This window comes from Coturnix japonica, chromosome 1 (assembly GCF_001577835.2).
Source record: "Coturnix japonica isolate 7356 chromosome 1, Coturnix japonica 2.1, whole genome shotgun sequence".
NCBI lineage: Eukaryota > Metazoa > Chordata > Aves > Galliformes > Phasianidae > Coturnix > Coturnix japonica.
The window spans coordinates 31,934,534-32,222,239 of record NC_029516.1 but is presented as its reverse complement, the minus strand read 5'-3'; the positions used below and the strand labels follow the sequence as shown (position 1 = coordinate 32,222,239).

The 287,706-nt window shown below is 42.0% G+C and overlaps 12 protein-coding genes across 21 annotated transcripts in view; 2 read left to right on the top strand and 10 right to left on the bottom strand.

The window, feature by feature from the left end:
* Positions 1-3,868, bottom strand: part of LOC107310248 (cathepsin E-like) — a 7,462-nt gene extending 3,594 nt beyond the window's left edge. Inside the window, exons 1-7 of the mRNA XM_032443512.1 lie at positions 3,770-3,868; positions 3,431-3,608; positions 2,339-2,456; positions 1,758-1,876; positions 1,450-1,649; positions 662-784; positions 1-18 (exon numbers count right to left, since the gene is read on the bottom strand). The exon at positions 1-18 is cut by the window's left edge and continues 127 nt beyond it. Coding sequence (XP_032299403.1) covers positions 1-18; positions 662-784; positions 1,450-1,649; positions 1,758-1,876; positions 2,339-2,456; positions 3,431-3,608; positions 3,770-3,825 — 812 coding nt within the window. The 5' untranslated portion in view covers positions 3,826-3,868. The remainder of the gene's footprint in view (positions 19-661; positions 785-1,449; positions 1,650-1,757; positions 1,877-2,338; positions 2,457-3,430; positions 3,609-3,769) is intronic.
* Positions 3,869-6,647: 2,779 nt separating this feature from the next.
* Positions 6,648-8,339, top strand: LRRC10 (leucine rich repeat containing 10). The gene has a single exon (XM_015856132.2). It carries the CDS (start codon positions 6,752-6,754, stop codon positions 7,580-7,582), a length of 831 nt encoding a protein of 276 aa, XP_015711618.1. The 5' UTR covers positions 6,648-6,751; the 3' UTR covers positions 7,583-8,339.
* A 1,118-nt stretch (positions 8,340-9,457) lies between these two features.
* On the bottom strand, positions 9,458-20,189 carry CCT2 (chaperonin containing TCP1 subunit 2). Its single transcript, XM_015856119.2, has 16 exons — positions 20,054-20,189; positions 19,653-19,727; positions 19,033-19,098; positions 18,054-18,165; positions 17,525-17,601; positions 16,426-16,538; positions 15,347-15,549; positions 15,056-15,156; positions 14,845-14,972; positions 14,059-14,162; positions 12,755-12,874; positions 12,010-12,138; positions 11,812-11,915; positions 10,907-11,006; positions 10,411-10,552; positions 9,458-9,772 (listed from the first exon to the last, which is right to left on the bottom strand). The coding sequence occupies exons 1-16, from the start codon at positions 20,054-20,056 to the stop codon at positions 9,742-9,744; spliced, it is 1,608 nt and encodes a 535-aa protein (XP_015711605.1). The 5' UTR covers positions 20,057-20,189; the 3' UTR covers positions 9,458-9,741.
* A 416-nt stretch (positions 20,190-20,605) lies between these two features.
* FRS2 (fibroblast growth factor receptor substrate 2) lies at positions 20,606-62,267 on the bottom strand. Its single transcript, XM_015856144.2, has 7 exons — positions 62,122-62,267; positions 35,532-35,638; positions 34,739-34,830; positions 32,776-32,962; positions 30,059-30,217; positions 29,657-29,820; positions 20,606-28,301 (listed from the first exon to the last, which is right to left on the bottom strand). Exons 3-7 carry the CDS (start codon positions 34,802-34,804, stop codon positions 27,351-27,353), a joined length of 1,527 nt encoding a protein of 508 aa, XP_015711630.1. The 5' UTR covers positions 34,805-34,830; positions 35,532-35,638; positions 62,122-62,267; the 3' UTR covers positions 20,606-27,350.
* Positions 62,268-75,812: 13,545 nt separating this feature from the next.
* On the bottom strand, positions 75,813-78,824 carry YEATS4 (YEATS domain containing 4). Its single transcript, XM_015856155.2, has 7 exons — positions 78,667-78,824; positions 78,402-78,521; positions 78,261-78,327; positions 78,086-78,180; positions 77,379-77,471; positions 77,210-77,297; positions 75,813-76,383 (listed from the first exon to the last, which is right to left on the bottom strand). Exons 1-7 carry the CDS (start codon positions 78,715-78,717, stop codon positions 76,214-76,216), a joined length of 684 nt encoding a protein of 227 aa, XP_015711641.1. The 5' UTR covers positions 78,718-78,824; the 3' UTR covers positions 75,813-76,213.
* Positions 78,825-78,952: 128 nt separating this feature from the next.
* LYZ (lysozyme) lies at positions 78,953-82,230 on the bottom strand. The gene is made up of 4 exons (XM_015856165.2): positions 81,496-82,230; positions 80,608-80,769; positions 79,205-79,283; positions 78,953-79,120 (listed from the first exon to the last, which is right to left on the bottom strand). The coding sequence occupies exons 1-4, from the start codon at positions 81,629-81,631 to the stop codon at positions 79,054-79,056; spliced, it is 444 nt and encodes a 147-aa protein (XP_015711651.1). The 5' UTR covers positions 81,632-82,230; the 3' UTR covers positions 78,953-79,053.
* Positions 82,231-91,184: 8,954 nt separating this feature from the next.
* Positions 91,185-118,016, bottom strand: CPSF6 (cleavage and polyadenylation specific factor 6). 6 transcript variants are annotated; one of them, XM_015856175.2, is made up of 11 exons: positions 117,867-118,015; positions 110,588-110,797; positions 108,848-108,951; positions 107,776-107,921; positions 107,086-107,259; positions 106,215-106,719; positions 104,889-104,981; positions 103,815-103,930; positions 103,344-103,497; positions 102,136-102,330; positions 91,185-94,727 (listed from the first exon to the last, which is right to left on the bottom strand). In XM_015856175.2, the coding sequence occupies exons 1-10, from the start codon at positions 117,924-117,926 to the stop codon at positions 102,141-102,143; spliced, it is 1,752 nt and encodes a 583-aa protein (XP_015711661.1). In that variant the 5' UTR covers positions 117,927-118,015; the 3' UTR covers positions 91,185-94,727; positions 102,136-102,140. The 6 variants fall into 6 exon arrangements, with proteins under 6 accessions (XP_015711661.1, XP_015711670.1, XP_015711679.1 ...); XM_015856184.2 differs by having other exon boundaries at positions 102,136-102,327; positions 117,867-118,014; XM_015856178.2 differs by having other exon boundaries at positions 92,101-102,004; positions 117,867-118,016.
* A 33,510-nt stretch (positions 118,017-151,526) lies between these two features.
* On the top strand, positions 151,527-182,062 carry CPM (carboxypeptidase M). Its single transcript, XM_015856241.2, has 9 exons — positions 151,527-151,631; positions 151,714-151,864; positions 167,692-167,789; positions 175,229-175,401; positions 176,057-176,241; positions 176,510-176,680; positions 177,482-177,634; positions 178,647-178,795; positions 179,719-182,062. Exons 1-9 carry the CDS (start codon positions 151,614-151,616, stop codon positions 179,950-179,952), a joined length of 1,332 nt encoding a protein of 443 aa, XP_015711727.1. The 5' UTR covers positions 151,527-151,613; the 3' UTR covers positions 179,953-182,062.
* Positions 180,726-195,734, bottom strand: MDM2 (MDM2 proto-oncogene). Of its 3 annotated transcripts, XM_015856226.2 has the most exons (11): positions 195,635-195,734; positions 195,130-195,202; positions 193,789-193,863; positions 193,307-193,440; positions 192,430-192,479; positions 191,377-191,444; positions 191,140-191,233; positions 188,476-188,633; positions 187,582-187,737; positions 186,935-187,012; positions 180,726-185,632 (listed from the first exon to the last, which is right to left on the bottom strand). In XM_015856226.2, exons 2-11 carry the CDS (start codon positions 195,181-195,183, stop codon positions 185,063-185,065), a joined length of 1,437 nt encoding a protein of 478 aa, XP_015711712.1. In that variant the 5' UTR covers positions 195,184-195,202; positions 195,635-195,734; the 3' UTR covers positions 180,726-185,062. The 3 variants fall into 3 exon arrangements, with proteins under 3 accessions (XP_015711712.1, XP_015711703.1, XP_032299360.1); XM_015856217.2 differs by lacking the exon at positions 195,635-195,734 and having other exon boundaries at positions 188,476-188,636; positions 195,130-195,305; XM_032443469.1 differs by lacking the exons at positions 193,307-193,440; positions 195,130-195,202; positions 195,635-195,734 and having other exon boundaries at positions 188,476-188,636.
* Positions 195,735-206,095: 10,361 nt separating this feature from the next.
* SLC35E3 (solute carrier family 35 member E3) lies at positions 206,096-210,125 on the bottom strand. The gene is made up of 5 exons (XM_015856284.2): positions 209,589-210,125; positions 209,397-209,507; positions 209,008-209,166; positions 208,757-208,839; positions 206,096-208,330 (listed from the first exon to the last, which is right to left on the bottom strand). The coding sequence occupies exons 1-5, from the start codon at positions 209,976-209,978 to the stop codon at positions 208,144-208,146; spliced, it is 930 nt and encodes a 309-aa protein (XP_015711770.1). The 5' UTR covers positions 209,979-210,125; the 3' UTR covers positions 206,096-208,143.
* A 642-nt stretch (positions 210,126-210,767) lies between these two features.
* On the bottom strand, positions 210,768-232,984 carry NUP107 (nucleoporin 107). Of its 3 annotated transcripts, none has more exons than XM_015856265.2 (28): positions 232,853-232,984; positions 231,727-231,812; positions 231,194-231,283; positions 230,022-230,149; positions 227,729-227,855; positions 227,153-227,256; positions 226,510-226,637; positions 226,143-226,191; positions 224,902-224,973; positions 224,326-224,414; positions 223,398-223,476; positions 222,636-222,749; positions 221,090-221,180; positions 220,084-220,160; positions 219,618-219,677; positions 218,775-218,920; positions 218,611-218,659; positions 217,549-217,618; positions 217,000-217,118; positions 216,242-216,280; positions 215,762-215,912; positions 215,245-215,351; positions 213,396-213,498; positions 212,996-213,156; positions 212,647-212,772; positions 211,916-212,029; positions 211,476-211,643; positions 210,768-211,089 (listed from the first exon to the last, which is right to left on the bottom strand). In XM_015856265.2, exons 1-28 carry the CDS (start codon positions 232,858-232,860, stop codon positions 210,982-210,984), a joined length of 2,763 nt encoding a protein of 920 aa, XP_015711751.1. In that variant the 5' UTR covers positions 232,861-232,984; the 3' UTR covers positions 210,768-210,981. The 3 variants fall into 3 exon arrangements, with proteins under 3 accessions (XP_015711751.1, XP_015711758.1, XP_032299352.1); XM_015856272.1 differs by having other exon boundaries at positions 210,770-211,089; positions 230,022-230,134; XM_032443461.1 differs by lacking the exon at positions 232,853-232,984 and adding an exon at positions 232,046-232,064 and having other exon boundaries at positions 210,770-211,089.
* Positions 232,985-235,168: 2,184 nt separating this feature from the next.
* RAP1B (RAP1B, member of RAS oncogene family) lies at positions 235,169-267,051 on the bottom strand. Its single transcript, XM_015856296.2, has 8 exons — positions 266,927-267,051; positions 249,950-250,034; positions 248,981-249,049; positions 245,064-245,120; positions 242,995-243,135; positions 241,379-241,522; positions 239,911-240,026; positions 235,169-238,806 (listed from the first exon to the last, which is right to left on the bottom strand). The coding sequence occupies exons 2-7, from the start codon at positions 250,004-250,006 to the stop codon at positions 239,940-239,942; spliced, it is 555 nt and encodes a 184-aa protein (XP_015711782.1). The 5' UTR covers positions 250,007-250,034; positions 266,927-267,051; the 3' UTR covers positions 235,169-238,806; positions 239,911-239,939.
* Positions 267,052-287,706: the final 20,655 nt, after the last annotated feature.

The window sequence follows — 287,706 nt, the reverse complement described above, 5'->3', positions numbered from 1 at the left end:
CGGCCCTGGACCTTTATACTGCAAGTGGAAAACAAGGCATCTTTAAACAAATGTTATATGCACTGCATCTGAAGCAATACACCACTGCTATCTGACTTCAAAGTCAGGGCATGATATGAAGAGCTGGCTGCCAGGCTTTCCCAGTCTGAAAATAAAAGAGTGTATTTTTAAAATGAGAAACCAAAAGAAGCAGCTCTAGGAAGACCCACGTGTGGATCCACTTTACTCCCAGGACTCCTGCAGCCCCAATCATTTGCCGATGAACGTCCTCATGGGTCTTCATGGCTTTTATGCAGTACGAACAAAGGGATGTTAAAAACTTTGGCCAAGGTTCAAAAGAAAGATTAGAGCAAGAGCTGGGACTTGTCTCAGTTCCTTGGTGCCTTAGTCACTTCCATGAATAGCCCACCAAGAGGTAGTCTGACCGTTATTGAATCATATTAAAGCATTCTAAAATGCCCTCACGGAAACCAGCCATCCATGCCACCATCCATGCCACAGCAGAGTCAGAGAGCTGATAGTCCTCGGACTCATCCTGGGAAACCTCTTTGAGACCCACGAAGGAGAAACACTACAGCCTCCTTCATCTGCATTGCTGAGCATTTCTGCCTCTGTGGACTTTACCTGGAGGGGTGAATTCCACCACGTAGTGCATACATACTTGTTCAGATGTATCTGCCAGTAGCTTTTCTCAGTGACTGGGACCCAGTGAATTGAGCCTTTGTAGAGGGAGTGGTCTATGCCCCCCAGGATCAGCACACCACCATTCTCAGTGTAATCTCCCCTGGAAGAAGAGCACACATCAGCAGAGGCACAGGAATATGTTGGAGTACAAAAACTAGACCTGTCTTAAAAGACAAACCACAGTGCTTTCTAAATTCAAGCATGGATGGCTGAACCTGATTATGTCTGAATTGTAACTGAATATATCTCAATTCAGAACCTCTGAGCACTCTGAGAAAATGCACTGTGAGTTGCCAAGGGCTGACAGCAGGCACTAGGAACACACTGAGCCAGTTGCTCTCTCCACTCAGAATTAAATCTAGACAAATTAGTGGAGTTACAGACGAGTTCATATTAGAGAGCAACATTTTTCTTCTTAAATGCAGCCACTTGGGTGTAGCATTGCATTTCTGTTCGTCTCCATTGGTGAGAGGGAAACCTCCAGCAGCTCAGCACACTTCCAGTCTGAGTTAGGAGCTCTTTTGTCCATGACCAGCTACCACAACAAATGTCCGTCCAAAAACTGTTGGTCCTCTCACACACACACTAAAACATATTTTCCTTTTCACTCTATTATTCCCCATCGGAAAATCAAAGGAAAACAAAATTAATGAAATGAGAGCAATTACTTTCTGGAACTGAAGATTTACACAGCTGCTCCATTGCCTCTATAAAGAACTAAAGTGCATTTGTGTGTTGCTTGGCCCTGCCACTGCTAGGACTGACCGCTTCAGGTAGAAGGAGAAGACTGGCTCCTCTACCAGCTTCTGGTTCATGATGCTGTCAAACACAGGCAGAGCGTTGCCCACTGCTAGAGAGGGGTAGCCCAGGCCCAGGACACCGTCGAAGTGGGCAAGGGCAAAAGTCAATCCTGGCTCAAACACTGACTCGCCGAAGTCCTGTCCCTTGATGGAGATGTTACTGATCTGTTCAGTAGGAGAAAAAGAAGAGGTGAAAGGAAAGACACCATCAGTGCCAATGAATTAGGCACACTTCACACTCATAACCAAGGCCCAACCCAGCCGGAGGCTCACCTGTAGCGTGTCCTTGGCTGCAATGCCCAGAAGCTGCCCAGTGCCATACTGCAGGGAGAAGGGTTCCCCACCGTGCTCATATGAATCTGACAGAAAGGACTTGAACCTCTGGTGCACCCCTGCACAAAACAGACCACATCTGCACCCCAAGGGAAGGGCCAGGCCGTTCACCTGCTCCCCCTTACAGAACTGTCTGCGTTGCTGGCAAGGCAGCTTTGACTTTCAGTGTGAAGAAGTCATCAACAGAGACACCGTTCCCCTGCAGACACCACATTTTTCTGCTCTCCGAATACCTCGAGGGTTCATTTTGGTTTGTAACTCCAGAGGTCCACTTTCATGTCTTTTCATGCCCACCCTGTCTGCCACCAGCACAGGGAGGAGCAGGCCAGCAAGGCTTTGTGGCTACTCCAGGCCCTCCCTCCCACAGACCCCTGATAATTTCAGACAGCAACCCCTTGGCCCTTTCCAAAGTTTGCCCACACATGGCGTTATTAGAAAGTCAAATGCCAGTTACATCTTTGCTTGTCTGCAGCCAATTTACCCAGGATGTCGGCAGGACAAGGAACAGGAAGGTTTCTTACTGCATGCTTCGCTGATGCAATAAAAAGAAGGGACCCAAAAATTGGAGGAGCCAGTGTCAAACACCACGGTGAAGCTCTGAGGCGGTGTGCCAACGCTGATGACTCCGTAGTATTGTGCCTGGGAAGGACAACCCAGTCAGCCCCACTGCTGAGGTGGTGAACCTGTGATTTCCTTAGGGCCTATTGCAATGAGCAGCTATGAGCAAGTCAGAAACAAATTCTGTTCTACAGACTGTATCTGATGTACAGAGTAAAGTTCATCCCGTGGTTAAAGGAACCACTGACTGTCCTTGGGCATCAGCTGAAGATAGAGATATCTGTGGACACGTGATTGCTGAAGTGAAGAGCTTATCAACACAAAGCATGCAATTGTCTGAGTGTCTGTATCTGGCCATGAAAGAGCACTTTAGCATTAAGAGACCTATTTATAGGATGAAGCATTTCTGGAATTCAAAGGCACAAGTCTTTTGTAACAGTAAAAAGTATTTGAGTATGTAACTTCTTGTGTATGCTTGTTAATTAACACACACACAGTTTGTGACCCTGGAGTTTACAATCTTAACAAGATAACCATAACACAAGCACGCGTACTATGTAATAGAATATCCATCTTACAGCAGGGAGTTGTTTCTTTCTGTATCAAATAACCTTATACTGATTAACCTATAAACTGAGGCAGCTCTCTGCTGCGTTGGTAAAATACACATACATATAATCCAGAAACTTGCAAACCCCCCTCACAAAATTGTTACAGATGCTGGGGAAGCGGCTTTTGTTTAGTTATTTTGTTAAGTGTCAGAGCAGGATGAAAACTCTCTGCCTTTGTTCTTCTTCACTCACATCTCCAGCTTATCTGGAGACTTCTTCATGAGCCTCAAATGTCAGGAAGCTCTTTCTGAATGATTCACCTTCCCCCCATTGCCCAAAGCAGCCTCTACAACATCTCTGCAACTTCACTTTCCTTTAGGCAAACAGAACAGATCAACCAAAGAGAGCAGCAGACAGACCAACAAAACCAGTCCATTTCAAGTGGAAAAAAATCTGCCTTCAATGTCAGAGCCCACACAGTTGCATTACCATAACCGTACTTACGTTCATGTAGTCATACAGCCTTTCTGAAACAGTTCCTGCTGCCAAAGTGAGATCTGGAGGGAAGCAATACAGGTGTCTCCGAGCAAAAATAGCAGGGTGATGATTCCTCCAGAATTCCTCCAATTCTCCCTTTTCTTTAAGTTGCGTGTTGACAGATTTGAATCGGACAAGCGGGACTCTATACAAATAAAGAACTACATGAAAGCTAACTGGATCTCCTTCCTAGAGACCCCGTATGCTTTTCTTTGTGTCTTTTTGGAGACCCCGGTAGCAATAATCACTGTCATGCCAGGAGCCAGCTGGAACAGGAGGAGCCGGGGAGACCCGTCACACTCTTACCGATGCAAGGCCACGGTGAAGGGGATGTAAACCACAGTCAGCAATATGGCCCTCATGGCTTCAGCTGGCCCCAAGTCCAACAACGTTCATTTCCTCTGAAGTCCCTTTTTTATACCCTGCTGGGAGCTGGGAGCTACTCGCCAGGTCAATCAATCAGAGGAGGTCAGTGCTCTGGCAGCAAGTGGAGGGGTTTGTTCGCAGAGCAACCACTGGATTGAGCAAATATTGGTGCCCAGAGAAGCTGAGCACAGATAGCCCGGGCACAGTCTAGACCAAAAATATATTTACTGACAATCATTAGTATCTTTCATGTAATTATAATAAAGGGGGAGTCTTGGCTCCTGTTAGCCCAGGAGAGAGAAGGCAGCCCAAGGAACTGCCTGCTTCCCTCTGCATAAGCTATTTTGCAAGCCTGCTTTAATGACAAGAAGGCCAGGAGTGTCAAAGGCAGAGAGAGAAGACAGAACACACAACTGACTCACTTCTACATGGAGCAGGACTGAGCACATGGGTGCTTGGTTGGCTGGTGAAAAGCCATCCTCTAACAGCTGAAGATGAATCCCCTATTTACACAAGAGCTCCGGCACAGATATCATTATGATTGCCATCCAAAAAAAAAAAAAATACAAATGGGTCTTAAAAGTAAAAAAGATGACAAAGCAATAAACAGCCAGTAGTTTTCTTGGCTAAGGCTACTTTGATTCAGAGCTCTGTTGTCGGAGCAGCTCACTTGGACTGACTTCCCCGCTGTTCCCGGCTGCTCCCACCCCACCTGGCAGCAGAGCTTACCTCAGACTGGCAGGAAAGCAATGGTATTAAAAAGAGAGTGATGTGATGGACAGCAAAGAGCAGCCCACCATCCCCCTGGGAGGGGGCTTAGCACCCAGCCTGCTTCATTATGGGACTTTTTGAGCCTTTGGAATGTGAAAGCAAATGAGAAAGAATGAATGACAAAACCAGGCCAAGATAAGGAGCCATGACCTGCTCTAGGGGTGATCTTGCAATGAACTAAAAAGAACAAAGGTACAACATGGGTGAGTGAAGAAGGGATCTGAATGCCAGCCATAGGTTTAAAATAAATCTGTATCAGATGATTTGCAGCAATTAGTGCGGACACTTCTCAAACTGTCCCTTCAGGCCTCTTGCTTTAATACACCGGGCTGACCAAAGGGAGGACTTTACAATGTAGAGCCCTCAGACAGCAGCAGCACTGCTCACAAAGCCCCCCCGCACCCTCCATGCACAGTAGAGCCCTCTGCTGCAGCACTGTCACTTTGACAGGAGCAAGGCCACGTCTGTGCTGAGCACCTTTATCGCTTGAACTTTTCCTCAAATGCCATGAATGCTTCTGGGCAGCCACTAATGCTCATGTTGTAGGGCATGAGGAGCAGCTCCAGAGATGCAAAGTGACCTGCAGAGCACTGCAGTGGGTCTGCAGAGGGGACCGTCTCTGCCTCATGCCCTCCATTGAGTCCATGATTCTCAGAAGGTCCAGGATGGTTCATTTTATCACAAATGCAGGCATTTCTTATCCCACAACATGAAGGTTATTTTCCCAAGCACTGATCTCACACCGTGTTCCAAACAGACCTTTGCTGAAGCCAGCAGAGGTACAAAATGCAGCAATAAAAGGTCACTGTGACTTTTTTTGATAAGCCGGAATAATGATTAAGCTACAATGCAGAAAATCCCAAAGAAATAGTTTTCTGAAGCTTAAAAGATTCATTAAGTAGGAATAACTCAAGTAGAAAAACACATCTACATAGATGTGTCTATAGGCATAGCATATATTGTGTATTTGTCCCCATACGGCTGATTAAGAAAACTATATCTAAATCACATTATTGACAGCTTCTCATCTATAAGCTGCTATACTGTGCAACCAGCAGGTCTCAGAGGGGATTTGCCTATGGGACACATCTATGTTATGGGTGTCAATTTGACCCCTCAGCCCGCAGTATTTGTACCAAGCAGCTTTGCAGGTGGTCACACAGGGAGTCCCTGTTCCCCAGCTCCACGTTCCACCTGGCTCCTCAGCACCAGTGCTATGGCATCAGGCTGTAGCACTCACTGTTCTCCAGCCCCAGCTGCCCTCTGTGCTGCGCTCCTACAAACCTCCATACACTGTGACATTGCTTCTGCTGAGTTCCCTCAGGAAACACCCTATACCCAACCATATATACCTCCATATCACCAGATCTAACTGCAGATGTGAGGCCACCTAACCTGTTTGACATTGCTTTGTTCTCAACCTCCCATTTGCCCATTCGTGGAGCTGGGATACCGGCAAGATGCAAAGCAGAACCCAATGAGAAAGCCCTGCATGGCTTAGGGTGCCAGGGGCTGTAGTAAACGTGGCTGCATTAGAACATAAGCACTGGAGCAGCTAAAGATAGCAGTTTGCCAAGGATTTGTGTGAAAGGTTCCAGATAAGTTACTGGGTGGCAAGTTACACTGTTCAACTCTGTATTTGGCACCTTGTAAGGCAAGTCCATAAATGTGCCCCTCGTCTGCAAAGTCGGTCACGTCCTGACAGGTATTTCAAACAGCAGCTCCTTCACAGCCAACATTTCTGCTGAGAATTTAATTAACGGTGTAGCTGAAAAATTCATTCTTCTGTAGTGTTTCCTTTGTGCAGCCAACCCCCAGCACCGTGCCAGCTGCACAGACCGCACCGCCACAGCACTGAGGGGACATTGAAGCAGCGGTGCAGGCCGGGGGGAGGGAGGATGGCTCCTGGAGGGATGGCAGGCACTGTGGGGCTGGAGGAGGCCTGTGCTGCAGGTCACCACGTCTACAGCCATCACCAAACACTCGTTCCATTATCAGGAACATTTCAGAGCTCTTGAGATTAGTGGCTGGTGCCATGTAAACAGAGCCTTATATTGGGCAGACAGAGTTACCACCAGGCCAGCTCGCAACGGGAGGAAGCCAAGGCCGGCCGGCCCTGGGCCTCGGTCTCCAAACGAAGAAGGACTCGAGATGGGCAACAGCCTGAAAGCCATCGTCGCTTTTGTGCCCTCTGATGAGTGCCAGAAGTACCTGCTGGAGGACCTGGAGGAGATGCCCGTGGACAGAATGGTGGACCTGAGCGGCAGGCAGCTGCGGAGGCTGCCCCTGCACATCTGCTCCTTCAGGGAGCTGGTCAAGCTGTACCTGAGCAACAACAACCTGACACAGCTCCCCCCTGAGCTGGAGCAGCTGCAGAACCTGCAGATTCTGGCACTGGACTTCAACAACTTCCGAGCTCTGCCGCTGGCCGTGTGCACGCTGAAGCAGCTCTGCATCCTCTACCTGGGCAACAACAAGCTGTGCAGCCTGCCCCTGGAGCTGCGGCTCCTGCAGAACCTCAGGACGCTCTGGATCGAGTCCAACTGCCTGCAGCAGCTGCCCGACGTGGTGTGTGAGCTCAGCCTGCTCAAGACGCTGCACGCCGGCTCCAACGCGCTGCGCACGCTGCCCACCCGCCTGCGGGGCCTGCGTGAGCTGCGTTCCATCTGGCTCTCGGGCAACTTGCTGGCCGAGTTCCCCCCCGTGCTCCTGCACATGCCTTCTCTCGAGGTGATCGACGTGGACCGCAACTCCATCCGTTTCTTCCCCAGCCTGGCCCACATGCACAGCCTCAAGCTGGTGATTTACGACCACAACCCCTGCCGCAATGCCCCCAAGGTGGCCAAGGGGGTGCGCAGGGTGGGGAGGTGGTCGGAGGAGAGCCCTGAGCCCCGCAAGCGCTCTGGGGCTGTGATTGAAATCTCGCTCAGTGAGATACCATCACCACCTCTCGCCAGCAAAGCTGAGCCAGATGACTGCTGATCTCTGCCGGCCCAAAGCACGACAGAGAAAACAACATGCAGCACAGAGCTGTTCTTACAGCTGCCATCTTCTTCCCGGAAGATCTGTGACCACTCTGGTTTTGTTGTCATCAATTAGCAGTTAGAATGATGGTGAGTGCAGCTGGATTGTGGTTCTGCTGGTTCTTGTGCCTGTAAGGTCTGCCTTAGGGGCAGCTGTGTGCCAAGGTTTGATGCAGTAGCAAAGAAAACCAAAGCCCTGGCTAAAATGGAGAACCACAGCTGCAGCAGAGGGAACCCTGCTCGTGGAACCAGAGGGCTGGGAGCCCACCCCTCCAGGCTCACGCAGGAGCTGTATCTGATGCAAGGCAAACAACTGTCCAGCCGGTTATGGCTCCAGCTGGCCAAACTCAGACCTCATCAGATTCCCTTGGAAATGCACAGAACTTCTACAGTGTTTTGCTTTGACTCTACAGCACAGAACAGTGATGCAGTTCAACATGACTTGACGTAGAGCTTTCGATTCCACAGCAGTTTACTGGAAGGCAGCCCTCTCCCACAGCAGACAGCAGTGCCACTGGCTGCCCTGAATCCTTGGAGCCAGCACTGCTTTGTGACTGCGTAACGGCATTCTCAAATCATTCTCTGAAAATATTATATAGACTCCGCTCACACTTGCTGGCTTGTTAAACCAAGTCTGCATTTGGATCTGGCTGGCACCTACATGAGTGTACTTGTTATATTCATTACATTAAATAAAGTGTTCTGGTCTCATTGAACTTTGTAACTTACTGAGCCCTCCCTTTCCCCAGCCCTTACCTAAACTTCTTCCAGCAAGCTCTTTCTTTTTATAAACAGGACAAGAATTCGGAGCTTTTCAACATCGAACATTTTGTTTCCTACAGAATTACCCTGGCGCTGTTTATTGGGGTGGTGGGGGAATACGTGCTTTCACCTGCTTCTTGAAGGCTTGCGTTAAGGCAGCACTATCACCGCAGTCATTTGAAGCCTGTTTGGATTTGGAGCAGCATTCTGTGAGTACATTCCCTTCATTTCAGGAAGAAAAACCATTTGCGCAGAGAAGACACCTTCCTGATTTCAAATTAATCTTCCTGCTTTGGCAGACAGCCCCTGTCATTTGCCAAGGTGCGGCGTTACTCTGGGAAGGGCCAGATGGGTCATGGAGCCCAGCCAGCTCCTCTCTGCAGGCTGCTGCGCAGACGGGGCGCCGCCACTCGTCTCTACTGAGAATTGCCACCAAAACCTCCGTGAAGGCTGCTATAGGAATCAAAGGCTTCACTGCTGTTCCAGCTCCTGGTGGAGGCACTGGTCTAACAAGGAAAAGCATTACCTTTGCACCAACTAATGGGATAGGAAGGAATGCACAGTTCGTAACAGAAACGGGGCTAAAGGGGGAGAAAAAGGAAAGCAACGCAGCATGGCACAATTCCCCTCCAACTGCCCTAAGTTTAATAGGCAGCCTCCATATATAACCTAACACACACAGACTCCTCAATCCAGCATGTTGATGCTTCTTCCCAGCTATTTCCCTCTAAGCATCCTATGTTAAATTTGCAGTGCAATTTAAGTTACTGTTATGGGCACTGACTAAAATCCCTCTTCAGCTTTTTGTCTTCTTAGCATCAGAACACAAATAGCACTCCACTATCACTAGAAAAGGATAACCACTTTAGAACCTACTTCTTAGATTCCGAGTCTATCCAGCCAGGACTGGAATAAACTGCTTATAAAAAATGAACAGAGTCATCCTAAAGAAGAAGGTGCCGCTGGCGCATACAGCAGTGTGAGAGCACAAGCCCAGCGTTAGCTCATCTGTTCACTTCCAAGTGTCCTAAGTCTGTTTCCTGTCCTCACTCAAGGACCAACACAACAGTGATGAATTTTGTTTGACTTTTTATTTCTGTGTATCTTAAGTGGAACGTGGAAAGGAACAGAAGCTGTACGGTGTATAAGGCCCGTGTTTTATGTGGAAGTGAATCTTACCCACAACACACATAAACCAAAATAAGTTAAAGAGAAGCTGAAGACAGTTTCTTCTTGCCATTGCTGATGGAGCTGCTCATCTTAAGCTTCTGTTCCATAAGCTCACAAAAACTAAATCATTAAAAAAAGTTGACTAAGTGAGATCTGGTCCACGCAGTCTCCGGTACCAGGAGAATTTTAACAAGGGCGATGGTCTGGTACGCGTTTTCTGGGGAGAAAAAGAAAGATCAGAAAGCTTTCCCCTATGCCGAGGCTGACCAGCCTCCCCCCCTCCTGCCTTTATTTTTCTATTGATGTTTTGTATTCAGTGCCAGATTCATCTCACAGCATTGAGATGGCAGTGCCTTTTGTGCTAAGACACAAGCTTTGGTCATAGCAAGAAAGGAGTCATAAAACAGTGCAAACTACATCGCAAGGGCAGGATAACCTGCCTAGAAGTAAGATTTCTTCCTACACTTTGTAACAAACACGATTTTGTTTCAGGTGCAGATTCTGTTTCAGAAGCAGCTGCACATTTAACTGTGCATTCTTCTAAAAGAAAAGCCCCTTACATTTCACTCAGCCACTTCTGCAGATGTTTTAGTACTCTAAGAGCCATGTGACTAGATGGTGTCTTCAGATTAAGCAGGCATTTCTCAGGAACGCTATGCTGAGTGCACTGATGGCTCTAAGGGCCTGTTCATATTGCTCATACAGAAAAATTCATATTAAACAAGCGCTGGCACGTCAGATGTCAGCCTTCATCTCAAATAGTTTCAGACTGAGACTTTTTCTGCAGCTACTCTTCCTTGGAAGGAGGTTACTTCATACTACTGTAGCTGACCAATGCAGACATCCTAGTCGTACCTCGGAGCTGCTTTAATGATGTCGTCTACACGAAGAATCATTTCTGCTGCTTCAGCTGCACTCAGCAGAACTTGTCTCTTGACTTGGAAACTTTCTGTCACTCCCAGCGCTGCCATGTCTCCAATGGTGCCCTCTTTCATATCTGAAAGAAAACACAGGTTAAGAAGTGGTTTGTTTTGTGTGGGCTTTTCCCTTCCCTTGCTTATTTGGAAGGAAATTACCAGAAGCTGATGACCCAACAGTTTACCGGTTCAAATGAACTATACTGACAGTAGGGGAGGTATTAAGTAAAGCAATTCACATCAGGGTCCCTCCCTTAAGTTCATAATTCCTCTCCAGTTATTATTATTTTTAAATCACTGCACCTACTGTGGCATTAACATACTCAGTTCTTCCAGCTGAGTTTATCAGTGACAAACACCTTCAGTAAGTGTAACCCTCCCCCCCCCACACTCAAACAGCAATCCAAGAAGAGAAATAACATCAAGCTCTTTACCAAGTCCGTAAGTCGTCTTCCCTTCACTGTGAGCAGCTCTGAGCTGAGCAACCAAATCCGCACTGTCATAACCAGCGTTATCAGCTATTATTGTTGGGATCTAAGAAGATAAACACAACAAGTTGGTTTTAATTAACACATGGACTGATTCCTACAGTCAAAAACATCACACACTTTGACACTGCCATCTGACTATTCAGTTTCAAGAAGAGCAGCTAATCAAAAACAGTAGATTATCTGTCACATTGATCAGAAAATAGAAAAAACAATCCAACCAGCCTTTTGTTTAAAGCTGTAAGACAACAGCTGAGAGGACAGAAGTGCATTAGCAGATTTGTCACCTTGTTTTACATGGACAGAAAGAAACATGTTTCTGTTCATCACTTCATACTACAACTGGAGGGTGTAAGAACGCAGCTTACCAATCAGCACCAACCACCAGATCAGTGTTTACAAACCCTGCATGAACTGACAGAAGAGGTAACACCGAGTCTCACTTGGCTCCTTACTTCTTTTCTTTCAGAGAGATGCTTCACAGACTAATTCCCTAAGGAGGGGTTTTCCTAATTTAAAACAGAGAAACAGGAAGGCAACCCGTCCCCGCACTGAGTGCCTGTTAACACCATGATATTCTATAAACTTATTTTCTTGTGGTACTTCAATTCCTACTAAGACACAGCCGGCAGCAGAAGTCCAGAAACTTCTGGATAGCACTAGAGCACAAATACAATCAAACGGAATACAAGGGCTTTTGTAGAAACAGTAATTTTTCATCCAAGATACATTATTATATCTTAGAAAGCCAGAAGGTGGACAAAGAAGCAATGGTCTGATATCAGAAGTCAATAAACCAATGAGCTCTCGCAGCTTTACATTAATCCAGCATTCTGATTAACCAAACTTACCATTCGTAAAGCCTTAGCAAAGGACTCCATTGCAACAGATTCCTTGCCAGGAGTTCTGATAGCAAGTTCTGCAACAGCATTAGCCATCAGCATCTCTGAACAACCTGCACAATGAAGACACACAAGTGTTTTATACGTATGTGAGTTGAATAGTAATACAAAATGTGTACCATGCCCATAGTACAGAGAATTCAATACCTCCACCATAAACAGTTCTAGTGTCCTTCACAGTCTGGGCAAGAACACAGAGAGCATCGTGCAAAGACCTCTCAGCTTCATCTAGAATTTGTTGTGTTGCTCCACGCAGAACTATGGTACAGGCTTCACCTACGAAGTTCAAATACAGGAAGATTGAAAACAAACAAACAATAACAGCAAGATGAGAGCATTAACATGGCACGAGACAATTAAATCACAAAGCACTTGAAATGGTTTTGCCATCACTGCAATTAAATTCTACATAAAGCAATCCATTTGTACAGAGGAAGAGAGGAAGTATGATGACATTTCACAGGCAGACTGAAATGATGTGCACTATACTTCTGCTTTCATCAGTGAGCTGCTCCCAGTATTTCCTAGTTTAACAGGAAGCGAATCTTTTATCTCAAAACAAGCACCTGGAAATTGATGGTACTGGTATTTTATTAGAACCAGCTGGCCAGTTCTCGAAGCATGACAGATTGCTACTTCTCTCATCAATTTAATCACCCCAAGTAGAAATCCTGGATACATACTCCCAATTGCTTATGTAAATGTTTAATGTAATGTAAATGAACAGTTTTCATCCATGAAGATGTATTTTTGCAGGAATCGTGTTTTATTGAAGAGTAAGGCATTTGGAAAAAGATAGATAAGTCACTACATGGCATTGCCATCTGGGTAACTGAACAGCGCCAGCAGAGTTAAACACTGCAGTGCGCCATCCCTGTTAAAAAACACTCACCCATTGCCACACCAGAGAAATGAATGAGTTTATCTTCTCCAATCATGACTTCTTCAATCAGCTTGCAGCTTCCTAGCTTTACTAGCTCGGGGTGATCAAAGGTTGATGCAATTTCACCACCTACAAATGAAAGGTTATATGAAGTCAAAAGGCATCCTCAAGACCAAAAAAGGAAAGAAAACAAATCCACATAACCGCACATAGGAACAAATTCAACATAACAATATTGATAAGCCAGATTTTTCTGATGTCAGTGTATGTACCAGAAGCCTTCTGCTGACATTGGTAAGCCCTTAAAATGTCAGTGTTTTGTGCCAGAAGAACTACAATAGCTCTAAAGAAATCACTCACATGCATTCATTCACACATTCACAAATGCTCTATTAGACCTCATTAGTTCACAGCACTGCTTTAGTTGCAGCTACGAAGCAAGATGAAATGTATAGTACAGTATGCATTTATGCTCTATTATTTGATCCAGCATGGTCTATCACTGTCCACTCGCTCTGTCTATAAAATCTGAATTTCTTCCGTAATAAAGCTTCTCACTGCATCAAGGTGCCTACAGACAGCAGCACACAACTGCAGTTTTAGTTTTAATTACTAAAGCAGACCATAAATTTTCTCTCTGCAAAACAAACTCTCCATTTCCCTGATCACTGACCACTATTGAAAATATCCAGATTGTTCACATTATTTCAAGTCCACATCAAGCTGATGACTCAGGCCCGCATTTTTAACATAGGATGTGCCCTTACTCTTCTGTTATTACAGTAAAACATACATTTATAACAAGGTTGAAGTATCTTTTCCCCAGAAAACAAACTTTTCTAACACTTATCAAGCACGGACTTGATCTGAAGTATTTTTAAAATACAAAAGACAATTTAACCAGTTCATATTTCTATTTTTCACTTAGATTCATGGCTCTTCTCTCATGGTTGGTAGAGAAAACATCTTTACATCATTATGAAGGAAGGATTCAGAATCAACCATTTTACAAGTGAAACGTTATATACTAAGAACAGAAACTGAGTGTTCTTTCAATAGCAGATAACTGAGCGCTGGTATATCCACAACTTAGTTTTAAAGTTACTTATGCTTAATTTCATAGCCCTCCATACCTGTCTGTAGGCAAGTTGTGTAAAATAAAGCTTATGCTTTTCGAATTCACAGATCTCCCTAATAGCTCAAAGAAAGTAAAAGCCAGGTGATCAGTCACTGACATTTACTGAAGATCAAACAAATGCCACCCTCCATGCATTGCACAGTAAAGCCGTCTAACAGTAAAGCAGCCTACATACCTGTAACGAGAGCCAGACGTTCCACGCCAGCAAAGTCTGCATGTTCAATAGCCATGACACCAGCAGCCCCAAAAAGCTGTTCAGGGTAGTTGTAGATGAGCTGTCTGCAATGAAAGCAAAGGCACAACTTCTAATTACAGAAACAACAAACATTTTGTAAGATTCTAAACCCTTTGTTACTCGGGTACCAAAGGACAGTCAATTCTTAGCAGCATGGATGTAGATTTCTGAAAGCTACAGGAACAGCTGTATGTGAGGCACCAGCCACCCAAAGTCACACTCACACAGAAGCAAACAAACAGCAGTGACGGGGAAAGAAAGAAAAGCTACAAAAATTCAAACTACAATAGTTCTGAACACATTGCCTCTGAGGACACAATATCACCAATGCTTTGAATTCCAAGTCCATTGATTCTAGGTGCTTGACAGAAGCTTAGCTGCCAATTCTATAGCAAGGTGCACAAGAACAACGTGGAAAAGATTTTCTTTAATTCCTTACCAACGCAAAATCCCAAAAACCAAAGTATTTTCCCCTTTCAAATCAGAGGAGAGCTGTAGAAATTCAGAAGCTGGGAGACATCACCTCATGAAAATAGATACTTATAGTCTATCTTCAAAAGATACAAATGGCACTTCTGGTTACATACAAAGAAGAGTCTTCCTACTCTAGATCAATATTGCCTTGATCCATCACACATCTCCTTGGTGGTATTTAAGTGGCAAACATATCACCTCACTACTTTGTGTTTGCATTATACACCCCAGCCCTTCTCCATGAAAACATACCTGTTAATAAAGCAGTTTATTCCATGCTTAAGGATGCGCTCTACTTTCTCCTTCATTTTTTCCTTTTCTGCCTGTTCTATTTCTGCAACCTTTGCTGTAGAGTCCACTCTAACACGAGAGCCAAAAATCTAAATTAAAGAGAACAAGTTCAGCCTGAACAGATAACTCTGCTTATGAAAACACTGTTTCAAAACAGCAGTCCCGTACGTACCTTAATCTTATCTGTATCCATACCAGTGTTTGCAATGAGAATCTTTGCATTCTCAATTCTTTTTGGCTGGTTTACACCAATCTTCTTGTCAAGCAAAAAGCCTGTAGAAATAGAAGATTTTTTTGAAGACTTCAAATTAAGAAAGGACAACAGTCCATTTATATTATTGTAAAAATAAAAGTCTTGTAAAGTAATACCATAAAGTATTGTAAAATTCAGTTTACCATAGCAATGCATAACTTTTAAGTTTCATTTCTTAAGCACAATTACAGCCAACATACAAACACTTACCCTCATCTAAGTAAGAATCAGCCAAACTTCCACCAAGCTTCTTAATGATGTGGATGGCTTCCAAGTTCCCAGAACCCTTCAATCTAAGAACAGCTTCTACAGCCAGCTTGACAAAGTGATCTTTATGATGAGTGAGTAATTTTGATGAGAGAGTTGTTCCTGCAATGTTCATCAAGTCTTCACGGAACTTCACTTCATCATCACTACAATAAAGGCAACACAGCTACATTAGTAGGTCTCAATCTGGCAGCCTTGAGTATCACTAGACTATCACTATCATGGTATTTCTGCTTGGTGTTTTGAGATAATACCCATACTCATTTAGAAACTGGAGAAGCCACAGGTGAAATATTTTTTTGAAGCTGGCTTTAAATTAATTTAGCCTCATTTTTGTTGAAGCGGTACTTTGTTAACTGCTAGTTGTCATTTCTTTTACAACATCAATGCTGCCTTACAGTAATTACCTGCATTTTGCTACTTTGATCAGGGACCACGTTAGCATGTACTATCAGCAACCTGTATGTCAAGATGACACCCATGATTTTTGGCTATGTAACATGGTACAACATTTAAACCTACACTAGTAAGTAGAAATTGGTGCTTCTTCTTTCTATATCAAGGCTATATCTAATATATATATATATATATATTTAATTGCCCTTGCACTATTTGTACTAAAACACTGGACTGGTATTCTATGATATGTAATTTCACTACAAGAATAGTTTAAACTGATTAACAACAAAAACTCTGCACCTGCTTAGAAAAGCCTGTGCAGTCAGGTAAAGAATTCAAAGAAACTTAAAATCAGAGCAAGAGATCTGAAATAACGACTCAGACTTTTGTCCTATGGAGAGAATTACTGTTCATTTTCTGTTTCTGAATACCACAAGCAATTTTCAGTAGTCTTACAAAGCTTTTACAGTTCACCAAACTCAAAAGTAGTCTCTTCCCCTCAAGTATTCATTTATTCTGCTTCTTTCAAACAGCAAAAAAATCCCCAGCATTCTATAATTCTCATTGGTAAGTTTCATTCTCAAATAGTTTATAACGAGCTTCCACAACTCTACATTACTAACCCATGATCCACAGCTGCTTTCAAGAGTGCCTCTCTCGAAGCTTTTGTGGCTGCCCTCCAACCTGCAATGATGGTCTGAGGATGAATCTTCTTTGAAATCAGTAACTCTGCCTCCTATTTGAATAAAATTAATCATTAGCTTTCTTAAACAGAACATTTACATTAACTAGGAAAGATATTTCGGAGTAGTCTGAAGATTCTGAATGCCAGCAAAAGCATCAGGACTATAAAAATGAAGTGAAGACCTGAGAGAGGGAGAACATCCTAGGCACCTTTCCACTCCCCCCCCCTCCAATCCAGGCAAATATGATCTGCCCTTGGAATTAAGTAACAAAACTAATTCTAATATGAATAGCAACCAGACACATGCATCAAAACAGCCAACTCTCACTTGATGTTACACATTGGTTCCTTGTTCATTTAAACCTGTAACTGAAGGTGCAGTGGGGGCTCAGAGGAAAGCAAGGAACACCCTCAAAGTCCCTTTTGCAAGGAAGTCAGCAAGCTGACACACCATTTCTCAGATGCTCCTAATCTCAGATCCACTAACTATGACCATTAGATTCCCCAGTACAGCTTGAGTTCTTCAGTTCTAGGACCTATTTCATAGTGACTTCAAACACAGTGTTTGGTAATCTTCAATCTGCAGTGTTTAAAAGGAATATTACAAATTCAGGTCATGTGCACACAACAACAGAAATTGACAAGGCTGGTTTTTCCCCTCCTGGACACTGTGGAAAAGGATTTTAAAGGAGCCTCACATTGCATGCACTGCTCAATGCAAAATCCAGAAACTGGCCTATGACACAGGAATACTTTGTTTCACTTGTAAAATAAAATAAGGAGAAAGTATTTTTTAAAGAAATGTATCAAATCAAAATACTTGTGAGTCTATGCATTATACCGACTACATCAAAATATATCTAAAATAATACATGAAGACAGTATGCAAGGGTTTTTTCCTACCAGTTTAATGGCAACGGGGCAAAGTATTCCTATCCTTTGGGAGCCCACTTCATAAGCATCAACAACACATCTCCTACTGGCATCCCAGGACTACACAGCCTATATGAAACCGTCTAAAAATGTTAATACATCACCCTCAGCAACTCAGCTGCCAACACTGTGACAGACGTAGTTCCATCACCAACTTCATCATCTTGAACCTTTGACATATCTAAAAGAAAGGCACTGCATTAATGCTTGCATTCAAAACAGACTGAACGCCCCTAGCAGCTATTATCTTCAGCATTTGTACCTCACATGACTTTAAGGAAGAAAAAAGAATTCCACTGCCAAAGAGGCTGTCAAACTGTAACTCAGACTGAAACTGAGATGCAAATCAAACACAACATCATCCTTCAAATTCCCCATCGTCGTTTGCAACACAGACCTGTTTTAGCCTATCAGTATTCAAGAGCCACCCCCCTCTCAACGTGTGCCTAAAGATCATGATCAAAATAAAGTAAGGCCAGACAGATGCTCTCAAGTATAGATAAGCAATATCACAGAATATGTCAATTTTTCACACTGTGTAGAATATTTCTCTATGAAGAAGTTAAAACTACGTAAGAAAGTTACAAGTGAAGAAATTCCATGTATGACAATGACAAACTGTTAGAAACTCACCAACCAAGACCTTGGCAGCTGGGTTGTCAACTCCAATAGCTTTCAGGATGGTTGCACCATCATTGGTCACTGTCACCGTGCTATCCCTCCCAGTACTGAGGAGAATCTTGTCCTACGTGATGCAAGAAATAGAACAGTTTGAAAAAGAACAGTAACTATTAAAACTAAATTATCATACAATGGTGCGAGTTAGAAGGGACCTTAAAAACCATCCAGTTTCAACCTCCTGCTGTGGGCTGGTCGCTGTCCACCAGCTCAGGCTGCCGAGGGCCCCATCCAACCTGGCCTTGAACAGCTCCAGGGATGGGGGTATCCACAGCTTCCCTGGACAGCTGTGCCAGGGCCTCTTTACCCTCAGAGTGAAGTATTTCCCCCTTATAACTAATCTAAACCTGCCCTCTTTCAGAGTAAAAATATTACACCTTGTCCCATCACTACACACTCTTCCCAGCTTTCCTGTAGGCTTCTACACCGGAAGGCTGCACTGAGGTCTCCCTGGAGCCTTTGTTTCTCCAGGTTCAACAAGCCAAGCTCCTTCAGCCTGTCTCTGTAAGAGAGGTGCTCCAGCCCTCTCATCATCCCTGTGTCCTCTACTGGACCCACTCCAATAGCTCCACGCTTTTCTTGTGTCAGGCACCCCAACCCAGAGTATTGCAGGCATGTCCTCTTAAGAGAGAACAGGGGGGACAATGCCCTCCCTCTCTCTGCTGATTACAACTGTTTCAATACAGCCCAGAGCATGGTTGGCTTCCTGGACTACAAGCATGCATTGCTGGCTCATATTCAGCTTTTCATTCAACAATCTATCCAAGTCCTCCTCCACAGGGCTCCAGTCATTGCCCAGCCTGTGTTCATGTCTGCGATTGCCTTGACCCAGGTGCAGAATCTTGCACTTGGCCTCACGAACCTCCATGAGGTTTGCGTGGGCTAAAGCCTGAAATGAACAGGTCTGACCACTGAGGACTTGAAGCTATCTTACCATGCCTTTAGGTCCCAGAGTGCTCTTGACCAGGTCACCAATAGCGATTGCACCAACAAAGGATGACTGTAACAAAAACAAATACACCTTAGAAAATTCTTTATTTCTACTTTAAAACAGTAAGTAAGAGCTAGGCTCTAACTTCCAAGGGGACATCTTAACTAAATTCTTCTACAGGCAAACTCCTTCCAGAAGAATCTGGTTCCAAGTTTCTTAAGTGCTACATTTCAGTAACGTACTTAATTTTTGCAGTAAGCATAAAACCACATAACAGAGCCAAAAGACTTCCAAGGAATAAGAACCTCCTAAGCTGAGATACACAGAATCACAGAATGACCCGGGTTGGAAGGGACCTCAAGGATCATGTAGTTCCAACCCCCCTGCCTGGCAGGGCCACCAAACATACACCTTTACTAGATCAGGTTGCCCAGGGCCCCATCCAGCATGGCCTTGAAAGAAGAACACTGCTGATATGAACAAAACACTTCTACCTTCTGTAACAACAAAAGACAAAACGAGACTACTGAAGCTCTACAGCAGTACACATTGAAAGTAAATTTAAATGTAAAAGAACGACTGTAATTACCCAGAGCATCATTTATCTGAGAGAATAAACTTACCAACCGAGCTGTTTCTGCTTTCTCTTCATCTGCACCTGCCTTGAAAATGTTGACGGGAGCGAGAGAAATGGACGCCTACAGCAGAGAGAGCAGAGAATAGTCCCGGAGCTTTGACAAAACACTGTATTCTAAACACAAATCCCCAGCACTAGCAAGCTAAGATGGCTTTAATACTGAAATCATTCCCGTGTCACGCTTGGTTTTGATAACAAGTACATTAATACTGAATAGACCCGCCCGCGGCCTAACGGGCTCGCCTCGTGCGCGCTCTGGAACCTTCCAGGCCCAACCTCCTCCTCCACACTCCACTCCACTCCCCGCCGCTCCGCGCCTCCTTCGTTCCCTCTCCCCCCCTCGGGTGGAAGCTCCGCGGGCGCGGTGCGGGGCCGTCCGTTGCTCACCATGATGCCGAGGGACACACAGCCGGCTCCGGTACGGGACGAGCTCACACACCGCCACACAGCGCCACAGCACGGCGGAATTGCCGTCACAGGAAGCGGCGGGGATGGAGCCGCGCGGCGCTGTGGGAGATGCAGTCCGCACCGAGGCGGGGGGAGGGAGCGGGATGGGGCAGCCCGCCATTACCTCAATGGGGGCATACAGGAAAGGGACTTGTCACAGAGCACAGAGCATGTACAGCTACTAAGCTGTACACTGAAACAGGGCTCGTTGAGATTAGACATTTATATATGAGGGTGACGGAGCACTGGAACAGGCTGCCCAGGGAGGTGGTGCAGTCTCCTTCTCTGGAGATATTCAAGACCCTCCTGGACACCTACCTGTGCGACGTGGTGTAGGGAGCCTGCTTTGGCAGGGGTGTTGGACTCAATGATCTCTAGAGGTCCCTTCCAACCCCTACAATCCTGTGTGATATTACAGAAGAGCAAAACAGGCTACTAATGCAGTATGCACCCACACTAACAGCAGCACATATTAAAGTAACCCACACGTTATTTTCAATGTAAAATCAATAGTTTATTGCCATGCTACAATTATTATTATTTTTTTTTCCAAATGAAGTTGGCACTGGTAAAGGGGAAAACATCATAATACATAATACAGCTTTAAAGGTGAACATTTGGTAAGCTTTCTCAATTAGGATCGCTTCAAACAAGGGGGGGGGGGGGGGGGNCTGTTTGTTTTTTGTTTGTTGGGGTTTTTTGTGTGTTTTTTTTTTTTTAAGATTAACATGGAATGGCATAAAAATACACTCTTTCTGCATAGTATAATTTTCATCAAAGAAATATGGAATGTCTGTAAAAACAAATTCATCCAACAGGGCAAATGAAGTTTTATAAACAGTTTGGCAATGATACTCTCACTGTTTAGACCTTTTTATATAAAAGAAATAAAAATCTAGAAAGCTACCTTTATACAAAGTTGCTATATTTATGCCTTTAAGTAGGAAAAAAAAAACATTTTATAATGCAAATTAGGACATACAATAATCTTACAATATCATACAATGTAATGACAAGAAAGGAACATACAACGTAAGATTTTGGCCTTTTGTAGAAACACGTATTTCTGCATTTAATAAATGCATTTGTGGCACACTGGTGACTACTGTATTCTTACTCCTACCAGCCAGCACACGTGATAGAACTGTTGTCAGCTGTACTGTAAGGGCAGCTCTGCGGTTTAGATAGAAAACACAGACGATATTTCATGAGACATAAGGTGATGCTGCAGTGGATTGAGATGTAACACGCAAAAAAGGCAACGCCTGCTGGTTGAGACATTGTGGGGTACTGTACAACATTACTGTCTTTCATACCAGAGCATTTCATATACATTCAGTTCTTATGTACCAAAGTCTTACAAGTGAGAACATTTGTCTTCAAGATTTGGCAAATTTCAGGGAAAATACAAAGTTAGTACCAAATATATAATATATTATATATAAAATGCAGGTGTATGATATACACACATATTCTAATGCAAAAAAACTGCATTAATATGGAGTTAAGTTCACTGATATCCACTCCTAAATAACACAACCATTACAAATACAGGTGTAATCCTGATCTTTCACACACTTAGAATCACTTCCTCTTTCATACACAATAGTTAAAGCAATATATATGCAGGTATGACTAAGAAATCAAAACACACATACTAGTCTGAACTCTGACCACAGCAAATAGGATTCCTGTTTTCAGTACATGTAATTAAATATATTTATATTTTTACAGTATTTTTAGACCATTCCTGAAGAACTTGACCAACCAGGTCCTCAGGTGTAACAGAGCTGCTGTCAGCAGAACTCAATCTTGTAGGAACACACCCGGAGGCCCAGACGCAGATATGAATTAGTTGTTTGGCTTCAAGGGATGCTGCACGAGGCCCGAGCACTAGGAAGGCAGATTCCCTGATGACATCAAAGCTCCTACTTTAGACTTCTTGTTCTACTGCCAAAGGGAAGGACCAGAGCAAAGGACGCACCGACCCCAGGCTCTCTGGGCTGCTGGCAAGTGGTTGAGTGTAACCACACATGGCATGGCCCTGGCACTGGGGAGAGGCAAGGTGAGCTTCATGGCACCTTTGTGCTAAGGCTTCTCCAGAGAGCAGAAGAGCTGCTCCTCCACATTCATCTCTTGACAGTTCATTCACCACAGGTCTCGGACGGGAGCTGTGACTGGGACCTCGAAGCATGAAGGGCTTTTGCAGACATGCAGGAAGACAGTCCCTGTTCCAGAGGGCTCGAGCCTATTTCATGATCATATTTTTACAGAATCTCCTTTGTATATACACATTTGCTACATAAAATAGAATTACACCGAAGTAATGGGTATATCAGAAAACAGTGTCACAATGTATGTATATTACCACACTAAATAATTATTAAAACTGCAAGAAAAAATTCAAAATGCCCTTTGTAATATATAAAAATATAGAAATGTCCAAAACTTGTTTCATCAACTTTAAAGGTAACTTTATATCTCATGTTCTATCTGTACACCTACATATTTCCAAACAAAACACTGCGTTAATCTGGAGCAAACACCACATTGGGATAACATCCTCATAAGACATCTGACGACTTACAGCACAACATCACAAGAAATAGCGTACTGATGGTCAGAGTTACAGCTGCTAAGACTTTATTCACTTATCTTGTCCAAAAGAGGAATTTCTAAAGATTGAGAAAGGACCTTATTTACAGAAAGGGTTGTTAAGCACTGGAATAGGCTCCCCAGGGAGGTGGTTGAATCGCCATCCCTGGATGTGTTTAAGAGCCGTTTGGATGTAGTGCTCAGGGATATGATTTAGCAGAGGGTTGTTAGAGTCATGGTACTATGGTTAGGCTGCGGTTGGACTTGATGATTTTTGAGGTCTTTCCCAACCTGAGTAATTCTGATTCTATGACATTTGCTCATGACTTTGTGTCTTTTCAATGCATGTTATATAAAAGGACATTGACAGACTTGACTCCATCTTAACGCAGTCTTTTGTGGTGGAATTTCTTCTCTTTTTTTTTTTTTTTATTTTTCTCTTTTGGAGTGTAGATGAATTTAAAATAAAGATGTAAATGAACTTAAGTTGATTTTAAGAGAATACTGTCAAATATAAACGCCTAATTTGCTGCATCAAAGAAAAGATGGGAAAAGATCTTATCATTAAATTCTAAAACCACCTAATTCTGTCCATCAAACCAGAAGGATCACATTTCTTTTGGCTTCTTGGGGGCTACAGAAAAACTTCAGATCTCAGTCAGCTACCAGTTCCTAATATATCAGTTTTATCTTATTTGCAACCACTGAGTTAGTTTGTACAGTGAAAAAAAAAAAATCACCATCGAATCTACATTACACAAAGAGGAAAATACTGCTCAGAAATAGAGGTCTGGATCAAATACAGCTTTATATGCTGAAAGTAGTGCATGAAGCTGACCAGAACTTGCAGTTCTACTTCCCCAACAGTGATGACAATCTACTGTCTCATGATTCTGTCTCAGTGTGAAGTAGTTACGTAAATAACTGATTCTGAGCAAACACACTGTCCAATATCCAGCAGATGAGAAGCCCTTTCTGACGTTGTTTTGGACTTGATACAGCCAAGACCTTTCCATGGTCACTTCTACACTGAAGCCCCGGTCAGAGGTTCAAACACATGCCAATGTTTAGGTATCTGGGGGCGGTGATGGGGGGGAAATTAAGCAATTTATGATTTCTACAGAAGTTTTGTAGACTTTAATAGGAACAGGGTTTCAATGCACACCCTTAAATTTAACACATATGCAAAACTTACTTATTGAGGGGAAAAAAAACCAACATTCCGAATTAATAGCTAAAAGTCACTGTAAAATTTTCTTCTGGAATCGCATAGAAACAGTACAAAATTAAAACTAGACTCCCTCTTTGTATCCATCTGAGGAGAAATATTTTTGCCATACAAGCAATGGATTAGATTCTCACTGAGTGTACTTCTGGTACCATCCTCATTACATACTTTTGGTCACCGCTTCAACATTTTCTTTCTCTTAAAGATACTCCGATGTCTTTCACAAGTCATTGCACCGAAGGAATATCTTCAGTTAAAGGCTTTCCCTCGCTAAACGTGCTTGAAGGGCAGCAGCCAATTGCATGCTACTGAAGAAAAGTAGAGCCGGTAGCGGTGTTGCCATTCTTGCAGGACCTACCGTGTGGAAACTTAATGTCTTAGTTACTAAAGAAAACTGTTATCTACTTGAAGCTTCTCACTCTATGCATCTGTGGGGCCAAAATAAATATGAGCTAAATACTGTGGTGAGACTTCAGCTGAAAATTCAATCCTAAATTACAGACACTAAACCTAACAACACAACCTTTAAAGAGACCGAAAATACATTTACCAAGTCTCAAAGGGTAAAGTGCATCACAACTACATCTACTTCAAGGGTCATAAAATAGAGAAATAAAAAGAATGCTAAAGATGAGCAGTGCAGGTAACGGGACTACCCAGTATGTTTGCAGCTTACACAAAACAAGAAAGCGTTATTCCACCTGTAGAAGAGGATATAAAACATAGTCCTAGAAAATATGGTGCCAGATTTGTTAATATAACTAAGGCTACAGGAAGTTTTCACTTGACTCTGCTTGATGAGTATTTCATTTAGTACATGTTAAACACAAGAAGAAAAATAATGCCATGGCTATGCATTCAGAAATCACAGAACAAAATCTCAATAGGTTCTCAATTCTGGGGACCAGAGCTAAGAAAACACCTCACATGAAGTACTGTGAAACTTGCATTAAAAAATAATAATAAAAAAAAAATTATTATTCAGACCATCTCTTGTATTTGAGACTAAGATAAATGCATAGGACAGTGCACCAGAACTCAGGGGGGATGTTTCTTGTCATTTTGGCAGCTCACTTTGGATCTGCACTAGGTCTGTTTCCCTACCTGACAATGACAAAGTGTCCTCAGTCTCACAGGTGTGTTTTACGAGTTCAGTTAATCAGAGTTGGAGACACCTGTACTATACAGATGAGGACCAAATATTTCTAGGCAGCTATCTAGATCAAACACATTTGCCTCAGAACACATACTGAAGCAGCAGGTTGGCTCACAGATTTAAGTGTGCTTAAATGTATGTTCTTAAGTTAAGAACAAGAATCACACCAGTATCATTAACCCAGTATTGTGCAATACCTCATAACTTCTCTTCGGTACAAGACTGGTCCACAACACAAGTTAAAGCAACAGAAAGGAGCGTTAACACTGCAGACCTGTAAAAATCTCTAGTTCTAGGTAGCCTTCACCTTCTTGAGTACCAAGTTCTCCCCACAAGCCAACAGATCTATCACAACAGTTTGCATAGCTTGACAGTGAAATCATTATCATCTCATTCCAGTTCCTCGTAATGGTCTCAGCCCACACCGATCTCTTACTTCTGCAAATTGTATTCTCTGTAAATCTGGCATTTCGATACCACACAGTGTAAAGAATTATTACAAGTCTTTCAGAGTTAAAAGGTTGCCTGATATCCCTTAATGATGTGGCAAGAAACATGTATTTCAGATGCTACCGTTGCTACCACTACTAAACTGAGAGAAGACCAAAGAAAGAGTTAACAAACTTACAGGGATACACTCCAATTTAAAAACCTGAAAAAATATATATATTTTTAAATAAAACAGTTTTAAATATTGCATGAAGACCCTTATTTATTTTCCAGGTCTTCACATGGCTTTTCTTGCATTTTTTTTCCTCACAGAGTTCAAGGGTTATTTTACATCACACCAGTTCACAAGTGTCAGTTCCTTTACAATCCCCTCCGCTGCTGCTGCTAGTACCAAGGTGCACCTGCAATACTGCCAGAATCCTACAACTATTCAGAGCATTGAAAAAAGGAAACAAGTTCCGCTAAGGGTGCGTCTGGCATATTCAAATGACATTTTGCTTGGATGTACCTGTAACACTGTGCAGCTTTCACTGAAACCAAATTCACCAACTGCAAAAGGAAAAGAAGTATACTCATAGACAATACTACCTGCAGATAATTTACTACGTATCTTTCTAAATTATACTATCGACTATGGATGCACATTGCTAGAATGTACAATTTCCTACAAAGAGCTACCAAGTCCAGTACCCTGACTCCCACGTAACCTGTGTCTGAATCTTCAGAGGAAGACAATAACTGCATAATAAACCTTTCCAGTTGTGCAATAATGCATGCTGCTGGAGAGCTGGGATATCTCAGTCAGGCTTAAAAAAGTACAATGCTGGACAAAGACAAACATTTGACCTTCAAGAGTCTTTCTTTGTCAAATGCAGAGAGTGAGACAAACACATACACAACCCTGAACAATAATTAAAGCTATGTACAAGATTTTGACTCTTAACACAACAGATAAAAAGAAACACAAATGCAAAGAAAGGAAGGCACAGTGAACTAAGAAATGATAAAAGAGCCTTAATTCATATAGCCAACCTGTGAATTCCTTCACACACACAAAAAAACTCTAACAACATTAAAATCCATCTGATTTCACAGGGAACGTGATATGCCACTTGGAATTCTCTTCTATCTGAAGTAGCTTAAGGCTGGGTTTAGATGTGTTTATAGCAACGATCAACGGACTTTGATGTGACTTCTCAAATATCACACAACTTATGAAAACTACAGGGAATTAAATGCCTTCTTGCCCATTCGGTGTTTGAGGAATTTAAAAAAAATAAAGAAAAAGAAAGAAAAGTGTGGTGTTTATATCCCTTGAGATGAACCGATACATCTTGTGTACATCAAACCGAGTGAGTTAATGAATTACATACATTTCATTCTGAAGGAGCCACGTCGATGAGAAATGAACGTAGATATTTGTCTTGAAAGATTAGGTTTACCTGCTAATAACACATATATCAAGAGGCTTTAAAAAGTGTTATAAATGCCATTAATTGACTATAGGCACCAGACCAGAATATTTATAAATTCAAAACTGGCATGTCACTCAGACTCTAATCAATTTAAAGAGGCACTGTGAAAGGTGGCGATGCTGCTATGCAGTAATTACTACCATAGAATGAAATAGTGTTACCTAAATGAATACTTGCTCTACATTAATTCCCTTTAGTTAGACAAGTACATGAAGTATGCAGAAAAAGTTCTATTAGTCTATAAAAGGCGTTAGTGTTAAGAAATGCAAAGTACTTGCATCTTCAATTTTATAAACTTCACAAAAGGTGCAAATGATTTAATGCTTCCCAGGCTCACATAGGCAGGTCAGTACTGTTATGTCTAGTTTTCCTAGAAGTACCGTCATCTCGGGGCAGTGCTTTTTGCAGGCTTGACATAGCAGCAGTTCTTTCAATGTCTATCACAGCATACAGCTCTGTGCGCCTGGTTGGAGTTTGCGGAAGTGGAGTGGTGGGGGTTTTGGGAGTCTGAGGGTTGTCGGAGTCACTACCACCTTCCAAGTCAACCTGTATGTAGTTGAGCTGCCTGTGTTCTAAACTCGGACGTCTAATGTCAAAGTTAAAGACGGTTGGGGTACAGTCCCGACGTCGTGGAAATTCTATTTTATGAGCACTTGATGGTACTGTTACATTCTCTGTATTGACATAATTATGCATTGGATCTAGGTTATTGTGGTAGCCATTCAGAGATGGGGTCTTTGGTCCTAAACTGTCATCTTCATCTCTACTCAGCTTGCGGGATTCCCAAACAGGAGGCAAGGATGGCAAGTTCTCATAGTTCAACAGCGCAGTTCTCCTCTGAGCAGAGTTGTTAATGTTCTGGGTATCTGAGGTACTTGTGGATGTCAAACGACCTCTCCTGACCCCTGAGGCACTAGGGATTGATAACCTATTTATATTTTCGTACACCAATTTATTACCAGATGGTGTTTCTCTACGTTCATCACTGTCGTACCCAGTGTCCCATTCAGTATTGTTTGTGCTGCTGCCACTAACTTGGTCTCTCCCAAGTTGCTCCAGTTTCTCTCTTTCCATTAACTGCCTTTGAACAGGGGTTGGTCCTAAAACAAACTTGACTCCTTCAGGCTCCAGGAGAACGTGAGCATCTCTGTCATCAGTACACATCTGATCTTCTTTTACTTTAGTTGTTTCAGTGTTTGAAAGCTTTGATTCCAGTGGCGCATGCACACTTGATCGATTTTTTCTTTCCTCTTGTACGCCAGTAGTGTTGACATAAGTGTGCACCTGAAAGGAAGAAAAAAGATAAAATAAAGGAGATGATGCCATTTTGCCACATTTTGCTGAGCTGTGCTCTACTTTTGTTGTTGTTGATTTATTGCTGGTTTCGTTACTCTTACTCTAATGAAAGAGTAGAATTTAGCTGTGCTCTAGTTAAAGGTAGTTAAAGCTTTCCAGGTTCTACTCCAGCTCTGCTCTGGTCAGGAAGAAACTACTAACTTATCTTTCCAAGTTCCCACATCAACATAAGGCTGAAAGGGAAAGACTAGAGTAAAGAACGCCACCTCTAAACTTACACTTTGAGCACTCAAATATCAAGGGCAGTATTTGACAGCAGAACTCACCCCCACCTTTACAACTTCTCTGTCAAGCTCTACAAATTGAAGTGTTATTTACAGCTCACCTGACTCTACGCTGATTCTTTAAATTCATTTAGTCTGCAGTAACAACTCCTGAGATTTTCTGTAGAGGCTCCAACCCAATTCCCTCCCAAAAGACAGCTCACTGCGCTGCTCACCTTCTTTTATTTTCAACCCTTTCTTATCACCAGATTATGTTTTACTGAATTTAACTAACATTATTGTCAGCATCTCAAATGATGATAAAAGCCTCAAACTTCATGATAGTGTACTTTCTCAGACTGGCAAGGTTTTCACTGAGGACCTCAGCATCCTAGAAGAATGACCTCACATAAACCTCGTTAAGTTAAGCAAGGCAAATGTAAAGTCCGGTGCCTGGCATGGAACAATACCGACAATACAGGCCGGTACTAACTGACTAGAAAAAAGTCTTGTAGAAAAGCACCAGTGGTCTAAGTTGAATGTGAGTCAGCAGTGCGCCCTTGCAGCAATGAATACAAACTTTCTGCTGGTTGGTGTTACATAAAGCACAGCCAGTAGGTTTAGGAAAGTAATCATCTTCAATTCACTACTGTCGATACTGAATTTGGACTGATGGGCTCCCAGAAGAGGAAGGACACCAATGTACTGGAGAGAGTCCAGTTGGGGGCCCATGACTAGAGGGACTGGAACACATGATACACATGGAAATGCCGAGGGAGATGTCCTTGTTGCCTTAAGTAAAGGGTAGGAAGCAATTTAATAGCTCTTTTCAACTATTTTTAGACAGTTAATGAGAAGACAGAGTCAGAAACTTTTTAGAGACATTCAACAAAAGCATAAAGGGCAATCAACACCAGCTGTAACAGGAAAAATTCCAGTAAGCGAAAAATGCTTTGACAATAAGGGTGACAATAAGCTCAGAGACAGTGTGGGATCAAAAACATAAGCCTACAGGACAAACATGAGAAAAATCTGAACAAATGTTGAACACGAACTACACAAGGAGAAAAAAATACCCACTTGTTCCTCTGCTACAAGCAGAGGATGCGTTGATTCTTCACCAACAGAGGGGAGGCGTGCACTTCCAACAGAAGGATGCCTGCTGGAAGGATGCGATGAAGCATCTCCAAAAGACGGATATCTGGGATAGCCATTAGGTAAACTTTGCGCATTGAACCCAGGAGCTGATTCAATTAGAAAATAAACAAAACCACGTTAGAATAGAACATTTAACTGTATCCAAGTATAACGCATTTTATACGTTAATCTTCAACTTTCAGAAGAAATAAAAATATGTAAAATAGTTAAATAGTCACAAGGTGGATTTGCTGGGGAACTGCAGAACGGAACATCCCAGTACTTATATAAGCTAAATACCACATTATATTCAGGTATGTTGTTTGCCATTATAGCAATACTTACTGGTAGGTGTTCGAGGGGTTCTTGGAGCTTCCAACTCAGTTTGATGGTTATTCCTTTCTACTACTGGTTCTTCTACCACATTTATACTATTATTCTGCATTATCTCTTGCAACATATTAAATAGCTCTTCTGCACGGGCACATTTAAAAGCAAAGATTCCTACAAATACACAAGAAAAAGAAATCTAAATAATTCACAAAAAGCATAACGTACAATATATATAACTTTCAAGCAAAATAACTGGAATCCACATTACAAACAGCTGTTAAGAAAGGGAAAAAGGTTAGGAACTTTTATTGCAGCAAAAACACACACAAATACAGTGAAATCCTTTCAAGTGTGTTTCAACGTGGAACAAAAATTGGTTCCATTAAAAGCAAAACTAAGTTTTGAGGGTTAAATGAGGGGTAAAAAGGAAAAGAAACACAAACATCAACATTTCTTTTATGTTGATAACAAGGATGCCTACAAAAAAAAACCTAAATGAAATCACCATGATGCTACAAGATCACATTTGTTAAACCAGATTTCTATGAAATTGCTACATGATACCTGTACAAGGGGAAAGAAGAATTTAAACACTGCAAAAATAGTTAAGTTTCTTTAAGAAGATTAAATGTAAAGCCAGTAGGACAAACTGCATGAAACAGACAGTAACAAACCAACTGGCTTTGGCTAAAGGGATAGACACAGAGCACAAAGTCAGCAGCAATACTGTGTGTTTGACATGTGTATTGTGCCGCTTTGCCTTTGAACAGCAGGGAGCACCCCAACTTACCCTCACCAGCAAACTCGCAGCTTTGGGTTATTCTTCCATTGAAAGCATGAAGTTAAAGTTGACATGCTTGTTACACATGGGTGCAGATCCTCTTATTTATTTATTTTTTAATGAGTATCTCAATCTTTGCTAAAAACCACCTGGCTATACTGCAGCTTCTGTCAGTGCAATAATGCAACATGCTGGCAATTACTATCACCATGTATTTATTGATGGACACAGAACTGCAAAAGTAGTACCAGAAATGCTCCATGTGGCAGAAGCTGACAAACCTCACTGGGAATACACCAAATGGGCTGAGAGGAATGTCTGTCAACAATCAATATTCAGCTGGTGCAGTCAATAAGTTCCATGCTTGCAATAAAACAGCTGTAGAGCTGCTTCTACTACATTGTTCCCTAACAAATGAGCCAGTTCAAATTCAATAGCCTACATTTCATTTTTGCTGTACTTCCAAAAAAATTTGCACCAGATACTTAAACCTCAACAGACCAAAACCAATAATAATAACAAATCTAAGAAATAAACAACAAGAACAGTGACTAGTACAATTGGTAAAAATGGCAGAGCAGTATTCTTCAGTACTTAATATTATGTAAGGAAGGCAAGAAACAAAAGAGGGAAGAAAGGGTTGCTGCTCACAAAGTCTACTTAATCTTCTCTTGAAAAGCAAACGAAATTGAAAGGGTAGAGAGAGTTGTACAGTCAGTGAAAAAGCTTGCAGACTTGGTAAGTGGCTGTGGAAAAGAACCTCCAAAATATCACTTTCAATTGAGTTTTATTAGTATCTACTTCATATATTTAAATGAAGCAGTGAATTAAACCTGCAAAAATCCATTTAAGTGCATTTTTTCAAACCAAAGTTCACACTTTTTTCCTCAGAAGTCTGAAAGTTTAGTTTAATGCACAGTATTCTGTAACATTTAAAAGCATCTCAATTTCTCACTAGGAGCTGAATCAAGAATGCCTTCTAAACTCTTACTGTAAATTAATTGTCTGCCCTCACCGCTGCTTTGACAATGAAGTTTGACCAAGTTTGGTTAGGATCAAGTTTGTTACTGTTCCTAACTTAATAGTGAATTTAAAAAGTATTTTGCCGTTGCTAAATAACGTGATTTACAAGAGATACAACCACATGCTGAAAATCTCTAAGAAAATAAGAACTCAAATAACACACTAGATCAATACACGAGAATTCCAAGTACATAGAGCTGCATCACAGCATGAAGATGCAAAACAAGGCTCAGACCTCAGCCCAATACAGCTATTCCTCCATCAGGGCCTGCTGTTACAAACAGCAACAGAAAAGCCTGTCTTGGCCAAGATGGGGGTGATCTGAGGGCTGGAAAGGAAACTGACTTTTTCCTGATCAAAGGCACACAGATGATAAGTCGGCATAGCTGGAGTTTCCAGTCTTCATATAAAATTTGAAAAGAATTGAGAACTATGTCACTGATACAAATGAAAGTGATATTAGTTTCAAGAAGAGGTTGAAACAAAGGTGTGATGCTGAAGACAATGAAAATAAGGTAAGCATAACCAGCTCACTCCAGCGTTTCAGACTCTTAAAAATATAAAAAATAGCAAACTTTGTGCTCTGAAAAGATTCCTCAACAGCCCCAGCTTTCCTTGCCCTTCCTTGAAAGCCAACTCAAACTCCAATGGCAGGGAAACTTCCCTGTGAAAACCTTCTAAGCTGACCAGAGCTATCAACCCCAAAACACCAAGTGCTCCAGAACAAAAACTGTGAACAACTCAAATTCTCATTTTACCATAAGCCCATTCCACTTACTTTTTTTTCCAGGAACTGCATCCACGTATAAAACTATGTCCATTATAACCATTGTCAAAGGGCAGGGAAGTACATAATAATGATTAAACAAGTTGTCAGCTATCAAATACACTTCTGAAAATCTCCTTATACAAAAATTCAACATACCTTGTCCAGTTTGACACCTTCTACCACTTTCAAAAGAGAAAAGATTTGAGTCGTAGCCATAGCGACGGAGACAGAGGTAGTGCCATTTTACGGAGTCCCTTTTACGGGTGTACAAAATTAGTTCTGTATCTGTAAGTTCCATTATGCCAGAACCCAGCTCATTACCATCATCATCCACATTAATAACCTACAGAAAGGAAGTTAAATAACATTAGGTAAGTAACTGAGCACCAGTACTACTATTATCATCTTAATGTTTCACTAATGCATCTATCTGCTCCATCATAAGAGCTGTGATCCTTTAGGTAAAGTTTAAGAGAAAAAAACTCACCAAACCAGTTCCTTTGCTCTTCCAACCCAGAATTAAAATTACACATATTTTAAAAGCAACATGAGTGAGAATATAAAACATTATCGCAAAATCTGTGGTGATACTTAAAATAGAAGAGATTTAAGGTTAATGAGGTTTCAAACTGACACTACGTACACATTCTAGTATTTACACGGGGATATCTCAGGTAATTAAATCTTTCAAAGTCTCATTTCTAAAAAAATTATTTACTCTGTCATGTAACCCCACTTACAGCTGAGAAAAGCACTGAGAAGAGGCTATAAGATGAAGCTTCCTTCACATACCTGTAGGGCCTTGCACTGTGCTCAGACTGTTTTAGATTGTTTTGTCTGTCAGTGTAATGTCAACAAATAATTCACATATCCTATGGTTATCTTATGTGAAAACACGTTACATTTAGAGCTTATATGCTTATTCCTTCTGCTCTTCCACCAGTTGGAGGTGGTCTGCTTCTTTTATGGAATTCTGACACTGTACTTTCCCCCAAAGGTATTTTATCTCGCAATGCTGCCTGTAGCGGAATTCTTTCTTATTCAGTAAAAAGGTTACAAAGAGCTCCCTATTGTACCAATTAATTTTACCCCTTAAAGAGGCATTTTTTACTTGAAATCTAGTCAGTTAAAAAGAACTAGAAATAGTTTCATCTGCCACTGAAGCTTATGACAAATTGCTTCATTTTGCAAATTACATTCTTTCATCTCTCCCCCCTGCTGCTAAATCAGGGAACCACACAAACAATAGAGAAAATCTACCAGGAGAAAAAGAGGAACTTGTTGCACAAAGTGATGTCAAATACATTAAAAAAAAAAAACAAAACACCCCAAGGCGACAGAAAAATATTTTATCCTTCAGCTTTTTGTACTGATAATATTAAACGTTTCCAGAAATTCCCATTGTTTTAAAGCTCATTTCAGTGTTGCCCGAAGGCAACGTATGAATCATTTTTCACTATGGAAGCTCTACATTCCTTTGCCAACTTGGAGAGAAAGTTCAGAGCACAGAAGCAGATCTGAGTTGTGTGACAATGCAAAGGTATGTTTACTTAAAGGCACTCATTTTAGTAGCTTCTTGTTGTTAAGCACATGAACAAGAGTTCACAAGCTTCTAAATTCCAGCAAGACAAGGGATAGAAGCACACATACATGAAGCTTATTTAAGTTAAGGAAAACAAATGTTCTCCAAATGATATAATTCACAGTGATCTTCAAGTACAATCTGCAGTCCTATAATATTTCATTGCTGACCCCACTTCCAGGTTTATTATCATACTTACCCAGTTATGTTTCTTACTCAACTCACATGGTCCGCAACCTCCTAGAAGTAACGGTGTTTAACTGGGCTCTACAAAATGCATGGAGTTGTACCAAAAACATGAGGCTGCTTCTCCACCCTTAAGACTGAAAGTCGGTCTGTCTACAGAATTTCTGTCACTGCTGCTAAGAAAAGATTTTCAAAGGGGCAAGATAAACCTGTAGCCACAGATACCTGCAGGTCTGCAATGCTTTGACCCATCAGGCAGTTCTCCTATTTTCATTTAGGTATTTCCCATCACCTACCTACTCCACAAGGAAGCAAGAAAACAATTGACAGCATGCTACATCAGGTGCTTACCTTAAACTTGTTTCGATGGTTATCTGGGACAGTTTCTTTATCTGGACAGCTACAGCAGCTACCCATGACTTCTTTAGAAGACCATGTGATCTCTGAAGTAAAAATTAACAAATCACAACCAAACCCAACATGTTCATTTACATGAGCACCATCAACAGAACAACCCAATATAATTCAATTATATTCAATTACAATTTTTCACAATTCATTTTGCTGTCATAATTAATAAAAGTCTACAACTTCTTTATAAGAATTAAATTAGATTTAGCCTCATGGAGTGACTACACTATGCCATGGAAGTCCTATCAGTAACTGAAGTTGAGGCTACTACCAAGCAGACCCAATGGACTGTCACCTTAATTAATCACCTTAATATGGATGGTATAATATGACTACATGTGACATTCTTTGCAATGACCATAAGGGTAACTCAATAGTAAACTCAACAGACAATTCAAAGAAATTAACTGCAGTATAACTGAGTAAACATAGTAAAAAAATACAAGAAACTGAAGTAAATGTAATTTGTGAAATATCTATAGGGTTGCAAATAATGACACAGCATAAGAAGATACCTGAAGTACACCTACCATATCTCAAGAAAGAAAGGGGATGTAATCAAGCAATAATCACACAAGCTTGTTACTTTGTCCCCAATATATTCCAATATATCCAATACTAAAACTTCAGAGTACCCAAAACCATAATGCTGTTTCAAAGCAGAAATGGGAGAACTAAAGCAGCGAGGAAGAAATGGAACAGCTATGGAACCATCACAGTTAAAATCACTCACCTAGATTTGGCCATTAATATTCCCGGCTTCAGTTGCGGCATCAGGGCTTCTGTCATACTTCAAAGTGTCATGCTGTCTTGTCACAGAACTAATCATTTGACCTAGAACTAGAAAAGTACATTAAAAATGTTATTTTTCCCATTTTTAGATAAGTAAACTAACAAAATACACAATATTTTATTTAAGCAACATTACATGAAGCCACGTCTTCATGGCTACACTGATTCTAAAGTGGAGACTTAGATATATTCTCATCTCTTATAACTTCCTAAGCATTTTAGTACCGTCTGGTCTTGGAAGAAAATAATCCCGTATTGCTCTCTGTAGGATAGCCTGTCACACTGGGGACTCCAACCACTCTTTGCCCAATTTATAGGGCAGGAATAATACAAAACTCCTATTATACTTCAGTCTTACAAAACCAAACCACAGCAGACAAACAGAGAAACACACACAGCTCATTCTGCTTAAGTCTCTTGCCTATCTCCTGAACATATACAAATTCCAACATGTATAGCTAACACATCACCCTTTCCTCTGCACCCCTCATGATTATTGCTCCATTATATTAATCATAAATTGCTTTCATTCATTGGTTGTTGCTACAGATTTTTGGAAAGACATAAGGGACAATCACGGAACATTCCTTATTATTATTCCCCTCCCTACATATGAGGGGAAAATAACACCTGCTGAAAAACAGTGTTTTGTAATAACATTTGATGGATATGTCTGTTTGTGTACGTAACACAAAGGTTCTCCCCTGTGCCCAAGTAATAATCAGTTTCAGTAACTCACAGCAAGTCACATACCCTTAATATATTTGCCCTTTAGCCATATGCCTTCTTGATCTTCAGTTGTATTCAAGACCAAACCCTCTGCAAAACACATGGGCACTGTTTCACTTATGGCCCTACCCAATCAGCTGTACATAAGTTTTTCTTGCCAGGTTCGATTTCTCTTGGCTTGGCACACCAAACCAGCAGAGGGTCCGGCACATCTCTGAGCTACTTGTGGTCACAGTGACCACCTCACCCACCTCTGTCCAGTTTTTATGGAACTCAGCCCTTTCACCAATTACCAGGCTTTTGTTTAGCAAATTCCTTGCTAAAACTTGCAGAAAGGGAAAGAAATCGCACGTGAGAGAAAAAAAAACAACCCATCCTCTCTGATGGACTCTGTTGCATCTCACAGGTAGACACAACAGGTATTCCCAACACATTTATTAGTGCACTGTAAGGAAGAAGTGCCAGGAAAGACAAAGGAAGACTGCACTTATCTACACCTTGTTAAAAGGAGTGAAAATTAGGAACCATTACAGCTCCAGTAAGATTTATTCGTGGGATTACTAACCTAAAACACGTCGATGATTCAATACTTGAAGGGAACTTACACCCAGGAGGGGAGTAAACTCTTCGAAAGGGCTGTCAATAGCAGGACACGGGGAAATGGTTTTAAGTTAAAAGAGGGAAGATTTAGGTTGGATGTTAGGGGGAAGTTCTTTACTAGGAGAGAGGTTAGGTCCTGGAACAGGCTGCCCAGGGAGGTTGTGGATGCCCCGTCCTTGGAGGTGTTCAAGACCAGGTTGGACGGGGCCCTGGGCAACCTGATCTAGTAAAGGTGTATGTTTGGTGGCCCTGCTAGGCAGGGGGTTGGAACTACATGATCCTTGAGGTCCCTTCCAACCCGGGTCATTCTGTGATTCTGTGATGATAAAACAGAGGTGTCCTGGCTGGAAACTCATCTTCTGCAAGGACTCTCTTCAATTGAAAGAGTATCCTTTTAAACCCATGAGCTACTCCCCCAACCCCCACTGCCAGATCCTCTGCATATTGCTCTCAGTCAGACCCACAGGCAGGGAGTAAAGAACACAACTAAAGCAGATGAACATGATTTTTAGGGTTTTTTTTTCATACCACAAAATTTCAGTTAAAAAAAGACTATGATCAAGGTTTTTCCTTCTCCTCCAGAAGTCTTTGGTAATGTTTGGATTACAGCTAAGCTATATATAACCTCCTTATGGTATCATTTTTGCCTGTAACATTCTAAATTGCATAATCTGGAAGACAATTTCTATTTCTTATATCTCAAAGCATCAGCATTCATTGTTTTCAAGGGCCTTGTCTATTAAAAACAAATTGAAAGAACAGTCCCAACAAGTAGAACACACAACACCCCTGTGCTTTTATTTCCTACTCTTATTCAAAATACACGCTTTAAAAATGGAATTAAAAAAATAAAGGTATTATCAAATCCCTACATCAAACATCAGTTTCTATGGAAACGTTGTGTGCTATGACAAAAAAACAACACCCTGCAAGTTTTGGAGGCATACTAAAATCATAAAGTCATTCAGAGATAAGTGGATCAATGTTAGCGGTATTTCACCTTTTCCATTCATTTAAAGGATTCCACTTAGCACACTAAGTGGAATAATCACTGATTTGAAAAATACCGTTTTAAAAACATGAAATATCGTACAAACTGATGCTGGCACCTCTGTCATTTCATATTTCTCTTGCCTTCAGTAACAATGCACAGATGAAACTCTCAGCTCAAATTCTGCCAGTTCTTAAAGCATTCCCCAAAATGTGTTCTGTAATCATCCTATAGTGTTAGTCAAAATTTACCTGAACCTGAAACAAGTTGGCCAGGAGAGCTTTATCAAAGAATCATAGAAATGGCTTGGGTTGGAAGGGACTTAAAGGATCACCAAGTTCTAATCCCAGCATCGCAGGCAGGGTTGTCAGCTGCTAGATCAAGTACTAGATCAGATTGCCCAGGGCCCCATCCAACCTGCCCTTGAACACCTCCGAAATGGGGCATCTACAACCTCTCTGGGCAGCCTCACCACTCTTATCAGTAAAGAACTTCCCTCGACATCTAATCTAAACCTCCCTTCTTTTAGTTTAAAGCCATTCTCCCTTGTCCTATCACTACCTACCCATGTAAAAAATCAATTGCCCTCATGTTTATAAGTTCCCTTTAAATCTTGGAATGTCACGATGAAGTCTCCCCGCAGCCTTCTCATTCAACCTGAAAAAAAGACCAGTTCCTTCAACCAGTCTTTATACAAGAAGTGCTCCAGGCCTTGGATCATCCTTGTGTCCTTCTCTACACCCTCCCTAAAAGCTCCACATCTTTCCTGTGTTGGAGGCCCCAGACCTGGATGCAGTACTCCAGCTGGAGCCTCATGAGGGCAGAGTAGAGGGGACACTCACCTCCCTCACCCTGCTGGCCACCCCTTTTCTGATGGAATCTGAGATACCACTGGGGCAATTCAGGAAGTTCCAAAACTTCTCATGTCTCCCTGTCCCTCGTTTTTCCTTTAAGGCCCTATTTCTCCTTCTAAAACTTTTTACAGAGCAATACTAAATAAGAGTTGATGTTAAATATTGCCTGACATTTAATTACACCAGGCAAATTTGATCTATGAACAGTGAATTTTTGCAGGGTCTATAAGCAGCAAGGAGAATGCAATTCAAACCAGGCTATTTCTATAGGTCCCTTACAAAAAACACTGAGGACTGAATTACATCGAAGAGGGAAAACATGGTTTAAGAGACACTGCAATTTAAAATCTGACTTAAAACATTCATCCCAAACAGTGGCAAAAGTTGCACTTTGTTTGCCCAAACGTTTTCTGACAGAACCTGAAGCCTACAAACTCAGTTCCTTTGAAAGCCAGCAACATCACTGAACTCAAAGCTGCTTTATCTTCTCTACACAACTTTTTAAATCAAAATGGAAGGCACTGAAGACAGCAGGCAGACTAACAGAAAGACCAACTTACCCTGTAGGAGGACTGCTAGTGAGTAAAATAAGAATTGTTCTATCATCATTTCATTCCTTCCAGCAGATAGGTGAAGGAGGCTGAAATGGTACTGCAATGAGTCCTATGGAGTTTTGCTGACAGTCGAATCTGCCCATCTCAGAATTGGGTAGCAGAACAGCTTCAGTGCATTACTGACTTATCTGATGTGGCAAATTCTATGTCTTCAGAGTTGTGATGTAATCCACGGTGGCAAATTCTATATGATTTAAGAATCCTGGTATCCTACTTAAAACTTAAAATAGCCCATACTGTGACCTTCTATTTATTTTGGCTACCATATATTCACTACCACGAAGCCAAGTTCTTTCAATTGGAAAACAAAACTTCAGTCTCTGGAACACGGGACTCCCACGTCCCAGACCTCACATGCACACAAGAAATGTAGCATCAAAATAAAGCATTTGCCCTGAACTAGTGATTACATACTGTGGTCAGCTCCCAGAGACTTGTTCCCCTAACAGTCACAGAATGGATGTCTTCACTTTGTAATTACTTGGAAAAAAAAAAATAAAAGATTTCTGTAAATCAGCAAAGACTGACTAATTCACTTTCATGTTTGGAGACAGAACAGACATAAGAGGTGTCAGAGCTGGAACACAGTCCCGTGGAAACACAACAGTTTTAAGGGATATGAGTGCTTAACAGAACTATAAGAAACCTTGCCTCCCCATGCACTGCCATCCTTCCCATCAGCTCTGCTCTCTCAGATGCCCTGGTTGACTCTGGCCCCTCAGTCTGACTACAGTAACGTGACTCATCCCCATGTTGTGAACATATTGCAAAGAGATGGTGTTTTAGCAGTAAAGCAAACTGCACTAAGGTCAAACTTAATCTCTGCTCTTCATCCATCTGGAGGTGATAATTAAGAAAATTAATACTGCAGCTACGTGAGTAGCAGGATGAAAAGGCAGCAGCACTCACTAGTAAAAATACTGGCAGGATGAAACAACAACAGCACTAACAAACCATAACAGTGTTAAAGACTACAACGAAGCAGATCCAAGAAGAGAAACATGCTGAGAAAGAGCTTGGTGCCACTGGTGGCAATTATGGAAAACAAACTATGGATGGTAGAGGTGAAGCTGCAGAATCTGGTTTATAGCTCTGTTTATGCTGACAGGTGGAGTTCTGCCTCAAGATTTTTATTAAACGTTGCTCCTGCAAGCCGCCCTTGGAGCCCTCCTTGAAGGCGAGGTTAGGAGGGCTGGTAGGGATCACACCGACTGCCCACACTCACCCACCAGGGCCCTGCCCTTGGCAGCACTCCTTTGTAAAAATGAAGTTTAAAGACCAGCTCAAAGAGCTGGGTGAGAAGAGCACAGAGAATTGCAGCAGGTAACCATGCCACGCTAATGACACAACATCTAAGGCTTGCCTTTGCAACAGGAATCCTACACCTGTCCACCTAGTTCTAGTGTAACGCTTTGAGAATACATTCCCTTTTCCTGACATAGGGCACTCTGTATTTTGGCCCACCCGAATGTGACATAAGATAATCACATCTATGGACTCTGTTGATCAAACAGATCCTGTGGGTGGGGATCCTGGGCAGCCTGAGCTGGTGGGTGGCAACCAGCCCACAGCGGGAGTTTAAAACTGGATCATCTTTTGGCCCTTCCCAATCTAAGCCAATCTACGATTCTATGAACAATTAAGTTAAGAAACGGGCCTTATGCAAAAGGGAGAATCAAGCTTCATTCTTGAAAAGGATGCATGGCTTGAAAGTGTTGAAATAGTGAGTCAGCTCACCAGCATTTAACCACAAATGCCTTCTAAAACCTGAAGCCCACAGTTCTTGCCAATTCTTCAAAGCCAACAAAGTGCCAACTCCAGTAATTAAGCGGCACTGAGTTTATATTTTGCAATATTATAATCTCTGAAATACTGTTCATTCAAGCACTTCAGGAAAGGTTAAGTTTTGCTTTTATGGTTTTGGACACGTTTTGCACACAAGTCTTCTAATTCAACATAACACTAAAAAACCTGCAAGGTCTGTCTTTCCAAAATTAAAAGCAGACATAGTAAGTATAGCAAGAATATGGACAATGGACTTTAAAATACCACACAAAAACTCCAAATGCTATGTAAGGAAAATGAACTGATTTGGTTTACAGCCAGCAACAGGCAAGCTTCTCCTTGCCTATTTATTTCACTAGCATCTGATGGCTACATTGAATGACTATTTTCTCTTGAAAATGTTTAATTCAGACACTGCTGAAGATGTCAGTGCACTGTCACCACTGTTAGACATGACTGTGACAAAGCAGCATCGCTTGAAAACTGCATCAATTCCACAATGGGATCTTTTCTTTACCTGGGGCTAACACCTCCCAAATTTACCTTCCATCACTACATACATCTTCATTCTGATTAATCTCTTATAGGGCTGCCCATAAACATATGGGCACCCCTCAGGAGGCCAAGCTCCTGCTGTCAGGAGGCTACAGGAGAACACAAGACAGAGGAACTGCCACGTGCCCTCGTGTTTGCTGCCAGCCACAGGTGAATGCTTACTCTCATCCATCCCCGTGGTGAGCTGCTTTGTGGAGCAAAAGGCCAGTTGAAAATATATTTTTGGAAAGTTATGTTTCAGCAAGTTTAGCTTCCTGAGCTGCTTCCCTGCTGGCCTGGTGACAGAGCTGGCAAAACAGAGGGGAGGCAGGAATGTGCAGGGAGAGCAAGGCTACGGCGAGCTGCTCTCTGAGCTCAGACCCAAATCTCAGCTCTGTCAGCACTATGAGACCAGAGATAAAACGTCCTTCTGCCCTCTTCCAGCTAACAATGTACATCATCTCTGCCTAAATGCAAGTGAAATACCATTTGCTGCTACTGAGAATTAAAATACAAACAAAAAACTACCAAGGAAACCACTTACCCACCTACGTTTCAGCTGTCTCAGGCTGCACTTGGTAGAAACACTTCTGTAGTTACCCATCACTCCCACACACCAATATTTCACTCGTAGCTGATCTGGGTTAAAAATAATCATTATTTTCCTTGCTGGGTTGTTCCTCATGCGGACCAGCTTCCTAATCAGGTTCACCACACGAGCACACAAACACAAGGAAGGGGGTGGCACTGTTTATACCAACAGCACCACAAACAGAAACACTCCTGATACCACACCCACAGATACACCTTTGTAGTTACTCTGCGCTGCAATTAAGTTATCAATCATACCTCGCTATCAGTGTAAAGGCACGGGAACATGGATGAACTTGATTTAAGCAGGCTTTTTAACATGATTTTAACAGGGAACATTAATAGCTGCAACAAGCAAAACGGATACCAGCCCAACCCAACAGCCTTCTGTAGGGCGACAGGTAACTTCATTTACATCATTTAAAACAGCCAGCTCGCTGCTTCAGGGTATTACAAATCCATCCAAAGCATGACAGGAAAACATCTACAGCACCGTGATTTTGTGGATGAAAACTTGGGCCTCTAACAAAGCAGTGGTTCGTTAGAAAACACAGGATGTAAAATGTTTTGGCACAAAGCATTAATAAAATACACATAAAGTAAAGCTTCCTGGCACTTACTTTGTGGAAAAAAAATAAGTTGCTTGATTCTAAGAACTAGGTTTGTATTTTAACTTAAATTTATATGATTCAGCTACACAAAGCAGACTTCAACTATAAAGGAATGAAAGGAGAACAAATAATTCACACAGAAAACTTACAAACTCCTTTCTAGAGTTACCCCTGAGGTGAAAGCTCAGAGCAGTAAAACATCTACCCAAAGCACTGACTTCCCTCATTATGTTTCTCTACTCCGGCTTACTAGCGCGTGTGCAGTCAGCTACCCATCTTAACAAGGAGCTGTTTGAAGTACAGTAAGCTGCTTTTAGTAGCGCTGATACTCAACCTCCTGTAAAGTAGTTAAAGAATCTTCTCAGCCCCTACAACATAACTCAGCTGCTCAGGAAAGTCTGGGAACAATACGCAAGCCATCGAGCAAAACCCCAAACCAGCTTTTTTTGGTGTGTTTCATTGGCTTTCTGGACACAAGACACAGGGGAATGGTTTCCAATCAAGAGTCTAAAATAAAACACATTACCATGATATTTTTGAGGAACTACGGCATATGCATTTTGCAAGCTGAATGCTCCATTACCTGAGACCTGTGCTGTTTTGTGAAGGAACATGGCAATGATTTTTGAGGTGCTTTCTTGCAATCAAGGGAGGAATGGGATACTGCCAGGTATCCAAGTAAGTTCATTACAGATGGATTAAGATGAGATTTTATATATATATATATATATAATATTTGGTTTACACTTTATATATATATGGTTTACACTTCAAGAGAAGATAACTGTTTAGAACCTTTGAGAATGAGAAATCTGTTTCAAAAGACATTAAGTATTTAAAAAAAGAAAACACCAAACACAATAAATACATGGTAATTAATGTATGCAATAAACTGACAAGAAAACTGGTGGAGCTTTGATCTCTTGAGCAGCTTGAAAATCGAGCTTGGATACTTTTCTGGAGTATGTTATTTAGGTAGAAAGTTAACTGGTTTCAATTCAGGAGTAAATGGGTGAGATGTAATAGCTTATCTGAACAAAATGAAGTCAGAGCAGGTTCTCTGCTTTAGCCTTAGGCAATGTATGACTAAGAATAAATGCTGGCACTGAGAAGTAAAAACAAAACAGAAGAGTAAGCCTTTCTCCACTACTCAAAGATCTCTGAAAGCAAGCACAGAGTAAAATCTAAATCTGAACCCTATGTTCCTCCCAAGAGGAACATTTCAGCATATTATCCCATTACTAGTAATACTGATATAAGGTACAGAAATGACTGAGCATCCTATAACACGGAACCATGAAAATAATAGGAATGAACGTGTGTGGTTGCAAAGCATCTTTGGACAGAAAAAAAATCAAAATATTTGTTACATAACAAAGCTACAAAGTCTGAAGTGTAAAGTGTAAGATTTCATTAACATAACTGGTATTTTTGATCTACTGTCTTTGATAAGGACTTTCACATCTCTTCAGTATGCTGTTAAGAAGAAATTTTCCAGAAGCACACAGATCAGGTAACAATATCACAAGACACTTGGTTGAAATCTGATTCCTAAAGCATGGTTACCAAAAGGAGTCTCCTCCTTTTCAGTCTGCCTTGGGACTTTCCTACTCTTTCATCTTTCCTATGGCATCCCATCTCCAGCCACAGGGACCACCACTGGAAGACACTCTGAAAGCAACAAGCATCCCATTGGTACCAGATGTGAGGTTTTACTAATCAGCAGGCTGATGAGCATCACCACACTCCACTTACAGCCTCTTCTTAGCACAGAAGGCCAACTGGATGGAGCCACACAACACCCCCAGATGAAAGGACCAGGCACAGACACACCAACGCTTGACTACCTGCTTCCCACTCATTCCCTTGTCTTTGTTCACTAATCCCTAGCCCACAAACATACCCAGGAAATCACTAACATCACAGCTGTTGAAATACAGTCATTCATAGGGTACATGTATTTTCCCTATTTTGTGTGTCAATCTTATCCTTATACACAACTGTACGATTTATGCTCCCTACAGTTTACCCTTAATTTCAGTACAGACAGTTACGAGTTTATGCATGCAATCCTATACTTAAACAGAGGTTTTATTTGATATCCTACTCCACATAGCTCCTTAAACCCCACAGTTGTAAAGAGATATCAAACATGTGGCTAATGGGAACAGACTTGGAAATGGAGATATTCACAACCTCTTAGTAAACCTAACCTAGGTAAAGCTTCCTAGTGAAATGCAGCTGTACCTTCTTTACAGTCCACTTCGTTTCCCAACCTTTTAGTGCAAATGGTCCACAATAGTAAAAGAGTCAAGATTATAAAATGTAATGGACAAAAACCCTGAAATAAAGGCATTCTAAAGACATACTGTGCCAAGGAGTAGTTATATATATATATATATATAAATAAAAAATAAAATAATCACAGAATCATAGAAACACTGAAGTTGGAAAAGACCTACAGAATCATCCAGTCCAACCTTCCACCAATAGTCCTCACTAAACCATGTTCCTAAGCACAACATCTAAACATTCCTTGAACACCTCCAGGGTCCGTGACTCTACCACCTCCCTGGGCAGCCCATTCCTAAGCATCTCATCAAAAAGCCTTTGACAGTTCCCCTCTATGAGGGGAATCTATGAGAACCACCACAAAGATTTCACGTTGACCTAAGAAGGGGGAAAAAAGCAATGCCCCAAATGGTCAGGCAATATAACAATATCATGGGTATCGATACTCTGTGCATCTTTTCCCAATGAGTTTACCCACACATGTGATATATGTTGAATAATATCAAAACAATTATAAAATACCAGATGTTTCCATAAATGCATAATTTTTCCAATCTTACGCTACATCTTCAGCTATCAATAACTGATGTGTTCAAATTCAATGTATTTATCTTTAATTGTTCCTGCTTCTTTTCTTCATTCAGAAAAAAAAGCAATACAAATAGCAAAACCAGATGTTATAATGTGATTAACATCACAAGCTCGCCTGGCAATTCAGTGCAAAACATGGGTTTTCTGTTGTCATTAAGGACAGTTCTAGGGAGAATTGAGAAACAAAATTCCTGTGGACATCTGTGTCTAAGACCACCCTTTAGCAAAACTAGAAGTCAGCATTAAGAATTTCAGTTTTGTGTAACAAGCAGCCTATCATTCTGAACTTACCAGTGAAAGAACGCCCAGATAAATTAGTATCTTAATCTACTCTGCACATCAAAGCAACAGTGCTAATCTAGGCAGACACAACAGGAGCAGGCTGAATGTAACCAAAAGCACACCTATTTTATCAGTAGCAACAAGTAGTTGTATGAAAAGGAGCTACTGAGCTTAAGAGTAAAGAAATGCTCTTACAAGCAAATACTCATAAGGGTCACATTTAATGTCAAATATTTTAACATTGCAGGCAGGTATCTTTAAGAACCACTGGAATTGCGAACCACACACTCAATGCAAAGCTTCTGAAAGCTTAAATATTAATTATTATTAAATTAAATATTACATTTTACAATTTCAGGAGCCACATTATCTTAAACCTGTCCCAGCAGCCACACCTATGTATGTGTGGTATGAGAGTGACTGGAAGCTGGGGAGGATGTACAAAGCTCCAGTTTACTAAAGAAATTCAGCTGAGTTGTATTACAGAATCACAGAATGACCCGGGTTGGAAGGGACCTCAAGGATCATGTAGTTCCAACCCCCCTGCCTGGCAGGGCCACCAAACATACACCTTTACTAGATCAGGTTGCCCAGGGCCTCATCCAACCTGGTCTTGAACACCTCCAAGGACGGGGCATCCACAACCTCCCTGGGCAGCCTGTTCCAGGGCCTAACCACTCTCCTAGTGAAGAACTTATTCATACCTCCCTTCTACTATTAGTAGTACCTTGGCACTTTAAGCAGAGATTTTGGTATTAGTTACGCAAAGGGAACAACTAAGACCGCTGTGTACCTTTAAAAAAAGCCAAAAGAGTGAATACTGCTAATCAAAACAATTGTGTAATGCTCACTGAGCACCGCAGATTAAATGCTGGGCTACTGCATCAACTTTCACACTGCCAATCCCCGATTGCTCCTCTGAAAACAAACCAACAAAACAACAACAAAAAAATGCCAATTTCTTACTGCTCTTGTGAAATCTTGGACAGTTCAAATCATGACTCACGACCAGTATTTAAGTATTGCGTCCCATTTAACTGCTCATGTTTGACATGAAAGCCCAGAAAAATGCCAAAAGGAATCGTCTTTAAAAATCTGTAATTCTCTCCTAGAACCACAGTAACTTTAATCCTGAGCACCCCAATGACCTCATGGATAAGAAGGCTCCACTACCACCAAGCAAGAGGTGATAGGTTGCAAGTGGAAGGGTAGACCATGCAGCCTAAGGAGAAGTCATGCATTTTTGCCTGGCTACTGGTCATATTTCCATTGTTTTAACGTGGCCATGAAAACAGATTCATTATCATGTACTGAAATACTACAGGGATCTGCTAAAATACATCATCTCGTGTACCACTTTTATAGACGACCATAGAACACCTACGGAAGAAGAAATAGAGCTGCAGCCTCTGAAGCTGCTCCCTTTCAACTTATTTCATGCAAAGGTAAGCTGATATAAAAATACAGTTACGTATGCAAAGTATAATCTCAAAGAAACACTCAAACCTGTTTAAATGTTGGGTAAAATAAGGCTTTTTTAAAAAGCATAATAGTTCAGTTTCAAGATAAACAACAGTATTGGTATGACTCACAAATCTAAACTTATACAAGCAGTGTGCTGCCATTCTGCAACTCCTAGCAGTGCAATTTCTAACACCCACTGACAGCGGTTCAAGTATCAAAAATTCTGCAGAAATTTCAGCAGTCCCTAAATATTTAGGAACAGGAATGGCAGCCATCTACCCAGCGAGGATTTTGTTTTTAAAAGAAAATAAAACCCCACTTACTCCTACAACTTTAAAATAAGGACATCAAACTTCACTTGCGCATACAAGTTAAGATTAAAGTGCTGACACTGAAGTCATTTCATCTGACTAACCGAAGTCAATCCTATCACCTTTGGAAAAGTCAACACAGACGTGAAGCATCCATACCAGCTCCAGCACCGCCACACTCAGCAGTTAATTCCATTTCATAAACACACAGCATGATACCTCTGGAGATCTGTGATTTGAAGACATTAGTGTCTCCCTTCCCCACATGATCTTTGTACATGCTCAATCAGCATTAAGGTTAATTTCAAGTAAGACCATAAGCTTCAAGCCTTCACATTAAGTAACGCACTTTGTCCTGGCAGCAAGTCTGATTTCTAATGGCTTCTCTCACCTTAAAATTAATATCCAGTAAACTAGAGGGGCAGCAGCATGTTTTATAAGCTTATTACGCTACTTAGTATTTCAAGTTAAAAGGGTATCTTTGAAATGATAACTAAGTATTGTTCGAAAATATTTTGGCAGTGGCACAGAATCTCCAAAGAATGGCCCAAGCTTTAACTCAATTATCCTTTTACAAGAATTGTGGTTTGAGAAAACACAACAGCTTCATAAACATAATAATCACTAAGCTTAATAGCCTTTGGCAACTATGTTCCAAAGCGAGTTTGGGTATTCCAAGATAAACCATGAAAATGCGAGTCTCAGGCTGCACAAGCAAACAAAACACTTCTGTCAAAGCAACACATTATATCTAGCAATGACTGAATTAGTCAATAGGAACATTGCAGAAACTGCAACCCAAAATCTGCAAAAGCTACTTTATGTTCTAGAACAGAAATAGAAAAGGAGAAAAGCTGGAACTGCAGAAGCAGTGTGAAATAATCATGATGTTACTTTACAGGCCATGTTCATCTCAGATATTCTATCCATTTATTGCAATTCCTTCTGCACTGGAAGGCACTCCCTCCCAAACAAAGCACAGAAGTTACTTAACACTGCATAAGAATATTGCAGAAATAGGGAATTTAGAACTCAGAAAGCTGATACCTAGATACACACTAAGAGACAAACTTTACTATGCAGACTTTATATGCAATAGATAGTAAGCAGGTTCAACTAACTCAAGCACTCCAAATGCAGAACATGCTGATTCCTAGTCCCCTTTTATTATTGGGTCCCACTCAATCCTTTATATCCTTCCACTGCACTACCTTCCCAAGCTCCTACAATGTCTGGTTCTACTCCTGCATCAGATGAGTTTCCTGTAAGGTCTGTAACACAGCTCTTACTTACTCATTCTGATGCATGCTTTGATTCTGTTGTACAACTTCGCATCAATTATTTAACTCTTCATATAGATCCGAGATTACAAACCTGACATCCCTAGGCCCTTTCAAACAAACAACCCATTTATGCTGACTAGCTGAAAGTGCAGATTCATTTCTGCACATTACTCCATAAACTGCTGTATGAGAAAACTGTATTTTCTAATTCAAAAATAAATACTACTTGAGCGCCTGGAAGAATGAACATTACACAAAGTATATGTTTCACTGGAAGGAAAAAGGACTTTTAATTTTGTCTATTTCAGTTACCCTATATGTTTATATACACCCTATGTACATACATATATATATATATATACACACACACACAACATTGCAAAAGACAGGGCAGCAAAACGTAGTGCAGAAGGGAAAACAAACAGTTGGAAAACTTTTAAATAATATAGCATGGAACCACAGCCAGAACATATTCATCCCCTGCTTGTGCTGTGCCAGCAGCTGGAAGGCTGTGGTGTGCTGCAAGCGGGGCTCCTGTCAGACTGAAACCTGCCTGGTGCTGCACACATAGAAATCTGCTGCCACAGCAGAAATGCAGAGCAGCTCCCCGAACAGCAGGGTCACTAAGAAGTTAGTTTATTTACAGGAAAGGATGAGAGAAACAGTATGAGAATTCCAGTTTATAGGAAGAAACGTGGAGAGAGAGATTGATCCTAGTGTGCAGCTGTTCTAAAGCAACTACGTCCTTTCTGTACTATGGAACAAAGTGATACTTTTTGTTTTAAAGCCCTCATAAACAATTTGCTTCCCTGTAAGTAGTAAAAAGCTTAAGTTTATAAATAGCTTGTAAATGTTAGATCCAACCCAGAACTTACAAATGGAGGAAGCTCTGACCTCCAGAATGTAATTCATCAAGGCACACCAGATGACGTTTTCCTATGTGCCTCTTGCTTTGGTTTAAAGTTTCAATGATTTCAAATCACAGAGGCAAATAAAAGAGTGGAAGCTGGTCAAACCCCTTTGTTATCAGCCAAAATATATTAATTTCTGTAGTTCATAACCACTTTCTAGACGTACCTTCCAGGACAGATGGATCATTTGAGGTCTGTAACTGCACAGAAGGAAAACTCATTATGTTATCTGCAATCAAGGAAATGTAGGAGAAATACAAAATTTTCACTTCAGAAATTTCATCTTCCAACTCTTCTTCACACCAATCACTGCCAAATAGTGTTTAACAGTAGGTATATACAGTTTAGATAAAAAAAGGCTTCTATCTGCTTTTATCATCTCCAGGGTTGTATTCAGTAGAACAACGATCCACTGTCCCTCCATAAATCACTTGAGCTCCTCACAAAGTCTCTAATGAAGGAAAGTACTACACGAATGAGTATTAATAACTAAAGGCTCAAAAAGTTTGACTAGTGTATACATCATAATAGTGTGAACGTGCTGATCAGCCTATCTTACTGCCCACTCCCTCTGCACTGTAGACAAGTCCCAGACGTGCTTCAGATACAGCCCTGATTCTCCAAACAGAAGCAGCCAAGCTGGGTCTGTTTCCACCACAGCTGCTACTGAACAGCCGTTAACACCTCCTGAATAATTACTTAATCTGTTGTGATCTTGATCGAACACAATGAACTTTCCCTGAAGCCCATGAGCTGATGAATTGGTTCCACGCAGCCTCCATCACCTCCTGCAGTCCTGCCACACTTGTCTACTTCCAATGGGGACCATAAGCATATCAACTTCCTTAACTTTCCCCATTCTAACAGCCCTACATCAGTTGTACCATATGTCCCTTATTCCATCTAGAAAAACAATTCTTAGCTGCTGAGGTGATGCTTATTTTCTTATTACTGCAGCCACTGGGTGAATAAACCCATGTGGGTACACCAATTTTTGTAACTGATGTACTGAAATGACAGCTGATTTCTTCGACCCTTAGCACATCAGGGCTTCCCTGCTGGTCATCAGACAGCCCAGGGAACAATGAACACAAAAACCCCAAACTCAGCACAGTGCCCACGTGGCACTGGATACAACCGATGTGAGAGTGTCCTGAGAACCACGTACAGCAGCTGCTGCCCACTAATTCAGCTACACATGCAAACACCTCTGTCATGTCACTATCAAAGACTTTAATAGTGACACACATATGAGATGTGTATGAAAAAATCCCAGAGCACCACAAAACCCATGGGTACAATTCATTATGTTAGATGCAGGTTGACAATCACTACACACTTCTAGGGAAGCATTCAGACCTTTCCTGGAACCAAAAGGAAGTTCTGGGAAGCAGCAACCACCGTTAGCCAGGAGCTGATGCACGTGGCTCACTGTGCTGCCAAGGTGCCAGCCCTGCCTCACGCAGGAGGCAAACACACATCAGCCACTACATTGCTGCTGAGCACAGCACGGCCTTTTTAAACAAGCAAACATCAATCTGCGAGGCACGCTGTAAAATGATTTACAAACAGTTTGATCATCCACATCCAAGGCAGTTGTGTAAAGCAAACACAAGGAAAAGTGCACTAGCTGCCCTGAGCTGCAGTGCTTCCGCTTCTAGGTTACAATGAAAATGAACTACTGACATTCAGTTGAGATTGGTTTTAGTCTCACTGGTAACATAAGAGCAAAATATTCACAAATATGGATTTGAAACCAAATAAATTTTAAATTAGGGTTAGCCTATGGAGAACTTTGTAGGAGTTCAGCTTGAAACATACCCAACTTTACATCAGACATTTTGGTGATACATCTCCTTTCTAAGTAAAGGCTGATGTGCTTAAGATGACTCCTCCTTACTCCTTTAGGTTTTCCATTATCATTAAACATGTCTATGTCTAATGTCCACAAAGTTATAAAAATTAAAACAAAAACACCCGCCTCAATACAGTCCATTTGTAATGACAGGTAATCAATGATGTAAATCAACAAATGTCGCTCATCTTGGAACTGATTCACATCATGCTCTTACAGTGAATGTAAACCATGTTTCCTCTCAAATCACAAACAGCTTAACCCGCAATATCTACTATTTGAGGTAAAAGACAACAATATTTGTACTGCCCACTGAAAACCACTCAACTTTATTACTCCATCTTTTCAAGCACTCCTCTGTTTTCTTTCCTTCTTTGTTCTGAAGTCAAGAAATACCAAAGGGTTTCTAACGCTACATCCCCTCAATACAGCACACTTGAGAAACTACTTTTCATACGGAACTAATTTAAAATCTTAACTACTTTTAAACCTCATTACTACAGCCTTTCACATATTCCTCCTTAGCTGACAGGGAATTTTCATGTATTTCATTCCACAAAAAAGTTTACACTCTTTTCAGCTCCTGGGTTACATCCAATTTTTGACAGTTCGAATGCCAGCATTTCTACACACTCCTGATGGAGCAGAATATAAAGCTGAAGGCACCCAGATGACACAAGAGAGCTGAAGGCTTTCTTTCTATAGAGAAATGAATGTTATCTGCCCCTTCTTCACCTACTCCTCCCCCCAGTAATTTTAGCTAATAATCACCAATAAAACTCCATTAGAAGAGCACACCCAGCACATCTAGGTCACTCATTTTTATGCAGGGCACTGGAAAACAACATGAAAAAAATGCTGTCTGCCTCCTCTAAATTTTTTAACATTAGAAAATAAGTTTTCCTTCAAATATGTTTATTTTCTTGAAAATAATTTCATGTACTCACACACTACAGTAGTACATAAAAACTATGTCAGTCAATTTCAAAGTAACTATTCAACATGCAGCACATGGAAGCAAAGATTCTTTTTGTGCACAAGTCTAACACTGCATATTTCATGTACAACATCCCATTAGCTCCAGTACTAAAACTTGTGCTGAAGGCAGAATGTTTCTCCATCTCCAGGGATGGGGCATCCACAGCCTCTCTGAGCAGCCTGTGCCAGCACCTCACCACTCTCATAGTAAAGCACAAAGCCCAGACATCCAACCTAGAACTTCCCTCCTTCAACCATCCATCTCCCCTTGTCCTGCTGTTATCTACCCTTTCAAAGAGTTGACTCCCCTCCTGTTTATAGGCTCCCTTTAGGTACTGGAAGGCTGCAATGAGGTCACCCCACAGCCTTCTCTTCTCCAGGCTGAACAAGCCCAGCTCCCTAAGCCTGTTTTCATAGGAAAGTGCTCCAGTCCTTCAGTTCCTAAGCAGAACCTTAAAAAATATTAAGAGTTACTCAAAATCGTGCTCCAATTTACATATCAATAGGTAAAAGCAGTGGAAGCTATCAGAGGTGTGATGTGAATATAAAACTTGATTTAACTGCCTGACAATTGATTTTTCACGTTTGTTTTTGTGAGCCCTAAAACTTTGATATCTGAGCTGAGACAAAACCAATCCAAAGCTGTTCTAGGCTGAGCTCTGAGGAAGTCAAAGATACTTACGTCCTTTGCAGGGGAGACAAAATGAAGACAGGCTGCACCGCAAATAAGTGTTACTTATTTTAGTGTTAGCAATGAAGAACTCACAAAGAAAAAATGCTAAATATGTACAGTATCAGTAACAAACAGGACTATGCATTACAGGTGACTTAATACATACAAACTCTTCAAGAGAAGTAAACTTCTACTTTGCAGACACGTGAAGTTGTGCTTTACAGGATCAATTCAGAAAGACTTCACAGGACAAGGAACTCTGATGCGGGAAGAAGTAAATATTTATTAAGCAAACAAACTGACACTTATGGATGAAAGTCACAGTAAAAGAAAACACATATGTGAAGGTCAGATGATCCACATTCACTGTAGGCACAGAAAATCCAAGATAAATAACTTAAACTTCAAATTTACTAATAGGAATATTTCAAGATCCTAAGTGGCCGTAAGTATCTGAAAATAACAGCCATAATATATACTTACACTCAAAGAGTCCTACAGAAACTAGAAGCTTATCTAAGTTTCTGGCGTATGTTGTGCCTCTAAGACAAAACAAACACTGCTCCAGAACTGAAGACCTAAAGGAAAATCAGAAAATGCTTTCCCCACTTTTGTTTTCAAAACAGGTTCTGGAACTTGGAGGAGGGGGAATGTAAGCACTGGGTAAGAAAGGTTTGCCCATCTATCTGCCTACCTGAAAAAGGAGGAGAGGGGGCAGGGTGAAAGGAAAATTGTTTCAAGTCTATGTAGCACATTCCCCTCTTCCCTTCCCATATACATTCTTTTCTAGTCCAGTAGCTTTTAAGAATGAAGCATTATCAAGAGTTGCAGGACTGCCTGATTGGCATGTATTACTCAAGATATCTCTAAGCATAGGCCTAACAATATTATAACACTAAATAAATAACACAGAATCATAGAATGGTTTGGGTTGGAAAGGGCCTTTAAGACCATCTAGTTTCAACCCCCTTGCTGTAGGCAGGGATGCCTCCTTCCAGACCAGGCTGCACAAAGGTCCATCCAGCCTGGCCACAAAATTCAGTGCTTAGAGAAGAATTTATTAGGTAACACTAAATATAATGTTAGCTTGTTCATTACTTTTTGAGATGTAAAATGTCCCAGCCAAATGCCTTTTGCTAACAAAGATAAGTGGAATGGCATCCTTCCCAGCCAAACTGCAAACAAAAAGGATGCTTTCTCACTAAAACCAATGTCATGGCCTAAAACATATACTGTAAATGAAGAAAAGAGGCATTCAAATTCACAGGGAGCATCCACACATTTGCTAATTAAATGCTTTTAGGACCCTTAAAGGCCAATAGTTTTTGAGTAAGACCAAAGCCAGCTACACAAACACCACATGGACTGATACAAAACTTTCAGCTTACTTTGGCATTGCTGTTGGTGTACCTAATAAAATTAACACTAGAGCTGCCATTGCTGTTTCATAGTTGTTGCTGTACACATTGATAAGCAATACACAGCCCATGCTCTCAAGGCCTGGAAGGCTACTCAGTGGTCTTAAGGATAAGGAAACACAAGGCAGCTGCTATGACTAAGAAGTGATTCATGACTATTTAATTCTACCATCCTGGAACTTTGCAAAGACAGGTACAGCAAGCTAAAGTAGTTACACTACTGTAATCGCTGTAATTCAAAGCAAAGTCTAAATGATCAATAGGGAAATCGCAAGTCATTTGTGATCCAGCTCTCCATAAGACATGAAGAAATATGTAAGAGACAGGTGGTTTTTCCTATATATTAATAAAGGAAAAGAAAAAAAAAAAAATTGCTTCTGCTGAAACCAACCTTTGCTTTGCAATAAGCATGGCATCCAGTGCTATGTTTATTGCAGATTTAATTCCATTTGTGTGTCATCTAAAGAGAAGCTCCAGACTTAACAGACTTGTCTTGCCCAATAAAACTTCTAAAGTGCAGCAAAGAATATTTACTAACTGAAACCACGTATGAAGGCCACAGAATGTGACAGTGTACTCCCACAGCAAAGTCTAAAACACATCACTAGTGCTTCTTTCCTACTGCAGAGTAAGGAAGTACAGCCATCAGACAAGAGAATGAAATCTGGAAGACATACAGCAGTGTAATTGTTGTAGGTCTGTGTATTTTTATTCATTTACTTTTAATGGAAGTGCATGCATACCCCAGTAGATAAAAGTGTAGTTTATCTGTATAACAGAGACACAGTGGGAGGGTACCCTAATAACCCAAAGTCAGAGATGTAATCATTTTCTCTTGTAGCAGCATTAGCATATATGATAATATATATGCTATCAATTATGTATGATAATACTCAGAAGTTTCCTAAATCAAAGTGGAGGACATGCCGTGGTACATGTAAGTGAAGAGATAAGACTGTGAGTAGCAAGGCAAGGGGAGAGCATGATGTGGAAAGACAAGATGCAGACTGTTCAGACTCAAAGACAACTAACACAGACTTGATGAAGGAAACCAGCAGACAGGCAGACTATTGAAACATCTTCCCAGCTGCACCTTACACCGATGGCAGAGATGTGAGTTTCAAGAGAGGAGGGAGGAGATACAGATACAGGTTTGTTAAGGCCAAAAAAGAAGATGTAATCTTGGGAGATGCTGTTTGGATAAGGAAGAAGGATAGGAATTAAATCTGACTGCGGATTGAAGGAGAAGGGGAAAAAAAGAGGGCAACTCCCTAACTACTGCCCTGGGCGACAGAGGATTACAGTGCTGTCAGCAGCACTGCAGAGAGCAAATGAGTTAAGTTAGAGAGGGATGATAATGAACTCCGAGGCATTCAAAATGTTTATGATAATAAGAAGCACTGCAAGGAAACGCAGGGCTGAATGAAGGCATACAGAGCCACGAAGCTCCACAAAGAAATGTGGTAAGCTAAATCAAGGAGATAAGATGCAACCTTCCCATAAATTCTGCACATGCCAGGATCACAGGAGGACAGAAGATGCCCACAGCAAGCAGCACTGCAGGCCCCTTGTTCCCAAGGAGGGACAAGGCCTCGGCACCCCAGCAACCTTCCACATGTCCTGTCTTCTCCTACTCCCACCAAACTACAGCGGCTCTTAGCTCTTATGCTAAAAGCATAACTGCACTTGGGAAATGTAAATACGAGCTTGGTCTGTTACCATCCCACCTGAGAGATGTGTGATAACTATTCCTGGTACAATTACTGCAGTCACTTAAAAGGAAAGGTTTATTTTATTTTAAATGAAATTATTCATCTAATTACACGCTTTAAACAGTGCTTGAATTTAGGAAAAAAATACAGTCAGATACAAGGCAAAACCTAAGAGGAGCATTATACCCCCTGCTTCTAATGGCTAGTTGAAAAGGCTAAACCTCCTGGGTGACAGCAAGGATTAACGTGAGTTTCAGTATCTTAATAATTAAACAAAACAACAATAACAAATATACAAAAACAAAGAGACAGGGTGTGTGTGCAAAAACCAAATCCAACTTGCAGTCTCCAAGACGTCAGAATACTCGTAACAAACGTCCCTGGAGAAGCAGCCCTCCCCGTGTTTGCTTGGTATCTTAACTTGCCTTTGGTTTCAAAGCCCTGTGCTTGCCAAGAGCTATTCCTTTCAAAACCTCAGGAATTCCATTACTAGTTTTAAGCTAAATTAAAGGAAAATAGAAGCATTCAATGCATGGCAAAAGTATGCACACAGCGTTTGTTGATGCTCATAAATAGACTGAAAAATGTCAACGTCTGAAGGATAACTGCTGCACAGTCAGCTCTGTTTGTGCTGCACAACTATGTAAAAAGCTGCTGTTGTCACCTCAGAAAAGCTCAGCAGAAGAGACGCTGCTATCACAATGGAATACAGTTTGCTCTAGATCATTCACTTTTCACTCAAAGCTTCTATGTAAACCAGAGTTTGTTTTTTCTGCAGAAGACAGTGGGAGTTCCCCATGTAAAGCTGCTGCTTCAACATCTCCGCTTGGGGAAAAGATGGCATCATATGCTAAGGAACAGCAAAACAAGTCAACTCTCTGCCTGCCAAATATCTGACGAATTATGAAACCAACACGTTCTGTCTCAGAAATACGACAAAAGCCTATAAGAATTTTATATTTTCCATCTCATATTGGTGATCTTTCCAATGTTTAGATAACAAACACAGCGTTACCACGATCGTTTTTACTGACTGCCTTACAGTAACGCTGCGATGTCCCCATCTGTACGTCATGCAAATGTCACGTTAATGCACAAGGTAATATCTCAGTCCAAAGAAAATCTGCCTGCAAGACAACTGTCTGATGTGCGGAGGAAAATCCTGGCAGGTAAGAGCCACTTTGTGGTTGCAGGAATTCAGTGGACCTGTTTGATGACGTTTTGCACCTTCCACCAGAAATACGGGAATTCAGGTACCAGCACGCTGCACAGAGGGTCTATTTTCTCCTTGTGAAGGCAGGAAATTAAAGCAACTTTTCACCACTGAGTCAGCACACAGTAACGGGTCAGTGGTTTACAGCAACCGTCACCACCATAGTGATGACAACAGCAGCATCTCAACGCTGCCAGGACCAAAATCATTAGGAAGAGAAGCCAAGGGAAAGAAGTCTGATCCTCTGACTCGAAGTGCTAACGGAGACCCAGTCTCTTCCATATTCAGAGCACAGAGCAGAACTCCTCTCACTTTTCCAGATATGCCAATTGCCCAGTAATCCTCACAAGCATCTCATGTATAAGATTTCTGAATCAGAACTGCCTGAATGGAAAAGGTGTACAACAAAAAAGCAGTAAAGCAAGAAATACCCAAGAGTGGCTTTGATGTAAGAACATACTTCTGAGACCTTTGGTGAAATCTCAGTTCAATAACCTACCAATGCAGAGGTATTCCTACCAACAGCCAGCACTGGATGAGAAGCTTTACAGCAAAAGGAAGGAAATGAGGTTCTGCAAGAGGAGGTGGCAGCTCTGCTAACTGTGGTAGATTCTACAAGTTAAAGCAAAGGCAGCCATGGTGGCAACAGCATGTGCAACCACGTTCTGCTTGCAGTAACCAAGAGGAACACATTATGTAACACAGAACTTCTTTATGGTGAGGGTGACGGAGCACTGGAACAGGCTGCCCAGGGAGGTGGTGGAGTCTCCTTCTCTGGAGATATTCAAGACCCGCCTGGACGCCTACCTGTGTGACGTGGTGTAGGGAACCTGCTTTGGCAGGGGGGTTGGACTCGATGATCTCTAGAGGTCCCTTCCAACCCCTACAATTCTGTGATTCTGTGACTTGTCAACTGAGATCCAGGTGAAAAGTTTGGGGATTATCCTGGGCCACCTGAGTGTGAGCAGCACAGTAAGAACAGCTCACATGGCAAGAACTTCAGTGCACTCCAGATGGATGCGAAAGCGTTTCAGAAGAACAAATAGGACATGAAACTAAAGGATTCAGAAACAAGGGAAGGAAATAGTAATCACAACAACACTTCCGCTAATTAGGAAAGAATACATACAGTCATTCTCAAACATGCAATAATCATGACATTGTGTTGTATAAACATCAGAAGAAAAGCTATTAGTTCTCTTATTAAAGCGATTTCAAGCCTGAGGGAAAGACTGAAATTCTAGAGAATCACATGGCTCCAGGAAAATGGGCTTTAACAAAGAGCCAACTCAATCAGCTGCTGTGATTGCTGCCACCCAGACTGAGACAGTGAAGAGGAATCTGAAGAGAGTGCTTTAATGGAGAATGCTTGACATGCGCACCCACACAAACGGATGCTTACACACTTACATGAGGAACAACTACACACCAGTTTATAATCTGTTCAGGTCTGAAATGAAAGTTTACATATAGCTCTGATTACACAGAAAGGGCAACAACAACAACAGAAAGAAAAAAGAAAGCGATGCTTAAGAGTGGACGAGGCAAAGTCTGTTATGTTATACCTGCTCCTGTACCACTTCTGCTCAACTGATAAAACACCTGCCTATGCTGCATGGAATTACACCTCTGGACAGCAGTTTTCAACTGTCTGAAGCCAACAGCATTAAGTCTCAGGTCAGCCTCAGCATTTTCATCCTTTGTTGTTACCGTCATTCAATTTACTTATTATTGCAGAACATCACGCAGGTTTCTTTGCACATACTGGTAACTATCTTCTTTTCTCAGTCTTTATGTTTAAAAGCTCAATGCACACACACAACAAATTCATTGTCTCAAAAATCCGACAGATGAACAGCAGTTATAAGACTCCTCACTTAAAATCCCTTCAAAATGCACACTGAAATCATAGTCGCACTGCCACAGATTAAAGGATCTCAGATTTTAAGCATGCTGACAAACCACAACCAAACGATGCATCCAGACCCTCCGTGCTCAACCCAAGCTCAGCTTCACCAAAGTCAGCCAGGATCAAGCACACTCCAGGCTGGCACAACTCATCCCCATTGCCAGAAGCAACCTGTTCCCCTCACACCCCATTGGGTGCACCTCGACCCAGTGCTGCACAGGCACCGGCCTGTGCCTAGGAGCTTGAGAGCAAAGAGGACCAACTGTATCCTCCTGTGGTGGAGATGGTCCATGACAGCAACACATTCACACGAAGTAGTTGAGTCCCAGCTGAAGTCCCACAGTGCTGGCTACAGGTCAAGGCCCAGGCAGCCCTGCTCTTCCCCTCAAGCACGTGAGTCCCACCACCACTTTCACAAAACACCCCGTCCCTACCTCACAAGGATCCAGCCCAGAGCATCATCAACCAAAAGACACAGAACGAATCATAGAATGGTTTGGGCTGGAAGGGACCGATCCATATCCAACCTCCTGACGTGGGTAGGGTTGCCATCCACTAGATCCAGCTGCCCAGGGCCCCATCCAACTTGGCTTCAAACACCTCAAGGATGGAGAATCCCCAGCTCCTCTGGGCACCCTACAGAACAAGCCACTTGCCGTCACCAGCCCAGCTCCACAAGCTGGCACTCCCAGCACAAGGGGTAACCAGGGGCAGGCTGAAAGCAGAACATCCAGTCTTAATCCACAGCTGATGCTGCAAAGTGCACCTGTGTACCGCCCTATTTTACATTTCAATTTGCCACAGCAGCTCAGCGTGATGATTCTAATACATTTCTTTTGGAGTTCAAACGTCAGCAGCCTTGTAAACCGCTCTGCTGAGGAATGAATTTCAGACGCCACTCAAAGAACTGTACTGCTCAAACTGTGAGACTCAGGGCTCATAGAAGTGAATAGTGCTGACTGCAGGATCAGATCCCCTACTAAGCATGGACATCGCTGCTTTCAAGGTGATCTTCGAGAAGTAAATTATTATAAGTAGTAGTGCACACTGACTGCGAGAAATAACCTTGCAAACCTACAAGCAATTACATTTATTACTGCATTGGTAGATTGAAAAGGGAATCGTGAACAATTAATTTTGACTACAGCCAACCACCAGCATTCGAGACAAGACACTGAACTGGAAAGTGAGCAAAAAGCTGCTTAACCAAATATAAATACAACCACTGGGACATTGTTTCAACAAGCATTTTCAAAGCATTCTTGATACGTAGGCAAATAAACCCAGGGCTTCTCAGTCAAGAAATAACGTTCTTAATCACTTTCCATTTGTGATGCAGGGAATATTTTTGGACCTGAACTGGTGACTCACACTGATATCAATGCACATTTGTCTTGAAGCAGGCTCCAACACCGCCCGCAGGATGGCTGTGCTGCTCAGACACACTTGTAAACTGAGGGAAACAGCCAGGGAGCCTCGCTGGCAGTTCTGCTGATCCAGACAAACAAACAGATCTGAATCTGGATTTACTGGATCTGAATGTTTCTTCATATCGACCCGCTTCTAAAGCAGAGATGAATCTTAGGGAAATTAGGTTTTTGTTCTTTTAAATACAAAAGTACTGCAGAGCCAGCAGTATGGACTGAATGAGAGTCATCATACAGAATGATTTATCACTAACACTGTTAAAGCAAGATACAATACGGCTGTGCTTTCTCATTATGCTAAATGTCACTTTGTCACTAGCACTATAAGTAAAATAAAAAGCTAAGAGACAGCACGGTGTCATCTCTTACCAACTGCCCAACATCATCCTAACCTCTTCTCACCATCACCACCCCTCGTGCTTTGATGCTGAGCAGGACACGGAGACCATGAAGCCAAGAAAGCGTCTCTGTCTCACCACGGCTCGGGCAGAGAACCGATGCAGAGCGGTGCCCAAACCCCTTCCGACCTCCGTGATCCCCCACATCCACATCGCAGAGAGCCGGGAGCAGCGGCCCAGCTTGACAGCTGGCCATGTCCGACCCGTGGCACCGTGCAGGCCGGGCGGGCACGGCCGCTCCCGCATTCCGCTCCTGCCCCCGGCAGCCCCCACCGCCAGCCCGGCCCGGCCGCCTCCGCTTTTGTTCCGACCCCGCTCCCTCCGTCCGTCCCCTCCCGCCCGCGGTTCCCGGCCGCAGTCCCGCCCGCCCGCGTCGCCCCGCCGGCCCCGCACACTCCGGCGGGGAAGGAGCGCGGCCCCGGCCGCGGGGCAGGGGCGAGGGGAGCCGGCCGGGCGCCCCGCGAGGCGAGGCCGGGACGGGGACGGGAGCGGCGCCCGCACCCACCTCCGCCATGAGCCCGCGCCGGCCGCCGAGCCCGGGGCCGGGCCGCCTACCACGGGCGAGAGGCGGCCCCGCGTCCGCGGCGGGGAACGGCGGCGCCTCCCGACAGCGGCGGCGACAGGGCCTCGCTCTGGGCCGGACTCAGCCGCACAGCTTCCGGAGCACGGCGGGAACGCCTTCCGGGGCGGCACGGCCCCGCCGAGCCCCGCTCGGGCTCCTCACCGCTCCGTGTGGGTCCCTCAGACGGTGCCGGCTCACAGGCCGACGGGCGCGGCGGACACGGGGCGAGGCGGCTTCGTAGTCAGCGGTTGAACGTGAATGTCCGTTGTCTCTTTGACAGTTCAGTTCTCCATCTTCTATTGGTTGCTGGTCCTATCTACAGTCATTTTTCATCATCCCAGACTGAGATGACTGCTCGTCCATTGAGATGCGCTATAGATGCCATTCTTTTGAAGACTGCTTGCAACTGTCTACAAATTATGAACCAACGTTGCTTTAAGTCACAGAATCACAGAATGACCCGGGTTGGAAGGAACCTCAAGGATCATGTAGTTCCAACCCCCTGCCTGGCAGGGCCACCAAACATACACCTTTACTAGATCAGGTTGCCCAGGGCCCCGTCCAACCTGGTCTTGAACACCTCCAAGTTCTTTGATGGCATTTTCAGTTCTGTTCTACATCACTCGGAACTTCCTTTTAATCAGCTTTGAAAGCAGAGACAACTTCTGTACACTGTAAGATTTATCATGGAATTTGGCCTTAGATTATTGCCCTTGCCTGTAAGCTACTTTAAAAATTAAAGACTATTCAGTTCTGTAATCAAGAGAGCAGCCCAACCGTATGTGAACTGTTATCAGTAGATTTATCTCATTAATAAAGTTTTGCCTTACTCATATTCTTAACTCCTGGGTCTGACAAAGAAGGAACTCTGAGGGGATGGAATGCCAGATTGCATTTCTGGAGTGTCCTTTGGATTCCATCCCATTTCACGTCTCCTCTAGTGGGCAGCCCTTTCTGATCAGCAAGAGTTGTGTACACTTCAGCATCAATACTGATCAAAGCCTTGGAGATGGATACCAGTTTCCATCCTAAATGTTTCAGCTACACACTGAAACATAACAGGCACCACCTAACTCAGCTGTAGGTGAGGGCTGTTATATAATGGTTCCTTTCAGGGTTTGTGACTCAGCAGCAAAAGCATGTTCCTGGCTGAAGTGTGGTACAGCATCTCGCTCTCTTTCTCTGTTGTAAGATGCTACCTAGGAGTGGAGTTTTATTCTATCAGTTCCAAAGTCCATTTGACACTAACAAAAACTTATTAAAAACCAAAAAAACAAAAAACTCTATAGCAAACATTTCAGGAGCTGGAAAACAGATTTATAAAGAGAGAGAGCGGGACTTATTGTGTTAGCTGAACAGAGCAACACTGGTCACATTCTGCCTCTCCTCATGTGTGGCATGCTAAGTAGAATGACCCTTTGTATGTCAAATCAAGAAGTTGTTGTTTTCACAGTCAAACAAAGCCCTTGCATACAGTAATGGCCATGTAGCAGCCTCTTATGGCCCGATCTGCTCTTCTTCAGAAAAAATCCTATCCCCAGGGAGTTCATACTATTTTTTTTTTTCAGAAGAATGAAACTGAGCCAATAATTTAAACCAGTGGCTCACTGCTTCATTAATAATTTCATCATTAGTTACATTGTCAACATTTCAGTTAAAAATGAAAGAGAGAGAGAGAGAGAGAGAGAAAGAAAGGGAAGGGAAGGGAAGGGAAGGGAAGGGAAGGGGAGGGGGGAAGGAAGGAAGGGAAGGGAAGGAAAGGAAGGAAGGAAGGGAAGGGAAGAAGGGAAGGGAGGCAGGGAAGGGAAGAGAAGGAGCGAAGGGAAGAAAGGAAGGGAGGAAGGGAGGGAAGGGAAGGGAGGGAAGGGAAGGAGAGGGAAGAAAGAAAGAAAGAAAGAAAGAAAGAAAGAAAGAAAAAGAAAGAAAGAAAAAAGAAAGAAAGAAAGAAAAAAAGAAAGAAAAAAGAAAGAAAAGAAAGAAAGAAAGAAAGAAAGAAAGAAAGAAAGAAAGAGAAAGAAAGAAAGAAGAAAAGAAAGAGAAAGAAAGGAAAAAGAAAGAGAGAGGAAAGAAAGGAAGGAAGTGAAGGAGGAAGGAAGGAAGGAAGGAGAAGGAAGGGGTAAGGAAGGAAGGAAAAGGAAGGAAGAAAGGAAGAGGAAGGAAGGGGAAGGAAGGAAGGAAGGAAGGAAGGAAGGAAGGAAGGAAGGAAGAAGAAAAGGAAAAAGGAAGGAAGGAAGGAAGGAAGGAAGGAAGGAAGGAAGGAAGGAAGGAAGGAAGGAAGGAAGGAAAGAAGGATAAGAAAGAAAGAAAGAAAGAAAGAAAGAAAGAAAGAAAGAAAGAAAGAAAGAAAGAAAGAAAGAAAGAAAGAAAGAAAGAAAGAAAGAAAGACATTGCTTCTGTACAGTTTAATTCACACAATGAAACCCCTCCTGAAGTGACTGCTGGAATCTGACAGATCTTCTGTACTTATTCCTGTCACATCTGGGGAAGAGTGGGGTAGGAATTACACAGATCATTGTTGGTATTGCAGTGGGTTTTTCCTCAGATTGGCTTCATCTTGTACACTTGTACCTCTATGTACCTCTGATATGGTTAGAGGATACATGAGCTCTAAGTAATGTGCTGTGATGGAGATGACACTTGCTGTGTGTATTGATCTATACAATTTCACAGAATCATAGAATCATTACAGTTGGAAAAGACCACTAAGCTCATGAAATCCCAGCACCACCATGCTGACTAAACCATGATCCTCAGTGCCACGTTCACTCTTTTCTTGAACACCTCCATGGATGCTGACTCACCACCTCCCTGGGCAGCCTGGTTCAATGCTCTTTTGGAGAATACCAAACTTGAACCTCCGCTGGCACAACAGGAGACCATTCCCTCTCATCCTACTGCTGTTACATGGAAGAAGAGGCCGCCCCCCACCTTGGCACAACCTCCTTTCAGGTCATAGTGGAGAATGATCTGCTCTCCTTTGAGCCTTCTTCCTCCAGAGCAAACAATCCCAGTGAGTAGCAAAAGCATAATTTTCATCTCAGGTATTTTCTCTGACCTTATTTTAGGCTAAGCTTGATGGCTGAGATTTTATGTGTTTTCCTCCTTCAGATGCTGGATACTTAGTCCCTTGCCCATTTGAACACTGGAAGTCTCAAAGACATTATTACTGTGAGTGAAGCTGCCTCTTGGGCCTCCCAAGTTCTACAAATTCAGCTTGCTTCACAAGTGAACGTTCTGCTTAACTGAATTGAACTGTTTTCATTTCCCCCCAACAAAGGCTGCCACATGCAGCTCCTGTAACTTCTTGCTGGCTGCTTCCCAAGGAGCAGCACCAATGTGCTGACTGCAGAATGTGTGCACGGCTGTTTCCAACTAGTCCACGATAACCAACTGGGATGTAAATCTAATTCAAGCCAAAAAAAAAAAGCTACACTATGTCGCAATAACATTTGAGAACAGATTTTGTCAGATGAAAGCAAGGAAATTCCGTGTGAAGACTGCTGCTATGCCCTTCAATCCCCCCATGGTGCTGCAGAGTTTCAGGGCCTCAGAGATGTGCACATTTAACTATGAAGTTTGTACAAAACAGCATTTGAAGAGCATCAACACAATGTCAGACTTTTAAAAATGAGGCAACTTGTGCAACTGCAAATGGGCTCCTTTGTGAGCACGAAGCAGAGGGAATTAACCACATGTAATAACGCTCAGTTTTTGCAGTTTGGAAACCTTTCCTCAATCAGGACATGGAATGGATGCCTCTCACAGGAAAAGGCAGCTGGTTATTTTAAATCTCTGCATGCAGCATGTGCCCTTTGCCTTATTTATTTATTCGTTCAGTGAGTAACTACTTTGGTATTCTTAGGGCATTTGTCATTGTATTAGTTGATATGTCATTAGCATTAGTGGGATTATTTCTGCATTCTGTCTTCCAGTGGAAGAGTTATCGCTGCATGTTACTTACAGGGGAGCATGGGCGAGGTGTGGGGGGGCCTTGGTGCTGCGTAGCTCAGTGTTGTGGCACTGATCATTAAAAGATTGTCCTTCTTAGTGGAGTTGGTGGGTCTCAGTCCATGTTTCCCACATGGAATGTGGTGAAGGCAGCTGGAGGAATGGGATCACATGGGATCCAAACAAGAAGCTGGCTCAGCTTCTCCCTGCAAGAGACTGATGACGTTTGTGTGACTTCAGGCACAGCACTTGGATTCAGTGCCAAGGAATCTTGGAATATAGTGCTCTGTTGCATCCCGTGAGCAGGTACGGTGGCTGCTCCTGGAAAACTGGCAGAGGGACAGTGCACGTTTGCCTTAGCTGCTAATTTGGGAGTCTGTGAACTCTGGGTTAGGACCACACTGCAAACTCACGGTGAAGATGCTGACAAATGGTCCATTTTACCAACTTCACTGTAAGGGAGGTGTTTCAATGCAGAATGGACTGGTAAGTACAGCTGCAACGTTTACAGTGTCTTTCTTGATACCCTCAAAAGTAAAACTGAGTAGCAAAGAGCTGCATTGCATAGGGTGGAGTTCACTTCAGCACATTAGGTGTTTATGGGTACTCCTTTATACGAGACATGGATTTGAGGGGTAGGAGAAACCTTCCTTTTCCTATGGTTTGATAATTAGAAAACACAAAACTTAGGCTACCGGGGTTTGGTTTCATCCTCTAGCTGTGAAAATATCAGCTCATATTTTCCTTCACCTGCTATAACAACTATACAGTTATTACTGCTTCCTTAAACCTACCCAATGACATTATCCGGTTGTGACTATGCCAGACCCTTAGGAGCAGGATTGGGTTGCTGGGAAGTACATACTGAAGCAGTCACTGAAATGAGAATTCGTGGAATGTAAGCACCTCATGGCTGGAAAGCAGCTGGGTGAGTGTTTAAGGATCATTAATGTTCACTTTCAGTATTGGAGACCTTCTTAGTGATGTAGTTTTGTCTCAGGTCAAAGCAGCAGATCAGTGACAGGGAGCTGGGGTGAGGCTCTGGCATATAGCCAGACACGTCAGACCGTGGAAAAATCAACATGGTTTTTTGTAGACAGAAAAAGCTTTGTCATTATGAAGCCCTTTGACAAAATGAACAAACTGATAAACCAGGGTGATAAAGTGACTTCAAAAGAGCTTTTGGCACAGTTCCACGCCAATGCTGCTAAAGAAAACTAGCAGTCGTGGGTTCAGAGGGAGGGCTGCCTTGTGGATTGGTAACCAGCTGAAGGAGAAGAGTTAACGGGAAGCAGTAAATAGTCATTTTTTACACTGCGGGAAAGGTACGATCAGACTCCCACAAGGATTCGTGCTGGGACCTGCACTGGTTGGCATGTTCAAAATGGTCTTGGAAGGAGAGCGAGTAAGGAAGCAGCACAGTTTGCTGCTGATGCAGAATGCCTTATAGTAGAGGAACATAAAGTTGACAGAGAGGAGCTTTGGAAGGATCCCATCCTGCTGAGCTTGGGTGTGAAACTAGAGGCTGAAATTCAGTCTCAGTAAATGCAAAGAGATGCGTACGAGCAAAGCCAGTCTTAATTATGAGTGTGTAGTTCTACAAGTGATACTATTGCAGAGGAAGGAGTTCTTAGGTGTCTCTGTAGATGGTTCTTTGGAAACTTCATTGCCAGCCCCAAGTAAAGAAAAAAATATCAGGAATTATTTTGAAGGGATGACTGAATGGAGCGGAAAGTGTTGTGATATCTCTGCGGGGATCAGCTGTATGGCTACAGCTAGAAAACAGCATAAACTTGGTTTATGAATACAGCATAGGCAATGGTTTCTGTTTAATACAAGATTACCAGCACTGGAACTTTTCAGATTGAAGAAGACCAAGTGGACAATGCCTGGGTGATTGAGGGAAAGCAACTGAATAATGGAGAGAAGGTAGGGAGCTGTCGCAAACTTTGAGCAAGTAGTAATAGGAAATAACAGACAACTGGTTTAGAGCAACAGAGAGGCAGTGCCTTTTGCGGATGCTCCAGAATCTGAGTGTGGATCTTGGCTTCCAGAATGTAAAGGCTAAAACTATCATTGCTTTAAAGAAAGGATTAGACTCAAAGGTGCTGTTGGCAGCTGGCAGATGGAACAAGGCAAGGGAAATACTGCTCATGTATGGAGCTGTTTTTATTTTAGTTTTTACTATAAAGGTAGTCAAGTATTGGAAGAAGTTGCCCAGAGTTGTGCAGCTGATACTCTGGCAGATATTCCAAGCTTGGCCGGACATGGTCCTGAGCAGTCTGTCCTGCTGCCCAGCCCTGCTTTGAGCAGCTGTGTGACTCCATACCCTATGTTCATGGATAGAAGTAGAGTACTTTTGGTCTAGGTTAACTGATCCATGTAAAGCGTAAGAACACAGTGGGGATAAGGCACTCTGGTGTACCATTAGTTAGACACAGTGATGGGGGAAGGGCATAGCATGCGCTGCCATGGCACTTAATGCACTTGTGCGAGCACACATTTTCCACTTCTGGATCAAGAAGGCATGTGAAAAGATGTTCTTCATCTTCATTTCCCTAACTAGGGTTAGTGCTTCTTAGCATCTAGGTTAAGATTTTTGGGTGATAAGATAGCCCTGTGCTCTTTGTGACTGTTTATGTTCAGCAACTGGCATGCATAGCATGAACAAACAATATACACGACGAAAATACTCCAAACTGCCCATCACTGCTTTCCCTTCTAATAAGAACATTACTGTGTAAGATGCAGACCATGCTACAGCTCTGCAGCTGAACTCTGTGTATTCACATGCAACAGTCATGGAAGAAGCTGAGGTCTATAGCTTTAAAGAACAAATGCACCTTAATTTTTATTCAGGCCTGCCTGCAATTAAGCTGTAGGGTTTGCATGTCTGCTAGTCTATATGTGGGTAGAAAGGCAGTGAGGTTAAGATAATAGTCTTAAAATGTATTCTCAGAAAACATTTAAAACCACAGCAGGGTGTGATTGTATGCAAATAAGTATTTTTGCAATAGCAGATTAAGCACCTAATGGAATTTGTATGGAAAGCTGCATGCTTGTACATGATGCAAAGTATGATTAAGCACCGGTGTGTGGAGTTTTTGCCTTTGGTTAAAAAAAAAAAAAATTAAGGCTCATTTAAATCAATCATTGGCTTTCTCAGTCTTTATACAGCATGAGCTCTAAGATATGAATGGTGATTATAAGAGAGAAAATGTTAAAAATAACATATTTTTTTCCCCCTGGGTCTGCATCCTTAGAGCATATGTCCTGCTCTGGCTGCTAGTCCAGAAAGAGCATTGCACTTGTGGAAGGTCTCTGCTGTAGGATGGCAACACAGAGGATCTGTAACAGAGAGAAAACAGTCTTACTAGCACAGCTGTTCTGGTGTGCATTTAGTCATCAGCTTACAGTTACAGAGTGTCTTACAAAGTGGTTTTTATCTGACCCCCTAGAGCACCTTTTTGATGCTTTTCATATATGGATGGACTAATCATTCCAGGTTCTGGGTCTGCTGTGTTATTATTTTTCATGCTCAGAGATTGTTAAGATGTCTGAGATGCAGCAAAATCAGATCTAAACGTGTTTGTTTCCATCCAGTATTTTTCCTATCTGTGTAGAACAGATATATCCACTTGTTTGAGTTCATCTTGATGTAAATATTGAAGTAACTTGGCCCCACGCTGCCGTCGTGCGGTTTGCGTGGGGAAGAAATGCAAGAAATCAAAGCTTCTCCTAAGAAGTCAAATTGTCAGGTTGAAAACCAGCAAAATGTGCTCTCCTTCTGCCTTCCCAAGCAGCTCTGCCTGCTCAGCAATAAATGCGCAGAGGGAATCCGAGCTCACCCTGGCAGGGCTATTCTCCTTTCCTGCCTCTTCATCATAATTTGTTAGTGAAAGCAGTGGTCAGAGAAAGTGCAAGATCAGCAGTTCTGAGCACTGGTGCTCCAGGCTTTGCTCTCCTTCATCCCACATTCTCTGAAAGCACAACTTGAATTGAGTGGAGAGCTGAGCATTGGGATTGAGAGAGACAGAAGAAAGCTGGAGGACTGTGGAGGATCCCACTGGGCCTTCTGCTGAAGGGTCCCACCCTGCTTGAGGGAGAACTCCATTTCTGAAATCACTGCCAGGCTGCTGGTCGGAGCCTGATGTCCTAAGAGAAGAAAAATATCGATGTCATTATTTATCCCCACTGGGTAAGGAGGAGGCTCCTTCAAGAAAGAGAGGACCTCCAAACCAGTGTGAGCAGAAACTGCTTTGTGAAGGCAATGGGCCGTCCCATGAGAGCAACTGCTCCAGCCCCTGTAGGATAACACTGGGCATGCTACCTCTGAGGAGGCACACAACAAGAATGGATGAAGCATGGCAAAGCAGAATTATTGGTAATAGGGTGTAAAGGTTCTTGTGCAGTGTCTCATTTTCAACTACTGTATTATTTTTCAGGTTTAGAACTGCCAAAATTAGCACATGAAGCTGCTATAAGCAAACTACGTAATTGCTTGAAACATGGGAAATAAAAGTAGACTTGGTAATTTAATGGTATTTTAAGTAATAACTATTTTAACAGAAATAATTATATTTCCCTTCAATTACTCATAACAACATAGATTTTAAGCCAAATCAGGAACGGGATCAAAATATATACCAGCATCATTCTTGTATATAGAAAAAAATGTGTGCAGGAGAACCTGGAGGATGGAGACCATGGAATTGTTCCCGGGGTAGCCTGGCTCAGGTGGGGCCAGCTAACTGCTATAGGGACATGCTCGGCCCTTCTGTTTGTTCATCCATGCTGCCTCGTAGCAGGAGGAGAGCAGGATGACAGAACAGCTTTTGCTTTAACGAGACATGAAAAAAATGACTTGCTTTTAAATTAAAGAGCCCTAAAGAAATAGAATCATAGAGTTCTTTGAGTTGGAAGGGGCATTTAAAGTTCATCTAAGCCCAACTCCCCTGCAATGAGCAGGAACACCTACAGCTATATCAGGTTGCTCAGGGCCCCCCCAGCATGACTTTGAATGCATCCATGAATGGGGCATCTACCACCTCTGTGGGCAACATGGTCCAGTGCCTCACCACTCTTATTGTGAAAAACTTTGTCCTTGTATCCAATCTAAATCTCCCCTCTGTTAGCCTGAAGCCATTTCCCCTCATTCTATCACAACAATCTCTACTGAAGAGTCTGTCCCTTTCTTTCTTATAGCTCTCTTTTAGATACTGACAGGCTACCCTCAGGTCTCCCCAGAACCTTCTCTTCCCCAGGCTGAACAGCCTCAGCTCCCTCATACTCTGTTGCCCCAGAAGGATTTGAACCGCACTAAATGCTTCTTCAGATCAAAGTGAGCGAAGCTGATAACCTTAGAGCCGAAGGACACCACTTACAGCTCAAACATAGCTGTGCAATTTATTACCCCACCCATCCTATATTGACCATTTAGCTTGCAGTCTCCAGGCCTGGAACCGTGCCTGCATGCTTTGCATGTGCACCATGCAGCATTCTCAGGGTGCTTTATAAATAATAATAGAGCAGCAGAGGAGGGAATTGTTCCCAGTGGAGCAATCCACAACTGAGCGAACCTTTCAGATACTATGGAACAAAGCCAGCATTACTTCAAAAACTTTGTTTTTTTTAAAGACAAAGTCAGTCAAATGCCTAAATTAAAATCCCACTCAATTGCTTTGATCTTATCAGATGCAATATCTGTAAGTTTGTTTAATAAGGCGCTCATGCATTTTATCTTTATGCTTCATTTAAATATGAGAAGCAAACACATTTTATATAGTTGTTATTCTTCAATTACTACAAAAGCTTCTTAGAACCTTTGATCATGAGAATGTTATTTCAAATCCAGTCCTGCTCCACAATTACTAAATCACTGAAGTTAGTTTGGATGCAGTTCTGGCCCAACAGGAGTGAGCTGCAGGCAGCCCTTGGGAAGCTGAACGACTGTGGGATAGCGAAAAGATCACAGCGCACCAAGTAACCGAGTTGATTTATTTCTTGGTGGTATTTTTAAAGGCAGAAATTCCAGCCAAAGCTGTAATGATGGCAAGTGAGTGTCTGACACAGTGATATAACAATGATTTAGTATTACATACAGACTGCAGAATGTTACTGTTGCTAAAAAGAAAAGACATAAACTCGTGAATTTTGGTTTTGTATCAGAGCCATTTTAGAGGAGGTTCAGCCTCAGGGTTTGGGTTTGTTTGGGCATCTTTTGCACAGAGTGACACAGGTACAGTGGCTACCAACCAAGCACAGAGCACTACTTACATGTAGTGACTACAAAATGTATTTGGATTTATTGCACAAACCATCTCAAGATTCAGGTAAAGCTGACGCTAGTGGACTATAGTGTCAGATCAAACTCTGAGATTAACAGCAGCAACAAAATCAAGTTCTTTCAGTCTTACAGGTCTTTGTTTTATACTGTTTGACAAGTGACAAAGGAGCTGCAGCACAGAAGTGGGGAAGAAGGAGGAACTTACAAAGGGCAGCTCTGTGGGCAAATATACAAAATACACAGAATAACAGAATGACCTGGGCTGGAAGGGACCTCAAGGATCATGAAGCTTCAACCCCCTGCCTGGCAGGGCCACCAAACTTCCATGTTTACTAGATCAGGTTGCCCAGGGCCCCATCCAACCTGGCCTTGAACACCTCCAGGGACGGGGCATCCACAACCTCCCTGGGCAGCCTGTCCACGAGGGCACACAGCAGGAATGGCTAGGTGGCAAATGAAGAACAGTGTTTCCTTAAACTTATACATAGGTGGCTACCAGGTTTCTGAGAGCTTTAGCTTAATCCCTGTAAAGGAATGCTGTAAAGTCTGCCTATCGTGACATATAAAACATGACTGAAATAAGTGACCTTTCGACTGAAAACGGGGCATCTCCATTTACTGATTTATTACCTCCATCTACCAGAGGTGTGGATGAAACCCACTTCACAAGCTCAAAGTCAGACCGTCTTAGTGAAGTATGAAGCATTTGCTGCCCAAATGCACAAAGAGGACGCCGTGAGCACTCAGTTCTGCATGGGATCAGATTAGACTATAAACAAACTTTAATTAAGTTTCACTTTTTAGACAATGAACCATGAAAGCTTTTCTCCATAAATAAACGCACACACTGTGTCAATCTGTTCCGAGAATGCAACACAAACGCATATAAAGTAATTTAATCATCTTTACAGTAACGACTTTGTTCCTGCCTTTCATCCTTGATGAAACAAAACCGAAAAACAACACTAGAAAGAATTCACAGCCTTAGAAATGTATCTTCTCTATCCTCAGCAAATGCACAAGAACTAGGACTTCTCACTTGTTTGCTAATAAAAAGTAAGCAGAACTTGAAGCACAAATTAATTAATACAGCTCGATCACATTAGCTGTTTGAGGTTGCAAACAGATCCCTGACTGCAAAATGCAGTAGAATGAGTCTAGCAGGAAGCAGGACTAGCAGACAGAGCAGTGAGGAGATACTCAGAGCATCAATTGCTGTCCCAGGAGCAGCCTGCTGCCCGAGGCCTGGTAGTTGGCTGCACACCTGAGCTGTTCTGCACTATGTTTACATTGCCCACAGCATGTCTGTCACTGGCTCAGTGTCTGGATGGAGATCAGTGACAAGTGGTGTCCATCAGAAGTAGGTACCGGTGCTCTTTAACATCTTCATCAATGACGCTTCCCTATAGCCCAGAAAGCCAACCTTATTCTAGGCTGTATCAAAAGAAGCATGGCCAGCAGGTCAAGGGAGGTGATCCTGCTCATCTGTTCCATCTGTCCTCACCTGGAGCGCTGTGTCCAGACGTAGAGTTCTTACCAGTGGAACAGGTTAAAACTGTTTCTGTCCTAAAGGACAGAATTCCTCACAGCTGTGAGAATAAAAAGTGCCAGCCACTCATTTAACGTGTAAGCACCCTATACAGTATAGCAATTATCAGGGAGGAAGAGGGTAAACACTACATATTCCAATGCAAATGAGTTCTTTTGGTGGCTTAATCTCTCGGCTTTCAAGAGGGTTTTCCTCTGGAAGTCGGTCAGGTGCATGGGAAGGCAGCGTTCCATCTGAAAAATCACGATTTCACCTCTCACCTTTTACTGTTTTTAAACAGAAATACCATGAATGGAGCCTAACTGAACATTTCAACAAATCCCGGTTAGTTATAACAAGATGCTTCTATAACAATTTCTCACCATTTCTATACTTTCTGTCATCCTGATACTCACACTTTATCTACTTTTCCCACAGTTAATCTGCCCTTCCCTGCTGCATTCAGGAACATCAAAACTTCCAACATAACTGTAAGTAAAACGTTCGTGCAGAGTATTCACTAAGCAATGGTTAGTGATGGAAGCCGACTAACACTATGAAATTGGGTTTAAAAGATAATACTTGTGGAAAGAGCGGCAGTCCTGAGCTTGCTATTGCAACCCAAATGTGCGATCCAGGAGATGGCCTGCCACGTTCTTTTTCATTCCTATTGTCACACAGTCCTGGCAAAGAAATATAAAGCACCGAAGAGACATGCCAGAATCCCGGCAATTAAAAAGCTGGCGAGAGCACTTTGCACGGAGCTGCCACCTGGTGTTTGAAAGGCAGCACTTTCCTTTTCAACTACGGCTTAAGAGGACATGTAATGAATAAACCGTACCTTAAAGGACAATTAACTTTGTTAACAAGGATCCTTCAATAGCAAGAGCTCGGTTGCCGGTTTCTCTACTTGTCCAAGTCAGTTCTAGCCTCAGAAGACAGGCTCCAGTAAAAAGCAGGTTGGAATTAAAAATGTCCTATGCACTCAGGCAAAGCAAATTTGTCTTTTGCTTATGTTTTTAGTAAGTCTACTCAAAGTGCTTTGGAGCCAATGCATTTATACTTACCTACATCGCTTGGAAAAGAATACAAGCAAATTGCCTGTGGCTGATAGAAGTAGTTGCTCTCTGTGGTCAGCAGCAATGGCAGCTTGAATGCCAGAAAAACTGGTCTGCAGCACCAGGAAAGAACTTTGTGGGCACCACTGGTGCAAGCTGCCCCATTCTCCTTGATGAAACACTCCCGATTTTAACAGCTATTCTTCTTAATGAAGACTCCATACCCAGCTCATTTTGTCACAACTATTTCAGTTCAGAATCTTTACAAGCCACGTTAAATGCTAATAATTATCAATTGTTTCAAACCAGTGCTTTGTTGATTTCTTTACAAGGGGATGAAGTTTGTGGGGTTTTTCTCCTCTCTGGCAGAGGTTACTGCAACACAGAATCTCAAAGCAGTAGTAAAGAAGATGCCCAAGCCTTTATAAACCCAAGGGTCTGCCATCTCTATCAGGCTACAAAAGAACAGGGAGATTTACGAGCCAAAGACCGTGCACTGATTTTTCACAGGGAAAGGCAAAGCACAGCAGAGAACAAGTGTTAAACAGAATATCTAGAATCACTTCCTGCATCCAAACACACAAATATAAAGGCATCAAATGCATAAGTGAAAGCAGATGCAGGGCTAAAAACTCTTATCTGCTGATAAAGAAGTTCTTAAAAATGCTATTTTCCTGATTTTATGAAGCTTTTTTTGTTCTGCTGCTAACAGACTTAAGCATCTTGAATACCATTCCATTTCAACCCCTGACTTAAATTGGGACTTGCTATTAACAGTGATACTTGAAGCCCAAACTGGACAGAGACAAAGAAATATGAAAAAACCTGCATGTTTTATTTCCAACTTTTAAAACCTTCAAGTTGCAGTAGAAAAAGTAAAAAACAAAATGAAACCAGTGAACAGTGGCATTCTGTAAACTGACACAGTTCCCACACCACCCAAATGCAGTCAATACAAGCAGCTGTCTGGCCTTTAAGTCTTTACAATCCCTCCTCCTTGAAATAAACCAGAACACAGCGACAGATTTTAACTATAAAGCGAGGATACATTCATTCTTGTTTTCTCCCATGAATAAAAAGTCACTCGTCACACTCTGCAGTGATTTGCAAATGAAATTCATCCGGTCTCTGACACAGAACTGGAGAGAACGCATACAACTCCATGACTGAAGTCCATCCATTCTTGTTATAGGCCCCTTACCCAGTCAACACTCATCACATATCTTTAGACTGATCATCCTCTTCAAGTTTCCTAATTTCACTCTTTAAGCAGTTGATGGTTTCACGACTTGCTTTTAACCTTTCTTTAAGCTCAGCAATTTCAAAACTGGTTTTCTTCTTGGCGGCTTCCAGCTTTTCCCTGGTTTTTACTTCAAGATCTGCAACTGTGATGGCAAGGAAGGAAAAGAAATATGAGTCACCTTTCAAATATCAACTTTTCTTCATACACGTGGCAGTGATATGGAAAGCACACGTCCTGAAGACATACAAAACAACTACTTCTAGCCTTATGGACTCAACAACAGTAGTAAAAATGGTAAGTGGGGGAAAAAATGGAAATATGGAAGAAGAAAAGCTTGTTTGATGAGGAGTTTTGTGGTTGAAACGGCGTAATTCACAACATCACCTGCCAGAGTGAAAAACAAAGACTACGATGAAGGAAAAGAGCAAAACTCAAAAAATTAAATATTAGGTGAAAAAAGAATCTCAACCGGTTAAAGGAAAAGAGATGGGAGATAGATAGTGATCAAATCTCCCTCAGTCGTGGATCCCTCCAGATCCCACACATTTCATTGCAACTCAGCGAGGAAGGATAATCCTTGCGTGCAGTTCACCCCTTCATAAAATGAACTAAGCTATCTCAGATAAAGCAGCCTGCATTTATTCAGCTTCATTTCAAATACGATAAGCCAGGCATCAATCATGTCCCGTCCCTGGAGGTGTTCAAGGCCAGGTTGGATGGGGCCCTGGGCAGCCTGGTCTAGTATCACACGGGGAGGTTGGTGGCCCTGTCTGTGTTGGGGAGGCTGAAGATTCATGATCCTTGAGGTCCCTTCCAACCCAAGCACTCTGTGTTTCTGTGATCACGTAGTCACTGCTAATACCGAGCTATTCAAAATCCACCCAGCCAAACTCACTGCACGATCACATCCCACACAAAACATCAGCAGTAAGTGACAGTCATTGAAGACATTCCCATTTTGCACTCACACTCCGTTTCATGCTTGTAAGCACCAAGTGTCAGCTGCCGGGACGTCGTTAACAGCTGCTGCATCATGGCAGTAGGATCTTGAAATATCTAAGGAAGGACCCAAATACACAGCACCGTTAATACTTTTCTAAACAAAGTCAGGCTTGGTTTACATTAAACTTTTCATACCATTTCATCATAGAATTCAGAAACTACAGTTTTCTTCCCCAGGATCGCATTGGTGTCAGACTGAAAAAGCTTCAGCAAGTGATACAGGGTTACCTGGATACAAAGACAGAGTTGTATCAGCTTGACAACCATAGGGAAACGACACTTATCTCCTAGATAGAAAACAGTAGCAGCTGTTCTTACTGAACAACCGCATAGGATTTTAAATGCTTTTAGGAATGTGAAAATAAACACCATACAACATCAGCAGAGTTACTTAAATTCAGTATTCGTTGTTAAACACGCCTGTTATAAATGCTGTTTGATGCCTTTAAGCTGTCTGGGCAGGTGCTTTAGAACAGATGCATAACAACCACCACAAAGACATTCTCTAAAGCATTTCCAAACAGAGGAGAAGATTTATCCAGAGCCATTCTGCCAATGAATCAGTTTGAGAGTGGTTTCCACAGCCTCATCATTGCTGTAGTTGAGGTAGAGCACAGCATGCTCCCGTACTAAGTGCCCAGAGAAGCCAAGTGCAGACAAAGCCCACCCAAAAGCCTCGTCCTGCAGGACAACCACGGGCACCAACTGAATGAATACAGAGCACATCTCCTGGGAAGGAGAGCTCTATCAGCTCCATGGCAGCAGCACAACCAGCAGCTCAGCGTACTTTCAGGCTCAGCGTACTTACAGGCTCAGTGTACTTACAGGCTCAGTGTACTTACAGGTCTCTCGTTTGGGTCAATGAAGAATATCTTGATGATGATTTCGAATTCTCCCCATCCCGTCTCGGTGATCTCGTAGGGCGGTTTGGTGACCACTGCAGCACGAAATAGAGACGAAGGCGATGATGAGCCTCAGTGGGACCGAGCGGAGCAGCCGGCCCGACACAACACCCACCTCGGAGCGGATTCCCGTAGCTTTCGTGCAGCTTGAACTGGATCTTCTTCACATAGGCGGACATGTCCTAGGACACAGAGCAGCTCGCTGAGTCCCGCGGTAAAGTCGCTTCGAGCGGGGTCCGCCGCGCTCGGGCCGTACCTCGTTCCTGTAGGGTTTGACGTACACCGTCCACTGGTGCGTGTGCCCGTCCTCCTCCCGCTTCTTACCGAAGTACCGCGCCACGTTCCCGTACACGACCGGCTTCACGATGGTGACGCCCTTATGCGGGAGACAAGAGAAGTGGCAGCGGCGAGAAGCGCGCCCGTATAAGCGCCGCTGCGGCCCGAGCCGGGCGGGCCGGCAGAGGCCCCGGCGAGCCGCCGTTCGGCCCCGCGCCCGCCCCGTCCCTCCGCCCGCTCCGCACCTTCACCCTGCCCCCGGAGTCAGGCCCGAACTCAGCCATTCTCTTGAACATATTGCACCCAAGGGGACGCCGCCCGCAGCCCCGCCACGCTCAGCTCCCGGCCCGGCCCCGCGCCAAGCTCAGCCCCACGGCCACGGCGCCTTCACCGCGTCACCAGGGCGGGACGAAGCCGTCACGGGGCCCGGTTGGCCGCCAGCTCCGCCCATCCCACCCCATCCCATCCCATCCCCGCCCCTCCTTCCCCTCCTTTCCCCGTTGGCGGAAAGAGGCGCTGAAGGACAGGAAAGCGTTTGCGGACGGTGTTTTTAATGAGGGGTTGCGTTTAGAAGCGCCGGGCGGGTATTGCCGCGCCGGCAAAGCGGGCGGGATGGGCGCTGCGGCTCCTCCTCACAGCCGGCAGCCGCGGATCCACGCGTTCACGTCGGTGCCTTTGCAGCGGTTGCGCCAGGCGACCCTGGGAAGGAGGAGGGAGATGGAGCCGTGAGGGGCGGCAGCACTGCGGGATCCGCAAGGAACCACCGCCCGGAGCCCAACCTACCAGGCGTTCATGCCGTGCACATCGCTGACGATCTTCTTGGCGCAGTTCACGCTCGCTGTTATGTCCGAGCTCAGCAGCGCTGGGGAAAGGAAGAGCGGGACATGTTATTTTGTGTTGTGTACTTTGATCGGCTACAGACAGACGGTGCGTGTCCGTGTGGGGGTTGGACTCGATGATCTCTAGAGGTCCCTTCCAACCCCTACAATTCTGTGATTCTGTGTGGTGCGAGTGGTAGAAGTGCCGCTCTGCTACACAGGAGGCTCGAATCCCGGGGGTTGGAATCCATGGTCTCTAAGGTCCCTTCCAACCCGCACCAGACTATGATACTGTGATACTGTGTTGAGCCCATGCATATAGGATGACTGCTTCATAGAAATCTATTAAAAAATGATGGTTTTTCTTCTTACGTACAGAGTTTGGGTGTCTCTTCACCTTAATCTAACAGGGCGATTTGTGGATCTGTTCACCTCTCCTCCCCTGCGCCAGTGGGATGGGAAAGTGGCATTTGGGACAAGGTTTTGCAAGGGTCAAACTTTTACAACCTTCTAAGAGGATTTTCCAGAGGTTAATGATGCTCCTAATTAATAAATGGCTTCTCTGAAACCTCTTTTCTCTAGAAACATTCAGGTGATTAGACAGGGGGCCGCAGTTCCCGCCATTAAGAAACATTTTCCTCTCACGTGTGCATGGCTGCGGTGCAGATCTCCTTTTTGTTAATGAGAAGAGTTTGAATTTTCACAGAATCACCAAGGTTGGAAAAGACCTAAAAGATCATCCAGTCCAACCGTTCACCTATTACCAACAGCTCCCACTAAACCATGTCCCTCAGTACAACATCCAGTCGCTCCTTGAACACCCCCAGGGTCGGTGACACCTCCCTGCGCAGTGCATTCCAGTGCCTGACCACCCTTTCTGAGAAGTAATATTTCCTAATATCCAGCCTGAATCTCCCCTGCCGCAGCTTGAAACCATTCCCTCTAGTCCTATCACTAATGACACGAGAGAAGAGGCTGACCCCCAGCTCACTACAACCTCCCTTCAGGAAGTTATAGAGAGCAATAAGGTCTCCCCTGAGCCTCCTCCAGGCTGAACAATCCCAGCTCCCTCAGCCTCTCCTCATACGGCCTGTGCTCCAGACCCCTTACCAGCTTTGTTGCCCTCCTTTGGACATGTTCCAGGGTCTCAATGTCTTTCTTGCAGTGAGGGGCCCAAAACTGGACACGGTACTTGAGATGCGGCCTCACCAGTGCAGAGTACAGGGAGACAGTCACCTCTCTGCTCCTGCTGGCAACACTGAATTTTGTTCTGCTTTGTTCTAAAGATGGGGTTGTAACCAACCTTTGCTCGCCTGCTTGCAGATGGATTATGGAAGGGCATTTATTGCCTTGAGAAACCGAGCTCACCTGAGCATGGGATATTGCACAGGTTCCTGGAGCCTGGGGTCCTGCCATCGTTGCACCACCAGCGGCTGTTGATCTGTAGGATTCCGTAGTCGGTGCTTCCATCGGTGTTACGGTTTGTAGCCTGTGTGTTGAAGTTACTCTCGAATTTTGCAGCACACACCCCTGTCAAAGTTCCATTCCAAAGGAAAAGAAAACAAAAAACCCTGTTTGTGTGCTCCTGCATCTGTGTCAGGTCAGCAGGAAGGAGGAAGGATGGGGACAGTGGTTCATGTTTCAGCTGTGAACATGACATGAATTGCTCTCCAGATCTGGAAACAGAATGCATGCGTGCTTCCCTCAAAGGAAACAATAATCTGTTGTCAGTTCCCACCAGAGGAAAGAAGCTTTCAAGTGGCCCCTCACTCCTCATCTCCAGGATCCCCTCTCAGCCCGCTTTCTTTCTGGCTGTCCATTCCCATGTTATCACACTCTCTTCTCCCCCCATTACTCCTTGTAGCAATCCCCACCAAGCCAGCCTGACACCAGTGTCTCTGCCCAGCGTGGTTCCTGCTTGCTCCACAGCCCTGGGGGCATCTGCAAAGGAAGGGATTAAAGCAAGTAAAACCAGAGCACTTAGGATGTGAGGAGGTAGGATGGGACAGGCTGCTTCTGGGAAACGTTTCCAGTGACAGCATCTCTGTTCAGCTGAGGAAGAACGATAGGAAAAGAACCGGTAAAGGGGAAATCTGTAGAAAATACCTGCACTCTGTGCAAGCAGAGATGGACTAACCCGATGGATTCTAAATATCTGAATTCCAATATCACGCAGACCTGTTCACTTTAAAGAAGCTTGTTAGATGGAAATTCCCACCCGTGTGCTCCGTGGAAATCATGAGAGTTCAGACTTACAGTTTCCCAGGCTGTATCCCTTGTATTTATCAAGTCCATGACGTTTCATAGCTGCTGCCAGCTCACATCGTCCATAGACCTTCCCCAGAGCAGCCAGGGGCAGAAAGCAAAGCACCAAGACTAGCAAAGACCTCATGTTGCCAGTGTCGCACACACAGCGGGACTGCAGGCTCTCTTGCACCTGCCTCTTCTTTTAACTTCCTCCCACCCCCTTTTAATTTCTCTGTTCTACGCCTGTCAAAAACACCCTCTTGAGTATACAGAAATCTCCCAACACTTAAAACATTGCTCTAAACTTGCCAAATTTCCTATACAATGTGGGAGGTATCACACTGGCTAAGCCACAGAGGAATTTTATAGTCTGTTGCAATATCAACAGTCCCAGTTTTACTGCATAGACAATGTTCATCATCGATGTATCAGTACTAACAATGTAATAAAAATATCCATAGGAGATAGATAAATAAACAAGTTTTAATTGGCAGAATCACTAAACCATTTCCTGGCAATGCAAATTTGGCTCTTCTTCTCAAGTGCTGGAGGATGCAACACATCGTTTGTGTGTTACTAATAGGTGCAACTTGGCCATGCTGTGCTATTACACAGCGTCTGAAGCAGTCAGTGCTGGGTTCATCAGGGCTCTGAGTGCAGGGGGCTGCGGAGCCATTCAGTGGCAGGTGGGGTGAGGTGTCAACCACTGTGTTTGGGGAGGAAGAAGCACATGCAGAAGCACAACTTCAACATTCCTCATCTAAGATCTACCGAAATGAAGAAGTGTGAAAAACTCTCTGCACTGGTCTTCAGCACCTATTGTTCCTGTTTTGAAAGTGGAACTAATAAGGAGAAGCTGCAGCTCAGAAAGCCAGTGGTATCCTGGACTCCATCAGAAGAGGGGAGGCCAGCAGGGCGAGGAAGGTGATTGTCCCTTTTTACTCTGCCCTTTTGAGGCCCCATCTGGAGTACTGTGTGCAGGCCTGGAGCCCCCAGTAATGGAAAAACATAGAGCTGCTGGAGAGGGTCCAGAGGAGGGCAACAGAGATGATCAGAGGGCTGGAGCATCTCTTCTGTAAAGATGGGCTGAGGGAGCTGGGCTTGTTCAGCTTGGAGAAGAGAAGAAGGCTGCAAGGAGACCTCACTGCAGCCTTGAAGTATTTAAAAGGGGATTATAAAAGGGAGGAGAATCAACCTTTTATAAGAGTAGACAGTGATAGGACGAGGGGGATTGGATTTAACCTCAAGGCGGGAAGGCTTAGATTGGATATCATGGGAAAGTTCTTCACAGAGAGAGAAGAGAGGTGCTGGCACAGCTGCTCCTTTACAGCCCCTCCATCTCCCAAGCCAAACCACTTGATGGTACTGATTGCGTTATAGTATCAGTTAGTTCAATTTGATGGCTGCAAATTGCACTTTTTGAGGATTAACATTGCCTCGTGGTCAGTCCAGCACTGGTGCAATTTCAACAAAAGCCACTGTTGTGGTTTTGCCTTTGTTTGAGTGCAGTGAGTTGGGACGGTCAGGCACTCCTTGACCATACCTGGAACTCCTGCTCCTTGGATCACGGCCTGACCCAAGAAGTGCCAGAACTGTACAAACTGGGATTGCTGTACAGCTGAGAGAATATTACAAGATTGTCTCACCTGAACTGTGGCCAGAATGGAAAGTTTTCTGACCAATGTCAATGACCTTGAGGCCCTGTGAATAAAGGTCCTAAGAGAAGACTCCCTTCTGTTCTCTAGGACTGCACTGAGCTGTGATCCTCAGTTTCTACCTGAGCTGAGCTAAAACCACAGCTGTATGCCAATAGCCTGAGAGACCTGAGTTCTTATTTGATCTCTGCTGGGGTTGATAAGTAACTGAGCAAAAAGGCATGTGAATACCACAGCTATCCAGCAAAGGTCTCCATTTCTTCATGACAAATGCAGCTAAAACCTCGTTGTCTTCAGACTTGGATTTATTATCCCTATTATTTTTATCCTTCTTGTAAGCAGCCTTTCATAGCCAGAACTGCACTGTCACCAACAGGGAAGAAATGAAAATCTCAGCAAACTCCTGCTTTGCAATTCACAATGATTATTTCTAAATGCCAGTAAAGAAAAGGGCGACTTCATCTTGGTCAAACAGAAATATTCCCAGCTAGTTCCTCATTCTCCTTCCAGTAGTCATCTGCCAACTGCAGATGTACCATAATTAAGAAGCTTAAGAAGAAGATCCTTCCTGGAAGTCCTATAGAGATGTGCTGTTGTTTCAGCAGACTCCGTAGTGTTGTGCAGTACCAGCTCAAACAGGAGCTGGATTTCTTCAGGGACTGTGGTTAATCACTTTCATAAAGTGCAAGGTGTTTCCTCCTGCTGCACCTTAAAAGACATTTGGTCCCGTTTCTGATGGTACCAACTAGTAGTGCCTCGGCCAGGAACAGCTTTCAAAAGCTTCATTCAAAGAAGCCTAAAACTGTATACGCAGTTTCTGATCCTCCTTCAGATGATGAACATTTGGGACCGCATCCTTTATTTTGCAAGTCTGACAACTTGTCCCATGCCGAGAAGAGCTCTGTTCTTTTTCTCTGTTATTCAAAATGTTCCTGACAGCATGAAAAAGAAAAAATAGCAAAGGCAATTGTACATTCACACACACACACCCTTCTAAGTAGCACGCATGATCATTAAAGGAAGATCTGGCCTTGGAGCTGGGGGTACATTTTCCCTCACAGTCCAGCAGTTTTGACTTGAAATCAAAGAAAAATAAAGATGTCTGTGACCACATTTAAGCATCTGGGAGGCGTCAGTCAGGCCAAAGGTTTGATGATATGCAGAAGATAAACTACTTTCCTCAGCTTGGGAGGATCCTTCTGATGGGCCGGTGAAGGCCGAGGTGATGCTAATGAGCAGACAGCATGAGACCCACTGTTACTGCCCCAGGGTCCATCAGCTGGGAGCATCCCTCATCTTGGTGTGCGAGTGCCATCGCTGCCTGCATGGCAGAGCACCTAGAGCAGCAAGTCTTACTTTGCTGTCTCCTACTTTAGCATCTTGCCACAGTAAATAGCAAGAACTGCCATCATGATTCTCCATGCAATTCACTAGGAAAGTTACCTATGACTTATTTTACAAACCAAGGACTGCAAGGTGGCCTTGGAAAACAGCATCTCTAGCTTAGGACGTGCCTGTACAAATCAGGCAACACTGTCTGACACAGTGTTATTATTTCCTAATTCTATTGAGCTACACAACCCTTCAGCTGTCCTTCACAACCCCTTGATGTCAGCCTGCCCCACAAGTTCCTGTTTGGGCTTCTCACATCTTGTTTATTGGCTGAAGAGAAGTAATAAAAAAGGAATCTCTCTTCTTGTGGTGGGCAGCTGGACTGATTGCTAAGATTATATCAGAAGCATGACAGTGAAACAATGTGAAGGACACAGAGACGCTGTGGAAATCCCAGTGAAATATATCCGTGTCAGTGTTATGTCCAAGTAAGTACATAATAGAAGTAGTAAAATGCATAAACTTCTCAGTGATGAAGTCCTAGTAATTTATGGCTCACCTCAAACAATAAGAACTGGTGAGAATATCTAATGGCAGGAAGCTTTCAGCTGGACATTCTTTGCTGAAAATCCTGTTCCAGAGTGCATCAACAGAACAGTAGGTATAACACAATCTGTCCTAAAGAATAGAAGTCTCCTGAAACAAGCTTATATAAGTGAGGGCAGAAGTATTAACCAGGATTATTAACCAGTTCTGGTGGATGAAAAGCTTGACACAAATCAGTGAGGGGCTCTGGGAGCCTGAAAAGCCAACAGTATCCTGGACTCACTGTTTGAACGTTCATAGGCTTGGCTGGCATTACCAGCATGGAGATGCGCTTAGAAGAATGAAAAGGAAAAAAGAAGTGGCATAACTAGGAAAACTGTCACCAAACACATGCTGCAGACAGTCTGAAATAAAGGAAATTGCACCAAGTGCTGTTGTTTCCAAAATTGCTTTCAGAGTCACAAGCAGGTTGTGACACAGCGCCAGGAATGGAGGAAAACGACCACAAGAACAAAAGCAGAAGGAAAATGATCTGCATCATGAGATGACGGGGTTGTTGGAGCCAGACTGTGTTATGTGGGCTCACTGCTGCAGTAGAGGACAGGGCTGGGGGTTACCTGGAGACTGGCAGCTCTTATCCTGAGACAGGAGCGATAGGAGATGCAAGTGCTGAAATAAGTGTGGATATACAAGAAACCAAGAACTGCTACATATTCAGTCCAGAATTGTGGTATTAAATTTGCCAACTTTTTCAAGTTAAAAAGAGATGGGGACATTTTTATTCTTCTTGTCATCTTACAGGACCAACTGGAGTGGGGAAGAGGTGGCTGCCCCTGCATGTTAAGCACAGCTGGAGGTCGCACAAAGCCACCATCCCTCGTGCTGGCCCTGCTGGTTATAGCACACTATTCATTTAACTTGGTGGTGAGGCCTTTTTGTTTTTGACAGCTTGCCAGTTTTCTAAATAAAAGACTTGAGTTTATATATGCTTTGCTTTGTTCTTCAGTAATACACCCAAGCCCCTCTCAGTTCAAAATCTAAGCCAGCTATTGGCATCATTAAAAACCAAAATGCTGGAGGAGGTGATGGCATAGATGTGTTTTATTTCCAAATCCTTTTTTGTTGTTGTCTCAAGTCACTGAATGGAACAGTGGGGGGGTAACGTAAAATCAGGAGGGCGCAGTAGGGATCCCACATGACAGGAACAGAAATACTTTTTGCCTGCAGCGTTGTCCCGTTACCGCTGCGAGGGAAACACCAGGAAAGCGGTGCTGCGCTCCAGCTGAGATGGCAGGCAGCCAGCAGAGAGCGTCAGCCGTTACAGAGAATTTATACTTACACGGAGCTCAAAATAGCTTTTCTTGCAGAGCAAAAATGGCACTCAGTCATCTGTTTTTATGGCTGCTAATAAAACACCGACCTTCTCTGACCCTTTTCATTCAAAGGAGTTTATGTATTTTAAAAAAATACCCGCCACACAATTTATACATTCTTTCCATCGGGTTCTTCTGCAACACTCCATTGGTTGTTCTGAATCGGTCCCTGTTTTCACTACTCCTGCACCAGTGGTCTTGGAGAAAGTGGGAGCTGTGGCCCTACGTGCTGCAAAGAGTCCAGGCTAAATGACTTAGGAATGCAAGAATGCAGTTTTAATTACATTCGTACTCCAATTAACACTGTGAGGTTGGAGCTCAAGTCCCTTACAGCTTGATCCATGAATAAGGATCCTGTTTGGGATGAATGGTCCCCATTTTAATCCCCTTTCACCGGGGCAGAGCTGTAACACACCCAGGCAGAGCCACATCCTTTCTAAGCGGGGCCCAGCCTGCAGTGAGGGTGGCTGCCTTTCTACCAGAAATAAACCGGCTGCCAAGAGGGAAAAGGAGTACCCGGGAACCCAAGGAGTCTGTTCTAAGCACCAGTTTCAACATCAGCTGTGATATAACTGCAAGTCTGCAGAGCTCCTTGCTTCCAGAGGCAAATGCTGCCTGTTCCTCAGAGAAACCCCACCCACCTCTGGCCATTATTCAGAGGTGCGTTCATCACAGAACTAACTGCAGCCAACACTTTCTTTCCCTGGGTTCTTTCACTCTAAGAGCATTCACTCGAAGAGTAGAAGACACAGATAAGGGATGAGCGACAAATGCATGGATGTGGATGGAGAGGGACAAGCAAGTGCATCAGATGTGTAACAACAGAGCTCATCTATCTGAGGCCTCATCAGTCAAACATGCAAACACAGTAAACAGAGAAGCTTCATGCCTCTAGGTGGCAAGAGGGGCCTATCACACCACCTGGGAGCATCTGCGCCTTTCCTACAGTGCTCTGTGGGGCTGAGCACCTGGAGGCTCTCCTTCCTTCCAAGTGTCAGCGCTGCTCTGAAAGTAACGCCTCATTTCTCAGACTCTGCCACAAGTGCTATGTGTGCAGACTGCATCTCTACTAAAAATACTTTCAAATGGAGTATTTCTCCCTTCCCGAAATAGAACAGGGGCCAAGAAACTTCACTTCCCATTACCTGCTCAAGTTCCGCTCTCCCAAGTAGTGCTTACATTGCTTTCAATTCCACTTGGAGATGAATATTAAAACATAAAACCTTTCCCAGACCACTAACATTCCTCTGCTGGCAAAGAAATGAAGCCCAGTAGAGCACTCAGCGGGACCGGGTGGAACTAGTTCAGTAGAAGGGACCATTTCCTTCTCTGCACAGATACTGTGGGGACTTGTGCTGTCCCACTGCCTACGCTGCAAGGCCTGCAGCAGAACATCTGCACAAGAACTCAAGTGCAACCACACAGAACCAGTTCCTGCAGTCTGGAAGAGTCCTTTTGACTGCAGCTCAAGAGCCCACGAAGTGACTGCCTTACATTTCCCCACTAACCCATACAAATCCCAATCTGATCCCACTACCCTGAGAAACCCTACCAATGTTGTTGGCTCAGTCAGTACAAACTGTGCTCAGAAACTGCTTTAATTCTCATGGGGCAGGCAGTTTTGCCTTTGTGTTGTCTTATCTTCTAAAACCCATTTTACCTTCAGGCTATGGCATGTGTATAGAGTTAGCTCTCTTTTACTGAGGCCAGTCTGCCTGCAGCAACAGGTAGCAGACAGGGTCATCACTGTGCATCACTTCCACTCTGCTGCACAGTGATGGGGGAAGAAGCAAGGAAAAACGACCTGCTGAAGCCTGGACTTGAGCAGAATTTTTCCCTCCAGCTCACCACAGGCTCTGGGCCTTGCAATCTGTAGCGGGTGCTGCAGAAGACACCAAAAGCCAGGCAGCAAGGTTCTTGCAAGTAGAATTCAGCAAGGAGAAGTTCTCCTAGCACGTGCTGCTGAATTATTTCCTTGTCTCTGCTCAAGGGGTGCTACTTTCCCAGGCTACTTTACGTGGAGGGAAAACACTCAAACTGCTTACCTTCCTCATTCTTCTGATACCGCTTCCAGTCAGAGCTCGATGATCTGGCGTCGTTAGATGACCTATCCTTGAATGCTTCCACTGTGAATTCATCCATGCGTTACTGAACCCACACTGTTATCTTCCAGAGTACACACCCTACGTATTCGTGGACGAGATGTTTGCAACATGGTACTTCAAAATAGTTACCAACACTTTTCCCTGTGCTCCCCACCCCAAACTCAGCTTGGAGCCCCCGCAGCCCCCCAACCACAGCTCAGCACTCCTTCCACCCATCCCAACCTTCGCGTGACCTCTGAAGCCAGGCTATGGTCCATGATCCAATAGCGGAGAAGCCAGGTTAACTGTGAAACTGAGACATAATGCAGTAAATAAAAGTGGCCAAGTTACCCGCCACCTTCAATTTGGAAGCGTTAAAGCTGGAGCCCTTTCAAGGAAGTGGGTGTTACTTTCCTCACAACAAATTTAGAACACTAGCCAAAGAAACCCAGGTTCACTTTCTCCTGAGTGTGTTGCCTCTATTTCATGAACCTGTGCCCTTGCTTAACTTCATTCATTCCAAAATGAGGTTTAAACAAGATGAAGAGTGCTGTGCTTTTTCCATGCCCATCGGACTGTATTTCAGAATCAGAAGCTATGAAGTCTAGGAAACAATACATTTCCAAATGAAAAATAAAATAAAATAAAAAAACCGATAAGGTGTTTTTTTAACCTGATAGGGACTTTAAAAGAATATCAATAAATGTACGTGCTTCTGACTAACCTTAAACTCTGCAGAAAGTGTCTGACGAGCAGATGAAGACAATGGCTAGCCTGAACAAAATCATCTCTGGTTTCAGAAATAACAGCATTGAACCCACAGCTGTAACTCCACTGAGCTCACCTTAAGTTCTGATGTCTGAATACCTAACAGACCCGACATAATGAGCACTACAAGGATATCAGACAACTCGAAATGAAGACAGACAAAAGGTTTTTTTTTAAATATAAAAATGGTCTTTATTTCTTCAATACAAGGTAAACTACTATTGCAGTTAAGACCAACACAAAAGTTGGACAGCAAATTGCTTAACAGTCTCCTAAAGGCTGAAAAAAAGGAACCCATGAAAGCTAAAAGTTATGCAATATTTCAAGTATAACATCTAAAAATGATGAAAGGTAGAGATTAACTAAGTACTCCTGCTGAAAATGTATTAAAATCCACAGTTGCTAGGATACCATCTTACCTTGTTGAGAAATACAGGTCTCCGGCAACGCAATATTCAGCAGACTCTTTGGCCTGCTGGAATCAGGAAACTGCTTACTATATACACGTATAACACCCTTTGGAGTTGGGCATTCTGAGAGACATCCATTTCCTTACATTTTGCAGTGCAATTCTGCATCCCAACTCAGACAAGCTCCCATGCTGTATTTCAAAGCCATTTCTTGAACAGTTTACCCAGCCATCCTTGTGCAAAATGGGAATGAGGAAACGCAATGATACAGGAAGACAATACAGCCTTATGTTTAGAAAGTCAGCAGCGCTGGTAATTTTCATAAAAATGTAACTGTTTACCAAATAGGAATGTATTTCACTTGTAAAACACCCGGTCCTTTGTATATTACTTCTTTTTAAAGGACACCTGCACTAATTTGCAATCACTTGTATTTATAAAAGCACACGCATTCCTCATTTTCTTACATTTGAAGATCAACAGAATGTCTCTTTCATAATGTAATAATAATATGCACAGTTTAAAATATTTTCTATTACAAAATACAGTACACAAGAGGGTGAGGCCAAAGTCTATTACTTAAATAGATTCCAAAGTGTCAGCACTGGGGGTGTAAAATTACATTACAAGGTATGAATAAGACAGAATTTTTTTTTACATCTGAAAGGCTCAGTTGCATTGGGATCGAAGGGAAGTACTGCTTACTATTTTCAAGAGACTTCAATCAAGTCAGTGTATTTCCAAAGAAGCTTTAAAAGATCTAAGTGCAGACACAGGCCATACCAGAGCCTACATCTGCTGCAATAACTGGTGCTATAGAAAGGATTCAGGAAATAACAAGTGCATAATTTACAAATAGAGATGCTTTATCATACTTTGTCCAACATGGGGAAAAAAAAATCCCATGAGAACATCCAACTGAGAAAATTCCCCATACAACTAAGATGGTTTGAGAAGTACCCAGCAGGTGAGATGTGTTCCAGGAGGTGGCTGCGTGGCAGCGCGTGGGAATGTAACACAAAGCATCCCACCCCTGTCTGTAACGCTCACTGCAAGGCAGTGCCGTAAACAGCTGCAACGGGAATCACTTCTGCATAAGCACTGTGACTCATTAGCCTGCTGCAACTGGGTTCAAAACCTATGGGCTCCACTACCAAAATAATTTAAATCCCAAACAAATCCATGCAGCTTGTTTCCTATGCCAAAGTATTTTAGAAAGTATTCATTCTTCTTTATGCACGTGGATCTGCACTTCCCTGGGATCTTGAGTGGTTTATACCTCAATGCAGAAGCAGTTTAGCACCCTGGATCTCGGGAAGGCAGCAGCCAAACGTGCAGGTTCTACATTTGAAGCCACGTGACAACCCACCTCACTGGGCATCGCTCTAGGAAATTTAAGGCTGTATCCTTACAACACAAGAACCAACGACAGACTGCATATAAAATCCTATAAATAAAAATAGGGGTGAAGTCTGTTTGACCTGTACACAGAGCATATAGATTAAAAAAAGGAAATCGGGAATTACATGGTTCTATAAATGCCATATATTTTTACTAGAAACACAGATGACAAGTATGTACAACATGTAAATCTGAAGTTATCAACAAGTTAACTAGGAAAACATTTACAAGCATTGTGTATGCAACTAGATCATCAGGTAAAAAAGTCCCATTAGAAAAATCTAAGCCTCACCAGTTTCAAAGGAAAAAAAAACAGAGAACGCTTCTACTCTGAAGGGAAAAAATAAAGCAATAAAGCATCAAGCTGGCCTAAACTTCATAAGGTATCTCATGTAACAACAGCTACCCCAAGCTTTCAAGCCACGCTGAAATAACAACCTCAAGTTCTGACAAACGTTTTTCATAATGCAGTCAGAACCAAAGGCATTGGCACAGAAAGCAAAAAGGGAATGAAAGAAAAGGGCTGTACAGTTCCCAAAATGGTATGTTCTTCTCTTGAAGAAATGTTTCTGACCTGTCAAAACATACGGTCCAGTAGAAATTTCACTAAGGAAAAAGAACACCTTACTAAAAGGAAAAAAAAAAAAAAAAAAGCAGGCAAAAAAAAAAACCTACTGCAAAAAACTCTCCTGTCACTGAGATGCCACCGCCCCACCACCACCCGCTGTGGGCTTTGTCTCCCAAGACTAAGGACACACAGCCTTACCCAATTTTCAACGTTACTTATAAAAACACTGTTCAGAAGAAATATCAACTATTTCTTCACAGACTGTTTAACCATTTCATCAGTAAGAGGAGATGAAATACAAGAGTGAATATCAAAGAAGGTGGCAGGAGCCACCATGGCACCATCACCAGGCAGTGCAGTGCCCAACTGCCGTTTCCTGAGCACGCACAGGAAGCCACCAGTCATACATAATAAACCCAAACCCAGTACAATTGTATTATGGATCTGCTTACACATGATGTGCATCAGATATATTCCTTTTTGGTGTCTATCAGGGTCTTTGGATCTTTTTCTGTACAGATTACTTGTTCCATTAAAAAAAAAAATAAAAATCTAACAAAGCTCACAGTAGCAAGAGTACTATCTAAATTGTGACACGGTGTGCCTACCAGTTCAAACTCAGTACTCAGAGAACAGGTAGAAATAAGGGGCTTCATGTGGGGACCTCTTCTTCTAAGCCACAACACACTCAGTTTAACCTGTGTTGTCTTCTTCCTGCTAATTTTCCCCTGCTATTTCCATTGCCAGCAACAGAAATCTGCACGAGAAGCTACGCTCTGTAGAAGAGCAACAGTCTCCTTATACCTATTTCAGTGCGGAATAAAATATCAATTCCTGCATAAAATGTTCTTGATTTTTTATCTGGAGTTATAATATAGTTCTGCAATGGAACGTTACTTACCTGCTGTCTCTCCAGCATGAGCTATTCCCCATGTGACAGCTACAGGCAGGTTATTCTTCCCCTAAACTTATTACACGCAACAGTAAACAATGTTTTGAAGTAAAAAATAAAATTACAACAGTATTGTTTGTAACCAACACCTATTCACAAATAGCAGGAAATGAGTCGTGACTCATTAGATACAACTTTCAGTTTACAAAACTTTAAAAGGCAGCTTTCATTTGGAAACAGGTTCAAGCAAACATTGCAAATATCTCCTCAGTAGCAAATAGTTCCATTAACACCAGCGATCCCATGCGTGAGGATTTGAGGTACATAATTTAAGGAAAAAGAGGGGAAGAGGGTCTGGAGGTTGCAGCCCAGTCCAACAGCATCAATCTGGCTGCAGAAAATTCGGCCAAGGGTTGGTGATAAAAAATATAAGAGCATTTCAGACTTAAGCAAAGCTTCTGCAGTTGTACACGTTGCTACTGGTCCCGACTCAGCAAAGCAACAAAACCACTCACTCCGCACAAATTAGCTTAGAGCATATGTTTACATTCCTTGAAACGGGCAGAATGTAGGCACATGCTCTGGAAAACCAAGTGGATTGAAGTGCTTTCCTGAACAGGAGAACAGATTTTTAGGTCTGCTGTAAAACCTTCTGAGAAAGAAAAATCAGTAAAAAAAATAATAGTAATAAAAAAAGAAAGAAATGAAGAGCTGTCCAAGAGTTGCTTCTTAAAGCCATCTGAGGTCTTGAAAATAAACTTAAAGCACTAAGCACAGCTACGCTACGTGAATCAGTAAAAACTAAGAATAAATCAGTTACATAATGATTTGCAACAGACAAAGAATGAGCCTTTGTAACAGGCCTCCAGAAAAGGAGTTTTTCCAAATTAAATTAATCTTTTCCATTCATTTATTCTTACTGAATTTTTCAAACAAATTTCTTGTAACCGGAGTTCAGCCTCCACGCTAAGCTCCAGCAAACTGTTTTCAAGTAAATTTACAAAACCTCATTTGACGGATTTAATTAGCGCTGCTTTTTGCAAAGATACCTCAATATTGCCCATCGTGGGCCACGGACATACAGGTGTACCTTCTGTTTCTTTCATATGCACGTGTGAATGAACCCCAAAGCATTAAGAAAGTATCAAACCCATAAAGTCTGAATAATGGAAACATCTCCTTCCTCCTGTCACATCTAATATACAGCTATTTACAGACTGTCGCAGCCTCGAGGGCGGAGGGAAGGGAGAAACACACAAGCACTGGTTCTATAAAACTGTAAACAACTGCAGGATTATTATTATTATTTAAAGCTAACCTTTGCACCCCTCAATATGAACAGTTTAAGACCATGCAAACAGTTTGATATGAACGGCAGCGTCGACCAGGATCAAGACTGTGTGAAAGAGCATTTTCAGTGCGCTCCCATCAGAGACCTGGGAGCACCTTCCTCAAAGCAAGAGAACGCGAAGAGCTGCAGTTTTTACAGTTTTATACGTCAATGAGCAAGTTCACAAGCCACCTAGGTAAACACTGCTAGAAAGCAAAATAGCATTAAAGGTTTTTGTGACCACATGTCTTCGTATCAAAATTGAGCGTGTGAGAGCAACATTAGTAAGTTCAACTCACTGAATGCAAGATTAGGTTGAGGCATATGCAAGAACTATTGCGATGTTTTTAAAGACAGCATCAATGTTTTCATTGTAACATTATCTTTAAATATTGCTGAGCACAAGACTTTCCCTGAGGTGTAAACATCAAATAACTTGAACAGCTTTACACATCAGCCCCATTAAACAGTTTATTACAACACTACATCTACTGTAATCAAAGTGGTGCTGTGTACAGACATTATCATATGAACATTTTAACATGAACAAACTACTATAAAAACAAGCATTTACTTGACTTTTTTCCAATTGCTCGCACATTATAATTGCCAAATGTATATAACCAGTAATGAAGTTGCAAAAGCTATAAGGTTTAAATCACACAGGTTTCCCTCAAATAAAACAGTTAAGCAACATTAAAAAAAAAAAGTAAAAGAGCTACTGGTTACCATGTATGCAGATTTGCTTTATTCAGATCTATTCCTGTTCATTTTATCCATGAATCCTTACAGGCTCAGTTCAATCACATGAAGCAAACTGCCGGACAAGCATCTTTCCTTGAAGAACGTATCTTGTCTTGTACGCTGCTCCTCTTCCTTCAGCTGTAATGTGTCAAAATTTGTGATGTAGATTTTGCTAGTCCCCATAATACACAGAAAATTGTTGCCTTATCTATACATACACAAGTCGTGCATCTACTTCACCATATGTAAACTAACACAAACTAGCAGGAGCAGTAGCTACTTGTTTGTGCAATTGCTTTAGGATACGGTAATTAAAACCAATTGTACAACAAAATTGAAAGAATGTGAATCTCACACTTGGAAGTATCCAGTGATAAAGGTAGAAATAGCTACTGTTCCTGTGACTGATGGAAACATTTATATAGAGCGTTTACTAAAGTATGAATTCTGAAAGAATAAACCAACAAGCACATAATGTTATTTTGCCCACAGCTAGATTTTTACATTTTTACCTACTCGCTTACAGAACTTTTAAACCCATTTAAATTTGACATTTAAGCGATGCACTGATTGTATCATGAAGTGGGTGGCTCACAGCCCAGTAAAATTTGAGAGTGCATAGAATTGGATAGCGGCACTTCCAAATTTCCAGCCTAGTGGCAAGCAGGATGGACTTGACACCTAAAAATACACTCACAGTTTGATCGCACAAACCCACTCTTCAAATAATACAATACAGACCTGCAGGTCTCCTCCTGCCCTAGGAAAAAAAACAAGCCCCTACTTCCTACTCCCATCTATTTAGGCAAATGAGGAACCACACCATTCAAAGTGAATTACCGTAAGAGTTCACAGAATACTTGGGACGGTATAATTCCATACACTGGATTTCAGTTGAATTCCATTACAGAACAATTGACTAACTTCATTTCATTAATCATTCACAATTTCAACATTCAGTAATTTCAAAATAATTTAAATCAAGTTCTTTAAAAACCCAACACATTTAATTGTTCATTTGAAAAACAGACATTTAGAGGAGCAATTTCATGAACGTACACCAGTACACAGCTGTCAAATATTCTTTTGCTATTGCAATTGCAAAGCAGTTGGGAAAACAAAACATTCCACGTTTGTATAAGTAATTGGCACATTTCTTCTTCCCTTCCTACATGTGATCGTTAATGGTGACGTTAAAAATAAGAACATAAAACGCAAGGAGCTTAGGCTGCATACCCTCCAGTATTTGGGTAAACTAATGTAATGCTGAAGCAGCAACTGGAATTTCATTTATTTGCAGCCTTTGTTCTCAAGTCATCAACCAGTAACTACTCTGGAGAAAGTTCCCTCCCCAGAGGCCAAAGTTTCCACAGACATTACATGTTTTACAAATGAACTTTTCAGAGGCTCAGTGACAAAGCACCACACCCACAGGCAGACGCATTCAGAGGTGTGGGCTACATCAGCACAAACCAATGGGAGAATTTCAGGTTTTAGAGGACAAAAGGTATGACAGCTGTGAGACTGCATGTCAGAATTTGCTGCTCTCGTGATACAATCGCTGCGGCAAGAGTTATGGATCTTGAGTACTTCTATGGCAACAGTTAACAGATCCAAAGCACCATGTGTAGGATCAACAATACTAGCATGAGAAAGCTTTGGTTCCTGAGAATAATTTGATAGTTTTGTTAGGTTACTTATACAACTACAGGAACTTTCAAGAAAGCACAATAAGCAGTATTTATGAGTAGTGCTTTCTAGTAGGGATCCTAAGATGGTTGATACCACACTAAAACTTTCAGTATTTTTAATTTTAAAAAGCACGTGGCCAACTAAAATCCAAAGCGGTGCTAATTTTAATTCCAAATATTCTGCCAGTGCATCCCGGCAATAATCAGAAACCTTTGCGGTTCCTAAAGGAAGAAATGTATGTATGGATTATACCTTCGCTCTCAGCCTTTTTTAGTATTCTACAAGCAAATAGAATATAGAAGCAAGATACATTTCAGGGAGAAAAAGATGGAATCTCTAGTCAACCCTTCGTTGCAATGCAGTTTTCCACCTGCCATGAATTCACACGAGCTACCTGTCCCAAGCACGTGCCAGGTTTGTACAATTTAACATCATACAGCAATCAGTTTCTCAGCATTTCCACTAATGATACCCAAAGAGCAGACTTATCTATTGAATAGTTTGTCGTGGTTTAAAAGCTAAGGAACATTTCACAAATGAAATCCCAGAACTTCAGGGATCCAACATCTTTATGCAAAATGCAACTTAAGCATTGCTTTTAACACCCAAAGACACTCTTACACCAAAACCCAAGTGATTTCTTTTATATATATGTATAAAAGAAGATATATATATATCTTATATAAGAGTATATATAGAGTAACAACTATTTTTTTCCTTTAATTCCAATCATCCAAGCAAGCATGTGAAAATTCTACAGCAATTTAAAGCCTTATGTGCATACATCTGTCTGTTTATAATAGTGATTTATTAGATAGTTTCAGAGACTGAATTTCAATCTCACAAAACAATTGCAATTGAGTAAAATGCATGGTACATATTTTTCATCATATTCCAGTAGCGCCTAAGTACTAATGTAGTTCTTGTTTATTTTATTCTATACATGGGGGAAAAAATATACAAAGGCAAAAATCCCATTTAAAAAAAATTAACTTAAACTAGGTTCCAGATTACCAGAAACTTCCGAGTATTGTTGTTTACCTACAACAGTACAGTGAGAATTAAAAAATTTCAAGCTTGACACTGTGTTTGCCATTCTGCGCGTCAAGTGAGACACGCGTCAGTCTTCGCCCATCATACACGTAGAAATTACCTACTCTACCATCGCTAACAACTCTTCCATTTGCGGTATTTTCCCCCATCCTTTATTAATGTACTTACCTGATATCTTTGACTTAGTGTTGCTCTTAAATGAAAAACACCAAGACTGAACAACCTCCTGATGTTATAAACAATATTGTATGGACAGAAAAAGAACACTCCCAAACTACAGTTTGGTTCATTGCACGCTTCTCCTACTATCCCAGCCCGTCTATTCACCAAAGACAGATGATGAGTAGAGGTACGTTCAGAAAACCAGATTTTTAGTTTACAAATTCAAATGCTATGAGGTTGGAAAGCACCTTTCACATTAATATATGAGGAAGACACAAAAGGTAGATCAGGCTGCCACAGGAAAACATAAAATGAAGATTGTTCCCTCTCTTATTTTTTGGAAAAGGAAATCTTACTTCTCAAACCACAATGAGCAAAATGAAAAAAAAAATGAGCCTGTTTGTTCTCTGGAGAATGCTGTACAAAACCCATGCTTTCAGTGCAAGCAAATTATTTGTTTCAAGTGCTTTAATTCCTTTTAGACAAATTTCTTATGGAACTTTCATTAAGCTCAAATTTTTTGAGACTACCAATTTCACAAAGCAAGGGGAAAAAGCACAGGCCACGAGGAACAGAAAAATACGTGTGTCTTGAGACACTTCAGAAGGCAGTAAAATTACAGCAGCATTCATGAGAAGAAGTAATAAGACTTTCAGTTCATTTGGTTTTCAAACCATCATATCACCCTCAAGAAAATAAAATTACTAAACATTAAGAAACAAAACATATGCTTCTGTAAAGCACCAGAACAGCTATCAAACAGACTAGAGGAGGTATACAGAACAATGGCATTGTTAATCTCTTACAGTCTAAAGTGGATTTCAACTATTGAAACAGATGCACAGTGCATAATTTCTGTGGTAAATGCTAGAAACATAAAAAATGCCAACCCCACATAAATTCTTCCTCAAAAATACACATAAAAAGAATAGGTAAATAGCACTCACTATAGCTCAATACCAGTAAGATCTGGAACCGCCCTAGACAGGTACATGCATATCCAGGGTCTTGAGCAATGCTCCTACACAATTTACTTGAGGTTGCTTATTATTAAAGCTCATTATTAAAAGAGTTTACAAAAATAAGCATTTTCCTATTAATTTTCTTAAAAGTACCATTTCCCCTCCTACTGACATTAAAAAATAAAATAAAATACAACCATATTAGTTCTTAAACCACTCCAAAGCTGAAACTATTTCAGATACCTGAGAGCAGTTACTGAAGAAGCAGACTAGCCTCAGAAGTGCATTTGTACAGATCATTTTGCTTACAGTGGTTTGAGAATAGAAAAATCAGAGAAAAGCCATGAAAAAATGGAATACAAAGTCTACATACATCATCAGCTGTTACAATGTTAGTGTATTTTTTCCTTGCAATTCAGTCCAAATCCAGCTTAATTAAGAAATCTCAAATGACCCAGTAACAAAAACATAAAATGAGAAACTTAACATTCAGCAGTTATAGAAATTCAGACAGATTAAGATTGGGACAATGTATCAGCTAGAAATACATCATTGAGCATCAGATAAACTAAAAGAGAAAAAAAATCTGTCTAAAAAAAGAATCCGGACTTATGCTGATGAAGTTACAATACTATTCTGTTTGTACACATTCATTTTCCTTGTTTCTTAATCCTAAACATCATTCTGTTAGTCTCTTAGCTTTCTCAACTAATACAGTTCAGACATTTGTCTTTTAAATCCATCATTCTTTTATATCTATAGACTTTCTATGTGCAAAGGCAAGATAGTTTGAGAAAATGTTTAGTTCACAGCAACTCTGGAGAACAGGTTATTAATGCATGTGAAGCCTTCCTCAAGTGAAGGCACATAAGAATCTTGCAAGAATTTAATCTTAAATCAATAAGTGTACAAACAGAAGTGTAAATATTTACTATGGTACATCTGAACTTTTAAAATAGAGTTTTATAATGAATACATTCATTAAGTTATTCCAATTTAATCCATCTCTAAGTGTAGTAAATACAATACATAGTGAATTTCACTGTATACAAAAATATTCACATCTAAACTAGATGTGTAACACCTTTTTTCTTTTCTTTTTTTTAATATGCCAGTACAGTATCACATTTATGACTGTAAATACACACAGAAATAAGGAGAAGTACAGGTGCCAATCAGAGGGTGAGGGCACGCAGGCAACTTTGTGTTACTTGGTAAAACACAGTAATGTGGGGAGTGACTCTTCAGCACTGCTGATGTTTATTAAGTGACTGAGATTGTTAAATCTGTTTATGAAAATTAACTAATGTAAAGAGCAAAACAACAAAAAAAATGTATGGCAACATACATCTTGGTGAAAGTGAAACATACAAACCAAAAGATCACTGCACTTTGTGTGTGTGTGTATATATATGTATATGTATATATGCATATATATAAACAAAACTACAGTAAAACCCCTCTTCATTTAGACAGAAACAAGACAAAATGTTTACAACTTAACTTCTAAAAAAAATATTAAACATCTTCATTTAGATGTGGAACATTTAATTTGTTCTTTAAATCAAGCTCTTAGAACCTATATATATTCTTTGTGCAAGGGAATCTTACCTATGCAACTCCTCTGTAAAGAGCTCCCAGCACACAACGAAGCCAAAGGAAGTTGCATATACAAATCCCACCTGAACTGAGTCCGATCCCATGATAAGACTAAATGTAATTTTGAATTTTTTTTTTTTTTTAGATATTACAAAATGCAGCCTAAAGGTATTGGACATGTTTTGTTGGGGTAGGGAATCTGTACTTGGCACAGAAACTCCACATAAGTATATACAATAGTCTAAATACACAAAAATTGTATTAACAAAGTACGTCAAGGACAAAAAAAATAGTCGCCAAACCCCAGATTAACAATTTTTAGTATAACTTGCTCAACTCCAAAAGAATTAAAAAAAAAAACCAACACCAAAACCAACTCTGGAAGTACATCCATCATTCAGTTCAGTGGTTACCTCCTAGTAATAAGAACTATTTGCAAATATCACAAATAGTAATTCATGATAAAAGGGCAAAATACAGCTCAACAAAAGAAACTGCATTTACTTCTGTTAAATCTGTATATTTAAGCTTTGACATTTCACAATTAAAAACCACAGTTGCTATTTTTATGCAACTCCAGAATGATTTCTACCAATCCGTTTTTGATGACAAAAAGTGGCATTAACAGATAGATACTACAGCCAACTTTATTTCAGTTGCCACATTTCTCTTCTCTACTTAAGCCTTTGACTCTCCATCTCAAGGCACATTACTGCTTTTCTAGAATATAACATCATCAAGGTTGGAAAAGACCCCTAAGATCATCTAGTCCAAACAAATAACCCAGCACGCCACTTAATAATTAGTAGACTACAGAATTGAATTGGTTCTCTTGGTGACACAAAAGCCTAGTATGTAAAATAAGACATTCAAATAATGTAAAATTATAGGAATGCTTCCACTTAGGAGTAAATTACAGTTTACAGGATTTCTAATGAGTTTTGCTCTGTTTAACTTCTGCAAATTAGCTCACATGAATAAACATCACAAGAAAATCTGGAAACTAAACCTGAGAGAAGACATAAGAAATGGAAGCTGGGCAGACAGGCAAAGTCTGCTGGGTCTCAATTTGAGTGTAGGTGGAGTGGGAAATTCTTCTAAAAATGGAAAAGACTTTTGCAGCAAAAATAATACATAGGGTTCTTCTTTCCCCCTAATTGCCAAATATAAGGAATCGTGAGCAGCTCGGATTACCAGTCCTCAACACAGTACATTAAAGGTGAATGTTCACATAAATTTTAAAGCTTTTAGCAGCACACTAAAGAAAGCATTATTTAACCTGTTACTTGGTAGCTGTTGAGACATTTGATGCATGCAAGACTGTAGATACATGAAATGAAATAACATTTTAGTATGTGAATAATAAGAACCAATCCTCGCATCACACACTCATTTACTAGTCTTCAGAAAATGAGTTTACTGTTCAGAGGAGGGAGGAAATGACAAAGCAGGGTGATGAAGAGAAGCTGACCATAAATCTTATTGGCAATAACACCTAAATTTAGCTAGCAGACAGAAAAAAGTGAGAGGCCACATTTTTTACAATAAGGTCCAAAACCCAGCTACATTTCCTGAATTTGAGTAATACTTACTGAAACAAACAAAAAAATATCTACCTGTGTAAGGACAGCACCACCATGTACTTGTGTTCCCTACATTGAAGTAATACTTACATGATATACAAGGGTCTAATTGCTGCAGTAGACTTTTTTTTCTTTTATAATACAAATGAAAAACACAAACACAAACCTTTTAGGATTATAAGAGAGCAGAATTACCAGCCTGGCTTACTGCTCGTTAAGAATTAATTCAACTGCACTTGACAAAAATTGCAAACATTACTACCATCTAAAATTAAAAAGGCACGCCAGCTGCAGAAGAAATCACATCAATTCTCCCTCCCAAGGCCAGTTACCTGTCATTACTTACCTAAGTTCATTTCAGATGCTAAAAGAAGAAAGTAATTTATTATATACTGCAGGGCCATTGAAATGCAAGCATTCATTGAGTAAACAATCCCAAATCTAGAGCAGTAACTTCAGTTACTCAGTAACAGTAAACAAAAAACAAACGCTCACCTTCTTTAGCGATGGCGATATTCTCTCTCTCTGTCTCGTTCTCGGTCACGATCTCTATCACGATCACGATGTCTCTCTCTTTCTCGGCTTCTTTCCCGATAATAGTCATCGTGACGATCTCTGCTACGTGATTTATGGCGTCTACTTTTTTCTCGTGACCTACTGTGGTCCCTCTCCCTGGATCGTTCACGTCTTCTAAAGAAAATTACTTCATTACTTTTATTTTTTTCCCTCCCCAAAACACAAGCCACCCACACGCCAGTTTTGTATGCTGTTGATTGGTATGAACTGGACCAAAAAAAGACATGAGAGAAATATCTCCTCAGACATGAAAAAAATTGCTCTGCATCACAGTGCAGAGACATTTTTTGTATAACATGGAAGATGGCTGGGGTGGTGGCTAAGAACAGCTAACAGATATTAAGATGCCACCTACTTTCAAACCAGGGAGAAGTCAGAAATTACACATTCAGAATGGAAGACAGCTAAGATCAGCTGGACAATGTACTGTGCCTCAAATGATCCCTACAACATGGCTGCTCATTGGCTTTCTGAAAGTGTGGGCCAAGGTTAGCTACCTGTGTTTTTATTACTCAGCATCAGCTACTCTACTCCTACAATATCCAAATAAATCAGAAGTTAGAGGTTCAGTGGCTGTTGCAACTCTGAAAGGGCTGTAAATAATCAGTAAGTAGAAGACTGTGCATTTTAAACCTATTCTCAGTTTTTTGACTGCATGAGAAGGAATAAGAGGAAAAATCATTCCGGCCATCCTCTTTCCCTTGCCAAGTGTGACAGGTGAGGAGAAAGTTACTATGAAGCAAAATGAAACTGATAATAAATAACCTCTGACTTAATTTTCAATAGAAAATAGTGATTAAAATTATATGTTGTATATAGTATACCAGACATATGACATCTGAATTGATGAAGATAATTCAATTCTGAAGTTCATTTTTTTGCAATACTACCATATAGAAAAGAACACAAACTACAATAAGTTAAAAAGCTAGCTGGATCCACTTTAAAAACAAGAGTCAATTAACAGATTATTTAGACTCAAAAGTTATATTTGTTTCTCTCACAAACTTCTTGTGCAGCTGAGCAAATCACTAAGGTTCTCACATGACTTAGCTCCTCCTCTGTACACTTGTCTTGCCCCACACCTTCCCTTTCACAGAAGGGCAAATGGAAGAGGAAAGTTTTACCTGGATCCAGAACCATAGGACTTGGATTCGATTCCATGAAGGCAGTCTTGAAGAGAGCTAATAAGTACTTTACAACGATCATCAGCAGATACTTTGGACTGTTTAATTAAGGAAATTGCAGTTACCAGGGTCTCTATAGCACTTCCATAGTCCCCTGAAAACAATATAAAATCACGAGAAAATTATGCCAATTAATACAAAGGTTTTTATCTGTAATAATAATACAATTCGGAATGCTTTCTTTCAATAGCCTCCCAAATCATTTACTAGAGGACTAAACATTATAACACTGCCCAGATCAGTACTCAGAAGGCATTCCCAAACGTCAGCTGGGTTACAGTACAAAAAGAGTCATAGGTCGTACCTAAATTCAGCATTCTAGAAGGAAGTGGCATGAAGGCTGCAGGTTTCCTAACACAATAACTAGAAACTCTTTTTGCTTAGGCAGAATAGAAAGCAAGTTTTACTAACCAGCACTGGCATCTGATACAGCTCTTGAAATGGCACTGCTCGAGATTGCCCTATTTCTGTTCATGATTTCTTCAAATTCTGCTTCACTTAGAGGTGTCCTTGCAGCATCCATCTCTCTGTAAGCAAGAAAAATTAGTATTTACAAGGTTAAGAAAACCTTAACAGAATATCATTGCAATTTTAACAATCCAAGTTTGCAACTTTAAGCAAAATGACAAACAGAAAAGAAAGCAGGATCTGGGTTTGTGTTAAGGACCATGTTACAGTATAAAATCCTGAAAGCTTGAAAATAATAAGTTAAAAAAAAAATTATCACATCTGCTAAATGAGTAGTTTTTCTTGTTCTACCAATCTAGTTTGAAGATTCAGCAGCACTTAAACCGTGCTTTACAAATATTTAACATTTTCATAAAATCCTTCAAGGTATCTAAGCAGACATTACACCAGCTGAATGGATGCAGAGATACACATACACGGGTAATGCAACTTTCAGCAAAATTAGAAATCTCCTTAAGACAGTCTTGGAAATAGAACTATATGATCCTGTTTCCCAGATTCTTAACTAAGACCAGAGGGCTGTAATTTTTAAAAAGCAAATAAAGTCTGTCATCATTAAAACACTCAATTTTCTGAATGACACCAACATTTTACAGTTAATTCTAGGTTTTGTTTCTGGTCAAGTTCAAGGTGCACCAATTTCATCTCCCAATCACAGTAAGGAGGAAGCAATTAAAATGAATACTTGCACTCACTATACTTTTTAACTCTGACTATTAGCTATCCTATACATTGATTCTAAAGTAACAAAATTTACTCATACAAAAAATTACCCACAAGTTTTGCAGTGTTTTATTAGCCAGTCTCTGAATCATATAGAATATCTGAAGAAATGCATTAGAGACAAAAGCTGAGACTGTCAAATTGACCCACTGCTTGATATTTCTAAAACAGTGTTAGTTCCTCTGGTAGAAAGAAAACGCAGAATAACAAGCAATACTATCCTCTTAAGTGCAAGAAGTGGAACAAGATCCTATAGCCAGTTTAGCATAAGAGGAAATGTCTAAAAATTCATACCTCCCTGAGTTTTGAGTATTATTTTTCGTGTGCCTCCCATAGAATGGAATATGTAATTTTTCTCTTATGGACATGTTATTTCCAGTGAAACGCCTATGATATATAATTAATGACAATTTAAATAGTTATGGATGATAGTCTTAACATTTTTATTGAAAATAGTGGACAGAAGTTATTCTGTCCTATCCCCATTCCTTCCCTCCCCAGCCATTCTGTAAACTGCAGACAACTTAGATTTTGTCCATCAAAAAACACAAAGCACCTTATTATATCTCAGGCAATTAAGCCAAATGCTTGAATTTCTACAACTTCTATAGGAACACAGTATGTACAATTGTTGGGGTTTTTTTCAACTTTGTGCTCACATGTAAAAGGAAGAATCAAAGTGCCTTTGCAGGAAACACTTTAGGCAAGAGAAGACTCTCTCAACAATATCAGTAAAATCACAAATGAAAAATTCACACGTAACTGCGTAGAAGGTATCTCTCTTAAAATTAGACCCCAAAAGTTCTAAGGAATGGTGAAAGTATGTTGAAAATGAAGACAACAGCGGCATGACAGATGCTTGAAAGCACAAATGCAAAAGCTGTTTCAAACAAGATGTGAAACGCTTCACTAGTCAAGTCAGAGGGACTCAAAAACCCCGACCCAGACTGGATTAACTACAGAAAAGGCCACTGCTACAAACACAGAAAGACTGTACAAAATTACAAGTAGCTTAACAGGAAAGCAAAACAAAAGTCTTGCAATAAATTCCCACTCAGCTTTTGAGACAAAAGCTAACTTTTAATTGAACCCTTAAGAAAAAAGGAACAAGCCGAACTGCTAGAAGATGAAAATGACATGAGCTTGGTGTGGCACCATCCTCAACACATGCACATATTCAAAGAGAACACCAGAGCATTTTACAATGACAGCTTGCAAAGCAAGATGGCAAAGGGACAAGTGAGAATTTCAAGTTATGACAGCAGCACAACCAGAAGCTACTGGCAGGAAGTGATATAAGTTAGCATGTAGAACACACAGAATGATGATACTGTGAACAATGTACACAAACAGTTCAAAGCCGAAAAGGGAAAGCAAGATTACTAGCAATGCATTTTAAGGTTTTCTTACTGCTACAAACACACTTATGAGTTCATTCACTAAGAAGCGAACGGGCAAATCTCATGATTGCAGGGATCCCCTCCAGCTTTGCTGTTTTGTTTTGCTTTTTCCCCCTTGTTTACTTTTTCTAACATTTGCATTAAAAAGTTTTTAAAAAATCCTGTGTTTCCTACAAGGAATAAAGTCTGCCATACGGCATATAACACCAAAAATACTCACCTTCCAGGTGGCCCATAGTCACCTCTGTCATATGGTGGAGGTCGGCCATATGGATCTGTTGGAGGTGGGCCACGGCTGTCTGAAGTAGGTATGCCACTATTGGCAGGTGGGGGGAAGAAAGCTGGGTTCACATGTGGTGCAGGAGGTGGAGCACCTGGAGGTGGCCCGGGGAGATGTGGAGGAGGAGCGAGAGTCAGGGGTGGCCCGAGAGGGCCGGGTGGACGAGGGGGAAATGGACCCGGAGGTGGAGGTGGACCCTGCTGAGGTGGTGGCGGACCCGGTGGCGGCCCATAGCCTGGAACTGGAGGTGGAGGGCCTGGAGGAAGTGGCCCAAGAGGAGGCTGACCAAAAGGCTGTCCTGGAAACAGAACTGGTGGTGGTGGGCGGTCACCACGATTAGGAGGTCCAGCTAAAGGAGGTGGGAGGACCTGACCAGGAGGTGGGGGGCCTGGTGGGCCTGGTGGACCAGGAGGGCCTAAGGGTGGACGTGGGGGAGTTTGTCCAGCTACAAAAAAATAAATAAATAAAAAGTTAATAAACATGAAGAAATAAAAGAGTCACAAAAATAATTAAGATCTTGTCCTTTTTTTTTTTTTTTTTTCCTCAGACAAAAAGCCTTCACTGAACAATTCACATCTTGCACAACACATGCAGAGCTCCACTTTTGGGTCCAGTATCTTAGATATATTTATAACTGGTTATCTATACTGAAAGAGAACATTAACCTGAAAACAGAACCAACCACTTCAAGTTTTTGGTAATTCTATGTGCCTGCTTACTGACCTTAATTTTTGTAATTCCCAAATAAGCATACTGCATTAATAAAAGAAAATAAAAATTAAACTGAAACCCTCCACATTCAGTATTTTACCTGGGAACGGTGGTGGTGGCCCTCCTGGCCCTGCTGGTCCAGGGAATCTGTCTCCACCTGGAATGGCACCTGGGAAACGGCCTCGCCCTCTATTACTAGGTGGAAATGCTGCTCTTGAGCTTCCTCCTGGAGGACCAGCTTTACCTTCCCCAGACATCTGGCCAGACTGTGTGGCTGCAGTGGAAAAATGTCATTATGTAAATCAAAATAGTTTAAAGCTTTTCAATTCTTCTAAAGTTTTATGTAGCACTAAAGCATCACCTTGATCCCCAGTACCACAAAGGAAAAAACACTTTGCTAAGATTCAGCAGCATTTCAGTATCCCCACACCACAAGAATGGAAGTGTAGAAACTCAGTCCATTAAGTTAGTCTAATCTGCCTACAAATGCTGCACCTCTACTTCTCCAATCTTAAGAAGAGTCTTACAAAGCTGCATAATAAGCACTTCCAGCAATTTCTCCTATTAAAACCACAGACATAAAAACACATTGAATTAACTGTTTTGTTTTCAGTTTTTAAGGGGATCTTCTACTTAATTTTTTTAAAACAAAGCTGCAACTTCATTCACTTAATACTTATATAGAAATCTTTAACTGTGCAGAAATTATCAGATACTGAGAGAAGAACTGCAGGACAACTTCCGGAATAAACTTCCAATCTTTCCAAGATGGCACAAGAGAGAGACTTACTTTTCCTTGACTGCATTTCAAACTGACTCAGAAATTGTTTATTACAAGGAGTCACAACAGGATTCTGCCCATGCAGTTCTCTTTTAGGCAACAAATCCATCAACTTTTTGGAGGATGCTTCCGATCCCACACCCACAAGGGCAAACCTGAAAGGAAGAAAAAAAAACAGTTACACTGCAGTTTTTTTGTTTCCTGGATATCCTGATGCCTCATGAATAAACACTTAACACAGTGAGCAAAAGAATGCTTGAAAAGAAAATACAGAATCTTCCACAAATCTTAGAGATCTTTTCTTTTAGAGATAGATAAAGTAATTCACTCTAGGACACAGATGAAAAACCACAATGTAAGTCCAAGATGCAGCAGTGTAACAAAGGTAGCTTTCTGACACAGCATCAATATGCTATCTATTGATTATTATAACCAAGTTGTTATTAAGAATTCAATGTGTTCTCGTGGCTACTCTCATTAGTAATGATGAGAGATGAAGACAAAATTATGTTAGGAAGATTAGACTGTCAGCAAGGAACCAGCTCAAGTGCTTGCTTTCAGCAGTTAATGGAAAAACAAGCATTTAAAATCATTCAATAACAGGGATAGGATAGGAAAAATTTATATTATGAACAACATACATCACCACAACACTAACTGAAACTTAGGAATAGAGTCTTCACATATATCACAGAATCATAGAATGGCCTGGGTTGAAAAAGACCACAATGATCAACTCATTTCAACCCCCTGCTATGTGCAGGGTCCCAGACCAGGCTGCCCAGAGCCACATCCAGCCTGGCCTTGAATGCCTCCAGGGATGGGGCATCCACAGCCTCCTTCAACAACCTGTTCCAGTGTAAATGCCAATAAAATTTAACTCATTAAGAAGTATGAAGTAATATTCCCATAAAATTTATGCCTGGAATTTAATTAGCATGAATTAATATACCCAATCATTGTTGGATATTGATAAACAGAGGCCATAAGTTCACATACTGACAGAATAATTGGAACTCTTTCCCCACTTAGACCCTCCTAAACTTCAGTCGACTTACAGAAAAAGCAGAAGAGATCTTACCCTTTAGATTGGCCATTAGCACGGTTTTCAAAAAACTTTATCTCCAAAATATCATTTACCCCTAATGAATGAACCGCTTCAGTTAAGTCTTCATCTGTCGTCCACTGAAAAATATAATATTCAACTATGAAATCTTACCTAAAACGACAGCACTTTTCCACGCTCTTACTTCGAGGTATAAGTGGTGAAGAGGAATGCTTTATACAAGTTGTTGGTATTTTCTGACTCTCAGAGGACCTTCACCTACACTATACAATGCCCAGAAAACTCATTTTTTTAAGTACTCACTTCCTCACAGGCCATGCTGTCCAGGCCCCACAGCTCCACACAGTAAACCAGCTCATGGGTACTGAAAAAATTCCTGAGTAACTTTCTGAAAGCGCTTTTCCCAAGAGTATTAAGCCTAAACTGAACTATTGAAATAACTGCCACATTTTTTTACATCCTTTTTTTCCCCTCCCATTGATTCTATTTCCAAACCAAAAATCCATTTTAAGACCACATTAGCACATATGCTCACTCCAACAGCTTTAACTAGTGAGAGCCTAGTAAACCACATAATATTTTGCACAAAAAATAACAATATTTTCAGATTAAAAATGAGAAACTAGCACAGAAAACATAGTAACAACTATTCCATCTTAACCAGACCTCCTTCCTGCAACTTTCTATTAGCTCCTATCTAACATTCAACAATTTCACACATACTCGGAAGCATACAAGACATTTATACCCATAGTTTTCTTCCTCTTCCTGTAACTCCATCACCACTTTAAATTCTATGTGGGAAGTACAAAGCAGGCTTTCAAGATCCTGAATTACTTACTGACCTTCCTCAAATCAAGACTTCTTTAAAAGATTAATAAATTACTTTGCTGAGATCTAAACACAAAGAAAATAAATACGATAGTAACGCTCAAACGAGTTAAGTCTGCTTTTAGTGGGTAACTTCATTTGCAACGCCAGATGACGAGTAACGGGTACAAATTACTGCACATTGGCTTATCTACTTTAATTGTGACATTTGACTTGGATGAGCTCAGCTGATTGCATTCCTGTATTTTAGAGAGGTACAACGGTTAAGTCAATGAACTCCCTTCACTTAGCCATTAGCTACTGAAATTAGGTTAGTATACTAAGTAATGAAAAACATTAAGAATGCATAAGGCATTCTTTCCCAAGCTTCCACCTAGCAAAAACTTATTCAGAAGGAAAAAAAAAAAGAACATCAAGGAGGATTTTGCTTGCATGAACTCAATGAAATGGATTTCAGGTAAAGACAAACCAATTCCAGTTAATTTAGCTGTTGCAGAACTACTTGCACTTCTGTTGTTTAACTACAATCGATTTTAAAATACATTAATGCTGACTAAAGGAATTATCAGAAGGGAAATGGTGGCTCAGTGAGTTACCCCAGAGATGTTACTCCCAGGAATGCAGATAAAAGCTTCAAGGCAAATGAAAACAGCTTTGTTCCAAGAATCAAAAAGGAAACAAGAAAAAGGCAAAAAAAAAAGTAAGAAAATCCCAGATAACCTTGTTTTCTTCTTGGTCTAAAACCTTCAGTAAGGGCTCACTTAAAACTGGGTTTGTTTAATAGTTTTAAAGTATCTCCAAGTATGAGATATTCGATATCTTATTCCCCTCCTTCATTATATTCTCTGAAAAGACAGTCCTTTAGATTTCACGAAGAATCACATTGGCAATTTTCCTACACCTGGGTAGGAATAAGATACTCACCCAAGTAAGGTTTCCAATGTACAAGGCAATTCTCTTTCCAGTATACGTGTAGACAACATTTGGTGCAGCTCCTTTACCTACATCGTCTCCAACTGAAGGTGGGAGAGAATCCATGTAGTCACGATCTTCTGGGGCATCTCCATTATTCGCAGATGGAGAGATTACGTCATCATACAAATCAATCTGATCATGCCCACCATATTCAGCTTCCTAAAATACATGAAGCACCTCGGTTATATTTAACATTAAACACTTCTCAGAAACAAAATAGTCCGACAACTGCCACTTTCCACAGACAGTTTGGCCCAACACCTACACAACATCCGTAATGAAAAGTAAGCCCCGACTTCATCCATATTTAAATATATAAAATCCTTACATCTTCTACCACATGTCGAACTGATAAAAACAAAAACACAGCTCCAGCAACTGCTATGTACTGAAACACTATTTACCTTGTAATATAAGCAGGAAACTAAAAAACGCGAGCTCTATTCCCACAACTACGGATGTGAGCAAGTATGAACAATGTGCAAAGCAACAGGCTAATAGCAGCTAGTGATTTTTGTCATGAAAATATTTGGTAGAAGGAAAAAATCAAACCCAAAGTGGTCTGAATTGATATGAAATTCTGTATTTCAGATTTCTTCTGCATTCCTAATTTGATTTTTATCTCCTTGTTCATGGAGAGAAAGAATGGAACTCTATGTCATTAAATTTAATAAACTGTTGGGTTTGTGTGCATTACACATTTATTTATTCCTGGGCTACAAAGGAACTATTCAACAACATCAAGCCAGCCTCTGGAACACTCTGGTTGAAAAGACTGTCATGGGATTTCAGAGTGAATCACCCCATCCCTCAGGTTGGTACAGTTTACAGCACAGTTTTGTCCAAGTGAACTGGATTCCTTTCAGAGGGAACAGAATCATGAGTTTATTTACAAAACCTCTGCTTCATATGCTCGACAACCACATACTACCTGTGAAATGGGAACAGATGAGTCAAAAATCAACCAGTGGTCCTTTGGATGCCTTTGAACTGTAAGACAGGAAGAAGTATTTGGTCCAAAAGACCAGAGAAAGTTTAGCCTGAGGCAGACCATGTAAAGCAATGCATCAGGGGAAAGGAAAAAAAAAAAAAAAAGAAAAAGAAAAAAAGAAAAAAAAAGGAAAAGAAAAAGGAAAAACCCAACATTTCCCATGACACATTTAATTTCATACACTTCCATTCATCATTCAGCGGTCCTGAGGAGGCCATGAGGACAATCAGAGGGCTGGAACACCTCTCCTATGGAGGAAGGCTGAGGGATCTGGGCTTGTTTAGCTTGGAGAACAGACTCCAGGGATACTCCATTGGAGCCCTCCAGTACCTGAAGGGGGCCTACAAGAAAGGTGGGGAGGGACACTTCAGCAAGGAGTGTAGTGTTAAGACAAGGGGTAATGGCTTTAAACCATAAGGTGGCAGGTTTAGACTAGATATAAAGAAGAAATTCTCCACATTCAGCATGGTGAGGCATTGACACGGACTGCTCAGCAGAGCTGCAGTTCCCCATCCCTGGAGGCGCTCAAGGCCAGGCTGGATGGGGCCCTGGGCAGCCTGAGTTGGTGGGTGGCAGCCCTGCCCATGGCAGGGACTTGGATCTGGTTTGTTTGTTTGAAGGTCCTTTGCAATCCAAACCATTCTGTGATTCTGTGATATTCTACAGTGATCAATTCCCACACTGGGATGCTGCTATCCAAGCAATCACTTATGATAAAGCAGCCCAATTTATCTCAAAAGAGGCATCAACACAGTTTCTACTGACAGGGAGGCAGACCACTGTTGTTCCCTGAAATGTTACGGAAAAAGCTTAGGAGAGCCTTTATATTGACATGCAAAATTTGCTTCACCATAAGCAAAGGTTGGAACTTCAAACATTCTCAGAGCATTCCTGGACTCATCCACAATGATACAGAACAGAAACCGCCTCACCAGGTTTTTATCAGAGATATTTCAGTGGCTGTTATCTTGTGATTCTCTATCTAGAAACCCACACAAGCATCGTCGACAGCGTAACTCAGAATAGCAGATACTGTGACTAGAGAGGATCAGTGTGGATTCCACCACAGCAAACAAGCTGCAAAGCGAGCAATCTTGGCTGAAAACCAACTATATCCACAGCCATCCTCAGATGAACAGCTCTCTTGAAAATATGAAAACATTCATTATTCGCTGCTGCTGCTCTTAGAGAAGATATCACTGGAATAAATAAAACCAGATACGCAATTTTTGGCTTTGTCACTCAAGTAGGTTTGAACTGCACTGGCCCAATACACAACACTGAACTTCAACAAAAAATTAATGTTTTCCCAAGTGAGTTTATCATCACTGAGTTAATAAAGTTTTGTGTTTTCACTCATTCTGTTCAGTTCTCCACCTACAGCTGATTTCTCATATCATTGTAATTAACGAAACTAAAGCCAAAGAACTGCCTGGGACAGGCTGAAACATGCTATCTGACGGTAAGATCAAGAGTGATGTCACAAGGCAACTAAGGAAATCCTCTGCTAAACACGCAGCAATTCTTGCCATTTCTGTGTGTAGATGATGACTTTAGGAAAGAAGAATGCAGCCTAGGAGGCCAAAGCCAAACAAGCAGCCACCAGTTTTACAGCAGACGTATGCTGACCTCTGTCTCTGAGAAGGTTGAGGTCAGCACTGCCAAAACACCAACAGGAGCAGGTGAGAGTCTGCAGCTACGCTGTGCTTCCTTACTGGCAAGAAACTCCTCCGAGCTGGATTGAGTTTCTGTTCCATAGGCTTTCAGATCACCATCACAGCACAGAAAATCAGCAGAGCAGTGCAGGTTTTGACATCTTCCAACTTCCTTAAGTAAAAGCCATGGAGCGTGAAAGGATTTCTGGTCATCGTCATTCACACTCTTACAGATAAACATCCTTACAGACAGTCAGCACCATCAGTGCCACTCCTCCTATACGCAAATCAGAGCAGCAGTGTTTCCACACATCACACTTTAACAAGATCCCTATCTGAAATCAAACAACGTTTGCTCTGGAAAATCAGGACTGAAGTTTCACTGTCGGTGTTACTCAGTCTCGGCTTCAGTGAATACAAAGGGCATTGAAAAGATACACTGTCAAAAACTTGCCCCAGACGAGCTGTTTTCAACGACCAGTTCCTCAGCCCTTCCCATGTATTTTGTGTTTTAATCACCCCCTGCAGCACTTTGCAACATTGAAGTAGGAAAGACAAACACATGGAGCATCACCACCATGTCCAGGAGGGATAAATTAAAAGCGATACTTTGTTTTGAAACTTAGCAGCCTTCCACTTGTGCATGGCAAAAAATACCTGGGTTCTCCCACTCCTCTTACAAAGGAAAACAGTCCTTTTTTTTCCTCTTTTTGTGTGTGTGGGATTAAAAGTTCTTTGAACTGTGCATTCATCTGAGATCCCCTTCTTCTCTCCGTTCTATTTGAGAGTCAAATGCAAAACTACCTTCCCAAAAAGATATTAAAAGCTGAAATCCCATTTAAATCTTTCTATAATTTCTGAGAAGAGCACTTAATAATTAAAAAGCAAATTCTTCACCTTGTCCTTTACTGCTATTTCAATTCAAAGTTACAGTATGTGCAGTCAAAAACGTTACATGGATGCTAACAATCTCACTTTATAAAACATCCGCAGGTCCTAAAAAAGTATCACAAGTTGAAGGAACAGGCAGAAGTCTTTCTGGTTTTGATTAGCTGTCTGAATGCATAAACAAACTGGAATAAAACAACAACCCTTGATGTTCCCAAAACAGCACACAGCCCGTGGTGGACAAGTTTGTTAGGCCACGAGACTCCCATTAACTTCAACAGGCCCAGACGTCCGCAGCAGAGCAGTCTAATTCCTTGGCTAATGTAAGAACTCACACAAGGCCAAAAGCATAAAGGCAGTGTAGGCAGTGTCACTGTTTGCATTGTAGCAAAGCTAACAGGCCCCAGCTGAGATGGTCTCAGGTTTTCTTTGCAGCGTGGTATTTGCAAATAACAAAGGTTATCTCTTACACCCAGGGCCCTTTCAGTAGATCTCTTGGTTAGTAGACCAAGACAACCAAGGAAAACCAGCCATACATAGAAGTAAGGCATCTCACACTCTTTTTAAAGAGCGTTTAAAGAGTCACAACCAAGACAGTACTGCCCTTCTGAGTAAAAATGTATCATGTCACAACATGCCCGGCCCCTCCAAGGCAGCAACTGCTTTCTTGATGTAACGGCTGTTTTTAGTTGTTACTTTTACACAACCAATAATGATCATTTATTAAACAAAAAGTATTTTTCTTTGTGTTCCAGACACAAAGTCGAGAGAGTAACATGTTCCTAAGACTTCACAGCCCTTGTGGTTCCCATGTAAGAAGCCTCTAGGCTGCTTTCTCCAAGACTATTGTGCCGTGACACTCAGTACTCCCAAGTACAAAAACACACTCTTAACACTTTCTAAAGCACCTCTAATCTTACCGCGATCTTCTGCCACCAACAGGATGCTTCGGCCATCTGTATGCAGATAATGCACAGCATAGACCTGCATGGAAATGGTCAAAGCAGAACACACCACACCACACATACTTCGTACAGGTCACAAGTGATGCGAGCAAAAATACTGCGGTTATGGGACTGTTGGTTCAGAACATGACACTGCGTAAATACAAAACACTGCTGGATGGGGAAGTCAGCTGAGAAGACAAATTATCAAGAAAAGAAGGGGAGGGGGAAATGAAATGGGAATTAAAACCAATTTAAATACAAGTGAGGGGAGACAAACTGAGTAAAGCATTAGACACAAGGACAAAGGACACAGTTATGATGAACAGTAGGTTAATGAAAGAGGCAACACAGGCACATACGGTTTTGATGAGCGCCAGATGGGAAGGGAAAGTTGTGCTTTCACTGCAAAGATGTGACTTCAAGTCCAGCCAGCCAGTTCTTTGCAACCTGCAGCTGGCTGCAAGACAGGTCTCAGTTTTCATTCAGTTCAGCCAGCCTGAAAACCTGGGGGCTGGAGTTTTTACTTCAGCCTTGTAACCTGGACTTCATCTAGTGCTAATCAGGTGGAACATCCTCCCACCTCATAGAAGCAGGCAGAAAACAAATCCCCAAATGGCCTCAAGTTGCACCAGGGCAAGTTTAGGTTGGATGTTATGAAGCACTTCTTTACAGAGAGGGTAGTTAAGCACTGGAATAGGCTCCCCAGGGAGGTGGTTGAATCGCCATCCCTGGATGTGTTTAAGAGCCGTTTGGATGTGGTGCTCAGGGATATGATTTAGCAGAGGGTTGTTAGAGTTAGGGTACTGGTTAGGCTGCGGTTGGACTTGATGATCTTTAAGGTCTTTTCCAACCTGGGTAATTCTATGATTCTAAAGAGCTCCAATAGTGAGCACATTGAGGCTCAGAGCAGGACAGAGCAACGAAGGGCTCACTCAACCACGAATCCTAAGAGATTTATTTCCTACAAACACAAAAGTGCTGTCCCAGCTTTACTAATAAATACAGTTATACCGTATTTGGAAGAATGAAAAAAGCTGCACAGCATGTTTCCAGTCCCTGCTACCAACAAAACTAATGGAAGGGGCTCCTGCAGTCCAACTAACACTAGCAAGCGGACACAGCACCACACAACTCAAGAGCAGTATGTTGTTTTACATATAAAACAAATTTTCGTTAGAAATACAGCATTGCATAAAACACCTGTTACATAAATTACCATCAAATTGCCATCATTTTCCCCCTACAGCATTAGAGAATTGTAATCTTCACCCCTCCGCAGCCATGCTGAACTGTAAGTCCTCTCCTATTAATTCAAGCTGTCAGCTTCAAATCAGAAACCCTGAATAGAGGTTTCAAGAGGACTCATCACAATGGCATCAGAATTAGAGGTAGCAGCGCTGTAGGTGGTAACAATTGGCTTTTGTTCCTGCTCTGCAGAAGGAAATGGAAAGTGCAGAGGTGCCAATCTTTGCCAGTCCAACTTTCTATTTTAATGAAATACAGTTCAGCTGAGTAGGTTCTGAGACAACATGAAAGCCCCAGAACTCAGGCTTAGAAAAGAAGAAACAGAAATGTCTTGCAAAAATTAAAGCAAGTAAAAAATCTGTCTTCACTGAGGTTACAGCCACAAACTGCACCACTTCGAGGCCTGCCCCCTATACGAATTTACACAAGTACTACTGGATTCAAACTATCTTTTCTGAAGAACTTGGTTTGTTATCACTTTTTTACGTGGAACTGACTAACACAAAACCAAAGCTGCTACAGAAGCTGCTGAGATAGAATCAGAGAACAGCTTGGGCTGGCAGAGGCCTCAAAGATTATATTTTATGCTGAATGGTATTTGTGCTGTACATCACCCCCACGTAAATTCATCTAATGGGTCTTCAGCTGTCAGGGAGAAACCTGCACATGTCTCTGTCATCTGCTCACGAGGGATGGCGTAGCTATATGCTATACCTTCAGGAGATTATCGATCTAAATTAATTTACCGACAAATACTGAAAGAAATAAAGTTGCTGGTAACATGAGCTGCGTATCCCAACCCTGCCGCCTGCTCCCACTCCACACAGGCAGCACTATGGGACCTGTTTTAGGGCAGTGCAGCCAGAGAAGTGCGGCACCCGCACATGGAACAGATGTTCCACAAACCCGACGACAACATCGCCTTTCGGTGGGAAGGGAGGAAGGCGGCTTTGGGGAAAGGCGAGTGAAAAAGAAACCAGAGAAATCAGACGGCAGTGCAGGAAGTTGTGCGCGTTACACCGCCACTTCCTCACACAAATAAATCCCCTCGGCTCACCAAGAGCCCGAGCATTGCGGGCACAGCCGGCGGGCGGCATTGCTGCCAGCAGCACGAGGCTGCGCTCCCCCGCTCCTCCCGCGCTGCGAACAATGGCCGGGAAGGGGCCGCTGTCCCGGGCGGGACGGCTGTGGCGGCACAGAGAGCGGGAGGGAAGGCGCCCGCCCGCGGCCTGTCTGCCTCCCTGCCTCCTTCCCTCCTTCCCTCCCGCCCCCGAGCGCCGCCGCTCCCCGCCCGGCCCAGCCCCGATCCCCCGCGGGCCGGGCCTGAGGCGCGGCCTCGCTCCGTCCCGTTCCGTCCCGCCCTGCGGCGGGGCGCCCGAACAATGGCGGCGCGGCGCGGCCCGGCCCCGCGCACAGGGCCCTGCAGGCGGCGCGGCGGCGAAGGCGGGTGAAGAAGGAAAGGAAAGCGAGGGGAGGAGGAGCCGGGCCGCTCCGACCCGTACCTGGTTGAACTCCTCGCCCACATCGGCGTAGATATCGATGTGGTCCACGCCGTCCGCCATGATCCCGCCCGGCCGCGCCTCGGGCCGACCGCCAGCCGCGCCCGGCTCCGCCGCCGCTGCCGGGAGGGGGAAGGTGCACGCGGCGTCACTTCCGAGCCAGGAGGGGGAACTTCCGGCGGCTGCCGCTTCTTGGGGGGCCGCCCCGCCCTGCCCGCCCCTTCAGAGTGCAGGGAAAGCGGCCCGAGCCCGCCTCGGAACACGGCGAAGTACGGGGCCGCTCCTCAGAGCCCCGCCGTTCCCCCTCAGCGCCCCTGCCAGGTCGCGGCGCGAGGTGCGAGGATCGCCCTCGATCCCGGAACACAGTGTGTTCTCCATTGTGTGTGGTGTTTCTCATCCGAAAATAAAGTTGCCTTTTGACAACGAGAAGTTTGTGTTTCTCTAGACCGGGTTGAAAGAGTGTTAAAGACCACAGGTGGATTGAAAATGCTCTTTTCCGTGAGTGGGAGTGCTCCTGGATCAGCATCTGTGGCCCTGAGCATCCCTGCTTCGTGTTGTGCTTTGGTGCTCTTGCGTTATAGTTCTCTTTGAAAGGAAAGGTTGGTCTTTTCCTGACAGAAAAGAGGTGAAAAATCAGAGAGCCACAGCAATGGGTATGCTGTGGATCACGCAGGCTTAAAGTATGGGCTGCTGTCTTATGCATATCTCTGTCAGGGCCCCTTTTTCCTCCTGCTTTTGAAAGGAAGAAAGCTCCAGCTGTATTATCAGATGGAAGCTAGTGTGAAAGAAGAGCTGAGGGAACACACCTGCTCATCTGTGTGCTCTCTTGTTCAGAGATGGGTCTGGAAGGCTTGCAGTCATTTGGTCACTTGCTGTCCCCAACAAACTTCATTAGGACTCGTCTCCCAGACCAGGCTGTGCTACCAAGGTCTCTCTCATGACCACGTTTCTGCTTCAGCCCTCACACTGGCTCAGCCTGCTGAGTCCTGCTGTACTTTGGGCATGGAGATGCTCAGGTTGTCCCTGGAGTTCTCATCCAGTTTGTGGCACACACACACATTATACATACATACAACAGCCTCTTGTGCTGTTATATGTGTTAACAAACAAAAAAACCTACAGCTGGGATTGTTCTCAGCTGTGAGAGCTTTCCTAACCAACAAACCAAGCACTCCTTGGAAAGCCCCTTGGAGAGGTTCAGAATATCACCTGAAGAAACATTTACTAGAGTGTATCCAGGCACTGTGTGTGGAGATTTAAAAAGGACCACGTCTGGCTTGATGATGTTCTTGTTACTTGTAACAACACGGAGCACTTTGGCACAACACTTCAGTCCATCTGTCCACCTTCTTCCACACTACTGAGGAAAAAACAAACCTTTCCTATCCTGATAAGTATTCATTGGAGATGTTGGGAAGTTCTTCTCTGAGTGTCTAGCTGGATGCTGTGGGCCCAGGAAGAGGCCACAGTCTCAAGCTGATGGACTTCAAGAAGTGTTTGGACTTCTCAGAAGTGTGGCTTGAATGTTGGGTAGTGCTGTGTGGAGCCAGGAGCTGCACCCAGTGATCCTTGTGGGTCCCTTCCAACATGGGATGTTCTATGATTCGGTAATGCTGCGAGTCTATGCTGGGTTGTGTGCACTTGAATGTTTTATGTGCATCTGGATACCTTATGAAAATTGCACGTAGGTTGTAATTATGTTTCAAAGGGCAAAGAGATTAAAGAATGAATGATAAAGTCATTATGCTCACCTCAGAAACCACCTCAGGGATCACCACTAGCATTTCAAGGACCCTCCAGGGATCTTTGAAGAGACAGCAAAAGGCATTGCCTCTTCTTTGCTCTGTGAGAGAGCACAGTGATAAGCAAAGCCCTTGGACTCCCAGCCCCACGCTGCTTTTCCATGCTCAAGAAGCTTATCCACTTTGGAGCCTTCGTAAACAGATTCAGTAATTTACTGCACACAGACATGTACAGAATTTAGTATGATTATTTTTGTTCTTGTATACATATCATTAAGCAAATTCTGTAAACAATGTAGGAGACTAAATATCATGCAAGCTGTTCTATTTACGTTCTGCTATGTTTTCATTCTTTTCATGAGTAGGCTCAATAAATATGTCTTCAGCTTCCTTGTAGTCAGCAACATCTTCTTTATGAATAATTCCCTCTCCATGGAACAACTGAAGACAGATCCATTCTAATGAAAATGTTAATGCTTCATATTTTGTGCACATCAAAATCATTTAGACCATATGTTGCCTTCTCCCAGTAAAACTCAGCAGGCTGAGCCAGTGTGAGGGCTGAAGCAGAGATGTGGTCATGAGAGAGACCTTGGTAGCACAGCCTGGTCTGGGAGACGAGTCCTAATNAGACCTTGGTAGCACAGCCTGGTCTGGGAGACGAGTCCTAATGAAGTTTGTTGGGGACAGCAAGAGACCAAATGACTGCAAGCCTTCCAGACCCATCTCTGAACAAGAGAGCACACAGATGAGCAGGTGTGTTCCCTCAGCTCTTCTTTCACACTAGCTTCCATCTGATAATACAGCTGGATCTTTCTTCCTTTCAAAAGCAGGAGGAAAAAGGGGCCCTGACAGAGATATGCATAAGACAGCAGCCCATACTTTAAGTCTGTTTTTCTCATGGATCCCCAGGAGCCTATTTACTTGTACACTGTTCCTTTAGTCTCTGGTGCTGTAATGATGCAAATTCAGGCCTAATCCTGATTTTAAATGTAAAAGCAGCAGCTGGTGCTGCTGAGAGCCTCACTATACATACCTCACCTGCCCACAGACCTCTGTGTTCTCCTCCCCAGAGCCTTTCAGGGCCTCTCTATGAGGATGTAAACTGCTGCAAGACAACAGGGGGGAGGAGGCTTTTCCACCCACTTTTATTGCATGTGAATATTTCAAAACACATTTAAATGTACTACTTTAGCTAGGAGAAGCAGAACCAGTTTCAATAGTACAGCAATTTTAAAACGTAATCTATTTTTGCTAACATCAACACAGGAAAAATGTCTTTTTATATTAAAAGTGAGAAATTTCCCTGAGGAATCAAGACTGAATATGGCACATGGATTTTCAAACAGTCTATTCCTGCAGTAGTGCTAAAGACAATGAGGTGAGAAGTTAAAGAGTTCAGCATAATGCTGTATAAATCAGCGTGGAACTCAAAATCAGAAGAGGCCTCGGCCTAGCTGAGATGGAGAATGTATGCTTTGTTGTATAAACTTATGTCCCAGCTATGTTAGTCCAATGGCACTGAATATATGTTTTGTTTGTTCAGCTGTAGTCCTGAAGCTTTTGATCTTTCCAAAGCTGCCCGGAGCCATTGTACAAGCACTTTTATTGTTGTGGTTTGGGTTGATTTTTTCTCTCAGTAAAATAATCCAAATGATCGAAGTCTGTACATCTCCAGTGGTAAGAAATTGTCTTTTCTACTTGAAATGCCCCAGTTTATAAAACCACACAGAGAGCAACTGAGGGGAAAAAAATAAACACAAAGTGCAAATGAGCACAAATCCTTATTTGTGTACTTGTTTCAAAGGTTGAAATTTCAGCATTTTTTGATGGTAAGATAATACAGGCTGACAAGGAAAGGGACAGTCATGCTCATGCCCAAGCAAAGGTAGCAACAGCCTGTGTAGGGAAAGGGAGTATTTCTTCCTCACGGTTAGGCTGGATTAAATCTAACATGAAAATGCAACAGAAGAGCATCTACAAGACCCTCTGCTGACAAAGCTTCTGTAGGAAAGAAGCAGGTGGCAACCCTGTCCACAGCAGGGGATTGGAACTTGCTGATCATTAAGGTCCCACCCCACCCCACCCAGGCCATTCAGTAATTCTTTGATTCTGTGGTGTCTTGCCCAGATTTGCCTTTTTACAGGTATTCAGTTCTGGGCTCAGAGTTTCATTGTTTATTCATGCTACACCTGCCTGTCAGCCTGCTTGCTCTCTTGGTTCAGCTGTGCACTCTGTAGTTCAGAGCCAGGTTGCAAATTATGGGGAATCAGGAGATGATTCACCAGTGGCATGGGTTTCCCAACCCAAAAGGCAGAAAGGCATATTAGGAAAAGGAATTACAGTGTGAGAAAGGTGACAATAAATTTCATTACCCCATTTGAATCTACTTTGATATAATAAGTTAGAAGGCTCAGTTAGCTTCAGAAGGAGTATGACATTGAATTTTCAGCTTTAAATTACATACTATTTTGTAAAAATAGGTTTGTTTTTTAAAAAATTCTCTTAATTTTACCCTTCAGAAGAGCACTAGTATATTTTATGCAATACCTTATTGCAGCTAATTGAGGTTAACGATCAGGTAAAAGCCACATCAAGGTTTAGAGGAGTGTATCTGGGAAGCAAAAGTAAGTAACTAAGCAGAATTCAGAATATTTATACATGTGCCCTGGTGACCTGACACCATCAGTCTTACTATCAGAATATTGTTATACAGCATATTCATATTTTTCAAGGCCATTCTCAAGGAGTGTTTTGATGTTGATTTCAGCTCTCTAAATAGAATGTACTTCTGCTATGAATGTACTAACAGCTTAGTGAAAGAAAAGTATTCCTTATTCTGACCAGGACTGTTTCTTTAGGAGTATAATAGACATGTTAGGAAGAAACAATTTTCATATGCAATAATTAACTCCTGGTCTGTAAGAATTCTGGTAGCTCAACTTCATTTCATGTTACAGAAGATACACTAAATACTCATTGTAATATTTCATTTTTCCAACACTTTACGTCTGAATTCACTACATGCTTTAGAAGTGTTAGTATATATTTATTAACGCTCTCCCTTGTAAGTTAGACAAGTATATAATGATACTTATTTTAATAAGAAGGAAATATTTGAGTTCACATTTCCAAATGCACCTGCTGAATTTGTGAGGATCTCTTATCCAGTGTGCCAGCCACAACAGCTGGTAAATCAATGTTGATAAATGCTGATAGAATTTAGTACCTCCACATATTTCAGCTACTCAGAATCAGTGGATATTAAAAATTAACATTGATTTTTCCTTCCTGCAGGAGTGAGTTTATAATATATAACCAAAGCATATAAGAAAAAGAAGAACCAGTTTTCAGAAATACTGGAAGAGCAATCCAAAGAATGAAAGTAATAACAAAAATCATATAGTTTGATTAATTTTTAATGCAAGTAAGTACATACAGACTCCAGTTTTGTATTTGAAACCCATCTGGACTGCCTGAAGATGAGAAAACTGTGAGAAGAAATGAGAAAATATATTAGATTCTTATGAAGGGTGATATTATCCCGGTGTTAATCTAATACTCCATTAAAACAGAAAAGCAAAGCAAAAGTTACAACGACTGTTTCTGTTTCTTATGTGTATCTTTATTCCTTTTGTTTGCCCAGTTTAGCTAGAAATAGACATTTTAGCGTGGATTGAGCAGGAATATATGAGGAGTGATGGGAAACGGTATAATAAATGTATATTTGTGCTTTAGGTAAGTATGCACCTGTGAGTCATTTTGCATTGAAATGGAAATCAAACATGAAAAGAAAGAAAGAAAAGCAAGAGAAATCAGAAAAGCGGGATCAGGAAATGTGAGGTTTGTCAGCCAGATATAAAATGGCTCTAATGGCTGTTTCTATGGCAACCAGAAATGAATGACTCTGAAGATAAATTCAGTTTTTTTCCTTGGCAGGGACATTAAGATTGCTGTCTGTTGTCATGCTCTCCAGACAACACACTTGGCTCCATGCTTGAACAGGTGAAGATTGTTTTACAGCAAAGACCTGTCCCAACTTTAATGGATGAGGATGGGCCCCAGGCAGAGCTTTGGCCAGGCCACAGAGTGGCTGCAGGCCCTGCTGCACCATCTGGCACCCCAACAGTTTGGTAGACCATGGTGAACCAGGTCAGAGCAGTGGTCTGGCTCCAAATGACCTTGGCAAGAAGAATAAGACTACACTAGGCCACGTGAGCCTTTGTGTGAGCAGGTGGGAGCTGAGGGGCCAAGCACACCTGGGGATGGGTTACTGTGTCTGGGAAGGGTAGCATGACCTCTTTCATTGGCAGTTCTGCTTTATCTGCTTTCAAACACCTGTGAAACTATGGCCTTGCTTAGCACCTCAGTCTGTTATTTGGTTTGTTAAAGGTTTTTCCAGAAGTTCTGGCACCTTACTTCATGGAAAATGGCCATTTTTAATTTTATTTATTTATTTATTTTTCCCTGTTCTGTATATTATAAATGTATCAAACAAAGGCTTTTGGAGAAGAGTGCCTTTGGTTACATGTTTTCAATAGGCATACTGAAATTTAGGAAGAAATTCTTTACTCAGAGGATGATGAGGCACTGGCACAAGCTGGCACAGGATGCCTAGAGAAGCTGTGGATGCCCCATGCCAGGAGGAACTCAAGGCCAGGTTGGATGGGGCCCTGGGCAGCCTGAGCTGGTGGGTGGCAGCTCTGCCCATGACTGGGCCATCAGAACTAAACAGTCTCTAAGGTTCCTTCCAACCTAAGGCATCTATGACTCAGTCATTCTGTGAATCTCTCAGCATCAAACACAACTGGCTGAAATGGAATTAAATTCTTAGAAAGTCTGATCTGGGTCACAAGTGACTGGCGGCATGCTTTATGTTAGATGACCTCTCAGTGAACTGCAATATCATGTGTTTCTTTAAGGCTTATTTTCCATTGCTTAATAAAAATTCCAACTGAAGAATCATTCACAATACCAGCAAGAAGGAGCAGAACACACAGTGCAGTTCTCTGGAAAGAGGCAATTAGTCAGTTGTAAATCTCCTGTATTGCAGTGCAACTGTCAGCTGCAAAGCAGCCTGAGAAAGCAGCAGAGAGACTGCTTTAAAGAAGTAGGTACCAAAAAACAGAGAGGTGCAGCTCCACTAGTCTGAGACACAAAGCTGTAGGGGCTTATGTCAGGTTTCATGTTCAGTGATGCAGTAAGTTGCGACTTGCAGCTGTGAATTCACCTTACCTGTAAACTAATGCACACATTTGTAGGAAGAAACGGAGTGATGCTGGTTAAGTAAATTAGTGGATCTTGTCTGGAGCATGGACGGTAATCAGAACATACAAATGCCGTCTCACTCTCCAGTGTGAAGATTTCTTTATTTTCTCTTAGAAAACTAAAGACTGACAAGAAATGGCACTAACACCTGTTTATTCACGCTGGTATGTGATATAATTACAGACTTACATCAGTGTAGAGGGTCTCTAGAACACAGTTCTGCTCTAATGAGCATATATAGAAAATGAGATGCTTGTGTGTCACTAACTACTCTGTAGGGCTGTCCTGACTAAAAGCATCATGCTAAACATCTAGGCTGCAAAACTGAACAATGTGTTGGCTGTCCCCATCCTAAGAGCTGTTTGTGTACCAGTCATGATACCAACAAGTCAGAAGGTTCTCTGATGGCTCCTCCACATCTGCTTGAACTGGGGAAACTATCTCTGATTAGCATCCATCTCTCCCATGTGTTGCAAGTGTCTGCACAAAGACAAGGGCTTCACCCTCAGTTCTGCCTTTTCCATCTCACTGCAGGTAGCATGTACTGTCAACATCCTCTTGTATTTACTGGTATTCATTGCACTAGGACATTGGGGGAGAATGTATATGGAAATGTACAACTTTGGAACGCTGCCATAGGACACAAACTTCAGCTCTGTGGCTTCTTTTGGGGCATTAGGAGGATAATGTTAGCAAATAGTGTATTTAATAGTACAGAAAAAAAACACTGTTGCAGTGGTTGAGAGGAACAGCTCATCTGGTGTGGGAGCCTCTCCAGCAGCAGCACTCTCAAAAGTTACAAAAGAAGCTGTGAAAGCTCCAAACATGGCAGGTGCAGGAAAATCTAACAGCAGAAAAAGTTCCTTCTAGTTCAGTATTTTAAAACTTGCTTTTTTTGACCATTCTGAACACCAAAGTAGTAGTTACAGCCACTCAAAACGTCATTTTTTGTAGCCTTAATGTTTGCCTAGCTTCCTAATAGTGCACTCTAGCCCTGTTTTTATCCCTGGATGTCTCTTACATTTATATTCATAACTGACATTTAGCATGCTTCTAAGCTCGTAACTTGATTTGATTTCAATTGCAGTGGAAAGCATTGAAAAATATGCTCAAGGCTCAAGGCTGTTACTACAGTAGATGGCACTACAACTTAAGTCAAACAAGCAAGTCAGCTGAGCTGGGATCTTACAACCCTCTGCATAATAGGATTCTTTGTGAAACTTTAAAGAACATTCCAACAAACAAAGTAAGGATCAGGCCTTTGGCATGCAGCTGTGTTGGGGCCAAATTCCGATTTTAGGTTTTCAGGTCACATTATTTCCTTAGGAAAACTCTGAATCATGCATTTGCACAATAGTTCTTTCCATCTGCTTGTACTTCTTCAGTTTAGGGTTCTTTTCTTCTCTTCCTTACAATATTTCACCTGAAAACAAACAAGCAAACATATATCTTGTTTTCTTCATTAAATTCTGTGAAAACCTTTGGATTATTATTGACAGCATACAACATAATGATCTAATCTTGCTATCATTGCTAACAAAGCCATTCATCCCTTGCTGTAATTTGTGAAGATCACATCCTGGAATGATACCAAATATAATGTATATTTCATCTATCTGAGCTAAGCTGTACATCTGATCTTATTACCTGTAGTATTGGAGCACCCTAAAATGATTTACTGTTTCTGCTCTTGTAAGATCTCAGGATGGAAATGTTTCCAAGAAAAAGCCAACAGACAGGTAGGCCAAAGAGCTTCACTTCATTCTGGTAGACACCGTGTTACAACGAGCACTTGAATTTTATATGGAATATGTCTGCATTTCAGACGTACGTGTTTGCATCCCAGTTAAGCAAAATAGTCCACATTCTTCTACACTGTTGTTTAGGCTGTTGTGGTGTTTTGAAGCACTAAGACTTGATCTGAAAGTGAGTCTTAATAGCAAATCCTGCATACTGTGGAAAGGGCCATAAATACTGAAGAACTAAAATTAAAATGTTTGCTTTAGGCAAGAGCATTTTTATATGCTCCAGCATATAGAAAAAAAAACAACAACCAAAACCGCACAGAGCTTTAAACATCTCTTTCCCTTCATAATGTATTTAAAATACAAACTGAATAACTCAAAGGAGAAGAGAAAGAAGTTATTCCTCACAAAGGCATAAGAGATGTAAACATTCCCATGTGCATTGTCTTATTGTTCAGTGTGTATTGAAATTCAGCTGTGGCAGTTACTGCATTCCGACAGGGTCATAACTTTCCTCAGGATAATTTTGGATATGTATGGACTCTTGTTTCTTCAGTAATACCCAGCCAATATAAAACTAGGTTTTGAGGTGCAAAGCTTTTGGATTGGGTTCTGGAAGTATCCTTGGTATGTTTTACATTATTTTATTGGAGGATTCCAAAGAAAAATGAAGGAAACAGCCAAAATAATTTCATTTTACACTATCAAAAAAATCAGTGGATTGACATTGACTTTAATGGAGGACTAGTGCAGAAAGGATTTGCATTTTTATCATATTTCTTGGCATATCTATTACTATGTTGGTCAGAGGAGTTATGCTGCTGGTAGTTTTTTCTACAAAGCACAGATGTGTTTTTCTAGTATAAACAAACAGGATTCAGAGAAAACAAGAGCTGAATCTGAAAAGTCATGGAGAAGAAGGAACTGCGACCTTAGAAGTATTATTAATTTGGTAAAGAGTTTGTCACAAAGCCGATCCAAAAGCTCAGTCTTGTGTGATTCAGGTTTACATTAGAGTATGCAAGACTGCCAGAATGAAAGGAGGGAGAACACGTTTATACAAACAAAGAACTCTTCTGTAAAATGAGAGCTGTTACTTATAGTGTACGTGTTTCTTAAGATCGTTTTCTTTTCTTACATTAGCAATCATGGAGGAATTCTCAAACGAACAGTAACTGAGGACATCATTTAAATCAGTGAGAAACTGGCTGTGGGTGAGACAAAAAGAAATGAAACAGTGAAGTAGTGAATCTAAGTAAATAAGTGCAAACTTCAAGCGTTTCTCCATTCCAAAAGGATCAATACTCCTGTTTTATAATGTATTTTGTTGAAAAATGACATACTATTCAAATAACTTGTATATTAGATGTTACTGCTGCATCATTAAGCGACACATACAACTGAAGACTCAGAATCCAGTAAGCTGTAAGAAATGTGTCTCTGGCAAATCTCTGGCTTAAGCCAACTATTTATGCGTGAAATAATAGTCTTGAAAACATGTTTTTGCAATAGCTTCTTTTCCAATCCTTCAGCTTTTTCATCATCTGTGTCTGGAAAAAATAGTATTTTGTGCTTATTTGGTGGGTGTGTAACACCTACACAAAACCGGTACTGAACGGAGGCCTTGTGAGCTGAAATTTTGGCTGCAACACTGAAATGGAGTAATGAGTTGGCTTAAGCTCTGATTTAGTTTCAGTCCAAATAGGTGGGCTTTTCTGCCCATATGATCATAGATCAAAATGAAAATGTTTATATATTAATTAAACGATTATATATTAATTAAATGATTATATTTATGTTACGGAAGGCCAATATTGTCCCATACAAGGAGAAATGTTTCTGTGCCAAGAACTGCTTTTTAAAAGAGAAAGCAAATATAAGTATTTTTTGTTGCATTTAGTACACTTTCCAGAAGCAGCAAGTTTATAATAATTCTTTGATTCCGGGTATTACCTCATATATGATCAAACTGACCACGACTGGCAGGAGAATTACTGGCATTTTTCCTTTGTTTTTCCTTCCTTTTAAAGAGAAAATTGGCACTTAAATCCTCAGTAGATGCCTGTTCTCTTGTGGGTATGTTGAATTTAACAAACATAAGCTGAACAAAGCACACGCATTTAACAGTGCACAAAAAGAAAAGCTGAAGTACCAAGCAGGAACGGAACAGAATCTCCAGGGTGACACTTGCCTTTGGAGACAGCAGTAACAGGCAATCACATGGTTTCTTGCATTTGTCATTCTTGGTGCCACGCCAAAATGATCAGGGCTGTCAACCGATCTTTTTCCTGACTTCAAAAGAGTTTCCCAAATCCTCAGCGAACTCTTTAGCTTTAATTGAAAACACCTCATGGCTGCTTTTTCTACAAAGCGGGACAATGTCAAAATATTTATCTTAGAGACAAATCATTGGACAAGTGATGGCCTGAAGATAATTTGTTGGGACAACAGGATAATTGGTTGGGAAAACGGGGTGATTATGTAAAAAGATTTATGGCTTCTGCTGTTCTCTGTGCTGGACTGAGGTATCCCAGTATATGAACTTTTCCTCCGGTTCTGCCTCATGCCATGTCCTTTCAGTGCCTGTGTTATATGGAGAAGGGAAGAAATATTGTCAGGGAAATAGCGGGCGGTTCTGTTTGCTTTCAGACATTTTGTTAATGCCTTTCTATTCTTATAAGTATGAACTTAATTATGAATGAGATCTCAAAATATGCCAACCACAGAGTGAGCAGTGAGGAAGGCAAAAGCCCAGACTGCGTCCTTCCTTCAACTGCCCCATAAAAATGAGGAACAAGTGGTTTAGCAGCAGTATTTCTAACCCATACGGCCATCAGCAAGTAAAAGGGCTTCTTGTTGAGATGGCAGGCACGAACGACTGATTAAATCCAGCAGAGGAATAAAAGGGCCACTTTTGCAGGAGGTAGCCGATACCTCCCAGCTACAGCAAAGTGCTCGAGTTTCTTAAATGAGCTTTTGTTACATTCATGCTCACAAGGGGAATGCCTAATGTGGATAATCTTTCTAATCACTCTGCAATCTGAAAGTTTATTTTTTCTGGAAAGGTCGCTGCTAGAACTCTTGAGAGAAGATGAAAAGGGTGTGAACTCTGAGAGGTTGTAAACTGAGAGGAGAAGAAAATCCTGTCCTTGTGGGGCTGTTCCCTTGTGGGGAACAAAAGAAGGAAGGAAGATGAACCAGAGAACAGAAGGGAGAGTGTAGCAAAAATGTCACAAGCTGCATGAACCTTCTGTAAGGGGATCAGTGGGAGCTGTGTGCAATCAGTGTGTAAAGCTGGCCACGGTCACTCTCAGGACAGTGATGAAGGCTATTAATCCAAGGAAAAATATCTCCAGATGTTGTTTCGTTTCTTTTGCATTCCTCGTTCTTTTGTCTATTCTGATTTCTCTCTCTCCCTCGTGGAGGTCTATATCCTCTGCTTTTACCCTTCTGTGTGAGGACAGATGCATTCTACACTGAAAGAATTCGCAGCCATACAGACAGCAGAACTTTCAGTTCCAGTAACTAGAAAGACGTAAGATATTTCCCCCCATGCATTTCAGGGGGACAAAATAAGATCAATGTATATATTGAAGTGTGTGTTGTAAAATATTTACACTCTGTGCATTGTTAGCTAAGATTATCCCAAACTCTGTAACTTCAAAGAAAAGCGGTGTATTACATCGCTTTCATTGGCTTATACAAGCAGGACTTGTAATGTGGCAATATAGAGTCCATTTATTTGAAGGCAGAAGTCCCCAAACCCCACTGTAAAGTCTCATATATCCAATGTATAGTCCTAGACTTACAGGATTACATGTTAATTGAGGTTAGAATGGATGCCAAGAAACCTGTAGCCCAACCTCCTGCTCAAAGAAGAGTCAGCCACAAGATCAGGCTGTGTAACTCAGCGTTTTATCCAGTTGGGTCTCAAAGACCTCTGGAGATGGAGGCATCTTTGGGCAACCTGTTCCCATTTGAGTGTTCCCATAATGAAAAATATGTGTATATGTTGGTGTAAGCCAGTAAGCCACATTGTTCTTAAGAAAGGTTTATCAGTCAGAAGAGAAGTATACACAGGCTTTATTTTAATACTCCAAAATTTTACATCAGGATTCCTGAATTACTTTCTTTAACCACGATGTAGGAGTCCAAATGTGTGTGCTTGTGGAAGGATGAAGAGAGTGCAGGCAACAGCTGATTAAACAGAGAGCCGCACAAATACATGGCTGGCTGACAGCCAAGCCAGATTAATATTAGGGTATGAAAAAGAATAGAATTTATACATTTAGCTGTCTATTTTATGAAATGTCATGCAAGAAACATCTGTGGCTTCACCTCCTAATGAAAGGAAGTTCCGATTACAAAGCTGACATAGTAATACACATTAATCTATGCAGTTAATGGAGATTTCAAGGAGACGGGGACACTGAATGGTTCTCAACCTCCGGAGCTGGGAAGTGATGTGAATCACAACCCTTCAAAACCCCAGAGACAGAACTTAATGTTTCATGAGATTAGCTTAAAAATAGAAATGTTAAAAATAGTAAATGTTCTTTTAGTTGGTATGCCGGTTTTTAGTCCATTTAGGTCACATTTGCTGGCTCCAGAGGCCTGAAATCTATTGAAAAGTACAACTATTTAAAAGCAATTGAGATAGCAGCTGAGACCATTGCATAATGCAGCGGTATTGGGAGCCTGAATGTGTACTGCTGAAACGAGCTGTTATGCTGCAAAAGCATAGGTAAGAGTCACGTCCAAGAGAACTCGACCACACCAATACCTTCTACAGACAGGATGTTAATTAAAAGCTAACACACTTAATTAACAAATTTGGCTCAAGAGAGAAGAAAGCTTGAGCTGGAGCCATATTAAGCCGCCATTCTGAACTCCTGATCCTGTTCTAAAGATCATCCCTCTCACCTAAATAACGGAGAGAGGCCAGCTGGGGTGGGTGTTGGCTGCCTTATGCATGTTGCCCTGCTCCCTAACTGCAGGGCTGTGTGCTGCAATGGCATTTCTAACACGCCATCCTCTGCTCTGTCCTTGAAATGCCCTTTGCACTGTGACTTGGTGGTGTTATTAGGAGACATCCTTACAGCCGCTTTCTTTGATGCCTGCCTGCACTCCAGAATCTCAGTTACAGAGTGCTTAGGACTCTTCCAAAATGCTTCTTCTATTCCATCCCCACCCCCCAAAAGCATAAAAGTTTTGGAGTGCTGATGAGAGTCTTGCAGTAAGGGGTCTCTTGCAACCCAAGCCTTTCTATGATTTTATGATTCTATGATAAACTAAATCCTAATGTCCTCACTCAGATACTATTTAAATTCTACTCAATCAAAACTCCCACTGACTTCACTAACTCTTCTGAGATTTGGCCCTATCATATTAGCACACTGCAGTCAGCTATAAAAATAACGACAGAACTGAATCCCAAGGAATAACATCAGAGTAGCATGCATGATTTCCATTCAAGCAAAAAGATCTTCCAGGATTTTCTTTTCTGGCCAAATCTAAAGCTAAACACATTCTTCATCTGTGCACAAGTCTGCTTGCTTGCCAACTCAAAGCTCACAAGAAAAACAGGAAATAATAAGACTGTGATATATAAAACTAGGTTGGTCTATTCTGTTAATTTGTTATAACCACAGAATGTGTTTTCTATTAGCTTTTAAGAACAGGGTGAAATGTTTAGCTCAACTAGCCATCCTTCAATCTGTCCATCTGTCCATCAGTCCGTCCATCCATCCATCCATCCATCCATCCATCCATCCATATACATCTATTCATCCATCCATATCCATCCATCCATCCATCCATCCATCCATCCATCCATCCATCCATCCATCCATCCATCCATCCATCCAAGCTTCCTTGTTTTATTTTCCTGAGCAGAGTGAAAGTTCAGTGAAAAAGAAGTAAATCAGTCGAAGACTTTGTGCTTGAAGGTGCAACTCTGCTGGCACCAGTCCATAGTATGAATACTGCATTTAAATCTTGGAATCTGTGGCAATTTTGGCTGCCTGTGTAGAAAACAGGGCTTGAAAAATGAAACATAGGTCTTTGATTTTGTTAACTCCAAAAATATATATGACTGCGTTGTACAGAAGTGGGAATTTGCCATCATGACTGAGAATTAATACACCCAAACACTCCAGCTTTTAATAATTAATTGTACTAGAATTAAATGGTTACGTTTGATATTTTTTTTACTTACACATCTATTAATTGTGCTTGTAATGATTGTATGGGAGTAGTCAGAAAGTCCCATTTACTTGCAAATACATTAATCCTAAAAATACAGCTCAGGCAAATCTAACTCAAGTTTTCCTCTTAATACACCAACCTTTCGGACAATATTAAGCTTTGCTAGTGTATAAAATTGCTACTAATCACACTGGTATAATAGAACCCAAACTGTCAGGCAGATGTACTTTAGATAACTTCATGAACATTTCATGGACATTCCACAAAGGATATGGATATGCATATATCAAAATAAATTATCAATTGCTTTCATTATAAAAATAAAAACTAAAAAGGACAGAAGCTGTAATGAATTTCAGAACTTCTGCTGAAGATCACACAATGATCATACAGTCATAGATGTAATTTTGGAGTTAGGTGAAGCCAGAAAATGTCAGGTCAGTGAGAAATGCATAGGCTTTATTTAGGACCAAACTCTTCTTTGTTCAGATGAGCTACACATGCAAAACCCAAGTTAATTATAGGCTTGGCTTCATGTTATTGAATAAACTCTGTATTAATATATTAAGTAGATATCTACATTATGGTGCTGAATTTCTCACTGACATGTACAACCCTCTGTGCCAATATCTGTATGCTTCATACACCCTAGACGTGTAACTGCCGTTGTTGGTATTGCCAACTGCGTTAAGCAGTTCAGCAAGTCCTTCCAGAAGCAGAGTTGCAAGGTAGGCCCATGTCACATAGACACACAGCAGTCTGTTAGGCCAGAGGCAGCTGCAAGAGAAAATATACAGAGGGAGGAAAGTTGATGCTGTAAAGGTTATCCTGTGAGGGAGAGAAAGGATTACCAGATAGGCTACAACCCCTGTGGCATGAGCTGGACAGCCATACCTGTAACCTGTGAGCTTCAGGTAGGGCCTGTGCAACAGTAGGAGGTCCTTATGGCATGGAATAAGGATCTATACTCTTGTAAGACTGGGACAGGACACAGGCAAGGCATTATAATGTCTCTGAGGGTTCCATATTGTTTTCTATTTCATACAAGACCTCTCTGTACCTCACCAGAAGTCAGAAACAGATTTTTCTTCTGTCAAACTGCCTTTGGTGGTCTGCTCTAGGAGGCCTCCCTCTCTTACACCAATGGGGACAGCCTCGGAGGCTGCTAATTCCACTTAAGTCACACTGTGGTTGCTGTGGTACCATTACTCTCTTGTCACAGAAGTGTCCCAGAGCAGCAGTCCTTGGCCCTCTACTTTGCCTGGGAGCATTAATGGCTCCCATTTCATATCTCCTGTCTTTTTTGAAGGCTGACTTAAACACTGATCTGTGAGTTACTCCACCTTCCAGATGGATCTGTTCCCCTATGAAGAAAAGAATTTGTAATTTCTGAGGCCAGAGTGAGTACCCAGACAGAGCCTGGCTCTGACTGCAGCCCTCACTCTGGTAGGCAGGATGCTGTGGGTCTCTTGGCTACCAATGAGCAATACCAAAGCCATAATAAGGTCAGTATGGGAAGAGACCATGCCCTAAAGGCTGTTCCTGTGATACTGGAACAGAGACTGGTTCCCAACAGCTGCTGTTGCTCCAGACACTGGCTGAGACTTGCTACTGGCAGCAGTGGGACAGACGGAGGAAGCTGGGAGAAGCTGGGAAGGAGAACCGTATGGAGGGGGCCACCAGCAGCAACAAGAAACATCTGGAAATGGCTATAATGACTGAGAAGGCATATCTGAGGTCTGAGCGTGCTCATCTTCCTCCCCATTCCCTGCCCCTTGCAGCCCCCCTGACACAGACTGCAGCATGGCCAGTAGAAGGACATCAGAGACCTGAGACAGCATCAATGAAAGCCATTTGACATGACACTGAATAAATAAAATACTTCTCTTCTGAGAACAGATGTTGGAGTTGAGCTGACTGCCTTGCCACCTGGGCAGCCCTTACCCTTTCACTGGCATTTTTGCTCCATGGACATTGTTTGCACCATTAAGGAGGTAAGCACCTCGACAGTGAGCACACTGTGCAGTGGATTCACACTCTGCAGGCATGTTCCTTAACTGAGATGTGTCTGCCCATTATGCCAGCTCTGTGATTTATTGTTTGCCAAGCTGAAAACCCTAATCAACAGCCTTGTGTTCTCAGTGAGATGTTATGTGCTGGAAGAGTGGGAGGGTTCAGCGGAGTGCTCCTTTCCCGATCTTCATAAGCAAGCAGCCTCTTTCTTTCCCTGTGCAAAGCAAACATTCAATTATTGTGGGAAAAATCTAACTGCAGAGACAAAACTGTCAACTTTTTCAGCAAAAAGCACAAGCAAGTCTGACTCTTTGTTATGAGCATTTCATTCCAGGTTTGTGCATGGAAAGTCTGAATTCATGTGGTGTGTGAAGTTGAGCACAGGGACATAGAGAATGAGGGATTAAATCAAAGGGAGGGTGGGGCAAAGAAAACCATGGGAGCGAAGAACAAGTGGCCAAGAAAGACTGGAGGGGATACAGACAGCTGAAGAATGGGAACTGACTAACGGGTGATCATATGAACGGTGCGAATCATCCTGTGCTCATCTCTTCTTCCACTTGTTTGGTTACCGCAGATGTCATTTGGCATTTTTCCATGATGTCTTTCTGAGAACAGAACTACCTCTTATGTTTCTGGTGTGCAGGAGATGAGCTATTAAAGACTAGAAAACAGTAGCTTCTGGGAGACATGTGGCACCTCACTGATCTGAAAACAGAGCTGAGCTTGAAACTTCATTAACAAGTTTAAGTCGTTGCCACCTGGCAGGTTTCCTACTTTCTGAGGGGGTGGTTGCTGTCCAATAATATGTTTTGCTAAACTGTGGGAAATGATTCATTTCTAATGTGGCATCCCCAAAAGAATTCTTTTCACTGAGTTGCATTTTTGCCTTCTCTTAATTGATCTGAGATGTATAAATATCAGTATATTATGTTTGTAACTGGAGTCAGTTCCAGACTTTTTGCTAAACTAAACGTACCATCCACCAGACATCTGAGCATTTTCATAAGGAACAGGAAGATAAATTGTAAAGGTTTGTCTTTCCCCGTGGGCTGCAGGATTTGGCCAGTCCAGTTGCGCGTAGGACGTATCTGTCTTTAAGACTTTTCTGGATCTGGACAGGGATCTCTTGTACTTCATCTTCCACCACAAATATCCCCCTTGAGATATATTTGTTTGTCCCAGTAGTACTGCCAAGAAGAGCTGATTGAAGTAGCAACTAGCGGTATTGTTGACACTGTGATTTTAATTTCCAAAGTGACTACAGTAATTTTTTTCAGCTGAGCCTCAGTGCCCTTGCTGGCAGCTATCATGTTGGAGAGGATGAATGCGTCCTCCTAAACTGTCAGAAATCTGCTGTTGCCAGATACTTTCTTGATGGTATTTAGAACAGTCTGAATGCATCTGCTGTTTTGTTCTGGAGGATTGGGTTGGAAGCTCTGGAGGTGAGTGGATATCCAGATACATGTGGCCTTGGCACAGTATGTCCCTCTGTTCCATGGGGCCCTTACCCTGGCTGCACTCTCCAAAGCGAACAACAAAACCAGCAGAAGTTGGCTCTATTTTGCTTCTTATGCTTAATGTAGTGGTAGCTTAAGGATGAATTTTATTATGAGTATAAATTTCAAAAATGTTATTAGTTAGAGGGAGTCCTGTTTCATAGAATCATAGAAAAGATCATTAAGATAATCTAGTCCAACCATCAATCCATTACAACCACGTCTGCTAACCACTTTCCTTGGTGCCACATCTCCAAGTTTCCTGAACACCTCCAGGGTTCCTGACTCAACCATTTCCCTGGACAGTCTATTCCAATGTATAAACACTGTTTCAGAGATTATTTTTTTCCTAATATCCACCCTGAATATCCCCTGGCACAACTTAAGGCCATCTCTCATCCTATTGCTGTCACATGGGAGAAGAGACCAACCCTCACCTCACCACAACCTCCTTTCAGGTAGTTGTTGAGAGCAATAAGGTCTCCCCTGAGCCTCCTCTTCTCCAGACTGAACAATCCCAGTTTCCTCAGCTGCTCCCCATAAGACTTGTGCTTCAGACCCCTCACCAGCTTCACTGCACTTCTCTGGACATGCTCCAGGGGCATGAGGAAACATGGAAAAGGAAATAAGGAAAGTGCATTCAGGGACTGCTAATAGGGTGAATCAGAAATAGCCTTCACAGTCTTTAGGTGTTAGATTTACCTCTGCGATGTTGGAAAACTAAAAGGTATGTAATCATAGAGACAAAGGTAGTGGCATATTTCCAAATAAAACTAGAATCATCAGGTTAGAAAATATTCAATTATTTATGACTTCTTTATCAGCTTGGTTTGTCTGTATCTGTATTTTATCTGTAACTAATTTAGAAGAATAAATAACCTGTAGTCATGACTGGATAATGTTGCATGGGCAGGTCTTCCCATAACCTCAATATCAACACATGGAATTGCCTTAATCCAGACCTGGAACTGTTCACTAAACAGAAATAGTCCCTTACTTTGTTTTTTGCTCTTTAAAACCGATTCCAAATTCCATATCCTTATTTCATGGAATTCCTACTCAGCTTTCCAGTAAAACTAGGAATCGTAATTTATTTATCAACTGAACTTTATTTCCAGTGAGACACGAGGAACAGTGTCGTCTGTGCCTGCTGTCAGAACTTTTCAAACACGAAGTGTATCAACACAAATAATGCCATGTGTTCTTCATCGCTGCGCATTGCGTGCCTTCTGACAGCAAGAAAGAAGAGGAAGATTTATCAGGAGAACGTTGCCAGATGCTGTTCAGAGAACAGAGGCGGTCTGTAGCTCTGAGCTCGGCTAAGTGCTTGTTCCATACCAAGCCAATAAACTTCTGGCATTGTAACAAATGTGTATGAGTATTTGAAAGTTTGAGGGGGAGACAATGAATAATATAGTCTCCTAATTGAGTAGGAATAGAGTCAGCTTTTAAAACCTCAACAAGTTTGTTGGCATTATCTTTATCTTGTTTCATTATTATTGGTATTTGTTTATTTATTTATTTATTTTTGCTGAGGTTCAAATTAAAGTACATCTCATTATAAAAACAAAACAAAAAGCCTTGGATGTTCCAATTATTGATTAAAATAGATGTTTGGTATAATTTGTGGAGCCTGTGAGCTTTAGAAAGATGTTTTGCCTGTTTGGTCCTCTTGATGATGATGTTGGAATAAACTACAAAGTAACTTTGAAGATAACAGCTAAGTGGCCTTCAGCTACTGATTGGTAAATTGCTAATTAGCTCACACGTAGGATCAGGTTTGTTTCTGTGCTGACCATGTCGCTGTTCCTACTAAACACACAACACTTTCAAAAGACGGAAATTAATCTCCTACTCCTGATTCCCAGAGTAAAAATCACAAGAGGTAAATCACGTGAGAAACCAGCAACAAGGATAAGAAGAGCATTCTGAATTTGGAGAAAGGCGATTGAATAAAAGAAATGAAGAAACCTGGGGAAAATATACCTGCTCTGTTGAAAAAAAAACAAACAAACAAAAAATAGAGGCAGAATGAAAAAGAACTATTTGCTTTTCTTCCTGCTTTTGATGTTTTTCTTTTCATTTGATGTTTTTTTTTATTAAATTTTGTTTCTATTTTTGTACATTTGTGGAATCTGTAACACTTCACAAACATTCTGGAAGAGAGAACACTGCATCCGATAGTGTTCCCAGTTGTTAATAAATCTAAAACATCTGAAGTGGGAGATTCAAGATAAGCAGATCTAAGGGGTAGCGGCATAGAAATTAATAGATCAGGTTTGATGATGGTTGTGTTGTGTAAAATCAGTGTGTTTTCAGTTGTGAACCGTTTGTGTGAATACATAAGACCCTGCAGCAGTATGTACATCAGCTGCACAGTTGATGGGGGAAAAAAGAGTAAAATGAATACATTCTGTGAGTACTGAGATGGGTAAGAGTTGAAAGTAATGTGGGTTAAGAATATATATTTGAAGATTTGAGATGGAGAAAATGAATTATATTCTCATTGCGCAGGGACACGTTTTGCTTTGGAAGATGGAACTCAGCTGTAATTGTGTGTTTCTGACCAAGACATTACAGCCAGTTTCTCTGATTACTTAAGGAGGGACTGCTATTTAAGTTAAGCTGAAGTTTATGTCTTGTTATAGGAAAGAAATGGGAGCAGTGGGTAATGTACATGAAGTGAGGACTGATAAACAGAACAAGAGGAACTCCAACAGTTGCTTAGATTTGTTTAAACTTTTTTTGTTCTCTTTCCATCATCACATACGTGCAAACAGAAAAGATGTAATATTATCTGACTGATTTCTGTAACTTGAGTTTAAAGAAAAAAATATGAACAGAGTGAGATAATGTGGACAAGTAGATCCCATATTAACCATGCCATCTCCAAACACATTAAAGCATTTCTCTCAGTTGGGATAAATGTATCTCTGTTATTAATAAGAATCATGACTAGCAGCTCACTAATACACAGGTGAAATGTCTGTATATGGAGCAAAATACGTACAAGCAGATGAGTAAGATACTGAGCACTTGAAAAAGAGTAGGCACATGAGTTAAGAATAGAAGTGACTATTGTATTACAAAGTTCTTTATAAATTCTGGAATATCTTACATCGTTCTACAGCACTGAGATTAGAAAAAAACAACACTGTATGGAGTTACGTTGCGTATATTTTTCAATGTTTATGAGAGGGAATTGATCAAAGGGAAATATCACAAGGCTAAAAGCATGGGTTTGTCCTGTGTGGGCAGTAATATCCAGAACTTTACATTATGTGTACAACTCCAATTTAATGAAAAGAGGTGTTTTGTTTTGTTTTAATTAAAAAAGCTAACCTGGTAATTTGAGAAGTGTACAACAGCGTTTTACATTTAACATATTACTACTGCTGTCATACAATCTCACGTTCACCTGCTCGCTCAGGTTATGATAATCCAAAACATGTTCTGTTTTAACCTTGCTATTTATCTGTGAAGATAGATGAGAGCAGGAGTAAGCATTCTGGAGAGTTTTATTGGCCAGATATTGCTAGCTCAAATTGCAGATCAGCCTGTGCAAAACAGCTGTGAAGACCTGCATCTACAGGTCAGAAGACCTGCATCTCTTTTGATACAAGAGGGCATCTTTTGTAAAAATTTGCTGTCAACTGAACATTTGTGAAGCCAAATTCCTGTCTACTAGAATGAAAAGGGCATGCTGGTAGGAAATGGCATTACAAAGCATATAGTCAGAGAAATGGAAACAAAACTGCAGTGTCCTAGACGTCAGAACGCTCCAGATACCGTCAGCAAAAGGACAAGATCAGTGCAGCAATGTGCCTCGCAGAAAGGCAGGACAACAGCCCCACTGTAGCTTATTTCTACGAACACAGAGAACTAACACAGTAACAGTCCGTACCAAAAGGCAATAGTGCTGTGTTAGTGGCTTAAGGACAATATTAAACCTTCCAAAACATTCAAAACTATCCCTGCATAGCAGGCTGACTTTCAGCGGACTGGCTTGTGACCCTTCTCAGGAAACCTGTTCAAAAAGCTATCTACAGAGTCCTCATCATTACAGAAATATGCAGTACCTAACGCTGGTTTGTGGCAGCCCCATAAGCCACCACAGAGAGAGATGATCATTTATTGACACAGGACAACTGTTGTGAGACTCTTCACTCAACGCATTTATTACACGGGATTTTTCACACCATAGATTGCAAGAGTCTTGTGTCCTTAAATTAGCTTCAGCAATCTTAGCATCATGTAACAGAGGATCAAACAATCCGCCTCCCAGTAACAGCAAGGAGCCACCCCAGCCCTCATGTCAGGGCCTGATCCTGCACTGCAGTGCGAATAGTCCTCTCACAAAGTTGTAACAACAGCTTAAACAGATAAACCTACCTGAATAAAGACCTCCATACATGTTAAACCTCCCACCTGCGTGCATTTTTCTTTCATTCACCATTTGTAGAGGTAGGACACTTACCATATGATAAAGTGCAGAGCACTCCTGTAAGATGAGACCAAACTGAATATACTGTGTTTTAGGCAAAACAGCAACATATTCAGCACTGTTCTGCCTTTACTATTTTTAAAATATTGTCATATTGAATGCATGTAAGTGTCAATTTATTTTAATGCTTTGGCTGAGAGCTGTAACTGGTGATGAAACCAAGGTCCTAAGCTTTGTGTCTTTTCAAAGACTAAAGTGATGGGTTTGTCCATTTACAGAGAAAAAGATGAGCTGGAATAGTCAGTTCCAGGGTTGGATTTAGCCTTACGGTCTGGAGTAAAATTCAGTGTTTCCACCTTGTGTTTCAGTACTCCAATATTTTAGTTTCATCAATATTAGGGTATATATAATTTACCGTCCTTATGGCATCATTTCTCTGTGTAATGTCTTGTCATTCTTTATATTATAGTACTTAATATGAAGACTTTCTTTCTGCTCTTAATATCTTGTTCTTTATGAGACTTACATTATCTAACTGTATGTATATTTAGACTTGATTTAGCACCTATGTAACTTGACATACATCCCACAAAGTTGAAGGCACTTGTATCTATTTACAGAAAACTAAATTTGACCCACAGTTTTGTTTGCAAATAAGGAGTAAGGAACAACAAGTAGCTTAGGTCATTAGTTACAAACCAAGTCATTAATCATACAGATTCATTGCAACTATTCCTTTGCTTATATTACATAGATACTTCAAAGCCTTCACGTCAATTAACTGCTTAGAAATTAAAACTTCTTTAGTTTCCTTGATAAGACTCAGATTTGTGCTCAGATTTTTTTGCTGGATGTACAGTATTGAATCAGAACCTGAGAACCCCAAATTACCAGCCTGATTGCTGTCTCTGATTTTGTACCTCTCTGATTAGTAACAATTGCGTATTGTGGAAGTATAAAGAGGTGATAATGTTTGGATTTTTAAGAGTTGGGAGAGAGATACATACAGTATGCTTAAAAATGCTGTTTTATTACCAGTGTAAGGTAGAATGTTCTTCTTCTCTCATTCCTGTTGAAAATCTATCATTTTAAAATGAATCTATCCATTCTCCCCAATTCATTTAGGTATTTTTTTATGCTTTCCTGAAGTATTCACCCAAATCCACTTATTTAATTATCTGTGCAGTTCTGCTACAGTTCTGTATTTTATGAGCACATATTGTATGTCTGCTAAAAGGAAATAAAGTTCAACAAAAGGGGAGAGTTACATAAGTGAGAAGAAGGTACCATGTTTGTGGGAATTAATACACTACAGTATATAAGAACATGCCATTACTTTCAAATTAGATGTTGAAATCAGTAGCTGGCATGACATGGAAAGTCGGTGTCATCTATTAGGTCAGAAAATCCAGCTTTCCATCACCAGTTTTGATTTCCATAAATAGAAAATCTCATATGTATTGGGAATTATATTCTCAATTTTCCTAATTTCCTATGTGTGTGAATTTTATATAAATTTTCCTAATTTCCTATTATGTCAGAGTAATAAAACCAAGAAAGCATTTGTAATGTCTCTCAGCACTGCCAGAGGTTTATTAGTGTGGCAATATTAGAAATAACAGAGCCCAGGGTCACTAAAGGTTTGAGAGATTGCAGCCACTGATGCACACGTATAGATAGGAGAAGAAAGTCATCTGATCAGTGAGATGTTGGAATGCCTTGGCCTGGTATGTTTGGCTGCTTCCTAAGTACTTTTGAGAAGGTCACCAGATCTTCCTGAGTGTAAGCAGAGAGAAAGGAAAAAATGCATGTAGCCCTTAAGAAAAGCTGAAGGGTGGCCTTCCAACCTGCTGGGTACCGCACAATACTTCATAATCAGACTAAAAGGGAAAAAAAGTCTTTTGAAGATTCTACAGCGAATGGTTTAACTCACTTTATGTTTTCTATCCTTGAGGATTGCTTATTAAGCTTTTGGCAACTACAATAGGTGCCAGCCAATATTACAGAGAGATCAGAAATCACCAAATACTTGAGCAATAATTCACTTGAGATAATATAAATAAAGTACATGGAAGTGGTAGGAAACGAGCAATGAACTGACTCATGTAATGCACCCTGATCCTCAAAAAAGGCACCTCGTAGGCATTTAGCACTGTACAGATTTACCTGACGTGACAGGCAAGAATTACACTCATTTTACTGGTACAGGAGCTCAGCCTATTTGGATCTCTTAAGTATTCAGCTGAACACAATGCTGTGAATAGAAATGTAAGTGCAGAACTTTGATAAGCCAGATGATCTTGCAGGTGAGAGGACATTTTTGCCAAAGCAGTCACCAAGTTATCTTTGAGGCAGATGAGAACAACTGGTATCCAACTGGCTTCACTCTGCAGTACATATTTTCCGCTGTATATCCAGACAAAGGTTAAAAATCTGTTGGCAAATACAGTGGTTGACTCAATATAGAAGAAACTAATGTAGTAACTTATTTTAAGTAAATGGAGGCAAACTGGACCTATGAAAATCCTTGGTGCGTTTTGTGAGTCTTGTCAAGTAAAGAAAATAAAATTGGAAAAGAAGCCAAGTAACATGGTGAATCAGCCTGGAAACTGAGGGTTGGTGCACAGAGGAAACAAGAGGTCAAGCAGATACTGAGAGAAGATCCCTGAGGTTCCCAAACCTCTGCAGGCATCAAGGTGCTTTGAAAGGCACTGGCATTGTCCCTTATGTACCTGTGGACACAGAGGATGATAAACTCCTAGTAACTGAATTAGCAGTAAGCAAATATAACCTTGTTCATGAACTACACAGGAGATGGCATAGAACCAAATACTTGTTCTCTCCATTTGTTTTTTATTATTTTAATTTTTTTGTGCAGGAAGTTACGTAACAAAATCTCTTCTCTAAAAGCATTGCTGCAAAATAGCGTCCATGAATCTTTTTCCTGGTCCCTTCACACATGGACTTGTTAAACGATACTCAAATTTAGGCTGTAATAAAAGACATAGCTGAGCCTAGGGTCCTACTCTCATTTGCTGCTGAAGCTGGAAGGAATTACATGAGATCACAGAGTGCAGACAGAAAACACAGTTATGGGTTTAAGGTTGCTAATACTGACGAGTTTCATGGGATTATGCCTCTGCCTCTACTACGTGATGTGGCTTAGTAAAACAAGACTTGCCAGATGTGGAGTGTTTCTTATTTTTAAGGCAGCTGGGCAAATATGAAGTAGTTAAATCAGCCGTATTCATTCTCATTGAATTACCCACATTCCACTTTTATGAACATGACAACAACAGGAACCCACAAAATAAACCCGCACCAAAAACGAGCAAACAAAACAAAACAAAACAAAACAAAACAAAAATCCTCAAAGCACAAATAAATAAATAAAATCAAAACCTGAGAAAATCACCAATCTGATCTCCCTACCAGGGCTCAGAATATCTGTGTGCGTGTGTGTGTGGTTAAAATAGTGGCTTACTGAAGTTAAATTAATAATTTAAGGAAATGTATCGGTATCACTTAAAGGAAATGTTTTTTTTAGCTCACGCTGAATATGAAATAGGATAAACACAGTCATGTTTTAAACAGGTCAATTACTAATGTATACTAAGTTGGTCAGAAGAGATTCCTGCGTAAAGGATCTCCAGTTGTAAGGACAGAAGAATTAATGTCTCTTGAAAACATAAGCAAAGAAAATGTTTCTTATTTAACTCTACTGAGCTCAGCAAAGTACAAATCCATTACTTTCATTCTTTCTAAATGAAAGCAATTGTATTAACAAAATGTTTGATTCCATCACTGGTCTCCACTTATAAAGGGAACACCCGCAAGACCTCAAACTGACTGATCTCTGACATGAAAACAGGCCACCCACTGAAAAATGAATATTGAAACAAAACACTGAATAGCTGTTCAACAAGAGGCGTTACTTACTGTGTACTCTGACCAGAACAGGGTACTTGGGCATGAAAAACAATATCAAGTTTGTATAACAACTATCATAATACAGATACAAAGCATGAAAGTAATTGTTGTGGTAGTAGTCTTTACTCTGCCATTTATTTCTTAGTTTTTAAATGCTGGATTTTGCCACTTTAACAATGTTGGGTTTTTCCCATTTCTATGCATATAGAATTCTATTCTGTGTAGCAGGAATTCTATAGTCTATGTATCAGGAATAGGATTACTACATAAACAGAAATCGACACGCGATGTATTGTCTTCAATGACCTCAATCCCATATATAGTAAGAGACATTAGAAAAACATTTGTTAACTCAAATAGATGATGTTTCTAAGGGAGAAGCTAAACTATTGTATTTCAAATTATTCCTTTGTGCTTCTAACTATATTAAGCTGAACAACAGATAAAGATCTTCTTTTTGTAATTCTAGATCTAGTAAAAAGTACCTAGAATACAAAGATTAATTTGGACAGCACTGACTGGAGAGGAAGATATAAATTCAGATCTTTTTATAAACAATAATACCTATGAAGTTACACAATAATTAATTCAGTATTTTTTGTGTTTCCTTTTCTCACATGTAGGTAAAAGAAATATAATTAGGCAAAGAAATTAGCCTGATAAAATGATCTAGTACAGTGAGCACCCAACTAAACTTCACGAGGAAGTTTCAGAGTATGGTTTTCTGGATACATTTAGACTAATAAGGCCAAATTTAGAAGAACAATATCATGAAATATGAATTGTAAGGAACCATAACAAGTCCAAAGTAGAAGTTTACATTTATGTAGCTTACACTGTAGAATCAGAAGGAGATGCAAGTTCTGCCAACTTGGACTCTTCTTTAAATTTGGTCCACTAATTAAAACTATTACAGATAAAGTAAAAACCAGAATTTTCTTCAGTTTACTTAAGCCTTAACCATGCTTAAGGCTGCTTGTTTTGTTGTGACACATCTATCCCAAGGATATGTCCAGAATGAAAGAGTGTCCCTTGTCTTGTACACCTTCTCTAAGCATGGATTTGACTGTACAGGGAAAACTACTGAGTGGTTACCCCTAGGGAAGTAAAGAATAGCAAAATAATTATTCTTACGTGATTTACTTTGAAGTAGAAAGCATTCTAAATTGAGAAATCACTTAAAAATACTTCTAAGTGATACCAAAAGAAGCTTAATCATATAAAGATTCAATTAACCAAGACAAAAATTAAGGCTTGCTATGTCTTTCTTGCACGGCATCAAAGCTTTCTAAGTCATTCCATAAAATGTGAACTAGAAAAAGAAGCATCTCTGGTGTCAGTAACATTTTTTTTTTAAAGCACTGTTTTTTTCCAATGAAATTATGCATGAACTCCAATAAACCACAGTCAACGTCTGAAGACTATGAGCTATTTTCTGGCAGGTATCTTGCTTGTGAAAAGCTGTTCTTTCACCAGCCACCATACCCATCTTGGGGGCAGCTTTTCTCCCTGGATTTGAAAACATTTGGGAATATAAGTTATTATTTTCAGTGCTTATTGTGCAGGCTATTGAGTTTGCAACCATAAATTGTGTCAAGATAACCTAAATAAGTTTTCTGTCTAAATAGTCTGCCTTGGAAGACTTATTTATTTGAAGGAACTAGCCAATGATTATCCTTTTCTATGCAGAATAAGAAACAGCATAAGACAAACAGAGCTTTCTACATTGGAAATAGCATCGTCTCTCTTTTATTTTTATTTAGTTGGCTAGATAAACACTAATTAATCTATGGTTAGGTTCAGGAATATTGTGCTTATACTCCTAGCAGTGAAAAGTTACAGGATTTCTTATCTCTCAGGAATGTGCCATTACCAGAACTGAGGAGACAGTCAGGGGACATGAGTCTTTCTCTTCTGAGAATATCCCACTGCTCTTAAGAATCTCTCTCTTGGTCTATGCTATCACATATCTACCTAACTCTTGCCAGCAGTTCACTTTGAATATCCCGTCTGAGTTGCAGATGCATGATTGGCACTAGCTGATCCAAGGTAGGTCTTTCCCAAGAAACATATTCTTTCTCCTCTCTGGCCACCTACCCTTTCTGTTCCCTCAGCCAAGGCCAGTGCTTATAAGGGATGGACCAGCAGCTGAGCCAGGTGAAAATGAAGACAATTTTTGGACTTCGTTTATGTCTGTTTGCTGGATTACCTTCAATCAGTTCCCTGTTCCAGCTGCCCACATGGCTGCTTGCATACGTACACTAGGAAATAGTAAGCAGCAGGTCTGGGTGCTGTTATGACTTTCTCAGTGTCAGTTTAGTTTTGGGTTAGTTGAATCTGACTATGACACCACACCCTTGCCTCTGGAGAAACGGAGCCTCACAGAACCATATGGTTTAATAAACAACAGTCTAACCAGTACACAGCAAGTACAGATTAATCCAAGAAAGGCTCGCCAGCTGTTTTCAAAGAGGTCAAGCAAGTTGCATGCTTGTTTACTGCATCACTAAACATTCATTCCTTAACTGCTGAATGGTAAATCCATGGATATTGATATCTAGAAAGCTCCCTTTTCATTTCTCTCCTCCAAAGGAAAAAATAAAAATTCAGAATGCTGCTATATTGATAGGAGATTGCAGCGCATGTTGTTTAATTGGTCGTCTGTGTAGAGGCCCATTTTGCATAATTCAGTGCAGAGAAATGGAAGTTTGGATTATTTTATTACACAACAAAGTTTTCTAAAAATGTCCTAATTTATTGTTCAGGAAACGGCACCATTGTTTACTTGAAACAGATACGTTGATTAAGTGGCCCGAGGGAATTTTGCTTTAAAGAGACAGGCTAGCTATTAACAAGAGTAAGAGTGTTGCATTCTTCATGACAATGGCAATTAGGAAGATATTTGGATTTGAAGATGGTTAGCAAAAATGAAGAAAGTCTTTTCCAAAAAGTGTTATTTCCACATGTTGAAAGCTGAAATTGGTCCAGCTGTTGGGACGGAACTCAGATTTCTCAAAAGTATTGCTTAATATCAGCAAGAAATTATCTAAGGAGAATCTCTGTAATTTCCATGGTATTAACTGCAATGCATTTCATATACAAATTAGGAGACCTGACAGGGTGCTATGTCAACATCTTAAATCCCTCAAGTTTAATTATCCTGTACTCAGATTAGCAGGATGTTGGTGAGCAGGAAGACTCGTCTCAGTTCCTTTCTCCATGAAACATTCCCACTGAATCCTCCCAATTGCTTTATCTGGACAACAGTGTCCATAATACTTCCACCTTCTCACCCAGGCTTCAGTCTTCTCACCTCCTCAAAACCCCTATATCTTCCCTTCCTTTTCCTATTCAGTTCCCAGAAATCCAGTAGTTTCCAGCCCACCAAACTTCCCACTAAACCCTCCTGGCTTTCCTCATTGTTAGCCCCATGTACTTAGCTATCAAGGGACCCAATATCCTACAGTGGCTAAATTAAATTCTGCCATTCCGGAACTAATCTATTTTCAAATTAGGCTTAATTTTGTGCATTAGTGAAAGGGCAAGTATAATAAGCCAGTTTGAGAGGAGAAAGATAAATCCAAAACATTTTACAAGTGCACTTCAATACCCAAAACATAACACCAAAGAACACTGCCTTGAACAGGGTCATGTTCCCACGCTTTCTGTATCTAAACAAATAAATGCTTTAACCTACTGTGGAGCAGAACTGACCTGTTCTACCACAGCACATGACAGTGTGTGTTGTCATACAGTAGCTCAAAATCTCTGCCGTATGCAGATTCTGCTCTTTGCAAGATTGGAGAATTGAAAGGCTTGTTAAGCAGCTAGTTGTGGTTCCAGATTCTCCAGCTAATTCAGCGCTTGTCTGGACAGCTTTAAACGATACCAGCTGCTAACAGTCCCCCTTGGGATAATTTTCTAATTGTAGATTACCAGACACAGCAGGGTATCCCTTTCTTCTCCAGGGGTAATCCTTGTGCTGGGATGGAGGGAAGGAGATTTATGAACCAAGTATGCAAGCCTCAGCTCAGAACTGTCTGCATAGTAGAGACAACTAATAAGCTGGTGAATGCTTGAGTGACTTCTGGTGCTTTTGTTCTTTTTCATACAGGGAAAATTACTTTTGCCAGGCGAAGAAGCAGCCTGTTAATTCAGCACCGTGGGTGTTGTATTCCAGAAGGGCTTCATCACAGTTTATTCCATTGATTGGTATCTGGGTTTATACTAATTCAGGACTGAGAAGTTGTACAAAGTTCGTGCTTCTGTGTCATCACTTGTACTGAACTCACCCATCTGATCCTTCTCACTTGAGAAAGACTTTATCTCTTGTTTTTCCCACACCACAGATCTAATCATGAGGTTCTTGTTGCTACCTAGACTCAGGCTCAAAGAACCTGAAGCTCCAGTCTGTAAGCCTAAGACATTATTCCAGATGAGAAAGCTTTAAAAGCAGGAGCAACCCTTAAAAAAAATAAATAATAATAATCTTGTTAGTGGCTTCTTTTATTTCTCACCAAAAATATTTTGAAGCTTCCATCATAGTGTGTGACACTAATTTTTCTTACCAATCTTTGGAAAGTGATGAAATCCTGTGTGACAGATGACAAAACACTGAGCAAGATTACAAAAACCAGGATTTGTTTTGTGACTGGCTCTCAAAAACCACAAAGCTTCCAGAATTTTTAACTGCTGAGACCCTTTTAAGTGTATTTCTATAGTGGGTCCTACAGCGCATGAGGAATTTTTCCTACCTGTTGCTTGTGGCAGGATTTTCTTAACGTGTCACTAGAGGGCAACACAGCTACTCATATCGTTGCACTACTTCCACCTACTTCCAAGTAACTGCTGAGATTCACAGGTGAGAATTTCACTTCAAAAATTGTATTTTCTTCCTACAAAACTCATGCTCAGGTGCTTGTCTTAATAGTTGCTTGTCAAATACATTTCACTGGATGATCCTGGACGTTTCCAAGAGGAGAGTAGTTAATACTCTTTACAGCAATAAAGCTTCATTTACCTTGCTTCATCATAGGGATCATTTTCCATTGCAGTGCTGGGAGCGATACTTCTGTCAGTTTCAGCCTTGACACACGTGGTGCCTGATTTTGACAACAGGAGATTCATCACTGACAGTTTTACACAGTATTTGGTCTTTAGCTCTGACTCTTAACAACGACCTTATAAATTGGTATATCATTTCCAAGCTCAGATTAAACAGCCCTTCTCAAGAGCAACAGGTATCTTCAAGCTTTGTACTTCCTGTTACAGTGCAGGCTGAAAACAAATAAACAAACAAAAACGGACTCTGTTATACATAACTCATATAACACCCCAAAGAATGACTTGTCTTTTCTTGCACACTCCTGGCGTGGAAACCATCCATCATTTTGAAGTGTTTTTGAAATTCCTAAAACCTGCAGCCCTCTCATTTAACCATGACTGTGTTAAATACAGTAAAGAGCGGTGTGATTTCAAAAGGAGATAGTGCTGTGCAATTATCAAAGGTGTTTTTAGTCATTTCTCTGAGATTAATTTTTACAGCCCCCTGTCATTGCACAATGCTGCCAACACCCTACTCAGAGTCATAGTTCTCTGATTCCACGTGATTACAGCGGGATAGTTTCCAAGTGTGTATATGTGGGATTACCAGTGAAATATACTTTCTTTCCTGCTTACTCAAATAGTGTCACCAGATCATCCTTCAAGGTGCCTATATATGTATATACACACACATTCAAGTCTCACATGTTGAAACGTGAGACCTACGTACTTGTCTTCTGCCTCCTGCTTCTCTGAACACATTCAGTGTAACCCAACAGCTTCTCTCCCATGCCACGTAGCCTTAAACACTGTATATTTCCCTTGTCATACAGCACAAGGTAGTTCTTCCCACGAACTAAGGCTATTTAAGATGTCTGAACACAGATCTCTTACCACTATTTTTGGGTGTACATGCTTTTGTTACATTGGGATATAGATGCTTGCACCAAAATACACTTTGATGTTTTGCTTAAAGCTTCTGGGTTAAAAAATAATAAGAACAACCTTTTTGTTTATCAGAGCCTTCTATGCAGAATACAGGATCTGCAGTTTTGGATTGGATCACACAGACTTGCTTTTCTAAAATCAGAAGGTGGCAGAGAGCATCCTGCTGTGAGCTGTGAAGAAAACTGCCCTTAGCCTTGCTCACCAAAGTTCTTCAGAACACATGAACACTTGTATTCCAGCACACAGCTATAGCTACAGTGTATTTTAGAAGAAATCTTGATGAAGTCTCATCTTTCGATGCAGGAACTTCATTTTTTTTTTCCTCTCAGTCCTTTTTGAATCCTAAAGAAGACAATAAAAGGTGATGAAAACGTGTCTGCGGTGAATCCCAACAACAGCATATGTGGTTAGCACAAAAAAGCAACAAGAGAAGCACTTCATTTTGTAGATATAATCCAAGTAATTCTAAGCCTATTAAAAACTAATTTTAAACAAAAGCTGCCGAGCAGGGATTTTGTCAGATTTGGAAGCCTGTATTCTCTTAGGACTCACTCCACACGCATCAGGCGCGTTTCAACCCCTCCTAAACCTCATGGGGACCAAAATGAGGGGCAAAACTGTGGGTCACGGAAGGGGAGGAAGAGGAGGTGGCAGATTCACTCTGAAGAACACGATGAGGCCACGCCACCCCCGCGCTGACAGGAGCCGCCCGCCGCTCAGGTGAGAGCCGCCGGCGGGGCGGGTAAGGGAGCTCCCCCCTCCCCTTCCCCGGTCCTCCCTCAGCCCCTGGGCGGGCCGGGGGGACCTGAGTGGATGGAGCCGGCGTCAGTCAGGGGCAGGGCGAGGCCGGGCGGCGGGGATGGCGGCCCCCACCCGGCGCTCCGGCTGCAGTTGTGAGGAGCGGTGGCAGCATGAGGACGGGCGCTGGGGTAGGAAGGGTGGGAGTCAGAGCCGGGCGGTGACGAGTCCTCAGCGGGGTCACGGGTATCTGATTCGTCTGCTTCTTTCCAGGAGGCGGTGGGCGTCCTGTGCCTGGTCTCTCTGGTGGCCGCGCTGGACTACAAGTACCACCACAGCGAGGAGCTGGAGGCGTACCTGAAGGAGGTGCACGCCGCCCACCCGGCCATCACCCACCTGCACAGCATCGGCCGCTCGGTGGAAGGTGGGTGCTGCGGGGAAGAGCCGGCTGGGTTTGCTTTGTTGGGGATGGAGCCGCGGGGTCCTGCTCTAACCGCTGGCCGGGTGCTGTCTGCTTCGGTCTCTCCTGAGTTCCCTCCGCCTCTTGCTTGAGCCTGAGCAGCCAGCTCTGATGTCACTCCGGCGCTGCAACTTAGGTGGAAGTCCTTCCAACACCCATCTCTGTTCCGAGTAGAAAGTAACGAGTGGCGATTTCAGAAGCAGGGCTGTCGTTCAGGAGCTTGAAGCATATGTATCCCATGGGCTAAGTCCCAGGTGGGGCTGTGAGGAGGTGTGTGCCTTCTCACCTGTGATTTATGTTCAGAACACCCTCTCTCTTGGCCTTATCTATAACCAGAGTAAAAAGGGACTGAAAGGAAAAAGGGTATCAAGTACCATATAGAACAGAGAGTGAAGATTTAGGATTTCAGTCTTGACCCAGGCAGGAGAAATCTCACTCAGTAACCACCTTTCAGATCTTACGTATTATAACTTATTCTTTTTTTCCCCTCTGTGATTGGTGCTTCATTGCAATGCTTTATTTGGGGGTTAAAGCTTTTTGTGTTCTTTAAATACTAACCTTTCTAATATCTCTATTAACATATTTAATAAACACTTGCTCTAACTTTGAGGAAAAAGGGGGGAAAAAAAAGGCTAAGGAGATCAATTCAAAAAGACAAACGTGAGGTGTAAAACCAGATCATTCCTTGGAACCGTCTCGTCCTCTAATCCCACTTCTTATTTCTAGATTTAAAGTATTTGAAGTTTGTTTTGTTTCAAACCTATATTCTTCTAGGTAGGTAACAGTGAGGAGTGCTAGCAGTTTATTTCTGCACATCCTTCCTTGTGTTATTGTAACTTCTGGTTGAAAAGAGTCTGGTCTGTTTCAGCAGGGTAGCAAACAGCTGTCAGGTAGCTATGGACATGTGATTTTTGTCTCTGTGCACGTCTGCACTCATTTCTAAGGCAGTCTTTTTATGGGAAGGCTCAAACAAGACAGAGAATCTTAAAGTTAGTTACATTGTGGTGTCCTTGCTTTTGTCAAAGGCAGAATTGTATCGGATTATGTTTATTCACACAAGAAGTCTGTACAGTTCCTCATGTACAAACTAATTATCTACATCTTTGTATCCCTACCTTGAGGGGACTTAGGTAACTTCTTATTATTTTTTTAAAGATATAACTTGATTCTGACTTTTCTGGCACAATCTCTGTTGGCTTATCTTTCTGCTGGGACAAAAAAATCCTCATTCAACCTGAGACTGAAATTTTGGCTCCTTCATATCTAGACATCTGAAAGCAGATAACACGAAGTGTTTAACTTGTCTGACTTTAATTAGCATGAAAACAAACTGGAAATGCATCACCTCTTGATGTGAATGAGTGGTGCCCTGAGACTTGGTTCAGGCTTCAGTATGTTGCCTTCTGCTTTGCCAAACTTGTGGGAGGGAGGAGAATCATGTGGGCTCTCTCTTGCTCTGTCAGCATATCTTCATGATTCCCAAAGAGATTACCAGTTACTCTGTGCACTTCTTGCACACCTGCTGTATTCCTCTGAATGGAATAGGTGGACAGTAGAAACGTTCTCAGCGTCAGGTAAGGCAGAGTGACAATGGAAAAAAGATGAAGGGGAGAAAATAGAAGTACTGAACTTTTTTAAGCAATAAAAAGATTCTCATATCTGTTAAGGAATTTTCATTTAGAACCCTGTGAAATATGGTAGAGGATGGAACTGAATCATGATCTTTCACTTCGCTTGCTCATACTAAGAGAAAGTTTTGTGACAGATTAATCTAGTATTATATACTGTCATTTAGATTTGAATTATGATGAATGTGCAGTGAAAACCTGGGTATTTTAATTATATTTTTGTTATTATTAATTTACCTTTGGCTTGAGTGAACCTGGAGCTCTGCAAGGGTTTAGGATCTATCCTTGAAGCCCAGATAGGCAGGCCTCCACTGCCCTACGTATCACCACTTCCAGAGATGACTGCATGTAGTTCTTCTACAGGAATAGCTGGGTGTTCTTTATGCCACAAGTCACACACACTCCAGGCAGATCATAGGGTAATTTAGGCCTTGAGGCCAACTACCTTAAGTTGGCCCTTGTGGGCTAACTTAGTTATGATGCTCAGGGCATTCTCCATTCGAATGGAGACTGCTAGGATAGAGATTCTATAGGATCTCTGAGTACCTGATCCAGTACTTATTTACCTTTGATGTAAAAATGACTCTTCTACTATCTAATTAGAATTTGCTTTGTTGTGTCTTTTTGCCGTGCACCTGTAAGAAGGGTCTGGGTCCATCTCTCTATAATCATGGAATGGCTTTGGTTGGAAGTGATGTTAAAAATCATCTAATTCCCTGCCGTGGGCAGGGCTTACAACACAGAAGGCCACCAGCTTGGTCTCAGATCACCTTCTTGTCTTGCACGTGCCTTAAAATAGCTTCCAGGAAGATCTTCCCAGGCACTGTGAGGGCTCACCAGCCTGTGATTCCCAGGACATTCCTTTCTCCATTTTAAAAACAATGTGATGTTTTCCTTGCCCAACAGCCATGACTTTTCAAATAGTGGATTGGCAATAAATCAGTGTTTCCTCAGAACCCCGGGATGCATATCATCCAGTCCCATTGACTTATATGCATTCAGTCTCGTGAGGGGTCTTTTATTTGTACTTCTCTTACTCTAGGATAGATTTTGCTCCCCCAGCCTCCACCTAGAGGTTCAGAGACATTAATATATCTTCCTTTAGTTAGTGGAAAGTTGTAGCTGTAACATCATTCAGGTCACCCAAGCCAACCTTCATCAGCTTCTCCTCAGGCATTCTTCAGTGTTCTAATAATCTCAATGGCTCTCTACTGAACTTTCTTTGGTCTAACAGTGTTCCTCTTGCACTGAGGAGCCTATAGCTAGATATGGTACTATACACATAATTTTCCCCCATCAGCACTAGTGAGTTTATAATTTCCCTCATGCTGCTGGCTAATGTTCTTGTTGATGCAGCCAAGCACAGAAGTTACGTTTTCTGCTGCAAGAGCACTCTGCTGGTTCATGTTTGTCTTTTTGTCCCTGTGCACACCCCTCCAGCTCCCTGCAACTCATAGCTTGCAGACCTGAAACCTAGGTAGTCAATTTGCAGCCTGTGCAAACATGAAATAATTGGATTGATAATCCCAATATGAGGTGGTTCCGTTCCAGGAGGAGGACTTTGTATTTGCATTTGTCAAATGTCATGATCCTTTGGTTGAGAAATTCCTTCAGCTTGTCAAGGCCCCTTTGAATGGCAACTCTGGCCCTGCTGACAATGTTACACAGTGTCAGCCTCAGTACTGGCCCCTGAGGAATGCTGTTAGTGACTTGCTGTTGCTTGAACCACAGATTGCTTGGTCTTACAATTCAGCCTCTTTCTGACCTTGCTGGAGCCTACTGATCTAACCCATATGTCCCCATGTTTGCAAAGATACTTGGAGGGGTAGTTCTGATGGCCTCACTAAGGTCAAGGTTAAAGAAGCCCAGTATTCATGTCTCTCCCACTGAGCCAGTCACTTCTTCATGACATTAAGCACTCAAGTGTGATTTATCCAGATAAATATGAGGGGAGATTTAGAGAATGTGTTCATTTGACATGCTTGTACATAAATGGCAAAGTACACAACAAAACCAGTACCAAGAATGTTATTGGAAAACAACGTAGAAGATGTTCAGTCTGTTTGTGGTAATTTACATCAACATGTGGAACTTCACAGCTCCTCTGCCTGTTTACTGGGAAGAACGTATTCTAGATTAGCAACGGCCTGTTCAGTCTTCATGTCTGTACACTGAAAGAGATGGTAATTACTTATCTCATTTCACCTTGGAAGTTATTACCATGAAGTATGAGAAGAGGGATATGTAAATGCAGTCAAAAAACTTAAGCAGGAGTATCAAAGGTAATAAATGAAACCTCAATACCTGGAATGTGTATCTGGCTCATGCAGGTGGAGCATTGGGTACTGTATTCTGGTCTGTCTCCATGTATGACTAATAGTGGCCTTCTCTTTCACAAACTGAAAGAAAAAAAATACTCCCTAAACCTAATATTGATGGAATGGGTTAGTCAATGGCAGATGACAGTTCCCATAAACGCTATGAAGAATCCATTCATTATGCAATTAAATTCAAGGAAGTGTGGTTCCTCCCTTCTTGGAGACCCATCCGGACAGCAGTGACAGGCACGTATCTGCCAAAAAGAACTTTGCTTTCCTCGTGAAGTTACTTCAGGTCAAACTGTGGAAACGTGTGGTGGCTCAGGACACTCTTGTTCTTTGTTTCTGATGTGTTGTTTGAATAAGCTTGTAGAAGACCTTTGGCAGGAGCTGTGTTTTTTAATCTGCACAGTATTCAACCTCAGTACAGTATGTATGCTCTATAATAATAGGGAAGACTGCGCAGCTGTGTCAGCCTAGAGAATGGGATGCAGTGTGATCATAATTAACCTTGCCTGCCTAATGCCAGCCAAGTGGAAAACAAAGACCGACTCTGTAGCTAATGAATCTTACAGTGTCTTACTAAAGAAAGATGATATTTCAATGCACGTATTATCCATAGCTTTTCATTGTTGGAAGTAACATGCATTTATTTTATTTTTTTTAGAAGAGTGGGTGGAGGGGAAGGATAGGATAGCAGACTTAAGGTTGATAATTAAGTAGTCCTGGTGATGATCTTATTTGGAGAGGATAAGCAACATCAAAACAGCTGAGTGGCTTTTGTAGTAGATTCATGCTTGTTAAAATCTTCTTTTTGGATACACTCTGGATTTGGATAAAGTTGATAGCAAGGCAATTTCAGCTTGTTTTAGAGCTATATTTTCTGGAGGCTAGTCTGCATTTTTAGATTTCTAGTTCAACTGGAATAGTTGTAAACGTCTTCCTTAGGCCACTGAGCAAAGGAGGCTGTATGTGGTTCACCTACCTCTACTTCTACTCAATGAAGAGTTGACTTAGAAGGCTAACTCTTCCTTGGCCAATTCTATCATCAGAGAAACAAAAAGGACAATAAACTGACCAGGTTTTATTCTGGTTTCACTAGAAGCTTTCAGAATAGGACAGCTTTGCTGCAAGTAGATAAAAGTTGATATGTGCTTTTATTTCTTTTTTTTTAATGGCAGAACTATGTGTTTTAATCATCCTGTTTACTATTCAGTTGCTGTTTGTTGCTTTTGAATTGGCATGTTCCATCCATTGATCTTGAACGCTTTTCCAACTCTTAACAGTAAACAGAAAAGAATATCTCATTTATTGGCATTCTGCTACCCCTGCTCTATAAACAGAGGCTGACACATGCAGGCTATTCTTGCTTGGGTGTGTTTGTACATGTGCGTATGTATGTACTACAGCGAAGATGTACTTGGCAGGGCTGCCAGAAGACCAGGTTTCTCGCTGGCTCAGAGGAGGTGCCTGCTGGAGGTTACCACATCACCTTCCTGCCCATGTTCATGGGCTTCCCTCCTCAGAAAATAGAAGAGAGTGCCAAGTGCCCAGGTCTGCATCTCATAAACAGCTGTCTGTGAGCTGAAGGCCACACTAGTGATGAGGACTGTGTAGTGCAATAGGAAGTGTGTGCCTACCTTGTAATACAGTTGGAGAACCTAAACAGCTGTTCCAGATGTCAGTGGGACTTAGGCCTGAGATGGATGAGGAGTTGATGTTGATCTGCTAACGGTGCTGATATTGTGTGATTAATGCCTGTGGGTGTTTAGGGGAGACTATTTAACAGAGGAGCACAGAATTCTGGATTGTTGCATTCCAGTGAAAATATTCAATAATAAAAGATTGACTACTGTATTTGCCTTCTCTATATATTGATAGAATTAAAAATGTAATAATGACAACTGTTAATTTTCAAGATAAAAAAAAGAGCATGCCTAGAGGAATATCCACAAAGAATATGATATCTTTAAAGAGAATATTGTGGGTCTTTTTGTGCATGTACATAGTGAGAGAGGTGTTAATGTATACGATATATAATGTATACTGCTTCTTACTTTTGAGTGACACCTGCAAATGTCCTTTCTCCTGCCTCCAGTCCTTGATAATGTCTCCTCTTTTCCCCCTGCTAATCTCCCACCTCACAGATCTCCTCAGTTCTGTGAATCACAGGCTCATCATCCAAGCATGGTGGGTGTAGATAACATAAGCATTGAGATTTTCAGTGTTTGTTTTTAGAAACAAGAATGAATGGGATGTGTCCCACTCTAATGGCCCCGTTTAAAACACACTAAAGTCATCTGGCTCAGGTCTAGGGTTTCATTTAAAAGCAAGCATTCTAAAACTCACTGTGATTGTTACTTTTACCCATTTTTGCTTCATTTTTCCCTCTCTCCTCACTGTTCTCTGACTGCTTCTTCTAGCAACTTAGTTACCAGAGTAGATTTAACTACACATACTTTACATGTCTGACTACAGGAGCAAAGCCACAGTACTTCCACCTTCTACAGTACTTTGACTACTGTAATGCAACATCAGTCATTTGTATGCAATTAATCTTCTGATAGCCAAATGTTACACTTTTTTGTCTGATAAAATGACTTAATTCTGTCAGCGATGCCCTGACAGACTGCCTATACTTCCTACACAATTTTGAAAGAGTACTTAGTTTGGGCCAGTGTTGCACATTTGGCTTGAGCGACATTTAAGACATTGAAGAAGTCAATCTTAGAGGTGTAGAAACTGACCTTAAGCATGTTCCTGTTCTCTTGCAATGAGGACAAATAACTTGCTTAAATCTCTTTCCTTACCTTTACTATGAATTGGTCAGTTCTCTTTGCCTTCTATGTGGTCTCCTACACCTAAAAAGTGATGATGGAAGTGTGTGTGCACGCACATGCAACTCAAACACAATTCTTATAGAAAATATTGTTAGAAATGTTTTGGTTTTTTTTCCTGTGAAATTTACCAGATCAGAAATTCTTCCTAGAAGAGGAAAATAAAATAAAATAAAAATAGAAAAAAAAAAAAGGAAAATAAATAAAAAGGGGAAGAAGGAGAGAAAAAGACTTTCAAACAACTGCTTGAAGGAAACCTGTCTTAGCAATGTAGTCCAAACACTTTTTGTATAAAAATCTTTTCTTGTACTGGAATATTTGTGTTGTAACTTTGGAAAGGAAATGTAATCTACTTAGAAATAGTACACAGTTCCTGTGAGCAGAGTTTATCTATAACCTGAGCTGTGGGAAAAATCACAGCTTTCCTGCCTCCTCTCTGCTTCTGGACAACTAGAAAGCAGGGAGCAGAGTGTATTTGTCAAGCTTTTCTTCCTTTATTTACAGTAGTAAAGTACAGCCATCCTGTTTTTCCCTCAGTAAGGCTTTACAGGTTTCCACATTTGCTTAGACGTAGACAGAAATGATGGCTGGGTGTGATTATTACCAGTAGCAATGCTGTCAGCCTTCTGTGACTTGAAATTACCAAGTGCAGCTGGTGGGTACAGTTTGATTCATGTCTGGTTACATATCCCTTAACAGGTTTTGGGAAAGTAAGTAGGTAGAAATGTAAAATCAAACATACAGTCACTAACCTTCAATCAGTACAAATGTAAATGTACTTACTAGGCAAGATGCAACTTCTAACCCTGAAGCATTTCTTCCTTAGATTGTTCTTCTACGTTTGGTCATGTACAGAAGAGGTCTAGATTCTTTTTTATAAAGCTGGATTTTCCCTTGTGAATGAAAGTTGAATGCGTGCAGTTGCTATTTCTGCTTTTTTTCCCCAACTTCTTATGAATTAAGTAGTTAATTGAAATGAGAGACAAATGCGTAGGTGTAGGTGTAGCTCTCTTTCCCCTCTCAGTGAAGAGGCTGCCATGCCTGTAAATGATTCTACTTTGGACACAGGAACTTTTATCATCTATGCAGTAATTCAGACATGAGAGAGATTAAATTATGCTTTAAGAAGAAAGTTTTGCAGCTTGATGTCTGGGGCTTACTTGCAAATTCTTATTGTTTTGGGGAAGTTTGGTCTGTGGCAGCTGAAGTTGTTTGTCTGAATGATTGTAGCTGTTGCGTTACATGCTGAGTTCACAGTAGATTTAGGACAGATGAGTTATGTTTCTTTTTTGTTCCTAGCAGCTATGTTTTGCATCCATGAGTCTGCATTTACCTGAGACATTTGAGCAAGGAGAGCTTGTACAGATCTGAAGAAATAAAATTTGTCCTGAGGCTAAAATAATGGAAACTCTGTTTTCAACAAGAGTCCTACTGTGTCATTTCAAAAGTCCAATCTGGTTCAGTGTTCTTTTCTCTATGAACAGCTAGAGGAAACTCTTAAGAATAGGTTAAGCACAGAATACTTCCCCAGGATGTGCTCCTGGCCACGTGCAAATTGAGTGATTCTGAGAAAGCACATTTCCTAATTGTGATGACTTGAGGTAAGTTACAGTACAAATCTCGCTTTGATGCACAGTTGCATTTGGCTGATCTTAAAATCCAAGAGGAAACAAAAACCACCATAACACACACCTTTGACAAGAAAAAGAACTAAGTTGCTTCATCTGCTGTTGGTAGTCACGCTGCCTGGATTTTATGTTCCTATGTTAATTAAAATGGATTGCCTTTCCTAAAAGGCAGTCACTAGGATTTCTAGAAAGACTCTTTTTTTATGAGAAAATCTAGAAGCAACTGGTCAAACTAAGGTAACTTATTGACTAAACTGGGAACAAAGGTGATGATGATAACAACTGTATTGTTTAAAATAAATTAATTGAATTTTTTCCTGTCCAAACAGCTTGATTTAAAAAAAAAAAAAAAAAAAGCACCAAATACAATGTCTAGAGATGCCAAGGATGCTGAAGGAGATATGCTGAGCAAGTCTCTTGGCAAGGTACATCAACACACCAAGGCCTCCAAGTATACTAGTGACTTGAGAGCCATCTAGGAGCAACAGCCTATGGAGTCCTTCTAGCTTTCTTCTCCCTCTCTTGGCTTCGAGTGGCAGGAATAGTTTTGGCCTCCTCTGCCTTTGGCTTTTAAAAACAAACAAACAGAAAACCTAGGCCAAATAAAACTGTTTAATCTGGATAAATTACACTGAAACCATCCCCCTTGTTGTGCCTGGCTTGCATTATAAGCAATCACTTTGGTTGTGATAATCCAGTGGTATTACTGTGAATTTATAGTATTTCTTTATACTACGGATACAGTTGCTTTTCTGAAAACTACTAGAGTAGTACTAGTACTAGAGTAGTTCTATTTGACACTTTTCTCAGAAAATAATATAAATTGCACGTCTGTAAATGTGGTTTAAAGATCCTGTGCTAATAGAAGCAGGAGTTGGTGAAGAGGAAGAACAGTCTGTTTGGTTTCTGGGAATGAATATGAAAGCAAGGAGTGTAAATAACAGAGAATGCCTATTTAGTGTAATTCTATGTGTCCATGGAGTTTTCCCCTCAGTGACCAACACTGAATGGGATTAGTGTATGTGAGTTTAAAAACAGTATTCCCTTCTGGGTTGTTTTTGTTTGGATCTTTCTAAAATGTATTTCTATTTCTTGCGTTCATATACAAGGTGCTGTTGTAGAATCTGCCCTGTGTTGGCAATTTTCCATGTTTTTAAATATCAAGAGTATTGTCAGAATGATTATACGAACTAGAAATGGTACTGCATGATGAGTCACGTATATGTGGGAAACGGAGGATTGTTATCATAAGATACAAGTCCCATGAAATTGCTGAAGCAGCTATAGGTGTCACGGTCAACCAAAGATGTGTTAATCTTTAGGCAGATAAGCAAGAACTATGTGCTGTTCTGACCCCCTTCTGTTCTCAAATGCTTTGATTACAAATGAACAGTATCTGAGGTTATTCCTACAATCTTGCTTATCACTTGCTGACTCTAAATTGAATTGGCTTATTCAGTCTCTGGAAACAGGTGCTTATTGAATATAGAGACGTTATTGTTTTTGTTATATATAACCTTCAGACATATGCATTCTTTTCAGAGATAGCCATAAGCCTCTAAGAAAGGATGCAATGGAAGAGACCAGAAGCAAGAAGTCAAACAGCATCATCAGCACAGTAACTGTCAATGTTCTCTGGTTGAACCTTTCTAATCCTTTGTGTCTTGAGAAATACTGCCAACTGACAGAAATGAGACAGTCTGTATCACTTGAAGGTTGACAAGTAGAAATAGTACAGGGTATTCCTAACACCTTGAAACAGCATGGGTAGTAAGTACATCAATTAAGCATTTGCTTCCCTATGGATGATTTTCACTCTTGACTGCAACCCTATTAGGAACAGCGTGGCTAGAATAGTTCTTGTGAAGTATGATCTCTTTTACAGCTTCTTTATTAAGCAAGGTACTTGGGAAAGCAAAGCAAGTAGCAAGACCTTTGCCCCCTCTCCCAGGATATGAAGTGCTATTGATTTTTGGGGTATGGGTTGGGCACAGTAATCTAATGTTATCTGAGGATCTCTTAGGTTTGTTCTGCCTACACGTGCACCACACTGAATACTGTTACACTTGCGTGAATAATGTGTGTGACTGATCTGTCTTTAATACTTCAAAATACCTTGAGGAGTTTCTTATGTTTTAAGTGTCATAGCTTCTCTTGGGATATGAGTTTTGTCATTCATTACTAATGGAAATCCAGTCCAAGCCTTCAGATAATCCTTTCTACCTCAGTAGACCATGTGAATATGGTACACTGACAGCGAGGATAAACTGATGCAGTCCTGCAGTTGCTTATGCATCTGTCTGGCCCTTCGTTCAGGTATGCAGGTTATTCAGAGTATAAACTGTACATCTAGAATGTCTGTTTTCTGAGCAAACACAGCTGCCTTCTACTGGCTGATAATTTACAAAGTTTATATCCCTGCAGGATACTTTATTTTTTTACTTACTGTAGTCTAAAAGATGCTTTATACAACAGTCTGGCTGGCTTAAGCTTTCATATTTGCTCATGACTATAATGCTATTTCTGCAGTACTACTGTATCAGTCACCCTGATTATTTATGTAACCAAAATCATTCAACGTGCTGCTACCTCTCAACTTCTGTTGGAGTCTGAATCAAGCTGTGTGTGCTGTCGGGCAATCCTCTTGCAGAGACAAAATAGCTTTAGATTTTCCAGCTTGGATTCGTGATGGCAAATCTGAGTAGTTAAAGCCTCAGAAAAGAGGTGTCCCGTGCTGTTTGTAAGATACCCTGGCATATTTCTGCAATAAAAAGAAAGCTGTCAAGATGTCTTCGCATCTTGCATGGTAATAGTTAATTTGGATTTACACTAGTGTTGCATACTAGAATGGAATACCCAGAGACATAGCAGAAGGTTGCCACAGTTAAGGAAATGCTTCCAATATTAGTATGCAATGTTAAAGAGGATTAAAGTGTGTTTGAGAGATTGTGTGGGAATTGTGGTGTATCTACAGAAGAACTTACCAAGGAGCAGCTCGTACCATCCTGTCTCCCCGCAGTGTTTTGTATAAGTAATGCATGTGGCAGTTATTTGCATCGTTTCTCTTTCTTCTGTCAAACCATAATTATAGTAGCGGCTGCTTTTGCAGTGGAAGCTCCTACATCAGCTGGTATGTTTATTTCATGACTGTTCTCATAGTGGAATCCAGGCTGAAGCTCTTCTGCTTAAACTGGAATTGAGTATGATTGCTACGATACAAGCTATGCCTAAGGTGTTACCACCACCCTATTATGCTGTCATAGATCAAAACCTTGCCTGTTTAGTCCCCTTTCGCTTCTTATCTTGCACTGCTTTGATTGTATGTTTTAGGGAACAGAAACATATGTTTAAGCAATTTGTGCGGTGCACAATAGAATGAAGCCCTGCTAGGTTAAGTTGTCAAGATTGCTGAAATACCAGTGGTGCAGAGCAATCTGAAGAATTACGACAAAGTTGTTTATACCTTCTATTTAACTGCTCTATACATACTAACATGGTTGCTCCTGGAGTTGAAAGATGCGTGTTTATGGATAAACCACCCTGATGATTTGCTACTTCTTGTCAAACATGAGGAAAAACTTACTGCTTCTGCTTAAGAAAGAGGATATGAAATAGAAAGAAATGTAAATTGTTGTGGCTTATTTAAAATCTCAAGGGTATTGCTCGAGGTCCTTACTTTGATTTAGATAATGACTGGTATCATCCTGTCTTTTTTCTTAGGCTTGCATCTTGCTTTTTTTTTATATATAGGCAACGAAAATGGATCCACATAGATTCATACCCGAGGCTTTGATTTAGACATCTAAACGTTCAACTTTCCAGTCAGAGTTAGAATAAGTTTTGCATGACCTATGCTCAGTGCTGTACTACTCAGATAACTTTTTAGTTAGATCTGGAGCCAGCACGATCTGGTTTGGGGCTTCGTGTCTTAATTAGCATTGGTCTTCCTCTTCTCCCTGCCTTGTTCCTTCTTAGGAAGGGAGGTGCCTCATGGATAGGATCTGCAGCAATGTTAAGGGTCTGTGGGGTATGGATAGCGCATTGTCTAGTTAGTTCACTTCCTAGCTACTACTGCCTTTGGAATAACTCCTTTTCATAAATGGAACTATAAAGAACAAAGAGAAGAATAGCAGAAGTAAACTTCAGAACAAAACAGGGAGTGTAATCCAGGCTGCAAGGCCTACAAATAATCTGGTTTCTTTCTCACTTGTTCAGGAGATTGGTTTCAGTTCTCCGTTTTAATTCCCAGTTTTTATGGTTCTGTTTAGAATATTGATACCGTGTCGTGAATGTTGCATGGCCACGTTAGAAAACTTATCAATAAATCTGCTCACCCTACCAGAAACTGTGTAATCGGGCTTTGCTCCAACACAATTACAAATGCAAGTTTGTCTTGATTATTTGCAGTGTAGTTCAATGATTGGCTGAAATCATTTCTGGTTTGGCAGTGAGGAATGGTTTCTCAGTATATGTTCAGTTGATGCAAAGCATGGGAGGTGGCTTAGCTGTTCACTTCAGCTATGAAAACAGTGTTATCTAGGGTTTACTGATTAAAGGAAACATTATCTGCTGAATCTTCTTATATGCAGTGAATTACTGTATATGGAAAGAATCTTACATCATCCCTTATAGGTGCATTATCCAGTACTGCAGGCTGAGCAGACCCAGGAATTTATTTTAATTGTTAATGGTAAGCTTAATGCTTCTCACAAGCTGGAAGTGCTAGGAAAATAATTGATGTCTCAGGTCATGGGAGTGTTTATCATTATGATGGCCCTCATGCACACAAACTATAAACAGATTAAACATTCATGCTAGAAAAACCAATTTAGATCAGTACTTAATGCTAGTCTATACTTAGCTCTTCCTTCTGCTTCCCATGAGGTCCTTGAGGATGATCAGAGGTTTGGATCACCTCTCTTATGAAGATAGGCTGAGGAAGCTGGGATTGTTCAGCCTGGAGAAGAGAAGGCTTTAGGGAGACCTCATTGTAGCCTTCCAGTACCTAAAGGGGGCCTACAGGAAGGCTGGGGAAGGACTCTTTGTCAGTGAATGCAGTGACAGGACAAGATATAATGGTTTAAACTATAAGAGAATAGATTTAGACTGGATGTCAGGAGGAAATCCTTTATTCAGAGGGTGGTGAGGTGCTGCAACAAGTTTCCCAATGGAAATGCAATGGATGTGCGTGTTGCCCTTAGTCAGATTTGAGATAGACCTGATGGTCTTGTTTAGTGTGAAAGGAAGCAGAGGCAAGTCTCAATATCTGGTTATTGGTGAGAAGATCCTTGCCCTTCTTGGGACTACAGTACTGTTTGTCTATTGTAACTGGTTGGGTATTTCATATGCTACATAATTAGATATAGGAAAGTAATGCAGACATGATTAGTATATTGGTTGGCTTGAAGTCTCGATTCCACTTTCAACTGCTTCACCTTTTAGGTCACTGCTTTATGTTTGTATGGGAAATGAGAAAAGATTTGAGGAAACTAATGCTTTTGATTGGCATGTATTTCATTTCCTCTGAGAGGGCTTCTGACATGTAATACACTCAACCTGCTGTCTCTAAGCTATTTCGAAGACATGCCTGTGTGCTTGGTGCTCACTCTGATAATAGGCAGTTCTGGAGTTGGATGGATCTGTAACCTTACAGAAAGTGTATGCCTCCTCTGTAGGAAATAAGTGATCTACAGCTTAACTATATTCACTTCCATCTAGAAGAGAGAGCTGGGACTTGTTCTGTTTCCACAGAATTGCACAATGGCTGGGGTTGGGAGGGACCTCTGGGTTTTGGAGGAGAGAAGGAACAGGGTTCTGGGTGCTGGTGCTTCCTTCCTCTTTTCTGTTTGAAGGAAGATGTGCATAAAAGCTGGTATCTTCGGCTTCTTCACTCTGTATCTTGTCTAGACTTACAGAAGTTGAACTCTTATTTTTGTTACTATTATTAATGAAACATTGGCTCTGCATGCAACGAAGTTGAGTTTTTCTCACCAAAGCACTTACTACAAACTCATTTCTGGATGTTCTGGATGACTGCTTGCTCACGTTATCCTTTGTAGTGTGTGTAGGTGGTGGCATCTCTCAGCCTTGTGTATGTAAGGATTGGGTCACTGTCTTTGAAGTGACTGTGTACAACTAGGGAATGCTGGCAGCACTCCTTGTTCAGTCTGTCTGCTGGCATTGCTGTCTCATAGCTTCCTGATCCTAATTAACCTGAGATTCCAACTCAACCTGTGAAGTGAGCTTAGCTTGGCAACCGCTGCCTTCAGTTTTAGTCAGTTCACAGTTATTTCAGTGCATCTTGTAGTACTTCTGGTTCAACATCTATCTCCGTTTGCTAAGATAGTACAGTTGGTGCAGCACTCCTGTTTTCTTTTTAGCTGTGTAACTGGCTCCTTGCAGCTGGACCAGGAGGGTTGTAGATCCACAGTAGTGTAGGAAGTAATGCTCTTTATAGCTGTTCTTGCTGATAAATAATAATAGCTGGACTCCCTGGAGATAGCTCATAGGTCCCACTGAGCAGTGTGTGAGAGCTGGGGGCAGGCAATATGCATGCAAGGCCATTAGCAGCCCACAGGCTGTGACTGATGCTAACAAGGAACTGGTCCAGTTTCTTTGCTGCCATTTACTGTGCTGCCTAGTGGGAAGCACAGTTCCATAGAAGAGCTCTGAAATGCCACAATATCGCTACCAATAATAACAACAACAAAAATGCCCTCTCCCATTTTAAATTAGGACTTCCAAAATATTTACTTATTTTATTACTTAAATAAAACTCAGCTTCCTGTGCATCCTTACTGATCTTAACTAACGCTCTTTCTGTTGCTGCTAATTCTTATGTTGTGAATTTTTGGGACATGTTTCTGTGCATGCCGTGTCCTTTGTATTTTTTCCCTGAGCAGTAATTCATGTATGTGTTCAGCTTTTCTTACCTAGTCTTTAATTAGGGGGAAAGAAAGAAAAAAGTTTGTTCTTTGTAATAAGTACGAATACTTAATACTTATACTGTAATAAGTCTGAATACTGTGTATTTGCTTGATTAACTTGATTGACAGTCTTGACTGTAGAATTTGATTAGAAAAATATTTTTTTCCTCCAAACCTATTTTCTACCGCTATTTAAATGTTCTTGACATTTCAGGATTCACAGCACGCTTTCAGTTGGAAGACAGAACATTTGTTCCTATGACTAATTTAACAAGTATTCCTATAAATAATTGGACTTGAAAGCGCTATTATGGGATCGTCTGTGCAATTATGAAATATGGGAACTTGTTGGTCTTCTTGATGACCGGCTCTTGTGTACTTTTTTTGTTCTTTAAGACTTGCCTCATTTTGTACTTTGTTTAAAAAATTGTCTTTTCCCCTTCCCCTCTTAAAGGTAGAGACCTGTGGGTTCTTGTTCTGGGAAGGTTTCCAACCCAACATAAGATTGGCATTCCAGAATTCAAGTATGTTGCTAATATGCATGGGGATGAGGTACGTTTCAACTTTTGCAATGTCACTTGTATCAATTATATTTACCAAAAGTTTAAGGTGAACTTATCTCAGGCTTATTATTTGAAATACACAATTATTTTATCAAAATACACACTTATTAGATCTTTGTCAAGAAATATCCTCAATGAATTTCAAGAACAAAGTTCCTTTGCTCTGGCAGAAGTGTTTTGGGAGACCTCCCATCGTTACATCTAAGACCTCTCAAACAGAAAGGATTTTGTCTTCTCCATAAGAATAAACCTAGAGGTTTAATTTTACTGGCAATGAATCAGATGTAATGGTCTGCTTATTACCAGCCAGAGATGAAGTATGGCTGATGGAACTCTTCAAATCCATCCTAAGAGTGAAAAATAATTATTGTGAGCCACCAAATACATTTTTAGGGAGGCAGATTCTCTTAATAACCTTAAGCTAGGACTACGTACATTTACCTAAGATAACACGATGAATACAAAAGCAAAGCAACTTAACTTGCTTTGGAAATAATGCTAATTTATTAACGATAAAGAAGAATAATGGTGATTGTGAGATTTCCAGGAGTAATACGTAAATTTTAATAGACTGCAAGCTTCACTCTTCTCTCTGATCTTTTCTTGCCCTCTATTTTCTTTATTCCTTTATTTTTCCCTGCTCTTATTAGGTATGTTTTGGATAAAATTAAGCTAACATATTTCTGTGTAGACTTTAATGTTAAGGCTAATGAATTCAACACAGAAGTGGCAAAACTTGTCTTTATACACTAGACTGAATACTAGATGAATAGATGAATACTCATCTGTTTTCCTTGGTTTTGGAAGTGTATCCAGTGTAAAGCATTACAGATCACAAGCTATTTCTATTATCAATACTGTGTCTGAGCACTTGCATGCCTACAGGCACTTGTGATATTCCATGCCAAGAATTTTCCCTGAGTCCAACTAGTTTCACCTGGTTTAACAGTGGCTATGCTCAAAGTGCTGGGAGTCTGACTGCTCTGGGATTTAACTCTTGTGTGGGAGTAAGCTGATTCACATCCTCAAATGTTTAAGTGGTACTGGATGCCCATTGCAGAGCCTGCAGCTCCTGAAACCTGTTGTGTGTCAGCAGAGGAGTGCAGGGTGCCTAGGGATTGCAGCTGTGTGTGACAGTCCCTACAGGCTGCCAGAGAAAGCTTCAAGACTGGCTACAGATGAGCCAGCTTTGGTGGAAAGGAGTTGGAGGGGAGAATGCCATCTTGTCCAGAGTTTCAAATCTGCTGGAACTGGACTGTAGAAGGGCAGATTCCTGCTGCTTCTCCTTTTGAGGTGTTCACAGTGAGGCACTCCTGCTACTCTTGCTGCCTACTGAGATGTGCATAAGAAACTTTGGCTGTGGAGATGCTCAAAGTTTATGTACTTACATGGTTAGGTGTTGCTAGAGAATAGGCAACCTGGCTTGCCATCTACAATCTAGATTTTTTTAAGTTAACTTTATAACAAATGAAGCAAAATATCTAAGTGCTGTTCACACAGAAGTGTTATTCCTTGAGCTAACAGTGCTGGAGTATTAGGTGCTGTAGTATGTGACTCTCTAATGAGGTTCATTCTGGCTTGTTCATCAGACCAACCACACACCTAGGAAAGGTTCCAGAATTAAGGCTGATCCTCCTTGTCAGGCCCCCAACCTTTGCCTTTCTTTGTGCATGGATATCATACGCAGTTGGTGTTTGTTTTTTCAGTCTGACCATAAATGTGTTTCATATGGCAGGAAATGAATTCCTCGTATAGACAAGCATTGGAGAATTTGAATATTTATTCCCATAATCTAAGATTCTGCTGGACTAGTCACTGGGGAAGGATTCAGCTTCCCCTATAATAGATTAAGCAGATAAGTTTTTCATTAACTGTATGACAAGCTCCAACTTGTGTTCCACAGGCTTTCATAACTTCAGATTGCAAGGCTGTAGCCTCATTGATCTCTGAGTTCCTCTTGTGCTTCAGAGATGCTTTCCATTAGTGGTACACAGCGAGGAAATTCAGTTCTATTGCTGACACTCCCCCTTTAAGCTGTCACAATAATACAGACGGCGCTCATCTTTGATTCAGTCAGTGGGCTTCTCCTAAAAGCACTGGAAAGCCTGAACTGTGTGTGCACAGACTGTTCTCATGTGCTGCTGAAGGGAAAACCTGGGTTACTTGGGGGACTGCCAAACAGGGAAGCTCCATTAAAATAGACAGAGTACATAACACTAGGAATAGAGCACTTCTATCAGAATTGGGAAGGTTATGTTTAGAGTAGGTTAAGGGTTTTTTTTTTATATATAGCATAAAACATGGCTGGCCAAAGCTGAATGATTTTGTCTCATGACAGCCATTGCCAAATAGAGCGAACTTTTGCCCTACATCCCCAGAGGTGCAACAGGAGACTTTTCCCATTGTTTCTGTGCTTGAATGAAGTTGGACAGCATTTTTAGCAGTACTTCTTATTTAGCCTAAGCCAAACTAAAGCTGATGATTAGAGATCGTTCTGTCACTTTGAACCGTGCTGGATTTGAATCAAAATGGCACTAATAGGCTGCACAAAATGCATAGGCCTGTGAAATGTTGGTGAAGTTTGCTGTAGACAAGGAAAGTTTCCTGCTGCTCTGAGGCCTGTTCGTTACAGTGGTAGTCCCTGTGTTTGAAGTCCCGAATCAGTGCTTTGATTCAAGCAGCTTGAAGCAAATTAGAGCTTTGTCTGGTTTGGTTTTCAGCTGTTCTTCTCTGTAGGGAGCAGCAATGTGACTTACTGTATTTTTGGTTGTTGGGGTGGTTTTCTTTATCTTTTTTTCAGTTGCAGCTCATTGTGAATTAGGCAGCAGCCCTCAGCCCTCTCCTGTCCCAGGGCTGTGCTCTCGTTGAAAGAGTTCCTATTCTATGTATACAGTTGCACATTCCTCTTTGGGGAAAAACTCATTCCTTGTCACAGTGACCGATGCCAAATCCCCAGACGCTTTGAGACGTGCAGCTTTTGACCAGCAGTACTGCTGAGTGCACAGCTAAGCCTCGGGATTTCATTAGTAGGCTCTTTCTAAACCATTTATATTTAGAAGAACTCTAAGGGAAAGCGTATCCAAACGGAGTGTAAACTATCTATGTGTTACTGCTTGTTCTCTGTAGCGTATTACACAGATGTGTAGTTAGAGGAGCACACTTACAACAAGCAGTAGCATCACGGAATTCATCCCTTTTCCAGGGTGATAGTACTCATGCCATCCTTCTCTGAAACCATCCCCTTCTGATAACTTAGTTCAGCTGTATTTTGTCTCTTTCATTGTATATTGGTGGGCCTGGACCAGACTACCTGGAAGGAAAGAGTGCTTTTATTACTGGCTTGACTCGTGATTTAGGTTCATGCAGCTATACCCCATGTTGTTATGGACATCTCCATAGAAGGGTTTCCAGATTGGAGTAGCTGTATTTGTGATAATTGGAGCTCTCAAAAACAAAACAACAGGGGGATAAAAAAGCAGTGAATCTTTTGTAGGATGTTGTGACTTCATTTCCAGGGGTGAATGGGAGCTGTGTTTGTGCTATCATAATATCCCCATATGGTAAGATGTTATTTTTAATCACCAGGCTGGGCAAAAGGTTGCATCCATATACTGTAAAATGTGCTATAATGAATTCTCAGGACGTGTTCTGCTGTCCTTTATCCATATTGTACAAGATATATTATACATATTTAATATATAGGGAGCTATCTTCTACCTGCTTTCAGTATCAGCAGATACTGTATAAAGAAAGTTGGAGGCATGAGGCATTTTGAAATTCCCAGCAACTGAACCTGGTTTTTAACCTCACTTTAAGACAGCACGATGCTGCTGAGATCTATTTCAACACAGGTAGAGCTGCTGCCTGCCCTCAGTTCCTTTCTGATCTTGACTCTCACCCTCCTGAATGGGAAAAGCAGTGACCCATATCTCAGCCATGTGAAAGCTGTGCAGATCAGAATTTGCCCAGGCAGAAACTCCTGCCAGCTGTTAGTTCAAAAGCAGGCTGGTGTTGTGCTGCTACTTCCTTCAGTTGTAAAACAAACTGCAGTCCCTACACGTGGTATTTCCATGGTGATCGCTGCTGTAGAAAGAAATGGGTGTGTGCCAAATGGCATCTGCACAAACGGTGCCTTTAAGACTGGTGGATTTTAGTAAAGTAGGACAAACATAGTGGGGTGTGTCACAGCTGTGCATAATAATTAATGCTCTACAAGTGTTAAAAAAGAATGTCTTACATGTGTGGCATCTTAGCGATAAGCCTGAGGGCTGCTGGTTTCTCTGCTGTAATGCTGCTCCCTGAGGTGGGTCTGTATGGGAGTTGGGGCTGGAGCAAGGAGAGGTGGCAGGGCTGCGCTGTTCCCAAACAGGTCCTACCTGATGGGTTGGATCTCTTTCAACATAGTTCAACTGAAAAAAAAAAAACAGGCCATGTTTAAGGAAAGAATTTTGATGTTTAAAGATGGGCAGAGTCTATCCACCCATAGTGCCCTGGCATTAGGTCTGTACCATGGGGTAATAAAAGTGCTTTAAAAACAGAGGTGATAGAGTGAAGCGTTAGGGCACAGGTACAGTCATAGCTAACCTTAATCTTTTAATGAGCTGCAGCTCAGGCTTCTCTAAATGCTTCAGCACCTGAGCTGGGTGCTGACCCGGCTGTGTCAGAAGTGACTGTCAGTAGGTTTAAACTGCGTGTTTACAGGAAGGACAGTCACACCCTGCTCTGCAGATCCATGTCCTACAACACACACGTGGCTCTGCATTCAAGACTTCACTTGGGGATCACTGAAAGCCTTTTCTAATGACTCTCTCCCTCTGGGGCACACAAAGAAACTTGGGTATCTGAAAGTAGCAGAGAATCTTAACACCTGACTGTCCCTAGGGGTGGGGAAAAGGGCTCATCTGAGCTATGGCAAAACAGTACACCTGGATGAGAGCCATTGGAATAATGCAGTTAAAGCCAAAGGCGTGAAATCTTTGCTCTGCTCCCCACATCTGTGTATTAGATGAGAGGCATGTTGAGGTGTCTGTCCTTGATGTTACTGTCAGCATCTTGCCTCCGGCATATCTAGATTTATTTGAAGTCCTTTAAGTTTAAAAATAATAATAATAAAAAGCTTGTAGCTTGGTTCCACAGGTACAGCTGAAATCCCCAGTGTCAGGGTAAATGTTGGCTGGGCATTAGGTGCTTTCTGAATGCTTGATCAAAACTGGAGCTATGCTTTCTCAAACTAAGTCTTCCCCTTCCTTCAAGCACCTCCACATGTGCCTTGTCAAGAAATCTGAGGTACTCTGGATCAAAGCAATTCGCTTCTGTTGTTCTACCAAAGCTGAATGTTAATACACAGAGTTCAGAGTACCCTCTGTGGCAGGTGGTAGCTGAATTGTTCTGGTACTCGGTACTTGGATATGGCAATAGCTATGCAGGGGATCCTATAGCATAGGATTGTTTAGTGCTCTATGTGTAAATAAGCCTGGACTTAACTCTGAATTACCAAGTACATCATACATCAAGCACTGCTGAACCACCGTTATTTATGAACATTATCCTTTTTCAGCCACCTTCTCTTTCTGCATCTTTCCCTTTCTTTTTCTGCTTCTCTACCTCTTTTTTATTTATTTATTTATTTAAATCTTGAGAGTACTTTTCTCACCAGACACTGAGGAGAAGTAGTGTAGGACCAGGGGCTCTTTCCCACTCCCTCCATGGAGCAGCCCAGTCTTGCCTGCAGTTCAGCTCCCTGTGTGTGGTAGGGCTGTTCTTGTTTCTCTGAGTCTGCTTGCTTTATCTCTGATGCCCAGGGCCATGCTCTGGCTGACATCTCTCCCCTCCTCTCTTCCCCCTGCCCTTCCTGCTTCCCAAGATGTCTATCACCCAGCACTGGAGCTGAGCTGCTTCTACAAGACAGGTTCTGTCACATACCTCCTTACACCTCGCAGAGTAAAGTTAGCAGACCTGTGGAGTGGTCTGGCTCCCACGTGCTGATTTGAAAGTTGCCAGCAACGTGGGAAGTTGGGTATCTTTTTTCCCCCCATCCAAATCCGTTTGCTGTAGAGTCCAGAATAAGAACCAGTAGTTACTGGGACAGTCAATGCATTTGTTGGTGCTGCTTCCCCCAGCAGATCAGTGGATGGGGTGATCTTCAGAAACTGGCAGGTAATAATCAAATTAGGAACAAATAAGTAATGTAACACCACATTTCTCAGTTTAGGAGGAGATAATTATTTGTGTTACTTTAGTCTTAGTGGTGCAGGACTCTTCTAGAAGATACTGAGACTCCGTAGCTTGGAAATAGAGCTTGCAGTAATTTAACAGTCTCAATTCCTGGAGAAAAGTGGAGATAAGCCATCTGCAAGAGCACATCCAGTTACAAGTCTTGATTTGTTCCCATCCCAGCTTGAGATTAGGAAAGCTGCAGCTCCCTTGAGGCGTGGGTCATGTTGCTATAGGAAGCGCTCCCGGAAAGCGTGGTGCAGTGAACGTGCCGTGCTGCTGGATGCTGGCACGGAATGACGTGGGTCTTAACTCTCAGATATCTGTCAGAGAAGACCAAAGAGAGGGATGTCCCAACAGTTTCTGTGACTTATCAGAGCTTATGTGAACAAAAAGAGGTATTTAGCTTCCTTCTGCCACTGCCCTTTCTTCATTGAAATGTTACATCAAAAAGGCTCTTCCATCTTTGTCAAAGGATTTGTACATACCTGCTCTGTTTTCCCAATGTTGGTGTTTATGACAGTAAAATGCCATGTAACAATGTATAACAGAAGTGCCTGTGGGGCCTCCCTATTCCCTTTACTGGAACTCAGCCTCTCTTGAGCCTGTATTAAAGCTGACTTCTCAGAAAAGGAGATGAACAAGACGAAAATCTGGCTGTGTAGCACCCTGATAGATCAGAGGAGTCTCCTTCCTTCCTCAGCAATTGCTGCCATGTGGTGATGCACAGCACCACTGCTCATGTACAGGACCCAGGGACCCTCAGGCACTGGCACAGAGCTGACTCTGCAGAGCCTCTGAGATGATGCAGCGTTGCATTTCCAGGCCCACATGATCCCTAACAGGCAGCCTCTGCAGTTTTAGGTTTTGATAAGCCTGTGCCTTATCTACACAGGATTTAAGTGGTGTAGCTGACACAGTCAGTTTCCCATCACAGAAAAAGTTCTGGTTGATCCGGGTTTAAAACCCTTGTGAAAACCTTCTAGTGACTCCTTTAATCTTTTAAATTAACTTAAATGTAATCGGAGGGAGAGCACGGAACAGAACAGTATTGACCAGAAGGCTCCTTCATGCCTATGTAATCCACATAAAACCAAAGCCATAGAAAAAACTCCAGCCATTTATGTATAAGGTGGTGGGGTTTGGAATGTTTTTTTGCTTATTTTTTATTATTTCTACAGCAGAGTTAAAAGAAAACCTGTGCTGCTTTTACAGACTGTTGGGAGAGAAATCCTGCTCCATCTGATAGACCACCTGGTGACCAGCTATGGACGTGACCCAACTATTACCCGGCTACTCAATAATACCCGGATTCACATAATGCCAACGATGAACCCCGATGGGTTTGAAGCTACAGTGGTGCCCGATTGTTATTACTCAAGAGGAAGGTAAGGGTGGCTGAGGTGAGGGCAGGAGTGGGTAAGGGAAATGGGTGTGGGGTAATGGCTAGAGAAAGCAAAGAGGCTGAATCATACTGAGTGGAGAGAATAGCCCAGTGGATGTATTAGGACTAAGTTTGGCCTTTGCTGTTCAGAAGAGTCACTGTTACAGGACAGTTTTTGGAAGAGTGAGTCACGCAGATGTTTGTATGTGCTGTGGTCAGAGAAAATTAGTCAGAAGGATATAATGACCTGACCTTCTGGGCAGGAGACCCAGGCTGTGAATAGAAGCACAATGACCTCTTTAGGCCTTTAGAGTACTACTAAAAAAAAGAAGTTGTCCACCCACAGAGATCTTTCTCAGTTGGAGAACTATGTAACCCTTCTTCGTGTTCACAGTTCATACTGAATGCAGATCTATTTAGTAAGGGGGAAAAACTAGACTAAGCATAGCTTGCTGTAATAGGTACTGTGCTAGGGGGAAAAAAAACCTCGCATGAGAAAATGTAACCTAGCATTGCATCTTGCAACTTGCTGTGCTGGGGCAGTCCAAAGGTCTCTCAATGTCTACATGCATGGCCCAGTTCTCAAGTTCTGTTGGGCTGGTTCTGTTGAGATGTCCACGGGCAAAATGGTAACAGGAGTGCCTTCTCCCTTTCCTAAGGTACAATAAGAACGGAGAAGATCTCAACAGAAATTTTCCTGACGCCTTTGAAAATAACAACAACGTCATTCAGCCAGAGACTCAAGCAGTGATCAACTGGATAAAAAATGAGACGTTCGTTCTTTCAGCAAACCTGCACGGGGGTGCCCTGGTTGCCAGTTACACATTCGATAACGGTAACTCAGGTAAGACTGGAACAAGCCCTTTCTTCCCCAGTTGATTCATTTTAGCAGTTTTTGCTCTACCAAAGCAAAATGTTTAAGGTTTTCTGCAAGGTATTTTCCAGCTTTTGAGTTGGGATGAGCAGGTTTTGGTAAACATCAAAGGACAAAATAGGATCTTAAAATTCACTGTGTGCTATGACTGTTTGTGAAGTTCTTATCCTGTGTATAAGACAGTGCTGTATGTTTTATCAGTAAAGAGAATTACACAACGGCTGTCTTCATTCTGCAGTTACTGGCACATCAAATGGTTACAGCAGGTCTCCAGATGATGACGTTTTTATTCACCTGGCAAAAACCTACTCTTTCAACCATGCCAGCATGTACAAAGGGATCGGGTGTGACAGCAGACCGACCTTCCCAGATGGCATTACCAATGGGTACTCCTGGTACCAGCTGGAAGGTAAGAATCTTCATGCTACTTTTCCAGCTATGTCAGATATACTTTTGCTTCTGCCATCTTTGATGATAAGGGCAGTGACTGCAAGGATCGATTGGAGTAGCTAATGAGAAATGAGTAAGCCAGCCCCAACAGGGATTACCTGAGCATGACACGGGTTAGCAGTGTCAAGAGAGAAATGAGATAGTGTCTGCTCTGGCTCTGTCCGTGTCCTTTCTCAGGGCATATATTGCACTCATATATTGCCAGCTGCTCCGGCACCAAGTTGAGAAGCTCTCTTCTCCTTTCAGAAAGAAAACAAATCTTTGGCACTTATATTACCCTTTAAAAAAAAAAAAAAAATTACTGAAATAAATCTTTTTCATTTCTGTTTACGCACGGCCAAATAGAACGTGGGTCCTGTGGACTCTGGCCCTGAATGCTGCTTTGGCAGCGCCTTAAAGGGCTCTTGGGACAGCTCAGAGAGGCAGACTCGATGCCAACCCCTGAATCAATCCATCTCAGTTGGGTTGGGAGAGTTTGAAAAGCTTAGTGAGTTTTTGAGTCAAAGACCTCCCCTTCTTCAGCTGTAAATGCCTTCATTTCCAAGACACTGCTGTGCTTTAAAAAACAAATAACTCTCCAAATACTGGTAGAGGAAGCAGTAAATACAGGTGTGGCACAGAGGGATAATTTGTCTCCTTTATGTGCTGATTTTCTTACAGGTGTGATGCAATTAGGAACACTTTCCACTCCCCTTTTTCATCTTGCTTGACCTTTGGTGCTTCTTTACAGCTGAACACTTTGCTTTATTTTCCTTTTAAGGTGGAATGCAAGATTACAACTATGTCTGGGGACAGTGTTTTGAAATCACATTGGAGCTGTCGTGCTGTAAATATCCTCCAGCAGAGCAGCTGGAGAAGTTCTGGAGAGACAATAGAGTTGCTCTGGTTGAATATATAAAGCAAGTACACCTAGGTGGGTACCAACTGAGCTGGGAGACAAGGCCAGTGGGCAGAATAAGAACGTTCCAGCATATGGGGCCAGTGGTGGGGCTCAAACCAGGGAGCTCCTGCATTCAGAGAAAGACCTGAATGATGAGTACTGCATCCCTGGGACTCCATCCCAGGGATGGAATGAGTGGACAGCCTATGGCTGTGCTGGGCATGGGGCAGCAGGTGCTCCTGCAGTGTTGCATGGGGCTGAACGTGTGCCTGGGCAGGAGTAAGGGATGGGCCTTTCAGTAAGCTGCGCTGGGGCAGTCCAAAGGTCTCTAAATGTGTACATGCATGCACTCAATGTTTCAAGGATCTTTGCTATTTGGATTTTGTATTTTTAAGGCCTTTTAGGGGCTTGTGGGGTCTGCGCTTCACAGCTGAGGCAGAACATCTGCTTATCGAATCAGAGATATTTTGCAGTGAGTTAAAGAGTTCGCATAAATCTGTTGCTGTTGTCGCATTTCATTGCCATGAATGTCCAACTGTTTTGCTTATTGACAGTCCTCACTTTAGGGTGGTTTGTGAGAATGCATCCAACAAGTATGTTTGATGCTTTCAGCAAGTGAGATTTAGAAGCAAAGATTACTGGCACAGGTTGCCCAAGGAGGCTGTGGATGCCCCATCCCTGCAGGCATTCAAGGCCAGGCTGGATGTGGCTCTGAGCAGCCTGGTCTGGTGGTTGGTGACCCTGCACATAGCAGGGGGGTTGAAACGAGATGATCATTGTGGTCCTTTTCAATCCAGGCCATTCTATGATTCTATGATTACAGTGCTGTTGTCTCAAGTCAGGGGAAGGGAAGCTACTAATGGCAACAGAAGGGAATTTGTTTCAGTTCCCTCCAGGAAGGTTTAAGTACTGGTGATATTATTAGATGTACTTGAAATCATTGAAGTGGCCTTTAAGTGCATCCAGCAGCAAACAGTCTGACTTTGCCAGAGAGGGCGGCTTGTCACAAATACACGCTGTTATCTTTCCTCTTCCTCTTTTATAGGAGTCAAAGGTCAGGTTACTGATAAAAATGGGAATCCTATTCCCAACGCAATCGTGGAAGCCAAAGGGAGGCCTCACATCTGCCCCTACAGAACAAATGAGCACGGCGAGTACTTCCTTCTCCTTTTGCCTGGGAAATACGTGATCAATGTAAGTGTGCTGCCATCCTCAGTTATTCTAATTGTGCTTTGAATCCTTGAGCACAGTGAGCCTGAACCGTTATGGTTGAGTAAGCTGAACTTGCTCGAGTCAAATGTAGGAGTTGTAAAGACACGCTGGCAGATTTTTCTTCCAAAATAATCTTTAAATTAGTGTCGGCAGTAAGTAGATGTTTAGATGTCACTAAGATTTCCTGTCCCTTGGATGTCCAGAAATAAGCATTCCTCCAACTGCATGGTGGAACCTGCTGAGACAGTTGCTGGACTGTGCTGGGGCTGGCCTGATGTGTTAGAAGCAAAGCTTGGAGAAGGCAGAAGCTGGGATCCACGTAGCCCCAGGCAGCAGCAGGCTGACAGTGCCCTTGGTGATGGCTGTGGTGTCAGGAGGCATGAGAGGGCATTTGTACAGTTAGTTTGAGATGGGAATCGTCCTCTGTCATCTCCCAGAGAAGAGGCTTCCCTCCACTCAAACATCAGTCTGGTAAATTCCTCCTTGGGCTTGAACATCACCTGAGAGCCTCCTTCATGCACTTGACCTCCTGTTCCCTTCACCATTCACTGCAGCCTGCAAAGGGAGTGTGGCAGCAGACCTTCACTGGGCACCCAGAGGCAAGCAATCTCCATCAGTACAACACCTTACAGAGGCAACACCCCAACCCAGAGATGTTGTGAAGCAATTTAGTGGGTTCATCCACTGAGAGGCCCTGACACAAATAAAATTAGCAGAGCCTTCTTGGGAACTGTGGGGAGAAAACAAGTGTTCTGTTACCATTCCCAGCTCAGCTTTTGTTATTTCCTCTTGTTTAGCTCAACTTACATTTAGAACATTTTTCTATATACTGAAACTGTAAACAAGCTTCAGAGCAGAACTCGGTGTTTAAAACCAAGTAAGAAATCTTTTGTGCTTGTTCCCAGGCTACGGTACCAGGATTCAAATCGATGCTGAAGACAGTGGACATCCCTGACAACACCGCTAACTTCAGCGCTCTGAAACAAGACTTCTCCTTCCCAGATGTGTCTGTCAAACCAAGCCCTGCTTCGTGCCCCAGAACCCCCCTGTACCAGGAGCTCGAACGCACGTCAGCTGCAGTAAAACCAACTCTACACATCTTGGTTTTAGTAATGGTTACGATTTCCATTTTCAAATGAAGTCAGGAGTTACGTGACGTGGCAAAACCCTCCGGCTTCTGAAACGAAGATTGTATGTAAGAGAATGTTTTTGTAAAGCTGAGAATTGGGTTTTTAATCATGTTTATTGCATTTTTGTAAAATATTGCCTTGACAATCGGATGTTATACTTTAATTAGACTGTCACTTTTCTACGACGATATTTTACTTCAAAGAAATACTGTACAGTCGGATGCAGTGTTACAGACACACTTCGTTAAAGAACTTGCCAGAGGTTCAAAAACAGTTTGAAATTGTGCTGCAAGTGTGTCCCAGTGGTGCTCTGTTGGACCAGCAGTTTGTGTGCCCACACACATGCAAGCAATTAGTTCCATCCGAATTTCTCATAATAAAGCCACTGCTAAAAATGAAGAATGACACTTCTAACTCTGCTCTTTCCTGTCTAGACAAACGAGACCGATCAGGACTGAAATAACATCAGTAATGCCCGTTCTAAGAAAGGATGCAGGGAGGAAGTAGCAGGAGGTATGTGCCAAGGGGCTGTGTGCTGGAGCCTTGGTGCCAGCCTGTGCCACTGTAGAGTGCTCACAAGTTAAAGGCCAGTACCAGTGCACAGCCTGGGTTCTGATTTTGTTCCTTATGCCGTAAATGACATCTCCTTAAGGCATGTGATGCAGGACACTCTGTACTACCCACCCCAGGAACCTGCACTGCTGTTCCACAATTAAAAAGATGCATGAAAATCAAGCAGCACTTCAAAAACATCAAATCACGGCCATGAAAAAAGCACTGAGGAGGATATGAACATCTTTATTTAAAGCTTTTAAACAGATAAAATGTTTAGTTTCCTCAGCAGAGGAAAACCTGAAACCCAAATATATAGTACATGTTGGAAATTCTTCTGTGCACTGTGAGCGGAGAGCTGTATCTTATTGAATGACACCCACTAAGCCACAGGGACAGCACTACAGGAGTGACAAAATTGCATAGTTAAATAATATTACACTCAGCTGTCTAGTTAAGTAAGACTCTGCTCTGGGAAACACTATTTGATATTTCAGGTGTTTGTCATTGGGATGGTGAGCGCCGTTAATTTGGCTCAAAAACAAAAACTGCCCCTGGAAAGTAACAGCTAGTGAGAAAAGGAGAAGACAACACTGCTCTAGTGTCAACAACAACTTTTACACATACAATATACGTGACAGACCTCTTCTTCAGTGCACCTGTGGTAAGCAAGTATACGTTAGTTGGAAGCAACACCGCAAGATGAGGCCCTCATATCTACCCTCATAAGCCCCCATGCACCGTGAGTAACAAAGACAGTGAGCAGAGCTGGAGGCAGGCAGGAGCTGTGCCACCCTGTAAGTCACAAGTGCACGTGCCCAAAGCTCTTTTCCACTGGCACTTAATGCAGCAGCAACAACCCTTTGTTTAGTCTGTGCTGCACAGCAGAGGATCTCCTCTGCCTGGGATAAACACAACAGTACCTCAGGTTAAGTTGAGAAGGAATATTTCAACCAAATACCGATTCATTTATTCACCTTATTTTGTTGTTTCATAATGCTTCTAATGATTTCCTGCTGTGGCCCCAGCAGCAGCTGTACCCAACCACTGCCCACCTGAAGCACACAGGCAGTTACCACAACTGCAGCCTTCTCAGTCCTGCCTGTTCCCCCAGCTCCTTTGGTCACCTTCATGTTCAGTGTGACGCCTCCCTCTGATCAGTTCTTCCTTCCACACACTGCCCTCTGATGTCAGCAGCACCACAGAGCACTGTGTGGCTGCAGTGGGAGACGCAAAAGCATTTCAACGCAAACCACCACCCAAGCAGTTCCCCTGTGCTCACATGGCATTGGCTTCTGACTCTTTTCAACGAGCATTTTGCAGCTTCAACATCAAGACAGTGTTAAGGGAAGGAAAAGTGAGAACAAAGGCATACATTGTCCATCTCTCCACCTGAATATGGCCTGTATCTCTGCCTGCATGCTACGATTTCTTAAATATCCCTCCTATAGGATGACTTATAGTGACTTACTAAGCACACGTGTGTGTCTGTACAGGTACCAACAAACCAATCCAATAAATTAAAGCTCACACCACTAACTATAAGCACAAGAAAATTTACAAACTGCAATAAATTAATGATTAAAACGTGTACAATATTAAATAACGATCTCAAAGGCCTCGCCAAGTAAGAACACTTTCATGCCACGACACTGCCAGCTTTTGCACCATGACACGAGGACGGGCAATGGTTATCTGCCACAGAGAAGAGCAGTGGAAGCTTCCAGCCAGCACTGCAGAGCACAGTGCATGGTGACTGCATGGTGATAAAGCCAAAGGCTCCAGCATGTCAGACCAAACACTGTTCTCAGCTGGTTACTGCTCTGCCCTGCACATGTCTCCAATAGGAAACAAGGCAGATCACCCTGCTCCCTTATTATCTGTAAGGCACGCTTTTAAAAAAGAATGCAGAAGACAACAACTAGCAAACAACAAACCTCACTGGCTGGTAAAAGGAACATTAAGCCAGAAAACAGAATTCACAATAAAAATTTAAGAAAGTAACATGGCCAAGGATGCAGGCCCCCAAATTACCCACCTCCTTGGTGCTGTGTGGAGCAGTGAGTGTTCCCAGGGCTGCTCTCCACAGAACATGTGCTAAGGAAGTAAAACTTGAGGTCACAAAGTCAGCTGTGCTGTATATGCCTGTTTTACCTTTTGCCAACTCAGATTTAATAGGAGGTGAAATTGTTTCTGAAGGAAAACCCCAAAGCTGAGTGCTTGCAAACAGCAACAGCACTGCTGTGACTAGTCAGCCATTTTTAAGAGCTGATTTTTTTCTTCCTCCTACAATATGGAGATCACACAAGGGAGCTGGAAATGAATGCCCAGAGCAGGATGGCAAATTTGTCCCAGCAGAAACTGGGTTAGTAACAGCTGCTCCCCACAGCTGGGAGTTCCACAGCAAACAGTGACTGCAGAGAAGGGATCAAATTGAAAAAGACATTAAGAATTCATCCATCGCAGTGTCCCTTAAGGACACTCCCCATTTAATCAGTGCTTCCCAACTACACAAGTTGGGGATTCTCAGCCAGCTGCACATTGCAGACCAATAGGATCAGTTCTGATCTGCAGCAGCAGTTAACGGTGTCTGCAAGATTCGCTGTGCTTCCATTTATCAAATACAAATGCAGGGAAATGAAGAGGAAGCAGTGTTAATGGAGGCAGGATCTGCACCTACAGCAATTCTTTATTTAAAGGAACATACAAGTGAGTTTTCTGTTTTGTTTAGTAAAAATGAACAGTGGTGAAGCTTCAAAGATACCGATGCCTTTTAGCAGTAGCTTTCAACATGTAGCTCAAATGTACAAACAAACTTTATCACCAACACAGGTACTCTAGGAATTTTTTTGCAGTCACACGAGTTTACCAAGTTTCTGCTGTACATTTTTTACTTTCCACAAGGAAGCACATAGGAAAATGAAAGGTACTTCCCTGTATTCCTGGTGTTTCCAGTCCTGGTTTCCAGGCATTTATACTGGAATCAATATTTCAGCTCTGATGTTAAAGTGATTTTAACACCTCAGGTCTTTGAGCTGGCACAGAGGCAGTTTTGCACTGGCGCTGCAAAGGTAAGGAAGCCACTTCCCTGAGGGTTGTGGGATGGTAAAACACAGCACAACTTCTGCATTTAGATCTCATTTCCACTCCTGGAGCTCTCCTGACTCTAAGACTATTTGTTGGCCCCTGCAGGACAGTTGAACTGTGACTATGTGCCAAATTAATGAACTGAGAACACCCAAATCCCTTCGGAGTCTGGTCATCCCAAGGAACAGATAGAAGCCACTTGTGCGGGAACTCTCCGCCTGAAGAACAGGTCAGATGAGAAACCTAACTACATTTTTAGACCACTTTAGCTTACAAAGATATACTCACGTTACCTCCTTTGAATGCATCACAGACCTAAGTCAATGAGCAGATTTCTTCATAAAGGAACAGATACATTTCACGAGGGTTTTGTGGAAGCACAGTGAGGAAATAAGAGCTAAACGAAGGACGGACGGATCCAACTGAGACAAACTCTCATTTAGCCAAAAACCTTTGCAGCAGGTTTTCAAAGTTCTTGTGGTAGAGAAGAAAAAGAGAATGGCAAAAGTTGGAAAGGCTGCTGAATGTGAAGAACTGTGTAAAGGAAAAAGACACAAGCTTCTCTGTCTCTGCAGGTGGAGGTGGACTTTTTTTCTTACTATTTTTACATAAGTCCAGAAAAAACCAACCTATAAACATCCCCTATTGTTGCCAGTTTGCCTTGCTTTTTAACTCTAAGTTCTTTGTTTCTTTCTCCTGTTCACATCTTTCACGCTCTGCTAAAGTAATAAGGGCAGTACAGACCACCACATCCACACCATGTTTTAAAAGTCTTTCTCAGGATATTTAAGAGGTAACCTAGAACTGGAACTGGTCAGAGACTCCTCACAGCGTACTCATACAGCCCCGGAGTTCACAAAGTACATTATAAAAACTAAAGACACCGTACTCTCTTCAATTTCCCAGATCTTGAATGTTACTTTCCACCACAACTCCCCTGGTTTCCCAACAAACATCCAAAAGATTTCCCTCTTAAAAGGATTTAATTTTTTTGGGAGTGAGGGAAACAAGGCTCTATTTTGTTCTTTTATTGCCTTACTCAGATGGTTCTGATTCTGCCTGGTGCTTTCACTAGGCAACACACTGTGGAATGCAATCTTCTTTCTTCTTAACTGACTTTAAATGAACTCTTCAGAACATCCCTTCTCTGATCATCCCTGAACAAGGGCTTACAATATTTGTACTCAATACTGTAATTGAAACATTGCTTTTTTGTACAGTAAAACACCTGGAAAGTCAAACACTGACCAACAAGAATCGGTTACTTCTACTGAGAGAGATTTAAAACGTTCCGTGTTAAATTAACTAGCAAATATCAGGCTATCCTTAACAATTCCAGTGCGTTTACTTCAGCAATGACTTTTCATACCAAACGTTAAGACACCCAAAATATTAACCTGCAATAAGCATATAAAAATAATTTCTTTCTCTCTTATTTGCTGTACCAGTTTATGAGTACTTTTAGTTGCTTTCCATCACCCTAGCCAAAATAAGTTAGTACAATCATTTGTATGGGCTGCCTGCACACCGGACATGGTTTGTTCCTCTTCTTCAGTTTTCTTGCGCACGTAAAGCATGACATGAGATGTCCTGTCTTGCCGTGTACTATGCAGCCATTTTTCGGCCTGCTCTGGCATATAACACAGGGCTCTATGCTGCTAACAGGCAGACTGGACTCCATACCTTCCTCTTTGTCTTTCATTTCTTTCTTCTCAGGTTCCCTAAAGTCCTCCTGACTGCTGCAAAACACGCTACTAGATGTAGATGGCTGAGAATAATCTTCACTTTCCTGGGATTCAGGTATCTGGGCTGTTTTATCTTCATTCTCCTCCACAGCCGGTTCTTTATCTTCATTCATTTTCACTTTCTTACAGTCAGGAACATCAAAACCTTTGTCAGATTCCAGGTGGAAAGAACCTTCTAATTTGCTATTCACCAATTTATCGCTCTTCTCATCAGGAAGCCAGTCCTCACGGAGGGCCCAACATCGGTGGCAATGTCGCGGGAGCGGAGGATTCATTTCGCTACATTTAGGGCACTTCCAATAGTCCTTTAGTAAATTAAAGGATGAAACAGCTTTAGCCACTTAAGAACGCTCACTACTGAAGTATTTAGAGATCATTAAGAATTAATTACTGCTAAAAATAATAGCGATTTGGAGCTATCAACAAATTTATATAAGAATTCCACTCAGTGTCCAACTCCGTTTTATGGACCTGGATTAAAATAGCCTCATTGTTATATAACTCGCTATTTTCTTCCTTACAGTACATTTATGAAATACAAGTGTAATAATACTGGCTTACTATTTCTTAGCCAACATTTAAGAAACTTCTTTCTGGCCAAGTGGTGGTTATTCCTATGCATGTCAGCAACTGGAAACCGGTGGAGACTGAAGGGATGCTGAGCTGTTGGTGTGCAGAGCGACCGGATGAGGGCACTCTGACACAGCCGAGCAGCACTCACAGAGGCACCAAACATTAAAGAGTAGCATCAATGTGTCTCAGAGCTTCCTCCATACCATTAAAAAAAGCAAGCTACCATCTCATTAAAGACACGCTTTGCCTGTAAGGACCAACACCCTCCTCAGAATCAACGCGTACAAGTGGAAAAAAATTAAACTAAACTTCTTATTTGAAAAACCTGCAGTGTTTCCTGCTTTAAGTTCTGAACAGCATCAGCGACATCAAAAGCCTAAGAGACTAAGCCCTAAAAACTGAGTACAGGGACTTTTCCACACCTAAGCAGTGCTGTGTATCCAGACGGTGGCTTGCCCTGTGTTTTACAGCAAAGTCCCCCAGCCTACAGACTACCATGAAACAAGCATTTCAGGCAGCTCTTCATAGCAGCAATCTTCAAGCCTCAGCTAAAACGAGCAACAAATGAAGATGCTTTTAAATTACAGCATGTATTTTTCTCACGCCTGTATATTTTGCTCCAAAATCCTGAACTTCCTCCCAACACTACAGGAACCTTCCCACAAAGCTTAACAGAAGCCATCCAATAATTTCACAGTACTGTTGCAAACAGATTTGCATTCACATCTCCGTGTCACGGGTTGCTTCACTGAGGCTGGACAATAAAACTAGACATTATGACTTAAAGGAATAGCATTTTCATAACGTATATAACTTAATGTTATTTTTTTACCCCTTTCTTTTGCATAAGAAGTCAAATCTAGACTCAAAATACACAAAGTCAATGAAACTGAGTTAGCATTTCTTTTAATGCACCAAGAAACCTAGTAAGATACTTTCCAAAACATCCATATTTTGGATTCATCTACATGCCCTGACCACCTACTGTTAGTTCACCCAACCAACGATGCTTTGCCAGTCAAGGTTTTACTCACGGCTAGAGAAATCTCTGGATCTTCATTGAACGAATCAGAATCACTATCTTCATCTTCATATATAGTCAGCTGATAGACCTATTTCAATTAAAAATACAGAAACACTGATGTAACTGATGTTTGGTGTTCAACTCAACATCTGGCTTCTAATAGACTACTTTTATTAAAATGCAATAACAAAATGACACGTACGCTCCCTATTAACAAGTAACTCCATAAAAACTGATGACTGATTTGGGGATGGGGAAGAATCTTTTACATTAGGAATGCATTTTGGATTAAAATGTGGAGTTATCCCAGACAGAAGGAACTGCTGGTGCAGTGGTTCTACTCAATGCTGGTGGGGTCACACCTGGAGTACTGTATCCATTCTGGGCTCCCAGTACAAGAGAAGCATGGAGCTGGGGCAGATCATGCTGGTATAAAGGTGGCCCAGAGTGAGGACAGATTCATTAATGTAATGAGAACAGAACTCATTAATGTAATGTAAGAACAGTCTCAACCCCAGCTAGTGAGTTGCAATCAAACACGTGGATGCAATTTGTCACATTGCACACCCAAAGAATTACTGTTGCTTCTTGTTGGAATCTCAACATTTAGTGTTCAAGTAATTTCCTTCCCTTGGCTCTAAAAAAATCAAAAAGTACCTCATCATCTTCATCTGTGAGCTCCTGTCCCTCTTCATTATGGCTATAGTCTTCTGAATAAATAGATTCAACTTCAAACTCTACACTGAACTGGTCTGAAACAGAACCGTGGTCAAACCAATCAGAGTTTTCACTTAACGAACTGGCCTCAAGATCCTGAATGAAAAGAAAGAAAACACACGTTCAATCTCATTAGTCCACATCCATAATCATTAAGATGAGAAGAGGAAAAAAACCAAACCAAACAACAACGATCAATGTAGCAGCTGTGGAAGGAATGAGAACAGCTGCTGTTAGATGGAATAGCGCTAAGGAGACAATAGGATTACAGCTGGCTAAACAAAGCTAGATCTGAAAGCTTCCTGTTGCCCCTGGAATAGAAGAAGCAGATTACCTATGGCCACCCTGGAGCCTGCTGCTATTATTCCACTAAGGCTCTCCTAACAAGCGTAAGGATACACGCTGTCTTTTGGCATGTTCATTAAACTCTCTATTTTTTCCATCAACAAAATAAAACATTAGCGTACAGTCTGAGCTCAGTAATTCAGAATACAGCACTAAGAACACTGCCAGCTTAGGCCTTCAGTAGCAAAGCTGTAACGAAATTACCAGTGACCTACAACTATGAAGAATTACAGACCATTAGAGACTACTCTTCTTCTTTCATCACTCTAAAAAATACTTATTTTAAAAGAAAGGTATCTGATATTTTCCCCATACTGTGCCAAATGTAAGCATTTGGTTTTTATGAATATCCCTCCCTACTTCTCTTTCCTCAAACTCAGTCCTCAGATGACACAAATTAATTACAAAAGCGATGTTTAAAGATGGATATTTGCACTTGTGGTAACTGCAAACCATACCACCAAAAGCCAAAACCATGATTTGACTTACCGGAATGGAGACAGAATCTGTGGAGTCGCTGCTATTGCTTCTGTCCCGGCACAGCCCGCTGACTACACACCAGGAGAGACTCTCATCAAAGGTCAACGAGATGCTGTCTGACTTATGACGTTTTCTTCTGTCGCTGTGCCCATCATCTGAAGAATTTTCTTCTGGGCATATTCAAAAATCTTTATTACTCCAAAACATCAATGCAATGTGCAGGGTTTTTTTTTTTTAATATATATAATTTTTTTTTTTTAAACAGCAGCTTAAAATACAGTTTATGTAAGTAGAAATTCAAGAATTCATAGAATTATCAAGAACTACATAGAGGCAACAGAAATTAAGACAACACAGTACCAACATGAAAGGTGAAACATTCCTGAAACCAGCAATTCAGGGGCTGGCTTTTGCTACTTGTGCCACCAGCATAGCTCTTAAGTGGCAGCCTCCACATGTAAGAAACAAAATAACAGCATACTTGGAAACATTTTTACCTTTTCACACATGCCACTCATAATAAGCCTCTATTAACTTTAAGCAATGCAGTTAGGACTTTAATTGTACTAACCCCATCTACAGTCAGAGGACAGAAAGAGGCTTTCAGGAGGCTTAAAAGGCCGCCCCAGAATTTGGAGGGAGATGAGTCACTTGCTCCCAGATCAAATGTGTGCAGAGGACCTCATGGCAGGCCAGATTCAGCTTCAACAAGCTTCTAACACCTCAAGGTATTTGACAGCATTAGCACTAAGTGCAGTTGTATTTACTCTGAATTTTTCTAATACATCATTATGCGAATGAGTTGGACAACACGTGAATAAGAAAATCTTCAAGGCTAACATACTACAGGAAAACTGAAGCATGAAAATACTTTAAATTGTACTTATTAAATACGCTCAGTCTGAAAGCCCAAAAGCAGTGCTTTTTTTTTTACGTATATCATGTTTTGATACATCGATCTACTGCAGCATAAGCGGTAGGGAGACAGCATCTATGGGGCAGTAAGTCGAAATTCAGCTCCACTGACTTTTAGAATGTTTGATAAGAAAAAATAATCTTTAAGAAAGCATTACAAAGTCGGTTCATATGCACAGTGGAGTGAAAATTCCCCATGAGGACAACTTGGTTCAGACCTCGGTAAGAACCTGCTGTCCCCTACAGGCACCCTCTGCATGTCCCCTCTATTGCCCAACTTCAGCCTGGCCCTTGGAAACACACCAAAAATCCACAAGTGTCCAAGTCTTGAATCTTTCATTGTAAAAGAAAAGAGAACAAAACACTTGTACATACTTTGAGACTTCTCTCACTTTCCCTTGGTGCTTCTTGGCTCAGCCCCTTTTCTTTTTCCGCCCTGAGAGCCCCACCAAATTTGGTGCCCCCAGGCCCAAGGGTTGCTCCTCTCCATCATTGTCCTCATTTATAGTTGCCATGGCTCCATGCTGTACTGATACTGTACCACCACAAGTTTGCTATACACTATGTAAGAGGCTCCAAAGGAGCCGCTACCATTGACAATTTAACAATAACATTGGTTTAAAAGGAAGATTTCCTATAAATTAGAAAAGAAGTGTATATAAAAACACTATATTAAAAGAACTTTTAAGGTTGTAACAAGCTAATAAATGGATGCAAAGGCAAGAGTTAATAATCAAACCTACAATAAGTAAGCACAACACAGGACCTTCCATGCTCTGGGTCATGCCTAAATATTACAGGTGATGTCGATTAACTGTGACTTTCCATCCATTTATCAGGTTTTGTTGCAACATTAAAATGTTCTTTTAATTTAGTGCAAACCGCTTGTCAAAGCAGCACAGTTCTTGGACTGAATAAGACAGAAGTCTATGCTGAACACACACACAAAAAAAAACACTTCACAAAAACTGAGGAACTTTAAAATGTTCCCAAGCAGATGAAGAAAAAAAAAAAACTACCTATGCAACGACAGGTTCTCACTGCCCAGTTAGTTCAAGTGTCAACTCACGATGTAATAAAAGTGATGAAATAAAGCCGTGCAAGGAATCTGAAAGGACAGTACTTCAGTTCAACTGTACAGAACACCTCCATGGAGCGATTTAAAGTTACACAACATTTTGCTGAGCAATTTGTTGTTTGCTAATTATCAGGAGAAACACTCCAGAGTTTGCAGATATATTGTGATTATTAACCACAATAAAGAAGAGCTGGAGACAAATATAATGCTCAAGTGGGCAGACTTATGAAATGCTTAAGGAATTGTCAGATGCCTAAATACATCCAGCTGCAATACCAACTGAAATCCAATGAGAATGGCTTTCAGAGCAAAGAAAATGTAAAGTGTTGTGGCTATTTACAGAGGGACCTGGAACGCATTTGACTGCATCAGTAGAGACAGAAGTGTTCTCATTACAAAGACAGCACAACCAAGGCCTGCTGATGTGAATCATTTGGGTAGATCCACAAAACAAATGATTCTGTTGGCTCACTTAACACCTCTAGTAACCCAAACCGTAATGTGACACTGGAGCAGTGCGAGGAATTGCGTATCTCTTCCAGGCTGAACACTCTGGTTCAGATAAGCAGAGAATCACAGGGTTTGTTAGCATCTCTCAAGGCCATTAAGGCAACAAGACGCCCTTGTTTGTTCGAAGCGGTCATGACACTGAAAGCTCTGCATCATGAATCTGCACGTACCAGATTCACTGTGTGTCCTCCTCCTAGAAGATGTGGTTGGCTGGGAAGTCACGTTTGATGAAGTCTGCTTTTCTTCTGATTCTGGTATGGATTCCTGATTAACAGAAATACACAACAAGCCCACACATGAACATGAGGTGAGGGCCACAATTACTGTAACTGCACCCAAACAAGCAACAATATAGAAACGAAACTAAATTTACATCTTAGAACATAAAAGGTAATATTAAAGATTACCTTTAGAACATTTTCTTTTTCAAGCTGAAATCTGGTGTCATCCTGAGGTGGATCAGCAAGTGTAGAATCTGAAAACAAAGCAGTAAAGTAGCACTGAATTTTGTTATTAATCCATTCCAATGAATGTTGTACGTTAGCTGTGATTCTGCAGATGGAAGGATATATGTACAAAATACTTTTACATTCCTATGAATTGTATTTTACTAGCTATCACCTCACGTGAACAATGAATTAAATGACATTCGATAGAAAATAGACTGCAGTTAATTATGTATCTTTATTACCAGGCAGACCATGAATTAATCCATTACCTTCAAAGAAGAAGTATCTGAATTTAAGTTTGCTGTCATAACAATTAAGGACTAATACTGACCGCCCTTAAGAAGACAGATCCAGCAGCTGAATACACACCCTTAGAAAAATTAAAACCATTTCATGCTGCAATATGGATTTAGAAGCCCATTCACAAAACAGCTTCCACTATTTAATTCCTGCTACATTTCTTATATTAGCCAGAAATTACAGTTAACGTACTTTATGCTGCAGAAAACGTATCTATTTGTTAAGTATGTGGCTTCTTTTTGTTGTTCCTTCCCCCCCAAAGAGGACTCAGTGTTGACATTACTACCTTCCAGTTCAGTTCTAAATGTACGTCACTGTTTTGGAAGTGAAAACTGAACACCAATACAACAGAAAGCATGCACTCTGACTTCACTGTTGGCATAAGCTCACAAAGCTCATTTCTGGAACTAGAGCCTTTAACACCAACACAGTTCTAGCCCTGAGGAAACCAAGCAGCTTCTCAATCAAGTCCTGTTTGTGCTTCACCTGGTTCAAATCCCACATTACCCAAAGCAGTTTAGAGCCTCCCCAACCCCCCAAAAGAAATCCTGTTTGCTTCAATTTGCCTTCATCTGTGATCTCTGCAGTCACCAGCAGTTAATTATGGAGAGGCAGATGCTTTCTGAGCACCAGATGAAAGATGCATTAACATGAGTTACGTTTTCTCTTCTACTACTTCTCAAAACAGAAGGCTGTTCCAGACTAGCTTACCTTGTTGATTGACTGCTATCAGATTTCTGGAAATCATGGAATATATTCTCCTTAGATGGGGATAAAGAAAGATGATGCACGTTAGCTACTTTAGAGTTCATGTAGACATTCCACACTTTGCTGGAAAGTTCTGCAGTTTTTTTTCAACTGTGATAACTGGAGACTGCCTAGAAAAGCAAGGCAATTCCCATGGCAAATATAGGAAACTGTTATTCTGAAGTGCTGAAGCACTTTCAGTATTGTTTCACCCAAAGGAAAAGGAAGAGATTTTATTCATCTCAGTAGAGTAAAAGAGCATTAGCTTCTAAATGCGCTCAGTCAGAGAACAGAAAAGTCACAATCCTTTTGACAAAGAGCCCCTAACAAATCAGTATTCGTTTTTAACAAGAGGAATTCTCAATCAGTGCTTTATACGATGGGACTTCTGATGTCTGTAGTCTTGGAAGACAAGTAATTTGCTCAAAAGAAATGCTGAAATACTGTAGCAAGGCACTATTAGTGGCTAAGAGAACACACTGTGATTACATACTACTGTTCTCTGCTAAAACCTATGTTGCTTCTTACATAAATCAGGTCAGGAGTCTGGTGTTAAATGCTTCTGCAATCCCTTTGCAGCTGTTACATTACAGAAGAGAGTTTTCTTTCACCTTGGGATGGTCTGCATGAAGCTACTGCAACACTTATGAACGTGTGGAAAGTTTGGGATTTCGTGATTATGGACACAAAGGTTAGTTCAGAGGAAAGAAGATTACATCAGGTACCAAATGATGAAGGAGAGCTTACCATTTTTCAAGCTATAGAAAATTAATACAAGGCCGTACAGATTGCATTCTCCATTATTTCACAACCAGATTCTCAGAAAGGAATTCCATTTTACCTGTGTTCTTTTACTGAAAAGCTTGTTACTCCAAATAAATCCCCAAGAAGATCATTTGCACAGTGCACAATATGTTGCTCTTTTTGATCGTATAATTGTTTAGACATAATATATTGTCCAAGATAGAATATTACCTGTAAAACAAACCACAGGCATTGTTACATACAGAAGTTTTGCTTTCTGAAGATCAAATACAAGAAAACACATTAAATTGTTATTTGCTCCTCCCACTCCCATTGCCTAAAACTCCCTCAGTGCTGCAATTTTCACCTATCTTCCCCTATGAACTCTGTTATTCTACAGACAGGCAGAAGCCTTTGTAGATGTTGAGAAACTTGGTAAACACTGCCTACCAAGTGAGCAGGAAAACTCAAGCCAAAACCTTGTTTCAACACCATTTGTTGCACCCCCCATCACCCAAAACAGAAAAACCATCTCCCTGGATTTACTGTCATCTACCTTTATTAATTAAAAGTCCTCACCTCCTTCATAGTAAACGTGTCTTTTTCTGCACCAGCTAACTTCAACAGCTTCAGCAACAGTGGCTTTGGTTTAACCTGTGTGGAGATTAAAGCAGAACAGCATACAGCAATTATTCACTCAGCTCTACAGATACACACAGACTGGTTTCCTTCTACATTAACCTGATATAAAAGACACATAGGTGCATGACGACCTATCCAAGCTTTTGGCTTCATGAAGTTGAACTTAAGACCTTTATGACTGTGAAGTCCAGAGTGCAAGAGCCAGCTCTGCCCCTGAATCTTGTCACTTGGGACGGGCACAGCTCGTCCTGCCCACTGTAGTATTTCAGTCACTCCCATTCCCACAGTGCCCTCCCACACGCTGCACTTCTCTCCACAGCCAATCTGTGAACAATTCCCGGGGCAAAGGGAGAAAACACTCCCAAGTGATTCTCCCCCCACCCCCTTTTTCCCTCTGGCTGATCCCATTCATTGCACTGTCCTGCAAACAGCCAGCACAATGCAGGGGGATGAGAATAAGCCGCAGGGGAGCCACAACTGCAAGCAAAGTGCCTGCATGACAACTGCTGGAAGTTCCTGGGTGCAGTAACAGCATTGCCACTTTAACAGCACAAATCCATAGCCAGGCTAATTTCAGTTATCCTAAAATATTCCCCGAATAAAATATGAGACAACAAAAAAACTCTTTAGAGGAGGAAGGGAAGCTTCCCTATATTCCATTTCAAATCACAGAATCACAGAATGACCCGGGTTGGAAGGGACCTCAAGGATCATGTAGTTCCAACTCCCCTGCCTGGCAGGGCAAATACTTGCTACGATTAACACAAAGCATTAATTAGTGCATTAGCAACAGATCAGTCGCAAGAATCACGCATAGCAAAGCCTGCAGACAACACCGCGTGTCTATTCATTCCCTTTCTGAAAGTTCCAGCGCCTTGGAGCACGCAGGACACGGCAGCTTCACAGAGGAAGCACAGGCAACTTATAGGGCGAGGAAAGAAAGTGTGGGAGCTTAAACACCTCAGGATCCATATAAAGAGCCTCCTACGAAAGCAGAGAAGAGAAGCCCCCGACGTGGGGAGCGCACAGCCGGCATCGCCCCGCTGCAACCCCCTGGGGCTCCGACTAATTACGAAGCCCAGCCGAATCGAAAGCGAAAACGCCGATTTTTAAACCTTCAGCTGTGCCACGATGGCTTTCCCACACATCTTCCAGAGTTTATCACTCGTCTTAAACCTCTTCACCACGGAATCGGTATTCAGCTCGCCCCATCCTCACAATCAAGCAGGCTGCTCGCCACAGGGCTCCGGGTAGCAGCACCCGACCACGCTCACTCACCAGAGCCTCCTGCTCCGAGGCGCTGACAGCAGAGCCGTCCGTCAGGGAGGACATCTCGGTATTGCACAGCTGCCTGCAGCACAGGGGAAGAACAAGCTCCACGTTACATCAGCACCCCCGGATCGCCGCCACCCCCCGTGCCGTGAGCTCGGAACAGCCGTGCCATGCGGGCCGGGCCGCCCTTATATAGCACTGCCAAGCGGCAAGTCGGGGCTTGGCTACGCTCACAGCAGCCCGACATGTCCGAACATGACCCGTCGCGGCGCTGCCGAGTCATTGCGGGGCGTTGGAGGCGCTGACTCACGTTGAAGCGTAGCCGAAGGCCGCCCCGTCCCCGCTGCCCCCCCCCCCCCGCCGGCCCCATCTCCGACGCTGGCAGGCGGAAGCCGCGCCGCTCGCCTCAGCCGCTCTCCGGCCTTCCCCCACCCCCGCTCCTCTACGCCCCGAGGCGGCTCCCCGAGCGTCCTGTCGGCTCCCGGCGCTCTCTAGCCGAGCCCTCACGCACCGCCAGCCGCGCTCGCTTCGCCGCCCGGCCCGGAGGACCGCGGGCCTTACGAGGCCGCAGCGCGGTCCGCGCCACACGCCGCCATCTTGGCTCCCCCTCAAGCGCCCCCTAACGGTCGCGGGGTAACGGCCGCGTGGCGCGCAGCCCTCAGGCGGCACCTCAGGGAGCGGGGAGATGCAGCGCTGAGGGACGGGGTGCTTGGATGGCTTCACTGTGTCCTCTTTCCGTCTTAATAAGGGCAGAGGAGCCTGCTAACAGCCCCAGTACGGTGCGTTTGCGTAATGGTTTGATTAGCAGCGCGCATTTTGGCTTTATTATTATTTTTTTAAACTGATATTTAGGAGGCTAGGAGGAAATATGACTTCCCTAGAGAAATGAGCAGCCTTCCTGTCCCCCTCTCCCTCTGCAGTTTTGAACATGAAGGCCGTGTAGGAGCATGTCACTGGGTTAGGAGCTCAGTTGCCTCACTTCAATCAGGACTGATTGGTTTTCAGCCTGTCTCCCTTCTCTCATTCTCAGGTGTATTTGCCCACGGTGACACTTCCTAATTATTTTTTATGGGCGAAAAGGCTCGTCAAGGAACAGGAGAGCTGCAAATGGTGTGTGAAGATAGGCAGCACCACAGCAGCTCTGTAAGGCTGCTTTCCCATGACAACTAACTTCTTCCGACAAGTAGTGGGTAACTGCCTGGACTTGTCCACTGGCCAAACAGATTTCCAGCAACAACAGCACCTCCAAGGAATTCCAGCCTTGGTTTACATCGAGGTATTTGTGTGATGAAGGATTTTCAGGGCAAACTTGCTGTCCTTGTAGAGTGTAAAGCTCAAGGCCTAGTGAGGGACAACTGAGAAGCTGCACCAGGTCTGTTAAAGGTGCTTGTCTGTTTGCTCTGTCCCTGATAGCACGGGAGCATCAAGGCAAAGTGTTCTTTGAAGTGCAGTGTCCTGCAGTCGGCAAAGTTAGCTATCTGATTGCTTCAACACAGCACACAACTTACTCACATCCTTGCTGCATTCCTAGCTTGGTCACCAGTAGAAAATGACTTCTACATAAAAATGTGAAAGGATCAAAGTGAATGGCTACAGTGCTGAATGCTCCATCTTGTCCTTATGTGGCAGGCTCTACTAACAGAAAAAAGGAGTCATTACTACAATAAGACCCCCCTTCTGCCACAAGTTTTCAATCTCTAATGTTCCAGATAGTATCTGGAGTAGCTGTAGCCCTTAAGTGAAGATACCCACCTCACATCACTGTTAGCTAAAGAACTCATCCTAACGCTTGCTAGACCTGTGCTGGCAGGGAGGTCAGTCAGTACCATCAGAAACTTTGTGCTATAAATGACATCCAGATTTTGTTGAAATGAAAAGGAGATGCAGCCTTCTGTGGGGTAATTTTGAACACGGTGATGCAAAAAATCAAGACTCAGCAGCTGGGAGAACACAAATAGCACATTCGGTGCTCTGGCAGCTGTTAAAGCAGAGAAGGCTGTGCTGTATTTTGCTGTTAAACGGGAGCTGTGCCAGTAAAATCTTATACATTTTGACAACTGTAGCCTTACTTGAGGGGGACTGGCAAAGGCAGTGCCCAGCAGGAGGCTTTTCTGACAGCTGCTCTCACTCCTGCAGCCAGGCACCACGGCTCTTGTGAGCACTAAAAGCGAGCAGCCGAACCAAGGCCACATCAGAAGGCAGCAGGTTTTGGTTTTGCTTTTGTTTACTTGAAATACACATTCCTTCTTACTCCTGGGAAACGCTGGTAGTGTTTGGCTGGCTGCCCAAATCTGATTCTTGTTTGGTAGCAGCTCAATCATCCCAAAGCAAAACTAAACAAAAACTGGCACAATTATAAACCCACTATCTGGAACTTCTGCTTAGTGATGCCCAATGTCTAACTTGGAATGAAACTTTGTTCTTCTATTTTTCTCTCTTGTTTTCTGCTCAGTCCTCATTTTTGACAGGAGCTCGTGGAGTGATTCTGGAGAAGAGTAAAGGAGCAGCCTCTTTTGGGGGGCGGGGGGAAGATAACAAATGGATCCTAACTACCTCGCCGTGATTCCTACTGCTCGTTATTAACAACAGAGGCCCGCAGGGCTTTACGTTACATGACACAATCAGCTCCTTAACCCGGCCCTGCCCTGTGATCTGGCCGGAGATCTCCTCTACCATTGTCCAGGCCCTGCCGACTAATTTGTCCACATCTCTCCTGCCTGTTCCCCTTCTTGCTTTCGAGCTGCGTGTTACACAAGAAACAATAGTCTCTATTTTGGAGCTTAGAATTGCGGTAACTCCCTCCCTTTCAGACCTGATTGTGTTCTGCTCCGCAGTGTGATCTTCGGTTTGGTGCAGCCCTTTTGTCCGCTGTATGATTTTACATTACACGGAGCTACTCATTCCTGAAGAAGCTTGTGCATTTCCCTTCTGCTACCGATGGATGTGGCATGTGAATTACAAAGTCACCATTCTCCTGGTATCAAACTGATCTCTGCTTTTGAAAGCATTGCTTTACAAATACAGCTTTTAACATACAGCTAGAGTGCATGGAGTGAAACAATGCCAGCACTTAGCCGAGTCGTTCGGAGCACTTACTGAAAGCCTTACCCGCTCTAGGGCACCTTCCTCTGGAAATCTTGAAGGTTAATGTGAATAATCTCACTCCAGGAGTTCCCAGACATCACAATCAGGCTGCCCTATGAATCTTCAGCGTGCGTTCCAAAGCCCACCCTGGAAATGGGTTTATCGAGATAAGTTTGCTCTGAACTTCTCTGCTCCAAACCAGGCATGGATGCATATGTATCCTGAAATTAAATGTACCTTGCTCGGTCATCCTTTTGAATGCTTTCTACATCTAGAGCCAGCATAAATACAAAAGATGACAAGAGGGGAGAGTACAAAATCAATTCACTGATCACATCTCACAGTTCCTTTTTCCTATTAAGTTGTTTGCTAAGAAGGGGCCTGGGAAGCAGGGACTGAACCTCATCTCCCAGAACTAAGGAACCATGACTGGCGAGGAAGAACAAACCAGGAAATCCTTCTGTGCTGTAACAGAACATGCAAACATCCCTGAAGAGGACATTTTCTGCACAAATTATTTCTCCTTCAACGGCAATCTAATGCAGAATAAAACCACTTTTGTGCGGGAGATGTATAAGGCCACATGTGAGGGGATAAGCACAGTACCCCGGCCTTTCAGCTACAGGGAAATCAGCCGGCCAAGAAAACAGCTGGATGTTCCTGGAGGCCTTCAGTGACCATAGGGACGTGGTTCTGTTATTGCAGCCCGGATGATTAATCTGCTTATGCCAACTTGGGTGACAAAGCCCTGCTATGTGACAGTCACAGACTTCTGAATCACGGGCAAAGCTCTTGTATATGTTTTCCACCCTCAGAGCTGCAGAGAGAAACTAAGAAAGCAGGATCTGGGCATTCTGGAGATCAAGTGATCTTTTATGTATGTCTCAGAATCTCTCCACTTGTCTCCTCTGGTGTCTCTCTCCCACTACCTGCATATTCTTTGCCTCTTTCTCCCCTCCATGTTATTGCCACTTTTCAAGTCTTGAGAGTATTTTCACAGTCTGTATTAAACATATGCCCTCTCAACCTTTTAAAACAAAGTTTCATACCAAGAGCTAGTAAGCTGACTTACTGTCATACAAGACTAACTCTTGCATGTCTTAATTTAGAATCATAGAATTACCCAGGTTGGAAAAGACCTTGAAGATCATCAAGTCCAACTGCAGCCTAACCACAGTACCCTAACTCTAACAACCCTCTGCTAAATCATATCCCTGAGCACCACATCCAAACGGCTCAAACACATCCAGGGATGGCGATTCAACCACCTCCCTGGGGAGCCTATTCCAGTGCTTAACTACCCTTTCTGTAAAGAAGTGCTTCCTAATATCCAACCTGAACTTGCCCTGGCGCAACTTGAGGCCATTTCCCCTCTGAAAATGTTTCTACAATTGGATTAACTCAGACGTTCAACACAGGAGGGTTTATTCCTTTTCACTGTTTTAATGTCCATATATTTGACACTCTGCCTTTATTATTATTTTTTATTGTAGAGTCTTCATAGCTCCTGTCTGAAAGTCACCTGCTGCTGGCTGTGCCATGTTTTAGTCTGGGGAGGTCTCTGATGAGCCCAGCTGCACTCAGGAAACTTAAACAAGACAGGCAGTTCTTGAAGGGGACTTGGTTTTGTTCCAGAATAAGTTCTTGGTTCTAACTAAATCTGTAACAGGAAAATGAAGGGGAATCCCCACTCTTGCTGCTTTACAAATTGAAACTTCTTTCTAAGGGACAGGGTGACATCCGCAGTCTTTTAGCAGCGAGACAAGGTTTGCAGGGAAAGAGGATACACAGATCCAGCTGGTAGGTGCATTTATGAAGGGTGTCATTAAGGTTGTTTTTCTGCCGTCTCCCCTGGCTACATCAGCTGACCTTACAGACAGCCTCTGTTCTCAAAGCTTGCCTCACTCAGCCTCAGAACACGCCGGCTTTCCAAGTCTTGTCCGTAATGGTTTGTGAGTGATTCTGCCATCTGGTGGACAAAGGCTGTTTGTTTTTTTTTCCTTTTTAAACACGCAAATTAAGGCTCCTGGAAATAAATGCAGAAAACTTTCACAAATCCACTGATGCCACTGTAAAAGCAGGACACAAACTGACTTGGGCCTGTTGTCCCTGATCCTTCATCAGCACACTATCTACATACCAGCTCTGCTCACTGCATTATTGTTCAGTTAGATCAGGTCCCTGAGGTAGTCCTGAGTAGTTCCACAGCAGCTGGGCCAGGTCACTGCTGGGATGGTGGCACACAGGTGGGCAGGGAAATGGCAGGGTCTGCTGCAGCTGGCTTTGGCAGTAGTACTAGTGCTGCCAATGTGCAGACAGCTCCATTGACTTCAGAGCATACCACTGCAAAAAGGAGCTGTCCTATTCCCTTCCTCCTTTCCTCACTGCTGGCTGTTGGATTGACTCAGCTATCTCGCTTAGTTAGGTGATACACTGAAAACACATCCTGAGCTCATTTAACGCTCCACTCAAACAATGGTCTTGCCAGGAGCTGTGAATTCCCAGCCAAGTTTTTCTCATAGCTGGCTTTGGCTCATTTGACCACAGAGCTATCTGATTGAACAGCAGGGTGTTGACTTCTATTGCCACCAGTATGTCAGCTTGCTTTCCCGTGCAATCAGATAGGCATGAGACATCACAAGGAATACACAGCTAGAAGCAGAGGCCAGGAGATGGAAATGGGGCCCAGGAATAACCCCTTCTAAAGGCAGAGAGCCATTCAGTGGTCTTTCCCTTGTCACCTCACCACACCCTGTGCGTCCTGCCACTACCTGTGGTATCACTTGGGCTGATAACCGCTGTGCTATCTCACATGATAAAACCAAATTCCCAGGAGCTGCCCTCAGGTGCTGTGAGAGTAGAAGAGTTCATGCTGCCACTGATGACTTCAACTATCCCTACCCGGATATTCCTGTGTTGCAAGGGAACTGAAAGCAAACAAAATTCCTCTTTGCAAGGAATGTTGGGCTTATTACACCTGCAAAGACACTTCTGATGGCAATTTGCAGACTGTTCTGTTTTGTAGCTCGTTTACTCCGTACTTCAAGCTAAACCTGTTCTCTTCTGTGAGAGCTCCTTCAGCAATGCACATCCTGACATCCAGAGAGCAAGTCTCAGCCATGGATTTTGCATTTCACTTGCACAGCTTAAGAGAATTTTCTTACTGATGGCAAATGCGTATATTTTACTGCAGCAACTTAATGAGACTAAGAAGAGATCTCTCATCACACAGCTAATCTTTGCATCGCCTTCAAAGCTTTCTCCCCACACAGTTCCAAAATTATGATCTTGCTATTTCTTTGCCTAGTAGCAGGCAAGATTTGCTGTTGTTAATTTAGCTTTGATCAAGCAGCTCTAGCAAGTAAAGCTGTTCCAGTTCCAGACACCACTTCCCTCTGCTGACTATTTTCTTAGCAAAGCTTTCCGCCCCCACAGCACACTGCAGAGCGGGATCACTGCCCACACCCAGCGGGCTCAGATCACAGTCTGGCACGTTAAGCTCTTGCTCGAGTGGCTGCATCCAGATGAGACCAGGGCACTGGCACACATTCCTCTGTGCTGACGTGGATGTGAAAGGACAGTGGTCTCTAGGAGAGAAGCCACAAGCAGCTGGGGAGCAGTAGTCAGACATCACCGTCTACTTGGTCCATGCAGCCATATGGCTGTTTTGAAGAAGACCAAAAAGACCAATAAAACTAAGAAAACCTCATGGTGTTCTCTATACTAGATACGGATATCAGCCCTCCATTTTTGCTAGGTTTTCTTTACAGCTTTCAGCACAAGCGGAGCCTCTCAGAGCTCACTGTCCATCGCTTCCTCCCCTGCTACAACCCAATCACAGCAAACCATTTTTGCAGAAGTCTTTCCCAAAGTTTGTTTCATTCGTTCATAGCCCCAAGAAGTTAAATTCTGCTATAAGCAAGGACATCATACCCTAAAGTAACATCTGTAAATATCTTTGTATATATTGACTTGAATGTGTTTTTAAAAGGAAACTTCTGAGTGCAGGGGACTGCTTATCTTGCCTTTACAGGGTTCTGAAAACACTGAGAATACTTGGCTGTAAGAAATTGAAATCCCGACTTGCTCAGGGACAAGTAGCAGTGATTAGAAAATGAACCAGCCTTTGACAATAACATCTCAGTGACTTCCAGCTCGTGTGACACACCGTGAACTATTATAAGCCCTCCAATGAGTAAAGCTGTCTTTGGGGAAAGAGAAGCAGCTGATGTAGCACAGACTTGTTCTGCTAAAAGGAACAGGCCAAAAACCAGGACCAGCGTCAAAATGTCTCATTGAAGGTGAGGTCTGAACAACAACCAAATACAGCTGGTTCTGTAATCTCGCACCTAGTTCTGCGGCACCAAAGCACTGCAGGTGCTGAGCAATGCGTGCTCCGTCACTCCATCACTCTCCCCAATATGCATCTGCTGGGCCATCAGACGGACACCCTGTGGCTGCAGGTTAGAGCATGGCCCAGCTTATCCGTGAATCAGAATAGCCTTTAGGGGGAACTTTTGCTTGGATTTTGTTTGCAAACAAGTCTTCTACATCTCTTTCTCCTTTTATGTTTATAACATACAAACCAAAGTCCTAAGCAAAGTGAAGAAGTGGGTTGCTAGAAAGTGACCCCAGCAGAAAAGCATGGGAATACTCTTATCCCAATCAGAAGGGTCACCTTGCAGTTAGAAAAGTGGGAAGATGTTTTCAGAAACGTCACTGCCCAAAGCACGTGTGACCCCTGCTGTTGGTTTCTCCTTCCAGCTGGATTAACAAACAGAGCCAGCGTTAGCCTAACCATCACAACGAACACATTTAACAGCTGAACCAGCCTGGATCCCAGAAGTCCCTGACAATCCCTTTGTTCTCCTTGGACAGCAGCGTTTTGTCTTACGACAGCTGATATTCTAACGCACAGTGGGCTTCTTCCACCCTGCCAGGGGATAGAAACTTCAATGGAATCAACATACACGTGTCAACAAACTACGAAGTCTTAATAAAAGCTTTTCCTGTGCAACTGCAGTGTACTGTAAAACAGAAGCTATCCAGTCACTGCATGTAGCTACCCAACAACAGGAATAAAAGAGTGCTTTTCCCTCCAGGGAGTAAGAAAGGGAAAAAGGAAAAAGTATTACAGAGTAAGGAAGCAGCACAGGGACTGTGCCTTGCTGTTAAACAGCATCCTGCAGTGACTTGGAGACCAGAAACGTGTCAGACTTGTCAGCTATGCAGCTTCGCTTCTGGAAAGGCTGAGCACAGACCATTCTACATTACGTACAATAGAAAGGGAAGAAGCTGACCCTGACAAATCCAGCCCTGTTATTCAAAATCCTAACGGTGGGGTTAGGTACCTCAACTTAGACTCCACACTCAACAACTTGCCAGCGTGCCTATATATACAGCATATACATACACTGTAAACCTCACTCAGTTATCTATTAGTCCAGCCTTCTTTTCTTTTTGTTATTATTACTTTTCAAACACACAGCCACGTCTGTTCTGGGCATCCCAGGGCAGCGTTAGCTCCATGTGCTCCACCCAACCAGCAGGCAGCTCCTTTGAAGTACTTTGCCTCTAAGCCTCAGCTTATAAAGAAGTAAAAATACAACCGTCTTCTGTGCCAAGGTCATTAAAAAATACATCCTCACATTGCACTTCAACCAGAGATCTTCTCCCCGCACTTCCTGGATGTGACACAGCCATCTAGAGGTCTTAAAATAATCCTGGCCGTGCTGACACGCTGCCAGCCTGCGTGTGTATCCTGTCTTTATGTGAGCTATGAATGCAATTTCTGTCTCAACTGACAAATTCCCTCGAAGGTGGCATAGCTACCCTTTATACAAAAAGGGCAGACTGCAACAGGAAAGGGTGTTTTCTTCTGCACCTCCGACAAGGAAATGGCAAAGACTGCATTTTGAAATACACGTAATTGCCTTTCAACACAACCAATGAGGAGGGGATGCATTGCGATTTTCGTTGGTTTCAGTTGTACCACAGATTGCAGCAATGACCCTCTGGGGTGGGTCCCCTACAGCAGAGCTGACTGGACATTGGGTACATTTTATTCCCCAGAAAAGATCCTTCAGCCATTGGAGGAAAATACCAGCAAGACCCAAACCAGCCAGATGAAGGAGAAACAGAAACTCAGTAAGACGAGCTAATAGGGAGACAAGATGTTTTCGATGAACCAGCGAATGTGGCTGAGAACACAGAGGGCAGCTCTCAGGCACACAGACCCTATCTGTACTCACAGCACCACCGAGCGAGCAGGAGTTGGAACAATAGCTCCCTTCTCTCGGGAAGGTTATCCACCTCTGCAGGAGGGGACTGGCAAAGATTTGGTACTGACTGAATTCAGCTCTTTATTTCTTTTTGCACGGCATTCAGATGTTCAGGTATTAACAGTTAGTTTAAGCTCAGTATGTCAACTACTACAGCACTACAAGAATTCATACAACTCAGTTTTTGTCGGGAGATAAACGAACAGCTCTCCCTCGTGCTTAGCGTGGGTCTGTCTGGTGAAACGGCTCTATGTCCTACAACAGGATTTCTCATTACACAAGATTGTATTGGCTCCTGTTGATGGGTTTTCATTTCATGTTCTTAACCTTCTCTATCGTTGCAGCAACCGTGCTGTCAAATGGAAGGCTGAGATTGCTATCAGAGAGGGTACCAGCAGGAGAACAACCTGTATGCAATAGAAATGCGGTGCTTCTTTATATCTACATGGCAATGCTGTAGAAGCTAAAAGAAGGAGCTGCATCATCCCAGTTACAGTGAGCTTTTGCAAAACAAAGGGTCTCTTCACCACTTATCCACTCTACCTTTGCTTTACTCCAGTGTCTCTCTTTTGTTTCTAATTAAACAAGGAAGCTGCTCAACCCTATAAATGCAAACAGCCCGCTAGGAGAGCCGTCATTTCCTTCTGAGAGCTTTTGCAGCTAATGCAAACTAGACATTGGTTAGACACTACCTGTACTCCAAAATGCTATGAAACTGTCTTCTCAATCTCCTGCTACGTAGGCCACTAACTAAATCCGATTTTGACCTTAATACTGCATCCATTTATACTTTCAAATGTTGCTGGGCATTCGTTTCGTGGAATGAGACAGAGAGGACACGTTCCTGCTCAATTGAAGCTCTGTCTTGAAGGTGGATTTCATGAACAGGCCGCCCTTTGATAGGCATAGCAGCAGCACACCACCCTCCTCCAACCTCGCGCCTGAAAGAGAAGCTGCTTACCCAGCAACAGGAAAGCTCCTCTGGCACAGCGCCTCCCAGAGCCTGCAAGAACACATAAAGCCAGATGCAAAATCCGTCAGACAAGTGCTGAGTTATCAAAGCTAGTGCCAACACCAGGCTATGTACTGACAAGATGTCCATCGCTGAAGGCACATTTCCTAGTCCTTTGGGGAAAATGAGAAAACTTGGCATCTGCATTTGCAGTATTTGCGGGGACAGGGTTAGCGAGCAAAGATAAAATGTGAGTCACTGGTGGGGTAAGCTAATTGGAATCATCTGCATCTGCTCTCATTTTTAAATGCCACCCTAGTAGCTAAGCTAGCTTTTCCCCTGGATCTACAGTAGTGTAGCTTTTTAAGAGAGGAGAACATGAACATGAGCAGCAAAGCAGCTGATACGAGCACACAGGCAGCCTGCACCGTGTGCAAGCATGTGCGTACATACGTGTGGTCCATATTTTTGCACAGGGAGGGGAGGCACACAGCCTTCCTCATGTGCCACGAGCTCAGCCCCAAATCGCCCAGCTTCCCCCTTAAGTTTCTCAGACAGAAACCCAAGCAACATTACTTTGATTTACACACACCTGTACTCTGAAAGCACAGATGGTTCAAGCAGAAGATGAGAAAGACAAGGACAATTCTTCCTCTCAATGTGCAGGGATGGGTCAAGCGTTACAAATTTATTTCCACCTTACACATGGCATCCAAACAAACAATACATATAAAGAGATCACTTACCCAGCAATTACACAAGCTTCCCACAGTCAACATTTTGAATCATATGACAAAAGTAGTTGAAGATGCTTTATTAGGGGCAGTAGGTACGTCTCAAGGGCAAGTTCCTGAACATACAGAAACAATCACGTCACGTAGGTGGCCGACATGACCGATATGTTCCAGAACCAGTCAGGATTTGTAAAGTTCCATTTGACACAACACCGTTTCCTTTCTCCTGTGGATCCGCTCCCCTCCCTACAGAGTCTCTTGCATTTGCAGGCATTTTGTTCTGTTCATTCTGCCACTTTACGTGTCCATCAGTCCCACCTCACACGCTGCTGTCATACAGGCTTCTAATCCAGTCGCCATTCCCAAACCGTAGGAGTCTTTGTGGCCTGTCTACGTTTTAGAAGAGCTTGTGCATGGCACAAATTAACGCAAATGGCTTTTCTCAGAGCACGTACTGAAAGATGCGCGTCCAGAGTCTGTCCTGTCTGAACACATCTCTCAGCAGTCCAGGCTCCATTTTTAAACTAATTATAGAACTACAAAAATGTATACAAAAATGTATCCTTGGAGCAGAGCAATGTCTGAGATACAGTCGGCAGAGATGTAAAGTTATCAGGTCTTTCTGACTCTGAAATGTTATGGAGTGCTGCAGTGCAAACTCAGGCTACACAGAGTCATATTATTTTCTGAAAGGGAGATCTGTGTACCAAGAAGTAATTTCTATGCTTCAGAAGATGTACGTTGTTTCTTACACAAAGACTTAGCTCCTAGGAACTACTTATTTCTGTCCACGGTTGTAAACTTCCATACCTGCTCATGATCACGTACTTCCCCTCTTTAGATCTGCTAGAGGTAGATGAAGACGAAATAAACCCCAAAATGTAAGAATATACTGCAAATCAATTCTAACCTGGCAAATCTAGAGAACATATGCTTTCACCAGATTCACCAAGCGCATTTATTTTTGCTTTCATATTTAAAATAGAACAGTACTCAGCTTCTTCCTCCCATGCTGTCATATCAGCTCTTGGTACTGGCACAAAGTCCTTTGCAAAGCGTTCAGAATTAGCACAGAGCCACCCATCCCAAATCACTCCTTCCAGCCGCCTCAGTGCAGTTCACGGCCACATCCCTAGGCCGTATCTCGCGCAGTCAGCAACCCTCTCTGATGCTCCTCATGGCTATTCTGAGCACGGCTGCCCACACGCACGGGCTGCAAAGCATTTGGCAACCACCATGAAATCAGAGATTTTAGCGGGCTCGCCATCTCGCGTCAAGCCTTGTTTTGGCAAAGAGAAAACCGTGAGGTGGCAGCAGGTTCTGTAAAGATACTAATGACTAAGTCCATGCCCTGACAGGTTTGAAGAAAAACTGAAGAGCGGTTTAGATCTTTTTTCCTGTTTATCTACAGCTTGGCCTGGGGCTTCAAGTTTTCCAGCTTCTCCTCTGCTCTTGTCTCCCTCCACCGCTAATTTCACCTCATTTGTCAGTGCATTCAAGTCAAGCATACAATAGGAATGAGCTCAGAGCCCTTGCTAAACGTGGTCCATTTTCTCTCCATCACCTACCAGACAAAAGGGAGGAAGCATTTCAGCCCACAATACAGGCATGGTCGCAAATATGACATTGCTGCTCTGTGTCATAACAGCAGCCACCACCACCTCATTTGGTATGCAAAAAACATAATGACTGCAGAAACATCTCCACGGCAATTTGATGTGTGCCAGTTCCTTTGTTAAGTTACCACTTACATGTAATGAAAACGATGGGACAGAGTGAGACAGGAGAGCCCTGACATTTCACACCATTCAGTTTCTTTGCTTTAGTTACAGAATAACGATCCTGGCAGTTCAATTAAAGCCACCGTTCTAAATGAATGAGGCAGTTCTGTGCATTCTAGAATCAATGCAGATTTCAATACTCGTTGTCCCTCACAACATAATGTTACTAAGCCCCAGAAAGCCCTGCTTTATGGACGCTGAACCAATTTACTCTTACTGTTTTCCTGCTCGCTAAGCTTGAAGTGCGTGTAGGCTAAGATGCCAAACAACGTGCACAGAATGCCAAGGCCTTGGTTAACAGACAAGGGGTCCTTAAACAAGAGGCACCCTCCCAGCAGGGTGATGCAGAACTTGAAGTGTCCGAACATGTTGTATCTAAGCACCTGTTAAGGATCACACAAAATCACAACGGCATCTGCAGTTAACAGAGAACATTTAAGAGCTCAGTTCATTGTGCCCAAGGCACACAGAGGTGTATCCCATTCAACTCAGTAGGGTCACCATCCCTGGAGGTGTTAAAGGGACGTTCAGAGGTGGCACTTCGGGCCATGGTTTAGTGGGAATGGTAGCGATGGGTTCATGGTTGGACTCTGAGATCTTAGAGGTCTTTTCCAACCTTAACAATCCTACAGTTCTATGAAATACGCTAAGAAAAATAAAAGAGAATGTACTTCCCCAGCTTTACCATATAAGAGAAAGCAGGCAGCTCACAAACTGGTTTTCCCACAGTAAGTCAGTCCAAATGAACACTAGCATAACTGATATAGAAACAGGAAAGGCAGCTACTGTTCCAAAGGATACGTGACAGGCGATGTATTCCCAATGATCCAGTAAATGGACAAGTTTACCATGAAGGCTATCACACCAGACAGCAGCACCATGATCTGTGGATGAACGCACACAGTCAGCAACCCCACATAATTCCGACCACCTGTAGATACATTCCAGGTCCCGTTACTTTCAGATACAACGTATCAGGCAAGAGAAACAAATCAAGAACCAAAATAAAACAGTTTGGGGTCGGTACAAACAGTGGTGGATGAAAGCCTTACCACAGCAGAAAGCGTCCAGGGCCCAAATATACCCCCTTCTCCGAAGACTGGCTCAAAGAAAGGAATGATGAACAGCAGCATGGCCGAGGACATGGGTGCCTGATAGTACAGCAACTGCATGGAGTTCACCTGCAATTCATGCTGCTTTGCTCCGACCCACTAAGACCAGAAGAGAAAGCTGTTAAACATCAGGAAAACAACCCATCGCTTGAGCAGAAGCACAGAGGGTGTTTCACACAGACGGCACCAGACAGACGGACAGTGAGAACTACCGCCCACCTCTGCCAAACCAGATGTCTGTGTTTTGTGACTACAGACACACGGAGCACAGACACACCACAAGAAATGTCTCCCTGCACCCCGCGCCCCTCGGCCCCGCCGATACCGACCACTTGATAGAGAGACGTGACCAGGACGCCCAGCGTGGCGAACACCGTGCCCAGGGCGCTGAACTTCACGTCGTAGTAGGAGTTGAGGAACACGCCGAGCGTGATGGGCACCTGCGGGACGGACACGCGTTGTGGGGCGGCTCGGCGCGACCTCGGCCCCGCAATAACCCCCTTCCTCCCCCCGGCTCTCACCAGGGTGAGCTTGATGCGGAGCGGGAAGCTCTTGCCGTAGGCCAGGCTCTGGATGAGCACGATGACCGGCGTGGTCATGGCCTTGGCCAGCTGGTAGGTGCCGATGGTGTTGCTCTGCAGCGAGAGGTTGGTGAAGACGACGAAGCCGCAGAAGCTGAGCGCCAGCGGCAGCACCTGGGCGGCCCGCAGGCTCTTAGGGGCGAAGGCGCCGAGCGCCTGGCAGAGGTAGAGGCCGAGCCAGGTGATGGCGAAGTGCACCAGCGTCAGGCTGAGGTTGGGGAAGCCCAGCCGCACGTACAGCCACTTGTTCAGGAAGACGATGCAGATGGAGGCGGCCAGGTTCACCAGCAGCCCCGCCGCCAGCCGGCCCTGCGCCGGCACCCAGCCCATGGCGCCGGCACCGCACGGCACAGCACCGCACGGCACAGCACCGCACGGAACGCAGCACAGCCCAGCACAGCACCCCGCGCCCGGCGGGGCGGCAGCGCCTCACGGCCCCGGGGCTGCAGCGCGGCGGCAACAACGACACCAGCTCCGCCCCGCGACACGTGGCCGGGCGCCTTCCGGCGGGAGCGGCCGGGCTGAAGGCCGGGGAAGGGCCGGGCTCAGAGCGCGGCTCCGCCCGCCGGGCTGCGGGACAAAGGGCGGCCGGGCTCCTTGCGGGGTGCGGTTGTAGCCGGCACTGAAGGCGGGTGCGGGCCTTTGTGGGGCGGCGGTGAGCGCCGAATTAGCGGAGCTGCTGCTGCTGTCACGCCCTGTGCGATAGAGCTGCGTCCTGCCCCCTCTCCCTTCAGGAAGAGGTTAGACACGATAACGCGTGTAAACGTGCAAGCAGGTTTATAAGCGAAACGCGGAACGTCGCGCTCGCTTCCGGACTCGGTCAGTTCTTCCGCAGGTCAGGATCACCTCCACCTGCGAGCAGCTGCACCGAGCGCTGTGTCCCCTATGGAGCCGGTGCCTTTGCTCTTCGTGGGATGCTCCCTCCGCCCACCGCTTCTGCAGCCCTCTGCTCTGATCTCCACATGCTGCCGCACTTTCCAGCTGCAGCTCCGCACTTTCCTGTACTGCTGAATAACGCTTCCCCTCCACAGGCGGCTCCTCAGCACGTACCCAAAGAAATCCACACGGCACCACCTTTCTGTGTGCGCTGTCAGCTCAGACGTGAATGAACAAACACTGTCTGTTTATAAAGCACGTTTATTAAGAAAAAAAAAAAGTTACAAAATAGATCATGTCACAAATATCCTCCCACATTGGTCACAGCCTCAGAATTGCAATGCTGATGGCTGCGCTTCTTGGAGCAGAGATCAGAACGGATCACACAATGAAGCAATGCTGATGGCGGTGCCCAGGCTTCACGTTCAGAAGTTTGTGCAGGTATCTACAGGAAATTCTAAGGCTGGATTTCATACCCCAGGGGATCCAGGTCCTGGTCCAGAAGCATCAGAGAAGATTCCCTCAGCTTCTGTAGGAATTTTCGGAGCTCTTCTTTTGAAAATACCTGAGGATAAAACCAAGTACGTAGCCCAGTAAGATTCATACACAAGGAATTGTGCTGCTATCGAAGTTAATGGTGGTTTGCTGAGCTACTCAATGTCTCCACCGGTTTCCCATCTAGCAGAGCGCCCACAGCAGATCTGCATTTCACAGCATTAGGTCCGGGACTGGTGTCAGTGCTCAGAGCCCACAAGGGGTGTCAGATAACTCTGTCTCAGCTACTACACAAAATATTGGGGAACTGACCAGTTTAATGTCAGTGCAGCGAATGGGAAGAGACAAAGAAACTCAGCATGTTCAGTTCCTCTCTGTACAGAAACTTCTTTCACGTCCAACCCACGGATCTTTTAATTGGAAGCCAAGCTGCCTGAAGCTGCCTCAATAACTCACCGTATAGAGCTTGTGTCGCTCGGATGCCACCATGTCTGCCAGCCGCAGGCACTCCTGGTACTGCCCAGTGCTGTGCAGCACCGTGTGCAGCAGGAAGCACATCATGGGCAGGCACAGCTTTCGTAGCAGAATCATCTGGTGTGTTCGTTCAGGGTCCTCCTCAGCATCCTTAGCAAAGCACAGCAGATGTTAATATTACAGGCATCTACCTTTACAAGGAGACATAATTAAGGTATTTGTAGTGTCAAAGAGAAAACAAACCAATGGGACTATGCCTAAACTGCACTGCCAGATTTATATGTGAAGGTGAAGTGGCCATAGAACTGGTGACAGCGAGGCCAGAGAGAATTATTAGTGAGTAAACAGAAGGATGACAAGGGTACAGCTGGGTACAGCCCAGCACTCTGTGCTCCATGGCGTGATATTACAAATCATTTTACCTCTCTAACATCAACCATCCATCCTCCATCAACAAACAGCAACACGTTGTACATCTTCTCCTTGACGTCACTCGTAAGACCATCCAAGAAACTCTTCCAGATACCATAGTCCACCTGGCAAAGAAACAGGAAATGATCTGCTGGGCAGTGACTTGTAGGCTACTGGAGCAGAATCTTCACCGTGTGTCTAACAACTCATGCTGCTCTAATTCTGATTAGAACCTTCAGCCAGAGAAGAGTTAATAGGAGAATCAAGTACCCAGATTTATTTATAACACAACGCTGATAAACAAGACATTATAACGAACGCTTACCCATTACATAATGCAGCACTGCAAATAAATCTGAGTCACACAGGAAAAAAGCATGAGAATTTCTCGTGCAGCGGCTCGACTATTGTGCTGTTTTGTACTCCCTCTTTCTGGCACATAAACACAGTATTTTATCAATAGAGCTCTAGTGCAGAAGGAATGAGCAGACTCCTGGTTCATTCTCCCCAGGGAGGTGTTTAAGAGCCATCCCTGGATGTGTTTAAGAGCTGTTTGGATGTGGTGCTCAGTAATATGATTTAGCAGAGGGTTGTTAGAGTTAGGGTACTATGGTTAGGCTGCGGTTGGACTTGATGATCTTTGAGGTCTTTTCCAACCTGGGTAATTCTATGATTCTAAATTAAACTCAGGTTGTCTCCTAAGCAAGAACAGAAATGCCTGCAGTGAAGGGCTTTTACCTACCTCGTACTTTTTTTCTTTATGCTCATGGGCCACTTTTTCAGTGAAACTCGCTTGTGGCAACAAAGGCGGCTTCTGTGGAGCTGAGTTCATGTGTTGGAACCATTTATTGAAGATTTCATGGGCTTCCTGCATGGCATTGGAAACAATGTTTGGACATTGGTTCATATTGAGCGCAGAAAGGAGCTCTCACTGTTTTGTAACATTTCGGGTGCATTGTATCTAAGAATCACAAGTTGACTCAAATGGGTAACACTTAAAATGTCACCACCAAAGCAAAGCCACCATTATTTATATTAAGATTCTATTATTATTTATTAATAGCTCAAAACACAGTTTACTTAAAACTCACCAAATATGCCCGTATACATAAATGTTCCCTTATAGCGTTGTCGTCTTCAGCTGGAAGAGAGGCTTCTATTCCCTGCTCCTCCCATTGGTTGTATATTTCTGCTATAGAGTCTTGAGGAATCTTCACAAACACGTCTTTTGCAGCTTCGTGCTTCTTGGATGCTGTAAGAATGTGAACTGAGTATCAACAGCTTTGCAATTTCCATACTTGACCTACGTAAACTGACAAACCGTATCGCAGTTAAGTCACTATAAGGAAAACAGGTGCATCGTACAGTGCTCTGCTCTATTACCCATGCCTTTAACAGACAAGATGCACAGCCAGACCAAACATATTGCCAAGAGTCAACGAAGACAAAACCAACATGTATAAAGTCTACGGTATATGTGAAGTTGAGTACCCAAGAACTTCCTCATGATAGCATTGCTCTGCTTGAGTGCTTCAGCCCTCTGTGCAGGATCAAATACGAGCCAGTCGATTACATCTATTTTCAGCCGATCCGCCTGTAAAAATCAATGTATTTATTAGAGTCACTAACATTTACAACACACAGGTGGCATTAAGTGTAATAAATCCACTCAAAGAAGTACACAGGTTTCCAGAGATCTCTGGACAGTCTTACAACGTACTAATAATCACTTTATTCACACCTTTTGTCTCAAAAGCTTCGGCAATAATCTCTATGGTCAAAATTCATCCAAAAAATCCGTTCCTAAATACCTCCCAGATTTTCAGACCAAATTCTGGAAATAGAAGGGCAGCTATTCATAGTATCTCATTGTCACTTAAGTACTGAATTAGATCCAGCTGACATTCGGTGGTGATGACAAGGAACCTGTTGGCACAGACTATGTCTGCAGTAGCTGGAATGTATCATTTGGACATGGAATGAAGTACAGCTGAGATCCAAAGTATTAATCCTCATAACTCTTAGAAGCTACAATAACACTCTACTCTCAGCTACAACGTATTTTATCACAGTTATTTCACAGGCTTCAGGCTCCACTTAGTGCTCTCACAGGGACACGCTACTAGTGACACACAACTCAAGCCCAGAAGATCAAAGAGATGTAGAGACAGAGGTTAAGAATTGATGCCATTCATCTCCTTGCTTGGCCACACAAAAAGCATGTTTCTCTCTGTAAGAAGCCATGCTTTTTACATTACTGCCTCAAAGTTTGCTGAAATGGACAAGTTCAGGCAAGTCCTGGCCAAGGTTCCAGGACTCCTTTTGTCTGAGATACACGGGAACCAAGGTTCGAGAAATCCCTTTGTTTAGGAAATGGACAAGTCCGGGAGCTACGAAAGGGAGATAAGATACTGATCAATGGCCCTTAAGTGATCTTTTTGTGTTGGCCTATCTCAAGGAAGATGGCCATCCCTGAGGACTAATGGCCCTTAAGTGGTCTTTCTCTCGTGTTGGCTCATCTCAAGGAAGATTGACATCTCTGAGGAAATCACAAGACTCTGACCCGAGCCGTCCCGAAATGTCTCGAAGGCTGGAAAGAAGGATAAAAAGGGCACGGACAAACCCCGAATTTAGGTTTTCTGATACCAGATGCCTCACTACGGAAACAAGGAGGTTTTCTGTCATCAGATGCCTCTCTACGCGAGCGCCTGCATGCTGAAGAAGATGCCTGCATGCTGAAGAACCACGGTTTGAGGGTTTCTAGGTATCTGACCTCAGATTCCTCCACCATTGTCCTACTGCTGCCTATTATCTCTTCTGGGATTGCTGCTCGAGATTCTGCCTCCTGAGACCTCGCTACTCTGACCATCTTCTCTGTGTTTCATCGATCTGCGGCCTGCTACTCCGCTGCTGCTCTCCCCTACGCTTATTTTGCCCCGGACCAACGTTAACAACGTGCTATGGGACGCTGCTGCTTCCAGGAGGTGACTATTCCCCGCTTTAATGTAATTCTTGCTCTTTTCTACCTTTTTCTATCGCTTACTTTCCCTTCCCCATCACCCTAATTTTGGTATTCGTCGCTCTCCCTTCCCCGTCCCCTCAATTGTCTATTATTTCCAATAAACTGGTCGGATCAACATTTGAATGTTCTTCTTCTTAATCTCACGCCGGGCATAACATATCAAAAGAACCTCGCCTCACTCCTAAATTGGAGTGAGACACTCTCACAGACCTTCTCAAGACAATTCCAGCAGTATTTAAAGACAAATACAGAACAGATGTGGTGAAGGACGCTGTGCTTGACTGCAGATCGGAACAGCTCCCAACAAAGCACACTCACCTCTGTCGTGCCCGTGTCTAACATATGATCATGGTGGCTGAAATCCCCAGCATCCTTCTTGCGGATGTTCTCAACAACAGTTTTCGTTATGGCTGCAACATCCAGACCTGTGTGAACAGAGAATTACACAGCGGGGATCAGAAATTCAAACTTAGTGCTGAATGAATTCCAGACTGTGCCTACGGACCTTATTTCTTACTGCCTGTAACTGTTATTGGGCTGGTCACACTCTCGCTGCCACGCTAAATTACAGGCTATTGAGATACATAATTTATTGCAGGTATTTTAGTTGAATGATATCTGAGATAACAGAAAACACCAGTCTGTGCTGGGGACCTGCGTGCAGATATGTGTGTCAAACTTCAGAGCATGTATTTAAGACAGGCAGTTAGCATTTAATTTCTGCTATGTTTGGACACAATCCACAAGCAAAAGTGATATTTAGCTTATTTTAGAAATAGAATTGCCATTCCAGGTTACAGGTAGAAAACATATTTTAATACAGAGCACATCTCACCTGCTTCTTTTGCTAATTCAAGACAGTGGTGGCGCTGATCGCTTTCAGTAACGTCTTCTAGAAACAGAGCGTACTGGGCAACGGCCAGCTCAGGGGGCAGGTGGCTGACATAGAAAGCTATTAAGTCTGTGTGCCTCTCTGATATCATCCGCTGAAGAATAAAAGTAAATATTAAAAATAAACAATGTTCCTCTATGTACACACATCTAAGTTAAGAACACTAAATCATGTGTAACCCAGATTCCTAATTGTGTGGGTTTTTTTCCCCCTCGTACACAAGACTCCACTTATTTCTCAGCTTCCAAAGAAGAGTCAATAATACTTAAGCATCCGACAGAAATGCTGCATACTCAGGCAAGCTTCCATGCATCTATTAGGAGAGCACTAACTCTTGCCACCACGTAACATTTACTCTCATTTTTTTTTCCTCCCTTACATCTAAACTATCAGAGAAAACAAAATGTCATTCTGAAGGCTTACCTGGATGTAGGTCTTTAGGACTTCAACAGAGACTTCCTCCTTAGTGCAAACAAATAGAAATTCAATTTTAAATGAGAACGTAGCAAAACCCACCACCAATAAAAACAAACAACCCCTGAACACCAGGAAATACCAAGGACAGCCTGAATAACATGAACAGCTTTAGCTAAGAACCAAGTGTTGATTACTGAAGAGCCATCATTTTAGTCTGCTGTGGTTATCTCATGTCTGTGCATATTTATGTTTAAGCAAGAACAAATTAGTGTGACATCCTTCACCAAAGGGTTTAGAAGAAAACCATGCAGGCTGACTTCTGTCCGATTCTTATAATCTGACATTCTTATAGTTCATATGGATTCATCTAAATACAGAAATACAATAAATACAGTTCCAAGGGCAGTGCCCGAGGTCAGGGTATTTTGGCTGCTGTATGTAAATCTGACTTTGAATTTTGAGTTAGGTCCTTTGTTTCCAACACAGGCTCCTAAATAAAATCTGCCTTCCCCAAAGAACATTTTTAAAGCTGATCTGGAGGAGATGCTTTTTTTTAATGGATCCAATATCAACAAACACAGTGGAGGCACATAGCTTCTCATCAGGCTGGTAGTCATTTACCATTACAGTACATATTTTGAGCATTTAAATACATGCATCCTAATTCCAAGAGCAGACATTGCTAGGAGAACTTTGAATTATAGAATCATTGAATCCTCTTCTATGAAGAAGATCTTCTTAAGTTAATCTAACTTAACACTTACCTTAGTTTGCAGGCCCAAAGTGCGGAAAAACAGAATAAGGTGCGTCATGAAACGAAGGAGGTGCCCTGGAAGCACGTGTCTGTCTTTGGAAATCCATCTGTTGAATTCCTCCATCAGACCTGTAACCACCAACAACACCTGGATCAGTCATACCCCAATGAACTACGTGTTTCAAAACTATGCATCTATTCAACTAATACAGTTTAGCCTTAAATGCACAATAAAACAGAACTGGGACAGCTTGGCAAATATTCATCTGTTTGGCTTTAATCTCTGCTGTAAGAAATGCATTCTGGCATTTCTTAGACAAAGATGCAGCGATATTCTCACCTGTATTCTGAATCATCTACATGTTTTCACAACCACCTCAAAAACTACTTTGTAGGTCAAGCTGCAGAAACTCTCTATAGCTCTTGATTAAAGAATCAGCTTCATTTTTAGGTGGAGTTTGCCTAAGTTCTAAAATCCTTTCACACAGAAGTTGCTGGAAAGATCACCAGAGATAATGCAGCCAGTTGGCATTTAAAAGTCACTTAGAGGAAAGCTCACCATCCACATCTCCCAGTATAATGAATTTCTGAATCACACGATAGTGTTCTTGGTTCTCCTCTATAACTCTCTGGGGAGGAAAAGAGAGAGTTCAAACTGTGAATAAAATCTTACAGCACAACATGGTAACAGCACAACATGGTAAAAAAAGAAACAAAAAAGCAAATTTGTAAACAAAGCAAAGGTTTCTTAGAGGAAAAAAAGAAGTTCAAAGGGTTTTCTGCATTAAAGAAACTGCCCACACTATGTCCATTTTCAATTACAAGGATATCAGCAAACTGAAAGAGCTGGAATATAGATCCGTGAAGTTAATGCTTTCATAATAGAGATCTAAGAATAAGGGCTTCTTGCTTTGAACAGAATGACTGTGTATTAGAATAGATTCTACAAAGTCATAAAAGCTGCAACACTGTCTATGAATCTTTAGGGAAAAGGCCTGTGAAACTCACTTGAATATATCTTTTCTGTAGGGAAACTAAGGCATGAAACACAATTCAAATGCACCCATGAAACTGGCTGGTGAGCACAGCACCAGAAAGGCCACGGCAGCTGAGTGTACCTGGCTGGCTGCTTCCATCTGCAAGCTTTTCATTTGACCCCATCTAATACAGTTTCAATTTAATCTTTACAAAAATTAACATCTAATTTATCTATTCCAGCTTAAATGAAAGGACAAACACAGTGTACTAAAAATATACATACTTCTTTTGAAAGACCTGCTCTGAAATATACATGCGAACCTCCCACAAAGAAAACCCCAAGCAATCATTCTTCACACATTTTATCAGAGTGTTAATAATGCGATTTACATTGTCTGCTTTGCACGTCTGACAGCAATTTGTGCTCCGCTGTTTCTTCAGCACATTCAATTAGTTTGGCAGATAAGAAACAAGACAAAACCTGCACCTTCTTCATCATTAAAAGGTGTCAGAAAAATCTATTTGAATGAAGAATACATTACAGGGACAGAAAGCCAGTCACTGTTTGATGAAATAGAGGAGCACAAAGGACTGTGTAAGTTAAAATAGCCAACAGTGAGGAGAAACTGTCAGCAATAAATACCTTCTTGTCTGTTGCCTGAAGTTCTTCAAATACTTTTTCTGAAGTCCAGCTTTAAAGTAGAAGACAGAAGGTTAAAAAAAAACCCCACACCACAAACATTACATTTAATACTGTGAAACGATCCTTTGTTGAGGGGAGGAACACAACTGCTACCTAAAACTTACTTGGTTTCTAAATACTCCCTCGGGAGCTCTTCCACCTCCTCGGCACTTACTACTGATGTTCGTATTTCCTGCTCCACGAGTGTATCCACCATGACCCTGAAATAAGCCCAAACGGTGTCCTCCCACGTGTCACAAACTGGAAGAAGCTGCATATTTTAAGCAACAGAACAGAGCAAAATGTTAGAGATGGAGAACCATCAGAATCCAAACACACCAACTGTAACTTAGGATCAGTTTTTTTTCCTCAGGGACATGATTTAGCAGAGGGTTGTTAGATGGGGTCATATGGTTGGGTTGTGGTTGGACTCGATTATCTTTAAGGTCTTTTCCAACCTGAGCAATTCCATGACTCTCTGATTTGCCGTCTTTGTGCTAAAACTTCATATCCAGTTCCTTCTCCTAAGTAGTGATTTATTTACATACATGTACAAAAAGCATCGGTACTTAGAAGAAGGAGAGCACAGAAAATACCTGGAGGATTCAAACACATAAGAAGAACTACTTGAAACTATCAATAGTGAAATTTGGTTACACTGACAAATCAGAATATGGTGCATGGGCAGAAAAGTGGCTGCACAAGCTTTTAGATAACACTAACATTTCAAATCTAAAACAACAAAATCAAAACCGGTTGCCCTGAGGGTCAGCAACAATAATACTAAAAAAGTCTATTAAGTATATTTAATTAAGGCAGAAAAATCTTGCACAGACCATGTCTGTTATTGCTATTGTCATGATTACTAAGCTTTTGAAAGCACATTAAGAAGAATGTCTTTATGATGTTATTATCACATATAATAATTCACAAGTGCTGAACACCATGTACTAGGAGGCCTAACATACCTGCTTGAGGTTTCCACTGAGTGCTGCATAGATTGCTCTCTCGTATCTGTTGAATTGCTCCTAAAATAAACAGTTGAAAAATTACCCATGAGTTAAAAAGCACCAACACATCCTGATAAGTTACATTTTATTAGAGACTAATCCATTACTAAGTGTTCCATGCACTTGAAAAGTTGAAAAGCAATGGTTTTTCCTTTCCCATTCAGCTGAGCCCAGATGAAAACCAGCATCAGCAGCTTCACTCTCAACTAAACAAAACTGACATTTCCAAAGCCTTAAAGATTGATGCTGATTGGGCAGGTTTTATCTACATGAAAAATATATTATTTCAGAAGTCCTCTTAGAAACATGAACCGCAAATCCCCACAGACAGTAAACCAAGAAGGCAGGCTTACTTAAAATCATGTTATAGTTCAAAGAAGTTGAACATTTCACATGACTACCAAGCAAATTAACATTATCTTACCTCTTCAGCCATCCGCCAACAACATATTTTCCAAATGCATCTGTATGGATTCCCTTCAACAGGCCGGACCTCGTTTCCTGTTTGCAAAGGATAATAATAATAAAAACAACACTCCAAAACAAGGCTAAGACACCAGTCGAGATAAAAGTAATGGGATATCAGGGTTTGAAAAGCAGGAAAGCATTATGCCTTCCAGTCTCAGGTGTGCACAGCACTCAGACATGCTCATAAATCCTTTGCTAAATCTAGCAAAGTCCAAATACTATAAAACCATGTATTTTTCCTCCGTTTACCTTTGCAGAGCTCTTTAGTCCTATTATATCTCTTGGCTTCCAAGAGATCTTGGAATGCTTATGGACTCCATCTTGGAGTCTATAAGCAATAAAATGTTTGCTAGCTGGCTTAGTGCCTTTAAACTGGAATAGCTTTAAACTGAAAGAGGGAAGATTTAGATCAGATATCAGAAATCCTTAACTGTTAAGAGTGGTGAGGCACTGGAACAGGTTGAACAGTGAGGCTGCAGATGTCCTCTACCTGGAAGCACTCAAGGCCAGGCTGGATAGGGCTGTGAGCAACCTGGTCTAGAGCGAGGTGTCCCTGCCTGCAGCAGGAGGTTGGAACTAGATGGTCTTAAAGGTCCCTTCCAACCCAAACCATTCTATAATTATAGAAGGCAGAAGGTTCTCTGACATAGAGAAAACACGTACTGAGACATGAATGGTGGTGGTGAAGATCTGTCCAGAATTCCTAGACATCTGTTTTCCTAGCTGCTATGTTTGTATAAAAAAACACCCAAAAATTGACTTAACTATGTTAAGTGGATTCAGTGAACTCATACCTTCAATTAAATCATCTCATGCATGTTAAATGTGATCAACAGACATGGTAAAACATATTCTAGGCACAAGAAAGACCCTCAGTATTAAATAAAGAGCTAATTCTCTTTGCTAAAGAGAAAACCCTCTGCTTATTTTTACAGTTCTCAAATGCAGATGGAAGTAAATACCTCCATTTATGTTGGGATCATGATACAATTTCCATCCTTCCAAAGTTGCAGCTCTCCAGGCCTGACCGCATCGTTTGCATAAGCGCTGGGCCTGAAAAATAATAGATTTTCTCTGCAATCGACTTCAAGGGAAGAAATGCAAACGTTATTAAAATCATTCATTTGTGTAGGGATTGCACTAGGCAAAAAAGAACCTGAAACTCAAAATAACTGAAGAATTTCAAAGTAATGAAATGTAATCAGTGTGTTTCTCATTAAATGTTTAAGTTTTTATCAATACTTACTTGTAAGTATGATAGATGCATTACAGTCTCACCCTTCTGGCTTAAACAGCTGTTCCATGTCCTTCTGACAAGCTTAAAGTACCACCTTGTTGCTTAAATCCCTTAACCATCTCTTCACCTACTTTTCTAATTGACGTAGCTTTCCAAACCCCTTGTGTGCTGCTAAAAATACCACGTCTAACTTTCCCATGATATCAATAGCCTACTCACTAGAACAAAGAGATTTAATTCGAAGCTATTTTGAACAGCATGGAATGACAATGGTCAAGCTCACATACTATATTTTATCTATCGTAAGATAAAGGAACCAAGGCTGTTTCTTGGTTTTAACTCTTTCAACAGAGAATAAGTGACTCCATGCTTATCAGATAGTAGGAACACCGTAGTGCAACTGAAATTGAAGATTTATATTCATACCCCTCTGAAGCAACGTGGACTTGTGCCCATACTATCAAACAATGAATGGACAGGGGAACAGAATACCAGCAAGTGACCAACTTTCTAATCTAAGGTCTTAGACACAGGAATCTGAAGTACCTTTTCCTTTCCATTTTCCAAATGTCATATAATTGTAGAGCCTGGTATAAGACTGAGCTTCCAGCTCAGACCACACCACAGTACAGCTAGTTACGTTAAATCACAAAAGCTGCTTCACAACTGGACATCTTTACTTGGAACAGCATTAGGACCAGGACTGCCAGATGTTACTCAGATAAGGATTAAGGCAAAATATAGAATCATAGAATTACCCAGGTTGGAAAAGACCTTGAAGACCATCAAATCCAATTGCAGCCTAACCAGAACCCTAACTCTAAAAACCCTACACTAAATCATATCCCTGAGCATCACATCCAGACGGCTCTTAAACACATCCAGGGATGGGGATTCAACCACCTCCCTGGGGAGCCTATTCCAGTACCTAACTACCCTTTCTGTAAAGAAGTTCTTCCTAATATCCAACCTAAACTTGCCCTGGCGCAACTTGTATACGCATTGTATATTCTGTAGAGCAGCCAAGAAGCAGAATTATAGTAAAAGGGTGAATGGAGAATAGTATGCTTTCTAGAATATTCCAATACAGTCTATTTGAGGTTTTTCCTTACAAAGACACCTGGCCAAACAGTAAAGGTTAAAAAAAAAAAGGTAACATGCTATGCCATGACTTTCCCTCAGCTCCATTCAAATCATACAGCTTTAATAGTAAGGTTTTAAACAAGTTAAACTACTTAACCGAGAATATTCTTTCATTTTCTGAGGTTTACCTCATCTGTCATCCCTGCTCTGATAAGAGTGAAGAGATACTTCAGTAATCTTGCATCGTCTTCTCGATCCAAATCATCAAGTGGCAGTTTCTGTCTAATGGGAGCATCTGGATCCTGCAAGGAAAAAAAGGAACCATCCATCCATTCAAATAATGCGTATCCGCCTCTTCCAATGATTTCCTGTCCTGTTTTACAATTCAGAGTCACATTTTCATATTGGCACAACATGTTATACAGCCCACATAATCTCTAGCATGATGCTTCCTTGTCTTTATTTCCTTTATTCCTCTTCTGTCACTGTTCCTATCAACTGTAATCTCCTTATTTATCACTATGCCTCTGCCTCAAACCTCTCATCTTCCAGCTCTTCCCACCTTAAAAGCCCTCTCCCCTTCTGCTTATCAATCTACCTGTCTATACTCCTCCAGCTTCTCAGCAGCCTTTTCACACTAGTTGTACTTGCTTCTATTTAAAACAAATATATCAAGATCTGATAATTTTAATCATTATATTAATCATCCAGCGACTTCCAACTTTGGCATTCACTAATATCCTCTCATCAGCGACCTCCTTACTGCTTCACCATTTCTGTACTGATTTTCCAACTTAATGCCTTGTCATTTTTAGATACTACAACAATTTATAGATACCAAAAACTGCCCCGTTCCACCCATTTTTAGAAAACAGCATATGTGTTCTGTGCAAAGCATTTTGAATGGCTTTTATGCCCAAAACCAAGTCTTATATTTAAATAACACTTACCAATTCTGTTACCAGAGGTCGAGAACTTCCAATGAATGTACTTAACTGTCGCTGCTTCAGGATATGTAGCGTATTCTCCCTGGGAGCAGTGAAATGTTTTTGAGAGAAAGAAGGGATTAATAGCAAACATTTTAATAAGACATTAAAATTAGAAAATATTTCTGGATAATTGGAATAGGGTTACAAGAAAGGAATGCTTGGTTTGGTTTGTGCATCAATGAACAGTGTTATCGTACAATTTCATTAGAAGTACAATACTGGAATCAATGCACGTGGCTTTGACTTCTTTCAAAACCACTTTCAATGTATATGAACTATTAATCCATTTCTGCATGAACAAGATTTCCCATTAGTGTTCAGCATTATCGGTCTTGGATAGAAATACAACTTAGGATGAACACACGATTCCAGAAGCCTGTGTTCACCTGTCTTTAAAACAATGCTTATAATAGGAACTAGAATCAAGAAGACTTTGCTCTCTACTGCCTTAAAATCCTTGGCTGGTAATAAAGATGACAATAATTACTTTTGGTGAAGGATAAATGGTAAAAAGTGATGACACGAACTTCAAAAGCCAGACAAAGAACTGAGCACAGAAGAGAAACACATGAGAACAGTTTTATCACCTGCTGATCAGCAGCTGACCATCTTTTTGATGTCTTTTTGATGAAAAATTAAACTGTCATCTATGTAAAACTAAATTAAATTGTTTTCACAACCTTCCTGTCACCTGCTCCTCCCAAAGGCAGTATCTGACTTTTGAGAAGACATAGCCAAACTGGGGAGTAGCTCACTTTTCATATCAATGAATTTAAGGAAAAATGAATGAATGGACCAACTTCTTAGGTGGTTCTAGACTGATTCTGTGTCTGGTTCTGTGAATATTACAATTGAGGAAGCATGGATACAATCAAAAGTCTGAACTCACCAATACACAGATTTTGCGTAAAACTCAATATTATCAGAGAAGTTCCCAATTTCATCCTTGGCGATGCTCTCTAGCCAATCTACCACCAGCTGGAATGAAATTCAATAGCTTTTTTTAGAACAAACACACAATAAATAATACTCCATCTTTCTCTCATCTCTGAATCTATTTGATATCTACACAGTAATCCAAGGCGTACATATCCTAAGAAAAAGCTCAACTTAAGTGCCCAGTTTGAAGCTTGTTTTGGCACTTGATATATTTCTCACTAGATGCTGCAGTTACTACTGCACTATTTAATAGCTCCTTAATTAGTAACAACAGTTGCAGATGATCCAAATTGGAACAGTTCTCAGCCTTCTATGCTCTCCAGCCCAGCCTGAAATATTTCTGATCTCTAGAAATCAAGGAGCAATATTGCTGCACAGGCCTAGATGAATATAAAGAAATAGTTACTTGACACAGCTTAATAAAATACACAGAGCTCATATTTTCTAAAGCTGATGTAACATTAGTTTCATAAATATTTAAGTGTTTACTCATCTATTTCCGTTCTCACCACAAAAATTCTCTTACCTGGCTTTGTCGAACAAGAGCATCTTTCTGAAACAAGTTGTCTACATTCATCTTTTCGCTTGCATTTAAAACCTATTGAGAAAAACTTCATCATCACTTGGTGGAAAAGAAAACTTACCATAGAAACATCAATCTGAACAGTTTTTAACTTCCAAAATTGACTTGGCATTCACCCCCTACCCTGTCCTTTTTCAGAAACAGATGATGCCACACATCTGTTTTATTTGGATGCTCTACTTTCTGTCACACTAAGATTGATAATACGATTCAAATGTGTGGTCACAGAAAGATTTTACACAGTAGATCCATCAACTCCATTGACTGCTCTCACATTACCACAAATCCAGTTTACTACTTTGTATGTTGAGAAGGCCAGACATTTTTACAGAGCTCATACGAGCACTAGACACGAACAAATGGAAAACAAAACTAAATACACACACCAGCCCAGAACCCTGGTCTTTCTTGTTGCTCTCCTGCATTAAGTTGGACTTCTTACAACAAAGGCTGAAGAATACAAGCGTTTATCTAAAAAAGACAGATAGGAAGAGACTCTTTTTGGCAGAGCAGAGTTTAATTTAAAAGCACTGACAACTCAGCAGTGGGAATCAAGGAGGAAGCTATTTCATGACTGAGAAAAAAGCAACTACAATCGTAAATTTCACAAAGGCTGAGTTGCTTTACTTCTTGTTTTGTCTTCCCAGGCACATTCTGGCAGCAAAGGCTGGAAGCACTGCATTGACACAGACAAGAAGACTACAGCTGAAACAAGAACACTCCAAAAACTTGATTTCTCTTGAGATAAACTGGAATCAGGATTGCAGAGCACCAGACAGCTTGAGACCACATGTTCTTCTAGGCAAAGCAGAATCATCTCTGCCCCAGGGAACATTATCACTACGGATACAACTTTTAAATATAAATCTATCGTTATTTCCAGTTGATTTTCCAAGGGCATGAGGAATACTCGGTGAAATAAAACAAAATACACTTGATACAAATGTTTAAGCCAGCATTCTCAATTTGGAATCAAATATATCATAAAAGGTGAATTTAACTATATATAGAATAATTTAGTATTTATCTTGATAGTTATTAAATCAATCTCATCTTTACTTTCTTTTATCTTTGAATTTTGAGTGGCTGCAATACTGAGCTTATTAAAAAAATATAACACAAGACTATAGCTTTAAAATGCATCCTTTAAAAACAGTAATACTATTTTTCTCCCTCAAACTTACTGTGATTTCAAAGGCAGTTTCATCTTCCAGTGCAGACTGTATTCTGTCTCTAGAAATAAAAGTGAAAAACCTTAACTACCAAAATAACGCTGAAACAATTCAGGAGAATGCAGAATAAAAGCAAAAGCACTAAGAATACCTTTCAAGTGTTTAAAAATACTACAAGTTAAGGAAGTAGCAACAGGGCTGTTAACAACTTTCAACTCCCATAAATAGATAGTGAATAGGCATCACGATCAGCAGTTAGGTCCATAAACAGATAAAGAAATAGGCACTTAGTTCCTTTACTCTGTACTTATTCTCTCGCATGCAATATGTCTAAGGTTATCTCAGTGTGAAGAGGCAATGGGCTTTTCAAAGAAATTACCTATAAAGTGAGGACAACAGTCTCCACGTTACCATCTCCTGCTTGAGAAGCCACAAGACACTGGCGGTCTTTGAAAACTTCTGCTGTCCAGGAGTTGCTCTGTAAACTATCTTCCCCAGTATGTTCACCTGAGGTAAGGAAGCACATACACAGTCAATAGTGCTCATCATTTTTATTTTTATAATCCCTGCTGATAACGGACCATCAGTCAATAGTCTGTTATTTAAATAAACAGACTTCTTAAAGCTGACGTTGAGAACTCTACTGCCAGTTTGCTAGGAATGCAGTAGAAAGCTCCTAGACCACCACAGTAACATGCGTGGGGACAGGACTAGGGGTAATGGGATGAAAGTACAGCATGGGAAGTTCCGCACGGATGTGTGGAAGTACTTCTTTACAGTGAGGGTGACGGAGCACTGGAACAGGCTGCCCAGGGTTGTGGTGGAGTCTCCTTCTCTGGAGATATTCAAGACCCGACTGGACGCCTACCTGTGTGACGTGGTGTAGGGAACCTGCTTTGGCAGGGGGGTTGGACTCAATGATCTCTAGAGGTCCCTTCCAACCCCGACAATTCTGTGTCTGTGTGTATGTTGATGGTAAATTAAAACAAATAATAAAAGACCCATCAAAGCAAACTATTTACCTGATTATTACATATATTTTCATACTCATCCACGAGATCGAAAATGGTCGTTGATGTATGTTTCAGGAAGGAATGCAGAAAATCTGAGTACATGCTCATAGTAGCTAGAATAAACAGAAGAAGAAGAAAGCCATTTAAGACATGTTGTGGTTAAAAATACCAACACTAAAAGAAGAATCCTTCTGATGCCAAGGTATCTCATCACTAATAAATGTTAGCAAGGACAGTGATGATATGAACTGTTTATACCTCATAAAGTCAGAAGAATTCATCAGCTAATATAAAAAGATATATAGAAGCTTTGAGATAAATAAAATAATTATTAAACATCTGCTGTAAATCTGTCATCCAAGTTTTAAAGACAAACCTGCTTCTATGTCTCCACAGAGAATTCAATTTGTGTATTACTTCACCACAGCATCCCATTTGTGTCAGCAAGTTCAATAACTAGAAAAGCTAACTTTCTGAACTCTTTAAACTATTCTGCTTCTGGCATAGGAATATCTAAGTGAGAAGATACAGGAAAACAAAAACACGTATGTGTTCAATTGTGATGAAAGCCTCAGAGCATCTCACCAGCTTCCCCAGGATCATCCTCACGTAACAGTACAGCACTTGTGGTGACATCTTCCGTCATGTCTAGATTTGCAAACATTCCTGTCTGCTGAGGTGAGAGCATTGCCGTCCAGTTACTGTCATCCAACTAAAAGCAAAACAATATAAAGAAAACAAACAGCAAACTCAGATTACTACAAGGCTAGCTCCAAGGTACTGTCATTCAATATGAATGGTACAAACAGAGCAACTCAAAAGAGTGAATAATGAAATAACTGTATTTAATTAAGACACAACTATGATTTTAATGAACTGTTCTCAAAAGATTAAAATTTTAATCTGGAAAAAGAACATTCTCCTTTTTTTTCCCCACGAAATAACAAGTGTATACGCCAATGTAATCAGACCCTGCATTTTACATTCCTCTGTACCATTTTTTCACCTTAAAGCATACATAACTCCATCAAAGGATATAGTCTGTTATGTTAAACATTTTATTAACTTAGTATTTTGTTGACTAAGTTGTGAAGCAGCTGTGAAGAATTAAACTAAATAGATAAAGTTTGAACCAGAACCGTTTATTTCAGTCTTTCTATCTTCCTAGTGAACTGATCAAAATACTGATTGAATGAAGCAATACAGAATCACACAGAATTATCAAGGCTGGAAAAGACCTAGAAGATCATCTAGTCCAACCATCACCAACACTTCCCAGCTAAATCATATCTCTCAACACAACATCCAAATGTTTCTTGAACACCCCCAGGGTCAGTGACTCCACCACTTCCCTGGGCAGTCCATTCCAATGCCTGACCACCCATGAGAAGTAATATTTCCTAATGCCCAGCCTGAATCTCCCCTGGTGCAGCTTAGAACCACTGACATCTTTAAACATCTTTAAAGAGAAAATGCAAGAATATTCAAGCAGAGAACAAGGCAAAACCAGACTTTCTTGGGTGTATTTTAGGGGAAGCCTATCTAACAGAAGGGAGCAAAATGGCCAAAAGAGAAAAGAGACTATGCGTACACTATACAAACAGGATAGTTTCCTACATCTTTTTTCATGACAGCAATGGCTTTCTCAGCAGCAATTAACGCCAGACCGAGACCCAGGGATATGACAACAGCTGATTATTTTTCGTGGCTGTTAAAATATCCTCAGTCCAAACCAGAAAGAACAGATAATCAGACAACACTGCTGCAAGTTTCTTCTGCACATCCAAAAACTGCAGACATAGATGTGTTGTTCTTCTCTTTATGCCCCAGTTCCTACCTATAGTGTTTCACCTGCCTGATTTCTCTCTGCCATTTTTGCCCTCTATCCAGCCAGAACATAATGCTACAGCACTCCTAAACGTTCAGACCACTGAGCAAATATAAATCAGCTCCAGAAAAAAATATTTCAGCTCCCTGTGGGAAATAGAAAAGAGTCTGACGAGTGCTGTAATCTACCAGCAAGTGCACTGAGACAAGACATAATTCTAAGTCCTTTTTCCATCAACCTCCTATGAAAGCCACTGTCTAGCCCCAAGCTTCCTCCTGCTGAACTATACTGGACTCAGGTCAGAGCACTAAATACTCTCAAAATGCTATTTACAGAATGTCAAGAGGCTCTGAATCACAGGAAGAGTGCTACTATGAAGCACTTTATCAGTGCTGATCAACAGTCAATAGGCTCCAGAGCCACATGTCTTAATGAAACAAATGGGCTGCCACAAACTATAAACCAACCAAAAGGTAAAACGAATTAAAATTCACATACAGAAAAACATATTGTCTTGATTCAATTTAAAGGTAAACAGATAAAATAGTTCAGATGTACCTACTGATGACTTCTTTAATCACTGTTTTACCAAACATGTTACCACAGAAGACAACTAACGTCATCTGAAAAGTAATCAGAAGAGCTTGCTCTTTGAAGCTCAAACATTAACATGCGAATGAAACTAAATCTAGAGTGCTAAAATAAGAAAAAATCTCCAGGTTCGATTTGCTGACAGAACAATCATCTTTGAGGAATCCATAAGCAAGTGAAGTCAAGATTTCTGCAGTCAAAAATTGATGATTTAAAGACTTAACACATATGGGGCATTTAAGAAGGCCTAAAAACTCTTCATTCGTCACTACATCATCTCAAAGAACATCACAGTAATAAATAAAACTAGCATTAAGATTCAATAGAAGCAGTAATAAGAGTAAGCTTGTTCCACAAGCAGTTTGTCCCTGGTGTAAACTCCACAGAGACACAATAAACTTGTAGCTACCTTGAAGTTTCACAGGAGCTAAAGGAAAAAATGTGCTCTAACTGCCTTACCATGGATTGATTGCCAAGCAGACCAGAATTCTGCAGAATCAGAGAAGATTTCCCTGCAGCTCCCAGGACGGTAGGTGAGTCTGTCTGCTTCTGAGAGCTTCGGGATGCAATAACTGGAAGACAGAGAGCTTTCTTTACAGAATCACAGAATGACCCGGGTTGGAAGGGACCTCAAGGATCATGTAGTTCCAACCCCCCTGCCTGGCAGGGCCACCAAACATACACCTTTACTAGATCAGGTTGCCCAGGGCCCCGTCCAACCTGGTCTTGAACACCTCCAAGGACGGGGCATCCACAACCTCACTGGGCAGCCTGTTCCAGGGCCTAACCACTCTCCTAGTGAAGAACTTCCCCCTAACGTCCAACCTAAATCTTCCCTCTTTTAACTTAAAACCATTTCCCCGTGTCCTGCTACAAACAGTCTTTAAGGCCACAATGCTCTATCACAGAACTCCTGATCACAATGGAGACTAAAGTGTTTATGAAATCCTACTCAGACATGCAACAGACAGATCAACCAGATGGAGGAATAACTTGCTTCTGTCTGTAAGTATTTTCTTGCCATCAGAATGCTTGAAACCCAGAAATACCAATCAGAAAAGAAATATGAGTCTTAGACCTAAGTATTTTGAAATAATGAAGTTAATAATGAATTATGGAACTTAATAGTCTACGCATCTAGTTATGCTAAGGCTATATATGTATGAATAAGTCTGGAGCATTCTGAAGCACTAATCTTCCAAGCAGAGCACATATAAACCTAAAGACAAAGTGCACCTATTGTCATTTCAGTTCCATTGGGAATTACAGAGTGGTTTGGTTGGAACAGACCATAAAGACCACCCAGTTTTCCAACCCCCTGCTGTAGGCATGGCTGCCATTTACAAGATTAGGTTGCCCACGGCCCCATCCAACCTGGCCCTGAACATCTCCAGGGATGGGATATCCAGACTTTTCATGGCAACTGGTCCCACTGCTTCACCACCCACCGAGTAAAGAACTTTTAATGTCAATTTCAGATCTCCCAGTTTTAGTTTAGAATTGTGACCTCCTGTGGACCTGCACCCACAGCTCTACATCCTTTTTGTGCTGGACGTCCCAGAGCTGAAGCAGTCAGTTTATAAGCATATTACTCCTTTTAACTATGTAATAAAAAACAAAATAAGACTTACATGGCTGGCGAAACAACGAACTGGGAGTTCGTGGAATTATCTGGCCTTTGGGCGTCATACTTCCCATGCTGTCATCCAGGGATGTAATAACTGGTTGATTAACAAGTTAAGAAATACTCTTTAGCTCTAATCTTCCATGCAGAGCACATATAAACCTAAAGACAAATACATTCCTTTAACAGAGAGAGAAAAATCAATCTAGACATAGGCAAGAACTGACTATACAGGCATTCTCACAATCTCTTATCGAAGTCCAGTGAACAAACCATTCCAAGATATAGATAACTATGGCAGGTTTGACATGGTTTGTGATTTATGAAAACAACAGAGGGAAAAAGGAGGGGAGAATTTCCATCCAGAAGAGATACTCTGTGACAAAGCAAGTCACTACATCTCTTATCTTATTCTTAAGTTCTCCTGAGAAGGCCAAATAATGCACTGTGCTGCTGAAAAAAGCAGGAATATAAGGACATCACGAATACAGCATGCAACAGCTGAACAGAAAATAAAAAGCCTCTGCAGAAAAAGGATACTGCAAACTCTTTTCTGAGAGCCTAGTTTCCAGCCAGGCCTGGCCACCTCCGTAGTGATGGGTGACAGTACGTCTCCAAAACTGTTTCTGGAAAACAGGAACACAGACACAAAGTAAGCAAACACCTCCAAGAAAAACATACATTACAATGTTATTCTCTTTAGCTAATCCTTTCTTTCAAATGCTGGTAACTTCACAGCAGTGATTCAAAACCCCAGTTAAAGAGAAATTAACATTCCCAAGTAGCGATTGATATCTGAATCATAGGTACAAATGTCTATTCTGTCCATGAGCAGCAATTACAAACAAATCCAACCAACCAAAACATAGGAATTGTGCTGGAGAAAGAGAAAACCAGAAGAATCATAGGATCTGGACAAGAGCCAGCAGTGTGTGCTTGCTGCCTGGAAGGCCAACAGGCTGCATTAAAAAAGGAGTGGTCAGCAGGGAGGGGGAGGTGATTGTCCCCCTCTTGTGAGGTTCCATCTGGAGTTCTCTGTCCAGGCCTGGGGCACCAGCACAAGAAAGATGCGGAAATCTTGGAGCGGGTCCACAGGAGGGCCACTAAGATGATCAGCAGCCCTCCTATGAAGGAAGGTTGAGGGAACTGGGCTTGTTTAGCTTGGAAAAGAGAAGGCCCTGGGGAGACCTCATTGTGGCCTTCCATTATTTAAAGGGAATGTAAACACAGAAGGGGGAATGGCTGTTTACCAGAGTGGACAGAGATAGAAGTGAGGATGGTTTTAACCTAAGACAGGGGAGGTTTAGGTTAGATATTAGGAGGAATTTTTTCCCTCAGGAAGTGGAGACGCACTGGAACAGGTTGCCCAAGGAGGCTGTGGATGCCCATCCCTGCAGGCATTCAAGGCCAGGCTGGATGTGGCTCTGTGCAGCCTGGGCTGCTGGTTGGTGACCCTGCACATAGCAGGGGGTTGAAACCTCATCCATTTGATCCCATTAGGCATTTATAAACACAGGGCCGACATCAGCCGAGGGCCGCGGGGAGGCCTCAGCCACACGAAAGGCCTCGCTGCCCAGCAGGGCCGCGCGGCGCCACCACCATTAACCCACCCGGTGCCCATGAGGACGAAGGACAGCGGGGAACCCGAACCACCGCCCCTACTCACTTGTCCATGGCGGCCCGGCCCCGCTCGAGCCTTCCCGCCGGTGCCCGCCCCTCTCACGGAAACAGAGGCCGCTCTTCCGGCCGTGATGGCTGCGGCTGCACTGCGGCTGCGCCCGGGGCGGGGAGTGCGGGGTGAGGAGGCGGCACCATCAGCCCGGGTGGGTTCAGTAACTTAAAGGAGAAAAACGCCCTTAGGGCTGAAGTTGCCCAAGTAACATCAGTGGGACGTTCAGAGTAACGCACAGATATCTGGGGCAGTTCTATGGCACCAGCTCGAACTCCAGCACGGGTCCTTTCCCAGGGCACAAAGCTGGAAACGAACGAGATGAGGATAAGAGAAAACGCTGCCCCTCAGTACTGCCTCTAGTCAAAGTATAGGCATGAAAACTCAGCAGAAGAAATAAAACTGATGAGAAACTAAAAAGGCTTTCAAGGAGCAAAACATGCATTTCTAGCATGATGTTAAAGGAGCTGAAATTCAAACTATGAAATAGATTTCTAAGTATTAAGCACATGAAGTATATGAAGTACAACGTGTTTGCATCAACACTGATCCTGACTGCAGCCCTGCTGTCATAATCTTTGCAGTTAATGAGAGGACAGCAGAGCTCCACACTGACAGGACGTGTGAGCAACAAGACCCCGTCAGTGAGCACCACTGACACAAACAGGTCAGCCCTAGGGGATGTGCTGCTCCCCACTAGCTGTATAGAACCCACTAGCTGTATGGGGCTTACAGCATGTACTGGATTAAAGTTCAGGGCCTGTTAGATCAAAATAAACTAATTCGTTTTAGAAAAGGAAGAAATCAGACAATTTCTAATTGCCACCATGCTTCTGGAAGGCACAACAATAGTGCCGAATATCTTTGTTGTGTTGGCCTCATTACAAGCAGTGAGTTCAGTTTACAGAGTCACACAGAATCACAGAATGACCCGGCTTGGAAGGGACCTCAAGGATCATGTAGTTCCAACCCCCCTGCCTGGCAGGGCCACCAAACATACACCTTCACTAGATCAGGTTGCCCAGAGCCCTGTCCAACCTGGTCTTGAAGAGTTTATGGCAACTGAGTTTAATATATAGACATCCGTACTGTGTGCGAGTGGTTGGTGTATCTGCTCTGCTAGATATAGAAGCATAAAGATGCCACGTAATATGAAGACATAGCGTGTACTGACCAAAGAAGGAACTGTGAATTCCACTTTGATTTCGCTCTGTGTCCAAGATTCCAGGAGCACGCCCTTCCTGCTCTACCCCGCCGTGTTACAGTAGCCAAAACAACTGCACAAATTAATTGCCAACTACGCTGTTTTTCAAATGAAAGAATTCACCTCACACCACAGTCTCAAAGAAAATCAATTCTGGTGGCAGTGAACTTTCTTAAAACAATGAAACTGTGGAGTATGTTATGCAGAACTAGCATTTCTTGAGGCCAAAGTGAACACAGCAGAATTATGAAGGCATTCCTTTCTCCATTCACAAATCTCTCCCTAAAGAACGTCTCATTGAAAACAGGAACCCACCCTCTGCCTGATGACTCAAGATCCTGAAAAAATAAATGGTTTTGGAGGGTATTTAAAGAAAGACAAAACACCCACACTTCTCTGATTTTTCAAGTCCAGATATTGCAACACTGAGAAACACAATACTGCAAAACATCTTTGCTTAAAGACCGAGGAGAACATAAAGTTTGTGACAAATAAGCGTTATTCCAGAGCTCCGCTGTAAAGAACAGAGCATTTAAATTAAGCTTAAAGAATCTTCAAATTGTTCATAAACCTTTCAAAGGAAAGAGTAAAGTGCTCGAGACTCAGAAATGAGAACTCAAGAGCTCTGCTTTACTAAAGCTACCTTAGAGAACTACATACATTTAGTTATGTATTTTTGTAACTTTTTATTTGCCTTCATCCTTCTCTGCATACACAGGCAAGATGAAACAGCTACGAAGTAAAGTATAACGTAACACCGCTGGGATAGCAGCTCAGCATTGTATAAAAAACTTTCTGTCTGTGCTGATATTTGGCTGCATCTCTCTATTACGATTTAAAAAATAAGAATTTCAGACAGCTGTGTGCTCTTTCACAATTCAAGACTAGAAATAAACTTCTATTGTTGCCAAGTCTAAGATGAGGCCTATCTATAGATAGTTCTATAGAACTAGTTTGCTGCTGTGGGAACACTTCCCCCCCTTCAAGCTATCTAGGAGTCTTTGGGGAAAATCCATCAAGTTCGATTCACCCGTAATTTTAGTTTTATAAAAGAAAATCCTCACCTTTAGTGTTTGCCCATGAGGAAACAGCAACTGTAATTACAACGGTACAGGCGAAAAAACACAGCTTTAATCAAAATTCCAACAATATTCTGTTCCCACCTCCTCTTTCTAGCATTGCAGTATCAGTACATATTATGAAACAAACTTAACATCTACCTCTACAACACTTTTCCAGAAGTTATGTTTTTACTTATGCAGAAGAGCAGTAGTAGTTTGAGTTTACAGTGCGTTCATTTGGGCTTCTGAAAACATCTTGCAGTCTCAAAATATTCCCGTAACTTAGGCGAGTAGACATTCATTTCACAGAATAATTTGAGAATGAAGAAGGGCATTAGTAACAAGTTAGAAGAAATAAATGTAGACTGAAAAGTCCTAATAGGAAGAGTGCAATTTCATTAAGTATTTCAGGAAATAAACATTACTTTTTCCATAGAAAGCTCAGACATTTAAATACCGACATACACCAATTCCAGATAGGTAGGAAATAAAGCAGTCAACCTTTGTGCGCACTGTAAGCGTAAGCTAACTTTACAGGCAGTAATACACATGTATTAATACTGAATTTGGAAAATTACTGCATTAGTTTTCTGTAATGAATTATGCAGGCTTTTATCCAAAGCTTTGAGAAGTGTTCTGTTTCTACACAAGTAGTTCAAGCGTGAACCTTTTAAGTGTGGTACAGAAAGCAGTTATCCTGAAGGCAAGTTCTCAAAAAACTTCAGCAGACAGGATTCTTTTCTACTATTAAATTCTTACACAGTCCCAATTCCTGGGAGGAACTGGATGTTCACTTCCTCAGCCAGAACAGCTTCTTACACTGTAATTACTTAGATACGAAGAAAATAACTTCATGCTTTTTCCCTTATGCTTCATGTCCATCACTTTGCATCGCTTTGCCAGGCATCTTCCCTTTAACAAGTGGGGCACCGTTTCCTTTAAGGCTTTCAAGGAGAACAATAATGGTTTTCAGTTGCCACCTGGGTTAAGATTCATTGATTTTGCAAGTCTAGCCTGAGTTCTAAGTGTCCGTGAACGTGTACTTGGCTTATTCAGCAGAATCTTTGAATGGAAAAGCATAGAGTTTCTATTAAGTTTTAACTTCCCTGTGGCTTGATCAAAACAGACTACTCCTAATGCTGAGGCATTACATGTTTACTAATCCACAGAGCAACCAAGAATGTTTCAGAATAGAGCTTTCAGTACAAAGCCTGACATTCCCTATAGTCAGTCCTTTTTGGCTGGACACCGAGACCAAGCAAAGGCCTCCTCTGATGTTATCAAAGAATATTCTCTCCTTCCCACCTACTGCCTGCCATCTGTACAGCTGCCCAGAAGAGAAACACATTAAAAAACAGAGATAATGACAACTGAGACATAAAGGCATTGTAAGACCTGAATAAGCAGATGTTGAAAGTGAAAGAAGTGAAAGGAGGAAAAATACCTTCCTCCTTGACAAGCTAATCAGCATCAAGCTTAAAAGAAAAAACAAACAAACCAAAAAACACTAAAGCACCCACTGCTCGAACCTAACCTGCCCTGGGGACCAAACAGAAGGCAGAGTGTACCAAGACACATTTATGGGGATCAGCCACATGTTCTGATGAAGGGGAAGAAATTTCAGTCTTAATTCCAACTCTGAACAGTGAAAGACTATCCTACCTCTGTTAAAAAATGGTGGTGACTGACAAAGTTACCAGCAGGATGGATCATACAGACTCTTTAATTCACTGGGTAGCGAAGTAGCTAAAGCTGGGAAGTTCTGAGATAAGCTGAACTGATTTGATTTTGCAGGAAGGAATTAGAACAAGCTCTGATAATTCCATACCAGATGGAAAAAAAAAAAGAAAGAGGTACCAAGTATTTGGGTGTGACAGTTTTCACAAGCACAGCCAAGATCAGGAGATCATCCATAGTCCACGCATTCCACTTTACATCTGTTAATATTGTTGGATTGCAAAGTCTGCAAAACTACACTTAATACTTCAAGAATGCTCTTCTGCAGATTTCCCTGAAACCAAACAAGTCTGGTTTAATCATCCAGAAAAACCATGTTTTCTCCCGAGATAGATATCTTTTCCTTTAATTCTAACAATGAATTCTTCTTGGAAAGAAGGAAAAGAGCAGACAACGTATCCGTAGTTTCCCAAACAAGTCACTGCTGGTCTACTTTTGAAAACACACTTTTCTGTGAGGGAGCCAGTCTTACACTAGGAACTTCAGATCTTCCATGTCCAAAGCAGTAAATGAAGTTTCACTCAGAAACTCTTCCGCCCTAGTACATGTGATGCTATGACAAGAAGCATCTGTGGCATGTACTCATCAGAACACATAGCGATAAGTACTCCTTTTATCATATGATGACGCACAGTCTGCGCTGCGCAAGAGATCGAGATCAATATTTACTAGCTCTACCAAAACACAAAACATTCAAGTAGTATATAACTGTAATGCAAGCCCTTGCATGGCAATCCAAATTTATTGAACTACTGATGCTAAGTCATACAAAATTGCACCACTTTAATTAAGGCTTTTAGTTTACATTTGGCCACCTCAAAGCAGTTGTAACATTAGGTTGGTCAATTTAAATACTGTGGCTCCCTGTTGGATATACACACAATCTTTACACCCAAACGTTAATGCATACAAAGCAACAAGGCATTGTTAAATAAATCAGCAAAAAGTTAATTACTGCAACTTAGGCCCTGTGACCAATTACACATGATTAAAATTACTTCCCACATTCACATCCACAGTACTCTTCCACCATTTAACATCTCAACCAAAACGTTACACATGTAAAACAATCACTAACAGGCAAAAGTACTAAACCTGTATATTTGGTATTGCAAATACACTTATGCATGAGCAAGCAAGGGAATTCACAGTGAGAATCTACAGCTGCAGAAGCCCGAAAATGATTTACAAAAAATTGTTAAATCATTAAAAAATCGTTTTAAAATATACACTTCTTGTTGTAGACCCCCACTGTACACACAACTATAAACATTGTTCCCTATGTAAACAAGGAAAAGGAAACATACAATAAAAGGTTGAAAAGTCTGGACATTTCCTTCCCAACAGATATTAAAGGCCATGTCTTTAGTCAGACGTTATACTGAAAGGACTCTTAAAGACTAGATCACTGTCTCCACAGGTTTTTCCTAAAATTAAAAAACTATATAGCTGTTGTGTTAATCAAAGCGCTTTTGTACAATACCATGATGATGATCCTGTATTTCTTTAAAAAAGTTACAATAAGCTACAAATACCGATGAAGCAAAGTTATCTGGAGTAGTCTATATAGGAGCTCTTTGGACTTTCTTTTATTATGCTAAAATAGTGGTGCTTTTAGGATTTACATTATTGTACTCTCCAATAGAAAGTGGGGATTGTTGAAGTATACAGTACACAGTTTTCATACATGTACAACATTGGTGGATGAACAATGTCTCTTATCAGTAATACTGGATGTAGGCTCTGGTTTTACCAGTTGCATACACTTAGAATATTTATAAGTAAAAATCTCTCGTGACACTGGAAAGTGATTAGAATGTGCAAACTGATGTAGTAGCTTTCATCCATTTCTTAAAGGGTACCACCACAGGAAAGTCCATTTAAGATGTTGGTAGGTTTAATAAAGTTGGAATGCTGGCACTGTTGAATTGGGCAACAGTTCTTCAGACCTGTAACAGCAAAATGAGAAGTTAACCATGATATATAGTTATTTCTCTCTAGTTAAGAAAACCAAAGCAGGAAATAGCAAAGTTCCTAGTGAACATGCTAAGAAAATATCCTGATTGCTTTTCCTCTACTAATATAATCTCTACTCTATATGTACAGCAACAGATCATCTCAGTGACTGGAATACACATGGTAATCCAAGCTGAACTATTTGGAGAATCAAAGTTCTTAGTCTGAAAGCCCTGTTAAGGAACTGCAATAATTTCTGTTACTTTCAACTAATGCCTCTGGAATCCTCTTGGTTTGTCAAGTCAAGAAAAATCTCTGTCCAAAATAGGGCTTGGAGAGGGAAAGGAGGAAACAAACTGTTAAAGAGTAAGTTGTAGGGAAAAATACAAACAAAATACCTCACAACTTACTCCTGGAAATGCTCATTGAAGAGGCAGGCTGAAACTGACATGAGCCCTCAAGAGCATTCTTCAAGCCCAGTTTTAGTTAGGTAGAACATCAACAAATTCTCAAACAATGGGATATTAAATTAATATCAGTAACTCTTGGTCAAATGTTTGGAGGGATAAAATGATCCTTCCACCACCCCTTCCCAAGTGCAACCACTGACCATATCACAACCTATAATACATCCATGTAGCCCAAAGAAAACTAGCTAAATTCCCGCAATACTATGAAAATATGAAGATGAGTTTGAAGTGGGTAGTTTGTATATTAAAACATCAAAATTTTAGTGTTTTAATATTAATATTCCTGATAATTGAGCTCTTGCAGTATATTCTATCAGCCTCCAAAAAACAAAAGTTCCGTTTTCAAAAGCTAAGTTTTGGAAGTATCAGGACAAATGTCACTAAAGGGAGTTCCACCAACACCTTAAAGCTTGAAAAAACTTCTTTGTATCAGTGTGAATAGTAAATCTTGCACAAATTCTGTAGTTCTGACTTTGGAATGGCAAAATTAACATCATAAAAACTTCAAGATACCAGGAATTTTTTATGCAGTTCAGCATGATAGAAGCTACAAGTGTTTTTGTTTGCTTGCTTCGTTTGTTTTTTAAAGTCAAAACACACAAAACTGAAAATGTTAAGCAGGTTTACCTGGCTCAGAGCTACAGTACAGCTATGTATTAAAGTAGCTGACATGATGACTTTTTGCGTGCTTTTCCAGGCACTGGAGTTTTTCTGTTAATTTGTCGCACAAGGTCATAAAAGATCTGTGAATATAAACATCAGTTGGTTAAAGAAATTAAGAAGATTCCCTCACAAATTTAACTCCTCAATCTTATTCACTCAGATACTCAAAGATCTCTGCTACTATGTAACTATCATGAAACTGGAAAGCTAAGCTGCACACTTAACATATGTCTACTTTCTGCTAAAGATATTTGATCTCTGGGTCAAATTTACCTGAAAATAATGCTATGCCACCATGATCAACTAGCATACAATATTACTTGCAATTAACTCAGCAGTCTTTGCAGAACTACAACACTACATTTCCTAGACAGGTAAAGTATAAGGACTCTCACACTTTGAGTCTCCTTGGAAGTCTTAATTAGACTACAGCTTCGTGGAAAAGCTTGTTTAAGACAAATCTAGGCATTGCAATTAAACAGCAGCTGTTTTGTTCATAATTGACATTGTGCCCATTATTTCTGCATCTCAATCTTAAATCACATCCTCATAGTAAAGCTCTCCTAGCAGTTTTGTAGGGCACTGTTTGCAAAGCAGCAAACTATCCAGGAAGGGCTTTTAGCAATTGATGGAAATAAGCTCTAGCTTAATGAACACATAACTTTACTATAGAGTTAAGCAAATACATCTTTAAGAACAACTGAGGAGTTTCCAGAAAATCCTAATTTAATATGCATTACTCATTTTAAAGTCAGCTGTGCATAAAACCACCATGCTCATTTGATTACATGCAAGTCTTGCACAGAGGACCTTTCAACTTGACTGACATTGCCAATAATATTTTCCAGCAGACACAATGAACTGCAGGGTTTATCATAAAATCCAAGCTGTTCTAGAAAGGTAAACATTAACACTATCTTTTTTAAAATGCTTTTTGCATCAGAGTCTTTATGCTGGTACACCCACTGAATAAGACAGCATATACTATGGCATGCCCTAAAAATGCATAAATGCATGTGCTTGATCAGGTGCCTAGATCCTGATAATAAGTAGCATGATACTAGAGGTGTTTTTTTGTGTTTATTTATTGCAGAGCACCTAATTATTTTGCTTCTCCAGTCAGCTACTTTTGAAAACAAATTTGTATCAGCCAATGTAGTATGAGAAGCCTGAACCAAACACAAGTGTTTACCACAAACTCCTATAGTTTAAAAACTAATTATATGAAAATTCAACAATTTGAAGAAGTTTTAAGTAAAAGTGAACTACACCCCTTGATATAAATCATCACAGATTTTCAAAATAACAGCATATACTTTTGTCCATTACAATCAATGTTATTTTTTATTTTCTTCTAGACATACAGTAACATTCAGTCAACAAAGCACTGTCTCATCTGCCACTGTTCCATCACACAGGTATCATGCCTTACCTCATTAACATTTATCTTTGATTTTGCAGAGGACTCTAAGAATGCACAATTATTCCATTGCCTTGCTAGGTTCTGACCTTGTTCCTTTCCCACAACTCTTTCATCTTCCAAGTCACACTTATTGCCAACCAGAATCATAGGCACCTAAAAAACAATTCAACATCAGCATAGAAATCATTAATGTCTCTGAAAAGCACGGTGTAAGATACCTGATGCCAGCATAATCAAGTTCTGGTATAGCAGAAACTTAAGCTTCCACCTCTGAGAGGCTTTAAAGTGACTGCATTTTCTCTTGCCTGCCATTTTGCAGGGTACTGGTTGCAAATGGTTGGATTCAGTACAACACTAATTAAGTAAATTTCACATGTACTAAGTGTTCTAATGGGATTTTACTTTCACATGCACAGACATCAACTGTTAAAATTTAAGGCATCAAAAAGTCTACTGATGACTCAGCTGTAAGACTTCAATGTTCAAAAATCCTGGTGTGGTTTTGAAGACTGAGAGGAACTTTAAGAAATACAAATCTAAATGAACCTTATAAAATACAACCAAAGAAACCCTATGCTAACCAGAATGAACGCTAGTGTAGAAATTAAGGTTTTAAATGTCCCAGGAATTATTCTGATTTTAGTTCAATCCTGTACAACATTAATACTAAAATAAAAAGTTAGGTTCTGGAAAGAAAAGGTGTGCGAAACTTAAATTCTGCCTCTTTAAGATACATTTGTGATAATGGGTAGTAAATCACTTTGAAATGAAACCCACTGAATACAGGCAAGACCTGGAGATGCACAGGCTTAATAAATTGCAAAGAGCTTTCTATGAGTCACAGTAAACTTCAATGAAGTTGAAAAATAGGTTGTGTCTGCCAAGAGCTGAAGCATACATAGATACTTGAAGGAAGGAAGGGATCAAAAATTAATGCAGCTTAAATAAGATGAGCATACTTAAAATGATCATTGCTTATTCCCTTCCTCTGTCTAGTGGCTACAGCATGGAAGATGTTTCTGACTAAAACGGTTTTATAATGTTTGAAATACCTTTCCTCTTAACAATGGAAAAAGTACTCCCTACCACAGTTAAGACTTTTTAATCAGTTATAAATTTGTTTTAGCTTCACTTTATATCTTAATAATGCTAAGGGCTGCACACTGAAATTACATGGAAATAGTATGACCAAACCTGCTCGCAAGAACGTTCCAAATATAAAGCCGCAGAACACACAAGTTTGAAGCTCACAATACAGTCTTTGGAAGAATTTAACATTATGCTTTCAAAATACCACAAGCAGTGAGAAGCACTGTAAGCTTTTTAAAACTTTGCCATATAGTAACAGAAGATACAGTTGCTTTAGACATTATTCTCTAGGACTGCAGAAACAAGTTACATATAGTTTTAAATTAAGCATTTTAAAGGTAGCAATTAAACAATTCTCTTTGCAGAGTACGTAACAAGTTACAATTTTCCTGTTTTACCTCAAGAGTTGCATTTCTTTACCACGCATCTGCTGACTGATTTGTCTCTTATCTAAAGCATGGAACCTATCTCACCAATACACTACAACATCTGCAACGAGAACTCCAGAAGACTAATGAGTTTAGAGGGATGCTTACATCATCAGTGTCTTTGACTCGAAGAATCTGTTCTCTTAGGTCCTGTAAATCATTAAACGTAGACTGTGCTGTGATGGAATATACTAATGCAAAACCTTGTCCATTTTTCATGTATAGGTCTCTCATTGCTGTAAACTGTTCCTGTAATTTAAAAAAAAAAGGTACAGAGATTGCATTAAATTTGCACTTTCCTTACGCAAACTGCCATATACTTCAGGTTACAAATATTTTACAAGCATGATACATTTGTGCTCTCCTGTTTTTAAACTGACTAATATTTTACTGTTTTACTGTATGCACTGAATGAAGCCACTTCTAAATAAATCCCTAGCTAGGAACATTATATAGGCCGTTTGTACAGCATCTAATTATTGCCAAGGGCTATAGCACCGACAAAAAAGAAGTCATCCCAGAACCTGAAATAATTTCAAAAGAGAGAACAAGTACAGCAGAAACACAGTGTAGTCTGAAGATTACAAATGTTGCATTCCTCCTGAATCCCTTTTATATAATCTTTTTCCTGTCTCCTGTTCGGTCTTTAAAATACATTGCAAAGGAACTGCATCCCTTGTCAATCTCAATTTTATATTCCAGACACTTCCTATGTTAAATCCTACTTTCATTTTCAGGGAGACTGAACAGAGGATAGAGATGCTCAATAGACTCGTCACACTTTATCTAGACTTTGGTGAAAATGACACTGCATATAGAGACTCACTGGTACCCAACACAGCAGCAGCATTACGACTTGTCCCTGACTGGAAGCTCTCACTAGTGTAACTGGAATAGCATTTGCCTTACCTTGGTGGCTTAGCTATCTTGTGATCCATCAATCACTCATCAGGTCTCTCATGTTATCTTATTACTACATTCCAGGAGTTCATCAACTGAAAGTACATGATCTCAAACTACAACTGTATTCCAATCCGACTACTCCAGGTCATGTAGTTCTTTCTAGTGGAGCATAACTAAGTGTAATAGGATTTATGAGGCTAAATAATGGAAACATTTCAAAGTTCTGTCTGTTTGTATGTCTTTAGTTCTAAAACCCAGTGAGATTTTTTTTGGAGGGGTGGGACTTAATTTTTTACGCAATTCCTTCAAACTTCTGGTTTCTTTTATAAGTCCACCCCTTTCATGGGTCCCATGCATGGAACACGTTAATTAAGACCTTATTATACCTCCACTTTTGTGATTAGAGGCAAGCACTAATGCAAAACAGTGCCATTGTTTTCAAAATTACATTAGATATTTAGGTAATAAATCTGCAGCTGCAGTGGTGAAGTCAGTTTATGTTTCATATGGGATACCAAATATCCACATACTAGACACAGACAAGTTTTCTTCTACATCTGTACCACATACTACATGTGAGATGAAAAGCATAACCTATTACAAGAATACCCACTCCATCTTTCTGTAGTTTTACACTACCCTACTCTGCTTTGCAGTTTACATAGCTGATTACAGGATCTGATTGCTATCATAGTTCCAAAAACACATACTATACTCGAAGGGACATTCACTGGAATCAATGAGAAAAATGGCTGATTTCAGCGTATTTTAGAACAAGACAGGAAAAAAAAAACTCTGACTAGTACACAACGGGTAAACATAAACCCTATGCTTTGAGTCCCCATAAGCTGACTAGAGAGATACTATTTCTATCCTCATGTCAGGAGTCCATCTCAGACACAACAGAAAAGTGAAAGAAGAAGAAAGTACGTACTTTCTACAGCAACAGAAATCAAAGCCAAGTAACCACGGGGCCTAAACTTGCCTCTGGACACTGTAAATTTAAAACAGCAGCAGAATAATTTTCAAAGTGCTCCGTCTGATATTTCTCCTATGACAGAACATTGGATCACAGGAAACTTGCAATTTGTTTTCCGTTGCAACACTCAAGCGTTGAGAGCAAAACTTCTGTTGAAGAACAACTTACATCCAATGTATCGACCACAGTTACTCTTTTGCAAACAAGGAAGGAAACCTGTCATCATTTATAACCTTACAGTTCTTGAAAGCTTTAACACTGTACAGCAGAACTTAGGAGAATTGGTTTTACTTACTGTTCCCGCAGTATCTAAGATTTCAAGCATACACTGTTGCGCATCTACTTCAACTTGCTGTCAAGAGAAATAGAAGTGGTTAGAGTGCTTCCTCTTGTAATTCTTCTCTTTAAAACTACTAATAATGTGTGACTTTATGAAGATTCATCATGCATAAAGCAACATAGTGGCTTAAGAAGTTTATATGGATATAAGCTCTGAAACCAGCAGGAAGCAGCCTTCCAAAGAGCCCTGGTGACATTTTCAAAAGCAGCTTCAGCAGCCAAGTACCACTCTGCAAAGTGATTAAGAATTTCTGATTATTAAAAAGGAAGGTTGCTAAATTTGTAATATCAGCAACAAGCACAGCTGATTTCTGTGCGTTCCAAGGGATCATTCACAGACTGAAAGAAAAGTACAGGTGAATGCTACAAATGTGAACTGGCACACTAATGCTCATTCAACAGCAATATAAATCACAAAGAGAGTAAGTGGTATGTAGCACATAACACACAAAGCAAGCCACTAAGAAGAGTTTCACAAAATTAAGCCTTTAGTGACACTAATTAGGAAATGGAACCAGCTTTTAAAATACTACGTATGTATAAAAAGGCAGATCCATTTCTGCACCCTTTTCAGAGTTCCTCTGTCCAGCTTCTACTAATAAAAACAACAAAACAAAAACAAGAGGGGCTGCGAGGGCAGCAGGACACACAAGTGCCCTCAAATGGTTTCAGGCAGGTTGCCCACACTTTTTTCTTTGCACATGCGCACAAAATTCAAGCCTTTCTTTTGTAAGTAGATTAGAACTTCAGGGAGGAAAAAGTTATTTCCACTCCTCTCACACTTCCCTCGTGTTCCCCAGGGATGGAAAATTCCTTCAACAGTCAATATTTCAGCATAGACTGCTGACAAAGAAAGTCAGCTAATTAAGCAGCATCTATTCCCTTCACGAAGAAATATTTGGGGAGTAGATCAAGACTGACTTAAGCCTTCATGCTCAGTTATTCTATTCATGCTCAGTTTATTTCTACTCAGACAAAGTTCTTTGAGCCGCATCCTCTCAACTTCAAATACTTTAAATTTCACATTAACAGTGCAGAAGACATAGAGGTACTGAAGCAGGTCCAGAGAAGGGCAACAAGGCTTGTGAAGGGCTTGGAAAATCAACCCTATGAGGAGAGGCTAAGGAAGCTGGGGCTGTTTAGTTTGGGGAAAAGCAGGCTGAGTGGAGACCTTATTGCCCTCTTCCAGTATCTGAAAGGTGCTTACAGTGAGAGTGGGACAAGTCTGTTCTCACTGGTGACAAGTGACAGGACGAGGGGAAATGGCTTCAAGTTGCACCAAGGTAAGTTTAGGTTGGACGTTAGGAAACATTTCTTTACAGAAAGGGTAGTTAAGTACTGGAATAGGCTCCCCAGGGAGGTGGTTGAATCACCGTCCCTGGATGTGTTTAAGAGCCATTTGGATGTGGTGCTCAGGGATATGATTTAGCAGAGGGTTGTTAGAGTTAGGGTACTATGGTTAGGCTGCGGTTGGACTTGATGATCTTCAAGGTATTTTCCAACCTGGGTAATTCTATGAATCTATGAATCACAACTGCCCAACAAATGTATTTTAAAGTCACCCAAGAAGTGGGTTAGAATACTAATTAGAGTGAGGAAAATAACATCATGAAGTGTCAGCCACACTTGAGCAAGATTTCATCTGACTGATTTGAAAAGAAGAATACAAACATATTCCTCTGTTTCAGGACCAAAACTGAAATAAATATTGAGAGATCACTGCTAAAAAAAAAAAACCAACAAAAAAAACCCAAAAAAAACCAAAAAAAAACCCACCACAAAATATTGTCAAAAGACAAAGTTTCTTGAGATAACTTTTTCAGTCTCCACAGAAACAGTCTTTAGATAAAACCAACCAGAAAACATCACAAATTCAATGTGATGTGAAGAGTGTGAACCTATAATAAAGGAAACATTTCACTTTAATACAGTTTGTGTATATTTATGGAGTCATTTATTGTGAGCCTTTGCTGGGTCAGACTCGCTGAATATTATGATTCCACAATTCCTGCTTTTCTATCATAAGAAAAAAACGTTGCTACATAATGTTTTGGGCTATTTTTGCTAGCATTATCTCTTTAATAAGACTTCTGTATACTGAAAATACTCTGAGCATATGGGCTTTCAGACAGAGCTAGATCTCTGTGAGGTCAAAGAAAACAAGAGTGAAATTATTGTTTTCCTAATTCCTCTTCTGTTCAGAAGAGACTTCAATAACTACACACTGCAAAGGCTGCTAACGCAGCCTCTTTATTCCACTATAAACATTGCTCCAGAACTGAAACAGGAGGCCCTGCTCAGTCCATCCCTATCTATGGTTAGTGCATCTTGCCTTCCTTGTATAGACACCAGTATTTCTGCGGTCCCCCACAGCGAGCTGCATCAGAGAATCAACACATTTGGAAAGTAAGTCAGCTGAAAAATGAAAAACATTAAGAAACTGACACTGATCTGCTTCATTAAACAGTTAACTCTTTTGTCAGTATTCTAGATATACACAGTCTCAGCTGGGAATATTAATCATGGTCTCAGCTGAAACTGAAAAATGAGCAATATGGAGAATTGAAGGTGATGCATGCGGAGTCAGACCTTTCAGCCTGTCATGCTGTGGATGAGAAGAGAAACTAACAGGTCATTGTTTGTTTACTTTTGATACGTTTCTGTCAACTCATTAATAACACAACAACCCATGTAATGGAACCAGATCAAGCATATCAGTGAAACTGAACATAGTACATTGCTTCTTGCATTCTGAAGGTGAGCCTGAATTTGGGTTTAGTACATTTTCTTAGTAGCAAAGAAGCTTAAAAACTCTGGAATCCAGGTCAAAGTCTACCTGCAGATCCTAACTCAATACACAGCTGCACATACATATGTATGCATGTAAACTCATATAGGAAAATAATGAAAAAGTAGAAGAGATAGCATATGAGAAAGCATGAAATTACACATTCACCTATAAAATTTTTTTTTAGTATTTCAGTGTTCCTAATTCCAACAATAAAATTACCGCTTTTTCCTGACTAGCTAGTAGGGCATTATGCTTAAACATTAAAAAGCTAGCGTTGCATTACTCCTTTCAGGCATACTTTTTAAAAGCACCTTTACATTTTGAACTTCAGTTATCAGATAGTATGCAATGTTACTAAGCATACTCTTTTTAAAATAAAAGCTCAAATCACAGAATGGCCCAGGTTGGAAGGGACCTCAAGGATCATGAAGCTCCAACCCCCCTGCCTGGCAGGGCCACCAAACTTCCACATTTACTAGACCAGGCTGCCCGGGGCCTCATCCAACCTGGCCCTGAACACCTCCAGGGATGGGGCATCCACAACCTCTCTGGGCAGCCTGTTCCAGCACCTCACCACTCACCTAGTAAAGAACTTCTCCCTGACATCCAACCTAAATCTTCCCTCTTTCAACTTAATACAATTTCCCCTTGTCCTGCTATTATCAGCCCTTTCAAAGAGCTTACACATCTCCTGATTATAGGGTTCCCTTTAGGTACTGAAAGGCTGCAATGAGTTCACCCTGCAGCCTTCTTTTCTCCAGGCTGAACAAACCCAACTCCCTCAGCCTGTCCTCACAGGGGAGGTGCTCCAGCCCCTGATCATCCTCATGGCCCTCCTCTGGACCCTTTCCAACAGCTCTATGTCTTTCTTGTACTGAGGGCTCCACACCTGGACACAGTACAACAGATGGGGCCTCACAAGAGCAGAGTAGAGAGGGACAATCACCTCCCTATCCCTGCTGGCCACCCCTCCCCTGATGGAGCCCAGGATCCCATTCGCTTTCCGAGCTAATAACTTGTCAACATCTACAGCAGCCTGAAGTACCTAAGTTTCTTAAGCACAAGAGAGTTTTTACACTTACCTTTCTGTAGGAGTCTTCTATCGTAGGATCGTATTTTTCAACAAATATGCCTTGAACAAACTGTACAGTCTGCAACACAAAAGTTCTTTTAAGATCCCTCTTGTATAACGTATGATGCATACAAAAAGGTAAAAACTACTGTTCTAGGTATATATTCAGTTATCTGCTGCATTGTGGAAAGCACACTAAGTGACAGACAAGTATAAATTAAGTGAAATAACAGGAAGTTAGAGGCATTTTCCTATGTGACTAAGTATTGTCAGGTAAAGCAATACCACACTTTCTTCTAGCCACTGTCACTCAGAGCATAAGAATTAAAGTATGCAATGATTAAAGGTTTGTCTAACTGTTGGAATCCTTATTAGTTGAATAGGATACTGTAAAGCTGAATGGCTTTTACATTTGTACTTAGAACAACTGTGTCTTTCACTGCTCATCTGCAAGCACAGGAATTACTCATAAAAACAACTGCCAGCGCTTGCTAGCCTTAAATAGATTAAGATATTCCTGTATACCTAGCATGTAGGGCATGTTTAGCACAAGTGGAACTTTAAGACTGGCCAATTCAGAACAGACATGTTCAAAACCAGAAAAAACTGCAGTGAAGGGAAAAAAACTGTGAGGTGAAGGGAAAAGTTATTTCACAATCTAAAATGAATTGTCAAGTAGGTCTTCCTTTAGGAACTCCTCTGTAGAAGAGTAATTCCTTAGCACTTAAAGCTGCAAATGTTTAGATCTTACTTTCTGATAACACACACAATTTGTACACAAACTGAAAGATGCAGAGTTCCCAGTTGGGCTGAGAACATCTCATGTTGTGAACTTCTTTAGTTCACAAACTACAGCCCTCGGCAGCCATTACTTATGTTTATTTGTGCTCACTCACATGAAAGTAATAACGGTTAATAGAGAGTGTCAGAGAAAGAGGAAGACACAGGAAATATGTTTTAACTGCCTCACAGTACTTACCAGAGCAGACTTTCCAACACCTCCAGAACCAAGAACCACTAGCTTGTATTCACGCATGGTGCAAGAGAGAAATCACCCTCAATACCTAAAACACACAATAAATTATTCACTGACGCTGTTTGCTTAAATATGTAGGACACAAGCAGTTAAATACTGACATCAACTGATTAGATACCATAAGCAGGCATCTTGTAATAGCAAACCTCCCAGAGTCACTCAGATGCCTGAGGAGCTTGCAGTTTTACAAACGCATTTACAGCACTGAATTTCAGGTAATTTTTTATTGCTCTATTGCTGCAGAGAACGTTCATTACCTACAGTATTGATACAGAACTTCTAAAAACATTTCTTCAATTTCAGAGCTATTACATATCCTTTCCTCATCCATCCCCCAAACTTCTGTCATACTGCACGAACTTTTATAACTTCATATGCACACACGTGTAAGTGATTTTACCCATATAAGCTGACATGCATGAAACATCTCCAGTTTCCTCTGAAGAACTGCAGCATACCACTGACATCATCAGTGCTAGCTAAAAAAGCTGGACGGGAGATTTCTTTCAGGAACAGCATCTCTTTATTCCCCATAAACCACAATACAAATCTCAGCCAAAGTTTCTATCAGTTGACTCAGAGTTTGTTCTATATCCAGCACAATCACAATAGCACAATTCACTTCACCATGTTTGATAAAAAGGCTTCGTGATTTTTAAATGCGCAGTCGGCATCTTCAAGCCACCAACTCTTAATGAAGCTACAGTAAAATGCTGCAAACCTTCAGCTAAATAATATATCCTCTATCACATTCGAGTTCTGTCATAAAAGGAAAATTGAATAAACCCTATTATAGCTGAGTTAACGGTTACCATTAATAAGAAACAATTATCCAAGAGGAGATAAGTGCGCATTTTCTCATTCTGAAACATTTAAAAGCTAAATTATTCAGAGAGACTTGTGTAGGAAAATGAGACCAACCCCTTCCCAGGAAGCAGGCATTTCTCAAAGAAGGGAGAAAAAGAACAGCGGGGTCCCACAAGTTAGTTGGAAAAAAATATATAAAAACTAAATCAAATATACAATAAACTATAAAAACATCCACAGGAAAAACTTGTGCTTAAATCTGAGAACTGATTATGTTCTGTTAGATAGCTAATGCACTTACAATGGTTGTGGTTTAGAACTATCTTGAGGCAATCAAAATACTGTCTGAGACCATTCCTCTCCAGCAGGCCAGGAGTTCCATGCTGGCTGTGTGCCTGCCTACAGCTGTCTGCCATGTCCGCTTGCTCACCTTCACTGAGAACTAACCTGCAGAACCAACGCAGATGCCAGGGCCTGGCTTTGGGTCTCACTGCTCAACAGCAGAACCCTCTGACTGCCCTGCAAGCAGCTGAGCTAAGGGAACTGCTCCTACTGCCTCGGGAGGAAGCTTTCTCATCCCTCCCTGCACACGCTGCAGCACTCAGCAGGCTGAGTTACCTGCCTTCATACTTCTTCCTGCCATGGAACAACAGCTGAGGAGTGGAAGCAAGGCAGGACAGGCTGCTCATTGGCAGCACTCTCATACCTAACAGAGTAACTTCTCATTCTGCCCTTTCAAAACAGTTTTCCTACACCAGAACCATTCACACCATGTTCATAATCTATTTCTCACCATCAGAGACGTTCCATAAGACCTACCAAGCCATATATACCCAGCCATGCCGCGAACACCAGGAAAAGGTATCATCTCTAACTAATGAAATGCACCTTTCAAACTCCCGACAAGTTAAGCCTGCAATTACTTTACCTGTCACTGCCTTAAAACAAACATTCAGTTATGCCTTCATTTTTGGAAAGGTGTCACTGGAATGACATAGACATGGTGGGCGTAGGGGAAATCCCAGCACAGTAATTGGAGCCAACTGCAGCAATTTCACTGTCTTGCAAAGAATGGTTTGAGCAGAATTTCTCAGTATTCAGCTTGAAGTTAGCAACTAAATGTAGAAATGTCAGTAACAAAGGCTGACAGTAATTCAGAAGTAATAGAATTTAACCAGCACATACCAAATATCTGTTTTACCGACTGGTTTGAGTCACTGGTGACTTCCAGCAGAGTTTAATGCAAGCCAGGGCTTCATTTGGCAGCCAGGTTTGGAAGCTCAGTCCTACGTATCCAATTGCTTTACAAGACCCAGGAGCTGGTTTCACTACTTTTAGCATGGTACGTTATTGAAGCACATATATATGATCACAGCTTGGTCAGCCAATCCTCTTCATCCACAAAATATCTAAGCAAAAAGCTTTAACATCTCTGTACACGTGTCAACGACTGCAGCACACTCAACAAACGTTTCTCTGACCTTTTCTCCAAATTAAGGCTATGAACAACCCAAGTGATAACTTCCCCTTTCCCACGACAGCCCATCTGCCACTTGCATAACTACTCCTTGACTAGCAAAAGCACACAGTAATGCTTCAAACATATGCATCTAGAGCCCCTATACAGTGCACATGTAGCTTTGTCAGTCCAGCCAGAACTTCTTGGAACAAAACACAATACAACCTACTCCCCAGTACACTTTAAGATCAACATGGACATCTCTGGAACACCGCATGCAGCAGAAGCAGCATCACCCACTTCCACTTGCTCTACCACCTCGCAGGTTCTGAATATCAGCCCTGATGTTACTTCACTTTCATAACAAAAGAATTTTTTTCTGGTTATAGAGCTTTGCCTTCTCAGCTAGTAAACTACCAGCTCACAGAGCGACAAGCTGCTGGCCCACCATGCCAATCAATGCAAGAAAATTTTAGCGCTTCATTCTCCAGCGGTCAGCATGCAGTTGGCTACAAACACACCCAGCAGCCTGAACTAGGACACCAGTATTGCCTGAACTTGACTTTCCAGTGATTCCTGACCAGCCTGACCCGACTGTGCTCTGGCTCAACTCATCCTTCTGTACCTCGTGCTGTACTGAATAACTTTGTGGTTATGGAGTTTGATTCCGCAAGTCAGTACTGACTGCTTGCATTAGAGACCTGATTCCTACTTTCACTTTCAGATTGAAACACTTTATTCTGGAATTAATACTATATTCAGCTCCATCTAGTGCTGACATGATTTCCTACTGACTTGCTTATCACAAATGATGGGAGTAGAGGAAGAAGATGGAAGATGAAGTTTGAAAGAAGAGATTTAAGCCATAAAATAATCCAATAATTCAGATACCTTGATGGCATTTGAAATAACATAAGCCATTAAGCCTCATGCAAGACACTAAGGTAAGATGATCAACTATTAAAAGCTATGCACACTATTAAACCTGAAACAGAAGCTCAAGCTCCTGGTGGACTAATGGCCATTTATGCCTGATTTTTTTTCCCTCTAGCTGTTCTAAAACAGACACGAATCATAAACAGTTTCTCCTCACAGTCTTCTCCTTGCATATCATGTGGTTTGTTCCTTCTCCTCCCACAACGGGAAAAAAAATAGAAAAAAAAAGGAAGTAACTGGTGAAAAGCATGTAAATTAAGAAGCCACCTGCACTATCAAGGCAGGAGCTGAGAGTAGCACCTCAAGAATAGCTGCCAGATTACACTAACCCAACATTGCAGTAATACTCCTTCATTCTAAAGCAAGTAATTGTATTCGTCAACTGGAAAAGTGAGACAGGATCATTAGATCCTGTGATCTAACGACATGATCCCACTCATTCAAGTCAGGTGACAGGTCAGTTTGCATGTTCCCTAACTTATTCTAAAGCCACAACTGCAGCAGCGCAATCTTACCTACAATAAGACAGGGTGAAGTTCAAAAACCATGTTTGCTTGCCCGTGTTCCACAGATAACTCAGCGTCACGAGGACTGAGAAATGGATGTAAAAATAAAGAGCTCACTTCAGCACTGCACTTAACAGAGGTGATGTGACTTCAGTAACTACTCTGCACACTTCCTGAAACAGTGGCTTTACCAGTCTGCCCCAAGGCTGAGCAGTCTCCCATTTCTCAGTATTACTTTCTCTACTGCATATCATTAATGCACTCGTGTTACTACACTATGTAGGCTGATGTATACATGCCTATACATCCCTATACATCCCTAATACATGCATTAATACATTAATAAGAACAATGCTAATTTTTCTCTCTCCCCAGCCTTCTCTTACATTGCTGGGGTTTTGGGGGGTGGGGAGGGTTGGAGAAATTAGTTGCAGTCTCATCCTCGTCATCTTCTGAATAACAGCAGAGATTAGTTTTTGATCAGATAAAGTGGGAAGAAAGAGGGCTTGGATGTTTTCTTAGACGTCTCCAAACAAAAGCAAATCAAAGTGATGGTCTTTAAGACAGCCAAGGAATAAAAAATGCTACTCTAGTGGTGTACAAAGAAGTTGTACATTTACTGTTTGCAAAGCCTTCCTAGAAAGCAACCGCACAATAAAAAACTTAAAGAATTCAGGCAAGATTAAATACCATTTGAGGCATCTGATAGGAATTTGGCTTGACACAACAGTCACAAAAGCAGGTTTGATTTTTTTGGGGGGAGGGGAGGTTATATGGGTAGAATTTAGTTTGCTGGTCTTCTTTCAACTCCTTCAACTTCCAGTTTTCTTTTAGGATTTGTTATGTGTCTGAGGAATGGGAAGCTAATCGTTTACTCTCTCCAAGTGATATTAAATCAAATGAAGTTGAAACTGGAGCTCAGCTCCAGGCCAAAAAAGGATCTAAATGCAGTCACTCCTTGAAAATATCCCTGAGACAGACTTAGATGAACTAGTTGTTCAAGTATGGAATTAAGCAAATAGCCCTTCACAAGAACATTATCATTCTGAGAGCTTTATAGACACCATAACTCTCGTTCAGACCTTGATGTTCTGGTTGCATTGTGAAGCTGCAGTATATTCACTAAAATTTTCATAATGCTTTTGCCTTTGCATATTTATCTCTTTGAAAGAAGTATTTTGAACCACCCTACGGATAGTACTATTAAACTCCTCTTAATTGTTTCCATGAGAAAAAAAGTTTTAAACACTACAATGGCAGATCAAGCAAATGAACTGACTGGTTTACCTGCCCACAGTCACCCACGGAGAAACTCACTAAGGAAAAAAAGAGATCCTACTTCTCAGAGAGGGGATACTGGTTCTGGGACAGAACAGGTTAGTGGTCATACATTTGGAAGAACAGCTGTAGCTCATTCAGAGGATCAGGTCACCAACTAAGATCAGTGGATTCCATCTTCCAAGAGAAGATGCTTCTCACCCCTGGTACTGGTTAAACCTAATGGCCTGTACAGATTCCATGAAGTTTTGAGTCTTCTCCTGGTTTGGAGCCCCTTCTCCAGGGAAAGAGCTGATTAGAAAGAATGTGTGCTGTTCTTAACATTCCCCAAATACTTATGTGGAAGAGAAAGTACAGAATTCTTAGTCCTCAAATCCAAGTCGAGGAAAGATTTCTTAGAATTATTTTAGTGCATAAGCAACACCCTGACAACAGAATCCAAAACGGAAACTAATTCATTTCCTCTAACTTTTAAATGTCTTAGGAATGAAAGCGACTTAATTTCTTGCTCAAGAGAGTTAGTGATATCTCTTACAACTGTTAAATTAAAATACTCCAGAATTGGCTGTCACACTTATTTACAGAAAATATTATTTTGAAATCAATTTTAAAGACAAGATACAACCAAAAAAGTTGATAAGCTCTAATTAAACATATTTATAGCCAAGACTCTGGGAAGTAGAGCTACTTTTTGGAAGCAAGTCAGCTGTTCAGTAAACAATCCCAGAAATCTTGATTTCCAGTTTGTATCTGATTTTGATGGCTACTTGTCTCAACAACAACAAAAAGTATTTCAGAAGGAAAAGGATTGTCATATAGCTAGCTCTTCTGGACTCTAATGCAGCAATTTTCCTTGGACAAAAACAATTATCTTCAAATACTTTAAATGATGCCAGAGAATCTTCAGAGGATTTTCAAGAAGCTGCCTGCATCCAGTAACATGAAGTCATTCTAACTACTTCAGAAGAAAGCATAGGAACAATTACTACAGCACGAACAGGACATGGAGGTTTAGGTTATTCCCCAAACAATTCATGGAGACACTAATCCTACAGAGGCAGCTTAACCAACTTTCCCCCCCATTACTGACAGCAACTGCCTTGATCAATACAGCACACACAGACAGATTCCACAAAGAAGCTAGCATGTAACATCTGAATAGTCCCCCTTGGCTTCCAAAGTTAAAGTTAGCTCCCAGCTAGATACTTGAAGAGAAACCTGATGCATATTCTAAGGATGCAAACTGATGGCTGGAGATGAAGAATCACAGAATTGTAGAGGTTGGAAGGGACCTCTAGAGATCATAGAGTCCAGCCCCCCTGCCAAAGCAGGCTCCCTGCACCACGTCACACAGGTAGGCGTCCAGGAGGGCCTTGAATATCTCCAGAGAAGGAGACTCCACCACCTCCCTGGGCAGCCTGTTCCAGTGCTCCGTCACCCTCACCTCAGAAGGGTGTGCAGCTTGCAGTGTCTTCATACAAAGAGTAAAAAACAAGCTTGTTGCTGTTTTCAAAATGAGTGAAGCAATGTACAGTAAGTTACTCTAAATTACACCGTGTTCCAACAACACTGAGTTCAACTGGCAGCTTTGTGCAAAAATTCAAGTACGTCAATTAAATTCTGAGTCCCTTTTAAAAGTTATATTAAATCTATTTAAGACTTGGTTCTAATTTGTAACGTCAGATTTACTCTTATTTTTGGTAACTATCTGCTGTGATGTGCTTCCTTCCAATTTCTGTAAAGCAGCCACCATCCCCCACAGAAGCTGTTTGTGCATGTTCTACCAGTCTGACTTCCAGCTACAGTGATGAGCTCAGAATTCCTAAAAAAGATGAATCGCAAACGTTTTTGACTCTTGCTAAGAAAAATCCAGGCAGACAGCAAGGAAAAAGAATAGTCAGATTTTTAAAAATATTACAAACATTGAATTCAGAGAATGCATAATTACCGCATTATAACACTCTGCTAGGCACAAGCTAAGTATTCAACTACACAGCAAGTTCTGAGAACTCAAGACAGCAATTCATAGCCGTAAATTGCTTCTACTGTCACTACAGAGAAGAATCAGTGTTTGGCTCTAAAACCTGATTAATGGATTACTTAATCACAGCATACCAATGCACCTCCCACTGCATCCTTCTGATCAACAGCAGATACAAGCATGTGTTTCTCCTTGTAACTGCTATATCTGTTACAGGAAATTTTACCTTTTGACTTACAAAAGCTGATTGAAATAGCAGGGCTACAAGTAAGGTGTGCGAGCTTTCAGAGCTGAGGTAACTTCCCTTGTTAAAGAATAAAAAGCAACTCTGTAGTTGGAAAGTTACTTCAAAAAATAAACCAAACCAACAAGCCAGTCAGTTGGATTAAGAGACTCAGCTCTGGAAAAAGGCAGCTTCGCTTCTGTCCCAGAAACAGACCCGTCCTTCAGTTCCATGTGGTGCTCATGTTACATGTGGCGACTCCAGCTCTACCCTATGACACTGGCTGCTGAACTTTTAAGGCCTTCTCACCTTTAAACATAAGGAAACGCACAGTCCAGCTGCAATTCCGGTACTTCCTGAATCTTTGTCCCCTTTGTTGATTTTTCTCTATTATCTGGTTTAATTTGATTTGTTTACATTACTGCTACATCACCTAGACACAGATCATATGAGATCCCACCTGGAGCACTGTGTCCAGATCTGGGACTCCCAACACAAGAAAGACATGAAGCTGTTGGAGCAGGTCCAGGCTGAGAGCTGGGGCTCTTCAGTCTATAGAGAAGGCTCCAGGGGAACCTTAGAGGGGCCTTCCAGTATCTGAAGGGGGTGCAGAGGAAAGCTGGGGAGGAGCTTTTTGTAAGGGCGTGTACCAACAGGACAAGAGGAACTGACTTCAAACTGGAAAAGAGTAGGCTTAGAAAAGATATAATAGGAAGAAATTATTTATTGTGAGGGTGGTGAGACACTGAACAGGTTGCCCAGTGAGGCTGTGGTGCCTCCTCACTGAAAGCATTCAAGGACAGGTTGGATGGGGCTTTGGGCAGCCTGGTCTAGAGGGAGGCATCACTGACTATAGCAGAGGGTTGGAACTAGAGGATCTTAAAAGCCACTTCCAACATTTCCAGCCTAAACCACTCTATGATTCTACACACAGATTTTCTTTCTAATTACATCATTTTGTTTCTAGCCTCTTAAGACTGGCTGGTTTAGTTCCTTTACATACAAATGTTCAATAACCACCGAAAATGTCATAATCCCTTGAGAAGCCAACAACGGAACAAGAACCTGGAAAAATCATGTATCTCAAAACACAGTTTATGACAAATTGCATGACTTACAGAGCCCTGTCTCTACTGTATGATTTACAGACACTCCGTTACAAACCAGGTTAGTAGCTCAAGATGTCTTCCAATTCTTGTATGTCATTTTAATTATGGTTAGAAGTTTTAGCTATTGAAAGGACACTAATCCTATGTAAATTGAGAATATTGGGTATTAGCAATCATCAACAGGAACAAAATTAGTTCTTCTATGATAAATGAACCATATCAAAGAAGTCTCAAGTAATTGCAACTCATGTCCATTTAGAACATTCCATCAGTGCGTCCTTAATAGAAGTATGGTATTTGAATATGAGCAAGCATCATTCCCAGTTACTCAAGTTACGCATAATTCCCTAAGCAGTTCCTTTTTTTGAAGCTTGAGACTTCTGTCTTGAGGCTGGGGGGTGAGGGGAAAGGTTAGGAAAACAGAAAGAATAAAGAAAACACATCAACATCCAGCAATAGCTCCCATCTTCTGCCACATAGTGGTTCTACTTCTGCAATAATTGAGGTGTGTCTTAACTGCCTATCTTCATAGTTAATGTTTAATCTGAACCCGCTAATTCAGGTGAGTCTGTGCAAGAATGAAACTCCTACAGGAAGCGGTTGAAACCTGGGCAGACGATAAGTCCTGTGAGGAGAGGCTGAGGGCAGTGGGCTGCCCAGCACGGAGGAAAGGAGGCGAACTCACTGCTCTGCAACTCCTGAGGTGGGGAAACAGAAGGAGGTGTCAACCTCTCAAACATACCCTGACTGAAAGAAGACAACTGCCTAAGTTCACCCCCACCATCCTCGCTCATATACAGATGCACAGACAACTTGAGTTGCTCTGGAGGCAACTGCTAAATTGTTGTAATCTTCATACAAGAGTATTTTAAAAATCAGTGAAATAAAGGGTGGCTTATCTTCACCTGCCAGGCTGTAGTTCTGCATCTGCTCTGTGAGCAGCTGATGCATCTCAAGACAGTCCTCCAAAAATCTCATTTAACGGATCAGAAATTTCCAAGAGAGGGGAAAAAACATCAGACAGTTACAAGCAGGAGCCCAAAGGTAAGCAATTCATGCTTGGAAGCCCCAGCTTTAAGACATAATGACACCTACACACAAAGCTGAATAATGTTAGCCAAATGAATTTGAATCACACTCATCCCCACGCCACTATTACATGGAGTAGATCTTTAGTGAGTTACCAAATTAGTAAGGGTTGCATTTGTTTAATCAAGTCTCCACAAGAGTCTATTTGAATCTTCTTATGAGGAGTCTAGCTCTTGTTTAGACCGCAGTTACAGTTCCTCTGCACCTTCAAAGCTTGTCATTTACTGGAGAAACCTGTAGTACCTTAAGATTCGCTTTGCTGCTGAGTTAAATCAAACCCACACTTTCACAGGGTAGCAAAGGATGTCCAAAGCATACTAGAAATTTAAATCTGCTCTGGAGGTTTGGGTAGGAGGATCTTTCTAGATACAGACCTGCTTGTCTGGTCATCTAAGAATCATCTACCAGTCATACTATGACAGTCGCCACACTATTTGAGCAAGTATTTCTGCTACACTCTAAACCTTTTATTGAAAGAGTTTCACATCCAGCAAATTAAAGATATGCATCACAACCAACCTATCTTTTGGGAAGAGACGGAGTGGAAGAACAACTTCTCAGTCTGTGCTGAGTGTTCCAGTGAAGCAAGTTTATCCTCCATGAAACCACACTCTCATATTTCCACATTGCTCAGGGTGTTCCCAGTACACCCAGTGCATCCTCTTCTCTGGTTCTCAAGATCTATGACTTTAACTATCTGGAGATAAGGCTGTGAATGATCCCTTAGCTTCACTCCTACTATCACAGCCAACTGGGCAATCAGTTCGGAAAAGAGGCTTCGGCTTTCCTTTATGAAAAGTCCACCAAAGAATTTTATTCTAAAAAAGTACTTCACAGCAAGGCTGGCCAAGGCAGAATTCCATTAGCTGAAATTACAAGTAGTTTAAACTTGACAAATTTGAAAAGAATTGTAAACTGCATCTCACGATCTTGCCTCTGGCAAGGAGCAGGATGTGTTTCTAGTGAGCAAGACCGTACTTGGTTCAAAGTATCAGCTGCTGTACCTAAGCAAGGGCAAACTACTGAAGAATCAACACAACATGCACGTTAAGTTACTGGACAGAACCCACATTCCTAACAGAAAAGGCAGCTTCAAGTTTCATATCTTTGTAAGGAATAAAATTGTACAACCTACTTATTCTTTTTCACGTGTAGCATTCTATTTATTCACTTTAATTCCTATTCTCATAGGAGCAGCATTTCTTGTCTGAGTCTTAAGAAACTAATGAAAAGCAAAGATGCCAAACACTACCACATACAGCACTTCACTCTGAAACTGCTTTCAGTTACTCATTTTTTGCAGAACTTCAGCTCTTACACAAGTTTTCTACACCAGATCTCTGGCAGAGCCCCAGTACAGCTCAGGTCACTTCCTGAAACAAAGCGCTTAGGGAGATCAGAAAAGGAAAGAGGATCATAAAAAAGCAACGGGTGTGCTCAAATGTAATGAAGGTGAAAAGATAAACTAAAAGAGCATGCAATGAGCCAAAACAACAATTCCAGGCTGGATGTGGCTCTGGGCAGCCCGGTCTAGTGGTTGATGACCCTGCCCATGGGAGGGAGGTTGAAGCCAGATGATCATTGTGGTCCTTTTCAACCCATGCCATGCCAGCTATTCTTGCCTCTTCCAGTGCTTCTGCTAAATGCCAAAGGACGTCTACACAGCTTCCCATATTCTACCGAGGATTAAGACGACAATTTGGCATCAATTTCTAGACGTATGTTGTATTCTCAAGTAACTAAAATCAGCACAAGTTGGACTTTTCTCAAAGCATTTCACAGCACGCTAAGAACACAAGGCAGCTCATGTTGTGTGCTTATATTCCATGAATGCTGCTCATGTTAAACCATTTTGGAAATTCATCCATGGACTTGTATAACACAGGCAAGGACTATCAAGATGAATTCAAACTACCAAAGAACTCAAGTTCCTGATACTGCTCATCATCAAATTCACAAAGGCACACAGGACTCTGCATATATTGGCACCAATAGAATAACAAGCATAAATAGATGGACCACTCCCCCAACAGGGATAAGATCATGTTCACCAACAACTTTCCATTTTAAACAAGTCAGAAGGGTGACAAAAAGCTAGAATGGTGTAGATACACACTATTTAAACACAATTGCAGAAGCATAAGAATCGAGATATCACAAGCCGTATTAATTTACATACTTCTCCAACCCTAACAAAATCCTTCAACAACACTGCATGCAATAAGCAATCATGAGAAACTAGGCAGGCTGTGTTTTATGGGTCATCTTTTTTAAGGATGTGAAGCTTTCGGAACATTATGTTGTAAGCAGTTTCATAATGAAAGATCAGAGGAGGGTTACTGACTGCATCTTAAATGTCTTAATGATTCACCTTACCTATTTAACGGTTCTAAGATGAATAAACAAGAGATTCCTGTCCAGTATGCCACTGGGCAGCCCTTGCACTAAACCATGTAACCTAGACACACAGGAACGCAGCTCAGTCCCAACTATGTCACCCTGCAAACAAATAAATCCTGTCCTAAATACTGTATTGTGGAAAGTAAAATTCTTAAGTACCTTCCACTTAGTGGATTACTTCCATTCTACGTTCAGGTTTGCCCTTCTGAACATGGAAAAAAAAAGCAACAAAACAAGATGTGCTGCAACTTCCCACTAGCTTTCCCATGAATCACTTTTGGGAGAAGTATTAGACCAGGCACTACAGAAGTTTAACTGCAAGCAAGAAGTGCACAATCATATGATGTAGCTACCAGTATTGTCCAGGTTCTGAGGCAGCTCAAGTAGCAGGCAGCACATCAGCTTCATCTTAAGTAAAAATAGGATGGCACATGATGTCTTAATAAAAAAAGGATGTAGCTGGTCTGATCCTACAACTTCTGAACACTGAATTCAGTAGTGCTCAAGTACTGCACCTAGCATCATTCTGCTCCTCCCCCCTCCTGTACACCCCCCTAAAGCTCCACGCTAATAATGAACACATCTGCTGCTCATCTTCCAGACAGATGTGGTCACACCCCTTTTGCTTCTTCTTGATACATAAAGACTGCTCTAAGAAATTCCCCTTCATTGCAGGCATGGGAAATACCACGGCACAAGCAGCTGGGTTACAGAAGATAACTGAGTGGGAAAAAAAAACACCTGAAAAGCTAAAACATGAATATAGTGGAACTAAAAGGAACACCTGCAGAGTCTATGTGCACTTGGAAGTTAGGATAGATTAAGCAAAGAGAAGGCTAGCCAACATACTTCATTTGGGCATCAGAGAGTACATCCGTTTAAGAAAAAGTTATGACCAACTCATTTCATATAAAGTTATAAGGAAAGGCACAACACAGAAAGCAGTGTTGCTCAACTACATCTCTACCTTTAATCCAGACTATCTGCTGAAGACAAAGAGTAATAAAAGCTTATTGTTAAAGCAAGTGAAGTTAACGTTCACTGTATGTACAAATTTTGATGCAAAGAACACATTTTCTTCAGAGTTTCTATGAGGAAACAGAAATTGTAATTACAGATGCTTGCTTGAAGGTTTCTCCTTAGTTATGAAAATAAACTGTTCCCCTGTTCCAGTTCCTCAATATTGTCCAGAAAATTAATGATATAAAGTTTCATATGGCTTTAAGATTAGGGTTACATTGAAAGGTATTTCATGAATTATCAATGCTGGCACGCAATATCCTTTTTGCAGAAGGACTGGTCAAATAATTAAGGTGTGGAACACCTTCCTGTGTTGTAACAGCTGCAGGAATGATACCCAACGATCCCTAAAGACAATCTCAGTCTGCAGAGAAACACGAGATGCTGTTTCTCTGCACGGGACGCAAGTGTCCATTAGAAGGGATGGGCTTTCCCACTTCTGCACTATGCTCCGGCCTTCCTCGCTTGGCCAAGAATGAACTAACCATGTGTACTGTAATTGGCAGTCTCTTTTCATAGCTGCATAGCAGGGACTTACTTCAAATGACATAAACTCCTTAGATTAATAACTAGAAAGCTGAATGGAACAATACAGTAGATACTGCCAAGCTCTGCTTCTTCTTCCTGGTTCAACTCTAAGAAAGTTCCTTTAGCTCCCCTATGTACTTTTCCATAGGCTCTACAGTACCTTCACCCTGCTGCTTCAGCAATAAAGACTACTGCTAAAAACACTGCCTATGGAAAGAGAGCGTTCTGAATAGCTAGAGGGCCCCCAAATCACTTTGTATTTCACAAGTTGCCTGAGAGGCAGGTTGCCAACCTGGTGTGTACAGCCTTCTTCCCCTTCTTTGCCGCCAGAAGACTGTGCAGAACGTCAAAAGTTTACAATCGCATTCAAAACGAGGTGCACACAGTTAAAAAAGAAAAAAAAAAGAGAGAAAAAGGCCTTTGAGTTGCCCAGTGTTCTTTGGGTATTCTAAAGCAAGGGAGATGCGGGCCCTAGGCCAGTGCTCGCTGCCACTACTGAAGGCAGCCCCATTCAGCTGCTCTGTCAAGAAATGACTTGTGCCACCCAGTCTCTGACTTTCTCCAAACTCTGCCTGCCTACAGCAAGCAAAGTATCACAGACTTTTAAGAACATAACTTTTACTGTGCCTATCCCGCTCAGTTTTCTTATGTTTGACAGGCCCTGAGACAAAACTGATACATCAGACACATCCAGTGAGATGCTCAAGCTCTCCCACACCCAATCACTGAATAATTATGAGAGCCGTCAACTACTAAGCAGGTCCCCTATTCAAAAAGAAGGCCTTCCCCTTTTCCTGCTTTTTATGATGGAAACAGACCACCTCAACCATGTATGAGCAGGAAAACAATGTCTGCCTTCAAACGGTATCATGTAGTTTCTGTAGATACTCTCCATCTCTTCAAAGGAGGAGGCTGACTAAAAAATCCCTCCACCTGACCTAGATGCAACAAAGCACGGCAGAAACCTGCCCCAACTCAGCAGGGACTCAACACACCGATAATATACGGACTACTTCAGTCTGCTTTGGCGCTTGTTCTGAGGCAGAAGAGTGGCACCGCTTCCAACCACAAGCTAAATATAAACTTTTGTTGCACGGGGAATACTTAGTGTTCTGTTTACTGAAGAAGTAATTTTGATTAAAACTCATAAAAAGCTTGAGAGAAATTGCAGAACGTGCTCTGAAGAATTAGAGCACTCTTAGAAGCCAGCGAGGTATCTGAAGGTCACCTCAGCATCACTGGGCAATTCTCAGAGCACCCACTCTTACCACACACCCCAGAAGTGCTTTGAGCTAAATAACATCCTTGCTCCCACGAGCAGCTCTCTGAACAGCCAGCAGCGCTCTATGACAACAGGGTTCACACCACAGCAGTGAAGTGCTGAGCACCCGAGTACTTCTGTGACTCCTGCACTTCTCATGTTGCAGATGATAGGTGGACAGCCTTTTATTTTAGCTCCCACGCTTACTGAGTGCTAGATCACAAGCTAAGTCGTCTTCAGCACACTTCCTTCCTCAGGAATTTCTTCCTCCTTTTGGAGGCTCTCACCTAGATTCCCATCTGCTTCTGTTCCAGAAAGGCGCTCAATTAAAAAGTCAGTCGGTTGCGCTCTGCAAAACTAGCACAGCACAAAGAAAGCTGTCATGGCTCGTCTGACATTTATTTTTGATGAACTGCCCTGCACAACAACTTGAGAACAAAAATCACAGAGTTTTAATACTGCTCAGAAAATTAACCCGAGGAAGGTATATAGTAACAGAAGCAAGACGCCCAATTACAAGCAGCACAAAAGACCGTTTGTCTTTTTCATACACAAGTTCTGTTTTTAAGCTTACAGTCTTTCAACTCTGTTTTGCACATTACAGCACCCCCAGGCAGGCAGGTGCTTCGAGCACCATCAGCTTTGCTAAAAAGAAAAGCAAAAAAAGGAAACCCACAAAAAATCAAATACATGACGTGACCTTTATAGCACACGGAGCAACTCAGAGAACTGCAAAGCCTTATACTATAGTTGCAAGCTCAACTTTAAGCAGTTCATTCCAGTATGTGGAACATCTCTGAAATGCACAGGTAACAGGGAAAGAACACTGCGTGTTATTATTTAGGAAGTTTATTTGCAAAGCCTTTGATGTGAGCAACTGAGGCATCCTTCACTACACACTCAGCCCATTTTTAGGCCGAGCGAAGTCTGCAGCACAGACTTGGGAGTGAGATGGGAGTAATGAATAAAGCAAAACCTCTTGAGTGTTCTAGAAATTAACTTCTGTTTTCCAAAAGCTTGAGATTTCAGTACAGATAAAAGGCCAAAAAGCAGACCGCTGGACTGCTTTCTCAAGTCTTCTGCAAAGCACTTTCAAAACGGAAATAAATTTATCTCTGAACGATTACTAACATAAAATGAGATGATTGCTGCTTTGCCTTTTAATTCTAATTTATTAGGGGGGGGGGGGGGAAGTGCATTTCATTCCTTCTTTTCTGTAACAGTGATTTCAGTGCACATTTTGCCACAAAAGAGTGCTGAAGAGTCATTGCCATTCTCCGTCTACGTACTTCGTATTAGGATAAAATATAGCTGCTATGTGCTGGAAATAACAAGTCCCACTAATGAAAACATCTAAATGCAGGAACACATGCAGAAACCGCAATTTTCAAGCTGAGCATCTCTGAAATATCCTTTTTATTGGAGCTGCAGCACCCTGTCACACCCCAAGGATGACTTGTACTGCTTGGAGGGGGAACAAGCTCCAGACAGAAGGGCAGATAGAGCACACTGATGGCTTCTGCAGGAGCCTGGCTGCGCTATACCCTCTTTTTGTTATCCGAGGACAGCGCAAAACACTCTGATTTCATTTCATCCCTCTGAAAACTTTACTTTCGCTTCTATTGGACATATATCTCGATGGGAGGATACATATATATATATTTTGGGGGGTTGGGGGGGATGTGGAGGTGGGGGTGTGCGTTCCGCTGCCTCGGTGCAGGCAGCATCCCTCGAGCTCTTCCATTTGCTTCGCCGCCGGAGTTCAGACGTGCCGATGAACACCGCTGTCCCTTCCGGCCTGGGGCTTCTCGGCTCCCCTCCACCCTTGGTGCTTTCTGTTGTTCACTGGGGCAGTTCCCGCTGACCGCTCCTCGCGGGGCCGCCCGCTGTGGCCGCACCCCCCGAGGCCGGGCGGGCCCCCCCCGGGCCCAGCGGCCGGAAGCGGCGGCGGGCGGCCGGACTAGGTGGGGCCCGGCTCGGACTTCCCGCTGACAACGGCGGCGGCTGCGGGGACCTGGTCCCCGGCCGGGCGGCACCCGCCCCTCCCTCGTCTCTCTTCCTCCCTCCCCGGCGGCCCCGAGCCGCGGGGTTACAACTTTCCGCTTCCGCTCCAACTTCTGCGGCGGGCAGCGGGCGGTATGGCCGGGCCCCGCACTGCCCCGCGCCTCAGGCCGGGCGGCGGCGACTCCTCCTCCGCCATGTTCCAGGCTCCTGCCCCTTCCCTCTCGTCGCGCCGCTCCCCGTCTCACACCCTCCCCCTCCTCCTCTCCCACCTCACCCCACCGCCACCCCCCACGGGCCCGGCCGGCGCCCTCGTTCCTACCGGACAGCGCCTCCGCTCCCCGCCGCCGCCGCCTCGCCGGCCGAGCCCGCTGCGCTCCGCCCGCTGCCGCTCGCTGCTGTGCTGGGGCGCGGCTTGGGGCCGTCGCCGTGACGCCGCACGCCCAGCCTCGCTCTGGCGCGGCGGGGGCGGGGGCGGTGCGGAGGGGTGGGCTGACCCCAGCGCCGCGCCCCCAGCGCGCAGGCGCGGGGCCCTCCCCAGCCCCTTCCCTCCTGCCCCCGCCCGCTTGGCCCCCCTTGCCCTGAGGGGCGGCCCGGCACCGGGCGACGGGGTGTGTTCGGCCTCGGGCGGCAATGGGCTGACTGCGAGCCGCTGTGGGGCTGTCTCCCCGCGGCATGAAGGGAACGAGGGGGCGGGGGAGGCCGGCCTGGGTGTGGCGGGTTGGGAGCTCGCATCCCCTGAGAGAGAGGGGATGTTGGTACCCGGGGATGCAGCGCCTGAACGGAATGAGCCTGGGCCTCCCAGCCGTGTCAGGGGAGGTTCCGAAGCTTCGCACTCGTGGCGAAGGGTTCTGAGATCCGTGGACTTTGGAAATGTGGCACTCTGCTATAGGCTGTTACTCCATGGGCTGCTACACCTCTGGGTGCCCTCATCAGCCCCACACGTACAATATGTTACATCCTGCACATACACTCTCCATCCTTTCTTTTCTTTCACCATTAAATAACATAAGGCACTTTTAACTCTCCCTGAGCACCACTTTAATTTTTCCAGTCATAGTATCACAGTCTCATAGTCTCATAGTCTCGTGTGGGTTGGAAGGGACCTTAGAGATCAGGAAAAGAGTCCAGAAAAGTTTTCCAGTCGGAAAGAGTTTAACCGCCAGATGTTAGAAATAGCCGTTTCAGTGTGTGTGGGAAGTGAACAGTTAACGCAGTGAGCACAGATAAAACTTTTGCCAGAGGAAGCGGCGTGGTGTGCAGGGCTGACAGGAAGCTGCAGCAAGGGGAGTGGGTGTGGAGGAAGCAGGGCCGCTCCGTTTGTGGCACAGAGATAGAAAAGGGGAAAAAGCGATGACATTTCCCCCCCGTTACACGATGGAGAGGGCCTGGCTAAAATGGGAGACACACAGCGTGGGGTGGGTGTGTGGGAGAAGCTGGAGGTCGGAGCCAATGGAGCCAGAGCAGCCACTGGGATGTGCTGCCTTGGTAGGAGCAGCTTTGTCGAGGCTCACAGCACCAAGAAAGTGACACGTTTCTTTTAATTCCTAGATGTCATAAATTCTCTTCCGAAGTCCAGACAAATCTCTTGGTGTTGTGCAGCTTAAGCCCGCATGCAGTACTTTGATAATGAATCCCCGTAAATGATGGATAATACACGAGAGCTGATGCTGCGAGAAGCCGAGTGTGCAGAAATGCAGTTGGTTTTCAGCAGGGCATCCGTTGTGGGGCAGAGATGTTGAAATAGATGGTGTCTGTCTAAACTGTGAACCAGAAGAACATCTCTTGGGTTGGCTGGGAAGTTTATGTACTCACCAAACAGAAGCAACATCGGTTTCTTCAGACTTCTTTGTCACTAGATGTTATTATCAGCTCCCAGCAATAATCATTGACACCAATAAAAAGAACAAACAGGAAGATGTATCCTCTGCTCTCCCAACTTTTGTTGGTGACCTAGATTAATCCCAAATAACAAGCAGTGTTCAGAGAGCAGATGAGTGCCATTGCCAAAGTAATACTTTGCAGTGTGCCTTTAATTGCCCTGTGCCTTACAGGCAGTGTGGTAAGTATTGTTCTTCGCTGTGCAACAAGAAAACAGGAAGGGGCCTCTGGGAGTTGGATGAGTCTCCTGCAAGCAGGTCTTGGTGTCTGGGTTTCACAGGGGAATCTGAAACTCATTATGTTAGAATAAGTGTATATATACATATATACACATATGGATTACTTAGAGCAGGCATACTTGAAAATTGAACACTGTAACTAGAAGAAATACGCAGTTAAGATCCACTCTGAGTGAGAGAGGCCGAGAATTCCTTTTTCCTAACTGTCTGGACTGCGTATTTTGCATGTAAATCAGGCTCTTAAGTTTGGATTTTCCTATGAATTGTTTGGTTAATCCTCAGCACAACCCTTAAACTGGCTTTACTCATATCAGTGTGGCTGTGAATAGAAACTGGGTATCCAGCTTATTGTGCTTCAGGTGTGCCTGAGCCCCTCACAAGAGTTACTCCAGTGTCTGCAGCAGTGTGAGGCTCCCATGTGGCACATCAGGTCTTCAAGGAACTGGAAACATGGGGGATATGGGGCTAAAATGCTGTTGGGTTGACTAACAGCAGCACAGCCACATCACATCAGCTTTCCTGCTTGGCTGGCCTACTTGTTCCCAGCATCATTCTGTGTTTTTCCAAAGATGCATGGCAAATGCTTAGGTTGCACACTCACCAAACAACAACAAAACAATCGAGAACCTGCCGATGCCCATAAACCTGAGTGACAAGTCGATCCTTGGCACGCTGTACCACTTGACCTCTGTCAAGTAACTTTGCCTCCCTATTTGCCAGTTGCCTGCCTGTACTTCGTAAACCTCTTGTGTCAATGAGTGGTGCTTACGGGATGTCCATATTGCTCATCACCAACACAGAGAGCTGTCTGATAATGTCATGGCTGCTGGGAGGAACGGCTGCAAGGCAGCACAGGAGAACCTCTCTGCTGGAAGAAGAATATGAAAACACATCTTGTTAAAGATCCTGTGGAATTACTGTGGAGGAGAGTTCATAAATTGCTTGGGTGAAACTGAAGACTATTTTTCAAGTGATGCTTTAATAAAGGTTGGACAGAATGGCCTTTGGTCACCTCCCTCTAGTTCTTCTAACTTTGCCTGCATTGTTTTTGCTGGGGCTGCATGGGTGTTGGAGCAAAGAATGTGGCTCTGTTAGTACTGCAGTTTCATTACTGCTGAAATGCAGCCATCTCTGGGACAGAATGCAGAGCACACTCGTGCCAGCAAACTCTAGGGTTTAATGGGCATGTGGTGCCAGAGAATGCTGCCCTGGCTGTAGGCCAATTAGCTGTGAACTTTTCTAGAAATTTGTCCTGAAGGGAAAGAAATGTCATCTGGTTAATCTAGGAGGGTGCTTTGCTTTCTAAGAGGAAGCAAAGTTCTTGTCTGTTCTGCTGCATGGACTGAAAGGGTTCAGTTCGTAGCTTGAAGGCTCTATTGTTCCAACAAGAGGGTGTTTACCAGGTCACAACGTGCTTTGGATCATGAGAGCAGCAAGGAGACAACATCTCTGACACTAAAGAAGAATGTCTGTTATCTCTGAGACATACATAGTTGTGTGAGACATCTTTATCGTTCTTTATCCTTCACTGTTATTTTTGCTCAGAATTTCCCCACGCTCAGAGATGTAGTAATGTTGAGTGGGAATCCTTGCCTGCCAGAATAGCTCCTTCAGACATTGCATAAATGTTTCTTCCCCTGCAAACTGTGCAATTTCTGTGTCTCTTTGTCTATTCAAACAACTCAGCCCGAGATTTTTACACCGATAATTATCAGTTCATCATCTTCACTTCTGATGTAGCTTCCTTGCAGTGCTGCATCTGAGCCTCTCTCTGTTTCACCTTCTTGTTCTATTGCCATTTATTAATCAAAGCTGCTTAACGTGAGCTTTAATCACTCCAGACTTTATTCCTCCAAGCCTTTTTTACTTTCCATGTTTTCTTCATCGTTGAGGAAAACTCTAAATCACTGCTCCTCTTCCTCCTCCAGATTATGTTGAATTATGGCAGTTTCCTATCATATAAGGATGTTCTTTGACTCTCTTCTCATTTATCTGCCACAGTCCCTTACTGGTCTATCTCTCTTCCATGCTGTTGGCCCAAATCCTTTCATTTGTTTATAAAGTGTAACCCTTCCTTTATCTTTCTGTCCTTTTATTTATTTTCTTTCTTTCTTTTCCATTTGATAACTGTTTTGTGGGCCAAAATCTGCCTTTGTTTTTCTAAGCTGAGGACACTAATGAAATCTAAAGCAATGGACATGACCGCAATCTAAATTGTAAGTGTCAACATTTACTTTTGGCGCATCATTTTTTACATCTGTTTTCCCTTGCCTTTGAGAGGCTGTTTTTTACATCACCACAGTTTCTCCAGATAAAGCTCAGAATGGCTGTTTCACAACATGGTTTTCATGTTGTGAAAGCACAGCGCTCACAATTGCAGGGAGATTGTAGAAAATGCCCTGGGCTTTGGAATTTAAACTCCTAAAAATAAGCATTAATTTGGTAAAAGGAAAAGCCTACTTTATTTTATCCAGTGTTGAAAAAGATCTTTCAAATTGCATTGGACCAACAGCTGATCAGATAATGAACGAGATGATCACAGTAACAGAAATGTTTTAAAAGAGAAAATGAAGAGTAATACCTCCAGCTGGAACTAGGCAGTAATTACCTAGAGCATAAAGTGGCCAAGGTACAAAGAACTTCTCTTAAAGAAACAGAAAAAAAAAAAAAAAAAAAAAAAAAGAAGAAAAATTCACACATTTTTTAGTTATTACAAAGCTTCAGAAGTTTTCCTTCCCTCCTTCTCCGGAGGACACTTAGTGGCACATGATGCAAACAGGAGGTTACCGCCTTCTGAATCACTGCCTCCTGTGATACCAGGATGGTTCTTCAAAGTCTGCCATAAAAGGGCTGGGTGCAGTGACAATTAACTGGTGATGACTGATTGAATCACACGTCAGATAACATGGCAGCATGACGTTCGGAACTAATGCTCAGTTTCCTCTGTTTGTACATATATGTTCTTGCTCAGAATGACCTCCTTCACCGTGTCTGCAGAGCTTTCAGAGTAATGCACAGAGCAGCAAATCCGAATAGCTCAAACAAGGACGCCACTAGAGCCACAGCGAAAGTCCCAACCTCATAAATGAGAAGTGGGCCCTTTCGGTCCTCTTTCACCGGAACATGGAAGTGCAGAATTTTAACCCGGGAAAGCTGTGCTTATAATTATTATGAATGTCAGTGCCACATTTTGACTATGACAACCTTTCTTTTTTTTCTCTGACCTTTCTTGTTGTTACTCATTTTTAGCCTATTCATTTGTATCCAGATTCAGGTTCTACTGAAAACAGAGGAAAAGTTACTGTTGATTTTAATGAGCTTTATACCAGGACTTAAATTCAGCTCTTTTGGGATGTGCAACATTTAGCAATACTTGCATTTAAAATGTATATTCACTTCTGGTTTACATCAATATTAAGACAGGAGCAAGTATATTTAACAATGACAGGTCTAAAAATACTCAATATTTTTTGTCCTGCTTCACCCAGCTGCAGAATGATGTCCCAATTAACATAACATTTTGCACTGAAAAATAGATATGACTTTTCTTTGCTTCTTTTCATTTCTTTTCACTTCAGAATCAAGCCTTAATTAACACAGTGGGCCAGAAGCATTCAGAGGAATCTCTTGAAATCATTAGTTACGTTAGCAGTTCATTACTTTTGGTACTCAGTTTGGCTAGAAGAACAAAATGTACGGCGTGGATAGCAGAATGTATTTCATAACTTCATTAGATCATTTTCTCCTTAGCTTGCTCTGTGGACATGGCCTTGTTCTGCCATATCTTTCCCCTGGCCATGGAAGCTGAAGCTGCAGCCCAGGAGGGAGGCTCGAATGAGGACTGAGGCTGTACATCAAGGAATATGTGTATTCCTTACTTTTCAGCACTAGCCGTAAAGCAGGGTACTTTTCCTCCCTGTGCCTATTAGTGCTCAAGAGGCATTTGGACACATTTGGACACTGCCCTCCGTAATGCAATTTTAGTTCTGGTCAGCCCTGAAGTAGTTAGGTAGTTGGACTAAGTGATCTCTGAAGGTCCCTTTCAACAGAACCACTCCATTGCATCGCATTCCAGTGCATTCCATTGCATTCCGTCCTATCCTATCCTATCCTATCCTATCCTATCCTATCCTATCCTATCCTATCCTATCCTATCCTATCCTATCCTATCCTACCCTACCCTACCCTACCCTACCCTACCCTATCCCATCCCAACTTTAAACCATCTCCAAATACACAGGTTGCCCAGAGAGGCTGTGAATGCCCCCACCATGGAGGCATTCAAGGCCAGACTGGATGGGGCTTTGAGCAACCTGATCTAGATGGCGGTGTTCCTGGTTGTGTTGTAGCAGGGAGGCTGGAACTAAATGATCTTAAAGGCCCCTTCTAACCCAAACCACTCTAATCAATAATTCTATGAAATAAATTGCTACATTTGCTACAGGCTGAGGCTCACAACGCGGTCAGGAAAAGTTTGACACTTTTTCATGTCACGTGGGTGCTCTAATAATCACAGGCATCAGAGCTGTGCAGAACGTGCTGGTGACCCTCTCTACTTCTGCTCACTCCTCTCTCTGTACTTGGCTGCCTTCTTGGTTTATTTCAGGGTAGCTTACCAGCTTGTAGACCCACAGCCTGTTTGGCACTTTCTGATATTACATTTGGATGCAGAGTCAAATTCCTTCTTGCTTCTTCCCCTACCTGATATTCTGAATAGGCAATTTGTGTAATAGATTTATTTTATGAATCCTTTCATTTTACTGCTGCTACTCTATGCGGTACTGTTGAATTTTGAATGTAAGGTTTGCTAATATCCCATTCCCACGAGATGTCTATTTTGTTATATTCCTTCACATTTTATCAATAGAAATACTCCTTTGAAATACAAATGCTGTCTCCTCCAAACCTTTCTAACAAATTCAGAATTCCTTCAAGGTCCCAAGCCTTTTAACTACCTATGCACTAAGCCAAATGTTCTATTACAACCTCAAACTGCATAAAATCTATTCTAATTTGAGCCCTAGACATTGTCCTGGTGTTCAGAGATGGCTGTGTGAGAGAGCCTTGAATCACGACCAGGGTCAGGATGGAGCAGAGGCCACTGCATTGGTGTTGGGTGTCCTCGAGTGAAGGTGGTGCCATGTTGCCTTTGTGCAGGGTTTCATATGTGAATGTGATACTCCTCTGTTGTGCATTTGGTTTGTATGCGCAGCAGGGCGTTTTGGATTCAGCTCAAGTGAATGGGACATGATTTTAATGATGCAAAACACAACAAAACTTCCAGTTTTTAAAATGGTATCACCACCTGCATTGTTAGTTCTGCTCCCTGCACTCCCAGCCTGTTTTCTACATTCTCCCTTTTCTTTCCAATCTTGCTTTTCCTTAAAAAATGAGAAAATTATGGGAGCTTCAGACTCCAGTGAGGCCCCAGTGAATTGCAGTGATGGATTTCATGCAGTCTTTCTAACTCATATAATTTAGTCTAAGCTTTGTTAAATATATTATTCCACTGCTCTGTCAGACAGCAACTTTCCCCATCCCCCTTTTCTTCTCTGGGTCTTTTATCTCATCTGCCTTTTTGCTTGAACACACCAGTTTAAAGATTTCAAGTTAGTGCTGGGGAGGGGCTGTGTGATATAATCAACTTCCAGATAGCCTTTACATTTCCTTTCTGCCGTTACAACACTGAAACTTATGCTCAAGGATGAGCATTTACTATGATGTTATTTCCCTATGATGTTATTTCAATGACACACAAATACAGGGCTAGAGCTTTTGTCCTGAAAACAGTCTGAGATTAATACTAGGTTATTTAGCAATTTTGGTACATAACAGTGAGTTCAGAGAAAGAGCAGTGCCTTGGAGATAAGAGTTGTTTTATACCCAGTTCTTGGGAATAGCTTTTTAATGTTTAACTGATTTATATGTCTGGCTGTGGGCATCCAGCAATGGAGGAAAAGCCCTCAGGATGGAATCCTTCCTTGTACAGAATAGGTCCTGAGGCATCTCAGACTCTCCCAGGTTGGCCCACATCCTGGTCGCACTGCCTGCCCTACTGCAGTCACAGCATCATCCTCCAGCTCCAGGAACGTTCTGTCTGTGTTTTCAGCATGTGGGGACTGCAGTGTATGGGCATGTGCACAAGAAAGTGAGAGAACTGCCCACATTACTTAATGTACAGAAAACACTGAATGTCGTCGACTCACTGGACCAGCAATTCCTAGTGCTTTTCACGCTGGAGATTTCTGCTCACCCAGCCAGTGTGCAGTCAGAAGTCTCTCTCCACCATTTGCCCTTGAATCTTCGTTGTACACCCACATTCACAACACTGGTGTGGAAAAGCTGTGGATGTGCTTGTCCAAGTTACTCTGGAGATATAATTTTTTAATGTTCTCTACTGAGCTACCTACTATTCGTCACAGAGTCATGAGCTGCTCTGTTGCATGGATGCTATTAGATAATTTGGAGTTTGTTAGTTTATTTACCAATACAAGTGCATTGGCCCATAATTAGGAAACCTGAGCACCATTAATGAATCCCAGCCCTTTTATTTTTCAGAGAGTATCAGTGGTGAAGAGTTTGCCAGCAGAACATATATGGAAACTACCACTCCTCCAAAGGGCAATTTATCTTATACGCTCGGTGTCTTACAATCATACAATCATAGAAACATAAAATGTCTCAGGTTGAAAGGGAATGAAAAGATCGTTCAGTTCTGAACCTCTGCCATGGGCAGGGCTATCACCCACCATATATCAGGCAGTCCAGGGCCCCATTAACCTGGCCTTAAACACCTCCAGGGATGGGGCATCCACAGCCTCTCTGGACAGACTGTTCCAGCACCTCACAGCCCTCTGGGCAAGGAATTCCTTCCTAATATCTAACCTAAATATTTTAATTTAAATCAATTTCCTCCTTATACTATCACTGTCAAAACATGTAAAAAGTCAAGTCTTATAAGATCCCTTTAAGAACTGGAAAGACACAACAAGATTTCTCTGGAGCCTTCTCTTCTTCAAACTAAACAAGCCCAGCTCCCTCCCAACCTTTCTTCATAGGAGAGGTGCCCCAGCCCCTTGATTATCAGAGGTGAGTCTGCAGTTCCCCAGGTCTCCCTTTCTCCCTTTCTTAAAAATGAGAGTGATGATTTTATTTTTCCAGTCACTGGGATCATTGTCTGACAGTCACAACTTTTCACATATGGTGGAGAGCAGCTCAGCAAGTGCATCAGCCAGCTCTCTCTCTGGGATGCCTGCTGTCTGGCCCCATAGACACACACATTGAGTCTCATGTGGCAGATTCTGACTTGCTCTGCTCTTGCACTGGAAGGGCTGTTCTGTCCTCTGCCTAGAGGTGGCCTGTGGTTTGCTGCCATTATCACATATGATAGATTTAATGTAGCTACATAGAGTTACCATTTATTTTTAAGATGGACGGATCAACAATAATTCCACCCTCAATATATACAACCATATAATATACAAACAAATAACAAATTAATCAAGTAATATATACAAATGTATATCCAATGTGAAATTGGACTAGTTGACTGTCTGTTTACCTGAAGATTTCATAAACACACACATAGAGGCAAAAAAGAGAAAGCTATTTTTGAGACATCAGTTACCTAATATTTTCTCCACTTTTCAAGTGGGTTTTGAGTGACAGCAGCAGTAATATTTGGGGAAATCCACTGTACATATATACATGTAAACATACAGTTGGAACTGCTTTGGTGATTCCATTTGTGAATTTCCACACTTCTTCACAATGAAATGTTTGACCTTCATGATGTATTAACATACAGATTTTTTCTTAATTTAATACACCGATGAAATTGGGGCATGGAACACAGATGACTGCCTCTGGGCCCTCAGGCTCCTGATTATCTCAGGATAACTGTGCCTTCCTGGAGTTGCTCAACTGCTGTATTAACAGTCTTTACTGTGAAGAAAGCTGCATTAGATAAACATCATTCAGAAGGGTATCTCTAATTGTCTGAGCCTACAGAAATAATTTGCCTCAAGCATCAGCAGTAGATAGGTGCAGTTTTCAGATCATCAAGAAATATACTTGGCTAGCATCAACTCTGTGCTGTGTCATCCCCTTCTTCTAATTGACACTGAGTGTATCACTTACTCATTTTAACCTATTTACAAATCTCGATTAAGTCACACTAGTTAAATGTCAGTATATCCTTAGAGGTTTCATAGGCTGGGGCTTACCTATCTATATGTGTTTGGAAACCTCACCCAGAGATGATAAATGGCATCCACTGATACCTAGGCATTGGAGAGTGCCAGCAGCAGCTGCCAGCAGCTGAGATATAGCAGTAAGAGTGTGCAGTGCTCATCTTCACCCCCTGACCAAGAAAAATTTGGAAACAAGACACAGTTCTCCCAAGTGCAGCCCTGATGGAGACCACATCCCAGGAGCGAGGAGCTCCAGGCCTTGCAGGGCCACCACACAGATCCAACCACTGCTGGAGCAGCAGGCCCTGCAGCAGTCTTCCATATATGTTGTTGGCAAGACATGATAGAGGATCACCAAAGAGTGGTTTGAAGATGGCTCCTTTTGCCACTCAGTCTCATATTTTTTACTTTCTACTCTTCCTACCCCCCCATTTTGTCTTCCTACATGTATCACACAAATCTATAAACGTCCTGCAGCTTTCTCCCTGGTCAAGTACTGAGAGTACAAGAGACCGTGCAGTATCATCACACCTAGAAGCCATAGCTCATGTAACTGCCAGCACAGAAAAAGGTTGTCTCCTGCTAGGAAGCTTGCCAAAGGGCTCAGAAATTCCAACTGAAAGGACTGTCCCTTGTAGGAGAGACTACTATTCTAGTAAATAACATCAATCTCTGCTGCATCATCCTGAGGAAATGTTGGTTTCCTGGGACCTGTACTGCCTGTTCTTCCAGGTTAATTGCTTCCAAGTGAATAGGTAGAAGGCATTGATATTATATTGGCAATATCAGATGTCTATATTTCATTTACTAAAAGACAAATTCTGTTATATTTCCCCATGAATAACAAGCAGCCTGATGGAAGTGTCTGGGTGTTGGGATGTATTTCAATATGGTAAAAATCAGAGCTATTTTATGAAGGTAAGAAAATACAATTGAATTATTGATTACTTTTTTTTTTTTCTTTTTCTTTGGAGGGGGTTATGTTCATCTGTCTTCAGAAATATTTTATCACTGACAATTTGGATATTGATGGAATATCCACAGCTCTGACTTCCCACCAGAATCTATTTCTAGGCTGTGTTTTAAATACTGTTTTTCTTTGGATCTTCTTTCCCTATTGTCTGCAGGGAATCTAGCAAGCATAACACAGTTCCTTTTTTTCCCCCTCAAATTTGTACTCATGAGACTCAAAATATAATACCCTATGCTCGATGGCCCATTTTTTCTTCGTGCATATGTGTATGCTTGCTAGTATTTACCATTTATGTACACAGCATGCATTATTTCCATAACATAATACATACACGTAACAACATCATATATTGTTATTATATAGGGTTATGTAGCAATAATAGTTGCAATTATACCTATAAATGTAATGTACATGATGGGAACAATCGTAACAGCGTCCTACGAAATGCTAGCTATTACTGGTAGCACTTAGTGCAGAGAGAAAATAAACCAAAATAACTAGTGGATTATGAGAACCTGAAAAAGTAACTCTTCTGGAATTGTCATTCTAATTAAAATATGTATCTTTAATCCATAGAAACTTTACAAGGTACAGAAACCCTGCTGTTATTAGTTATGGATTCCCCATAAGTTCCGAGGTGCATGTTAGAAACATCTGTAGGCAGAAGTGATGCTTCATTATGAGGGTAAGGTGTGGCTGTAGAAACACATTAGCGCTTCTGCTTTAACATTGTGGCTTGTCAGCATTGACAGCTTCTGACACCTCTCTTTTTCCCAGAGCAAGCATACCCAGCTCTGCTGCAGGGAGAGGTAAGCAGCTGGGCTTCAACCCAGCTCTGTGCGCCTGAGCAGCTCATCCAGAAGCACTCAGCTTTGCTGACATTTTATCCTGAGGCTTTTATCACTGAAAGGAAGTGGGGACATGAGTGCCTAACTCCCACCTCTGGCTCCCCAGGATGTAAGCAGATCTGCTGCCATGACAGGCTGAGTTCTGTTCCAGCAGCAAACAAGGACCAGAACATCAGCAGAGAAAGAAAAAATAATGATTGCTGCTCTTGGGCTGAGATCTATGGAGTGACACTAGTTTTTCAGTTGCAAGTTGATGATATGTGGACTTGTTTAAATGATACAAAGCAATCCAATATAATTATACTAATTAAAAAGAGGAGGATGGCAGACCAAGCACTTTTACATCTTAGATACTGGCTGTGAGGTTTTGAAGTCTGAAAGTCATCTGTACCATCTTCAAAGAAAAATGCTTATATCAATACTAAGTTTATCAGTTTAATGATACCTGCATTCAGTGCAGCACATATTCTTACACACAGACAAATTGAGGGTCTGATCTTGGATTTACGACTGTGCTAAAACTTTCAGAGTTCTGTGTGCACAAGGAATGCATAATCAAATTTTAAGGGATTCAGACCTTCAGTTCACAGCTGCCTTGAATATCCCTTAACAACGTCTTTTCCTAAGGCTTCCTCCCCTCTCTGAGGGAGAGGAAAAGATATTAATTAAGGGTGCTACACCAGTTCATACCAGCCAGAGATCCAACCTACTAGTCACAGTCCACAACAGAAAGAAGAATCTTGATAGAGATCTCCAAGAGACATCTGTTAATTATTGCAAAGATAATTACTGGGTACAATGATAGGAGCTGATGATTATTCTTTACTCACACTGGATCCTGTGGGCCAAGTGTGAGACAGTGCTTTTCGTAAAAGTGGATACAGCATTAACAAGAGACTCGAGGATATTCAGCATTTCTACGGAAAAAATACTATATGCAAACTGCCTATTTATTAACTATCAACACTTATGAGCAGGGCAGGTGTTTTCAGATTTATCTTGATGTGCTGGAAGAGGTGTAGGTACCTCAATGTCGGCTTTCAAGAAACAAAACTTTATTATTTTATCCTATCCTATCACAGTGATTTAATGTTCCTTCTGCATTCCTCGAGCCTACATCCCTGCTTTTGTGCCCACAAGGTTTTCCCTACAGTCTGCTTTCATAAAAGCCCTCTGACCATTTACAACATAGGTCCCTACAAAGGAGAGGGATGGGTGGTGAACTGTCAAATGCAGCATTTGGCCATGAGCAGGCAGTATGCCCTCATGGCCAAAAAGGCCAGTGGCACTCTGGGGTGCATTAAAAAGAGTGTGGCCAGCAGGTCAAGGGAGGTGATCCTCCCCTCTACTCTGTCCTGGTAAGGCCTCATTTGGAATACTGTGTCCAGTTCTGGGTTCCCCAGTACAAAAAAGACAGGGATCTCTTGGAAAGAGTCCAGTGGAGGGCCACTAAGATGGTGAAAGGCCTGGAGCATCTCCCCTACGAATAAAGGCTAAGTGAACTGGGTCCGTTTAGCTTTGAGAAAAGAAGACTGAGAGGGGACCTTATCCAGGTCTGTAAATATCTGAGGTATGGAGGGCAAAGTGGCGAGGCCAGTCTCTTTTCAGCAGTGTGTGGAGACAGAACAAGGGGAAATGACTGGAATCTGGAGCATAGGAAGTTCTGCATGAATGTGTGCAAGAACTTCATTACGGTGAGGGTGACGGAGCACTGGAACAGGCTGCCCAGGGGGGTGGTGGAGTCTCCTTCCCTGGAGATATTCAAGACCCGCCTGGACGCCAAGCTGTGTGACCTGGTGTAGGGAACCTGCTTTGGCAGGGGGGTTGGACTAGATGATCTCTAGAGGTCCCTTCCAACCCCTATGATTCTGTGATTCTGTGATTTCTGAAAAGAAAGAGCATGAGCATCTAAGAAATATCATACAGAATCAGATCAACCACCCAACTGTCCACTGTTCTCCTTTTGACACGCACATGAGACAGTGTCCATGTAAAAGAGCATGCGAGCCCTGAAGCTTGATGGGGTCCATCAAACATTGTTATACTGAGGATGCTGGAGGGAATCTGATCCTTCTCTGTGAATGTGTTGGAAGTTGCTTAGCTTTACTCCAGCTGGGTTCTGACTACATGTCTGAGAATATCTGAAAGCCCAGAGTAAGCATGGTGCTGGGCACTAGATAGTTGCATTTTTATCAGCATGTAGGAAAAAAATGTAGGAAAAGACAAACCAATTTCTCTCTCAGACTGCAGCTCTTCTGTTTTCATTCTTTGGCTCCATCTCTTTGTAGCATTTTGTCATCTTACTTCTGCTATCTGGTCCCTGCAAGACTTCCAGTCTACCTCTTTGTATACATTTCCTTCTTTTCAGTTCCTTAATGCTTTTTGCATATTGTTTTTTTCAGTACTTTCTTTCCGTTATTTCTAGATCTTGAATTCATATTTCCTTTCATGCCACAAATCCATCATGTTAAGCTAACAGCCTAGTGCCATCACGTAAGATAGAGTTATAGGGAGAGGCTTGGCCAAAAGTTGGAGGCAATCTGTTGATTCCCATCTGGCACTGTTGTCTCTTTTGGACTTTTAAACACTATCAGGGCATGGTAGCCAAGTGAGAAGGAATCAGACTGGGCCCAAGATTGACCTTCTGCTTTAAGCAGTCCCAAGGTCTAGAGCCACAGGTCTAATCCTTCACTCCTAGGCAAACAGTCCTCACTGTGGGATTGGGCTTGTAAGAAATGTGCTTGTGCTGTCCTACTAGAGGTCATGTCAAGACCTCTCCAGGGAGTACCAGGGAACCTCGAGAGTCTGTTGTAGCATCATTCTCCCAACCTGTTTTGCATTCCTGTTGAACAGCGCTCACATGCAGTTAGCTGCGTTGCTTCCAGAGTTCTACATGTGGAAATAGAGGCCCTTTTAGGTGTGGTGCCTGCCATTCTGTTCTTGTTGCACTTCAACCTCCAGGGATCTCAGTAGATTTGACATTGAGTAGGCAGACTGTAAGGTGGTATCAGTACAACTGCATGAAAAACGAATACATCTGCATTGTAAGATAAATGAAGCTTTTAATTTTTCAGAATCCATCACCTGCTTGGGGCGATGTAGCTTTGTGGTTGACAAAGAGATTCATTTTATTTTATTTTTTTTTCCCCAACTTTGTACGGTTTTATCAACCTTCCTTACATGCCTTTCAAAACCACGATCTATAAGCAACTCTGCCCTGCAGACAGTTTTAGGAAAAGCCACAATCCCTTTATGAACTAGGCATTATTCAAAGGCAAGGTTATACTTTGGGCTCTGTTCTGCTTTAGCTTTGCTGTGTGGTGGAAATATGCCGACTGTCTCACCTTTTCTGTATATTCTTCAGTTCAGTGGCAAGTCAGACCTGAGTCCTTATTTACTCCTCGGTGACGGAGCAGACCCAGTGTTGCACACAGTAAAAAGGAATGTGTCTACTCTCTGCACAAGACCTCCCTTTAATTTTTTACTCTGGTGTTACTGGAAGGTCCGGTGAAATCTGGCCCTAGAGCAGTTCATCTAACTCACTTTTTGTACAGCTTCTTTCATGTAAGACAGTAGAGTAAAGCACTTCTCAGAACAAAGGAGTACTTGAGAAACCTGCTAAAGATGTTGGGTTCATTAGATTCGCACAAGGCCAAATCCTGTCCTTCAGGACACACCTTTCATCAGGAGTTAGATCATGGAGCTGGGGAATGGAAATTATTCTTTAATACAGTTGTATCAAAGGGATTCCACTTGACAGTTTTCTCATTTCTTTCCACAATTGGAAATGCCACCAAAAGCCCTAGAACTCCAGTAATTTCTCCTTTGATTTATTCCATGTCTCAAGCTTGTTGCCTCAATTTTTTAAAGCTCTGTATCACCATAGGAGAGCCCCATTTCTGTTACTAAGTCACAAAGGGCCAGCCTTCCTCTCCATTCTTTGCCCTCACATGGAAATCAGTTCTTCAGGCTTCAAGCTGTTTTGTGGCCTCTGTAGAATGAGAAGGAAAACACTGTTCTGGGAAAAGACCCACCTGCTGGCATTTGTGCCATAAGGTCTGTCCCTCTGAACCAGCCCGCTCTTCCTTGCGAAGACACAGATCGGGGTGGGAGGGTTTGTTTGTTTTCCCAGTGGTGGTGGCAGCTGTGAAGGAGGCAGATGGAGTCAACAGGACCAAGAAGAGTTGAGACTGGTTTGCAGACAAAAGGTCAGTAAGTGCACTAACAGCCTACTGCTCAGCATCCTGAAGGCAGCAGTTTTGCTTGCTGGGAGACTGGGCAGAATGCACCAGAGTGTCTAGACATACATGCTCTCAGTAAACATCATCTTCTACTGCCAGCACTGAAGACAGAGTACTGGATGATGTGGACCATTAGTTTGACTTAGTAGGATATTTCTGCTGCTCTTAATTAGGACTTGATATTTGAAATTGCTATTGTTCCTCAGTGAAATTTTCATAGCACTTGGACTGCAACAGCAATCATGAATTAAATTAAATAATCAGGAGTTCTGTCTGGCCTGGTTTTTATTGCTATGGGACACTTTTCTGTCTCATATGTATTCTTCCTTATGGTGTACCTGCAGCAGGTCATGCATCTGTTGGTGTCTCAATCTGTTTCTGAGAGGCTACATTTAAAAGCTCGACTGGAGAGAAGAATGAAGAGTGGAAGAGAGCTGGAAATGGGTAATAGATCAGATGTGGGCTCATCCTTTTTAGATCCAAAATTTCTGTTCTAATTAAAAAGAAATAGTTTTGTTTTTGTTCCAGATAGAAGGGTGAACAAGTCTGACACAGCAGATTTTATCAGACTCCAATTCCATTATCAATCTGATTTACCTCACTTAATCCCTCTGGAAATTTGTATCTGGCCTAATTTTTTCAGCAGTGACTCTTACAGCAAGAGCAAATAATAGAGGTGACCCTGTGCATTCCTCCTGTATCTCTTTCTCTGTAATGTGGATTATTGTAGCTTCAGCCCACTTTTGCCTGTGAGGAGACAAAGACAAAGATCAGTTGAAAACAGCCAACACATTCTTGCAAGCTCACATTTGGCAGTACTGAATGTGGGTAAATATTGCCAACATATATCGATTGCTTTCTGTGCTTCAACCAGCTTCAACAGACCCAAAGTTATCTGCCAAGTATTCGTTCTTTGTAAATGACACTTCATACTGCCTGGTGTCATGTGAGCTGTATCAATTCATGCTGCACCTCACCTGCTTGGAGCATTACTGGCTTTATTGGGGACTGCTGTTTTTAGCAACATTTTGTGATTCCTCCCTTAATTCAAATTTAGCTCAGAACCAGACTGCTAATAGCAAGACTTCCAGTGATGGCCACTTGCCACGTTTCTGGGAGCTGCCTGTCTCTTAACTCCCTGCAGCACTGGGAGGTGGAAGCTTTACAAATGGCTTTTCTCTGTCTTCGTCCATTGTTATTTCAGCACGCATGTGCGTATGCACTTGCATGTGAGGTTCCGTGTAACCTGATAAGATGCCTTACAGTCTATTCCTTTAATAAGTCTTCTGTATTGCTTGTTCTGCAGACAGCAGCTGAGCTGTCTGTGCCGCGCGTGGTGGGTGATGGAGAATGTTCAGAATTCAACAAGTGTCCGCTGGCTCAGCTCCTTTTTCTGCCTCACAAAGGCAGGCTGCAGTGCGGAGGGAAGCGCTCTGCCCTCCCAGCAGCCATGCCCTGGGTGTCTGGCTGTCCTGAGGAAGGCACAGTCTGGCATTCAAGAACAAATTGAAGGAAATTGTTTCCCAAAAGAGGTTCTACCCCTTTGCCAGAAATGGGCCTGTTTTATGAAAAGAATGGTGGAGCCGAGTGCAGTTGTATTGTGTAAATATAGAAACTGATCGAAGGAAATCTTTTATTGGGTTATATTGTTCTTCCAGCACTTGGACAGTAATTACTTGTACTAAAACACGCTCTAATAGGTTCAATACCAATGTCATAGGCACTACGGAAACGTGGTACAGAGGCATACAGTGCATTAAGATATAAGCTATTTCAAGGAGATGTGGAAAACCATTACTGATGCTTCTTACATGACGCTGCTGTCTATGAATACACAAAATCAATAACACAGCAGGAACGTCTCCTTTTAACAGCAACTGCTACATGAATCAGGTTGTTTTGGAATCCTTTCCTAGACTGGAAGGTGTATAGTGGCTTGTAAATGATTTCACTATCTGTCTTTCTCCGTTTCGCTATTTGTCTTCCTCTGTTATGGCCATTACTCAACTTATAGCTTACTGTTACAAAGGAAATCATGCCTTTTGAATTGCACAGTAGCTGTGCGATGGGGAAGCTTCAGGACCTTCCTCCTCTCACCAAACTCCTCCTCGCTGCATCAGTGAGGTGGCAACATAGGAAATTAATGGAATCATTTCCAGCTTCACTAGCACTGCCTCAGTTTACTGCTGGTACTGAGGAAGACCCAGCTGGGAGAGCAGATGGAGGGGTCTTGAACATCAGCCCATCACTGTACCTCAAAGATCTTCTGTTCCCCAGTCTCCAAAAAGGCCTTGAACTGGGGGTGACTGATCTCCATAACGAGATCCTATTGTTTGAATTGGTCCCTCGAGTAGAAGAGATAACATCTTTAGTTTCAAAGTATTTGTGACAGTAGAAGCTTCTGCTTTCTCCCTTTTCCCCTTCCTCCCTCCATCCCTTCAGGGTTTCAGCAGAGCGTTCTTCCTCCTTCCTTGTGTGGAGTCCTTGTGATGGGATGCTTGGTTCATGCTGCTGAAGAATGGCTTTGAATGAGTATACAGTTCTGCAGTTGGAGGGCTAACGGGTAAGGAATTATTACCTGCTCCTGGATCTCAATTATGCAATCTTTGTCTCTGGTCTTCTATGAAGAAAGAAAATTGAACAAGAAATGAAATTTATTAGCAGGATCAGCTGCCTTATGAACGTGGTAAATGCTAATGTCATATTGCAAATGAGGTATTTGCTAAATAGAAATGCTTTTAAAACAGTATAATCCTTCACTGTCCCTTCAGGACAAACAACTGGAGAGCAGTGATTGCAGAAATCATTTAGGTCATGCAAATCAGGCTCCAGCAGCAGTGTTTCCTGCAGTCTGAAGGGAAGGCTGGACTGTCCTATTAAGAAGCCTTGTAATGATACAACATGATTAAAATGACTCAGAAGAAATTACTTTGTGGGGGTCAATAAGGGCTGAGAAGGGCAGGCTGATCGTGGAACTGTGCTTTTAAATGGACTAATTCCGAGGGAGTGTGTTTATCATAGTCACACATAACTGGCTGAATAATAATCACACCAAAATTATGTGAAAATTGTAGCCTTTCCAGGGGCTGAAGGTAGTTCAGTGGCTTTTTATGTACAGAGCTGATTTATATCAAATGACACGGGTCTAAAATTCTCACATAATGTTTTTGCAGAAAATGACTATCAGCTTTCTTCTTGGCTTCAATTTGAATGTCACTCAGAGAAATATCAAGTTACACAATATTACACAGCGTAAGCAGAATGTAGCCAAAGGTACTGCAGCTAACGCTGCTGCAGTAAGCTTTAGCATACCGAGAAGCCAGCTCTGCTGTTGCGGATCCTGGAGATGCATTTCCTGTACAGTGACACTGGCCTTCCTGCTGGTCCAGCTGAATGAGGAGAGTGTAAGTGCTTTCCTTAATGGAACTAAAATGTCTGGGATGTATTTATGTGTGGCAATACCTGGTGGAAAAATATCAGCCGCCCAGTTTGGTTACTACAAGCTGTGTACCAGCCCTCACAGCTCACAGAGCACTGACTCTTCGGTGTTATTGCACAGCAGAGCTGAGAAGTACCTCTTTATAAGCTAATGGTTATAAACCAGATTGAACTGCAAGCTGTCTCTTGGCAAACACTGAGGAGCATGTCTGCTCCTCCCCCTCCTTCTCAGCTACTTCTTGCTTTAATTCTCAGAATTATTTCTGTTTCCATCCCCCAGAGATTTTGGTGTCGAGGGACCAAGGGCAGTACTGGTGCATGCAGCTCCCAAAGTCCCTAATGACAGCCTGAAATCTTGTGCTCACCCGACTGCTAGCTCCAAATTAGGTATCAAAAAATGCAGATTTTTGATGTGCTACCAAAGCGAGTGGCTGGTTGCTTCTATGGCTCCATCAGCGGCTTCCCAGCCTTCCTCACAAAAGGCAAAGTTGATGGGGGTGAGAAAGGGCTCAGGAGGGCAGTGGTGATGGCTGGTATGAAGTGGAAGGGACAAAAAGGGCTGTCTTTATTCTGGCCATAGAGCTGCACTGGGAAAAATCAAAGGCCAATTAGATCTCTACCTGACGGCGTGCTGAAGAACACACGAGCTAATTATGTATGAGGTGTTACTGTGACAACCCAAGAGGCAGTGGCACACTGCAAACAAAACACGGAAATGTAAAGCAGAAGCTGGAGGGGGGAAAAAAAGAGAAAATAAAAAACATGAAAGAAAGAGGAAAATAAGTGCAACAGAAGCAAGAGAAAGGAAAAGGTCAAAATACAGTTTGAAAGGATGGGGAAAAAAGAAGAGTTGATAGCAAGAGAGCACCAAGACTGGCTCACGATCACAAACAAGGTGCCTGACAGGCAGAAAAATGGTTAGAAGGCAAGATATCACAATGTGGTGCTTCCATATGATGGACCCAGAGATGTTTAGAGTGGGGCTTTTTATTCTGACTTTAGCTATCTAAAATATCAGGTGTTCTGTTCTTCTTCAAGGCTCTGTTTATAGTTAAAAGAGAGACGTGTACCAGCACAGACTCAGCTGCTCTGTGGTCAGTGCCAGGTGGTGGCTCTGCAGATGTTTCCTTTACTATCAGTGGTGAATTTAGTTAAATTCCATTTCTTTTTGCTTCCTTGCCTTGCGTTGTTCTTTTCTGCTGTCCTAGGAATGGTGCTGGTGAAGCTCCTGTGTAGATGCTAGGAAATCCAGGAGATCTCCTGTTAGCCCACACTGATCTCTTGATTCAC

Excerpts from the sequence above, each read along its gene's own strand:
- MDM2 (XM_015856217.2), bottom strand. The coding sequence starts at position 195,183 with ATGTCCTCCCTGACGGACGGCTCTGCTGTCAGCGCCTCGGAGCAGGAG. Across the intron at positions 192,480-193,306 it reads TTTTCAGTAAAAGAACACAG|GAGAATATATTCCATGATTT; the intron begins GTAAAATGGAAT and ends TCCCCATCTAAG. Across the intron at positions 191,234-191,376 it reads AAAAAGAAAATGTTCTAAAG|GAATCCATACCAGAATCAGA; the intron begins GTAATCTTTAAT and ends TCTGTTAATCAG.
- CPSF6 (XM_015856178.2), bottom strand. The coding sequence starts at position 117,926 with ATGGCGGACGGCGTGGACCACATCGATATCTACGCCGATGTGGGCGAG. Across the intron at positions 108,952-110,587 it reads ACATTGGAAACCTTACTTGG|TGGACGACAGATGAAGACTT; the intron begins GTGAGTATCTTA and ends TATATTTTTCAG. Across the intron at positions 106,720-107,085 it reads GCCACCACCACCGTTCCCAG|CTGGACAAACTCCCCCACGT; the intron begins GTAAAATACTGA and ends ATTTTTTTGTAG.
- NUP107 (XM_015856265.2), bottom strand. Across the intron at positions 215,913-216,241 it reads TCCTAAAGACCTACATCCAG|CGGATGATATCAGAGAGGCA; the intron begins GTAAGCCTTCAG and ends TTTATTCTTCAG. Across the intron at positions 213,157-213,395 it reads TATCATGAGGAAGTTCTTGG|CATCCAAGAAGCACGAAGCT; the intron begins GTACTCAACTTC and ends ACATTCTTACAG.
- CPM (XM_015856241.2), top strand. Across the intron at positions 176,242-176,509 it reads ATTCGATAACGGTAACTCAG|TTACTGGCACATCAAATGGT; the intron begins GTAAGACTGGAA and ends TTCATTCTGCAG. Across the intron at positions 178,796-179,718 it reads CTGGGAAATACGTGATCAAT|GCTACGGTACCAGGATTCAA; the intron begins GTAAGTGTGCTG and ends GCTTGTTCCCAG.
- LYZ (XM_015856165.2), bottom strand. The coding sequence starts at position 81,631 with ATGAGGTCTTTGCTAGTCTTGGTGCTTTGCTTTCTGCCCCTGGCTGCT. Across the intron at positions 79,284-80,607 it reads GTGCAATATCCCATGCTCAG|CGCTGCTGAGCTCGGACATA; the intron begins GTGAGCTCGGTT and ends TCCTTTCCCCAG. Across the intron at positions 79,121-79,204 it reads GTGCACGGCATGAACGCCTG|GGTCGCCTGGCGCAACCGCT; the intron begins GTAGGTTGGGCT and ends CCTCCTTCCCAG.
- LRRC10 (XM_015856132.2), top strand. The coding sequence starts at position 6,752 with ATGGGCAACAGCCTGAAAGCCATCGTCGCTTTTGTGCCCTCTGATGAG.
- YEATS4 (XM_015856155.2), bottom strand. The coding sequence starts at position 78,717 with ATGTTCAAGAGAATGGCTGAGTTCGGGCCTGACTCCGGGGGCAGGGTG. Across the intron at positions 78,328-78,401 it reads TCAAACCCTACAGGAACGAG|GACATGTCCGCCTATGTGAA; the intron begins GTACGGCCCGAG and ends TCTGTGTCCTAG. Across the intron at positions 77,298-77,378 it reads CTGAATTCTATGATGAAATG|ATATTTCAAGATCCTACTGC; the intron begins GTATGAAAAGTT and ends GTCCTTCCTTAG.
- FRS2 (XM_015856144.2), bottom strand. The coding sequence starts at position 34,804 with ATGGGTAGCTGCTGTAGCTGTCCAGATAAAGAAACTGTCCCAGATAAC. Across the intron at positions 30,218-32,775 it reads AAGGTGTCAAACTGGACAAG|GAATCTTTGCTTTTAAATGT; the intron begins GTATGTTGAATT and ends GTGTATTTGTAG. Across the intron at positions 28,302-29,656 it reads TGCTTGTAGCAGAGGAACAA|GTGCACACTTATGTCAACAC; the intron begins GTGGGTATTTTT and ends TCTTCCTTTCAG.
- SLC35E3 (XM_015856284.2), bottom strand. The coding sequence starts at position 209,978 with ATGGGCTGGGTGCCGGCGCAGGGCCGGCTGGCGGCGGGGCTGCTGGTG. Across the intron at positions 209,167-209,396 it reads TCACGTCTCTCTATCAAGTG|TGGGTCGGAGCAAAGCAGCA; the intron begins GTCGGTATCGGC and ends TTCTGGTCTTAG. Across the intron at positions 208,331-208,756 it reads GGGAATACATCGCCTGTCAC|ATACAACATGTTCGGACACT; the intron begins GTATCCTTTGGA and ends ACAGGTGCTTAG.
- CCT2 (XM_015856119.2), bottom strand. Across the intron at positions 17,602-18,053 it reads AGCTGCCAAGGTCTTGGTTG|ATATGTCAAAGGTTCAAGAT; the intron begins GTGAGTTTCTAA and ends CCTTTCTTTTAG. Across the intron at positions 14,163-14,844 it reads ATAAACTGCTTTATTAACAG|ACAGCTCATCTACAACTACC; the intron begins GTATGTTTTCAT and ends CTTTCATTGCAG.
- RAP1B (XM_015856296.2), bottom strand. The coding sequence starts at position 250,006 with ATGCGTGAATACAAGCTAGTGGTTCTTGGTTCTGGAGGTGTTGGAAAG. Across the intron at positions 249,050-249,949 it reads GTGTTGGAAAGTCTGCTCTG|ACTGTACAGTTTGTTCAAGG; the intron begins GTAAGTACTGTG and ends TTTGTGTTGCAG. Across the intron at positions 245,121-248,980 it reads TAGAAGACTCCTACAGAAAG|CAAGTTGAAGTAGATGCGCA; the intron begins GTAAGTGTAAAA and ends TTCTCTTGACAG.